General features: G+C 33.7%; 22 protein-coding genes, 13 non-coding genes and 4 pseudogenes across 40 annotated transcripts; 22 read left to right on the top strand and 17 right to left on the bottom strand.

Annotated features, from left to right (window-relative positions):
* Positions 1 to 22,271: 22,271 nt before the first annotated feature.
* LOC145580439 (putative disease resistance protein RGA3) lies at positions 22,272 to 26,269 on the bottom strand. Its single transcript, XM_081637750.1, has one exon. The coding sequence runs from the start codon at positions 26,030 to 26,032 to the stop codon at positions 22,418 to 22,420; it is 3,615 nt and encodes a 1,204-aa protein (XP_081493876.1). The 5' UTR covers positions 26,033 to 26,269; the 3' UTR covers positions 22,272 to 22,417.
* A 1,365-nt stretch (positions 26,270 to 27,634) lies between these two features.
* TRNAC-GCA (transfer RNA cysteine (anticodon GCA)) lies at positions 27,635 to 27,706 on the bottom strand. Its single transcript has one exon. It is a non-coding gene; the product is annotated as a tRNA-Cys (tRNA).
* Positions 27,707 to 28,362: 656 nt separating this feature from the next.
* Positions 28,363 to 33,669, bottom strand: LOC145567129 (glutamate receptor 2.1-like). The gene is made up of 5 exons (XM_081626368.1): positions 33,354 to 33,669; positions 30,144 to 31,480; positions 29,716 to 30,028; positions 29,147 to 29,553; positions 28,363 to 28,833 (listed from the first exon to the last, which is right to left on the bottom strand). Exons 1-5 carry the CDS (start codon positions 33,667 to 33,669, stop codon positions 28,363 to 28,365), a joined length of 2,844 nt encoding a protein of 947 aa, XP_081482494.1.
* Positions 33,670 to 40,335: 6,666 nt separating this feature from the next.
* Positions 40,336 to 48,256, top strand: LOC145593816 (sister chromatid cohesion 1 protein 2-like). 2 transcript variants are annotated; one of them, XM_081650188.1, is made up of 13 exons: positions 40,336 to 40,681; positions 43,523 to 43,784; positions 43,889 to 43,926; positions 44,004 to 44,047; positions 44,940 to 45,100; positions 45,210 to 45,514; positions 45,690 to 45,801; positions 46,044 to 46,180; positions 46,261 to 46,586; positions 47,348 to 47,393; positions 47,564 to 47,588; positions 47,675 to 47,804; positions 47,969 to 48,256. In XM_081650188.1, the coding sequence occupies exons 1-13, from the start codon at positions 40,435 to 40,437 to the stop codon at positions 48,071 to 48,073; spliced, it is 1,938 nt and encodes a 645-aa protein (XP_081506314.1). In that variant the 5' UTR covers positions 40,336 to 40,434; the 3' UTR covers positions 48,074 to 48,256. The 2 variants fall into 2 exon arrangements, 1 of the variants encoding a protein (XP_081506314.1); XR_014102805.1 differs by lacking the exon at positions 47,348 to 47,393.
* A 120-nt stretch (positions 48,257 to 48,376) lies between these two features.
* Positions 48,377 to 49,942, bottom strand: LOC145593830 (glycine cleavage system H protein, mitochondrial-like). Its single transcript, XM_081650203.1, has 4 exons — positions 49,722 to 49,942; positions 49,309 to 49,397; positions 48,967 to 49,137; positions 48,377 to 48,652 (listed from the first exon to the last, which is right to left on the bottom strand). The coding sequence occupies exons 1-4, from the start codon at positions 49,828 to 49,830 to the stop codon at positions 48,527 to 48,529; spliced, it is 495 nt and encodes a 164-aa protein (XP_081506329.1). The 5' UTR covers positions 49,831 to 49,942; the 3' UTR covers positions 48,377 to 48,526.
* Positions 49,943 to 50,895: 953 nt separating this feature from the next.
* On the top strand, positions 50,896 to 56,518 carry LOC145580423 (uncharacterized). Its single transcript, XM_081637749.1, has 7 exons — positions 50,896 to 51,169; positions 51,281 to 51,413; positions 53,168 to 53,256; positions 53,388 to 53,466; positions 53,551 to 53,660; positions 55,693 to 55,757; positions 56,169 to 56,518. The coding sequence occupies exons 1-7, from the start codon at positions 51,056 to 51,058 to the stop codon at positions 56,260 to 56,262; spliced, it is 684 nt and encodes a 227-aa protein (XP_081493875.1). The 5' UTR covers positions 50,896 to 51,055; the 3' UTR covers positions 56,263 to 56,518.
* Positions 56,519 to 74,986: 18,468 nt separating this feature from the next.
* Positions 74,987 to 83,249, top strand: LOC145593807 (protein phosphatase 2C 29-like). Its single transcript, XM_081650177.1, has 4 exons — positions 74,987 to 77,199; positions 80,724 to 80,837; positions 81,771 to 82,035; positions 82,510 to 83,249. Exons 1-4 carry the CDS (start codon positions 75,394 to 75,396, stop codon positions 82,632 to 82,634), a joined length of 2,310 nt encoding a protein of 769 aa, XP_081506303.1. The 5' UTR covers positions 74,987 to 75,393; the 3' UTR covers positions 82,635 to 83,249.
* A 303-nt stretch (positions 83,250 to 83,552) lies between these two features.
* LOC145580407 (FT-interacting protein 3-like) lies at positions 83,553 to 85,826 on the bottom strand. The gene has a single exon (XM_081637748.1). The coding sequence runs from the start codon at positions 85,824 to 85,826 to the stop codon at positions 83,553 to 83,555; it is 2,274 nt and encodes a 757-aa protein (XP_081493874.1).
* A 2,595-nt stretch (positions 85,827 to 88,421) lies between these two features.
* LOC145593797 (uncharacterized) lies at positions 88,422 to 92,193 on the top strand. The gene is made up of 2 exons (XM_081650167.1): positions 88,422 to 88,591; positions 88,807 to 92,193. The coding sequence occupies exon 2, from the start codon at positions 88,864 to 88,866 to the stop codon at positions 92,062 to 92,064; it is 3,201 nt and encodes a 1,066-aa protein (XP_081506293.1). The 5' UTR covers positions 88,422 to 88,591; positions 88,807 to 88,863; the 3' UTR covers positions 92,065 to 92,193.
* Positions 92,194 to 93,156: 963 nt separating this feature from the next.
* On the bottom strand, positions 93,157 to 95,579 carry LOC145593788 (pentatricopeptide repeat-containing protein At5g46580, chloroplastic pseudogene; annotated as a pseudogene).
* Positions 95,580 to 101,140: 5,561 nt separating this feature from the next.
* LOC145608805 (U6atac minor spliceosomal RNA) lies at positions 101,141 to 101,269 on the bottom strand. The gene has a single exon (XR_014105899.1). It is a non-coding gene; the product is annotated as a U6atac minor spliceosomal RNA (small nuclear RNA).
* Positions 101,270 to 101,289: 20 nt separating this feature from the next.
* Positions 101,290 to 104,530, top strand: LOC145580391 (uncharacterized). The gene is made up of 2 exons (XM_081637747.1): positions 101,290 to 101,788; positions 103,719 to 104,530. The coding sequence occupies exons 1-2, from the start codon at positions 101,496 to 101,498 to the stop codon at positions 104,440 to 104,442; spliced, it is 1,017 nt and encodes a 338-aa protein (XP_081493873.1). The 5' UTR covers positions 101,290 to 101,495; the 3' UTR covers positions 104,443 to 104,530.
* A 2,861-nt stretch (positions 104,531 to 107,391) lies between these two features.
* Positions 107,392 to 122,020, bottom strand: LOC145593784 (protein ABCI7, chloroplastic-like). The gene is made up of 3 exons (XM_081650142.1): positions 121,000 to 122,020; positions 109,522 to 109,781; positions 107,392 to 107,927 (listed from the first exon to the last, which is right to left on the bottom strand). Exons 1-3 carry the CDS (start codon positions 121,918 to 121,920, stop codon positions 107,609 to 107,611), a joined length of 1,500 nt encoding a protein of 499 aa, XP_081506268.1. The 5' UTR covers positions 121,921 to 122,020; the 3' UTR covers positions 107,392 to 107,608.
* A 10,248-nt stretch (positions 122,021 to 132,268) lies between these two features.
* LOC145580375 (NAC domain-containing protein 71-like) lies at positions 132,269 to 134,724 on the top strand. Its single transcript, XM_081637746.1, has 4 exons — positions 132,269 to 132,880; positions 133,235 to 133,503; positions 133,607 to 133,891; positions 134,019 to 134,724. The coding sequence occupies exons 1-4, from the start codon at positions 132,724 to 132,726 to the stop codon at positions 134,283 to 134,285; spliced, it is 978 nt and encodes a 325-aa protein (XP_081493872.1). The 5' UTR covers positions 132,269 to 132,723; the 3' UTR covers positions 134,286 to 134,724.
* Positions 134,725 to 137,649: 2,925 nt separating this feature from the next.
* Positions 137,650 to 138,779, bottom strand: LOC145580358 (uncharacterized). Its single transcript, XM_081637745.1, has 2 exons — positions 138,588 to 138,779; positions 137,650 to 138,254 (listed from the first exon to the last, which is right to left on the bottom strand). The coding sequence occupies exons 1-2, from the start codon at positions 138,754 to 138,756 to the stop codon at positions 137,731 to 137,733; spliced, it is 693 nt and encodes a 230-aa protein (XP_081493871.1). The 5' UTR covers positions 138,757 to 138,779; the 3' UTR covers positions 137,650 to 137,730.
* A 758-nt stretch (positions 138,780 to 139,537) lies between these two features.
* On the top strand, positions 139,538 to 139,609 carry TRNAC-GCA (transfer RNA cysteine (anticodon GCA)). Its single transcript has one exon. It is a non-coding gene; the product is annotated as a tRNA-Cys (tRNA).
* A 1,281-nt stretch (positions 139,610 to 140,890) lies between these two features.
* On the top strand, positions 140,891 to 144,582 carry LOC145580342 (putative disease resistance protein RGA3; annotated as a pseudogene).
* A 4,272-nt stretch (positions 144,583 to 148,854) lies between these two features.
* LOC145567118 (uncharacterized) lies at positions 148,855 to 149,905 on the bottom strand (annotated as a pseudogene).
* Positions 149,906 to 153,095: 3,190 nt separating this feature from the next.
* LOC145580326 (disease resistance protein RGA2-like) lies at positions 153,096 to 156,814 on the top strand. Its single transcript, XM_081637744.1, has one exon. The coding sequence runs from the start codon at positions 153,096 to 153,098 to the stop codon at positions 156,702 to 156,704; it is 3,609 nt and encodes a 1,202-aa protein (XP_081493870.1). The 3' UTR covers positions 156,705 to 156,814.
* A 2,969-nt stretch (positions 156,815 to 159,783) lies between these two features.
* Positions 159,784 to 167,436, top strand: LOC145593741 (putative disease resistance protein RGA3). 4 transcript variants are annotated; one of them, XM_081650098.1, is made up of 5 exons: positions 159,784 to 160,155; positions 160,281 to 160,345; positions 162,091 to 162,177; positions 163,573 to 165,336; positions 165,607 to 167,436. In XM_081650098.1, exons 3-5 carry the CDS (start codon positions 162,138 to 162,140, stop codon positions 167,139 to 167,141), a joined length of 3,339 nt encoding a protein of 1,112 aa, XP_081506224.1. In that variant the 5' UTR covers positions 159,784 to 160,155; positions 160,281 to 160,345; positions 162,091 to 162,137; the 3' UTR covers positions 167,142 to 167,436. The 4 variants fall into 4 exon arrangements, with proteins under 4 accessions (XP_081506224.1, XP_081506207.1, XP_081506231.1 ...); XM_081650081.1 differs by having other exon boundaries at positions 163,573 to 167,436; XM_081650105.1 differs by lacking the exon at positions 162,091 to 162,177 and having other exon boundaries at positions 163,573 to 167,436.
* On the bottom strand, positions 160,675 to 161,746 carry LOC145567115 (uncharacterized; annotated as a pseudogene).
* Positions 162,486 to 162,557, top strand: TRNAC-GCA (transfer RNA cysteine (anticodon GCA)). Its single transcript has one exon. It is a non-coding gene; the product is annotated as a tRNA-Cys (tRNA).
* LOC145593773 (aluminum-activated malate transporter 12-like) lies at positions 167,419 to 170,239 on the bottom strand. Its single transcript, XM_081650130.1, has 6 exons — positions 169,830 to 170,239; positions 169,551 to 169,691; positions 169,183 to 169,455; positions 168,574 to 168,686; positions 168,302 to 168,445; positions 167,419 to 168,196 (listed from the first exon to the last, which is right to left on the bottom strand). Exons 1-6 carry the CDS (start codon positions 170,137 to 170,139, stop codon positions 167,510 to 167,512), a joined length of 1,668 nt encoding a protein of 555 aa, XP_081506256.1. The 5' UTR covers positions 170,140 to 170,239; the 3' UTR covers positions 167,419 to 167,509.
* A 1,242-nt stretch (positions 170,240 to 171,481) lies between these two features.
* Positions 171,482 to 177,594, bottom strand: LOC145593763 (MND1-interacting protein 1-like). The gene is made up of 2 exons (XM_081650117.1): positions 175,570 to 177,594; positions 171,482 to 172,376 (listed from the first exon to the last, which is right to left on the bottom strand). The coding sequence occupies exons 1-2, from the start codon at positions 177,262 to 177,264 to the stop codon at positions 171,870 to 171,872; spliced, it is 2,202 nt and encodes a 733-aa protein (XP_081506243.1). The 5' UTR covers positions 177,265 to 177,594; the 3' UTR covers positions 171,482 to 171,869.
* A 1,089-nt stretch (positions 177,595 to 178,683) lies between these two features.
* Positions 178,684 to 181,452, top strand: LOC145580311 (tobamovirus multiplication protein 2B-like). Its single transcript, XM_081637743.1, has 5 exons — positions 178,684 to 178,872; positions 180,274 to 180,339; positions 180,423 to 180,487; positions 180,615 to 180,699; positions 180,971 to 181,452. Exons 1-5 carry the CDS (start codon positions 178,738 to 178,740, stop codon positions 181,010 to 181,012), a joined length of 393 nt encoding a protein of 130 aa, XP_081493869.1. The 5' UTR covers positions 178,684 to 178,737; the 3' UTR covers positions 181,013 to 181,452.
* Positions 181,453 to 185,896: 4,444 nt separating this feature from the next.
* Positions 185,897 to 190,559, top strand: LOC145593732 (ribose-phosphate pyrophosphokinase 2, chloroplastic-like). The gene is made up of 8 exons (XM_081650068.1): positions 185,897 to 186,161; positions 186,909 to 187,082; positions 187,259 to 187,507; positions 187,827 to 187,970; positions 188,071 to 188,238; positions 188,757 to 188,826; positions 189,337 to 189,418; positions 190,086 to 190,559. The coding sequence occupies exons 1-8, from the start codon at positions 186,036 to 186,038 to the stop codon at positions 190,264 to 190,266; spliced, it is 1,194 nt and encodes a 397-aa protein (XP_081506194.1). The 5' UTR covers positions 185,897 to 186,035; the 3' UTR covers positions 190,267 to 190,559.
* Positions 190,560 to 192,754: 2,195 nt separating this feature from the next.
* LOC145608813 (small nucleolar RNA U61) lies at positions 192,755 to 192,846 on the top strand. Its single transcript, XR_014105900.1, has one exon. It is a non-coding gene; the product is annotated as a small nucleolar RNA U61 (small nucleolar RNA).
* A 117-nt stretch (positions 192,847 to 192,963) lies between these two features.
* LOC145608820 (small nucleolar RNA snoR14) lies at positions 192,964 to 193,056 on the top strand. The gene has a single exon (XR_014105903.1). It is a non-coding gene; the product is annotated as a small nucleolar RNA snoR14 (small nucleolar RNA).
* Positions 193,057 to 193,144: 88 nt separating this feature from the next.
* On the top strand, positions 193,145 to 193,235 carry LOC145608750 (small nucleolar RNA Z101). Its single transcript, XR_014105882.1, has one exon. It is a non-coding gene; the product is annotated as a small nucleolar RNA Z101 (small nucleolar RNA).
* A 111-nt stretch (positions 193,236 to 193,346) lies between these two features.
* Positions 193,347 to 193,434, top strand: LOC145608764 (small nucleolar RNA Z101). Its single transcript, XR_014105884.1, has one exon. It is a non-coding gene; the product is annotated as a small nucleolar RNA Z101 (small nucleolar RNA).
* Positions 193,435 to 193,650: 216 nt separating this feature from the next.
* Positions 193,651 to 193,748, top strand: LOC145607116 (small nucleolar RNA R30/Z108). Its single transcript, XR_014105505.1, has one exon. It is a non-coding gene; the product is annotated as a small nucleolar RNA R30/Z108 (small nucleolar RNA).
* A 69-nt stretch (positions 193,749 to 193,817) lies between these two features.
* On the top strand, positions 193,818 to 193,914 carry LOC145608717 (small nucleolar RNA snoR31/Z110/Z27). Its single transcript, XR_014105873.1, has one exon. It is a non-coding gene; the product is annotated as a small nucleolar RNA snoR31/Z110/Z27 (small nucleolar RNA).
* A 206-nt stretch (positions 193,915 to 194,120) lies between these two features.
* On the top strand, positions 194,121 to 194,212 carry LOC145608677 (small nucleolar RNA Z223). The gene has a single exon (XR_014105863.1). It is a non-coding gene; the product is annotated as a small nucleolar RNA Z223 (small nucleolar RNA).
* Positions 194,213 to 194,400: 188 nt separating this feature from the next.
* Positions 194,401 to 194,498, top strand: LOC145607175 (small nucleolar RNA R30/Z108). Its single transcript, XR_014105516.1, has one exon. It is a non-coding gene; the product is annotated as a small nucleolar RNA R30/Z108 (small nucleolar RNA).
* A 62-nt stretch (positions 194,499 to 194,560) lies between these two features.
* On the top strand, positions 194,561 to 194,657 carry LOC145608723 (small nucleolar RNA snoR31/Z110/Z27). Its single transcript, XR_014105874.1, has one exon. It is a non-coding gene; the product is annotated as a small nucleolar RNA snoR31/Z110/Z27 (small nucleolar RNA).
* A 277-nt stretch (positions 194,658 to 194,934) lies between these two features.
* On the bottom strand, positions 194,935 to 196,483 carry LOC145580303 (peroxidase 20-like). The gene is made up of 4 exons (XM_081637735.1): positions 196,260 to 196,483; positions 195,956 to 196,147; positions 195,466 to 195,631; positions 194,935 to 195,373 (listed from the first exon to the last, which is right to left on the bottom strand). The coding sequence occupies exons 1-4, from the start codon at positions 196,464 to 196,466 to the stop codon at positions 194,958 to 194,960; spliced, it is 981 nt and encodes a 326-aa protein (XP_081493861.1). The 5' UTR covers positions 196,467 to 196,483; the 3' UTR covers positions 194,935 to 194,957.
* Positions 196,484 to 197,402: 919 nt separating this feature from the next.
* LOC145593725 (type I inositol polyphosphate 5-phosphatase 2-like) lies at positions 197,403 to 203,432 on the bottom strand. The gene is made up of 12 exons (XM_081650057.1): positions 203,353 to 203,432; positions 203,021 to 203,095; positions 202,787 to 202,898; positions 202,584 to 202,682; positions 202,128 to 202,221; positions 201,774 to 201,878; positions 199,123 to 199,948; positions 198,812 to 198,996; positions 198,611 to 198,719; positions 198,346 to 198,494; positions 197,969 to 198,192; positions 197,403 to 197,849 (listed from the first exon to the last, which is right to left on the bottom strand). Exons 2-11 carry the CDS (start codon positions 203,051 to 203,053, stop codon positions 197,985 to 197,987), a joined length of 1,920 nt encoding a protein of 639 aa, XP_081506183.1. The 5' UTR covers positions 203,054 to 203,095; positions 203,353 to 203,432; the 3' UTR covers positions 197,403 to 197,849; positions 197,969 to 197,984.
* Positions 203,433 to 219,045: 15,613 nt separating this feature from the next.
* LOC145593715 (tobamovirus multiplication protein 2A-like) lies at positions 219,046 to 225,642 on the bottom strand. Its single transcript, XM_081650044.1, has 7 exons — positions 225,488 to 225,642; positions 224,835 to 225,129; positions 222,299 to 222,398; positions 221,711 to 221,791; positions 221,527 to 221,631; positions 219,596 to 219,802; positions 219,046 to 219,485 (listed from the first exon to the last, which is right to left on the bottom strand). Exons 2-7 carry the CDS (start codon positions 225,071 to 225,073, stop codon positions 219,378 to 219,380), a joined length of 840 nt encoding a protein of 279 aa, XP_081506170.1. The 5' UTR covers positions 225,074 to 225,129; positions 225,488 to 225,642; the 3' UTR covers positions 219,046 to 219,377.
* Positions 225,643 to 233,346: 7,704 nt separating this feature from the next.
* On the bottom strand, positions 233,347 to 239,967 carry LOC145593700 (two-component response regulator-like APRR2). Of its 2 annotated transcripts, XM_081650026.1 has the most exons (12): positions 239,672 to 239,967; positions 238,593 to 238,793; positions 237,748 to 237,827; positions 237,439 to 237,505; positions 236,984 to 237,030; positions 236,813 to 236,890; positions 236,191 to 236,736; positions 235,828 to 235,968; positions 235,471 to 235,740; positions 235,289 to 235,357; positions 235,082 to 235,156; positions 233,347 to 233,995 (listed from the first exon to the last, which is right to left on the bottom strand). In XM_081650026.1, the coding sequence occupies exons 2-12, from the start codon at positions 238,720 to 238,722 to the stop codon at positions 233,831 to 233,833; spliced, it is 1,668 nt and encodes a 555-aa protein (XP_081506152.1). In that variant the 5' UTR covers positions 238,723 to 238,793; positions 239,672 to 239,967; the 3' UTR covers positions 233,347 to 233,830. The 2 variants fall into 2 exon arrangements, with proteins under 2 accessions (XP_081506152.1, XP_081506160.1); XM_081650034.1 differs by lacking the exon at positions 239,672 to 239,967 and having other exon boundaries at positions 238,593 to 239,623.
* Positions 239,968 to 241,577: the final 1,610 nt, after the last annotated feature.

The raw sequence follows: 241,577 nt of genomic DNA, 5'->3' as shown, positions 1-241,577 counted from the left end.
GAGTCAAATAATAAGTTATTTAGTTTCGAGTCAAGGGTTAATTGGGTAAATGGTAAAGAAAAACATTTGTAGTTCCAAATAAATCAATCAATTGTCCAATTTTCTTTATTTTGTGTCGTGACAAGTTAGTAAGGACCCTATCTATTTATTATTGACGACATTTGACAAATTATTAAATGAGTGTTGTACGTACTTTTCACATACACATCAAATTATTTTGAATGAAGACGAGATTATTAGGCATGTCTGGATCAGGTGACTAGATTTCACTCTATGTGATCACTATATTGTGGTCTAATTTATTCTTCTCACTATTGCTCTCGTGCATGCACCAAGGCATCCATAAATTCTAATCGATACGTATATACCGACTAAATTTACCGACGGTTATAGCTAGGCATCAACCATATATAATACTCATTACTTAGGGTCTGTTCTCATTGACTGAACTCAGCTGAACTGAACTTATTAGAGCTGAACTGAACTAAAATGAATATTTTATAAAAGAAGGAAATTAGGAGCTAAACTGAACTGAAAATAATCGTATAAGAACAGACCCTTAGAGCCTGTTCACATTTACTTAATTTCAGTTCAGTTCAGCTCCTACCAGTTCAGTTCAGTTCAGCTCCAATCAGTTCAGTTCAGTTCAGCTCTTAATTTTCCTCTCTCATAAAATATTCATTTCAGCTCAGTTCAGTTCAGTTCAGCTCCAATCAGTTCAGTTCAGTTCAGTTCAATTCAGCTCTAATCAGTTCATTTCAGTTCAGCTGAGTTCAGTAAATGTAAACAGGCCCTTAGTATAGTCATTGTATGTCATCTAGTGTTGATTAATTCTTAAAATTTTATATTGATCCAGTTCTCTAAAATTCTCCATATTTTAAACTTACTCTTACATGAAAAGCACGTACAAAGTATTATACTAGTATATATTACCATAGCAGTATAGCACGAGTGCACAACCGTTGTATAAAAAATCTTCTCAACGTCAATTAACAAACCAATAAACCTATAGCCTCTTGCCTTCTTGTTGTCATTATTTATTCTAGCTTGGTCCCTGAGATTATTAGTTATATCAATAAAAATCATAGATAAGTGGATGATAAATACTTTTAATTTGCAAATAGACACTAATAAATCCAAATTAATATCTAGAGGGGAAATATCCATCAGATAATCAGAGTCAATTCTTTCGGCTGAACTCTTATTAATTATTGGTACAATCTTTATTTGTTCACTTCCTTTCCAAAAAAAAAAAAAAGTTCCTGTACTAAAATAGTTGAATTGATAAATTGATAATAATACTCTACCTACATTATGTTATTGTTTATCGTACCATGAGATTTGGAAAATTCACTCAAAATTTATGTTAGGATTGTGACTTGTGATCAAGTGCATAGCAAAGGAAGATATAGAATAGAATTGATGAAATGAAAAAAATAGTGAAATATATAATAAATTAGTACGTAGTACTTTATAATAAAGATAAAGTTGAGTTGGTCCTTTAACATACGTTCAACACCAATATTTAATTTATTTATGAAGTAAGTCGACAAGTGTTGATGGAATTGATAGAGTATATCTTGAAAATGTCATTGATAGAGTATATAAATCAATCTTGAGTTTCATCTATTAGCTTAAATTTTTGGTAAAATTAATCCTTTGAAGTAATATAAAGAGCGATTGTGACAAGGACGCAAATTCAAATCTCTTTGGCCCCTCTATCTACTTGAGTAGAATTTATTTCACACTATAGTCGTATATATAATAATGATCGTTAATTGATAAGCACATCCTACTATATTTATTCTTTGGCTAACAAGCGAAGACCTAAAGCAACTTTGGAAATTAGGTTATCGTGTAAACCAATGTCACCAAATCATAAGGAATCTGACCAAAATATTAATTGTCAATCATGTTGCTGGTTCATCTTTATACGCAAATACCTCGTATAGTAACAAGGATCCTACTAAGGACTTGTTCAGTTTAGTTTAGTTCAACTCCAATCAGTTCAGTTCAGTTTATTTCAGCTCCTAATTTCTTTCGAACATAAAAAATTCATTTCAACTCAGTTCAGTTCAATTTAGTTCAACCCGGTTCAATAAATGTGAACATATCCTAAATTAGAACCTTTACACATATAGATCAACATTTGAGGGTAAAGGAGAAAAATTAAGACAGTGAACCTCGAATTAGTAACTTAAAAATTACAAGGTGACACAAATACTCAATGTATACATAGATATGTATCCACGACAAGCAAAATTATGGATTATAATTAATGAGATCATATCATGATACTATAACAGTTTATATAGAACGTAATTTTTTTCTTTTTTTTTTTGTTTTGAAAGCTTATATAGAACGTAATTGAAGAGCATTAATTCCCTAAAATAATAGCTAATACTTATGTACTTGTATGTACAAGATCATATCCATGATATAAGCAATGACAATCTTTGATTTTTTCTTTTAGTACTTAGGATTTTGTTAGAGTCATCCTAATTAACACTTTAACTTTATATTAATTATTTATTTGCTCAAAAATACCTTTATTTTACCTTTGGATTAGGATTCCACTAACCCACTCCACAAAAATCTAAGTGTTTAACATGATGATTAATTTGCCCCTTTTGAAATAGTAAAGCTGTTTATAGATTTATATTACCCATTCGTTAACATTAAAAACTGTATAAGCCATATAAGTAACAATTTCATCATACATCTTCTAATTAATTCGTATGTTGTTTTGCATTATTATTGTTACTCAGCTTTACTATTATATTTTTATGAAAATATCATATATTTTCTTCAATTTAGAGTAATTAATGAATCAAAAGCTTTTTGATATTATTTTATGAAACGAATAGCCAATAATTTAGTATAGCCAAACTTAGAATTAAATCTTTGAAAAGATTGGATAAGGAGCAACATGATCATATTGATCCATTTGAATTGACAATCCGCTTTTATAAGTATACATGGCATATGCTTTTGTTGGTAATCCTAGCCCCTTAATTTTCATTACCAAATTAGAGGAAGTATTATTGTGTGTGTCGTAATTAATATCTCCAATTAACGACGGCAGCAACTTGAAATGGTAATTATATTGATAAGTATCTACATGTGAATTAAAACATATGTTTAATTTATAGGTAAAAGCTCTATTTACATGATAATGACCATTTGTAGGGTTTTCTTGTAAATTATACAAATTTATTACTAATTCTGCAATTTATGACGGCTTACCAAACATGTGAGTAAGTGGATGCGGGCATATAGCTTGATTATCCAAGCATAATGTGCTTTTAGGCAAATGGTATTATAAACATAATTTTTTTAAAAAATATCCTCAAATTACATACTATAATTAAATTATAAACATATAGTTTTGGACACAAATTATTCTGATCATCTTAATCAAGAAATTAGAATCGAGTACAATATAACATAAAGATCGAATTTCTTGTTACACCATTAGTAAGATATTAATTTTTCCTGTCTAAAAATTAAAATACTTAACACTTTCATAAGGTATATAAAATACAGACTAATTATCTCATAGATACTAATATTAATATTAATATCATCATTAATATGCGGCGGATGTAATATTAAAAGAGGCCAGGTGGTTTAAACAAGTGGTGAAGTGGAGATAAGCCGAAGCTTTCAGAAGATTTTGGCATTTCAAACAATTATTATTATTTTTTTTATTCTTTTGAAAATTAAATTAAAGGTCCTTTAGTACATATCATTGTAAAACACTAACAAATAAATAAAATTCGATCTTCCAATTAAAACACAAATGCATGCCATGCTAGCTTAGCACATTGCTTAAAATTCTTCCCCTCTAACTTTGGACCACAAAAATCTTGGCAACCATATCCATGCTACTTAAAATAACTCATAGGTAATCTTCCCATTACCTGTACATGTATAGTTTCGAGAGTCGTGTATTAGTAGCTAAGATGAAAATTAATCGCGAGTATGCTTTGTACTTCATATAATATATAGTATGATGATAAACTGATAAATAAAGGTACATATATATCTTGTACATCCCACGCAATATCAAGATTTGCTTATTAAGAAATTACTTGGAATAATCGTATGTATATAATAATGACCAATAAGCACATCCTACGTACTATATGTCTATAAATAGTATTATCATGAAAATTAGTTAATAATTAAAGTCGTTTCTTGGTCTTTATTATAAATTATCTGCTAATGAATTATTAAATCAATATGCATTAATGTTTTGGACTCTTGTAGGCTGTATTTCATTTTATACTATAACCCTAAGTTTTAGGACGTACGAAGTATACATTACGTATATATTTAGTGCATTATTTATTTGAATGATATTTTCCGCCTCAAAGTGACACAGGACGACACTTTTAAAGATATCTTCCTTCTAATTAATTTAAAAAAATACACTATCAATTAAAAAAAAAAGTGATAATTTAATTTAGATTGAACATTTATATAAGGAAATATAATTGGGATAATGGAAGGTGATGAATGTTTGTGCAAATAAGTCAAAGAATTGCAAAAAATAATACAAGTCTCCATATAAAGCAGTGTTCAGGTTGTTTGAATGATAAATTGAGATCATCATGTCACTAATAAATGTTTTTTTATTTTTTGAAAAAGTTCTACAGAGTATAATATGAAATTTTACTATACATAATAAAATTAGGGAGTGTACGTTTAGGTAAATAAATTATATCCAACGGTATCATCTTAAGATTACCTTACTATTTAACCTATATTATTATAATAATCTATAAAAATTAAATTAGGCTAATGAGTAGAGGTGTATATATAATAAAGGTTAATCAGATTCAATAAGGAGTAAACAATAATCCAAACATAAAACAAAAATCAGGGCTAATATGTATGTGTATGTATTGATTGTATAACAGAAATGCTTAATAAGTTAAGTTCAGATAAGTTTAGGTAATTAACCTTTAAAAGTGAAACTTCAAAGGATACCACTTAGGGCCAAAGTTATTTGACCCAACCAATAATATTAACCCCCTACTACTAGATGGGGGTATATCTAGCTATCAATTTATCAGTCACATCTTAACCAAATATGGTTTACATTTGTTAGTTATGAATTAAGTGACATAATTAACATATACAACCGTGATGATTATTATAATCTATATTATAAAATATAAAATGACCGATATAATGACAACTTTAAATTTGGTATATAATTTGTGTGCTATCTTACTTGGCCTATGATTTGGAAGGCCGCCTTTAATTAGTTGTTTGTGGAGTTAGGCCTATCGATGAAAACAACGATGAAAATTGGTTACTCCAATTGCCATTTGTTATTCTACCTGAAAAAACATTCCAATTATCCAGTGTTAATCATTCCACATTATCACCAACATTAATTTTGATTGGTAACACATTCTTTTTATATATAAATTAGACCTAATATATGTGTATCAATTTCCAATTTTATTGCTGGAAGCTTGTTCTACTTTTATGGAGCTCGATAAAGTTAATTAACGAATTGAAAAAATTCATTTGGTTTGTGAGACTTTAAAACATTGCAATCGACAAGAAATACTTTTATAACATCAAAATTGCACAAAGGTATTTATTTTTTAGTTTTATTTATAACATCAAAATTGCATATAACACTATCCATTTTCTCATATTTTAATTTCCTTTGATAAATTTTGTGAAAATTTTTCAAACTTCCTCAAAGTGTTTTAAATCTCTATTTTATTTTGGAAATTTTGTGAAAAACTATCTACCTATTATAGTCCAAAATTTGCGGGAAACTACTTATTAAAAAAAAAGTTTGTAATTGACTACCTAGCTTTTGAAAAATGTTGTAATTTACTACCTTACGCCGCATTATGAAGTTTGACCAAAATTTTCCGGCGTTGACTTGGTCACGTGACACATAGTGACCATCACGTGGGAAAATTGTGAGAAAATTTGGGAAACAAAAGGGTCATTAAGTGTCACGTGATGGTCACGTGACCAAGTCAACGCCAGAGAATTTCGGTCAAACTCCTTCATAATCCGGCGTAAGGTAGTAAATTACAATATTTTTCAAAAATTAGGTAGTCAATTACAACATTTTTTTAATAGGTAGTTTCTCGCAAATTCTAGACCATAATAGGTAGTTTTTCACAAAATTTCCTTTTATATTTAACCTTTTTCCTTTTCTTTTTCTTTAATTACAAAGTTTTTGTTTGGTCTGTGTTGTAATTTAGGGCATGCTCTGATTTATTGAAAACAATTGAACTGAACAAATTGGGGTTGAACTGAATTAAAAACTGAACTGAGTAGAAATGAATTGTTTATGAGAGAAAGAAATTAGAAAATGAACAAATTGGGGTTGAACTGAATTAAAAACTGAACTGAGTAGAAATGAATTGTTTATGAGAGAAAGAAATTAGAAAATGAACAAATTGGGGTTGAACTGAATTAAAAACTGAACTGAGTAGAAATGAATTGTTTATGAGAGAAAGAAATTAGAAACTGAACTAAATTGATTAGAGTTGAATTGAACTGGAATGAAATTAAATTGAACATAACATGCCCTTAGTTACTGGTACAAGTAACAATGTAAATTGTGGTAGGGTTTGTTGATTGAAGTTTTTGATATAGAGACGATCAAATCTCATCATTTAATAATTGAACATTGTATGTGGCTAAAAAAAACAAAAAAAAAAAAACTCAAAAAAACTCCGTCTATGTTACTTTTTTTTTATATATAGAGTTACAGGCTTACGAGTAATCAAAATATCTATTAGTTTAATTATAATAATGCTGCAAGTTTTAAATTAGTTGGATCTTGATAGATAAGTTTCGCAAATTACTTGATAAGAGTAGTAGTAGCTTGAAAGAAGAATAGGGTTTTGCTTATGTTAGTATGTACGTTTATTAATATGATTTCTTAATACATTAACTCGTACTCATTTAATATTAATTGCTCTAGCTTAAGATGATATACCGATACATATTTATATCTCCAATTATCTACATTCTTCTGGGATGAGGTATGACTGAGATTGATGTATTGTTTTCACTTTGCATTGTCATTATTTTGTTGTAAAAAAGAATTGATTTTGATGTGTCAAAAAGTTCTAAACAAATAAAAGGAAGCTAGATTCTCACAAATTTTACAACACCAACAAAATTGATGATATGTTAAATTTTCCTGATCACATCATTTTTTTAAAAAATAAATAATAATAAAAAAAAAAATCTACCTATTATTCCAAAATAATGGTATATATATAATTATATTATGTTGCTTTCTCCCTTAGGACCCTTACAAATTAAATGGTCCATTTAGCTTACATTAGCTCATTTTTATCTCAATTCAATTTTCCCTTGCATGATAAACTATTAATGGATCTCTATCAGAAGATTCCGTCATTTAGAAAAAATTGTAATATTGTAGGACCCTTTATTTTAGCTTGAATTTTTATGGCTTAAGCTTAAAAATTAAAAATCATTTAATCTATTGCTAACGTACAATTTTCTTTTAACTTTTACTCAATCATTACATTGTTGTATACGGAATAATACTCCACCAGACAAATTAAATAATATTAAATAATGTTGTGTTGTTTGCATAAAAAAAATAATTAAAGTTGTGTTGACATTAGAAATTAAAGCAACAAAAATAGCTTATCAATTAGGTAAGAAAGAGAGGGTTTAAAGAACTAAATTAAGTGTTAGACATGAATTATAATAATAATTCAAAATTAGTTTAAATATTACTCCGTAGCATGTATTGATTACCATTGAAATTATACGACATTATTATGTACTTTGGTATAATTTAATCATAATGATGACCAAGTTATCAAAGATCCAATCACACGGAAAAGACATGAGGATGTTCATATAATAATAATAAAAATTAAAAAAAAAAAAGGTCGATTATGCTTCCACTAATACAACGAAAGAAGGTTAATTATATCCCTAACAATGAACTTGTCGATTAATGTGGAATTAGAAAGCAAAAGTGAGACAAATTTTACTAATAACCTTTCAAAGTTGCCAAAGGTTTACAACAACATATATGATCATGACAATGAAACGCAATTGTTCTTATCAAGTAAAAGGTGAATTTGAAACCTAATTATTAGGCCAAGTTGTGGTCAAAAGTTAATCATTCTACTATTTTTGTGTTTTTTTTCTGTGTCACACAACTTATCTTATCAATGGAATTTCCAAGACCAGAAATCAGAAAATGTCAAATAATACTTCTTATTTTACATATTTTTACCATACATTATAATTTATTTTTATTTGGTCACATGTCTACATCTCTATACTCAGATTCCACTTATATTATATTCTTCAAAATTAATAATGGTTGGTTTTAACTAGACTATATATCTGGACTATGTAGAAAATGCCAGTTGTCCTAGTTGAATTATTTTGATATAATATTTTGTCAATTTTTACACCTTATTGTGGTCCTTGAATTTATGTTGCACGATTGCTGGAAATGATTGGATCTTTGTATTCATGGTTGTTCAATTAAAGGTGCAACATCCTTTTTTTGGAATAGCCTTTAGGCTTATAACAACATCGACAATAACCTAATGTGAATTTTATTTTGTCCGACGAGGACAATCTCTAGAAAAGTCTATCATTCAATTACACCCGACCTCTTTGCCAATTGAACACCTTATAGTTTTAAACACATAAAATATACTTCTTTTTCTTTTCTTTTCTTTTCTTCTTTTTTTTAAAAAATAATTTATTGTGACTTTTTAAGCTATTCACTCATTTTGACTTTTTATTTTACCTATTTTGACTTTTCACTATTCACATTAAAAATAGCTAGAAACCTCATTATTGATATTTCATATTTTGTTATGGGTAAAATTTGATAAGTCAAAGTCAACGAAAGTCAACTAATGTCAACGACGAAGACCAAGCTTCGGCGAAGAGTAAGTATCGACGAAGAGAAGACAACTTCGACGGATGAAATATATAGGAATTGCTTCCCTATTTTCTAGGAGGTGATAAGCACGGAAGACTTAGTCCTTCCCCAGCTAGATACAACCGTTATTAGTGGGCTGAGTCGAGGGAGTATATTTGAAAAGACAACTCCGAGAATTATGGGAGGCAGCTTATCACTTCATAACGGCTAAGATTTGCCCTAATCATCATCTATATAAGGAGAAGACACCATCATCGATAGACACAGCACCCTAGCTACTTGATTATTCTAGGCGTACATTGTAATCCCTTCGTTCGATATTTTCCATAGTGAAAGTTTGGTAGATCCTCATTCTACCCGCAGTTTTTACTTTCTTTGGGTTTTCCGCGTCACCAATTCCTTGTGTCATTTCTTTATTTTCGCATTTACTTTTATTTAAGGTTTTATTTAATTGATTCGTAACCTAGATTTTGTTATTCAATCCCACTTGACGAAATTTAGGATAAACAATATTAATGTTAATCTCAATTATTATTACATTGTTTTTTCCTCTAGTATATATACTAGTATATTATATATCCAAAGCATAGTTTTTTGAGTTTAATCAAAATAGTAGATTAAAATAGAAATTTACATCAAATTCTAGCTAACTTAATAGGGATACTCTAGCAACTCGATAAAGGAATTAAATAATCAAATTATGTAACAAACTACCAAATGACTATAGTAGTGTATGTACTAATGTTTTAGTTATAAATCATAATTTGTTAGCTAGAATGATTAATAACACCACATGAAAATTAAAGCTCGATCGATTTGGCCGACATAATTTGATTCTACGTACTTAGATTGTTGTTGGTTATAAATTAGAGTTTCTTTTGTAAATCTTGGGCGGCAGTCCATAAATCCACAATCTTAATGCATATAACTAACCCTAATGGGTTTCTTTTGTCTTTTCTCCCATATCTTGTATCACTTTTTATCTTGTTTTGTGGCTGCCTCAGCTCTATAATAAGTATTCTTTAGTGAAACTTTTTTTTATATTAATCTTTTGGCTATACAAGACTACACGTAGCCAAATTGGAAGCCATAATGAATTTGCATTCTCCTCTGTGTTGTTTGTGTATGGTGTGGTATGGAGGATGTTAATTATGGTAAGTTATAAATGGAGTGTATAGCAACCCATAAACAACATATTGGGTTGTATATAGAGGTGACAAGCTGATTGTTCGAATTAATTTTGACTTGGATTATATTGTATAGGGTGATGATCTAAGGTACGGTATTCAAATTAAATTGGGTAAAACTTATTTTATTAACAATTAGATCGATCTAGGTACACATTGCATATTCAAGATATTTAGTCCCTTTAACTTAGGTTCATTATGTGATATATGTAATACTTGTACTTTAAAAAAAAAAAAAAAAAAGGAATGCGGTCGTTTGAAAAATGAATGCCATATTATTTTAATGATATATAATATGATCAATTCATTTTTTCATGTTATAAAATGGCCACAAATATTCTTATAATCTATAGTAATATTTAAAGTGAAAGGGGGTTTCGGGTGATAAATTTCACTTTCCTAAAATACCCCTTTCATCTTTTATAATTTTCAAAAAAAAACTACCATAATTTAAAAAATATAACTACCATTTAAAAAAAAAAAAAAAAAAAACTACCACCCTTTAATTTATTTTTTTTTTAATTTTTTTTTTTTTGAGGGAAATCATATTTTGCATGAAAATTATAATGTACTCATATCTTACCTTTTAACCTCTATGATTTCATCAATTTATAAACCCACTAATATTATTTTTTTATTAGAATAAGGTAGATAATATTTTAGGAAAAAAAAAGAGAATCGAGCCATGCATATTAATTTCTTATGTTGCACACGCAATTAAAGTGTGTCTCATAGCTTGCATCTATAATGTAAATTCAATTTTTGAAAATTTTAATCCAAAATAAATTTTTTTTTTTTTTGAAAAAACTATAAAATAAGAATAAAATTATATAAATGAAACTAAAAATTTGATAAATAAAAAAAATGTTGATAATACTATTTAATACCACTAATAAAGTATATAATTAATTATTTGGAAAAATTATGTCAATTATAAACTAATATAATCATTAAAAATATTATGATAGCCATATTTCAAACGACTACTGTAAAATTTTCATTAAAAAAAACCCAATAAGGTCTTGTTTTATTTAGATAAGCCTTAACATAGTAAGGACTACCTAATAAGTTTAAATTACAACTTAAATAAGTTCTAATAAAGTTTAATAAGTTAAGACAAGTAAAAATCGAGTGATGAATGTAACACACTCTAAGTTAAAAATTGTGGCTTAATTAATTCTTAGTGCCTATTATTATGTATGCGAATCTACTAGTGCAATAAGCTATTGGCTTAAGGACCACACATGTTATAAACATTGAGAATATTGCTATATATCATTATCATATGGGGGTAAGATCAATCTTTTTAATTATTTAGTCATTATAATTAATAATGATAATATAAACTAATTAAGCAAGCTTCATGTAGTCATAGTATAGTGGATTATAAACTTGATACTACCTAAGATCTTTTGCATGCTTATGACGATTGTATATGATGCATGATCATAATTAAATCATCAAATCCAACACAAGATCCTGCTTAAGACTGTTAAGAGGGTAATTAAGTTGGATATGATTAGCAAAAGAGTGTAATGAGAAATAAATGGTGGGCAACACTAGAGTTTGGATTTATTAGCATCATCTATCAACTCGATCATCATATCATATGATATAATATAATAATATTTGAAATATATAATATACGTCATGAAATATGATTATAATTAGGTAAAGTTATAAGATGTTGCTTTTTTGGGTGACAAATGGTGATTTTCTCACTCATCATCTTGCCTTATCTTTTGTCATTGATTCTATTCTCCTCTTCCTACCTTGTTCTTCGGTCTTGTTTGACTTTTCGCCAACATTAGAGGATTGTTGTCAAGTTGCATTTTAACAACCGTTCTTTCATTACCATGATTAGCTTCTCTAATGCACCAATATATTTCGCTAATTTGATCCTCCTAACAATTTTGGTAATGGGTTAAGAGACATTTTTTGGTGAATATTTTTTTTTGGTGTTGGCAAACATGAGAAAATTCAAGACGATGTTCAATACTACTCACATTGTTACATTTTATATATTGTTCCGTTATATTAAGATATTTAAAGATAAGAGGAACTACACTACTAGTAACAATTAGTGAGATAGACAATCTGAAAGTGAGGAGGAACGAATAACAAGGGATATCCACCCTTAAGTGCCCCTAAATTGAACATCTAAGTTAATTTAAGGTTAAATGTGCAATCTTTGCCAGGTCAATAGGTCTTGTATATCGTTTACCTAATATATTGTCAAAACGAAAAATCCACATGCAATAGTACAGGTAATCAATGCACTTACGCACTATTGTGGATTTATTTCGAAAAAAAAAAAATTAATAAAAAAAAAATAAAAAAAAAACTCTTAACTTGAGTTTGATGCATGTGGTCATACAGGGGATTACACCATCATGTAAATATCTCTTTGATGGATGCTTCGTGATGCTGTAAAATTACTCGAGAAGTTAATATATGTTGTCATACATCACCCTATAATTAAATTACCGGCTTACTATATATTATGTCATGATCAATGGCCTAAATTATGTACTTTGTTTGAATAATATAGGAGTATAGTCCTTCCACTTTCAGTGACTATTGCTTACGATGAAATGAACATATGACCACAAGTTTTTCACTAAACGTACTTGTATTGATTGTATATCCAACAATCATTGTGTATTTGTGTATCCAACAATCGACCTTGATCATCGTAATTTAAGAAAATTTTATAGGTGCTCGAGTGGATGTAAAATAAATTAGGAATTTTCAATTTATTTAAATAATCAAAATCTTTTGCCTTTTACATTTGTCAATACACATAAATTTGATCTTATTACTAGATTGATTGATAGCCTCAATATAATTTGTGGTTTACAATTACTCCATTAAATAATGAAAAGCAATTAGAGGTAAATTTTCGATTCAACTACACAATTAATTTCACATTAAATTAGTGCTTGTAACTATTCCGTCCACTGCATCAAACTCTTCATATTCTATACATACAAAGAAGTACAACCTTAAATTTCTAAAATAATTTCACAAATGAGTAAGGAGGGCATTATAATTTACGAGTACAAGTTATAGTGAAGAGGGATCCCAACATGTGATAGCCCTCGGATTTTTCCACTAGGCAAAAACCTCATTACTCGTAGTTTTGATTTTTGATACGAATAGATTTTAACATTTATCAACCCGAAAAAAAAAAAAAAAAAAAAAAGGTAATGGGCAATATAATGACAGATATTAGCCCATGAGGGCATGACGTTTCCATTTAAGCAAAAAAATGCTGCCACAGTGAATAAATAAAGACAGTTCTTGCTATCTATTTTCACTATTTATAGTGTAGTCATTATATAGGACAAAAGACAAGAGAAAGATAAGTTACAAAGAAAACAAAAATACAAAAACTATGCTTATTATTGCACGCTAATTGATATAATTATAATATAAGGACTATGGAAAACTAGCTGTCTCTTATCAAAACCCAATTTTATTTTTTATTTATTTATTTATTTTTTATTGGACAAACATTAGTTGTAGTCCTCATTCAACAATCACATGATTAATATGATATTTGGTCGTACTTATTATCTTTCACAAAATCTAAGAAATTTTCACCTTAGTATGAAAAAAACCTCTTAAACTTATAAAATAATTGATAAATAATCTATCTTTTATCAATTTGGAACTTACATATTTTGTTTGAAAATATCTTTTTGCAAACTTTATTAACTTTTTTTTTTTTTTCTTAATTTGATATAAACCCTTTCTCACAAGAACATCTATTTCCTAAGTTTGGGTGGTTAGAATTTCAATCAGTTTACCCTAGGTATGCACGTACGTATGTTAAATACTTCATATCTGTTACACATTAATTTGATCATCACAAACATTGAAGTACAGGAATCTCTAGCTGTGAATCATGAAGTTATGGAAGTATCGTACTTTCAGTATAATGAGGCATCTTAGTTGGTGTCTGTTTTTGATTCTATTGAGCAGGTCGAGAAGATCCATGCCACCTGTATGAAATAATCATTTTGGTATACATAAAACCTTGCTCGTATTTCATATTTACTCCGTTTTAAATTAGTTAACAGGCTTTAATTTGACTTAACACTATTCGCAAAAACTAGTTTAGCTACCTTTTGTGATTTTATTAATAAGAGGGAAAAAAGAGAGTGATGTAGGGATTTTGTAAGAATTATCTATATTTGTATTTTCAATTTTTTTTTTTTGGTATTTAATATACTTCCTTTATTAATATTAAGTTGAGAATTTATCGACAATTCACGAGTAAATCGGTGTAATAAATGTTTATTTATTGTTCATTCTTTTCATTTTTAACTTCTTATATATATGCAGCCATAAGGGCTACATATATCTTTTTCCATTTTTTTTTATACTCTTAATTTTTATTTATTAATATGGTGATTAGATATATGTAGTATTCATAATTGGATTAATGCATTAACAAACACGATAAAAAGAAACATGTCAAATAAAATCTTGTTTTCTTCACCTAGTTTTTACTGAACTGGATTTATTTTTTATGAACTTAAATCATTTTTATAGAAATAAACTTTTATTACATGCATGTTTGATATGCCATTTTAATTATTTATTCATTAAAGTTATTGATTTTTATTCATGAACACCCTAGCTAATTTGCTGAATTGATATTACATTTGTTGAACTAGACTTATTTTGAACTAAATTTATTTTTACTCATTTTAAACTAGAGTACTTTTTATAAATAATTAATTAAAGAGGGTACATGTATTTGGTCCAAAAGGGAAAGCTACAACTTACAAGTCTACTGCATATGGCATTGTGAACAAGCTTAGCCCAACCTTTAACTTATGAGCCACACAAGCTTAGCCCATGACTTTGGTCTAAAATCCAAAAGAGACTTCAGTTAAAGCCTCTCAAAGAGATGACCCAATTATCATATGGATATTTTAGTGCTTTATTTTTTGTCATTTATGCATGCAATATAATTTTTCACTTTTAAAGCTTTTAATACGAAGTATGAACTTATAAAACAATTTTTATCTTGCTTGCATAAGCTTAAGAAGTACAACAAAATGACTTGTAAACAGTTCGAAATCGAGTCTATCAAAGTTCAATTGAAGCATAGTTTGATGGTTGCTCAAAACTATAGTTTTCCAAAATTATATACTTTCTTTTCAAATTCTGTACAAAACTAAACTCCAAATAAATCTATCAAAAAAAAAAAAAAAAAAAAAAAAATCCACCAATAAAACTTATTGGTGTACGAGTTTGAATATTGATTATGTTAAACAACTACATATATAAAAATTTAAAATTAAAAAAAAATAAAAATTGTGTAGGACACTACTAGCTAGTTAAAAACAATAAGGAGATAAACAAATTTCGCTTCTACATTTTGATTTTTGGCTACTGTTATCTCAAGATGATATTACTGTTCTTTAGATCGATCTTATGTTATTTTGTGTTTAATTTGTGTTATTTTAGTCTTTGAAAGTAGTGGAGGTGAATGTTATTTTGTAATTTAAATGAAATTATTTTACTTACAACCTAATGTTATTTTGCTTCTTAGGCTTCGGTTATTCAATTGCGTTGTTATTTTGTTAAAACCATGTGTTATTTTACAGACACCATATACTACCTCCGGTTCAATTTACTCGCAACGAAGGGGTATTATTTGTGAGACATAAAATATTCCTTTGTTGCGAGTAAATTGAACCAGAGGTAGTATTATTTTGATAACTATAATTATGTAACTAAATTGTGTTATTTATATTGTTATATTGTGTTACTTTGTATATAACCTTATGTTATTCTTTCAATATTTTTATGTTATTCAATACATTTAATTTTATTCTGCCGCTTTTGTTTGATTGTCTTCTTCGCACTTAGTCTCATATAGGACTCAACTGAAACTTCTCAATAAAAATAAAAAATGAACTCATTGAAACTTTAACTCCAAACCACTGAACTGATTCTGTGGCATAATAAGTTTAAGACAATCATGCTCAATTGTGATGGCACATTACACTTCAACTCAAGGATTGATTGGAATCAATCACTCCATTAAGAGCAAGACAATGTACACACAACCCTCTCTTGATCCTGCCTTAGCAGGGGCCTCTTTTGAGCCATTGGGTTATGTTATTTCAAACCGACAGTAAATAGTACAATTACCTTGATGAAAGGGCCATTTTGTAGAGCAGGGATTCGGAGCCAAAGTCATTTTGGCTTTATGGTAAAGAATATGGGTCATGTAGAGCAGGGTTATAATATGGGTTATTAGTCTATTACATTAAAACTAGGGGTCGTGTAATATAGCATTGTACTTTAGGATCACAATAATACTAAAAAGGTCACACAAGTTTTAATAAAAATTCTTATATTAAAATTAAGGTCATTATATTCAATATAACATCAGTGATGTATGAACTATAGGTCCACAACAACATTATGAGGAAAAGTTTTCGTAATCATATCATGACGTCAACTTTTCCTTACTTAAAAAAAGATTACGAAGACGAACAATTCACTTTGTTTAGAATTGAATGAGCACATGCGTTAGTTGTAAACTAGTAACAAGTAAAAGCTATTAATAAAGTAACTGTGTTTTTTGTTAGAGATTAACAAAACCTACGTCCGATCTACACTACTCAATTATAGTTATAGTAGTCTAAAATATTCAATAAAATGAAAAACGGACGAAAAAGACATTATCACAAATTTACAATAGATCAAAATGTTGTACTCGTACTATATACTCCATAATTATATGGAGTACAAACTACTTTAATGGATAATAAACATGTTCAATGGGTCAAAGTTTATTAAAGGGTCAAGGAAATGGCGGGTCACAATTGTGTGGGGTGGGTTAGGTCAATACTCAATACCTATTCTTTTTGCCCTTGACCTGTTAGTTATTTCGATGACTTTATTGTTTTTTTTGGTTGGTAAGGATAATGGTCCTATTGGGCCGAAATCTTTTACGGGTCCTCCCGATCCGGGTTAGTAGGCTAGACACTTTGAAAGTGAGGGGGAAGGATAAGGAAATTCTCAACTCCAAAGTGTCTCTAATTAGATTTGATCGCACAACCTCTTGATTGTGAGATACAAACTTGACCAATAGACCAAACCATGCTTGGTATTTTGATGACTGTACTGATTTAGTGATTTATGCTAATACGAAGTATATACTGGGAATTTAGTTTTTTTAAAAAAGTACTGTATAAACTATAGTGTATATTGTATATACTGGGAATTGCTCTATGAAAAAAAAAAAAAGAAAAACGGCTATGTTAGCCGGATAGCCATGGCTAGTGCCTCATCCTCTCTCTCTCTGAGTTTTCCATTGAAGCGCACTCAACATCGCGCTTGACGTTCTCTATTAGGTAAGTTGTTGTTTCTTCTAGTTTTCATCATATCAATTTCACAATCTAGGGTTATTAATTTAATTGTCAGTGCAGCAATTGTAGGGTTCGAAATTCAGAACTATTGGTTCTAAATTCTAAGGTTATGAAGATCATAACCAGCGATTATGTTGCTAGAAAAGAAAATTATGAGCCTAATTTGATATTTGAATCACATATCCCTAAAATTATGTAATTTGTTTGATAATTTATATCATTATTTTGTTTAATTGCATATTAATTTCAGATTTTTACTACATAGCTTTTTGTTCAATTGTTGTTGATAATTGGATAAAACTGGCTACATAGATAAATGAAAGGTTTTGTTCACTGGATTAAAGTTGGAAATCATAATTTTGGACAGTTATGGAAGATTGAAACAAACCCTTTACAGATGAAGAATTGGTAGCCATTGATGCGGCATTTGAAGCAGCAGCTGCTTCTTCAACCGCTTTGTCTTCTTCATTGCACCTCAAAACCTCCCGTACCGGCCGTCCATTTTCTGGTTCCATTATTTGCAATGAAGGCAAAATGAGTTTTGCTTCGAATCCGTGCTCTACTAAATGGCCTTTTCATCAAGGTAATTGTACCATTTACTGTGTGTTTGATGTATAGAATTACAATTAAGATTATTGTTGAGAATCAGTGCTCACCAATTGGTGATGATCATGAAATGTGATTTGCTTTCCTTCATAATAATGGATTAATGGTGGTAATGAAATTAACTCTTCATGAGATTAAATGGACCATATCAAAGCCTTAGATGATTATGATAGTACCCTCTTTACAGAGAGGATAGTCCATGACCACCATACCATATTTGGTTGTTATAAAGCAAAGTAATGGTGAAATTGGACATGGAGAAAATGGGCTTACGAGGTGATATGGCTTTAGAAAGAAGCAAATGGAGGGAAGGATCTTTCTGGATGATCATGTGATATAGATTCTCGGTTTATATAGCCAACCCCATCTCTTTGGGAATATTAGACTATGGCTTCTTGTTGTATAAAATGGAGTAATGTGCTTCTACGGAGTACTTTTTAAATATACTAGGCCATTTCTCATTGCACCCTTTTCTTCAAAGGATTTTTTTGAAAGTTCTCATCGAAATTAATTTTCTGCAATTTTGAAGGGAATTTTTTATTTTTTTATTTTTTTAACTGTATAAAAACCCCACTTAAAAGGTTGTTTTATGTGCTGTTAACCCTAAATTTTAATCACCTTTCTCATGGAGTAGTATATTTATGATATCTGAATTTCAGGGTATGGCAATTAGCCAAGAAGTACATAATAGAAGAAAGTCATTTAAGCTTTCTAAAAGTTTGTAAAATGACAGTATGGCCGTGTAGAATGGAATGTTAAGTTAATTTTCAAATGTCAACATACTATCTGAAAGATGTATTCTTTATTAGAGAAATTGATGAGTTTCTTTGTGTATGATCGATGTAGATCAAAGTATGGCATTGCATGAGTGATCCAAGAAGCGACCACTAGAGCAACATGTTTGCTCATCTACTAATAGACTTCAAATGAAAAGGCCAAGGATGCCAATGACTGTAGTGGAGTCCCGGATGGTGAGGAAATGGGATGAGATGGACCATACATATTGGTCACCATCATGAAGTACATGGTGCAGGGGTCGTATTTGGTACGGGGGTTCAATCTTTACAAGCCGTTCATAGTGTGTTAGTCATGGAGGTCAGCTGTGTTGGATTCACTCTTCCCGCCTGGAAATGTGCTGGATCTTCGCTTTTTAAAAGGCGCCACAGTGGATGAAAAGCAGTATTATCTATTCTACTTGAAATTTTTGCTCCGCCGCTCTCACCAGGCCAGTACACCAAACTATTTATTCCGCAAATTATTTTTAGGGGTGAAGCAGATATATACATTGCACAAAGGTAACACCCCTTCAACTCTAAAGTATCAAAGTGCTATGTCTCTGATTATTCAATGATTTAACTTTAGGCGAATATATCATTATGACATTCCATTGTGTACCTTCTATGTGTGTATGTGCGCGTGTGTGTAGGGTCATATTGTTTGATGATTACTTATGGAAACCCACTTTTTTTTTTCCAGATATTTGTATTATGATTTATGTGGCCATTCATGACTCATGAGTATGCTATTCTCACCAAGCCCCTCAGGCCCTCAGTATTTACATTGCTGTCCTTTCACATGCTCACGTGAAGTGTTTGCTTGTATATTCATAATACATACTTGAAATGTTTGATAATATTGAATAAATGCTTGCTGTTTACATCGTTTTGTGTTTTCATATAACAATTCTGGAGCATTAGCTGAAGTTATAGTTGTGCTTACTCTTCTGCTTTTTTAATGAACTTGTTTTGGTAACACACAGACATTTTCTGCTGTTTTGGAAGAACTTGTTTTGGTTTGTTTGTGAATTCATTTGCATGTGTAAATCATATGTAGATAGCAGCAAGCATCAAAATCAAGCGACCATTGTGATAATCCTACCCCTATCGGGGACTCTCAGCTAATATACAATAATGTGATCCAATCTCTCAACAGATGCCCCTGCGGCCCTGCTAAGGCAGGATTAAGGGAGGGTTGTGTGCACATTGTCTTGCTCTTATTGGAGTGACTGATTCCAATCAATCCTTGAGTTGAGGTGTGTCAGTCATATGCTAGTGTGCCATCACAGGAAATATAGCTCACAGGGTTATATTGGTCTTTGTGATGTAGGCAGATTGGTTTTCCTATACAAAAAATTATATGTAGTGTCTTTGGAGCTTGCAATACACCCACAAGCTCCACCCTTTTTGGTGTACAGCAGGAGACCAAGGAGGGAACAGGATCAGCAGCAGCAGCAGAGCTCTTCTCCACCACTCACATGAGCAACGGTCTTCTGATATTGGCAGGGAGCATGTTTTGACGTTTTGTTGTATTAGCTCTTTCACTGTGGTAACTCTAGCTCATTGACAAGATGTAGTAAAGTAGTAATTAAGGCTTTTGTCCATTTATGCATCTATTGTAGTAGTATAAGTAGAGGAAGTCTAGAATAGAGATGGTATGCAGAAATTTGTGAACAAACACTTGGAGAGTTATGGCCTAAAGCCATATTATCATTCACAAGCTTTGAGCTTATTAATTAAACTTTCAATCTTTCGACCAATAATTGTGTTGAGCTACGCTAGTCCGTTGCAGAGCTCTAAGCTGTTTAACTTTCCTCATCATGAACAATTGAACATGATTGCATTAAACTAATTATGCCACAGAATCAGCTCAGTGGTTTGGAGTTAAAGTTTCAATGGTTTATTTTATTTATTTATTTATTTTTCCTGAGAAGCTTCAGTTGAGTCCCATATGAGACTAAATGTTGTCTGGTTTGTTCTCCATATATGTTTGTTAGAACCTAATGTCAATTTTTAAAATCATGGTAAATTTCACTCATGATGGTTGTCATATTTTTTTTGATACTCTGAGTTTTTTTTTTTTTTTTTTTTTATTTATTTTTTTTTTTTTTTATGCAATTTGACATGTTCATAGTGTGTTGGGAATGGATATTTTTTTGGCAGCCTCTAGTTATTGTATTGAGTATTTTTCAAAAAGATAAAATCACTAATATTTCAAGTTGAGAAAGAATTCTCGCTCAAGATTTTTAATCAGTGATCGTTGTGACATTTTTAATTTTTTACCACGAGTAGTGTAAAATACTGCAAATGGACGCCTTATGGTCAATTGTGGTAAATCTTATTTGTTTGAGTATTATTTAGAATAATTTTACATCTGACAGTGAATTTTTGGAATTATGAGTACTTCTAATAGGTCTCTCACAATTTGTTCAATACTCCGTATGAAATAGTCATATCATCTTGATTCTTTTTGATGTCATTGTTCCTAAGGACTATTCTCTCCCATATCATAGAACCATTTGCTGCAATACTTTGCTTTGTACAATGTTAGCTAGTTTCATACAAGCACATTTTTATGTTTAAAAAACTTTCCTTTTTTTTTTTTTTTGTATTTGCTTTATACAAGTACTTTATTGGGGGCAATTCAAGGTCTATCTTTGTTACTCTTAACTCGATTTTCCTATGGTATGATTACTCTTGCTGTCATGGTTATAACATATACGGAGTATTTATTTTATTTGGGATGTCCCTAAGTTAACATATATAATAAGCGGATTGATTTTTTTAATTAAAATGCTAGTAGAGTAGTAGGAAACAAAGTTTTGTTTCCTGTATTATTATTACTAATCTGTCATTGACAATTTTATCTACATGTTATTTGGATAAAAATCTACTGAATTGGGCCAAAATGAGTATACAGAACTGTAATGTTTGGAGAAACTTGTTTCATAATTACAACACCTCCTGCAAAGAGGTCTCATCAGATCATGCAACTTTTGGATCTGGTTTCCCTGGATCAATTACTAAACTCAGGGGTAAAAAGGCATTTAATGGCATCACTCGGGAGGAACACAAGCACCTTCAAATGCTGACCATGGCTGCCCACTGGAGGAATGTTCTGGCATGTCGAGACCTATCGAGTTCTTGACTGAGAGAGGAAGATTTTTTTCAAGGTTTTATTCCATCAATATAAGTCGCATTGAAAATACATTACTCCACAATAAACACAATTTTAAAAATAAAAAGAAAGAATCTGTAGGATAAGCATTGCAAAGTTCTCCAGCACGAAACCAAATCCAGTTGTAAATATACATTTGTATCATACATCATTAAAAAGGTCCTTGTTAAACAAAAGAAAATATTGGAGAAAACGGCTTAAGCTTTGTATTGATGATAACTATATATATATATATATATATAATACAATAGGATACCTAACTTGCCTAAAACTCCTAACAAGATAAACTTAACATAAATACAATATTAACAAATATAACCAAACCGACTCTAATAGCCCTTGACAATAACAAGAGGGACATGGTGAAACTTGGGGCAGTCAAGACCATTTGGGCGTCGACACCTCTTTGTCAATCCTGGACAATCATCGATAGTGAGTTTACTTAGGGAGGTGAGCTTGCTAAGGGCTTCCGGTAGATATGTCAATTTCCGACAACAGTGCAATTCCAGATCTTGAAGAGAGGATAAACAACTTATCCATTCTGGTATTTCCCTCAATTCTTCATTTAGTTTTAGTTGCAGGTAACGGAGGTTAGTCAAATGTTGAAGTCCACTCGGAAGACCCACCATTTTAGGAAATAATCCTAATTCCAAAGAGCGAAGATTAGTTTTGAAGGCTTTCCATGGCATCATTTCATCTCCCTTTCCACTTGACGTTGGCTGTTCATTTACTGATAGGTCAAGCACTTGACAATTCCAGAATCTCAACTTCTCCAGTTCAGTCAGATGTTCCAGGCCTTGAGATATGCTTCTCAACTTAGAACATTGAAAGAATTCCAAACTTCGGAGTGAACAAGATAGAGTTGCAAGCGCTTCTCCTAGACTTTTAGTGTTCACTAGTTTGTCATCATCACTGACACATAGCGAAGAAAGCTGGTGCAGACATTGTTTAGGGAGGGACATAAGTTGGTCTTCCACATTATCCATTTTAAGCTCCTTTAACTTCAAAGAAGGCTTTCCTGAACCAGAAGAAGAAGATGTGGTTGTTGTTGATAGAGTTGTTGCCATCTTCAATACTGAGAGCCTCTCATTGGTGCCGATTAGTGTCAAAACTTCCGCTTTTGGACAAAGTGGCAGGAATTTCAACTCCGGACAATTTTGTATAATTAATTTCGAGAGATTACAAAATTGTATGGACAATTGATGATGATCATATTGTTGGCCGGCCCCTACCAATTCAGATAACAATGTACATTCAGAATCATTTGAACTCTCAATTGCTTCTACTCCTTTCCACCATCCTTTTAGTTTTTTCATTCTTGACAACTCAAGTACTTGAAGAGATGGGAAGAATAGAGTTTGTATCCCTTGCGATTTTGATGATGAGGAGGAAGTATCACATACGCCATCCTCCATATATTCCACATTGTCCATAGATTTAATTCTAAGACGCTTCAAGAAATGTAGTTGACTAAAGACAGGGACATCTTGACAACTACAAGTGTAAAGTTGAATCTCAACCAAATATGGAAGAGTAATACACAAATCACCCCTCCTTGCCCAACTTGGGAGCTTCTGACCCTTGTACCCGAAAATATTCAGTTCCCTTAAATTAGAATGCGGTTTGAGGCCCTCCAGCATAGCTTCATCATGGTTATATTCATTATCATATGTATTACCAAATGAGGTGCTAAAATAGCTTATTGCCAATTCGGTCAGCCCCTGTTTATTGGTCAAGTTTGGTTCCATTGCTTCTTCTACCATGTTCTTTTTATCAAAATCTCTAAAGATCTGTATATGCATGTCACCTCTTAAGTTATTGAGTTCCTTTAAATCACTCAATTTAGCACTACTTTTTGGTTTGTTCCTTAACCCCATAATAAAACACCTATTATAATCTACTATAAATGTAGGCAACCTATTTAGCGAAGTCAATCCTGCTAACCCTGATGGCATGCGAGTAAAATATCCAACATTAAGGCTCCTCAAATTAGCAAGTTTTCTAATATTTTCTGGTAGTCTGCGTACCAGACAGTGTTGTATATTTAGTGTTTGCAAATTTTGGAGATCTGTGATTGAATCAGGAAGTTCTTTAATACTTGTGTAAGATAAATCGAGGAATCGCAAGTGAATAAGCTTACCAATTGAACTTGGCAAACTCTTGAGACTGAGATTATGTAGATCCAACACCCGCAAGCAACTAAATCTTCTTATTAATTGTTGGCATATTGATTTGCTGAAAGGAGACCCATCATTTATTTGGACCGGCAAAAGAAACGTACGCAGCAGCTTCAAATTAAGCATGCGATTCGGAATTTCCCATAAGGAGGTCAAACGATAAGCAAAGGACAGGTGGAGGATTTTGTCATCAAATTCGCTTTCAGCAGAACTTGCAAGCTTGCACTTGACTCCAGCCACTTCTTGAGCAAGATCATGCATCAAGTCGTGCATTTTGCAGCCCGTAATATCACCCCATTTATTTTTTGTTATATCCTGGAAAAAGCCCCTTTGCAGCAAAGTTTGAAAATAGTCCTCTGCAGCCTCATCTAGACTTTGGTTTTCATCGATTTCTGGAATAATGAAGCCCTCAGCCATCCAAAGCTCTTTCAACAATTCTTTGTTCAACTCAGTGTCTTTTGGAAACAAAGAGCAATAAGCAAAGCAATTTTTCAATGGCGACCACAAGTGATGGTAGCTGAGCCTGAGAATGCTCATAATATCACTTTGGCTCTCAGGTATTTTTGCAAGACTTGTATCCCTGATTGACAACCACTTTCTCTCCTCCTTACCATAAAGCAGACTGCCTACGGTTCTTATGGCCAAAGGAAGTTTCCCGCACTTCTTAACAATCTCCTTACCCATCTTCACCAATTTTGGATTTTGTAGAGCTTCTTTATTGAATGCCATCTTTTTGAATAATTCCCAGGACCTTTCCTCTGATAAACCTTGTAATACATGAGGAGGAAAAGTGCACATTATTTCGGCCACCTCACTTGATCGAGTAGTAACCACGATTTTACTACCATTTCTACCAACCTTTAACAGAACCTCCAACTCAAGCCATTTCTCACGATTTTCATTCCACACATCATCCAAAACAAGCAAGTATTTTTTATCACCGATTTCCTTCCTCAGCTGACCCTGTAGCTGTTCCATCTCTAACTTGGGTATCTCTGCGTTTGTTGCAGACTTGAGGATCTTCTCAGTGATTTCCTTGATGTCAAAGACATCTGAAACACACACCCACAATTTCATCTCAAAGCATTCCTCAACCCGAGGATCTCTAAAAATGAGTTTTGCTAAAGTGGTCTTCCCCATGCCACCCATTCCCACAATTGTGATGACAGGGAGCATCCTGTCCCTCTGCTCGTGCTCGTCGTCAGTGGAAGAAGAAGCAAGCAGCATGTCCAAGATGACTCTCTTATCATCATCTCTGCCAATAACTTGCTCAGCATCAACAAAAGAATAAGTCTGATCTCTCATAGGCCTCTTCAGTGCTCTCCTTTCCTCATGAGAACAGGATACAAAGTTGAACTGTGTACCATCACTGCCTATGCCATCAAGCTTTTCCCGGATTTTTTTAATCTTTCGGGAAACACGGATGGCAAATGCCATCTGATTGTTCCCGGAGAAGAATGTTTGTATCTCTCTAGTCACTTCATTTCCACCCATGAGCTGTTTTCGTGCAGCAATAGTAGCAAACTCATCGAACAAGTCATCAGCAGCATAGACAACAATGGTAAGCCTGTCAAGCCAACCACGAACGACATCCTCAGATTGCCTCTCTTCAGCATCCAACAGCTTCCCTTTGATAGTGTTGACGGTATCCTTGAGCTTCTCGAGCTGATCCTTGAAGCCCCAAGCCGAGGCAATCTCGGCAAGGGCCTTTGATCCCAGATTCTTCAGGACTTCCTGTGCAATGCCAAACACTATTGCTTCAGCCATTTGCTTCTCTCTCTCTTTCTCTCGCTCTTTCTTTTGGTCTAGTTTATCAGAATTTTTGATAATTCAAGTAAATGGTTGTGAAGAAAGTTAAAGGACTTGAAGATGATAATGTAGGCCATCTGTTAGAACTCAATCAGTGAAGCTTGTCCATGCTAGGACAAGAGGTCCCACCCTCTATTTTAAATGCATTTGGTTTTTTACACGAGTTGAGAAAAGATACTTTGGACTATATAAAATGAGAATATTTACATAATTTGATAAATGAAAACATTTGCTTTGATAGTAGTTACATAATTTCTTTGTTATTAAATAAAAATAATTGCTTTGATGCAAGTATTTTAGTTTTTTTGCTTGCTTGATACATACCTTAGTTATACTTATACTACTCGTGTTAATTTTGAAAACCGGAAACAAATACTAAAACCTCACATAACTCGAAACTCACACAGGTTCAAATGTCAACAATCGTAAATAGGTGCTTAGATGATTTATTTACTTATTTAGTTAGTGAAATGGTTGATGTAGGTGCAAGGATGATGCAACTCTTCTTTTCTCTTCAATTCCTTTCCCTCCATTAATCTCTATTAATTTAGTGAAATGGTTGATGTAACGACAACATTATGCCAGCTAATATTATCAGATTTTATTTTGGTGATTCAATTGAATGGTTGTGAAGAAAGTTTAAGGCCTTGAAGATGATAATGTCGGCCATCTGATCTGTAATAAATCAATAAGTGAAGGTAGTACAGAGTATGCTACTATTGACTAATTAATCAATTCAATGCAAGTTGTAAGTTGGAAGACTAATTTTTACTTGGAATTATGATGAATATTCCAAATTGATAATTATGAGTGCACTACTTTTGACTAATCAACTTAATGCAAGGGCTAGTGCACAACTTTTAATACCAACTTTTACTTGGATTTTTTTTTTTTTATAATTCAATTTGATAATGTGATATGTTGAATGGCAGTTTTTGTTTTATCAATACTGCTAACAATGACTTCAGACTCAATAATTCAATAGCACTGATGGCTTGGTTAGCGTTGGACATGTATGATCAACTTATATTTTGTTCACTCGTCTGTGCTCGCAACATATTTTGCCTGTGTCCACAACTCCACAAGGACCTCACATGACCTCAGACCTTTAGTCCATAGTTCCTTACATTGTATCATAATAATTATTTATGCGGATTTTTGGGCGTTTTATGCAATAAGAAACGATCTATCCTACTCCGAAAGCTTTGCCATAAGGCATATAACATAGCAGTACATATTCAAAATATTGATACAGTCATACAGTAATAAGTGAGTTGCTGGTGTAGAATTCAGAACTCCCAACTCCGAGCCAAAAATGTAGCTTTTCAAAAATAAACGTGAGCCAAAAATGTAGTTTTTTTTACAAAAATAAACGACAGCCAAAAATGTAGTTATAACAGTTATACACAGAAAATGAACAAGGCCTGAATTTCATTTTCAGAAAATATTACTGTATGCAAGTGCTTAGATGAATTCTAGTTATCATAATCATCTAGAGACTTAGAGTTTCAACTGTCAAATTGATAAAATTTCTGCCAAAGAAAAAACAGTTCATCTTTAAGGGCCCAACCGGGTTCGAACCGGTGACCTATTGATCTGCAGTCAATTGCTCTACCACTGAGCTATGGACCCGTTATTGTTAAATTATTGACGTTAAACAATTTATATCTATACGTGGGTATTGCTACAATATATTAATCCTTCTCTTGATTAATAATCTGAATAAGTGTTTTAAACTTTTAATGTGTTAATCTTGAAAAAAATTTCTTGTATATTTGTATCAAAATTAAATTAAAAATAGACTATTCTTATATTGTCTCTCGTTTATGTACGATTAGATTATGATTGTTTTCAATTGCTAACCGCATTCATGTTTGTCAATTGACGCTGAATTTAATTTACTCATCAAATATTCATAGACTCAATAGTTCATCTAATCTGTTATAACAGCATAAAGGCCATAAACCCTAGTCCCAATCAGTATGCATGCTCAATCAAGTTATACTCCATTAATTTAATCTAGAAGCAACACGTTACATATGTTACATAATATCAAATCAGATTCGATCTAGCTGTTTTAAAAATTAAATTACATTACGTTACACACTATTGGATTTTGGTATATGCATTATTTTATCTAACAAGATCTAATATGTAACTGTGCCATATGGCAGACTAGTAGGTATTTCTATATCCTTCAAATGTTCTAGGCTAGTAGTAAGTATATATGTAACCACAGATTAATGTTACAGTGATCATCTTTTGGGCAGATCAAACGAATGGCTTCATTATTCTCTCAATGGACTAGGATGGCAGTTCGTATTAGGCATACTTTCAGCTGCATCATCACCGCGGTGATTCTCACAACTACGACAGCTCTTTTCTAGCTGCTGCTGAGTTTTCTTGATGCTAGGGGATGACCGGTCTATCTCATCAAATGTCTTAAACAGTTCTTTAACTCTAATACAGAATGAACCGTTATTCTGTTTCCATATATGCCAATGTTTGGACATGAACTGCACTAGGAATACTACAAGAGCGACAACTGTAGCTAGTCCTGCTATAAGAAACAGCCCCCAGAAGCTCTCAAGTCCAAGACTAAATTCATAATCATAAGACACTTTGTTGCTGGATGAGCTGTCGCAATTGTCTTGTGTGTTGAACCATTCTTTTTCGATTTCCACCATCTTTTCCCCTTCTGTTACGCTCAATATTGCCCTTGAAACATCAGGCACCAGAGGAGACTCTTTAGGAAAAACCTGTATGATCCATGTATATAGTCATTCCGTCTGATGGCCGGTTTGTTTATATATGACGAAAATCAGAAATGAGAAGAAAGCAGACACATTTACTACACAGCATAGTGTATTGCAATAAGTCAATCACATGAATGATTCATATGAATTTGCACCTTAAGCTAAAGTTAATTATTAAGATTGATAACTATAAAATATAATTGTGGATCAAATGTCATTGAGTATTTACCAATCTTGTTCTGTAGGACAGTCAATTAAGACTGTTATAACAAAATCTGTAGTAGCAAGTATAAATGAGATAAGATGAAGTACTTACAAAGCCAAAACCACCAGTCTTGTAAGAAGGTTGTACCATGGAATACTTTTGACAATGTTGTGCTAAGAAAAGCCTCATATATGGAACCTCGTCGAAAACTGCAGAAACACCCCCACTTTTGCTGCCTTTTGACAGTAACTCATCTAGCTCATCGCACGTTTTGTAGGGTTTTAGTTGCTTTTCTTTGAATCCTAGCTGTTTTAAGAGTCCTTCAACAAAGGAGCCCTGCTGATATGCTACAGAGTCCCTGTTTTTTATCAGCTCATTTATGCTTTTGACTGCAGGCTGCAACTGTTGGACGGTTAACATAGATGTCAAGCTTGCTGTGTAGCTTTGTGTAAGGATGAGCACCACAAATATCCATACCACCATCACAAACCTTGCTGGATTGCTTAAAATATTCTCACCTGTTTGCGATATACAAGAATCAATAAGGTTAGATCCATATTTTCAATGTATAATAGGACTGCAGGAAACAATTTAACCTCAGTTGCACAAATTTTGTACAGTAAATATTTTGTAGCCTGTAAAATTAAGAGCAAAACACAGGTTAAGATGGAGCAACTTACTATGTGCAAAGACCATGGTTGAGAATGAATGGTAAAGAGCAGTGCCTGCTTGATGTAAGGGAGGGCCTCGGAATTCTTCGTTCACACGGTGTTCAAGAACCCAGATTATGAAAGCAATTAACACAAAGAAGCAACAGGTCATAACCCAGAGATCCCAAGTCAGTGGCTTCATAAACAGCCATGCCCTCTTTGTATGGTTCTCTTTCACCGGAACAACCATTGTCACACCAGATTCTGTAAATGGGAGTGTATAATCTATATATAGTGACCTGTTTGCTACTATGGTCACATCTCCAACAACAGCATCATAGTCCTGTCAAATAGAAAAATAGTGAATTATTAGTATATTACTCCCTAAAAACATAAATACATAATCTTAATCATACAGAAACCAAGCTGATAGACTCATAAAGATGTTCTGTACTCACCCCAAGATAAACCTGGTAAGTCAAATCATTATAAGAACTCGAGGCCGTCTCTTTCATTTGCCAAAAAGGAACATATTCATAAGAAACATAGTATGGAAGCTTTGCCATAACTGCATCGAAAACATCGATGCAGTAACCTGTGACTTTGGTAGTGTCAGAATCAGGATCTTTCTGCACTTTCACAAATTCAGTAAAGCCATCCTTAATAGGAACTCCAATTCTCAACTTTCTGTCACTTGCAGGAATGACCCAACCTTTAGGAACAGAAAAACTGTCTCCTGGCCATATGATAGCTCGTAGATTAATCTTCGATGTGGAATATGCAGAACCTGCAGAGAAGTTCCCCTTCAGGTCTTTCATTAGTCCATTTTCTGCAGTCCAAAACCCGACATCTTTCCATCCATTTCCAACCAAATTTATTATTTGGTAGATGGATGGTTTTAGTTCCCCTTCTTTGTTGAGGCTAAAATCTCCTGCAAGACCTCTGAATTCAGTTTTCGATACAGCTTGGACAAGCTTCGGCCCAATATTGGAGACTGCAAGATCATCTAGATCAGTTGAAGTGCTATTACTTTTACTTTTCTTTGATGAACTGAAGTCATTAACACTACTAGTAAATGCTTCCTCTGCTGCTTTAGCAAGAGCAAAAGTAGCATCATAAGCCCATAAACCATACACATTTGGGTGATCATGCTTGAAATTCATTGACCATCTACTAGTAAAATTCTTAAGCTCTTGTGTTCTTGGAATATAAGTCTTGACACCCAACACACCTTGCATTGATTCGAGGGCATTATGATCGAAAGATTCGAGTAAATCAGTCATCCCAGTTGTCAAAATCCAAACATAGTCTTCACTAATCATCCCTGCCTCTTTAGCTTTAAGAAAAAACCTAACTCCTATATTAGGCCACAAATGAACAATGAACACCCTTGTTTGCATTGTTTTCAACTTGTACAATTCTTTTAAAATCTGATCATCGGTTGCTAGTGGATTAATGACACTTTGGTATGGCATACGCGTGTTGATTCCTTGTAACATGTCTACAAGATCAGGCATAATGCCTCGACCATATTCATCATTACCATGTATTGGCACAACTTCTTTCCAACCAAATGCTTGGATAAGCGCCCCGATGGCTCGTACTTGATGTACATCTCTTTGGGTAGCTCGAATGAAGTAAGGACTTCCTAGAGATGAAAGGAAGGAGCTTGTTGCAGAGTATGAGATGATGGGTACTTGAGCCTTAGTGCCAAGATTTATCACAAATTGGGTTTCTGTTGATGTAAGTGGCCCTAATATTGCCTTTACTTCAACGTTATTGATAAGATGAATGGCTGTAACACAAAAGTTTGACATATTAAACGATTAATATTAACATACATGATATCTTTAATTAATCCTTTGGCTTCAAAAATTACTCTTTTTGTAAGAATAGTGCAGGCAGTGCTCATATATAATTGAATGAACAAGTATATTAAACTTTCAAATAAGTACTTATATTTCATTTGTCCACTAATATTTGTCACATGGCATAAATTGTTCGGAAAAAGTTGGCACATCTCTTGAAATTACATTTTGCTATGATATTGTGAAGATAACAAGCATAACATATACGAGTACTAAAATATAAAGAAATATTTTTGTAAAATCATTTATAATTATAATATACTACATACGGAATAGGATACCGTGACATCTAATTTTATTTTCAAATTTATACTAACCACCTATTCTACCATTAGGTGTAATATTACAACTTTCTAACATACGTAACACATAGCCACATATATAGGGAAGAACGTTATAAGATGTAAATTAAAAAAATAATAATAATTACACCACCGTTTCTAGCGTCAACTCCCAAGTCTTATTCTAATACTCGTAGCAATTATAGAGCAGAGAAAGTAATTAGCTATTAAACTTGTCCTAATCAAGACTTTTCACAAGGGTCACTAGATACTAAATACCTAATTCAAAATTTTGCATGCATGTTAGTTTATCCTGTTAGTGTGCTAAGTGAGATGCCACAATGCAATCAATAAATTAATTAAGGACTAATTAAATAGTGGCATCTAAATTATTATTTTCAGCGACATTGATCTTATAACTATGACATAAATTTGGACTCTAATTTGTAATACATCATTATAAAACTGAATAATTTTGTCTAATTGGACAACTAGACCTATGTATGAAGACCATAACTACTAACCAGCTGTATGAATTTTCCTATACTAGTCAATACTCAATAGTCGTGATCCCAAATAATGTATTTTCATGTCATCATTTTGGTAGTTGTTGAAAATAAGCTCTTAATACATACTACTACGTATTATAGAGCGATTATAAAATAAACATAAACTCCCTAGTGTACGTAGGATATTTCTCATTTGTGGTTAGCATTTTTTTTTTTTTTTCAGAGAATAAAACGAAAACATAATTTACTCATGAATTGATCGAATTTATCTCTATGATATAGTGAATTTTGTATTCTCGTTATGTTTTTAGTTTATTGGTATAGTAAATGTTATCAACCTGACCCCTTCACGTGCCGTTCTATATATAAGTCTATATGTAAGAACTCATATTTATATGACAACTGAGTAAACATTTAGAATATATGAGTAAAAATTTAGAACGAACACATGATTTGAAGTTTAGAACATATGAGTAAAAATTCCAGATCATATACGTGTGTAATAATTTGAACATCTGATTTAATATTTAGAACATGTGAGTAAAATTTTTAAAATTTAATTTAAAATTCAAATCATATGAATAAATTTAGAACTATGATTTAAGATTTCATACATACAAGTAAAAATTTAGAACAGCTGATTTAAAATTTATAACAGACGAGTAACTTTAGAATATGTGAATAAAAGTTTGGAACATACGAATAATAATTTAGAACACATGATTTAAAATCCTGAACATATGATTAAAAATCTTAAAACACAATTTAAAATTTAGAACATAATTTGGAACATTTAATTTAACTCATTTAAGATTTAGAACACATAAGTAAAAATTTAGAATATACGAGTAAGAATTTAGAACATAAAAGAGTTCTCTCATATAGAAGCCAAAAATCACATCTAAGCCCTATGCACGGCCCATTTTCAGCCCTCTCTTAGAGAAGTTGATCTTAGTTTCAGGATATCATCCAAAAGGGTGAGGTGGAAAAAAAAAATATGATTTACGTACCAGCAGAAGCAGCACTAACAACATCATAATGCTTGTAATCTTTGGTATGTAAAACAAGCCTGGTGTTGTAATTCTGATGAGTATCGTAGAAGCTCGAAAGCGCCATTTTAATGCATCTGTAACCCATCTGCCCAACCCAGTAATCTTGTTCATCCAAGATCAATCCCACATTAACTGGTATAATCTTAAGCATTGATCTCTTTTGAAACAACTTTGTAGCAGCAGTAATTGCACTTGTTTTGCTATTTCTTGCTAATGATGCTATTGCTGCGTTTATTAGTAAGAGATTTAGGAAGATTAGGCGAAGAAACCTCATCTTTTAAACTACAAGTATTATTGTTTTGCCTTCTAAGGCCTCTTTGTTTGGCTAGAAATAAGATGTGTGTGTACTCTTATATACAAGTCCTAGCTAGCTATGTAATTAATTATTATGTACTCCGTATGTAGTAGGCGGAGTAGTATATGTAAATTCTTTCTTGCCATGTGACGTATGGCAAAATAATTATATGTACTCTTTCTATTTCTAAATAAATAGTCGCTATAGTTTGACTTTATGTACTTGTATTAATTTTTAATAACATTTTTTACTAGTTTTAAATTATTGTGCAATATATAAATATATTGTTGGAATAATAATCAAGAATTAGATGCATACATTAATATTAGTAATACTATTTTTCAAATGTAAATTAGTATAGTACTTCATAAATTACAAATAATTTATGCAAGTATGTAGTAGTACTGTAGTAGTAGTCAAATTATTGTGTATTAATACATGTATAAGACTATTAATCAAACTGTTTAAGCATTTAGCGGGAATAAAAAATGGAGTAATACTTGTAATTATAATGAATTCAGCGGATATTAATTATATACAAATTATTAATAAACAATGATTCATTGATATGATGATAATTGAAATTTAAACCCTATAACAAAATTGAAAGAATGATGGCATTTGACCATCCAGACCACTAGATCAGCCTTGATTCTCTTTTATATATTTTAATATGTGTATATATTAAAATTATCATATACGTCCGTATATATACGTGTCCATAATAGTATATGTAGTAAGCTCCAAGAGGCTGTTTAAATTAACAATTTATAGTTTTGAGTTTTGACAGCTACTAACTACTAAGTAGGTCAATCAAGCCTTTCAAAGAAAACCAAAATATAGCTCGCTCTTACCCATGCAGCAATGCGTGACATGCATGTGGGACTGTGGGTAGTATTATATACGATGCTCATTCAACAACTACAAAGGAATACGGAGTAGTAAATACGGACTATGAAATACAAGTATATTTTCATTACATGGTAGTTGACTCAAAGGTTGAAGGTAGGAAAACAAATTTAAACGGGTGCTATATATTTATTTACTTTTTTTGGGGGGGGGGGGGGGGGGGGGGTAATGAACAGGACATTAGATGAATGATCGATGAAACCTTATTTCAATTCAAATCAACTGGACTGACTGTGCTTAATAACCCAACCAGTCAAGGATGTACCACATATATAAATGATATGGAATATAACTAAGGTAGTTTAGCTCGTTTGCTTGAATAAATAAGTCAAAACATTACTTTAACCGTTCAATATATGTTAGTTGTATTATGAATAATTTGATATATGCATGTCTTTGTGCATGTTAGTTTATCTAAATTGAAGTCAATTAAGTTGTTATAGCCTTAGCACACAATGGCATTAAGCCATCAACATATTAAGTTTAAATCAAGCATCTCGACCTTCCTCGGGTAAAAATGAAGATACACTTAAGAATTGAAAGAGTAAAATAAGATCAGAAGAGTCAAAGAACTAAATATTCTTTAATTAATTAACTTAGTGCATATAATTAATTACAATCAATAAAAAATTCGTTGTACTTTAGTACTGCGGTCTTTGAATTCCAAAATGTGTTCTCACTGATCAACTAACCCTAGCAAGAGGCTAGTATTGTATTATTACACTTAGCCTAATTAAGCTTTCAATTAAAATGTAATATTAAATTGTTATATAACAAAATGAGAGATTAAGACGAAGTAGTTGAGCATTTTATATATATACAATCTTGTTTTTAGAATATAACTTATGATGTCTAATGAAAGAAAGGACAAAGAATAAGTCAATAACACATTTGAATATTCCTTGAAGATAGCCAATAATCTGGGGTTGACCAATTTTCTAATCATTCTGTCAAGTTATATCACTTTTTGTGAATGTATACATTAAGAAGACAAGAAGAGTAATTCTTTAATTTATTGAGTGTTGACTCAACCCCTAACTGTTTCTTAATTACTTGTACATACGTAGTGAAATTACACATAGTTGGACCCTAAGTTCGTTGCATGAAAACGGAAACAACATATGGAAACATTGTAAAAAAAAAAACACTAGGGCAGCTAACGCATGATAGTTTAATTTAGTTAGCTAGCTAGTCTGGGAAGTTCTACTTTAATTTAGTTTGTTGTTAGTAGCTCTAATGAGGCAAAATATGTGAACAAATATGTTAGGGGTATAAATGTCCACAAACACAATTTTTAAAAGTTCCCAAAAAAAAAAAATAGCATTAATGACCAATGAAAGCAATTATGTAAACAAATATGTTAGAAGCATAATCGTCTCAATCTATCGGCATATTTTTAAAAAAGGATAAATACATATATAAATATTTTTAGGGGTATAATAGTCTCAATACTATTTATAAAATTTTAATCCTACTTATTAAAAAGTAGGGATAAAAAATACAAAGAATTTAAAATTAATATAAAATTCACTCTAAGGCCCTGTTCTCTTCACCTTAAAAAAATAAGTTCAGTTCAGTAAAAATAAGTTCGGTTCAGTAAAATTAAATTCAGATCAGTAAAAATAATTTCAGTTCAATAAATTTAAGTTCAATTCAGTAAAATTCAATTTTCTTAAAGAAGAATTATAATAGAAAATCGGTAAAAATAATTTCAGTTCAGCAAAAATAATTTCAGTTCAATAAAATTCATTTAAATTCTGTAAAAATAATTTAAGTTCAGCAAATATAATTTTATTTCGGTAAAACTAATTTCAATTCAGCAAAAATAAGGTGAAGAGAACGGGGCCTAAATAGAATATATTATATATTGATTGTCTTGATTAATAAGAGAGAGAGACGTAGAGTGAGAACAAGGAATAAACATTTGAGCTATATTTACCAAAACCTTTAAATTTTCATGAGTTCATAATTGCACATAGTGATGGATGCACCAATTTTATTTATTTTTTTGGCTCATTTTTAGATATTTAAATGAGCAGTAAATAGCCCTCAGACACCTTAATTGCACCCAAATGTATATAAAAAAAAAAATCGATATTTAAGAGATTGAATATCGCATGTAAAGGATTGAATTTTTTTTTGTGAGCGAACATTATTGCAGCAACAACAACAACAACAAAAACATGTCTTTGATCAGTATGTTTTTGTTGAAGTTTTGGAAACGAAAAATAGTATCAAAAACGAAAATGTTGACCCCAAAGTGGTCCAAACCCAAACAAGTTAATTTACGTAGTGCATACATGTTGGACCCTAAATTTAGATGTCTAAAATTTTGATCATTTGGGTCATCAATTTAAAATGTGTGATGACAAAAATACTATTAGATGAATATACTTATATACCAACCGACACACCATCTACAAGAAATACCACGTATAATGCAAATTGAAAAAATTTGTGTCACACATTTTAAATTGACAATAATTGCTCAATCAAATATATTACTAATGATAATGGTTAGGGTTTTAATTGACTAGGATAAAAGAGAATAAGGGTGTCAGCTTATTACAATTCAAAGTTATAGAATTACATATATACTTAATACTTCCCTAATCCCTACTAGGTTTTTTAAAACTAAATTAAGGGTTGTTATATTTAATCAAAGTGATCTTGTTATCAACCAACTTGAATGATGTCTAATTGTCTAGTATACATATAAAAATATCCGTCAGCAAGCTAGCAAGGAAATCAATAATCTAGTGTAACTGTTGTGTTAATCTTCCATGAAATAACAAGGTATTTGCATTGTTCAGTTTATTATCAAACTTAATACTAATCTTCTTTTGACAAATATATATAATATTCTTCAAAATATGAAAACGATTGAATTGAATGGCTTAATATTTGCTACGTACATAAATTATACTTTTCGTATTTTCCTTTCAGTGTTTTTTCTCTAAAGTCAACTTAATTATCATGATTCTATCATTCATGAGTCATGACAAATTGATTAGCTAATTAAAAAATCAAGAAAAAAAAAAATTAGATTGGATGATGTAATACTTCAAATAATTTTGATACTCCTATTATTGACAGACTTGGTCAATTCATGATGAATTCTTCCCCAAAGTATACGATAACCGGACTAGCTAGCAACTCGATTGACTTCTTTATTTATTTTGACGTACTATTAGGTATACTTGAATAAAATATACTTCATTAAAATCATAATAATGATCAAAGATTAAGCAATGAACACATCACTTAATTAAGGGTTAGTTTGGCATCATTTTTGGTTTTCAGTTTTCTTTTTTTTTTTAAATCAAAAACAGCAAACAAGAAAAAGGTGTTTCCACTTTTCTGTTATCAGTTTTCGAAATTATTATAATTTTAATATGTTTAAATAATTTTCGATTCATTAGGGGACATATATCATATACTTTTAAAAAACAAAAAACCAAAAAACAGAAAACCACAGCAATGCCAAACGAACCCTAAGATAATTGATTTATTTTTAAGAGTAATAAGCTAGCAATGGTTAACCCATGCATGCTCAGCCCCAAATGGAACTAGCTTAGCTTAGTCAAATGATAAGCTACATGATTGTCTTCCTTTCTTACTTCGTATATGTGAGGTAATTTTTTTTGTAATGAAAAGGTAAACAAGAAGTTAGAATAATCTTCTCTCAAAATAATACCCTAACTTATCATAACATAAAAAATAAAAAATTAAAAAAAATACAATCTATAAACCTGTGAGTTAAATTGATTAAACCTTTTGAGAGGTGATTATCTTTTTTTGACAATCCACTCTACTAATTGTGATGTCTTCATATTTGTGCAGTTGTGCTGCTTGCCTTAAGATTTGTATATAAGGAACTAAGTATATATTCAAAAGTAATTCTGTCAAAATAAAAAAATAATTCAAAGGTAATGAGCAAAGTTAGTTTAAGTATATATTCAAAGGTAATGGGTATGTTAGTTTAAGTTCTTAGTCTTCACGAGGAGTGCTACATCTTTCTAGACTCTGTGACTTTGCTATTTGCCTATTTGTATTTTGTATGATTATAGTTGTCATTGGGCTGGGCCAGTTGTCTTTATATAGCATTTAAGCTTTAATGGGATAGGCTTACTTAATACGGAGTATAAATTTCAAAATAGTAACCCATTTTCTTGAGAACCTTTTATACACACCCGAGTGTATATAGATTATAGAGTAATAGAGGTAAGTACACTAAAGGTTTTTTTTTTTTTTTTTTTTTTTTTTTTTTTTTTTGCTCATTTTAGATTTTAAAATGAGTAAAAAAATTATCAAATAAATAAAATATATTTTGGTGTACGGTACACCTGGGTGTATATATATATATATATAAAAAATTAAAAAAAAAACTACATTTTCCTATCCAAACATGTATAATTTCCATTTTATTTTAATATATACTTGTGTGATTTATAGATATGGAGTATGGTATATACTTTGTACGGCCGTACCTATCCAGCAGTAGATTGTAAAGATTTAACTCCGTTCAAGAATTAAAAACATCCATTATTTATATAACAGCAGATTCATTTATAGAACATATTTTCTATCGTAATTTATCATTATGTACAATGATTGATACTTTTAATAACAATAAAAAAAGAACTACGCATTCAATAAAAGATGAAAATATTACTTTAAATAACATAAATGTTATGGAATTTGTACGTACTTTTCATAATCCATTAAATTTGCAAGTTTTGTAAACACGGGTTTACCATTATACAACTCCATGATTTTCAACCTAGATGAACTAGAAACTAATGGGAAAGTGTAAAAATAATTAAATTAAAATAACAAGCAAAATACTCTTCAATTATATTTTTCAAACAATACTAATAGCCTTAACATATATTATCATAATAATAAATAGAATAACGCATTTTCTAAACAAAATAATCAATATTTTTTTAAAAAATAATTAAAAAAGAGCTTAGGAGGGAAATTCCCTAAAAAATAACTCCAATTGTATAGAGTAATTAATAATTTTTTCAAAATATATTTTCATTTTCAGAAACACAATTAAAAAAAAAAAAAGAAAAAAACACAATTGTTATTATAATATACTATTAAATCAATTCAGGATTTAAAATTCAAATTACACATCTGAGTATTAAAATCACGAAGATTTCATATTAAATACCAATTAGTCAAATTATCAAGGGCATGTTCGGCAAAATATAGCTGTGAAGGTAGCTGTAGCTGTGGAGATAGTTGTGAGCTGTGGAGATAGCTGTTAGCTGTCAACAAGCTGTTAGCTGTGAAAAAAGATAATTTAGGTATGATTGTTCGGTAAAGTAGTGGTTGACTAGCTGTTACATTTAAGAATCAATATTTTATTTTTAAAACTATACATTAAATTTTCAAAAGCTACTTCAAAAGCTACCTCTAACTTCAAAAGCTAATAATCCTAGCTTTTAATAAAAGCTACCTCCACCACTAAAAGCTACTAGAACCATTACTTTGCCAAACACTCACATTTTTTGTTGAGTAGTGGTTTGACTTGGTCAAACCACTAAAAGCTACTCAAAAGCTAGCGCCGAACACGCCCGTATATGAAGATATTGGATAGACCATGAATCTTTGTTTTACCATTTTCATCAATATCCAAATTAATAGCATCCTTCGAAATTCAAAAAAGTTACTCTATAAGACCACAGTATAGTAACACGAGTAGGAGTAACACCAATAATTTATTCGTGGCAACATTTTAGAGCAAGACTTCCTTTGTACACCAATCGACCGTTTCTTTCTTCCCTCTTCCAAACTTGAAAAACCTCTTTTTTCTCTTTTCTGATGACTGCTATAAACCCAGTTTTACCATTTTTGGTAAGAAATCAGAACACCATTTTCATAGAAAAAAACCCAGAAGAAGAAGAAGAAGACGAAGAAGAAGGAGGAGGAGAGAGAAAGAGAACAATGTTCTACTCACAGTGTCTTCTATCAAGTAAAGGACCATTGGGTGCTATTTGGGTTGCTGGCTATTTCTTCAAACGCCTCAAAAAACGTCAAGTTACTGACACTGATATTATCTCTTCTGTTGGTTTGTGTTCTCTCTATTTTCATTTGTTATTATGATTTATTGGTTTTGTTTTGTGTTAAGTTTTTGGTTTTGTTGGAAATTGATTTGAAGTTTATGGTGTTTGTTTGATTGTAAAGTGTTCTGCATTTTTGTGATGTTGTTTTAGGGTTTGACTTTGAAAGTTTAGAGATTTAGTGAGCATTTTTTTGCCCAATTTTTTTATTTATTTTTATGTTAAATTGTTGGTCATTTTTTGTCAAATTGTTGAAATGGGGGGGAAAAATGTCATCTGGGTATGTTTAATTTTCTCTCATTGTTGCTCATTTGGGTGTCATTTTCCTGAAAATTGATTCATTGTGGTGATTATATCTGTTTGTGAGATTTTTGTTGGTGGTTCTTGTGAGGATTTTTAATTTGCTAAAATTTCATAATTTTAACAAATAAAGATCCCCTTTTTGTTATTTTTTGAGAAATTAATGCGTAATAGTGTTGAAATGGGAAATAATCTTGCTTTTGCTTCATTTGAGGGTTAAATTGGGCGAAAATTTCATGTGGGTTTTATGTCAGAAATGTTTTTACTCTACCAGTTAATGCTGTTTCAAAAAATGATTAGTGTACGATCCTGTTAAGTAGGTTGAAGTGTCTTTTTTTTTATTTATTATTATTTTTTTATTTTTTAGGTTCTGTGATACAGATTTTGAAACTGAATTTGAGAATGAAGCATTTTCTTCCTGTGGTATCTACCGTTAGCATTGTCTTTACTTCGTTGTGTCAGATCTCTATAATTTAACCTGCCTTCCTTTGAGGATTTCCATTGCTTTGGTGTTTGCTGATTTATGTTTAAGTGTATATGTTTGAATGAAAGACACTGTTGGGATGAAATGAAGAGTGAGGAACATAATCATGTTGGCTGATCTGCTCTCCGTGTTATGAGTTATGAATTCAATTACTTGTATTAGCTTTGCTGAGTTGTATTCGAAGTTGGCTCTAATATCTGCTTGCTACTGAATTTAATTACCTCGCCATTGGCATTAAGCTGTCATTTATTTATTCTTGTTCATCTAGGTTTCCCAGTGATTTGGTGAATGGATGGTTTTCTGGCCAAATTGCCTGTTAAGGTCATGATAGTGCTCCTAGTAGTTTTTAGGTACTACTGTTTTTACACTAAACATCCTTTTGCCACATCTTAAGGGTGAGGCCGATGAAATTGTTGTTATGCTATACCATTTTGATGAAGTGAGAGTCACTTTCTTCATTTTCATTTAAATGGGTGAATAGTTTTGTTGTTTTTGTTGTAACCATACCATGGCGATCATACAGCTATAGTAAAGGTATTCGGGACTAACAGGACAAATTTTTTTCTAGATTTTTATGGTAGATTATCTTGATTGAAGTGGACTTTATAGGCTATCTGCAGTTCAACTGATTTGTTTTTACCTAATCTGATTTGGATTCTTTTTATCTGATACTTCGTATAATTTTCGGATTTGCTTAAACTTTAATACTCACCTGTCCTAAACATTGAAAGGGGCTTACTTGTAATATACTGCGTAAGAAATGTGTTGCATAATTAGTTAATTAGATGAAGTGACTTGTTGAGGTTCAGTGATTGTTAGGCGAAGGTTCAAATTCCATTAACAACATACTTACCTTTTTTTTAATTCAAACGGCAATTAAGGTGCATAAAGGCGCAATACGCGGTTTTTGAAGAGTAATAAAATACTTTTTTTAACGCAATACACACTTTTCAAGGAGTAATAAATACACATTGATAAGATGAATCTAAGGGTTAATTGCACAGGCCTCCGTAATGATTGGGACAACCCTAAGAATCATCAAATGAGATGTCATTAGCTTCATGTTAATGTTAAATTGTAACTTTATATAGTAGTATGAAATTTTCATACTTCTTTCGTTCCAAATTAGATGACATTGTTTGATTTTGTACACTATTCACATAACTTGCTTTGACTTTGTTTTGTGATTTCATGTTGAGAAAAAGTATACTCATGTGGGGTCTTGTTAGATTCGTTTCAACATCTATTTTTTACATATCAAATTTTTATAATTTTTGCTTATAATGTAATCAAGGATATTTGCATTAGAAAGTATGGATTGGTAAACATGTCTAAATGAAATGTGTTATGTAATATGAAATGGAGGAAGTAAGTTTTTATTACATAATTAAAAATATTCAGCGATATGTTTTAAAATAAATAATTAAAAAAAATCTAGCAATAAGTAAATGCAAATGCAAAGATTTACTTGAATTTATTTAAGCTAATCATCTCTGTATTAAGCAAATAAATGCTTAAATTAGCTGAACTGAACATAGCCATATTTGTTGTATATAACACCATTCATTTTCTCAGAGTATATTAAGTGATTGGAACGCAGCACCATCTTGTTCAATTTATGGGCTGTCTGCTTGGTTACTTTTGAAGTTATTTGCATGCATGATGTTTCCTTCAGATTGATTTACAAGCAGCTATGCTTTTGGGTGTTTATTGTGAAATGCTCAGCTTCTATATAGCGTCAAATATATATCCCACATTGAGGTTCATGGAGACTGGAAAGGGGTGAAATTGGATTTTCTTACTAGGCACTTAACCTTTATTGCTTTGACCCAAGCTTAATTTGTGGAGTTTGAGTTGAATTCAATCAATCAATCCATTATAATTTTGGTTGATTTGCATCATTGTCACAAACCTCTTCTGTGTATGGTCGTGGTGATATTTTCTTTAGTCTACTTCAAGAAGTCCTCTCATTTTATTGTATGCACTTCTTGGTATGACACGTAGTGGATAAATTTTTTACCATCTTTGTTTTGCCTTATATTTCTTATTGTCTTATTTATGACAGATAAAATTCTTCGAGAAGGATTGCCATCTGTTACATACAGGATTTTGGCTTATCTTCTCCTTGGCGTCGTGAGAATCTATTCCAAGAAAGTCGAATATTTATTTAATGACTGTCACGAAACTGTTTCCTATATCAATAGATTCTCTGTTGGCAAAAAGGTAGTTTCCTTTAGAGATATTGTGCGATCTTCTCCTTCCATTACCCTGCCGGAGCGGTATGAACTTGATACTTTTCAACTGGAGGTTGCAGATTGTGCAAGCAAGTGAGTATAACATTCAGATTAAGATTTTTCATTTTAAAAAAAAGTTTATGCTCTCTTTTACTCATTCTTTCTACAAATTATGATTTGATTGATTAAATACACAGGTGCAATATTGCACGAAATGAAGATATTAGTATCAAAGGTACCATTGTTCTCCCAAAGATATTTGATTTTTTAGTTTTCCTTGGTATTTTAATTATATATTTTTTTTCTGTAAAGTTGGTGCAGGGAAAGATGTTTTTTCTCAATACTCTTTAGATAAGGTAATCTTTCTTTTTTGTACCTTAAGTAAGTATTCTGAAGTTACTAGATCCATTTACATCTATTTTTAGAGGAATTTTTCTTTTAGTGAAAAATTTTATCAGCTTCCATCAGATTTTCTGAGTATTCAATATGACTGAAGTTGTAGTCATATTAAGAGGCTGGGAATCTTTTGAAGGCTAAACAGCTAAATTATATTTGGATATTTTCAACCCTCCTTAAGTTGATGTATCGGTAACATTTGGATTGTTGAAAGATGAATCACATATAAAGATGTAATCAGCACTCATCTCATGTGTAAAAAGTATTAATTAACCACAAGTAGTCAGTCAAACTAAAATTGTGGTGTTTGCTGTGCTCTTTCTGATATTCGGTATTACTTAATTCATCCTACCTAAATTAGAGATCATCCAAATCATTTATAAATCACCCAATCAAAGTCTTAATCTCATAAGTGGGATCGCCTACATGAACCAAAAGTGAGTATTCCGTATAGTCATGTGCAAAAATCTTCCTCCTCCATCCCCTGCAATCAAATACCTCATCCTCATGCAAATCCATTTGCTTCATATCCTTCCTGACTTCTTCCAACCAAGTCATTTTCGGTCTCCCTCTACCTCGTTGAAGCTATCCATGAACCCACTCTTCGTCCCGGTGTACCCTAGGGTCTCCGTCTTACATGCCCGAACCAACACAGGCAATTTTCCCTGATTTGTCTGTAATGCCTGCAACTCCCACTTTCTTGCGAATAGCTGTCCTTTATTTGCTATGGATGACTGGAGCATCTTGTACTTAAAATTGCTCAATGTGGCTTATAACTTCTTGGTTTTGTAGCATATTTTGCTCTGTAAGGCTTTTTGAGGGTGACAATGTCATTGTTATGCAACTTTGCAGCTACAATTTGAAGAGGGTTCCACTCTCTGGGAAGATCTGAGTGATGCTCAGACATCACAAGGGGTCACTATGCAACAGGAAACTTGGTCGTTCACTCAAACACCTGATAAATTAGCCTTTGCACGAGAAACATCTGGCCATACTCATACTCCTCCTGATAAGTATGAAAACTGAAGTCTAATTTGCGGCATTGATGTTCTAAATTTAGATTTGTTGGGCTTTACTCTGTTAATTCTTGAGTGTAATACACATTCTTTGCTTTTGATTCAGAGTGTTTTCACCTCATCGGATGGAATTTAATGGTACAAGCTCTCCAAACCTCTTAAAGGACTTTAAAACAAGCAAGGAGAAGCTTCGAGAGTTAAGATTTACTGAAGAAGAGGGCATGGACTTTGAATTGGATGTTGAACTTCTCAATATGATAAATGAATATCAAGCACAAACTACTGATAATATGGATGTGGATGCCCTAAAGAAAGATCTAATAGAGAATCAAGATCACGTTATATTAAAAGAGAAGGAAGTGCCGTCTTCCACAGAGAAGACCCGTGATTCAGAAGTTGCATATGCTGGAGGTGCATTTAATATCACAATATCTATTTGATCATTACCTATGAACTGCATTCATTTTCTTATGCTTGAAGCTTCTGTTATCAGTTTTTTTTTTTTTTTTTTTTTTTTTTTTTTGTGGGGGGGTGGGGGTGGGGGGTTTGACTTATTTAAGATCACTAAGGTGTTTGGTTGATGCAGTTACTGCTACTCCTGAGTTTATGGTCGTGCCCACTCCTGCTAAGAAGGAGAAGATTGAACGACCTTGCAAAAGAAAATGCGTGTATGATGAAATTACAATGTTGGATAATGAGTAAGTTAACAGCTTCCACATAATTTTCATGGAAACAATATAAATTTTGGGTATTGCTTGGGATTTGGCTGGGACTTTAACCTGATGTATTAATTCCTGTCTTGATTATTCGATTATGGAACATTGTTCTTTAAAGGCTTATACCGATGATGGGCAACTAAAGATATATGCAAACATTAAGACATCTAGAGTTTGAAATTTTCATGTACTCAGACATTTGGCAATGATCTGATAATTGGCAGGATAATGAAGCGGGTCATTAAGGGCGCAAGTGGCTTGGTATGTAAGAAAAGGAAAGCTCCTCATACAGTCATCGATTTGTGGAGGCTTCATCGTATTTCAGCCCTTCCAAACAGTTTTTTGGAGCCTTTGATACCCTGTAAGTATATTTTAATATGCTCACATTTGTATTATAATTATCATTTGTGTTGTGATAGAGTAGTAATCCATAACTCACAGGCGATGCTTTAGAGCTGGAAGTCATCTGCCGTGAAGTAACAAAAGCAAGAACTGAACCATCTACAAGTCATGCAGTCGAACCCATTGAAATTACCCAACCTCCAGTAAAGCAGCAGGATGCTGCAACTTCAAGTGCCCCCACTGACAGTCGATCAACAATCGCTCCAGGAACTCCAATTCAGTGTCCAAATTCTGCCAGGGTATTTGGAAGCTTCAGGGGTGCAGATTCAGATGGGGAAGGTGCTCATTCGTATGAGAATAGAAGGTTGGAAATGTCTGTGTACGATGCAGCGGAAGACAGTTGTGGTCCTAGTCTGGTGGCTGAGGTAGACCTCTTACCACAAGTTATGTTAATTTTGTTGACTTTATTGGACTAGCAAGATGGTTTATTGATAAACTGAGTGGGGCAGAGTAGTTTACAAATCTAAAAGGCTAATTTATTCATTGGATGTGTCATTTCTTCAAGGAATTGCTAATGAGTAAGATGTCATTGGACGAGTAGTTTTCTAAAAAAAATATATTAATTGAAAACCTGGTATGAAGATTGAGGACTGCAAAGTGTCTTAGTTTGCTCAAAAGGGGTGAATGTTCATGTAAACTTTTTGAAGCTAATTTCTAAGCCTACTCCTTGATGCTAATTACATTGGCCATCTGTGCTGTTCCATAACATCTAATCTTTAACCCTGGGTAACTGAAAGTTGGAAACTTGTTAAACGATTTAGGAGTCAAACTGTCAAATAAACAGGAATAGTGCTAGGAATTGAAGTATGTTGTATAAGACATCTAGGTATGTCTAGAGAAGAGGCAAATGAACCTTAGTTGGCAGAGGAATTTTGATTTCACAAGAAGCTAAGATGACTTCTAGTATATTCATTGTTTCATGTATTTATTTTTTTATCTTGATTCATTCCTGGGCTGCCTCTAAAGGTCGTGGTTTGTCCGTAAGTACATCAATCATGGAACGCGTGAACCTGGCTAATCTCATTATGGCTGTTATTTCTTTGATTTTATATGCTCTCATTATCTCTGCTGCTCTGTACTAATGGCGATTTGCTGCGGACTCTTCTTTTGTGAATTATGTATGTAGATGAATGAAAATGAAGGAGATAGTCAAGAACTCCATAGGAACAAGAGTAAGCTCATTTCCTACTTTACATGCTAGTATTGGTTATATTACGTATAATTTAATTTTCACAGCAACAGCGATAACAATGCTGTAGTCCCAAAAGTTAAATATTTAATCTTCTTTTTCATGTCTTAGTTTCTGTTTACAATAACTAAAGCTTTTGTTTTGTGCTTGCAGATGGAGAATTGTCTGCTAGAACCAGGTAATAACAAATGGAGATTAATATTTGTATCAATTCCTTATTTTTATGAAAATTTCTTAACGTTTTTTGTTTTAAATTTATTTCAGAACTGTGGCGAGATACCTGCGTCGAGTAATCCAAAGAAAGAAGCAGGAAGGTGTACAAGGCATTACACTGCTACCCATTGTTGAACATAAAACCAAGAGGGAAAATGCATTGCTTTTTTTCGAAATACTGGTGAGTACTAAAAGGCAGTAGTTTTGGGGAAAAAATTGATGAGAGCCCATGTAAAATTTGTTACACAATTCAGCTTCTGTGCAATTTTCTTCCTCTGCGTATATATTACTGTGTATTAAGATTGCTAATTTCATGACCTTGTATGGTGATTTTTGATATTTCAGGCGTTGAAAACTGGTGGACTCATAAATGTAGTGCAAGAGAGAGCTTTCGGAGATGTGCTTTTGCAGGAAACTCCTAAACTTGAAGAAGCTCTGAAGAAGTGCTGATGACAATAGTGTGCCTAATAGAACTATAGAAGTGGTAAATATGCCAGTTTTGCAGGAACTATAGTAGATTAGTGAACTAGTTTCTTTGTTGCTGCCTGCAACAAACTCACCCATTTAGAGTATACTTTTCCTTTTTAAAAAAAAAATAAATTAATTATTAGGTTTTATTAGGTTCTGTAAATATTTAGAAATTTAAATTAGCCTTATTTTTATTTACTGATCATGCATATGCAGAATTGATTTATTCTGAAACGAAAAATGTTCTGATCAACTGGTTTTCTACTACCAGTTTGTTCTGGTATATTGCTTTGAAAAGCTTATGTTAAGTAATCTGTGAAATCACGGAGAGCAAAATTAGCACTCTAATTATACATAAAGATTTGCAAACTTAACATCAAACACAGCTCAAACAAACGCAAAACATGATTTTAATTTATTGTTCAGTGTGAAGTGTTAATGAGCGTCTTCTTCCTCGCAGAATTTTGTGTACTCCTTAGAATCCATGAGGCTTTCCAACTCTGCTGGGTTACTTGGCTTCACTTTGATCATCCATCCATCCTCATATGGACTAGAGTTAATCTGCAACATCAAACCATCTTATAAATAACTACACAATGGAGGAACATTCATGATAACTGCATGTGGTAAAAAATAGGTCTGCAGCTGATCTGATAACTCAGAACCAGATTCGAGCTGTACTAAACTTTATAACTGAGTTTTTTTCCTTAATATTGATTGATCTTTACAACATTCTAAACTATTAATGTACCCTAATATGACCATACACGAACTAACATAAAAACAACACAAATCGGAACAAACAACTCCTCTACCATTTCAACTTCAAGTTGAGTAATATAAACATGTTACACAACATGAAGGGAAAGACTTACCAGACCAGGAGTCTCTAAAACCTTGGAGTTAACTTCAACAATTTCACCAGAAATGGGAGAATTAACATCACTGGTTGCTTTCACACTCTCCACCGATGCAAACGCCTTTCCGGCAGTTACATCAGCTCCTCCTTCTGGTAGCTCTGCAAACACCACATCCCCAAGATGGTGCTGACCATATATATAGTATATATGGACACCCCCACCACAAAATTTTTAATTCTTGTATAAACCCAGAGTTGGTAATACTAATCATGCATTACATATATACATGCTAATTAAGCAAATCTATCTTTCCTTTAGCAAAGTAATCTATCTATCTATAAAATTAAAATAATGAACCTGAGCATGATCAGTAACGCCAATGGTGGCCACTGAACCTTCATGTTTCACCCATTCATGTGATGATGCATACTTCAATCCATCCAAAACTGCAAAACCATTTTATAGTACAATAATTACGACTAATATTCCACATTAAACACTTTAGTTGTTGATAGAGTATAAAACATAATCTTGAACCTCAACCATTAGCTTAAGCTTTTAGTTGAGATAGTCCTTTAACATTTCTCTCATGCCGATTATTAGTGGACCAACCCAACCAAAAGCTTAAGATGATAGTTGAGGCCCAGGAATATGTTTTATACTCTATCACCAATGATTTATAATAACAATAACAATAACGACAACCTCGGCGAGTTTGTACAAACATAAATCAAGAGTAAGAAAAGAATGACAACAATAAAATGTAATACCAGTGGAAAAGCATCTAGAAAGAGAAAATGCAGGAAAAGGAAGAGCTTTAGAAGCACAAGAGAGGCCAAGGGTGTTAGCAGTAGAAGAAGCCCACATTCTCAACGCCATTTTTGATTAGAAACAGGGCTAATTCTCTGTTTTTGTTTTGTTGGGTGTTATGTTTTTGAGAAGAAAAAAAGGTGGTGGAAAAGCTAAGGCTCTATTTCACCGTCTTTTATCATTTTTGAATGGTGGATAATGAAAGGAGGAATGCCTCATCCTCACTCACTCGTTCTTTGTCCCTCCTTTTTTTTTTTATATTTTCAAAAATTATAAAAATCTTTTTCAATGTCAGTTTATATTTGTGCTTTTTTTCCCACTATTCAAAAGTCAGAAAGGATATCAAGTACCACATTACCACTGAATATACAACGGCAAAACTTTGTTTTCTTCACCGAAATTTTTTTTTTTTTTTTTTTTTTAACTTATGAAAGAAGAAAGAGTTTGATCATAGCTCTACCCTCACGGTTATTTAGTTCAATATTTACATCTCAGATAATGAGGAGTAGATGGAGGGCTGCTAGTGAACGAAATTTTCATTACTTGGCCGGATATGTTTTTTTAGTGTATTATATAACATGATGACAATCTTATTCTTGTACAATGGTACAACTTTAATACTTTGTTTTTATAAATTGAGATATATGACAAAGATTATTTTCGTATTCATTATTGTTAGTTGAAAATAAATGTGGTAACCCTTAACAACTCGTATGACCTTATTATTAGGTTATATAATGTGCTTTAATTAAAAAAAAATTGTGCTTTGATTTATCAAATATGAATTTATTAGAACTTTTGTAGTCTAATAAATTGAAGTTAGGTGACTGCTATTTTTTTATCAAATTTTATCAGTTTAATTTTTCTTTTATTTTTTTATTAAAAAATATTAGTGAAAATAAAGTGAACATAATATAAACCTGTTGATAAAGTTATACAGAACTACAGACTACAGACTACAGAGTACTGTACTAAATCTTTAGTTGTAGAATAGAAGTTGTAGAATAGATATAAATCAATTAGGACAACCATTAATACCTTTGGACCTAAGGGACTCGAGTCCAATAGGCCCAAACCCAATAGCCCAAAAAGTCAAATACAAGAAGTATAAAAGTCAAATTTATTCTCAAAAAAAAAAAAAAAAGTTTTCCTAAGGTAAATCTTCATCAAATGCAGGCACAATTTTCTTTTTCTGGGTACTTAAGTTTGAGTTTTAATTTGATTGAGTTGAGCAAATAATTTCTTACAAAATTCAATCAATTTAAAACCCTTAAATTAACCAGAAATCAAGAACATGAGTGAAATTAAAATGAATGAAAGTAGCAGTGATCCTACTCTTGTTGAAATCCTTCTCAAAACAATCGGTCCTACTCGCCCTTCTCGCCTTAAACTTCCTCCTCATATTAAGGTAATCTTGATTATTCTTGTAATTTTTCGGTATGATTTTTATTTGCGTGAATTTTGTAGATGATTTGTGCATTTTCTTTTGAATTTTTATGTAATTGATCATAAACCCTAGGTTCGTGATTTGAGGAAACTAGTTGCTGAAAATAAGAATTTGCAAATTGAAAGTTTGAAGCTAATTTTTCGAGGGAATGCATTGCATGATTCCGATGATGGAGATGATGTTTTTATTCGGCTTGCTGATGGTGGTATGATCTTATTCTGCACATTTTAAGTTTTCTTTGAAAACTAGTTGAATTGGCACTGTATCTGTATGTAAAATTAACTGTTATTGTCCTAATTTGATGAAATTTAAGGAAAGAGGCATTAAATCCACTTAAAACTTCTCAACGAGGCCGGTTGTATATACAGTTTTGGTGATAATACATTGGAGTATGGTGAATTAGCATTTGCATATAGAACTGGTTAATTTAAAATCTAATGTGTGTTGCATATGTAATGGAAGTTTATACGGCATTTGTAGTGTTGCCTTAGCTAATTGGGATTTGGGGCTAATGAAGTACATATATGATGAGTAAATTTATATTCCTTAATGAGCCTAGAGCTATATGGGATTGGCCAAGCAGAGCAAGTACACTTTCTCGAGAAAGGAAGAATGATAGAAAGATACTTGATGCCCTGGACTTTAGTTGCCAAAATTAATTGTTTTCATGTCGTGGAGCTGTCACTTTAGGTTATACCTCTTATTGAATCTTAATTTAGAAGCAACTTAGGGGAAAAAAATGTGCTTGTTATGAACACTTAAACTTTCAAAAACCTCAGAAGTCAGAAGGGAAATTGAGGCAATGATTTTCTCACTTACAATTTTTCAGCTTTCTCGTCAAGGAGCTCTAGGAATAGTCATGTTTGACGGCTTAAGGTTTTCAATAAATTGTCTAGATTGGATGTAATGGGAGTTTTGCATAACATGAGTGGTTCTACAGTGAATTTTCTGAATTGTTCTCATAGTGAAGATGAGATTTGCAGCTGTTGTGGGTAATACCGTAATATGTTATGACATAGTAAGATTCATTAGAAAAACTGAAAACTTGGTATTGAGTTTGATATTTTCTTTTGGAAGTACGAGGCTTTCTATGAGATGTGACTCATGTGATTAGTCTTAGTGTGCGTAGTCTTTTTTTCAATTCTTATTCATTGACTTTTTTTCCCTCCTAGTGGATGAATAAAATGAGTAAAACATTTACTTGGAAGATTTATACTTCGTTGATTTTGTTTTTCTTTTACTTGGAAGCTGGCTCTGTGTATTCTTTTTCAGCTCTTTTTCAGATTGCACCAAAGGCAATTGCTTTGGTATACATGTCGCATTACTGCTAAGCTTATGAAGCTCAATTGATTTATATGAGCTTGCTTTCCCTCAAAATCAAGTTGGAGACAGTATATAGACCCAGCTTTTAGCTGAAGCTGTCAGATGATCTGTTTTATATGGGTTGTGGATTATGTACCTTCCATCTTTTATGGTTTTTTTTTTTTTACCCAATGCATATCTCCTAAGTCCATACTGTATGATTTGCAAAAGAGATCCTTATATTTACTCAATTACTCATTTGATTAATGGAAGTTGATCAGTACCAAATTGATTATTGTTATCTAGATTATACACAGTAACCAGATAAAGATGAATATAGTGCCCACGCACCACTGTATACTTTACCACCCTCTAGCCCACACCACTGTATACTTCTCCTGTTCTCCACCCTTTACCCTTCCCACATATACTATTAAATTACCAAGATATCTATCTTATGCTAACAATTGTCAAGATTTGTTACTTTTGACATTCTAGAAGGTGCTGCTTGTGAGTATTGTGACTGTGTGGCTATACAGGATAATGATTCTAGCATTTTAATCTTTAAGGTGTGGGCAAAGACTTTGTTGTCTCCTTGTCTTTTGACTGTTTATGTACTTTAAATATCAATCTTAAGTGTTGTGCATTATGTTTCAGATTGCTTGATTGTAGCAGTCAGACCGAAGGCACCACCAAAGCATATTAGAGCTGGATATGACGATGATGATGAGGATGAAGAAGATCTGGTTGGAATTTTTTTTTTTTTTTTTTTTTTTTTTTTTTAATTTTATTTTTTAACTTTACTCCTTCGGTTTTCGTAAGATGGCTTCTCACTTTCATCCCCTGCCTTCGTTTCTTTTTCCTTAATGGAATGTAGAAGTTCCAGCTCCCAGAGTCAACAAGTCGATGGAAACGGAGGCTCTTTCGTATTTTACATGATAAGTTGAAGCTTCCTGGTGAGTATCTATTATCTAAGTTGTTTCTGTATTATACCTTAAATTTGTGCTAATTCTTACCTCTATTTTTTTTTTTTTCTGTAGATATCATCTTGATTGCAATTTTCTCTCTCAGCATAAAGGCTTGGGCCTTAATCATCCTATGGTTTATCATGGCTCCAGTTGCACACCGATGGGATCTGGGACCTTTATATGTAAGTTAATTATATCACCATTATATGATTGTATATAAACCCCCCTGATGTTTGTGTAATCTTGTATATATTGTCGCATTCCATGGGGTACATGTGCAATGTGACATTGGTCGCAGTTTTCCTGTTGCTTGGTTGCAATCGGTCAGGGGTGCAGTCAGAATGAGTTCAGTTAGTATACTTTTCTTTTAACTGTTTAGTTTCAACAGAATCTGTCCTGTTGTCACTTTCGTTAGGCTTTCACTATCTGCTAGATTGAGATCAAGGAATGTCTTCTGTTGTTTCCAACCTCACTAATGTTTGCTACTATTTAGATTATGGATAATATAAGGACAATATGCCTTGGTTAGCAAAAGGATAAATTCATCTATTGACTCATGGGGTTTCCATTTTCTTAATGTTCACATGTTTGGAGGCATGCAACAGAAGGAATATTTCTTTACCTTTGTAGGAATATTTCTTTACCTTTGTACCTTTTCAGATATTATACAACTGATTTTGGCTCATGCCAGCCATTACTTGGATGCATCTAATTGAGGTTCCAAGGTTTTATTTATTAGTCTATCATGTTTAATGTGAATGATATTTTAGAGCCTGAAGCATATAACACTATTGCAAAGAAAATACATAGATCAATTAGATTCTGATTTAGATGGTGAAAACAGAGTCCCAGATAAGCCGCTTGAATTATGATTGCAAGATCAAAGTAATAGAACTCCTAGGAATTTTACTTTTATTATTATTATTATTATTATTATTATTATTATTATTATTATTATTATTATTATTATTATTATTATTATTATTATTATTATTATTATTATTATTATTATTATTATTATTATTATTATTATTATTATTATTATTATTATTATTATTATTATTATTATTATTATTATTATTATTATTATTATTATTATTATTATTATTATTATTATTATTATTATTATTATTATTATTATTATTATTATTATTATTATTATTATTATTATTATTATTATTATTATTATTATTATTATTATTATTATTATTATTATTATTATTATTATTATTATTATTATTATTATTATTATTATTATTATTATTATTATTATTATTATTATTATTATTATTATTATTATTATTATTATTATTATTATTATTATTATTATTATTATTATTATTATTATTATTATTATTATTATTATTATTATTATTATTATTATTATTATTATTATTATTATTATTATTATTATTATTATTATTATTATTATTATTATTATTATTATTATTATTATTATTATTATTATTATTATTATTATTATTTTATTTTTTTGGGCCGCGGGGAGGGGGGGGGGGGGTGGGGGGTGGGGGATCTTTTATTTCGTGCAGAAATTTAATTTACTTAGTCAGATTGGCCTGATCCTGCAGGTGAATCTGAGACTAACAACAACAAAGCCTTAGTCCCAAAATAATTTAGGGTTGGCTAACATGAATCATCATAAGAAATCGTACGGTATAAAGAAAAGGGCATAACAAATTAATCATTTGAAAATGATGAGTAAAGTGAGCAAACGAAAGCATTCAAGAAAAATTAAGGGAGTTTTAAAGAGAACCAAGAATAAAATGAACAATAATATGACAGTGAACAAGAGTAGTTTAGAATCTTTACATTGAGGGAAGACTTGGGCTATTAAGGTTGGGAAGGTTATTCATATATGAGATTCATGCACAGCTATAAGGTTCAGTTGACGTGTTGGTTTAGAATTTGATTGACCTATTAGCCATCAAGGGAGATAGGAAAAGGGTTCTAAAGTGCTGCTACTATGTGTGGTTATTGTTAGGATGAGATGTAACATTTGTAAATATTGTTGAGAATTGTTGTTGCTACATGTGTTCATTGTTACTTTTTTTTTCTTTCCTTTTTCTTGTTACCTTTTGCTATCTGTGCAAGAAAATCTTGTCTACAGTTGATATTGAACCAATTTGAATCCCTTCTTTATTCATCTCAATGCGTGATACTGACTCTAACAAATAAATTTTTTCATTTGTCCAGATACTCGGAACAGGATTTTTTATAATCTTTTGGAATCTTGGACATCGTCAGTCAGGTGAACTCAGGTAGGAACTGACTGAGGCATTGCTGTCATATATCTTAAGTTGTCTGCCAATATTACTAGTCTTACCAAATTCAAGCCATGCTCTTTTTTTTTTTTTTTTCCATGATACAGTATGCACCTTAATTTAGTTGATTTGTTAAGGATTGGTGTATAAAAGAATGATTTAGATTGTATCCCATACATCATATGTCTGTTTGTGAGTCCGTCATCGGATGTGCCCTTCTATATTTTCGCCGCCTCTGTCCATAAATGAACTTGAACCCTTCGTAGCTCTAATTTGTGGGAATTCATAGGCAGTGGTGTTCTTTCAGGCTTGTAGAATCTCTCCCTCCTTTGGTAGGGCAAATAATTTACTAATTGGTTGTTTTTGTACTTTATTGGCATCCTAATGTCTCTCTATGCTTACATACAGTGCATATTCAATCTTCAACGAGGACTTTAGGGAACTTCCGGGAACTCTTAATGCTGACCGCTTGGACAGAGACCTACGAACAGGTCAGCTATAAAAGTGATGGTACAAATGCGCTCTTGTGTATGATTCTACCAGATACCTTAAGGAACTATGTAAGTACAATTTTTTCATAGAATAGGTTCTTCTCATCTGTAAGCACTAATTTCCCAGAGTCCCCTCCAAAACAAACCGCAGCAGCAACTGAATGCTTGAAGACATTTCATGTAAATGCTGAAACTATGATCCCATGTGTGTTCAATGTTGTTCATACAGTTTTGATGATATAAAAGCTACTGTAAATTTTCTCACTACAGTTGTTCTAGTTTTCCTAATTGTCACTATTACTATTGTTATATGGTTATAATAATAATGCGCCTAGAATTTGCTGAGTATTACATGTGTATTCAAGCTGGCAAATCAGGAATTAGGGGTCACTTGTAAGTTTAAGAAAAAAATACATTTACCCTTGATTATATAATTATCTACTATTTAAGTATTTAACCATACCAACAGTATATTGTGTGAAATTGTTAGCAAAACAATATCATTATCAAATAATACAGGAAAGTGTTAACGTTTGGTTTACTTGATATAGAAATTAGCATGTCATAAATACGGAATATCCCGTATTATTTAGGGACAAAGGGAGTATTTGGTTTTAGGAATTTAAGGAAGTAACTGTAACTTAGAATAGTCAAAGTGCAGTCCTAAATCAATTTAAATAAAGAAAAAAAGGTCATGACTCGTGAGGAAATTTATGTTGGAATATACTGTAAGATAGAGATTTACATTAAAAACACAAACCGTCAGAATTCAGTAGTACTATAGTAGTTGACCCAAAATTGTAAATATAGACATAATAATGAATTTTCTTAAGATAGGATCATTACACCAAAAAAAATTAAGATAGGTCCAAATATAATGATACAAGTCATTCGACACGTGCAGAGAACAGTCAACTATTCCTGTAATGAAAAAACAATTTATATTACTCTGCTGTTCAGATTCGACATTATTACTACATTTTCATTTTTATTTGGAAGGACGTATCAAATTATAGCAGTATAGTGTTGTTAATCAGATTCCTTTTCTTTTCCTACCGCCGCTACATATTATTATCAACGATTAGACATTTTTTCTCTCTATTTTATGTCAAATCGTTGCAAATAATATGTAACAGAGGTAGTAGTTATTTTATAAAGTTAGAAATTTCTTGTACTAAACCTTAAAAGCTACTCGTACCAACGAGGGGTAGAGGCCTTAGAGAGTTAGAGCCTTAGAGGTAAAGAAATCGTTCTAGCTTAATAAGATCAAATAATGTCTTATTAGGTCAAATCATGATCATAGTGGATAAAATTGACATTGATACCTTTTCACATTGATGTTTGATACAGCCTTGCAATAGAGTGTATTTCAATCTATTTTAGTTTTGAAATTAAACAAAATTTGATTCAGTTGTTTGCAAGTATAGAATTGACCTAAGTCGCTATATTGCTCAAATGCTCATCAAAAAATCAATTTCCCCACAAAATTTTTAAAAAGTACCCCTAAACTCTCATAGTGAAATAAATAAAACTCGATATACAAGTGGGTAGGTTGAAATTCTTAAATCCCTAATATGAGATTGAAGGGCCAATTGACCAGATTGGTAAATAAAAAAGACTCTTAGTGACAAATTGGTAAAAAAACTTACTCCGGCGACAATTTGGTAAAAAAAAGCTAACTATATGCGACAATTTGGTAAAAAAAAAAAAAACTCCGGCGACATTTAGCCCAAAAAATCTTATTTTTGTCGACAAACTCTTTAAAAATCTTAATTAATTATTTTTTGTGTTTTTAAATTTATTTTTCCCATTTAAGATTTTGAATTACTATGTCATCCCCTTTTTATTTTGCTAAATTCCAATACCAATTTTTTTTTAACCCCTTTTTAAAAGAATTTCGTTAATAAGGGGTATGAAACTTAAGTGAAATTGATACTTCAACATTTTTTTTTCTTGAAATTGTTATTTCCATTAATAGGGTTGATTAAAAAAAACATGAAAAACGAACTAAATTAAGCATTTGTGAGTACTTTGTCGGAAATTTTTGTATTTTTTGGGTTAATTGTCGCCTGAGATTATTTTATTTACCAAATTGTCGTTTAGGGTTATTTTTTTTACCAAATTGTCCTCAGAATTATTTTTTTTACCAAATTGTCGCTAAGGGTCTTTTTTATTTACCAATCTGGTCAATTGACCGACAATGAAGAATTATTATGAGCATAAAATAAAAAGATTAGTAGAAAAACAAGAAATTAAGGACTTTACCATCAACCAAATGTTGGGGAATAGCCCCTAGAACAATTTTTTTAAAAAAATTTGAGGGTTTTGAAAAAGACACGGAGAAGAGAGAAAAAAGAAGGGAGGTGACACATTTTGATTGTCCAGCATTAAAAACCTCATAATAATATTAAAAATATTTTAGCATGTTGAATTTGAAATATAGCACTATAGAGTTTTCAATTTTATTCATAATTTTGAACAAAAAAATTGGTCTAATTTATTTTATCGGTCTATTTTTTTAGTTTGGGCCAATTTTTGAACACCCCTCCAACAAACACAATTGAATGAGAATTATATACGTAGTAAAATGATTTAAGCCTAATTTTATTCACTTTATTTTCAGAAATTAAGCTTAAAGTGTATAAAAGTTAAGACAAAATTTTATAATTTAGTGTGTTTTTGTCATGATATTCTAAATTTAAACAATTTTAAGAATGTTTTTAATGCTTATATGTAGCATTTTCCTAAATTATAATAGTTCATACGAGTTGACAAACATATAAAGGAGTACGGAGTATTTGAAATTTATCTAATTGTCATATGAATTGCATTTTTACCCACCTAAAATACACGTACTTTAATTTGTTAAAAATAATAAATGTTATATACATCCCTTAATTACATATAAGAAGCTAAAAAAATATTTAAGAATAACCTAGTATTAATTACACATAATATTGCTCGGCTAATGGTTTTTTCAAAAAAAAAAAAAAAAAAAAAAAACATTACTTGACATGGATTTTTGTTATAATTCTCAAATCTATTTTACAGAGTATTTCACAAAATATTTTTAATGTTTGTATTCAGCTGCAAGAGCTTCATTTAGCGTTAGTCTGACTATAGCATAAATTATAAAATACAAGTTCTTACGTTCACCTAGGTGCCTTTTTTATTTTCTTATACCAGTATAGTATATAATTGTATAACTCAATTTTTAGGTGATTTATTAATATTATTATTATTATTATTATCACTAAATGAGTAATAATATTTAAACTTCAAAGAACTCCGTTATTGAGATTGGTAATGGGAGTAGCTTTCTATACTAGATAGAATGATAAAATGAAAATTATTCCTGCGCCAATTTCAACACGAAATTGTCTTGTATATATATATTTAAAATACAAATAATAACATAAAATAATTAAATATTTGAATCAAAAATAATTTTTAAAAAGGCAGGAGAAGAAAATGGAACATGGTGGTTGGACTTAAACAACCCATTCCCTACGGCACGCTGCAATTAGCTTTGGTCAGTCAACTGTCAACCCCCTCTCAACAACAACAACAAATATCCTTAAGCTTTGTTGGTTTTAATTTTTGACATTTAATACTGTATCCTTTTTTAAGAATTATTGATATTTATTAGTACAACAATACTACTAGTACTATTGTTAAAACAACGCTTTTTTTAGAGTGGTCACTCTGGCCAGCCACACCGTGCGACAAGCTAGATATATAAAAGCATTGACCAGATGACTTTTGGCCGATTGAATATGTAATCCCTGGTTGAGTAATTTGTGTCCGATTGAGTAACTCCGACCATACCGTATGGCTAGCTACATATAAAAATTTGTTATGTTAGACGAAGCATCAGGTGTTAGAAAATTTCTCTAGTATATAGTTTATGACATAATTTCCATATCAATATTAGAATTGACTTGGTAAGTAATACTATTAAGATATTTGGTATTATCTTATAGGGTTTATGCTACGATAATAAGTTATTTGGACTAGTAGTGGCAAAGCTTTGTCCTTGATCAGGACTAAATTAAAAGTCATGGGATCAAATACTGTGAATGGTTCGTTTTTTAGGGATTGAGATCGATTTTCTTGTGCTTCCCCTTCACTCCCACAAAAATAGACTTGCAAAAGTAGAGTATATTGACCCGGGAAAGGTTCATAGCTTCATTCCCCTTACTTTAAAGGTTGTGTCTTTTTATTTTGAATCTATTGAAAATTTAAAGTATGTAAAAATGAGATAATATTTAAAATACGGAGGAAGTATTTTATAAGCAATATAAACATAAACTTAAATCAGATGAATCAAGTTCCGCCAAGGACATAAACATAATCATAATGTGGCAATTTCAAAGAATGAGAACTAGCTCACCTACTCAGACACCAAGTGAAGAAAATTTAATGCCCGAGTTTGAAAAAACTATCTTTGGTTTTTCATTCTCTTCAACGGCGTGTCCACTCCCCATTCTCTTTTTATGTCCACATTTTAAAAATCTACCACTTTTAATTAATTTAGGATAGTGATTGCCTAAAGGACTTTGGACCATTCATATAACAAATTATTAAGTGTACTTGTATAATATAATTTATATAATACTCACTACATACTACTAGTATAAGTATGTTTTGAATTTGTAGGCGGGAATTAATGGCATCCAACTCTAAGATAAGACTAAGATTTTGACTTCTATTACTCTTTACTTAGCTTAAATATTTCTTGATATCCAAGTGATTAGGATAATAATGACAATAACGTGTTGAATTTTAAATCTTTTTGTTGGTTTCTTACTTTGGTTTCAGTTTGGGTTGACTAGTTATGTTTTGCTAATTACAATTAATCATGCATACTGTTTTGTGTCTAATCTCAAATTATGATGATAATGACCGATAATGTCGTGTTTTAGTTTCAAGTCTAGTCTCAAGGTGAACTATCATGAAAGAAAGTAAATTTACTCGAGAGGTTAATTGCACTTTGCACCAATATGAGTGGTTGACATTATGACTAGCTCACTAGCTTTATTTTTTTATCATTTTCATATTATATCATCGGCTATGAACTATTGTACATGTAGCCTTAAGGGCTAATTATTAATGTTAATATGCATGAATTCCTATAATATAATGCATGACACTTTTATTAAATTAAAAATTCATGACAAAATCATACAACAAACAATATTATTATATTGAATGCTTGATACCTATGCCTTTCATATTCTACGTAGTATACACAATTGGTAGTAATTATTACATATACTCGTACAACATTCCCTAAATACCATAAACAATTCTATTACTTTGTACTAGTAACAAATTAATGTGGTTTTAACCTAGTGGTTAAGAATGAATGTATGTGTATGATAGGTTACAGGTTCGAATTCTATCTCCACGCTGCCACGCCTATTTAATTTGTAATTTGTATTGCCAAAATTGCTACTCAATAATTATAGTTCATTCAATTTATCAATATTCTATTTTTGAAAAGGAAATACTACAATATTCTAGTTATAATAGTTACTTATTCAAGGGTTACTTAGTCAATCAGGGATTACTTAGGGTCTGTTCTAATAGACTGAAATCAGCTGAATTGAACTCAACTGAGCTGAGCTAAAATGATGAAATGAATATTTTATAAGAAAAGGAAATCAAGAGTTGAGTTGAGTTCAACTGAACTAAACTAAACTGATAAACGTATGAGAACGGGCCCTTAGTCGATAAGAGGTTACTTATGGAGGTTATAAGTAAATTCTGAATAAGTAACCTTGGTCACAACTCACACGGTGTGGTTAGCCACGTATAAAATTTTGTGCTTTTAAAAATGTCTAACACAATCACATGATGATTTTCAATGAGTCTAGCTAATAAGGGTCAAACTATTTTAAAACAATTTTTTTACTATGTATGTGAATAAACAATGTATGCATCCTTAATGTTGCATTTTTAAAAGTTTAAATTAAAATATTAAAATTAAAATCTATCATGTATTACACTAATTTATACATTTTTTTTTAATGTAAGCGATAATGAGGGTGTGGGGGATAGATTATGCAATTATGCTTACGAATGTCACGATATTCCATGCTATTCCCGTTGCATAGTGAAGAAATCAAGTTGTAAATTATTAACATGGAGTTGGTAATGGTATAGCATGGAATATCTTATCTTTAACATACATAATTAACTTGACACTTTTTAAGCTAAGGTGTGTTTTAAAGTCACACACTAGAGTAATAATGTTGGAATATTACAACATTTGCAAGTCAACGGTTGTAGACGTCTAGATTACACGTACTATTTTTCATGATTTATTACTATATCTAGTGGCTTTACTATATCTAAAACATTTCCCTTTTATTTTGGTCCCATGCATACATCATCAATTAATTATACTTATCATTCCTTTCTTGATTTTATTTTATTCAAACATATACTACCCTTTTTTTTTCTTTTTTTTTTTTTTCTTTTTTGTGAGTTTGGTGCAACGAAATATAAAGTGTATTATTTAATTGATAAGTGGAATGGGAGAAACTAAATCAATTTTTATTTTATTTTTTTACTAACCCCACAATCTATGATAATTGTTCTTAAGGGATTTGGATGAATTTGTTGAAATTTATTGGTTGTGGTAAGGTCAATAAAAATGGGACCATATTTGTAGTTTTTATGATGTTTAGTGAAGGGAATACAAGTGTAGTATCCTCGTCCAAGCAATAAAAGCTCCTCCTCTAAGTTGGTCTTCCAATATAACATCATACTTAATCAAGTACAAATCGGATTTACTCATATCCGACATCAAGCTACCAACTACCCACCACCAAGAACATTCTAGGGTATGTCATGTATGTATTTGCATTTATGTATACTACGTACTAGTGTACTACAGAGTACGTATTAACTCTCCATGAATATATTATTGCATTAATTTTTTAGGAGGTGATTTTAACGTGTATTAAATTTTTGGAATTAAAAATTGATTGATAAGTATCTAGCTTGAAGTAGTGTGTTGTTATGTCACTCAAATAATCAATGATATTAAGAGAGTACCTTTTTCTTTTCCTCATGGTATAAGATTTTATACATTGATTTTAATGGTTATGCATCATTGATTTCACCTATAATAACTATAAACTTCTCTACATATACTTGAATGAATAATACAATAAATTTTCCGTAGGAATGCTTATATTACATACACTATCTGTGAGCGGCTCTGTCACTTTATATTCGTATTAAAATTCTAATAAATTTATACTCGTACTTTAAATAACAACGAACAAAAAAATGTGGGAAAATCATATACATGTTTAACGGGGAATATGAAGGTAAAGATTAAGGAAAAACAAAAACTACCCAACACCTAGTTGAGAGTTACATTACGTACATTAGTTTAGTTGAATGTTAAATACTTTAATTTTTTCGGTTCATGGGGTGAAGTGAACTAGAATGACAAATAAGAACTTACTCAAAGAGCTTAACCTATAAAGCTCTCGTTTAATTTGATTGCCTTAAAATTTAGGGAACGTTTGATATGAATATTAAAAATGGAATGTGTAGAAAACAAATAGAGGGGAAATAAATCATTTAACCTTTTCGTTTATTTGGTTTAACTATGGAAAGGTAACTTCCTCTCTATTTGTTTGACAAGGATAATTGGTAATTGTGTATTGTTGGTTTAAAAGAGGTAACCATTAGGTGGAAATCAATACCCCTAGGTAATGGTAATTATTGTTAGTTGTTATCTAAACCTTCTAACCAAACGAACACTAACTCACTAAGTAATGATAAAGGTTTAGTTGAATCCGTTTCCAACCCAATAAATACTCTTACCAAATGTGCTCATCTTAACCTATTACCCTACAAGTGGTTAAGCAAATCTTTTATACAATTAATACCTAAAAGGTACTCTTAGCGAGCATTTTAAGCTGAGGCGCTAAGCTATATATTATATGTATTTACGTTGACTTTGTTGAATGATTAATGACTAAGCATATCTTTACAAAACAATTTAACAATTGTCAGCACTACTAATTACACCGAGTAGTATTATTATTAGACATTGGACCAACAACCGAGATCATAAGAGCTTTGGAACCAAAAAAAATAGTGTACTTAAATTGAAAAAAAAATTATTGGACAATATATTATCGAGATTCTTGGTCCAACAATGATTTACACGAGGATTTTGTTCGTAAAGTCAACCCTTTGATACTCCCTCCATCATACTCCGTAAGTGTTTAACCACCTTTATTAACTCTTTCGTTCACTTTCATTTCATTTGAAAAGTATCAATAGTTCAACTAATAATTTCATAATTTTTGTAAGGCCAAAGCTAACAAACGCTCCTGAGGCATTAGATAAGATAAAAAAAAAATGAAAATATTAAGGTAAAATAAATATTAAGAGTATTCCGATTTCTTGAAATGCACTGAACTAAATTGAAATAATTGGAGTTGAACTGAACTAAACTGAACTGATATTAAGCTGAAGAGAAGATGTCCTAATTATATCGATTGACGCGTAATTTTGACATGCATTCTAAAGTTAATACTCAATCTAAAAATAAGTTCATAATATTATAGACTATATATATATATATACTCATTCTAATAATAAGTTCATAATATATACCAAGTACAACATTACAACCTGTTACCTTTACATCAAAATATCTTACTGAATTTCTTACAATAAAGGTTCAGGGGAATATTAATTAGTGGCTAATTCACTTTCATACCTGTAGTATTTGAATGAAGATTATGGTTTTAAAATTTAGCATCAATCATGAAGAATTCTTGTACATTGTGTACAAGACTTCCAGAAATCATAGCTTAATGACAATTCTGGCAACTTGTTTGTTTCAGTGTTGGTCCATTAGTATTGGAATTAATAACAGATTAAATCACACAAAAAGCTAAATTTAAAAGTTTGTATGAGACAAACAAGGGAAAAGAGTCGATCGACTAAACTGTGATGCCTCCCAAGATTTTTGGATGGATTTTTGTTCGAACTTGTTCAATTACCTATGGGTTTTTATGTACTCGTAGTATTAATAACTAATTTAAATGGATGGCAACTAGTTTGTTAGTTAAAATCTTAGGGTGGTATCTAGAATCTAGGATCAAATCTCGTTTACATCATTGTCCTTTATAACTCTATCTGCATGGGAAAAAAAAGAAATTATAAATCATCAAAGTGTATTGGATCCTAAGAATTATTATCATTAAAAAAAAAAAAAAAAATCATGTTTTATCAATTACTTTGTATGTGCATTTATCTCTTTTATTATCACTCCATTCCTACAAAATCCGAATCCACCTAAGAAAAGCAATCCTGTTACCAATTCAACTATCCTAATTCCTACTCCATATTACCTTGGCGGTTAGGCCCTTGGCGAATAACATCGGAAGACTTTATTGTGAGTCTAGTGACCGACCCATTAAATATAATACAAGCACCATATATAGGTTCACCCGTTTGCATGACATGAGTAACATACATTTGCGCTACGAGTCTGTTCTGATTAATTGAAGTGAACTGATTGGAGCTGGACTGAATTGAACTGAATTGCAGATAATGAAATTAAGAACTGAAATGAATTGAAATGAAATTAAATTAAACCGAAGAGAATAAAGGCAAGCAAAAATTAGCGCAACCAACAAGGCAACAAACATTTTGACTTGGCACTTTGGCTTAGGCAGTGAAGCCTTCAGATTCCTAAATTCTCTTTCAAGTCCATTTTCACTGGGTTAATAATAAAAGGAAAAAGAAAAAAAGATGGTAAAAGAAAATAAAGAAAACACATTCCCAATTCCCAAATTTCCTTAGTTGATAATTAAAGTGGAAATCTTTGACCAGTTGAGAAAAAGGTTCCCTTAAATTAGCTACTTCGACTACCCAACCCAACTTATATAAACCACCCCCACCAAACTATAAAGATAAAGTTTATATGTGCAGTATTTTTTTTTCACATTGTCTTAATTCTACTTGTATACTTCGTGTGTTTTACTGTACTGTAATTATTTGTGAACTACTACTAATTGAAAATCATACCCTACTAGAAATGGTAAATAATCTAAATAAAGTAATTTCAACCATTAGGTTAACCTTGATTCTTACTTTCTCAACCATATATCTTACGGAGTATAATACTCGTATAAGTCAAATTGCACTACACAATTTTTGCTTGTATTTTACCGGTACAAAAAAATTAATAATTAAAAAAAGCAAAAATCCTAAGAATAAAAAAATGACGTAGAATATGGGCAAAGGTTATTAAAATGGATGTGAAAAACAAAGAGATTTTATAATAAATTAGTTGTTTATTAGGAGTATATATACACTTAACAAATACAATAAGGAGTAATATGAATAAGATCAATGAAAAGTTCTAACGTAGTAATTAAGACTCTGTATCAAATTAATATTAAGATTTTATGTACGATAGAATGGATTGAAGGTTCAAATCCCCCACCATTTGTGACTTGAATAATTCTCGTAGCCTCGTGTAACATAAAAAAAAAAATTAAAAAAAAATAAAAAAACCAAAACTTTTGGATTATTTCGTAATAATAGAAGTATATAATCTTTAAGGTGTGTTAATTTTAAACAAAACAAAATCGAATTTTCAATTGATTTAAATGTTGTACGAAGTATTATTTTTGGCAATTTTTTTAAAAAAAAAATATAATTAAAAAATGGAATAATTTTTTTTTTTTTCTTCCAGAAAGATTAAATCAAGGTCATCCATTGGACATGGGCTTGATGGACTTTGATCTTAGGGTTAGTTGTCCTACTGATGAGGGCACATGTATTTTACTACGTAAAAGAAAAAAAAAATTTAAAAAAAAATTTAAAAAGCCCGAAAGATGCCCGACCTGGATCCGTGAAAGTTCTGTGATTTGGATTTTTTTGAAGTTTAAGGGGATGATAATTTCTTTTTTTGGATTTTTCATTCTTTATCTTATTAAGTTATTATTACTATTTATAATACAAGTATAGTGTTATTGTTTTTCATTTCTACTTTTGGGCCCTATTAGGTCAACCATCATGGCCCACTGTTTTTGGCATCAATTGAATATTAGTACTACAAATTCTTCTATCCATCTAAAATAGCTAGACCCCTAATATAACACAAGATAATATAAATGAAATACAATTTCATTCTCTTCTTCTTCTTCCCACCATCTTTACAAATTTTTTTTTTTTTTTTTTTTTTTTTTTTTTTTTACATAAACTCTCTCTCTCTCTCTCTCTCTCTCTTTATCTAATCACTTTTTATTTCTTTATTGAATTTACTTCATTCTTTTTTTTTTCAAATTCTTATTTTCTCTCTCCTCTATTCTTTGATTTTTCTCCATTAAATTTCTGCATTTAACGTGATGGAACAATTTTAAATTCCCAAAGATATCAATCCAGGTTTGTTATTATGAACTCATTGAGATCAATATTAATTTATTTTTTGATTTTGAGATGAATTTGTGGATGAAATAATTGTTTTAATATTAATTGAATTTTGAAAGCTAATTTGATTGATTTCAATTCGTAATCGATTATCTGATTGTTTTTACAGTTCTCATTAATTTGTATGTATTTTTTAGATTTAAGATGAATTTGTAGATGAAATCATTGTTCTAATATCAATTGAATTTGTTGAAGTTAATTCGATCAATCAATTCGTATCTATTATGATCGATTATCTGATACTTTTGAACATTTAGTAAGCAAAATCTGAACAATTGCAAATTTTGAACATTAAAAAAATCTGAACATAAAAAATTTTGAACATTTAGTGAAAATATTTGAACAATCGCAATGTACCACGCCTATACTTTTGAACATTCAGTAAAAGATCTGAATAATTGCAAATTTTGAGCATTTAGTAAAAAAATCTGAACATCGCAAATATTGAACATTTAGTAAAAATATCTGAACAATCGCAATGACCACGCCTATACTTTTGACCACGCCTATACTTTTGAACATTTAGTAAAAAAATCTGGACAATTGCAAAATTTGAACATTAAGTAAAAAAATCTGAACCTCGCAAATTTTGAACATTTAGTAAAAAATATTTGAACAATCTCAATGTATGCCTATACTACTAAACATTTTGTAAAAAAATCTGAACAATTGTAAATTTTGAACATTTTGTACAAAAATCCGAACACTGCACCACGTCCATACTTTTGAACATTTGGTAATAAAATCTGAACAATCGCCTATGGTCCAGCTATCCTAGATGGACCAGGGTGCACAATAGACTTATTGTATTAGTACCCTTCCCATTTACTCTAATGGTTTATTATATTCATTTTTAAATGCAAAACTAGTTTTAGGCCCGGGCGATGTCCCGGTCATTTTTTGTATAAAAAATTATAATAAATTAAAGTAAAATCTATTGGTGGTTTTATAATTAAAAAAAATTAAAATCATTTTTTTAAATATTATAGAACATTATTAAAATTCATTAGCAAATTTGCAATAATCTAAATTTTATAATTCATATTAGTTTGTTTTATTTGTTAAAAGAATTTTTATATACCATTAAAAATTTATTCAAGGTAAACACATGTTGCTATGTATTTTTGTGTTACATATTTTAAATACATATAACCTATATAAATTATGGATGAGTAAACGAAAGAATGAGATTATATTGAAGTGTATATATAAGTTCAATTAAAAATTTAGAATTTATGAATATTAAATTTTTGTGAGGAAACATTGATATCTGTTTTAATATGATATGACTCTACATCATTTATCAAGTCATGAGTCATGACGACACGCGACAAAAATTATGACACGTGGCATGATTACAACTCTTCCCATGACTATTAATATACGACTATTTCACCAAATGCCATTGAGTACTTTAAAAATTCACCAAATGCCATCGGACTTTTCAGAATTCATTAAATGCCACCGAGTTTTTACAAAATTCACCGAGTGCCATTAATGACTAACGACGGCTAACTCCGTTAGTCATTAAGGCTAATTATGCCACGTGGTGGCTTATAATTGGTTCATTTTATTATTATTTTATTTATAAAAAAAATTATAATAAAAAAAGGAACCCTAGCCACTATTTCCACCGCACCACCGCCCCTATGCCAGCCCAACCCCTTGCCTCCACCCCCATTGGCGACCAACATCGTCGACGGCCACCCTTCCCCCTGACCCTATGCCCCTACAACCATCCTCGACACCCTAATAAAACTCCAAAAACGAAATCTCCAAAATCGAAAACCAATATTTGGTTTAGGGGATGGAGATGGGAAGGGAATGGGTGGTTTGGGTTTGTCGGAGCAGGGAGGGATGGAGTGGAGGGGGTTACAAATTTAGGGAAATCGATATTGGGGTTTAAGGTGTCGAAACCCTTGATTTCGATTTTTGGGATTTTAATTTAGGGTTCTGGCGTGGTGGTTGAAAGGGTGAAGCTCGGAGGGGATGAACTTATTTGGGTTCTCCGGCGTGGGGAGGGGGGCTTTGGTCGTCGGCGGTGGTGAGGGGAGGGATTTTCGAGGGAGAATGAGAGTTTGCGAATCGGCTGGGTGCGTTGTCGGCGCGGGCTGGCTACGCTGGGTCGCCGGCGGCGCGGTTGTTCAAGGCTAGGTCGTCGGCTCGGTTGTTCAGGGCTGGGTCGTCGTCGCGGTGGGGACTGGTTGGAGGCAGGGATATGGTGGTGGCAGTGATAGACGGTGGTCGTGCTAGGTCATGGTGGGTGGGTTTTTTTTTTTTTTTTTTTTTAAAAAAGTTTTTTTATTAAGTAATTAATTTACTAATTTAATAAGCAACCAATCATAAGCCACCACGTGGCATAATTAGACTTAATGACTAAAACTTTCGTTAGTCATTAATGGCACTCGGTGAATTTTTTAAAAACTCGATGGCAATTGGTGAATTTTGAAAAGTCCGACGGCATTTGGTGAATTTTTAAAGTGCTCAGTGGCATTTGGTGAAATAGCCGTTTAATATATATATATATATATATTTATATATATATATATATATATATATATATATATATATATATATATATATATATATATATATATATATATATATATATATATATATATATATATATATATTATCGATTTAGGGTATGTTCTAATTTACTAAACTAAACTTAATCAAATTGAATTGTTTATGAAAGAAGGGAATTAGAGATTGAACTGAACATAACTGAAATTAAGTTGAAGAGAACAAATCCTTGATTAGGGGTGCAGACAATTCGAGTCAGCGGGTCAGGGTAGGGTCGAATTTTGGGTTATGCTTAAATGAAAAACTTAATATTTCATTGACAAATGTACTTGTATATGTGAGATATGTTAGATTTGTCTCGATTTATACTTTATTAGTATCAAATTTTTTTTAATAATTTACACACTTGTAATAAAAAAGACATTAATGATTGAAATAACATGTGTGACAAATGTGCAGTGAGAAATGTTGTGTTTATTAAAAATAAAATAAATAAATAAATAAAGGAAGGAAGGAAGAATGGTTTTTCAATAGTAAAAAATGAAGGTGTTGACAATGAACCATGCAATGTAATTACGGATTACAAAAGTGGAAAAAAAAAATACTAACTCCGTTTCACGGTGTTTGCAACAATTTCCCAAAACGGAAGCTACACATTATATTCAAATAAAAAAAAAACTTTCCCAATATAGTAAACATTTTTGTTTGAATTTACATTTATACCCTTACTATATTTTTAATTTATCCATAATTAAAACTCTAACTCACATTTCCTCTCATCCCTCACAACTACATCCACCACCAACCTCACCAATTTTTCTCTCTCCTCCTTCTCAACCACCAACAGCAGCAACACTATTCCCTCATCTCACTATTCTCTCACAACCACGAAACCACCACCACCACTCAAATCAAGTCACTGCCCCTTCCACCTCACCCTTTTCAAAGTCGCTGCCTCACTTTACCATTACCTACCTTTTCCTTTTCAAAGTCGCCGCCTCACTTCTTCGACGCCCACTTAGCCTTTTTCAAAGTCGCCGCCTCCTTGCAATTTTGGTATGGTTCGTTGAACTTATTAACCAATAAGGGGTGAGGTATTGGTGGTGGTGCAATGAGGTTTCAGATCTAAGTGGTGGTGAGGTGGGATTAAATTTAAAAGATTAATATATTATAATTTTCTTCTACACGAAATAATAATGTCATAATTAATCAGACATATGTTATTTAATATTATTGGCTACCAACCCATCAATCAGGGGGGAAACTCTATTTATTATAGGGAAATTTTATTATTGATACACCTTAGGTTTAGATTTTTATCAATGATTTACAAGTGGTGGCGGCGGTGGGTGAGATATCCTACCCCGTAACACTAAATCATTCAACCATGTTGGATCCCTAGTAGTGCCAACCAAAATGCATATCACGTCATCATTAGGGAATGTTCTAAACATCTTTAGCTTATTAAGGGTCTGTTCTCTTACGTTGAAATTCAGTTCAGTTTAGTTCAGCTCCTAATTTCCTTCTCTTATAAAATATTCAGTTCAGTTCAGTTCAGCTCAGTTCAGTTCAGCTCAGCTCAGCTCAGTTCAGTTCATTTCAGCTCAGTTCAGTCCAATTCAGTTCAGCTGAGTTCAATCAATGAGAACAGACCCTAAGTCACCACCATCATCTAATGACCGGTGTTTCCTGTTATAAACATAGTGAAATGTTGGGTTCAAAATATCTACTGGAGGATCCAAACTACGAATACGACCTTCAAATTTAATAGCCAAATCGATCAAGTTGCAAGTATCCGAGTCCACTTCAATATCAACATTGTGCACCAAATATTAAAATCTCAAGACCACATTGTTACTCAGCTCATTCTGCAAATTAAGGTTACATCTCAATTTAATCCCACCAAAATAAATTAAAATCACACAATCAAGAACCACAATTACTTAACAATACATGATTAAACTTAGGTTGAAGTATCACTAACACTTAACCATGTAAACTCAAAACACCCGCATCAAATTATATATGAAAATCAAACAAAGACAACATTAAGCAAGCAATTCAAGCAAACATAATCATACACAAATCGTGCATAATTCATTGGGAAAATCCACCAACAATTGTATCCACTTAAACGAAATTACATCCATTAACAAAAATACTAACAATTTAAAGCGAAAAACACAAAATTCAAAGCACAAGGTAGCACTAACCTTTTACAGTCAATAAGGCAGCGTGGAATTTTAAGGAATGATTACTTAGAGGCATAAGAACTGGTGGAGAGAGTTAGAGGGATGAAGAAGATGGACAATCAAGTTAATCTGTCTTTAATTTTGGCAGTTGGAGCCTTCGAGGGAGAGTTAATGAGGGGGGCAATTTAGTCAATACATATGTAAGTCAAAATTGTTGTCATCAACCTATTATTAACGTTTAATTAACAGAGTGATTACTATAGTTAACTAGTTGAAAGTGCAAGTGTGCCACTAATAATTATAATTAGAGCTGGTGTATCATTTATAAAATTCCAAACCTAGGGTGTAGTACGTGTACCAATGATAGTTTCCCTTTTTATAAATGCATCAAATTGATTGTGTGTGATTATATTGTCCTATTTCATACTAGTTATGGACAATTAGTTCATCACTTAACTTTAATACTTTATATTTTCTTTTAATAAATTAATTTTTTATAGCATAAAATATAAAAATTGTTAATTATCGAACAACATTGAAGTAACATAGAATGTTTGATCAAGATCATATTCTTAAAAAATATTTCACTAAAATTATATCTTCTTGAAAAAGATTATAAATTTCCTAATTATTCCGTAATTAATTATGTATCAACATAAAAATGGTAAGTATTATTGCTCATTTATATAGTTGACAACTACACATTTTTTTTTTAAATAACTTGCTTAAATTAAAAATTAATAATTAATCATTAAAAAAAATATACTAAGGACACACCAGAAATTGACACGTGTCATTGCTGGTGTGTCTTTTAGTATATAGTTAGGGCTTGTTCTCTTCCGTTGAAATTCAGTTCAGTTCAGTTCAGCTCTTAATTTACGTCTAATGATATTGCTAATGATATAAAGCCGAATTTCATTTTTTTAAGCTCTTATTACAACGACAATAATAATAATAATAATAATAATAATAATAATAATAATAATAATAATAATATTAACAACAACAACAATAATAATAATAATAATAATAATAATAATAATCAATAAGTAATAAATAATAATAATAATAATAATCAATAAATAATAATAATAATAAAAAAAAATAATAATTGAAATAATAATACTAATAATAATAATCAATATATAATAATAATAATCATCAATAAATAATAATAATAATAATAATAATAATAATAATAACAATAATAATAATAATAATACTAGTAATAATAATCAATAAATAATAATAATAATCATCAATAATTAATAATAATAATAATAATAATAATAATATTATTATTATTATTATTATTATTAATATGTACATTTGTATATACACATATGTATAGTAATAAATAATCAATAAATAATAAAAGATCACTAATTCGTAGTTAAAAATCACTAATTAATAAGTTCAGTTCAGTTCAGTTCAACTGAGTTCAGTCAATCGGAACATGCCCTTATTGATTGATTGATATGCTTCAAATTAGTTAACACATTATTTTATCACGTTTGTAAATGCATAAATTCAATCGTAAATAAATCTAACTATAAATAAGTAAAAATTATAGAAAAAAATTGGTGTTTTAAAAATACAAATAGAGAGGAATCTAACAAAATACCACACGTCTACAAAGCATGTTTTTTCTAATCCATATATAAATTAAAAAAAATAATAATTAAAGTAAAGTTTTTGAATACAATTCTAGTACTCTTCTATATATCAACAGTTTCAAGATTCTCAACAGTTTCAAGATTTTCAGCAAGCAAATACCAGCATACCCACAGTTTCACATTTTGAGCTATTGTAATTTCACGTTTTGAGTCAATGTTCTGCAACTTCACGTTTTTCAGTCATTGTTTGTTAACTTCACGTTTTGAATCACTGTTTGATAACTTCACGTTTTGAGTCACTGACAACTTCACATTTTAAAACACTGTTCAGCAATTTCATGCTTTGAGTCATCTTTAAAAGAATGTAACCCTTACATTATTATTTAACTTACATACTTGAAAATGTTTTTTGTAATTGAATAGTCATAAGTGGTCATAATATTTCATTGATTTTACCGCATTAGTGAAATTTCTTTAGATGAATTACGATTGAGACACGTATTAAATTTATTAAAAAAAGAAATCTTAAAACATTTAATACCTCAATAATTATATTTACTAAACAAAGATAAATTTAAGACCCTAATAATTCAATTGTAAAATTCATACAATATTGCTACCAAATTGACATAACCGTGTAAATTGCTTATAAGGGTCGATCTTTCAGGGACGGAGAAAATAGTAAATTGAATACTCTCGACTTAAATTTACAATCCAAAATGAAAAAGGTAGGCGAAATAACTATTTGGCAAATATACAAAAATAAAATCCTATTACTTTGAAAATGATTCTCCATAATTTGGAGTAGTAATAATGTAGCACTTTTGGATTGACCTATCAATTTCTTAAAAATTTTCCCCTCCCACCCTCTTTTTCTACCATAAAGTTCCAAATTTCAATTTAACCTCTTCCTCATTTTCAAACCAACATAATCCCAATTGGTAAGAGAGAGAAAAAAATCCAAAAAAAAAACTAACCAAAAAAAAATAAAAGCAAATCTCCCTCCATCTTCCTTCTTTCTCTCTCCTCCTCTTTGCTGGGTGTATGTTTTGTGTGAATTTTGAATCTGTTTGACTAGTTTTCCGCTTACATAAATAAAGCCCATTTTTATTATTTCTTTTTCATTTCTCCTGTAATAGAAGAAAAAAAAAAAGAAAAAAACAGTCAGAAATTTAGACTTCCTTTCTTACTTACAGAAGAGAGAAGAAGAAGAAGACAACCCAGAAGAAAAACTACTACTACTGCTACCGAGGAGAGAGAAAGTCGTCGGAAATTTTGTAGAGAGAGAAAGATTGAGGAGAGAGAGAGATACAGAGAGTCAAATGTGATGGGAAGTGGGTTCTCTCACCTCATCCCATGTCTCAAACCTGAGTACAACCACCATAACAACCACCACCATAACAAGAGCTTCGATTCCAACAACCATAACCACCAAGACCCGGTTGTTTTTGCGGCGGAACAACCTCTTGACGAAACCCTAGGACACTCTTTCTGTTACGTTCGTTCTTCTGCTCGTTTTCTCTCTCCTACTTCTTCCGATCATTTTCTCTCTCCTTCTCATTCTCTTCGTTTCGACGATAGATCCGACCCGACCCGGAAACCGCCCAGAGTTGGTGGGCCGGAAACCGGGTTTCGCACCATTTCCGGAGCTTCGGTTTCTGCGAATACTTCTACTCCGAGGACTGTTGAGGTTGAAACCGCCGCGGTTTACGGGTCCGGTTCGATTGTAAACGGGTTTGATTGTACGTCGTCGTTTTCGGCTTTGCCGTTGCAGCCGGTTCCAAGAGGGGATAGTTCCGGGTTTTTCCTCTCCGGTCCGATCGACCGTGGGGCGTTATCTGGGCCGCTTGATTCCGGGCCGGATACTGGGCGGGTCCCCTTCTCGGCCCCTCTTGGTGGGGCCTACAAGAAGAAGAAGAGGAAGAAGAGTTTGAAGAAGTTGTATAGAAGCTTCTCGGAGAAGAAGCGGCAATGGGTTGTGCCGGTAGTAGGGAGGAAGGAGAGTAGCGAAGAGGAGGTTGGGAGGAGGAGAGAGAAAGAGGTTGAAGATGATGTTGAGGGTAGTAATGTAAATGTACAGTGGGCGTTGGGGAAGGCGGGGGAGGATCGGGTACATGTGGTTGTATCGGAAGAACATGGGTGGTTGTTTGTTGGGATTTATGATGGGTTTAATGGCCCGGATGCTCCGGAGTTTCTAATGGGTCATTTGTATCGGGCCGTGTTTGGTGAGCTTAAAGGCTTGTTTTGGGATAGTGAGGAAGATGATGATGGTGTTGCTTTGGAGCAGAAAGTGGAGAATCATTCCGAAATTGAGGGGGAGATTGTGAATGTGGATAGTGGGGAGGGGGAAAATCGTGCCGGGGAGGAGCGTGGTGGTGGCGGGGTGGTCAAGAGGGTTACATTCGAGGCGGGGTTGGATAAGAAGGAGATAATTAGGAGGAAATTGTGGGAGTTTCTTGCGGAGGATGATGCTGAAGATGGGCTTGATCTTTCGGGGTCTGATAGATTTGCATTTTCGGTTGATGATGCGGTTAGTGTTAGCAATGCAGGGTCTGCCGTGGGGAGGAGATCGTTGCTGTTATCGAAATTGAAGCAAGGGTTAACTAGGAGTAAGGAAGGGCACAGTAGAGGGCTGTTTCAATGGAGGTTTGGGGTAGAAGAGAAGGATAAAGTAGATGATGTTGAGAATAGAGTTGAGGAGAGATCGTGTAGGAGTGGTCGTAGGAGAAAGACGGGTCCTGTGGATCATGACTTGGTTTTGAGGGCATTGTCCCAGGCATTGGAAAAGACGGAGCAAGCTTATTTAGATTTAACAGATAAAGTGCTTGATCGGTATCCAGAGCTTGCGTTAATGGGTTCGTGTTTGTTAGTTGTTTTGATGAGAGATGAGGATGTGTATGTGATGAATTTGGGGGATAGCCGTGCTATTGTTGCACAATTGGAACCTCAAGAGAGTTGTTCTAATGCCAGATTGAAGGAGAAGGCAGAATGTGGGTCTAGTACAGAAGGAATTGTTGAGGAATGCACAGCTAGTGGTGAGAAGTCGAGCAATGTGGATGATGAGTTTCCTTTGGAGGCCATGAAGCTGACTGCTTTGCAGCTTACGATTGACCACAGTACCAGTGTTGAAGAAGTAAGACTCCAATCTTGTTGTTGAGTAGCTAATTGAAATGCCTCTTTGAGATGCTGGTTGTTGATGTTTGATTTCTTTCATGCTTATGCTGTTGTCTTTCATGATCATGTTGCTTATCTCACCCTTTTCCTGCTTCCAGTCTGAATTGCAAGGTAGGGCAATATCGGCGGCGCTTGAGTGTTTGTTAAAATAGCAGTGCATTATTGTGGCTCTACCCAATAGAATTTATAGTCTTTTTGCCTCTTTGGTGCCTTTATCCATACTATTGATTCCACAGCTGCAATTTTCTTGCACATTGTTAAACTATGACTGATTATGTGAACTAAGTCTAACAATTGTCTGGAATTCTCGAGGCAGCTATATAGGACCCAAGTGCCCAATTAGCAAATTAATGTACTAAGCCCAGTTGTTGCTGCTTCACCTTGTTGTAGATTTAGCTCTAGATATGTCCAACCTATGCTTGTGGTAATTTGGGCGTAGTTTTCTGCATGCCTCCCCACCTCAATCCTCCTCTCCTCATAGATTGGTGAATGCATATGCTGGTGCTCTTCGTTCAAGAGCTAAAAATACTATTCCCCAATAGATTGTGGTACTTATTTGTATGGCATTAACTATGGTCCAACTATACTTTCTGTATCTCCACCTCTACTTGCTACTTGCTTGTAATTGTTTTCTAGTGTAACTTAAATCCTTGAAAGCCACATGTATGTACCTGAGTGTGTTTGAGTATATTAAATAGGAATATTTATAAAACAAATTCTTATTTGCCTTGTTTTGGAAGCAGTGTTTGCAAACTAGTGTTTTATCTGTCACCACTCTCATATTTTCCTTAATTTCTCAAGCATGTCTGATTATATATGATTTCTGTGATATATCTCATTTACTTGTACAGCAGTTGCTAGTTCTCTTTGCCCTTGTTTATTTTAGTGGTAGACTATACATAAATGAAGGTAAGTGCATGAAAGTATTATTTAAAGTCTTCTTCTTCTTCTTCTTCTTTTTTTTTCCTACTCTCTTGCCTAAAGGAAAACGGAGATTTCATTTCTACTTATGGCTATATTATTGATATGGGTTCAGTGTCATGTATTCTATCTATGGCACTTAGAATTAGCTTCTCCTTTATTATAAGTTTCTATGTTTTGGTAAAAAAATGAAGTCTTCATTGTCCATGCCCATATTAATTTGTTAAGAATATGTCATAATACTTGTGGTAAAGTGAATAATCTAGGTAACATTACATTGACAAATATTAAGATATTTATACCTTGCACGCCTTCTGGTAACAACCTCTAATAATCTGTAGCAGTGTAGCTATTTAAGGGTGAAGGTACATGCCTATGGACCACCTCAGACTATATTGTAGTGGGATAAGTACTCTGCTGTGCTGTTGTCCATTGAAAATTTAGATAACTAAAGTCTCCTTTGCACTGTGCTTTGACTTCATGTGCTAGTGAACACATAATTGTGATCTTTATAGAAGATATGCTCCTACCAGTTTTCGATATGCTCTATAGTGGTTCACTTGATTTAAGAAGGCTTGTGGTGTCAATCCTTTCTTGTTCCCGGGGGGGGGGGGGGGGGAGATATTATGAGCTTTGTGCTTCTCTAGATGTTCAATGGTCAATGAAATTACTTTCTGTAGAGAAATTGGACCAAAATTAAGAACAGGAGATACAAAGGTGTGGACTTTTCTAGATTTATATTTATCTTTTTCCTGGATAATGCATTGCCAAATGGTGAAGCTATTACTGTTTGTTCCAGGTGAGTTCTTTAGGATCCTAATATATACTTTTCCTGTGTAGAAGTATATTTGCTGGAGTGTTGTTTAAAATTATGAAGAAATTTTAATGCTTTCTGGGAATCAGGTTTTATGGAATGACTTAGTGCTGAGGCTTATTGTGGTCCTGCTTGTAGTATTAAGTACCTATATCAGTAAAAGCCAAGCCTTGGTCCCAGAATTAAAACAAGAGTCTCTAAGTATAGTAAATTTCTTTCTTACTTTAAATCATCCCTTTTGATATGAGATCTTGCCAGCTGCCAAGAATATGTCCATATTTTCTCTCAACCACTATTGTCTTCATTACTTCTTATATTTCCTCCAGTTACAAATGTTCTTGCAAAATTGCGGTTATTGAAGAGGGAAAAAGTAGTTTTGTAGCACGATATCTGTCATCTGCGTTTGCTGCTGTTTTCTGGAGAAGAATTATAAATGTTGAGAAAATTGACTGACTCAAGCTCAGTAAAATCGTTATCTATAGATAGAGGAAGAATTTAAATTGGAGAAAGAGAGATAGATGACTGTGATACCTAATGGCAGTAAGATAGCAATGATGTCATTGATTCATTGAAGTTGAAATTGGAGATTGCTGGTATGTTTAGTGGATTATATAAGCTGCAATTTATATCAAAACATTCCTGTAGTGTATATATCTCTTGTGTCTGAGCATTTTTGAAAGGGCCTTGATTACTGTGGTTATAGAAAGGGGGAGGGGGGGGGTCTCGTGAGCATTTTTGAGAGGGCCTTGATTACTGTGGTTTAAGAGAGAGGAGAGGGGGGAGAACCTAACCCACTTAAGTTGGAAACATTTTTTTAAAAATATTGCTTGGTTTATGGGAGCATAGGCATTCCAATTCACTTCGCTATTTGAGATAGGTTATGGGAAAGGAATTTCCTATCTACTTTTGTATTATTAGCCCAAAAATGTACCTCTAGCACATACCCATTTGATTTTTCCTAGTCACAGGTTGCGGGGGCCCCACAGGGATTAGTGTATAATGCTGCTCCAACAGTATTGAGGCAAAATCAGCTGTCTTCAGTCTATTTTGGAGATCAACATAACTTGATTTACTAGTTGTGAACCTGTCCAAAGGAACATTAGATGGGTATTGGATGGTTTGTTATACAAGTTGTGATTCACTTGATATCTTCTTTCCAGTTTCTGTTTTTGTCAACCATATTCTGAGACAGTCCAGTACTTGAGATTTTTGGAGTTCTAATATGTTAATAATATTTTTGTCTTTGTGGGTTCTCTTGGGGCATGGGTCACTCATTTATCATTACTTATGAACATGCTATTAACTATAGAGTGATAAACATTATTGCTTGATAGTAAAAGTAACTGAAACAACCACACATTTTTGTTTTAGCTGTAGGGATTTATAGTGTTACTATGTTAGTATTGGTGCTATTCCATATAAGTTTTTCAAGGATATTGACCATAGAATGATTGATTGGATATTATGTGTTTTGCTGTAGAGGTGGAGATTATAAATATGTGATGTTATTGCCATAATTTTCTTTCTAAAGTAAGGCTTGGAAGCTCTGATGTTTGACTTAACAGAAATGTGCTGAATAATTTGGTTTTTGTGATAGTCCTAAGAAGTGTAAGAACAAAAATTCTGAAACACTATGTGATGCTGCAAATTAAGATGGATGCAGTCCTCTATTTTCTGTCTGTGAGCTCGATATATCTGCTTCCTTCAGCTTAGTGCTTCTAATTTCTTATGTTTTGTCAATTCTGCAGGAAGTTCTAAGAATTAAGAGGGAACATCCAGATGATAAACACTGCATTGTCAATGATAGAGTAAAAGGCCGTCTCAAGGTTACTCGAGCGTTTGGAGCTGGATTCCTCAAACAGGTTTGTCACTTGAACTATATTACAGTCAACTCTTACCCTTGGAATCTAGATGGAAACAATGTATAAGCTTCATTGCGCAAAATAGGTCTCTTACAATCTTACCTATAAAAAATCTGTTGAGAGTTGGAGGCCTTTATCCTCGCTGACATTTCAGTGGAATGCTACTTCCTTGTATCTGGTATTGCTTTTGTAAAGAAACATGCAATCATTGACTTGCATCTACAAACTGTGTTTTTTAGTAATCAATTTAGGGTCTAGTCACATATGCAGTTCTTTTTGAAAGAATTCTGGTTTACTTGTCAGCCTCTTTGGTTTCTTAATAGATGATGAGCTCAACTGAGCTTTAAATACTTGCACGTTTTTGATAAGCTTTTCATTTGGGCTTGATTCTATATGGTAAAGTACATGTTGCATAGTCTTATGCTATTAGACATTTAGACAATCTTATCATTCTGGTAAGAGTGGTTTTATGTTTTTTTTGCTCTCTTGTTTAGTCTGCTGCAGTAATCGTCTGCAGTGAAGATGCTATAAACAAATGAATTTTATGAAAATTATGATTTCTAGCTATTTGGGGTGGGGTTTGTGGGCTGAGACAGATTACACAGTCTTAAATCCTTAGTTAAGGGGTTGATGGTACAGGAAAAATAATTAGGTGTTCATTTTTCTCTCACTTCCTTCTCACCTTTGTGGCAAGACTTTTGAGCAACTATAGTGTGTCTGTTAGTATATTTCTATGCCTCTGGAAGCGTAATTCCAGGGTATACATGCCTTCCCTAGTTTTACAGAGACAGAAATATATAGAGTATTTTTTAAGCCTTCACATGCCTTCTGGATACCAAACACAGGAGAAATAAAATATATAAATTGAACCATATACAGCAATTCGCAAATAATTGAGGATTTTATTCTGATTGACCTGTGTTTCTGTTGCAGGCCAAGTTTAATGACTCGTTATTGGAGATGTTCAGAAATGAGTTCATTGGTAGTGCCCCTTATGTATCATGTATTCCTTCTCTTCGCCATCACAAACTTGGACGAAGAGACCAGTTTTTGGTGCTCTCATCTGATGGGCTATATCAGTATTTCAGCAATCAGGATGTGGTTTATTTTGTTGAGAATTTCTTGGAGAAATTTCCTGATGGAGATCCAGCACAACATCTAATAGAGGAGCTTCTAAACCGAGCCGCTAAAAAAGCAGGTAATTTCTACCTATCTTTGTCATCATCTAGTTTTTTTCTCTAGGCAAACTTCGTTTACAATAGTCCAGTGCCTTGATTCTGGAGCTTCAAATACGTTATGGAGCACAGACTTAGATTCTTTGGTCACTGCATAAGAACAAGAAAATATAGTTTGTAGGCTAGAGGCGAGCAATTAGCTCTGTTTTGGAACTTTGTCCAAAGCAACATTTCTTTAATCTTGCTGCTATGTTTTGTCTTTGTGCTTGAATATTACCTCCACGATTTTATTTTTCTCTACATAAAGCTCTTGCTTACTCTTTTCTACCGGAGTGGGGATTGTTCTGTTAAATGTCCGAGTGGTGCGTAAATCGTGCAAAGCTAATTTTAAGTCGATGGATCATTTTTGCTTATAAAATGTTGCACCTACTAGTTAGTGGTTACTTTTGCATCTTAATATTCAGAGCTTGATTAATTTGTTTATTTGATGCATACAGGTATGGATTTTCATGACTTGTTGGATATTCCCCAAGGTGATCGCCGAAAGTACCATGATGATGTCACTGTTATGGTGGTATCTCTTGAAGGGAGAATTTGGAAGTCTTCAGGAAAATATCCCTAAAAAACATGTTCATATGAAAACTAAAAAAATTAAGGCTCTATCTGGAATTGCCAAAGCTGACATGGTTTCAATCAGAACCACCGGATAGACATTGATCTTAACAGCTGGGCAGTCGTCTTGATATGGTAACAGACCCAGTTCTCCTGGGTCTCAAAATTAGTCCTAGAGGTTGATAGGCATACTGTCTTAGTTAGGGGAGGAAACAATTGAAGAGACTGTAAGAAAAGTACCCCAGTTAAGAAGGTGCTGCCATAGTCGAGGACGGAGAAAGCTTGGGAACATATGGGTTGGGATTTTTTTAGAGGAAAGGGTGTTTTACTCTTTCTATTCTTCTTTTCTCCATTGGGGATTTTGCGTAGGTAGATTAGGTAGAGGCTCCTCAATTCATTTTTTGTTTGTTTGTTTTTTTTTTCTTTTCTTTTGTTTTGTTTTTTTTTTTTTTTTTTTTTTTCAGAGCCGAAAAAAGGGGGTATAAGGGTTAAAAAAAAAAGAAAAAAGAAAAAAGAGTAGCAAAATTTGGTGGGGGGTAAAAAGGTTACAGAATCTGTAATTTCAGATGGAATTTCCATCAATGCAGTTGACAGCCGAAATTTATACATGGATCTCGGTTTAGGGCGTACTTTTGTTCATGCTTAGTTGCCTAATGCATTTTGACCAGCCATTTTCAGGTTAAAGATGATGCGCTTGAGAATAAATCCTTCCAAATGATGCGACAACAATTTAACAAAAAATATTTGCTCTATTATGATGAGTATAGAGAATACTAAAAAATTTTAACCATGAAAATTGAAAATACTACTTCAAATCTCCTGTACAAAATAATAGTGGCATAGGATACCAATGAAACAAAACACATAATTCTGTTTATACCTCGTCACAATCGTGGACAATTCTCAAGTAACATTGCCTTCAGCTGCATCAAAGTAGCGAATCTGCTTTCGCAGGCAATCTGCGAAAGAAGTTCACAGGCACTGATGGCTGCTTGCTCCTCAATTTCAAAGGCCTCAAAACGTAAACTATAAACAAGATAAATAACAATCGCACTGGAATGAAAATAAGAACAATCCCAGAAATCATACAGAAGCCCACAAACAAGGCAGTAGCTCTAGGATCCCTCCAGCTGAAAAGAGATAGTACTCTCTCTAGTTGAGTTGCTATGTCTCCAAGTAGTACCTGCAACTGCCCTGCAAATATTCTTAGTCTGTTATACCGATACTTTAGTGAATCATTGTTCTTGCAAGTCGTTGGAATTCCATCAAATTCCTCGTCCAAGTCCTCTTTACTAAGTCCGTGAACACTGGACAATTGAGGATCCATGTGTGGAGGGTTTCTAGGACGGGACTGATAATTCATCATCCCAATCACACCAAAGTTGAAGCATATGGCAGGAAATATAAGTTGTGGGTAGAATACCAGGAAGATTAAAAGCAAATGCACCAAGACTGATAGGAAGGGTCTTTTCCAGCTGCTTACACTTTCCACATACTCGAATACATATCCTAGACTAAAAAGTGCAGCTTTAATCCTTTGACAGTTAGCTGCTGTTTTTCGCTGGCTCCAGTTACGTGAATCATAATCAAGCATATCCTCGACGATTTCTTTCCTTAATGGTGGCTCTGAACGGCCCAACCTCAATGAAACCAGCTTAGTAGCTTGGTGTCTCAGACATTCTTGCTGATATAAGGATAAAGGGTGAGTGTAATGCATTTTGGGAAGGAACGGCTGAGCATAACCTTGTAATAAATTTATGTAAGATGTGCAATTAAACCTAATGGCTAACTGAAGCTCCCCCATTTTCTTCAGTCCTTGAGGTTCCAAGACCAAAAGTGGATATGAGTAAGTATAGATCCTATCAACTTCAAGAGTAGATAATCGGATCCTAATCTTACCAATTCTTGAATCCCGAGATCCTTTAGCATTATCAAGACCTTGAAACTGACAGTTATCAAAAACTCCAATTGTGATTACAGTACAAGGATCATAAACCAACCAAGTGTACTGCTCGTTCCACTGAGGCGAAGAGCTATTTATGATTGTCCTTGTCCGAACCCATTTCTGCCCATATTTTGCCACACAATAAGCATCTGTTCTTCCCTGCTGCCCACTTTTCATCTTCATTTGTGGCAAACCAGTTGCATTCAGAATTCCTAATTCCAACACCCCGATTTCCTGTTTCCATAGCTGCCTCACAGTTGGCCTCGTATCACTACTATGGCGAGCAGTCTCATCAAGCACATGATATCCACCATCCAAAGAAGTCCTCAACTGTATCTTGCAGTTTTCGCCTGGTCTATCAAGACTATACCATCTTGCATCAACTGGTTTACTACCTAGCCTCCTCTCCAACTTCCCTAAATGAATCACACACTTCCCAACACCTTCCTCATTATTCCCAACCTTGGTCACCACTGTCAAAACTAGTAGATGCTCAAAAGGTTCAGCAGCAACAAACATCAAATCTTCGTTCCACAATGGATTCAAAACATTCTTGCTGGTAGAAAATTTTGTCCTTGCCATTGCATCCCCAAACACAGCCTTAACAAAAACATCTGCCTTCTTATTTTTATTCGCAATCTCTAAGTTCTGAGCTTGAATTACATTCACCCTAAGATACCAAAGTTTAGGAGACATATACACCTTTGCCTTGGTATTCACAACATCCTCATAACTTACCCCTGCAGCATCCAAATTCCATGCTTCAGTAAATGCCTCATCAGCTTGAGTCCCCATCCAAACCGCGACCATCAACTCTTCCTTCACACACACCCCTCCCAAGTCCTCCAATATAAACCATTGAGGGGCTAAAGGGCTATCTGGTGGCACTCGCTTGGGGGCCTCATTCACATCAAAGATCAATCTACCCTTCACCCCTTCTCCCTCTTTATCTTTCTTCTTCATCAAAATTTCTACGAAAAAGGTATGAATTCGTTCCTTAGAGAATGCAAACACCTGGTTCCACTCAGGGTTAGCAGTCTTCTCCACAGGTTTGGTGATTGCCCTGTAGTTTCCTATTCTCACTTCAACATATGTTTTATAAGTTTCGGTATCATTTTCAAGCTCACAAGGGTCCTTACCTTTCACTATTCTTATGTACAAGAACTCCATTGGCTCGACCAAGCTGAATGCACTTGCCATAGACTTCTTAGTCGACGGTATGTTTGGAGAAGTCTTCTTTGGAGATAACTCCTCCATTGGTGGAGGTGGATTTACTTGCTGATTGTGTTTATTGCTCATTGTTATAAGTTTAACTGCAGGACAATTTCATAAAACTCATTCATTACTAACATATGATCAACTAATTAGCAGCTAGAATTTATTTCATGCATGAAAATTAATCGAAGATCTCATCTAATTTCTCAATTAGTTCATCACTTCATGATTCTAATCAAATCCTAAATTAGTTTAGGCCCTTTTTTATCAACACGCGTACTACAAGTACCTTTTAATGTTTTACCTGTGTAACGAAAACATTAGCTTAGGTCACTACAGTCACGAGGGGAATGCCTAATGCATCGGATTGAATAAGAATGCTCAATTCAACATGGGAAATTCATTGGTGCAGGATAAGTATATAATATTATCAAACAATAAACAGGGGGCTTAATCATGAAATATACCCAGAATTAATCATCGTTAATAGAGGGCTTAATCATTTATTAAGCTTCTAATCATTGAAAAAAAAGCCTGATCAAAATTCAAAAACCCTTTAATAATAATCATGATAAACAAAATCATTGATCATCAATAATCCACTTAACCTGATTAGAAAAAAATGATCGTCAATTTAACTATGTTAATTACAATTAATTTACAAAACACTGCAATATACACAAATGCATGAATTTAAACAGCAACATCTAGAAAATTTGACAATGCAATCAAATAAATTGAACACTAATAATTGAATAAAAAAACCCAGATGAAGAGTTTGAAGGACAAACCTGTTAAATTTTAATGGAAATATGCAAATGTGCTAAGATAGGGCAGTGAAAATAGTTGAGGAAGAAGTAGAAGATGCTTTTTGCAACGGCCAACGATGTTTAAATTAGGAAATATGCATGTAACACTTGCGACATTAAAAACATATTATAATTGGAAATATCAATTCAATGTGAATAGGGTTTATTAGGAAGGTTGTAATATTCAAGTGATTTTCTGAATTAGTCACATATTATTTCCTAATTAACGTTAATAATACGGAGTAGGAAATAGGGACACATATGACATTATGACTATATGAATTCCAAGTATGAAAATGGATGTTGTGATATTATTAGAATTGTATGACTTTTTTTTTTTTTTTTTTGGTGCAACATATGTGAAATGTATATATAAATAAGATGAAATATATACAAAGTATTGTTAGGTTGAATCAAAATTTTAATAAAATCATAAGAGAGTTTTTCTCAATAATTTCACAAACTAAAATACTCCGTAATAAAGGTGATTAATTATAAAAAAAAAAATTGTTAAATGAAAAACATCTATTATGCAAAATGTATTACGAGTATAAAAATAAAGATGTCCCGAAAATGAGTGTCACTAAAGATAATTTGTGCCATGTAAATGAAAATATTTTCCTCTTTAAATAGGTATTACTATAGGTTATAGTTTTATAACTACAATTCTCCAATTCTAAATCATTCATTTATACACAACATTTTTTAAAAAAAATAAAAACATCAATAACGGTTTTTTTTTTTAGGAAATCAATAACTATCTATATAGATAATTTGATGTATCCCACTAATTTTACTTTAAGAGTCACAATGTTTAAGATAGTTTTTGTCTTAAATATATCGCTTACGAATATGTTTTATTCCTACAGTTTTGTAATAGTCGCAACAATTTGACTTTTGCACTTTCATTTTGTCATTTGATTACTTTGACTATAAACTTTCCCAATATATATATTTGTTTTAAAGGCCTGTTCGGATATTCTCTTCATCTTATTTTCAGTTCAGTTCAGCTCAGTAAATGAGAACAATCCCTAAGCTTGTTAATCATCATAAGAATATATCCGCTGCTATATGTTTTAGAGTAAGTTTAGCCCCAAGTCTTAAGACTTGGATGTGACATCATTTTTGGTGGTCCCCATTGAAAATGATATCATCAAATTCTTGTTAAGACTCACTAAGACTTAGTGCCTGTTCTCATTGACTGAACTCAGTTGAACTGAACTGAACTGAACTAAGCTGAACTAAACTGAACTGAAATGAATATTTTATAAGAGAAGGAAATTAGGAACTGAACTGAACTGAACTAAATTTCAACGTAAAAGAACAGACCCTTACACAAATTTATCACTTTAGCCCTACGACTTAAATATTTGACATATTATATGTAAAAAGTGTTAAAAAAAAAAAAAGTATAATAAAAAAAAAAAAAGTGAGGTGGGTGAAGTGAGTCCCAATCTCAAGTCTTAAGTTGAGTCTTAGAATTTCAAGACTCAACTTGAGACTTGCTTGAGATTTTTGAAGAAAAATGGGAAAAGTCTTAAGCACATTTCTTAAGATTCAAATTGATGTCGTCACCCCAAGTTTTAAGATTTGGGACTAAACTTGCTCTTAAGCTCCGTAATTACTCCGTACTATGTATTGAATATGCCAAAATAAAACCCAAAAAACAAATCATACAATTAACTCCCAAGTATATCAAGTACCCCAAAGGATATAATGATAATTCTACAAATACCCCTTGATATCCACCAAGTTTAGCAATTGACAAAACCTAAATTGGTAATTTGAAAATGCGCAAATAAATGCTTGCTTCTTTTGAGGAGGAAAGAAAAAACAAGGGTTTATATTTTACAGTAGACCATTTTTCTGGATGAGCAATTTACCAAAAGACTGAATATTTATCGGGCTTTGTAATAACGCTAAAAAACCATTGTTAGATAGATAGTTTAGAGAGAGAAAAATCCCCCTTTTTTCTGTGTCTTTGCTCTCTTTCAACAGGTACGCCACTCTTCTTCTTAACCCCCCTTTATTTTTGCATATAAAAATCAATCAAGATTATATTTTATTTGTTTGTTGGTCTGTATATTTTAATTTCTTGTTTTTGGGCTTAATTTTATGATTATGGGGTTTTCTTGCTTTTTTAATTTATTGGGTATTTTTGATGATTTTGGGAATTGGTTTTTGTTGTTGTTGTTGTATGATTATTATGGTAGGTTTCTATGCAGCTGTGATTTGTTGAGGGTAACATTTTAGGCTTAAAGTTTCCTAAAATGGAAAGTGATGGAAAGATGGTAAAAACAAGTAAAACCCTAGTTCAGTTTGATCAGTCAACAACAATTATAAGCACTTCCTCAGTTGTTGAAAAGGAATCTTGTGGTTTGGATTTGACTAGTTCTTCTTTAATGGGTGCTCGTGTAACAAAAAGTCAAGCCAATGGTTCTGGGGTTTTTGGGGAAGAAAGTGTCCATGATAATAATTCGATTGATGGAGGTGCCGCTGTTGGCGGTGCCGGTGCCGGTGTTGGGGATGATGTGAGTGTTGCCAATGAATCGTTGACGACGGATGTTTCTAGGGTCGGGATGATTGTGGATGGGGAGAATGGTGCTGATGGCTGTGTGATAGATAAGGGGATTACAGAATGCAAAATTGATGAAAAGGTGGATGGGAGTGTGATAGGGGATGTTGCGTCCGGTGTTTCGAAGGAAGTGTGTGGGAAGGGTTTTGGGGCGAAGTTTCAGTATGGGAGAAGCAGTTCTGAGAGGAAACCTTTAGGTGATGTATCGAGTAGCATTGCGCAGAGGACGAGGAACAGGGCTGTGACTGGTAAAAAGGAGGACATTGGTGTTGTGGATGATGGGCAAAAGGGGAGCGGGGTTGGTGATGAGGATGATGAAGAAAATGTTTTTCGTGTGGGGGATTTTGTTTGGGGAAAGGTTAAGAGTCATCCTTGGTGGCCTGGGAGGATTTATGATCCTTCTAATGCATCTGAGTTTGCGTTGAAATACAAGCACGAGGGGCGGATTCTGGTTGCGTATTTTGGGGATAGGACTTTTGCTTGGTGTGATCCTTCTCAGTTGAAATCGTTTGAGGAGAATTTTGAAGAGATGTCAAAGCAAAGCAGCTTGAAGACCTTTGTTACTGCTGTGGAGGAAGCTCAGAATGAATTTGGTAGACTTGTAAAGCTGCAGATGACTTGTTCCTGTGCAAGAGAAAGCCAAAGTTCTCTGCCGTTTGTAGTGAATGCAGGTGTCAAAGAAGGGGTTCATGTTCCTGAGAACGGAATTGCCAAGTTTTCGGTTGCTCAGCTTGATATGCCAGCAATGCTTGCTGATATCAGACGTATGGCCATATTTGATTTGCTAGAAGCACTTGAGATAACAGTGTTAAAGAGTCGATTATCGGCTTATTATGTTGCTAAGTTCGGCTACTCGCTACCGATATATTGTGATCCCATGGGAATTGAAGACCCTGTGAATGAGCAGGGTGTACCTAGGGAAACTTCATTTCGAGGTCCAGATGATGGGGACTGGTTTATAGGCTCTGAAGATCAGACGCTGGGACAAAATGACGTGCAGACGCCACCACATAGAAGAAGGAAGACGAAGAGCATTGCTGACCTGTTGGGAATGGACACAAAAGATGAGTTGGAGAGTAACATGGATGGAATAGAAGAAAATTCACAGATAGAAAAGTCGGTAGTGAAATCTGGGAAGAGGAAGAGGAAGGTTGCTGGTGAGGATCAGCCATTTATGCCTGTGGCAAATGGAGATGATGGTTTTTCTAAAGATGAGGAGCATTTAGGAAAGCAGGTTTCAATATCTAGTAGGAAAAAAAGGAAGACTGTTGATGAAACCCAAAATCATGTGATAGATGATTCGATGATTACTCGATCAAGCTCAAGGAAAAAGAAAGAGGATTCTGTAAAATCCCGATCAAGCTCAAGGAAAGCGACAGAGGACTCTGTAAAATCCGGATCAAGCTCAAGGAAAACGAAAGAGGACTTTGTAAATGCCCGTTCAAGCTCAAAGAAAACGAAAGAGGATTCTGTAATATCTCAATCAAGCTCAAGGAAAACAAAAGAGGATTCTGTAAAATCCCGATCAAGCTCAAGGAAAACGAAAGAGGACTCTGTAAAATCAACTACCTCTGACAAGAAAGCTTCAGGTGATAGTGGTGGTAAGGTAAAAAACAAGCAGAAAATGAACATTGTGCCTCAGGTGAGCATTAATGGTGGATCTACGGCTGAGGAGGGTTATGAGAGGATCTCTCCAAGAGAAAGGAAATTGAGCAAGTACTTGTCTCCTCCCTACACAAATTTGCTGCAGAGGCAAAGAAGTTCATTATCACAAACAAGTTCAGAAGCAAGAGGTCTTGAGCTCTCTGATGTTGCTAATATGGGCGAAAGGATGGCCAAGACAGCTAGCAAGTTAGTGGGCTCTACTCCGTTAGTGAAATGCAGCGCTGAAACACTTCAGAAGCCTTCTAAGGTATCGGCTTCCAAGCAAGAGAAAATTGATCATCCAGATCAGAACAGAAGCAAGCCAGATCTGAGTTCTGAGGAAAATGGTCCTGAGAAAAGTATTGATTCTTTGGACTGTGTCCTTCGTGAAATTCACTCAGCTGCTCTTGATCCACTATGTACAAGAAGGGACCAAAACTTTGATTCAATCAAGGGATTTGTATCTTCATATAGGAGCTCAAATTACAGAAATGGACCAAATTATAAAATCTATAAGAAAGGATTGGCTGATGATCAACGGAGAAAGAGAAAGAGAAATTCGGCTGGTACCATGCACGGGTCAGACTCAGAGCATAAGGTTCTGAATGATATTGATCAGCAGACCCCCAGGCGGAAACCTTCTAAACGGAGTGCAACAAATAAAGAGCATAACTCGGAGTCAAAGCCTGATCATGAAGTATCGTGTGAGCCTTCTTCATCAGCAGCTACCCTTGTGATTACATTTCCGGCAGATTTCTCCTTGCCAACAAAGGAAGATATCATAGGAATGTGCTGCAAGTTTGGTGACTTGGACGATTCAAAAACTGAGGTGATCTCGGAGTTATCCACAGCTAAGATAGTTTTTGTACAGAGTTCGTATGCTGAAGCTGCTATGGACAGTATGCAGAAGAGTCTTCCTTTTGGAACTGCGGAAGTGGGCTATAAAATTCAATATCTTGCAGCTGTGTCTTCTAAGGATAAGCAAGTGAATGTGCAGATCAAGAAGAAAATGAAATCTACTGAGTCACCAGTAGCCAAATCACCTGACAAACAGCCTTCCGTGTCACCGAACTCACCCACACCGGAAGGTGAACCTTTGGCGGTTATCTTTATAAAGCAGAAGCTCGAGGCAATGACATCAATGTTGGGACAGACTGATGGTAAGATGTCAGATGAGATAAAATCTAATCTGGAAAATGAGGTGAAGGAGCTTTTAAAGAAGGTGAAGAAGATGACTGCTACTTCGTCCTAGTTTAATACAGTACAAGTAATACTTAGTAGTCTTTTATGATATATTTATGATATAGAGAGCTTTTAGACTGTTTGTAAAGATTGCTATCTGTTTACTTTCTTCTCTGCATATAGTAGACCTTTTTCTTCTTTTTTTTTGGAGTAACAAACTCAAATGCTGTGGCTAAATGGGTGTTCTTGTCAATGTTGCGGGACTTGAGATGTGAGAAATTACCTCTATTATCCGGTTATTCATTTTCACATGCTTCGTTTATATGGTTTTCAATTTTCGTGCATTTTTTTTTAAGCAGCTAATTTCATTAGCATGAATATTTCTACTGTGGGATGTATAATTTTAATTCAGTAATAGGTAACTTTCTGACTAGCTCTTGCTCATCAATCTTTGATTTGCAGTAATTATTTGCAGTCAAATGTGTGTGTGTGTGTGTGTGTTTTTTTTTTAGTACACAAAAATAAAATTACTTGACAAAAGGCAATAGTTAGCAGTAGCAAGCTTATAGTACAGACTAACAGTCATGTATCTACAAGCAGAGTAGCAGGTTGAAATTGCAGAACTTTACAAATTACATACTTCCTCCGTCCCTAAATTACATTCCTCTTTCTCTCTATTATGTGAGGAATAAATGCTAGAAAGAGGAATGTAATTTAGGGACGGGGGGAGTAATTTTTTGTTGTATCACAGTTGGATGGTATAATTCCTTGGTTCTAAAACAATAGTATCAGATTTTCATACTAATGAGCTGAGATGAGAGTATGAGACCCACATATTGAAAAATCCAGCAACTAATTGTCAGTTGCTCATACTCTTCCAATTTCAGTTGAACAAAAGAAGTAAGGTTCTTTTTACCCCCCCTCGAATTAATGTCTATCTATGCCAACGTTCATTCACTTGTGGTTTGCTATACTATGCATAATCTGAGATGCATTTATGATGATGGAAGCAATAGAGATAAAGAGTTTTACTAAGACAAAACAGAAGGCGGCCCTTAAAATTGAACTCTTCATGACATTCCTGGCAGAGTGGCAGTCAAAGATCATGAAGTCCATTGTGTGACGTGTGAATTGTATTTTGGAGATTGACAACAATGAAAAGTGAGATACATAATGCTCTTCCTAAGGCTTTAAAAGACAATAAAAATTCTGGCAGCCTACAGAAGGGCCAGTATATTACAAAACGTAAGGTAATATTAACAGCTTCTAGCTCTTAATTTAGGCTGTTAAAGCAGGAGAGGGGACCCTAGATTGTGCCCATGATACTATATCATCTCGAGTTGCAACAAAACAACCCACTCTATCATCACTAAGCCTAAATGGTGCGGCTAATTCTTCTATATGGGAAGCAAATGAGCTGGCTAGACCTTGAGAAAATTTGTGAGTTCCTGCACCAGTATAGGCAGAAAATAACTCTGGCAGTGCCTCTTCACGCTCTACAATATTCGATAAACTTGTCATCCACTCTTCTAGAGCAGTGTGAGCTGCACCTACAGATAGTGACCGCACATTCAAACTCCACTCACCTGCGGTTTTCTTGTGTAAACCTGGGTACAATCCAAAAATAGTTCCTAGATACAAAAGCTCATGAGCTCTCTCTTGCAAATTTCTTTTCCTGCAGATGTCAATCAAGCAATTACAGAAGGGTCTTCTAGATTCAAGTTGTGCATCAGTAAGTATAGCCTTGAACTCTTCCTTCAACGTCTCAAATTTAGTTCCCTCTTCAGTTAGCAAACTGATGAAGGCAACCAATTTCGGGTTAGCTCTTCCCAAACAACCAAGAACCAAGTCAGCATCTTCAGTGTTGTCACAGAATGACATAACGGAAAGTAGGCAACCACAGAGTCTATCATCTGGCCTGATACCTCTCTTAATTGAGACCTCAAACACTCTAACCAAGTCATCAATTCTCTGACTCTTTCCTAAGCACTGAATCAGACAAGTCAATCCCATGACATTAAGATCAACTCCTCTTTTCGACATTTCCTCAAACAACTCCATTGCCCTATCTACCTTCCTACCACTACCATACACATTAAGCATTGCTGTGTAGCTAAAGCTATCCGGTCTACAATGCTGGGACTGTTTCATATCTTCGAAGAGCCTCTCAGCCTCCTCTTCCAATCCAAGGTCTGCACACATACTCAGCAATGTGTTATACAGAATGAAGTCCATAGGCCATCCATTAGACCTCATTCGCTCCCACAACTCCAAAGCATCCTTGCTCCACCTTGCCTTACCATAGACTTTGACAAGTGCTGTTAGGGTTTTTTCATTCGGAGTAACCCCCGATTCAACCATTTCCTCAAATAAACTCCGAGCCAAGCCAGGCTTTCCAGCCTTACCCATTGCCTCTAACAAAGTATTGTAAACTATCAAATTAGGCTGTACCTCAAGAGACTTCATCTCTTGCAATACAAACCTGATACCATCATAGTCCCCTGCCTCACCAAACATCTTACAAAGCACAGAAAAAGCTATATGATCGGGCTTCCACCCGCTCGCCCTCCCTCTTTCATACAAACTCATAACCTCCTCAACCTTCCCTATCTTGGCATACACATCAAGAACAGCTGAATAAGTAACCTCATCAGGCATCACACCAGTTTTATACATCCTCTCAAACCACTCCACAGCTTTATCAAACAGATTACACCTCTTAGCACAGGTAATAATAGTCGAATATGTAATGTTATCGAGCTCGATACCATTATCAATCATCTCATTAGCAAGACCTTCTATAAGCTCAAACTGCCTACCAAACCTCAAAGACTTCATAGTAACATTGTAATAAATAGTTTCCATAGGAAACAAATTCTGGGTTTTCACCCAATTGAAGAAAAGCAAAGCTTTTTCCCATGGTTTCAGAGAATTAAGCATCAAAAGAGCGTTTTCTTTAGTAACTGGATGTGGGATTTCTTCCAGAATTGAAAAGAAAGCTTCATCAGAAGTATAATCAGAATCATTAAGCTTCTTTGCAAAAAGCTTAAGGTCTCTAATTTGGGGATTAAACGAATAAGGAGAGCGTTTTTGGCGTTGCAGAGAAATAACTGAAGGCTTAGGTTTAGTGGGATTGACCCAAGTAGATTTGGGCGGTTTAATGAGAAGTTGAGCTTGTTCTTTAGCGTTTTCTGATAAAATTGTTTTAGAAAGAGGCTTAAGTTGGTCAGAAAGTGAAGAATTTTTCTGGGGTTCTTCCAAATTTGGAGGGGATTTAGAGGAATTGCAGAAAATGGTGGATTTTCTAATTGGGTATCTGGAAATTTTGGGGAAGAAATTGGGGTGTTTGGGTTCAGAAATATTTGAAATGTTCATATTATAATGAAGATCCATAGACATGGTGAGAGGAGCAGCCATTAAAATTAACAAAGAGAAAAAGAGAGAAAAAAGGGTTTATAAATGTAATACCTTATCTATTGAAGGAAGCTTGATAAACCCTTCATTTTTGAGCCTTAAACCTTTGTTCTTTGTATTCCGAGTGCAGATAAGGAGTGAGAATGTAAGAGATAGACAGTAGTATTATCGGCTGTATAACTGTAAAGGGGCTGAATTTTGTAATAAAGCCGAAACGTTCAAAATTTCTCAAAAAACGTGAATATTAGTTTTTAATTTTGGAATATTTTTTACTTTTTTTCACCCGGAATTGAAAATTGCTGAAATATTTACCATGGTCTCTAATACCCTCCGGGAGTGTAATTGGTTGGGTGGAACCATCCAATTTGCTTTAAAACGACCAATTTACCGGTTTACAACTTGCGCCGATTTCATTAACTCAAAGCCTACCACAAACATATATGACAACATATAATGATCATATATGGTTCCAAACAGCATTATATGAACCCGAGATGTATCCCCTAAAATTTAAAGGCTTTTCGACATCGGGCTCCGAAACCTCCGAAATTTCTCAAAAAGCGTGGATATTAGTCTTTAATTTTAGAATTTTTTCAACTTTTTTTCATCTGAAAATAAAAATTGCCGAAATGTTTACCATGGTCCCTAATATCCTCCGGGAGTCCAATTAGGTGGGTGGAATCATCCAATTTGCCTTTAAATGGCGAATTTACCGGTTTAAAACTTGCAACAATTTCATTAACTCAAGCCTACCATGAACATTTATGGCAACATATAATGATCATTTATGGTTTAAAACAGTATTATATTACTTTGAGATGTACCCCGTAAAATCTCAAAGATTTTCGACACCGGACCCCGAAACCTCAAAAATTTCTCAAAAAGCGTGGATATTAGCCTTCAATTTTGGAAATTTTGACTTTTTTTTCGCCCGAAAATAAAAATTGCAGAAATTTTTACCATGGTCCGTAATACCCTCCGGTAGCCTAATTGGGTGGGTGGAACCATCCAATTTGCCTTTAAACAACCAATTTACCGGTTTACAACTTGCACCGATTTTATTAACTCAATCCTACCATGAATATTTATGACAAAAAATAATCATCATATATGGTTCCAAACTACATTATATGACCTCAAGATGTATTCCCTAAAATCTCATGTCTTTTCGACACCGGGTCCCGAAACCTCCAAAATTTCTCAAAAACGTGAATATTAGCCTTCAATTTTGGAATTTTTTGACTTTTTTCGCCCGGAAATAAAAATTGCCGAAATGTTTACCATAGTCATTAATATCCTCTGGGAGTCCAATTGGTTGGGTGGAACCATCCAATTTGCCTTTAAACGACCAATTTATCGGTTTACAACTTGCACTGATTTCATTAACTCAAGCCTACCATGAACATTTATCACAATATATAATGGTCATTTATGGTTTCAAACGACATTATATGACCCCGAGATGTATTCCCTAAAATCTCATTTCTTTTCGTCACCGGGACCCGAAACCTTCGAAATTTCTCAAAAAGCGTGTATGTTAGCCTTCAATTTTGGAATTTTTTGACTTTTTTCGCCCGGAAATAAAAATTGCCGAAATGTTTGCCATGGTCCGTATTTCCCTCCGAGAGTACAATTGAGTGGGTGGAACAATCCAATTTTCCTTTAAACGACCAATACCGGTTTACAACTTGCACCGATTTCATTAACTCATGCCTACCACAATCATTTATGTCAAAAATAATGATCACAAGACTCCAAAATTTCTCAAAAAGGTGGATATTAGTATTCATTTTTTGAATTTTTTGATTTTTTTTCGCCTGGAAGTTAAACTTGCCGAAATGTTTATCATGGTCACTAATACTCTCCGGGAGTCCAATTTGGTGGATTGGAACCATCCAATTTGCCTTTAAATAGTCAATTTACCGGTTTACTACTTGCACCGATTTCATTAACTCAAGCCTACCACGAACATTTATGACAACATATAATGATTATACTACCTCCATTTCTTTTTAATTGACATGTATTCCTTTTTAGAAAGTTTTTTTTAGTTGACACGTTTCCTTTTGGGGTAAATTTTTTATCTTGCATTTACAAGCTATCCCACTTGCTTTTTCATTCTCTCTCACTCTTTCTCCTCTCCTTAATATATGTGCCTAAATCAAACACGTTAACTAAATAGAAACGGAGAAAGTATATGATTCCAAACGGCATTATATGACCCCAAGATGCATCCCTAAATTTTTAAGTCTTTTCGACAACGGGCCTAGAAATCTCCAAAATTTCACAAAAAGCATGGATCTTAGCCTTCAATTTTGGAATTTTTTTAAATTTTTTTCGCCCGTAAATAAAAATTGCCGAAATGTTTACTATGGTCTCTAATACCCTCCGAAGTCCAATTGGGTGGGTGGAACCATCAAATTTGTCTTTAAAAGGCCAATTTACTAGTTTACAACTTGCACTGATTTTATTAATTCAAGCCTACCACGAACATTTATGACAACATATAATGATCATATATGTTTCTAAACGGCATTATATGACCCCGAGATGTATCCCATAAAATCTCATTGCTTTTCGATAGCAGGCCTCGAAACATTCAAAATGTCTAAAAAACGTGGATATTAGCCTTTAGTTTTGGAAATTTTTGACTTTTTTAGCCCGAAAATAAAAATTTCGAAATATTTACCATGGTCCCTTATATCCTCCGGGAGTTCAATTGGGTGGGTGGAACCATCCAATTCGTCTTTAAACGGTTAATTTACCAGTTTACAACTTGCACCGATTTCATTAACTCTAGCCTGCCAGGAACATTTATGACAACATATAATGATCATATATGGTTCCAAACGACATTATATGATCCCGAGATGTGTCTCCTAAAAACTCAAGGCTTTTTGACATTGGGCCCTAAAACCTGCAAAATTTCTCAAAAAACGTGGATATTAACCTTCAATTTTTGAATTTTGTAGACTTATTTTGGCATGGAAATAAAATTGGTGAAATGTTTACCATGGTCCCATATACCTTCTGGTAGTCCAATTGGGTGGATTGAACTATCCAATTTGCCTTTAAACGGCCAATTTACAGGTTTACAACTTGCACTGATTTCATTAACTCAAGTCTACCATGAACATTTATGACAACATATACTGATTATAAATGGTTCCAAAAGGCATTATATGACCGTGAGATGTATCCCCTAGAATTTTAAGACTTTTCGACACAGGGTCCCGAAACCTCCAAAATTTCGCAAAATGCGTGGATATTAGACTTTAATTTTGGAATTTTTTGACATTTTTTCACCCGAAAATTAAAATTTCCGAAATTTTTACCATGGTCCCTAATACTTCCCGGAAATCCAATTAGGTGGGTGGAACCATCCAATTTGCCTTTAAACGGTCAATATACCGATTTACAACTTGCACTAATTTCATTAACTTAAGCCTACCACGAACATTTATGACAACATATAATGATCATATATGGTTCCAAAGGTATTATATGACCCCGAGATTTATCCCCTAGAATTTCAAGACTTTTCGACACCGGGTCTTTAAACCTCCAAAATTTCGTAAAATGCGTGGATATTAGACTTCAATTTTGGAATTTTTTGACTTTTTCCGCCCGATAATAAAAATTGTCGTAATGTTTACAATGGTCCCTAATACTTTCCGGGAGTCCACCTGGCTAAGTGCAACCATCCAATTTGTCATTAAACAGACGAGTTATCGGTTTACAACTTGCACTGATTTTATTAATTCAAGCCTACAATGAACATTTATGACAACAAATAATGATCATTTATGGTTCTAAACAAAATTATATGACCCAAAATATATCCCCTAAAATTTCAAAAGTTTCAGACACCGAGCCCTGAAACCTCCAAAATTTCTTAAAAAACGTGGATATTAGACTTCAATTTTATAATTTTTTTTAACTTTTTTTCGTCCGGAAATAAAACTGCCGAAATTTCTGATAGTTATAATCAATTTATTGATTTATTTGCTGTTTTTTATCCCTAAATATCTTTAATTACGTAATGAAAAAATTATAAAAAATACATAATAATAAAATACACATTATTACGATTGTAACTAGACCTCACTCGACATATTTCTTCTTTATAGAATATTGTACATAAGAGGTCAAAGTTTGTCAAATTAGACAATCAGATCACATCAGATTAATTCATACCATATTAGATCTGATTAGACCATATTAACAAAAACAAGGTGAACTAAACAAGTCTTAATTCACAAATTACATATGAGTGATTATAGCTAAGTCATTAGAGTTGTCTCCATATATAGTTGTGAAATATGAAGAATCAACTTTATAAACTTATACACAAGTAGAGTTTAACAATTTAATTTAATTTTATTTTATTTTATTTTATTTTTATTTTATTTTATTTTTTTTCAACGGGAGAGTTTAATAATTGAAATTTACATAGTACTCGTACGTTGTAAGTGTAAAGGTAAAATATAAAAGATATAAAAGAAAAGGGTTTGAGGTGGTTCCCTAAATGGTTGGAACAATCCATTTTTCCTCTAAACTATCAATTTAACTAATTATGACCATGTCTCCCATCATTAACCCATTGCCACTAAAAACCTTTATGTGTTCAAGTTAGTAGGCGTATATGATTCCAAACAACCTTTTATAACTTTGAGTTGCATTCTTAGCCATCAATTTAGTTTTTAACACTAGGTTCTAAAATATGCAAAAATGATCTAAATCTATAATATTATTAAAACTCATGGGGACAACATGCTAATGACATGTGTCACCCATATGCCACATGTGCACTACATGCCTACATGTTACCCTATGTATCACCCCTCTTCTCTCACCATATTGAATTGTATTGATGTTTAGTTTTTATAACCAAAACTTTTCATTGATCTAACTTTAATGTTATATAATACGGAGTAGTGTTTAATTTTATTGAATTTAAAACTCTTATATGTATAATCTCTTATTATATTTTCATTTAAAAAAAGGTTATTGTTCAACATTAATTCTTCTATATTAATTTGATCAAACCTTTGAATTTATAATGATCCGGGGCATCGCACGGGTCAATAACTAGTTTATGTATAATACCCTTGATTTTTTGAGAATATCTTAATTTTTTTTACCCTAAAATGAAAAAGGTCAAGGTGTTTTCCACAAATCCTGAATAGTTTCCGGGGAGTTGGAAGGTTGAAACCATCCATTCCCCCCTTCCTAATTGTCAATTTAGTCAATTATTGCACACGTCTCGTTGTTGACTTAAGGTCACCACAAACATTTATGTATCTGTTTAATGAACGTATATGGTTGTGAATAATCTATTATAATCCTAGAATTATGCATTCCTCACCATCATTTGAGTTTTCAACACCGCCTTGAAAACTACAAAATTGGTTCATTTTTATGAATTATAGCCTTCAACTTTAGCCTTCGAACAACATTTGTGCTCCAACAAGCTATTGCATTGAGGTACTTCTCATGATTCTCAAAAGTTTCCGGGACGTTATATCTTCGAGCTCATTTCTTGTGTTCGTGCATTTATTAGTTAAAACTGAGTTTCAGTTACCCAATTGTTAATACTATCTCCAATTCTTATTACTAACAAAAATAGAATATGGTTTTGTTTGCGTGATTGTAAAATTGCTTTGCAAGTTGTAGTTTTGGATCAATTTATTTGTGTTATAATTAAGGTCATAGGACTTCAAAAAAGGTCCAAAAAAATTGGGTTATAAGATCCACCGAAGTGGGTAGCCTTAACCGGATGTGTATGTTACAGGAAAGCCCGAAGGCCATTCCCGTCCCTGTCAGGGGAGATGCCAACCATCTCTCCTTTCTACGAACACAATTTAAATTACTCCTATCTCTTCTATATAAACTAATATTCTACCTTCTAATCTTTCGATGTGGTACAAACATTTGTTTTCTTAAAACAAACTTAAAAAACTAACCCACCTCTCTTCTTTCTACGAGATCCATCCTCTTATACTCGCGCACACAATTGGCCCACCAAGTGTTCGACGAAATTCCCCCACCAAAAAAACCAGGGGAAAACCCTTTCAAGAACCAGAGATGGGTAAACGAGGTAAAGGGAGAGAAAATGGCGCTTCTTCTTCATCTGGGTTTCACACATCTCTCACTCTTCGAGAAGAAGCTAGTGGAAAGAAACAATCCCACAATTCTAAAGCAGTTCTTAAACATAAACATTTACAGAGTTTGGCTCAATGGGCCGCTGGGTTAGGGCAAGGGAAAGGTAAAGATGAACCTTCAGTTGGTTATTTGGGTGCCCTTTTTGGTCGTCGTTTTGCTGAGTTTGGGGAGTCCTTAGGAATTGCCCCTGACCCTTCTCTCTTCTCTTGCCAAAGGTGATTTCTTTTTATTTGATTCTGTTTATTTGCTTTGTTAATTTTATGGTTGTTGTGATCTGTGTAGTGTTTTGTATTGCAATTTACAATATCGTTGCGGCTGGTTTGGTAGTCGGTAATTGATGATTGTAATGGTAATTGTATTGGAATTTTTTTGTAGTTTTGCTTGATTTTTTTGCTTCAAGCAATTAATACTGGTTAACATTTTGGGTTACAAGAAGAGTTTAGTGTGTGGGAAGAACAATAAACATGTTTGGAATCCTTAGACTCCCATTAATTTAATTAGGATGTGTTATCTGCTTTGTATTTGTTTTTATTCAGATTGTGTCTACAATTCAAGAACTTTGTAGCTAGGATGTTAAATGCTAGAGTAGGTCATAGAACGCGCGCTTGAAGGTAGTGGCTATCTGTTGGCTAGGGAGCTTCTGTAAGTTATAAAGATTGTGTTTCAGTTGCTATTGTCAAGGAAATAGAAGGTAGGCTTGTTGTAAAGGTGAGGGGAAGGGATAAGTAATTTCCCATTTGGATGCAAAACATGAGGGAAGTAAATGTTTGAAAGGGAAGGGAATGAGTTCCTGATGTGATCGGAAATTCGGAATGGTTAGATTCTCAAAGCACCTATGCTTTTCTGCTGGTGGGGAAACTCAGGTTAAGGAAAGAGTTGTGAAGCCAATGACTGTCGTCTTAAATGCCTGATAGCAATAACTATTTCATTGCCTTGTTCATATACCATATTAATGGAAAAGAAGATGGTGATGGGGCTGTTGTGGTTTATAGCCAATTTTGGAAGGATTCAGTTAGGAGGGAAATTGGGACCTCTAATTCCCTTACTTTCCCAAAGCTAACCTCATAATCATCCAAAGAATGGAATATAAGTACCAAACACCATACTTGTCATTTCTTCTATATACTCTCATATATACATAGTGCATGGTTTGCTCTATTTAATTTTCACCTTGTTAAAGAGTTTGCTCATATTATTTTGAAGCAAAACCAAGTAAAAATGACTAATAGTCTATTCATATATTTTCAAGTGGTTTTGTTCGAAGAGATATGATCAGCAGATGGTGAAGCCGTAGGTTTAGCTGTTTGATTGGCTATCTTGGTTCTTGGAGCATGTTTGATGTATAGGTATTAGAAGCAAGATCTAGAAGACTAGAAGTGTTGCTGTTTTTAGATGGCTCATATAATAGTTGCTTCTATTACCCAATGACCTAAAATGTAATGCATCAGATACAGGGGAAGGGAACTTTAGGTAATGAACTAATGATGAACAAATTAGTTATTATTAGGCTGGGGAGGAAGGCATGTAGGGGGTTATATGTATATAAGATCAGTTTGAGTGAAGACATAAAGAAAAATTGTGATGAAGTGTTGATCACTTTTGTTGCGTTGTTAGTTGAGTGTACATCCACTTCAAAGCCTGGGATTGTTGACTCATAGTATGCTCAATCTGATGATTTGATTGCATCGACAATTTGTCTGGTGGATTACAAACTAAGTCAATCTTCATTTTTGAATCAGTAGCTACAGATCTTCTGGGAAAGCATGGTAGGTAAAAGCTTGAAAATGTTTTAGTTCATGGCTGTTACAATACTTGTAACTATTATAGATACTGTAGGATATTTTGCATCAATCTTCTTGGTAAAAACATTGATCATCTGAGGGGGTCTGTTTCAGCTTCTATCCTAACATGTTAGTTCTAGCAATTGCCTATCCGTTGGGTTTCTTTGCAAAGGAAGTTGACCTAGGGCCTGGAGTTAGTAGTTGGTAGTTTAGTACCATTGCACTGTCCTTTTGTAAGCTTGTGGTGTTTTAGTATAATTCTGTTCACAACTTGGCATTGTTTACTGGTGTAATTGGGTATACTATCCTCTGTTGTGAGGTAGTTTGTTATTTTGTTTAATGAATTCTATTGCTATTTTTGCAGATGTGAGATGATTCTCCAACCTGGCTCCAACTGCACGATTCGAATTGAAAAAAATCGAGCCAAGAGACAGAGGAGAAGCAAAACTAAGACACCCACACAAAATAACGTTGTTTACACATGCCACTTCTGCTTGCACCGGAATCTAAAGCGAGGAACCCCAAAAGGACATATGAAAGATCTAACCCCTTCAAAGCCCATATCTTCAAAGCCTAAATCTGTAATCTCTGCAAAGAAAAGTAAAACTAATATTAGCAATGTCAAAATTGGCAAGGAAGAGATTAGCAAGGTCATAACTGCCAAGGCAAACGAGGAGAATTTAAACAAGGTCATAACTGCCAAGGCAAACGAGGAGAATTTAAACAAGGACATAACTGACAAGGGGGACAAGGAGAATTTTAGCAAGGTCATAACTGACGAAGCAACTGAGGCACCTGCACCAGCAATAAGCAATGTTTGTTCTTCTCTTACAGATGCTCCAACTAGTTCATTGGCCGAGAGTGGTGCAAAATTATTGGATAGTAAGAGGAGGAAAAGGAAAAAACCAGGGCTGAAGAGATCAACAGAGGAGACTATGGTTAGTTCAGCCCCAGCAGAGATAGAAAAAGGTAGCGGCGCTTTGAAGAAAAGGAAGAAGTCCTGGACTACTCTGAAAGATATTGCAGAGAGTGAGAAGCATGACAGAAATCAGAGGTTTACTAATTTTTCAATTCCCTTCAACTTGTAATTGTGATTAAGAATCACTGAAGTAACAATGAGCTCCTATAAGTTTCAAGAGAAAGGATATATAATTTTGATGCTGCTTTGAGCGATTAGATTAGCTGACAAACTCGATTATGAGATCTTCAGCAGAAATTATCTTGTCCGCTTGAATCTCTTAATTATACAGCGTGCCTTATACCAATTAGAAGTAATATTGTTGTAGATTCATCTTGATTTGTAGTTTCAAAACACTCATTAGTTTTCATAGTTTGATTATATGCATTGCAAATTGTTGCTTATAAATGTAAGTAGAAAATCGTAACAAGCCAAATGGGATAAACATTATAAAATGGAAGGACTCAAGGGTAAGTTACGAAATTATTTTAAACAAGATATGTCTTACTTTTCAATTAGCAAATTATTAGACTTACAGAGTATCTATATTATCTTGCATGAAAAGAGAATTGTTGGTACAATGTAAAACTTGTATATGTATCTCTACTATGCACAGGTTATCCAAAAAATTCTTAAAATAATTGTTAAATTGTTTCCATTTTTCGTGAGTGATTTCCCAAAATAATGTAATAATATAAACTAATTCCTTATATACATTCGTTTAAAAACTAATTCCCAAATTTTTTTTTCATTTTTTTTTGGGTGGGGGAGGGTTTGGGGCTTGGGGTTTTAAATGAAGCATTAATGGTTTTAGAAAAGGTAGTCCAAAATTCTTGCACTATTAAGAAAAATTAGGAAAAGTTGGTTTGAATTATCTTAACTTAATTTAGGCCATTTGCTTTTAATATTCGATTTATTTTTTAAACTTCGAGGGATATTCACTTTCTTTGGTCCCAAATAACCAATAACTTGTTTAATGGTTTTTTTTAAAAAAAACTTTTTTTTTTTTTAACTTGTTGACCACAACCACCGACGTCATTAAGAACACCCACTAGGGGGGGGGGGGGGGGAGGAGGGGGTTGTTTTTGATGGTTGGGTCCAATAGTTTTCGAGGGCGATCGCGGTGGAATGAGAGGTGGTCGACTATGAAAGGAGGATGGTCCTCGTGTTTAAGTGGAGGGTAAGGTGTTCAACGATTGGCCGGAGGGGTTGTATTTTTGTTAAAGTTCAGAATATTAAAAATGCAATCTTTTATTGATTACTCATACTAATTATTGTATATGTTAGTTTTCTTATACTTATATATGAATAACAATTACACTTTCAAAAATTCAAATATAATTTGATTAATAATGATTATATGTTAATTATTCACCAAAAAAAAAAAAAAAAAATCCAATACAAACTTTTATTGATTACTGATCAATAGTATACATCTCTAATGCAATCTTGATATGTTTAGGGATATTGCATTAGTGGCTTGTGCTTTAGTATATGTACAACATTTACTTCTTACATGGGCAAGTTTTGTTATAAAAAATTCTAAAAGTCCCCCATCAAAATAATAGAATCCTTCTTTCTTACAACTTCCTATTAATCCACTCTTTTCTTATCAACATTGAATCACAGCAGCAAATTCAAACAGGAAGAGAAGGCATAGTGATGGAACTAAGGGAAGAGATTTCATGGAATTCAAGAAGCTCGCCGAAGAAATCGCAGGGCCAAAAGAGGAAGGAAACACAGAAAGACGTGGTGATTGGCAGTAAGGAGGCAAGGTCCAAGAAAACTCAACACAAAAACAAGGAACACATACCGGTCAGGCCCATTGTGCTGGGACTTGAAGCGAAAAAGGAATAGGAACAACAGCAGGGCCGAAAAGTGAAGGTTAACAAAAGCAATAGCTCCAGAAAAGGCCGGGTTCAAGCTAGTGCAGGAAAAAGCACCAGAAAAGGTCAAGTGCAGGCTAGTGCAGGAAAAATCCCCAGAAAAGGTGAAGAACAAGCTGGTGAAGGCAGAAGCTCTGGAAAAGGTGAGGTTCAAGCTAGTGAAGGCAGAAGCTCCGAAAATGGTCAGAAACAAGCTAGTGAAGGCATTAAGATCTTTGGTGCGCTTGTATTGCCAAAATGGTAAGGGGGCTTCCTTTACAAAGCCCTCCAGTCGGCCAAGCATTAGGATTCATCGTGGAATGGCAGGATCATCGTGGAATGGCAGGAGACTTAGGAACTTTAATTAAGCAGACAATACTATAGTTTCATTTCTAAAATGTTTGTGCGTTTGATCTATTAAGCAGACAATACCATTCAGTCTCTGGAGTACTTAGATTGCCTTCTATACAGTTATGTTTTTTTTTTTTCCTTTTCTTGATGGCACAGATGGGGTGGCTTGGAGTAGGCACCTAGCAATATCGTAAAGTTCTATGTTAGGGATATCTATTATATGTGTTGTCTTTGTTTATGGATCTCAGGACGTTAAGTCCAGAACCCAAGTTTCAAAATGGGTAGACAGGTAATGACAAGCAGGGAGGTTCTACTACTATCCAAGGGTGGGATGGCTGCATATGCCGGAAGATGTCCAATTAGCTTGTTGATGTCCTATAAGGGGGTGTTGATTCACACAGTGGAATGGGAGGGAAGAAGACACCATTCACATTCGAATCCTATTAACTTCCCTACCAAGCTATCTGACCATGCCCCTATTACATTCTGAATTGGTGGATGGACATAATCTATTTAAGGAGATTCTTTCTTAGGTTTGGAATGGGAGGTACGGTGGAACAGTAATGTCTATGCAGATGGATAGGTGAAGCCAAATCAGGAATGTTCATATGGTGCACGGATTTTGCTCTTCACAGGCAGTCTACTGTCATGCCCTCAGTAGAAATTATTGAGCACCTAGGTTACAGGCCGGAAAGTTTCTGGTCTGTGACTCTGTGAGTTACCCAGGTTCATACTCTAGCAATTAATGCTACAGGGTACAGATACCCTTGTTCTGTTTCTCACATCAATTATCAAAATTTTCATCGTTTCTGTGATTGCCAAATTAAATCACATACTTCGTATATTTTTTTAAATAGGCAATATAATACAACAGCACATTTTGCACATATGTGAAACTTACAAAAGTGTACAACATATGGAGAAACTATACTTTCATCACATGAAGCAATTGGTATTTAGTTATTTACCTATCCTTTCAAAAAAAAAAAAAAATAAAGAGGGAACTGAATTCAGGAATACATACACTGTCAAAATTAGAATGACGCAGACAACTTTTTTTTGCATCTGTTTATGGATTCATCAAGCAATAGATTTTACAGTGGGAACAAGTAACTCGGCAATGTGACTCTTCGCCTTTTCCCTCACATAAGCAATAGGAATGCGATCAATTACCTCAGCCCCAAAAGAGTAAATAAGCGCCTTTCTAGCAGTCTCCAAGTCAATGCCCCGAGCCTGGAAATAAAAGAGCTGATCCTCTTCTAGGTCACTTATAGCAGCACCATGAGAGCACTTGACATCATCTGCAATTATCTGGAGATTGGGTTTCACATTTACTGTTGCCTGAGGAACAAGGAGTAAACTCCTTGTCAGCTGGCCAGCATCTGTTTGCTGAGCATATCTGCGGGGAAAAAAAGAGTTGTAAGCAAAAGAAGCAAGTATAAGCTGTACAGACTACTGCTCAGAGATAAACTAAGACACATAACTGCAAGTAATTGATGAAAAGAGTAGCATGACTAGCATCTCAAGGGCTTGAAAGGCAACAAGAGATATTATACATTGAAGCTGTAAGAAATCATCTATAATTTGGGCATTAGTTGGTGGATATATACACTGGTGCATGGAAAGATGATAATAAAGAAAAAGAAGAAAAAAAAAAGAATAGGATAAATGATAGAGCAAGGAAAAACGGGTTGGCTTAGCTCTTCAAAAGTCACTCTTTTTAAAGGATTAAAATCTGACTAAGATTTAATTTCCCTCAGTTTAAATCTGACTAATGCATTAGCTTGTACTCCACAAATTCATCACACAACAATTTAAGCATATACGAAACACTAGAAGTTTGATAAGTTGGACATTATTCATCTACACTCAACACAAGAAATGCAAAGGAAATGCAATACTCAGCAAGAATGGACTATCAAAGTTAATCTCCGAGAATATACATAATTCTACTTGAACAGCCATGGTCAATATTAACTATCTTCATTAGACTCACAAGTCATTCGTTGATGATCTAACATTTGGAGGGCGGGGGGAGGAGGGTACTGTTCCGGCAGTTCCTTTAGACTTTCAGGGCAGAGGGTGGACCGGACCACTGGACCCTCTAAATCCCATGATGGCACATTCCAAGTTTCTAAGGACATGCTTTTCAGAATAAACAGCAATAGAATCAAAGAAGGAATCCAATGACTTAGAACTAATAGAAAGCTCATACTGTCAAGTAGAGACCAATAGCAAAAACAGATTGACAAGACTTCTTCATGGGCGGTTCAAGACACTACAAGCTTCTGTGAAGGTGCAATATACCTCAAAAAAAGAGATTTGACATACAAGTCACATTAAATAAGGAAAAAAAAAAAAAAAAAAAAAAGGAGTTCTTAAATAGCAATTCTTTTAGAGATTTATACAAAGTCTAAGGATATGAAAGTTTTTCTTCTCTTTTGACAGGAGGGATTACAATTAACAATTACAACAGTAAACTTTTTACAGGAATTGTTGCAAAAGGATAAAAGTTGATTATTTATGATCCATGGGAGCTCGACAATTAGCTTAGCTTCACATTTTAATTCAAAATTATCTTACCAATGATAGTACACAACCATTACTATATTTTTGTCGCATCTTGTTTAGTAGCACAGGAACATTATATGAGAGTAGAAATTCTGAAAAAGTGAAGCTAACTCAACGCATTGCTGGCCAATATGTTTGCAATATTTACTTTGCTATTTCTTAAATATAGGAAAAGGTTTTGCATTCAGGTAAAGTATGATATACATGCTATGCATATTAAAGAAGTGTAAATCATGGATGACCAGCATCAAGGATATGAAACTGAGTATGCCAAGAAACATGGACTATATCTAACCCATCATCTGAAAATTGGATTTGGTTTCTATGACAAACATGAAGGTGTGAGAGATTGACAAAAGAAAAAGAAACAAGATATGATGGCTAGAATTCCTACGCATGCCAGAGAAGAATAGCAAACTTACCTATTAACTCTTACATTCCCATCAAATACAGCTTGTCCCCGTGGATGAGCCACGATGCACTTGTGAAGTTGGTTGGTGTAACCGCGTGGATGGTCCAAAATCAGACTGCTGTGCAAATCCTGCGTCTGATCATTGATAGATAGATGCAGTGTTGACAATTCTGTAACTGTATCCGGGCCAACTTGCTGAACATGAAGATTGTGTCGGCTCAGTTTTCCACCAGAGCTGAATTCTACAAGCTTATAGGTGCTAGCTGATTCCTGTAGAGGCAAGTACCAAATTTAACTTAAAGAACCCAACATTCAATCCTTCTTCCAAAACAAATGTTTTTAAAATATAATGCGTAGGAAAAAACTATACTCCATAACAGCTGGTGCAGAGTATTCACACATCTTATTTACCCATTTCTCACCCCCTCTCACCTCAGTTCTCAATTACAACTCACAACCCACTTCTTTCTCCCTCCTCACATTTCACCATGGAAGCCACCATAACCATGACACACCACCATCAAAAACACCTTAATTTCTCCTCATCACCGCCACGGGGCCACTACTCCTCCCTCCTCCCCTCAAGACCAGTCTTACAATCCTCATAAGCAGATTTCAGCCATCTTATGCATTTGACTCTTCTAATCAACATTCAGCCCCTATTTCACAATAAATTTTGTAAGCTTATAGGTGCTATCTAATTCCTGTGGAGGTAGGAATCAAATTCCTCAGAATCAACAGGGTAGCCCCTATAACTACCTGATGCTCATAGGATCTTCCCCAAGAGAGAGACACAGAGGCTTTAGCCAAGGAGAAAAAAGGAAGATAATGAATCCCCGCAAAACACCTCAATCTTCATAGAACAGCCAATGAATCTTTCATTCTTTCTTGCTTTATCACCTTCCAATCCTTATAGGGAGAATTCAGCCATCTTAAGCATACAAATCTCCTTATAAACAGTCTACCCTAAGTATTCAAAACAAAAATTGCTCTTTGGTGAAAAAATTATTCTAATTCCATTACTATTACACCACTATAATGAGAACTATTTACAGCAAAAACTTGTATCCCAGAATGAGGTTATATTATGATTTATTAATCCTACATGTGATGAAGAGATAGCTTGAACCCAGAAATTATAAATGATTCTACGTGACCTGCCAGTGTAAATATCAACTGTCTTTCTTTGACTCACAAGTTTTAATTATAAATGCTCTAAACTCTGAAATAAGTGTGATGGATTATCCTATGACCCGACCCCATACAAGTGTATACCCGGAGATCCAAGGGTAGCAAGACAAGAGTCAATGGTCAAGAGATCAACACCAAGAACAACGGCCAAGAAGTCAGCAGCAACAACAACAACAAAGAACAAGAGGACAAAACCCATTAAGAAGTAACTAAGGAAAACAAGCAACAAAACTTCCACTATGTCTAATACGGTTTTGCCATTTTAGTTAATATTCACATGTATCAACCTAAGACTAATTCTATGAGTATGATAGTAAACTTAATACTACATCCGGTCCAAATTACTCGCAACTTTGGGGTATTATTTGTGAGATATAAAACATTTCAAAATTGCGAGTAATTTGGACCGGAGGTAGTAGTATGTATCCAGAAATTGAGTAATCTCAAGCTGCTTGGTGAGATTAATAGTCTCTAAGCTGCTTGGTAAGATTAATAGCCTCAAGCTATTGTTATCTTAGTTCGTAATCAATTAAACACTCAAGCCTTCCTTCTAGTAATTCGAATTATAACTTGCATAATTAGTAGTAGTCTATAAAAAATTGGTATCAGAGCGGCAGGCAGCCACCGTCCGTACACCATGGATCCTAGTACACCTCGGGAGTCCATTTGGGTGGGTACAACCATCCAATATGCCTTTAAACGGTCAATTTACCCATTCGCAACTTGTACCAATTTTATAAACTCAAGCCCTCCATGGACACTTGTAACAACATATAATGGTCATATATGCTTCTAAATGGCGTTATATGACCTCCAAAATTACTCAAAAAGCGTGAATAATAGCATTCAATTTGGGAATTTTTTGACTTTTTTTGGCTCGGAAATAAAAATTACTAAGATGTTTACCGTGGTCCCTAATATCCTCCGGGAGTCCAATTTAGTGGGTGGAACCATCCAATTTGCCTTTAAGCATCCAATTTACCTGTTTCAACTTCTACCGATTCCATTAACTAAGACTACCACGGATGTTTATAACAACATATAATGATCATATATGGTTCCAAACGACATTAGATGACCCCGAGATGCATTCCATAGCATCTCCAAACTTTTCGTCATCGGCCTCGAAACCTCCCAAATTCTTCAAAAAAACGTGGATTGCCTTTAATTTTGGAAATTTTTTTACTTTTTTTTGCAAGAAAATAAAAATTGACGAGATGTTTTCCATGGATCCAAATACCCTACGGGAGTCCAATTGGGTGAGTGAAACCATCCAATTTGCCTTTAAGCATCCAATTTACTTGTTTACAACTTCTGCCGATTTCATCAACTAAGCCTACCACGGACGTTTATGACAACATATAATGATCATATATGGTTCTAAACGACATTATATGACCCCGAGATGCATGCCCTAGTATTTCAAGACTTTTCGACACCGGCCCTAAATCCTCGAAAATTTCTCAAAAAGTGTGGATAATAACCTTCAATTTTGGAAATTTTTTTACTTTTTTTCGCCCGGAAATAAAAATTACTGAGATGTTTACCATGGTCCCTAATTTCCCCCGGGAGTCTAATTAGGTGGGTGGAACCATCCAATTTGCCTTAAAGTATCCAATCTACTTGTTTACAACTTCTACCAATTTCATTAACTAAGCCTACCACGGACGTTTATGACAACATATAATGATCATATTTTGTACCAAACGGCATTATATGACCCCAAGATGCATCCCCTAGTATCTCAAGACTTTTCGACAACGGCCCGAAACCTCCAAAATTTCTCAAAAAACGTGGATAATAGCCTTCAATTTTGGAAATTTTTTTACTGTTTTTTTCCTGAAAATAAAAATTTTCGAGATGTTTTCAATGGTCCCTAATACCCTACGGGAGTCCAATTGGGTGGGTGAAACCATCCAATTTGTCTTTTAGCATCCATTTACATGTTTACAATTTCTACCAATTTCATTAACTAAGCCTACCACGAACGTTTATGACAACATACAATGATCATATATGGTTCAAAATGACATTATATGACCCCGAGATGCATGCCCTAGTATCTCAAGACTTTTCGACATTGGCCTCGAAACCTCCTAAATTCCTCAAAAAACGTGGATAATAGCCTTCAATTTTTGAAATTTTTTTACTGTTTTTTTCCCGAAAGTAAAAATTGCCGAGATGTTTTCCATGGTCCCTAATACCCTACGGGAGTCCAATTATTGGGTGGAACCATCCAATTTGCCTTTAAAAGCATCCAATTTGCCTATTTACAACTTCAACCAATTTCATTAACTAAGCATACCACGGACGTTTATGACAACATATAATGATCATATATGGTTCCAAACGACATTATATGGCCCCGAGATGCATCCCCTAGTATCTCAAGAGTTTTCGATACCGGCCCAAAAATTCCTCAAAAATTGTGGATAATAGCCTTCAATTTTGGAATTTTTAAACTTTTTTTTGCCTGAAAATAAAAATTGTTGAGATATTTTCCGTGGTCTTTAATAACCTACGGGAGTCTAATTGGGTAGGTGGAACCATCCAATTTACCTGATTACAACTTCTACCGATTTCTTTAACCAAGCCTACGACGGACGTTTATGACAACAGATAATGATCATATATGGTTCCAAACGGCATTATATGAACCCGAGATGCATGCCCTAGTATCTCAAGACTTTTCGACATCGGCCTCGAAACCTCCAAAATTCCTCAAAAAACGTGGACAATAGCTTTCAATTTTGGAAATTTTTTTACTTTTCTTTGCCCGAATATAAAAATTGCCGAGATGTTTTCCATGGTCCCTAGTACCCTACGGGAGTCTAATTGAGTGGGTGGAAGCCGTGGAACCATCCAACTTGCCTTTAAGCATCCAATTTATCTGTTTTCGTACACGTCTCTTATATTGGCTGCTATAAGCTTTCACGGAGCCTTTATGTAGCCCGAACAATGGTCACATATGGGTCGAAACAATATTGTATTACCCGGGATGCATCCCATAGTGTTCCGTGAAATTCCGACATCGGGCCTCGACACCTCCTAAATTGATCTGATTTCGTGTATTTTAGTCTTCATATTTGGCTTCCGTATGTTATTTTTTCACCCGGCGAGATTGTGCATCCAAGTACTTCCATGGGTTCCCAAATGGCCTTGGGAGTCATAAATAGTGTGCGAAACAATCTCATCCATCCTTAATCATCAAGTCTTAAGGGAAAATCGACATACCCTCTTATGACAAAATATCTCCAAGTATGTCTTATCCTTGGGTGCACATGTCTTGTGCACATGCCACACACGCCCTTGCACCATCCAATATCCCAACACTTAGGCATTGTGACTTATCTTTATCTCGTACTTAGCAATTTTTAGCATATAAGATGCAACGCTAACCTCGTTTTCCAAAATATAGGTGTTTGTTTGGGAATAGGGTGTGGGGAGGGATGAATCGAAGTGACATATGGCTGAATCTCAGTGGATCGTGGTAGCAATGCTACTCTGCCACTTACAATACCCCCTTGCATATTTAAGACTCAGTTTATTTATATATATATATGGGCAAATCGAGGCAGGAGACATTGAAGAAATTAATCGAGGAGGCCGTTCAAAAACTTGAAAGGAGGTTAGATCGATTTTGTGCTCAACAAGAAGCCGAAAGAATACTAGAGCAAGCTGAACAATTGCAATTTCAGTAGGAACTTCGAGATTTGATTGCAGGCAACCCAAGTTTCCTAGACCTCCTCCGCTTTTTGAGGAACTTCAAGATTTGATTTCAAGAAACCGTAATGATCGGAGATGGAACCAGGAAGATCAGTGGAACGATGAGAATCGTGAAGATCAAGGCGAAGGTGGGAGGTGGAAGCACTGCAAGCTCGAAATGCCGGCGTTTAAAGGAGCGGACCCCGATAATTGGATTATAAGGACAGAAATGTTCTCTAAATTCTACAAATTATTGGAGAAGGGGAAGCTAGAAGCAGTCGTAGTCGCCATGAACAGCGCGACATTGAAGTGCTACCAATGGGACAACAAGAGGCGACCGTTGCTGGGTTAGCTGGACCTCAGGAGAAAGGTACTTAACGAATTTCGACCAGCTAACGCTAAAACCTTCCACGAACAATGGCCACCGTTCAAACCACCACCGTAGTGGACTATCGCCCCGTTGGAAGATGTCTAACAGAATTTGATGTTAGGTCAAAATATATATGGTTTGAGGGAGGATATTAGGTCAGAGGTCCGATTATTATGCCCGGCTTCACTAGAGCAAGCTATGGATTAGGCCGGGCGGGTTGTCGAGTCAGCCAATTAAGGAAAGTGGGCAGCGGGTTTTGGAGAAGTGGGGTTGGATCCGGTTCTGTAGCAACAAGGGAATAGGTGGTGGGCTGATCCACACTACAGGCCAACTAAAGGTTGGCCAAAGCCCCGGTAATGTGGGCCGACCCACTACTAGTTCCACCAGCTAACCCACCGGAGGAACGAGAAGACTCATTATGTCCGAGTACCAAGATCGACGCGCGAAGGACCTGTTCTTCCAATGCAGCGAGAGGTGGGGTGTCGGCCAATGGTGAAAACGCAAGGAGTTAGGCGAAGGTGGCGAAGGAGAAATCGAGCAAGAACCAAGAAGAGGCTACCATCAAGGTTTCCTTTTGTTCCGTGGTAGGGCTTTCCAACCCAAAAACTATGAAATTAAGGGGACGAGTCAGTGGAAGGAAGATGATGGTAATGGTGGATCCCGACACGACCCACAATTTTATTTCTTCCACGTTAGTTGAGGAGTTAGGGTTAGCGGTGGTCGGAAATGGAGAGTTTAGGGTGGCATTAGGGAACGGTGATACCGTTAAGGGTAGGGGTGTGTGCGATGGTGTGAAAGTGGAGTTAGACGGCGAACTAACGGTGGTGGAGAGTTTTCTTCCATTACATTTAGGGGGGCGTCGATCTGATTTTGGGAGTTTAGTGGCTTGAAAAATTGGGCACCGTGGCCACGAACCGGAAACCTCACGTCATGAAGTTCACACTCGCCGACCTTGGAAAAAACCCAAATATCCTTGAAGGCCATGGTATGTAGCTTGTGGAAGGAGAAGCAAGGGATTTAGGTTGAGATTAATAGGCTGGATAAGAAGAAAGGAAAAGATGGGCCAGAAAATGTGGAGGCCCAAATTCCAACATTTCTAAGTGGGCTGATAGAGCAATATAAAAATAGTGTTCAATATGCCCACTGAATTGCCACCTTGTAGGGGACGAGAACACTCCATAGTACTCAAAGATGGCAGCAACCCCGTGGGTGTCCGACCATACCCCAAATTCAAATAGACGGGAAGATGATCGGAGAAATGTTGGAGGCCGATATCATACAACCCTCTATTAGTCCCTTCTCTAGTCCGGTCCTTTTGGTGAAGAAGGACAGTAGGGGTGAGCACGGATCGGATATCCGATCCGAAAGCAGATTTCGAATCGGATATCCATATCCAAAAATCCAAATATTTGATATCCGATCCGAAAATTTCGAATATTCGATTTTCGGATATCCAAAAATTACCCTTTTTATAATATAGTTAAATTCGTAATTACCAACTATAATTATGCATATTTTTTAATCTATTAATTCCACAAATTACAAAATGTGATAATCCCAAAATTTTAGAATCAAAAATCAAAGTATAACGCATAAAAAAACCCAAATGACAAACCAAATACGAAGTGTTAATTTTGCATAAAGAACCCAAAATAATGTAAGGCTTATATATAGAACAAATAATCATTTAAAACCATTTTCAATTACAAAAAATTAGCAAATAATGTAGATGTGTCCATTATCCATTGATGCGAAGCTTGAGACTTTGAGTGAGAACGGTCGATAAGTTGCTGCTGAGAACGAACGGTGAGGTGTTGGTTGTAAGATGAAGCCGCAGAGGTTGTGAGAACTAATCTGCACATTAATCTCTTTTGATTTGGTATGAACTTATGAAGAGGCTTCTATGAAAACAGGAGAGAGAAAGTAGCGAAGAAGGAAGTTTAAGAATGAGGGAAGAAAAGGGCGGAGGTGCCGAGGTGAAGGAGAGAGAAAGAGGAGAAAGTGAGGCGGGTGGGGGGGTCTGACTGTATGAGGGATTTATATTGGGGTCTCAAATTTTAGGGTTTGATATGTTTTATAACATGTAAAAAAAGATACAGTATAATCTCCAATCCGATATCCGATATCCGACTTTTTCTCGGATATCCGAAATCTGAAATTTGAAAATCCGATATCCGATCCGATACCCGGTTTTTTCGGATCGGATATACATAATTTTTGGATCGGATCAATGGATTTTTGGATTTTCGGATTTTCAGATAATTAAGGACGGTTCTTGGCAATTTTGCATTGACTATTGGGCTTTAAACAAAGAAACTATTCCGGATAAATATCTGATACCGGTTTTCAATGAGCAACTAGACGAGTTGCATGGAGCTCAGGTTTTCTCAAAACTCGACCTCAAGGCCGAATGCAACCAAATCCGGGTCAAGGCTGAAAACACTCACAAACCGCGTTTCGCACCCATGAGGGTCACTACGAGTTTCTAGTGATGCCATTCGGGTTAACAAACGCACTGGCTACATTCCAATCGTTGATGAACGACATATTTAGGCCATTTTTAAGCGGTTTGTGTTGGTTTTCTTTGATGACATCCTTGTTTAACATCCTTGTTTATAGCAAGGATGAACAAGAACACTTGCTACATCTACAACTTGGAGTGCTTACAACTTTATGCCAACATGAAGAAATGTGAGTTTGGCAGTAACGAAATTGCATATTTGGGCCATGTCATCTCCCATCATGGAGTAGCCATGGATCAAGAGAAAGTGAGGGCCATTCTTGAGTTAGCCATCCCACGAAATCTAAGAGAGCTTAGAAGATTTCTTAGGCTCACGGGCTATTACCGAAAATTTGTGTCCAAGTATGCCCATATTGCAGGCCCATTAACGGCCAGTTGAAGAAAGATTGTTTTGGGTGGACCGATGAAACAACGAAGGTCGTTCAAAGGCTCAAGGAGGCTATGACCACCGCCCGGTCTTAGCCATACCGAATTTCCACAAGGAGTTCGTGGTTGAAATCAACGCTTCGGGCTACGGGTTGGGGCCATGTTGATGCAAGAAGGTCGGCCCATAGCTTTTTATAGTAAGCTCTTGGGAGTTAGAGCACGGGAAAAATCAATATACGAGAAAGAGTTAATGGCTATGTACTTAGTCGTAGTTTGATGGAAGCACTAACTTCTCGTACGACACTTCGTGATCGGACCAGCAAAGCCTACGGTACATTACTCGGCAAAATGAAGTGGGTGAAGACTATCAAAAGTGGGTAAGGAAATTAATTGTTGAAGTCCAATACAAGCCTGGCCCATCCAACAAGATGGTTGATGCCTTGTCTAGCAAAATTAGGCCTACAACTCAATGCCTTAATGTGCTTCAGCAAGCAGGTCAGTTGGCAGAAATTAGAAGAAGAGATTAAATTGGACCCTTAGTTGGGCCAAATCAGATTAGGCCTAATTGAGAGGGAAGAATAATTGAAGGGGTTTGCTTTGGAAGGAGAAAGAGTGTTTTACAAGGGTCGAATTGCGATCCCAGGAACTCCCATATCATCCCAACTCTTCTCTTCGAACATCACGACTTCCCCACCGGAGGACACGACGGCGAAGTAAAAACCTATCTCGGATTGGCGGCGGATTGGTTTTGGCCGGGCATGAGAAAATAGATCGGCGAATATGTACGCAAATGCGCGGTGTCCCAGCAAAGTCCGATGGAATTGTTACAACCACTCCCAATTCCGGAAGCGATTTGGAAGGATATTTCGATGGATTTCATCGAAGGATTGCCACTATCGAAAGGTGTAGACTCGGTGTTGGTGGTGATGGACAGATTGTCCAAATAAGCGCATTTCGTGGGGCTTAAACACCATTATAATGCACTTAAGGTGGCAGACTGTTTTGTGCGCGAGGTGGTGAAACTCCACGGATTTTCGGTCAACATAGTATCGCATCGAGATCGAGTTTTTATGAGTCTATTTTGGAAGGAACTATTTCGCCTTCTAAGGTACACGGTTGATGCGAAGTACTTCACATCACCCCCAAACCGACGGTCAAACTGAGATTGTCAACAAAAGCCTCGAGGATTATTTGCGGTGTTTCACATCCATTCAGCCCAAGTGGGCCAAGTGGTTGCCATGGGCCGAATACTCCTACAACATATCTCCTCACACAAGGTGGCTGCAAGAGCGAGATTAGGTTCTGGACGAACTTAGGGCCAACCTCAGCAAGTCATGAAGAAGAATGCAGACCGAAGGCGATGAGACAAACAATTCGAAATTGGGGAAGCGGTTTATTTGAAATTACAACCTTATTGGCAACGCTCCCTAGCCAAGAGGCCTTATGAGAAGCTAGCAGCCAGGTACTATGGCCCTTTCACCATTCTCGAGAAAATTGGGAAGGTTGCATACAAGTTAGAATAGCCTTCATCAAGTAGAATCCATCCGGTGTTCCACATTTCTTAACTAAAAAGGGCACTATGGGAAGTATGGGTCAATCCTTCAATCCCGGAGCAATTAACAGCAGACATGGAATTGGTGGTGGAACCCGTGGAATTATTGGAAGTCCTGTATAGGAAGATTGGGGGAAAGCCACACTTAGAAGTGTTGAGGGTTACCACGATTTGAGGCGACTTGGGAGGAGGGGGCAGCCATTGCAAAGAGATTTCCAGCTTTCCTCCTTGAAGACAAGGTGAATCTCGAGCCGGCGGGTAATGTTATGGATCATCCTATGACCCGACCCCATACAAGTGTATACCCGAAGATCCAAAGGTAGCAAGACAAGAGTCAATGGTCAAGAGGTCAACACCAACAACAAGGGCCAAGAAGTCAGCAGCAACAACAACAAAGAACAAGAGGACAAAACCCATTAAGTAACTAAGGAAAACAAGCAACAAAACTTCCATTATGTCTAATATGGTTTTGCCATTTTAGTTAATATTCACATGTATCAACCTAAGACTAATTCTATAAGTATGATAGTAAACTTAGTAGTATGTATCCAAAGTTTGAGTGACTTTCATGGAGAGTAGTAGCCTCAAGCTACTTGGTGAGATTAATATGATCAAGCTATTGTCATCTTAGTTCGTAATCAATCAAACACTCAAGCCTTCCTTCTAGTAAATCTAAAATTCGTATTATAACTTGCATAATTAGTAGTAGTCCATTACAATAGGCTGGGCACAAAAATTAACGCAGCATCTTTAGACAAGAATACTACCCAACGCTTGCTTCTTTATACAAGAATACTACCAAAGAGGATTCTTTGCTGCAGCACGTTTTATTCTATATTTTATCTTTTACTATCAAAACACTTAGTCATAATCAAAGAAAACAGCCTTTATAAACAAATTCAATCTTTATAGGAGAGCAATTGGATCTTTCTTGCAATCTAACATAATTTTTTCACAAAAAAGTTTCAACTCACCTGGTTCACAATTTCATAGACAAGCAGCCTCCTCCTACATCTCCCTTACAAATGTCCCTATTCATTCGACAACTTCCTTACTATTGCAACATCATACAGAAATAACACAGAAACATTATCAATGACTACTAAGGAATCTTTGCCACAATATTTTCATTCTAGAATGAGACTCTCAACCCTCAGTTCCTCACAATACTTCCAAGTTGAACAATGCAGTATTGTTGTATCTTAGACAGTGCCCAAAAACATGATTCAAAAGAACATACAAATTCATTCCAAAATTCAGTCAAAACTGATGCAACTATTCATGTACTTAATCAGTTCTCAGTCTTCTCACTTCTCAGGAAGTGCTAATCTGTATATCTGTATCCGCCAGTTCATGTAGAGTTTCCTATAACTCCATTATTTCATATATCAGTAGAACCTACATATTCTTCTCAGTATTCAATTGTTAGTTTTGGTTTTACCTAACAGTGACAATAAAGGTGCAATATCTATTTCAGAACCAGTTTAATTAAGGCTATCATACCACCAATACAGTAAACAGTATCACACTGAGTGCACTTTAATTACTAAATGCTAGTGCACTAACAAAAGTAGAAGTAAAGACATTTACAGAATAATGCACTTAATCCAAAATGCTAATGCACTAACAAGAACAGAAGCAAAGGCAATTACATAGCATTATAGCAATGCACTTAATTCCGAAATGGTACTGTTATAAGTAAAGGAAATCACATAATATAACTGTTGCCCATATTAACACTCAAATCAACAACAAAACATAATAAAAGCAGAACCAAATATACCTGCCTAATGGAAGTCCACTTAATATGGGCAGCTCCCAAAGATTGTGTTTGTACATAAGAATGGCTAAATGTTGCTCCTTCACCAATGATCACCTCAAGAACAGAATTAGTCCAATAACACTTATTACCATTTCCACCCACAAACTCCTCAACTATACCCACCTCTCCTCCCTTCTCTACCAACACCAATACCCTCGGGTTCGAAACTGGCAATGTATTCGACCCGACATCACTCCCTTTAACGGAGCAATACCTCAAATTCAAAGGGGCATCAACTCGGCACCCTTCAGGCACATAAACAACAATCAAATCAGGAGCTCCAACCCCATTTAAAGACCAAAACAAATCCCCTTCAACATTTGACACAAATTCAGACACCCTTTTCAGAATTCCTTCAGAAGATAGCTTTGACAAGCTACCCACATACACACCCTCGGGTAAACCCGATAACCCGGAAAGAGTTTCCACTAAATATCCATCAATTATTGTGAGATTGGGCAAATGGGTATCCTCAGAAACACTGGAAATGTCAGAATCTTGAGGTGGGTTAGTAATAGGTTGAATTTCAGAGGATTTAATGAAGGAAGTATCAGTAAATCGATAGGGTTCATCTTTTCGAGTAGGCCATGAGAGAGAAAGAAGGGACTCAGAAGAAGAATCCCTTAGTTTCTGCAATGGTAAAGGTGCTGAAGAAGAAGAGGAGGAGAGAGAATCTTCAAAGGTTTCTGCAATTTGGAGGACAAAAGGGTCAGAAAGAGCTGCAAATGGGGTTAGAATTGAAGGTGATTTTGATGAAATTGGGTGTTTTGATTTGCGATTGAATAGAATTCGAGAAGTTGAGGGGGTTTGATGATGAGAGAGAGAGGGAAACTGAGTGGATATGGTTTGAAGAAGATTGGGAGTCAAGGTAGAAGAAGACATTGGTTATGGTGGTGTAGCTCGTCCAGAAGCCAGCATCAGATTGAGGCCACGCACAGCAGCAAAGAGGGAAAGATTTCTTGTTCTTCTGGCTTCATTGGGAGCCCCAGTTCATCTTTACGATGAACAAAAAAAAACGTTTATCTAGTGGTAATTCCGTAAATAAATTAATATAAAATCTCAGTCATTATGGTGTTTCTGTAAATAAATCAATATTAGTAGGGTCCACATGAAAATGAACTTATATTTTCTCTTGTTTGTGGAGGCAAAGGTTCCGTTCACTTGACTTTACTTTTGATGAAATGAAATTATTTTTGTTGAATTAAAATTTAATTTATTGAATTAAAATTATTTTTATAGTTATTGAATTTTAAGTAAATTAAATTATTTTTACTTAATATTGTTTTTTTAAAGTGAAGTGAATTAAGTCTAACTCAATTCCACATGGAAATTTGTTAAATTCGAATGAAAGTAAATTTTCAAAATATCAAAACTCTTTCATGAAATTTGAAATTAAGTTAATTATCATACAAGTACCTAATTACCCAAAATAATATTTGTGTGTTAGTTTTTTTCTTTTTTTTTTTTTTTTTTTTTGGTGAGAAGTTTGTTAAAGTAGTTAAAAGTAGAGGTAGGTAAACGAGTCGCGTTTGACTACGCCAGAGTGTAGGATGCATTTTAAAGTTGAGTTATGTTAACTTATTCTTATTGTGTAAAACTATCCATCTAAGTTGAAATCTAAATCAGGTTTTTGCGGGTCAGATCAGCTTGGGTTGGTCGGGTTAGTTTTTCTCACTTCGAGTTAAAAGTGTCACATGACACTTTTTATTGCCCCTCATTTGGGCTTATACTTCCTCCGCTTATTTTTTAATTGCATCACTTTTCTAAAACGGAAGTTTCAAATAAGTTGTATCTCTTTCCTTTTTTGTTAAAAAGCAATACAATTAAAAAAATGGAGGAAGTATTACTAAATTTATTTTGGCTTTTTTCAAATAAAAATAGCTAATAAGTTTAAATGAGTTAAGATAAGTAGTATATAAGTCCGAATAAAATAAATTTAAATAAGTTTTAAGAAAAAAAAAAAGGTCCTTTGACAATTAATAGTTATATTGACAAACTAGAAATATGTTTAGATTATCTTTTGCCCCAAATTACATGTCCCATAACGTTTTGCACGAGATTTTAAGCAAGTGAAAAGGCTAAGACAGGGTCGGCTATAAGGGGGAGCAGCTTGAGCGACGGCTCAGCCCCCCCTGATGGCCCCCGCGTTGATAATTTAGGTTGGAGATTAGAACTCCATTGAAGCTATATACACAGATACACCGAGCTTCATCTTAGAAGGAAAGTACTTCGAAAGAGAGAGAGAAAGGAAAAAGAAAAGTATAATAAAAAAAAGGGATGCAGAAATTTAATATTGGGCCCACCATTTCACTAATAAATTACGGAGTACTAATTTATTTAATTTAATGTGGGCCCATAAAAACTGTGAGAAATTTTTACTCTATTATATCAGCATCAGATCATCAATAACTATATAGTGTAAGACACACCAGCAATGATACATGTCATCTCCTAGTGTGTCCTTTTTTTTTTGGTATAAAATTGTATTAAACAAACAAATCTTATACAAAAATAACTCCATAATCTTATACAATATAATTACTTAAAATCAATTTATGTAGTTTACAAAAATATTATTAACATACTTTTGATCATTTTCTACATCATTTTATATCTAACATATCTTTCTTAACCCTTTATTCATAACTATATAAATATATTTTTTTAGTTTTTTTTAACATGCTTTTGATCATTTTCTACGTCATTTTATATCTAACATATCTTTCTTAAAATTTGTTTTAGTTTTTTTTTTCTTTATAAAAAACTAATCATAATAATAGTTAATAATTATTGAAAATTACCGTGCATGTATGGCACGGGAACTAACCTAGTATTCATAACTTGACACTTCTTCAACAATTATATTATTTGTACTGTACTCTGTATTATATATTCGTATTTGTGAGATTTATTTACGGTTTCTCCCATCCTAATTTTTTTTTTTTTTTATTATTATACTCACAACAACGACAATAGGAAAAAAAAAATTTGTTAGCAAATTATGTATCATGTGCATCTTCGTTGTTTAATCGCTCAGGCCCCCCCAAAAAGTCTGAGATGGCACTGGGCTAAGAGAAAAATGAGTGCATCTAGGCGCATAGGACCTATGTATTTGGCATGCACGCAGGAGGACAATCTGGGGTTCGATGGTACATTTTTTTCTCTCTTAATGATATAGTGGTACATTTTTGTGTACTATTATGCATGTATAATGTACCATTAAAGTATAAGTTGTTTGAATAGTACTTTTTATGTACTATTATGCATGTAGTGGTACATTTTACCATCATATTTTCCACTCTCATGTTTTCATTATTTACAAAAACGTCATCCTATGTGCATGCTAAATACATAGGGTCTATGCACCAATATTTTTTCGAGAAAAATTAGATAGTTTGAATATGAAGCTCAATTAAAGAGGATAAAAGTAGAGAATTCTTAAAAGAAAATGATGAAATGAATTGGGACATCCCTTGTAGAAAAATTATACCAGTAAATTAGAACGGATGAGTAACATATTTTTTGGGCAAAGTAACATAATTAGAATAGAATAAATATTATTGCATTATTGACTTATTGTGCAATCTCTATGTCAAAAAGGATATATGTACATCCCTTTGAGGTTTATTAAATTAAACTACACAAATATTTCAAATACTTCGTAATATATATGAGTATTATTTGAAAAAATAAATGGTGACATGTATGTAGTTTTTAATGATTTTAATAAGTATCTCATATTAAAAAATAAGCTAATTAAGAGAGAATCAAACACTTTATAAGGTTAAGGGACTATTCCTTTTATTGCCATATGCATGATTTAAAGATGGTACCTCATTTTAACTTGTAAAGTGAGCTCTTTCTCTCTTGATTGTGATTGTGGCCCAAACTCGTATTTAACTTATAGATATTGTGAAGATGTTTGGATTATATTATAGCCTTATAGGTCTATGGCAAATTATTTTATGCTCCCAACATACCAAGGATGATGCTCCCTGTCGGGCTAGGCTATTCAAATCTTCTATGAGCCTACCTATCGAATTTTGACATTTTTTTTATATATTACTACGTAAATTAAAATCAAGGTACCAAATAGATGACACAATAACTATTATGACAATTCAATTTTAGGGTAATAGTCTAACGATTTCACAACCAAAGAAGAAATAATATTTTCATTTAGTATCGGTATCCATAACTTACATGTTCATGACAAGGATGCAACATAGTGTGATTATTAGTGTCCCAAAAATAAACCTACAATTTATCAAATTACATGAAAATATATTATTATCAACTTATACTACTATACTAGTATACTACTACTACTTCATAAGTTCATATTCATATAATCATATTACTCGTTACTCCCTATATCATATAGCATGTCCTACTTATAAATATGCGGCGAAAGGTAGTTTCACATATAAATATAGTCCAAATACCATGCATGCTAGTTTGATAATGGTTGCCAAAAGTTGTTCAAAAATTATCCATTAACACACAAAATTTGACCGAAATTTTGTGTTTCATGTTTGGATTAATCTATACAGTAGTATATTAATAACATATTAACATACTTCTAAGTTCTAATGATGTACTTCATATGATCAAAAATGGCTTCACATTTTTCATTTGTCCACATGCGACTACAATTTGACACTGTGGAGTGTGGACCTACAGATAAATAAATATGCATGATTTTCATGCACATTAATTAGTTTATTACTCATTAATTAATTATTAATCTGGCTAAATTTTCCATTATAAAGCAAATCCAAATCCAAATAATTCTACGTCAATTCCTTAAGCGCCCCCGGGACGTTAGATAAGAGAATTAAAGTGCAAATATTAGACTAAAATTAACATTAATTACACTGAACGACGCGTGATTTTGTCATGAATTCCTAACTTAATACCATTTCAACCAATATAATTTATCCTTAACTAACGCCCCGGGGCGCTCGTTAGCAAGATCGAATTATTAAATTGGTAGATTAGTGACATGATTCAATAGTCAACATTATTTTTTTGACAAACTAGCAATCATCCTAATTAAGACAATTAAAATTAAGACTGTGTTTTTATTTTGGTTTAACGTGAGAGATTAAATGAACTTGTGATAATACTTAGTAGTACACTAGTACTTGGCAATTCATAAGTTTTCTTTCTGTCTGCTATGATTAATAGGTCAGACTTAGCAAACGTATTTAATTACCTAATTAGAAATTTAAACTCTACTCAAAAATCAAAATCACCCAATTTACCTTTTTTATTTTTAATTTTATTTTTTATCAGTATTGTTAAATTATGAATATTTGAACCTATCCCAATAATCAGATCAACTAGAACAAATCTTACTCAAAGATGACCCAATCCAAAACATGAATATCCTATTACTAATTTACTACCTCTAAATTCATCATTAATAACAAGGTCGGTGTGTCTGATATGATATTACTAAAATTATTAGAAAAATACTCGCATGTATATGAATGAAGCATTGCTTTAATGGAGAATGTCATTTTTTTTAAAGGTAATTTAGAATGTCATCTTAATTACTTGTATTTTGTAAAAAAAACTTAGAAGTGACACTTATATTTATACCATATATTAAAAGGCGTTCTTAACAACATCGATATGCCACGTAATCTTCCCAACATCTCATGATGCCACATCATCACTCAAACAATGCCACATCACCCAAGCAACAACATTACCCCATATAAAAATGTAACGATATGGAAAATTGAACCCTCAACCTTTTATAACAAGAGTAACTATTTCATCATCTGAGCCAATTATCAAGTGTGTTATTAATATGTAAAAAAAAATATATAGGTGCAAACCACAAGGTTCTATTAAAAAAAATAATTAAAAATAAAAAAACTCAATTTTAGTTTGATAGTGATAATTACAATTTTAAAAAGTCATTAAAAACATTTATCGATTGCACGTCTACAACAGTAGCAACCCGGGACAACGCTCGGGCTACTCACTAGTTTGGAATTAAATCTTGTCTAAGCTACCTTGGATTTATCTTGGGGGGGGGGGGGGGGGGAAATAAGCATTGCTTTGTGGTCTTTTAGGGCATCTTTCTCAACAGAAACATTGTGTCTAATTAGATCAGATACTGCCAAAAATAATGGAATCAACATGAAATTAAAGTGGTTTAATCTCTTTCTTTTTGTCTTTCCACATCACGTTAGTAACTATTTAAGAACAGTTTCAGCCATAAAAAATGTTCATGTTCAGTGTAAAGGTTTTACGCTCTTCCAAGATAGTTCCTTAACATGTTTCTTTTTGGACGTTAATGGAGAGCCAAATGATAGCTTCATTCTGTTATGTCTTCTTCATCTCTTAAATAATTGCTAACTTTCAAATCAACATGTGTGAAATTATTAAAGTGGCAAACACAATGACCATAGTTGTTATTTATCTAATTATCTTACTAGTTATAATGCATGCTATCTCCGTCTCATTTTAGTTGATTGTTATTTTGTTACATTTATTATGATTTTTCTATTACGTCCTCAAGATATATCTTTGTTCATTTGATTATTAAATAATTCATTAGATTATATAGTATTCTGTAATGAAATTACTAAAACTTGATAATTATTATGAAATGTACACATCTATATATTATTATTTACTTCACACATTATTTGTTTCTTGAAGTTGATTTTTATAATTTTTTATAATAATATGTTTAATGTTCAAACGTATGTACAATACAAAGGGAATTGAATATTAATTACGACCATAAAAGTTATAAGGTTGTTTGCGAAGTTAGACATATAGATTATTAGATTAAAGTGGGATTGGAGGGAGTATGAAGACGTTTCTGGCATAATAATAATGTTGCTAGCTTAAGCCTACAACATAAAACTTGATACAAGTTTTGAGTATTATATGAAATTCATATTGCAAAATACAAGCATAATCAACTAAGAATCTATTAGATTAATTGATACTTTGTATTATTTTTCAAACTTTACTTCAATTCATTTTTGCTTCAAAGGGTATGTATATACTCATTGTTTTTACTTGTGTTTGTTGTAAATCTAAAATATTTATATAAAAAAGTAATACGGTGAATTATAAAATTAAGTGTTCCAGTTCTATCTTAAAATCATGACAAGTAAACAAGGTTTATTTATTATATATATATATATATATAAAAATATGTATATCATACATTATGAAACCAACTATTGTCTTTTACACAAGTATAAATTTATAAAAAGGAGAAAAAAAAAATGCACTAAACCGCCAAATAATCTTTCATGATCCGTTTAAAGCATCATTAACCCCTTTTGCAAGCACATAAAACTAGAAGTACATTAAAGTCCTTAAAGAGAACAATAACTATCCCCTTCAAACCAAATAAACTACCATCTTCAACAACCAACTTAAGACTAACGAATCAACAAATTAATATTATAATTACACTTTATAAATACACAAAGACAAAGTAGTAACTTATAATTATAACGCATAAAAGTTAATTAATTAAGTTTATGTTTAGCAAAAATAGTGGAAGTAAGAATGTTGATTAATAGGCTAAGTTGAGCTAATTAGACTTCCATGTCATCAAAGGAACAAAAGGGGCCGAAAGCATATTGATGAATAGCGACATGATAAGTATGGTGGTCCTTCAACTTTGTAGTTTTTCACTTATAACTATAAAGCCAACCTTTAATTCTTAATAACTTTTTTATTTAATTTCATTTTTTTTGCATAAATTTCATCATTTTCACACCTTGTCTTTAAAAATATACGTTATACTTAATTTTAGAACGTCCATTATAATTGCTTCCTATAATATACACACAATTTTATCATAGTTGATAAACCCTCTTTTACATTCTTTTCCTCTTTATGTTGTTCATTCTTCAAACACTCTTGGCATATTTGTCCCTCAAACCATGAACCAAGATGGAAAAGAGGAAAAAAAAAAGGAATTTTGAATGCTTTCCTAGTTATACATGTTGATCTATTCTTTGTGTATTTGATGATGATTAAAAAATTAAAATATTTTGTTAAGAAAAAAATAATAATATGGAACACGTTTTGCTGGTAGAGTGCTAAATGTTTAAAGTAAAATGTTAAAGGTTTAAGGTTTAGACGATAAAAAAGTATTTCAATTTACTGATTATGGTATGAGAAATTTTTTGCTTTCTTCCATACTTGTTGATACTGTAATTATATAGCTTCTTTAAAGGGTATCTTATTTTCCACGGATGTATATAAACTAACTGAGGATTCAAAAATGAAAAAAGTTTACACTATATATGGAGTATTAGGGTAAATTGAAATTATGGGAAGTACCTAGCTACCTTCACCTTGGTATTTTCAAAAAGAAAAATTCTCTGACTCCCAAGTACCTTTATTTGCAATATACAGGAGACAAAACCAACACATAACCCACTTTTGCCATGTAACTGGATCATCAGCAAACTTTGTAGTAATGATGATATTGCCTTAAACAGCATTTTAAAGAGATTCAATTCAATCAATTATTCACAAGTTCACATACAAACATGATTATAACAAACCTTACAATTGAAAAGATTATTTCTAGTATCTTCAAATCAGTGCAAATGCATGCAACCTTTCACTTTTGCACATTCTCCAAACCTAAATTACAATTGGCCGCATAACATGTATGGTAAGGTTCTACTGTCATTTTATTTATTTTTTTAGTTAGTTAACTACTCGGTCATCTATACTATATATTAAAGTAATCACCAGAGTTATCCCTTAAGTACACATGTCACATTCACAACAAAAATTTTCCTGCCCAAATATTTTTTAGCTTTTTTTTTTTAAAATTTCTTTTTTTCCCTTAAAAAATAACATGATAAAAAAAATTTAATGAAAAAAAACTTACAATAATTTATAAAATATTTTAAATAATGTATCTAACATGAGAATTTTAAGGATAGACATGATATGAATTCAAATTCAAAAATAAAAAATGTTACATATAAGCCATTTCATTTAAACTAACTCCATTTTAATTGACTTTTATTAATTAATTTATTTATTTTTATTTTCATGTCTTATTATTATAAATCCGTGCATTTGCACGGGGATAAAACTAGTATATATGTTAAAGTAGTAACCTCCAATAATAATAATAACAATAATAATGTAATTTTAGCGAAAATCAATTTTGATAAAAAGTCATATTTAGTTTTATTAGTCGATATATGTAACCGGTAAATTGAATTTCACATTACATAAAATACTACTCCGTAGTAAGCTAGTATAAAACTAGTTTAGATAGCAAAAATAGGTTACGTACGTAGTTTAATTAGTAGCAATAATTTCATTTCACTAAAATTTAGATGAAACGTATAAAGCTTTTGACTCTTTTGTATTCTTTTCTCAACCTCTAACAATTAACTAAATAATGTACTCGTATTTAATACCAAGGATAGTCATTTTTGCAACACGAATGCTATTAAGAATAGACGAGTAGTACTTAATAATTGAGGTAGTAATAGCTTTTTATGAACCCTATACCCAAATTAAAGTAGATAAGTAGATAATGCATTAAGTCACTTGTAAAGTAATGTTATATTAGCAAACTTTTCCTACTTTGTTAATCATAATAGGAAGAAGATATTAATGTGCTTTTTGCTATTATGTTACCCTAACTTTAATCCATGTAATTAGCAGTATTTTTAAGGGAACTTTCTAATTAAACAAGTTTTAATTAGATTAAACGAAAATTAAGAATTAGCAAAAACGAGTAAGAAGCAAATCTTTTTGTGTTTCTCATGTGAACTTAAAAAAAGTGTAGTTATTTGGCGTGCTTTTATAAGTCTTGAAAAGGTAATTTTTAAAAATGGTGTTTACACACTTTGAGTTTTATGGCCATTATTATTTTGGGCCTGGGCCCAATGACGCTAGCACTTTAAAACCAAAGGCAAAGAAAGTGTTTTTGTCCTACTCATGATGATGTGGAAGGTACTTGGACTTCCATGACTTGACCAAGAAAACCACTTATTCCCTCCATTAGTGCATCCAAAGCTTCAAACTTGTATTCTACAAATGAGTTTTACCTTTTTACAACAATTGTACTTCGTAGATGATTAGTTGGTATGTCAATTTGTAGAAAGATTTGAGTTGCCAAAGCTTTAATAGTCCGATATGCTAAAAAGTAATTGGCTTATATCTTTAAACTTACATAAATGGTCTCAATCAACGAAATTACATTGATCAAGTAAAATTCTCTAATCAAAAAAATATATATGTGAAAGACAATGCATAATTCATATTCCGTATTAGTAAAACATGAGATGTCATTTTAAGTCATATATAATACAAACACATGACATATGACAAGTAATAGTTACATACTAAATTCTCATTAAATTTAATAAGATGAAATATACTAACAATTGCAAGATATGCATAATTAATTATGCTTCATGAATCAGTATGGACATGTTTATTGGAGAAATAAGGGGATGAGAAAACAAATTCTTAATATCTCGAATAATGAAACCAATCAAATATTGTAGCATTTGTCCCTTAAGCGGACATGACTTTTGAATTTCCAAATTCAATTTAAGACTCAAGTGAGTCTTTGACTTTACTACAAGAATCTTGAGCAAGACTCATATTGAGACTTTGCTCAAGACTTGTAATAAACTCACCCTAAGGTGATAACCTACCGATTACCACATTCATTCTTAATAGAAACATTTTACCTAAAGAGCTTTTATTGACTATTTGAGCATTCTTTGTCAAAACTGACTCATTTTCTAACAATGACTCACTTCCTAACCTGAATCGAGTTACAATTATGACTTATAAATCGATTGCCTCGTGATCAGCTCTACGACTCTACCACACTTGAACATGTTTAATACTCCATACCTTAAATTATTTTTTTTAAAGGCATTATAAATCTATAATCAATAATGTGAACGGGGTAAGAGATGCTTAAGAGAGCAAAGGGTCCCACAAGCTTGGAATTTTAGAGGAGCACTCCAGACAAGCAAACTCTTCATTCTTTCGGTGTTGCAAAATTGGACTGCCTGTCCCCCTTCTCCATCACCTATATATACCTTCTTCCTCTCTCTCTTTCTTCTCCTCTTACACTCATCTTTTCCCCTCTTCTTTCCCGCCTTTCTTCTTTGTAACCGCAATTCTGCACTTTCAGCCGCCAAATTTAGTCTGAAAACACTAACTTGAAAGTTTTTAGCTTCTGGGTACTTCAAAAGTTTGCAACTTTGGTTAATTTAGCTAATTTTTCATAGTTTATAGCTGAATTAAACTTGTGGGTATTGCATAAAATTTAGAATTTTTTAGTAATTTGAAGAGATTTTTTGTTTTAAGTGGTTATAATTGGTGAATTTAGTGGGGGGATTATTTCTTGACCCACTAAAAAATTGGACTTTGCCAGAAAATGTTATTGTTGTATAAAGGATGCATTTTATGGGAATTATTTACAGTTTTTGAGGCCAAATTCTGTATTGGGAAGAGCTTCTATTTTTGGATTTTTAAGATTGTAAACAGGTGTAACATGGGTACTTAGCTATATATTTAGACACCCACCAACTGTTTGTGGAATTGCTTCTTTGAGTGAGTGTACTGTTGTGTTTTCTTTCCCCATTGATAGAGGTTAACTTGATAATTAGAGCTTTTTTTAGAAAGAGTGACATAATGGAAGGTGCGACATTACCACCCGGTTTTCGGTTTCATCCTACTGACGAGGAGTTGGTTGATTACTACTTGAAAAGGAAGGTTGAAGGGCTAGAAATCGAGCTCGAAGTGATTCCTGTGATCGATTTTTATAAGTTTGATCCTTGGGAATTACCAGGTAATATAGCTCATTACCATTCATTTTTCAAAAAGTTGATGCTTACAGTTGAATGTTTTATGTCATCTTGCCAGAAAGATTTTGTCAATTGCATATCTATTATGTATCAAATTTCAAATGAAGCCTGCTAAAAAGCATGTTTTTAGGCTGAATTTAAATGATAATTTAGATTACTCATTACATACTAGATTATTTTTAGGTGGGGTATCAAACTTTCTACTCCTAAAGCCAATTGAATCGGCTTTGTTTTATTCTTCACTTGCTTTGCATATGATTATGAAATATTTATAATCATAAAAAGAGAAAGTTCTTTGATCCCTTTTCACATTTTGATATGTTTTGCATGATCTGTAGACAAATCATTTCTTCCCAAACGCGATATGGAGTGGTTCTTTTTCTATCCAAGAGATAAGAAGTATCCAAATGGCTCACGTTCGAATAGAGCCACCAGGGCTGGCTACTGGAAAGCCACTGGCAAAGACCGTAAAGTGGTATGTGAATCCTCTGTGACTGGCTACCGGAAGACCCTTGTTTTCTATCAAGGGCGTGCTCCTTTAGGAAGTAGAACTGACTGGGTGATGCATGAGTATCGCCTGTGTGATGAAATGACACCAAATACTAAAGTAAGAAACTCAGAACAGTTGGTATCTCCTAATTCTAACAGAGTTGATCAGCTGATGAACCATGTATTAATATCAATTCTTTGTGTGATATTCCTTCTCCCAGGGAGCTTTTGCCTTGTGTCGTGTGGTTAAAAAGAGCGGTTTCAATGAAGAGGTGAAATCTAAAAGAGCTGGAAGCAGTTCAAGCAATAGAGAGTACATGCCTACTGAAGTTTCAAATGAGCTCTTGAGTGGCTCCAGTGACAATCAGTACAACAGCAGCAACTATTCCACCCCTATTTCTTCTCCTTACATCACACCAAGGGCAGATTTCGAAACAACTGCATCATTGAGCTCGCAGTCTCCAAGCATGTGGGTCTCACCTGATTTGATTCTTGATTCCTCCAAGGTAAAATATTTGGTTTCTTTTGTAAGAGCTATTGGTGGTTTATTTCCCGGCTTCCTGCATGTACTTTTCTTTCTTGGTTGATAGGATTTTGAAACATGTTCCTTTGGTGTTGTATGGCTTAATACAGGAATTCTCTCGAGGACAAAGAATGGCAACTGATTACATCCCACAATGCGACTTTCAGAATCCAATGTCTACATGGCAGCCTCACCAAGGTAATTCTCCAAGTTCATCGTATGCAACTTTCTCCGAGATTGAACATGATCTTAATCAGATTGGCTGCATGTCACCCTACTCTGCTAACATGGATTACATGGGATATGATGGAAATGTGGGTATGCTTTATGATGGATATGACACAATCAATGCCTTAACCTATCAAAATCCCTTCTGAAACCAATAGGAACCATCACAACTTGTGTTTTCTGTACGTCCAAATGATAGAGGTTTGGAATATTGCTGGATCATTACTCGGTCTTTGTGGCTCAAGAGCATGACCTAAACAAGGATGCCTGACTCAGTTTTATCTTTTTCTGCTATGTAATATGAAATCATCCAAGACAACGCCTTTTTTGTGTGTTCTTGGTTTGTCATAATTGGAGCTTGAACCTACAGTATGCATGTAACTATGTAAGGTTACATCAGTTTGAGTACTTTATTATGCGTTCAAATCACTAGGAAATATGTCTTGTGACAATTACTTTTACAAATCACCTTTAGAGATAATTAGTGGTCCTTGTATGTCTTGACTTAACTTTCCTTTGGCTACTATTTATAAGCTTCATTAACAGAAGCAGCTTATGTACATTTTTCAGTTTTCTGAATTATTGTGTATCTGATTTTCTAGTAATTATAAAGTGTTATTGTTACTCATTATTATCTATGGCAACAACCCCGATTTGTCAACAAGCATGTCTGGCTGTCTGCTTTAACTTGACCTTTTGCATTCTAATAAGACAAATTATTTCTTCAGTCAGAAACCTATTTTACGATATTTTCAATTTAGTACAATAAATAGTCAGGCAGTAATATTGCTGATCCTCAAAAGTTATCTTCAGTATTCATACACTAGTACACCACGCAATTCAGGTGTACACCCACAAGCAAGATTTAGATCTTCAGCGGGTGTATGTAAGAAATTGTAATGCCATCATAAGTTGATGGTGTACTAGACTGTGTGGGTGACTTCATCTATTTCAAGGATGACTAACTTTTTAAGGACAACCTTTAGCATCTCACAATAAGTTAGTGTGAATGTGAGACTGTCTCACACTCTCACCCAAGAGTTGCTCGTCTGAGTGAACTAGTTTTCCCTAAAATTTTCTCTTCTGTGGATTTTTGCTGCATTACAGTAGTTGGTTTTAAGCTTTTTACTTTGATTGTTGAAAAAGAACTGACCTTTCTATAGCACTGACATATTTTCCTGCTACTTATAATTTTGGAGAATTCATATAAAAAACAAGACCAATCATCAGCAAGCGAATTGACAAATGTTGTTTCTCATGGGTGGATAGTATCTTGGCTTTAGCCATTCAAAACTTTTCTCTGTAATAATGCCCTCATATCATGGAATATGGAAGCCTAGGCCTATGTTTGCACACCCTATCTCAATCATTGAGTGATAATTATGCAGCACTTTACTCAAAAAAGCAACATTTTGATTGAGGCTGCTACACTTAACTTTTTCTTTGTTACTCGAACTTGAAGTTGAGGTTGGATACTATGTATGAATGCAGCTTGAAAGAAAAGAACTCTGTAAATGAACTGTCCTTCAGCTTTTCATGTTCTTTTAATTTCCTCGCAGTTTTTAACATATTATGACAAGATTTAGCATTAATATGCTTTATCTCTTCCTTTCTTTTTTGTCCCATATCCTTTTACAGTTTAGTTTACATGTTATTCATAGTAAAAATCATACATGTAAGCCCCATATCCCCAATCCCCTTTATTTTTCCCTGGTTTCTTTTCTTCTTTCTTGTCTTGTCTCGATTTATCTTTTCAATGTTGGAGATTTAGCAAGATTACACTTTACACCCTTCATAACGACTATTTTAGTTGTGTTAATAAATTCATTATGGCATGAAATTGAGATGAAGCTTTTTGCAGAACTTTGGTGTGTTACTGTAATACTGTTAGTCTGTTACTGCAGTCTACAGGCATTGTTTCAGTAAGGGCCAGCTGAGAAATCTCTATATATCTTCTGTATAATTAATTACCGTTATATAACATTAACATCTTAGACATAATTCCTACACTTTTCATCTCAAGTATTGATGCTTATTTATCTTTGTGTTAATTGAACTCTGGCACTATTGTCAGGCACATGTATATTTGTCAAGTGCCCATACCATGAACTGAAGTGCTGAGGATCGGACATGAGTGCTTGAGTTGATATGAATAGTCTGAGTAACATAAGAATCAACACCCTAAAACCAGTGGTCCTCTAGTCATAATCAGGCAACATCATCACCATGATGCTGCTTCTATTTGACAAATTAAATTGCATCAACAAACACTGATTTGCTTATGGAAGTACTGATAAAAATGAATAGAAATGAGCCAACGTATGCATGCATAATAGTTTTTGTCCCTGCCTTTTCTAGGTGGTTGCCATCCTCAGAGTCACTGCAGGGGCCAAATAAAATACTGAACCATCAGTCCAGCTGCAGTAGTAGTGCATCAAATTAAAAGGTGACATTTTTGTTAAAGCTACTGCTTTCACCTTTTGCATTGTGACTAAACACTAAGTAGCACCACTTAGTGATTAATGTATGAATGCAGGCTTCAGGAAAGCACCAAGGCTGTCATTTTCAAGTACTCCAGTCCCTTTCTTACTTCTTTCTTTTTTATCTTTATTTTGCCCCACAAAACCTCACAAGGAAAAATTAGTTTTTTTTTAGTAAGATTTATTATTGCTTTATCAATGTTAATATTTGTGCTTAGTTAATGTAAGTAGCCCTGACTTGCTAGTCAGAAAAAAAAAAAAAGGAAATGCAGCATTAACATGATTTTTAAAAATGCTTAAGTTAAACTTGTCTTGCTGTTGAAATATTTTTCAAATTTCTACATATTTTAAGGTGTGAACACAATGTTTTCTATTTAGGATTTCAAACTTAATGTCAAAGACCAATTGTTTAGTGGAAGAGAAAAAGGCGATGCAGCAACTCGTTTGTGTCATGAAAAAGCTCTGCTGGCCCTTGGATCACTCAGGCAAGTTATGTCATATTCTCTATAAGTTGAAGTTTCCTCATTATTCCACTTCCCCCTTCTTTTGAACTCTCCTTTTAGCAAGAATCTGATTAAAGAATTTGCAAGTAATGGACTTTAATTTAAAGCACTGCAAAAGGGCTACATCACTTAGCTCTTTTCTTCTAAACCCTCTTAAGATTCTTAGAAGTTGGATTCGCCGGCCTCTAAGAACTCTTTCCACAGGACCTATTCATCCTACTGCTAAAACTCATGGAATAAGTTTGGAAATCTCTTTTGCCACATCCTTCATAGTTCATACCAATTTTGTTGTTTGAGGGAGGCGGGGTGATGTCCTTTTCGTGGAATTTGTTTAAACTTCTGATATTATAAAAGTGAAATCTGGTATCAGAGTAATGAGAGTGCTATCCTATCTTTTTGGACAATGTTAGAACTCTGAATTAATTTAAGTAATGTTGTACATGCTTCTGCTATTATTAGTTAATCCACGAAAGTAAAGTGAAGTCTAGGAAAGTTGGCCACCCATCTAAAAAGCTATTGAAAACTGTTAGTGCAAAGAAATAAAAAGCTCTAATATGTCTTCATCCATTGATTAATTATCTTGCTGCACAAGGAGGATAATAAACAATACATTAGTATAATCTTGCAATGTCTGGACTGCAGAAGACTTGGACCTCTTCAAGGGTTGCATTGGATTCATCCCCGAAGATAGACTCCTTTCCATCAGGTCTCTTAGCATAGGATAACCCCAGCCTAGACTTTGCTTGCCTGAGATCACCTGCACCTGAACTCGGATCAGGTCCTGTAAACACACCCATGACAGGAGTTAGGGGTGGGCCGATGAGCAGTCCATCGGAGCCAAATTGTGGCCCCCCACGGGCATAATCGAAAAGGGCAGCTCCACTGCCCCCAACTTTGGGTAGTATTATTGGATCAGGTTTCCCATCCTCTTGCCAGTAAAAGAGGAATGCATCAAAGGAGTCATAGTAATCATCTGTGCTTCTATAACCTTCTGGATTGAATGCTCCAAACTTAAAGGTCTTGTTGTTTGTGTAACCTATTATAACACAAGGGCCCTTAAAGTCACAGTATTTGTGGAAGTCAATTGCATTAAATCCATCAATGCTTGCTCTGTAACAGCATTTCAATTCTCTTCCTGCCAGTCAACAAAAGATATTAACAGGAATAAGACCAAATTAAGTATCTGAATTGCTAGTCTAATACTTCCAACAAAACGACACCAAGATTTGACACTAGTGTGACTCCGGATTTACAAAGGTCTAGAATCTAGATGTATGCAATATTATCCTTAATTAGTCTATATATGATGATAGATGATACGAAGTATGTAATACATATGGGTTCAAATTCAATCGTATGAAATAGGACGTTTAAAAGTTTACTTCTTGAAATGTATAATTAAATCGTAGTAAAATAAATATCAAGCATTTTGATGATAAAAAGATAGAGAAAAAAGAGGAAACAGTACCATTTAGAAAGGTTTTGGAGACCAGCGAAGGTGGGAAAGGAAGATCAATGTCATGGTACTTAGGCTGTGGTTTCTCATTAACTTTTGATTTTCCAATGTTCCATCCAAATAAGTTCCTTGGACTTCCTCTACACCTGTAAAATACAGTGTTTGAGACACAACAAGCCATTAATTTTCCAGATAGATAACTGACCACCCATTTTTTATATTAACTTAGATGTATAACAAAAATATCTTATCTTTATGTGTTTGTTGGTTATTTTGTCATTGTTCTCCTCTCTTGTACTCCGTATGATTTTATGTTGTAAATTTGTAACGCAACATTGGTTGCTTGGTCCTTACTATTTCTGAACTTGGCCTCTGGTTAATTGTCCTGTGTTCAAAAAGAGATTGTTGGATAAACTTTTTAAAGTTTTCAAAATGTATATCTTGGTGTTTTTTTTTAGATGTTTATGATTATGATAGATGCATAAAAATGTGAGTTTGAATCTCATATTGCTGATATATGTTGTATCAGGTAGCCAAAAGCCATGTAAGAATAGATTAAGTTGATGTCTACACGAGTACACGACCGTGCCACGACGCCATTAAGTTCAGATCAGACTTGGAGCCTAGGAGGTATATGTGGGAAACTTACTACTCTCCTTTATGCTCTATTATTCCTCTTTTCTCTTAATTTATCACAAGACATGATTGGTTTGATTAGTAAGGAATTCACCACCTAACCTTCTCGTTAAAAAAAAATAAAATTCATACTTCGTGTTAAATTATTTCAATCATTTCATAATAAATACTGTAATATTATTATGAAAGTTTAATGTATTGCCTATTATAAAGTACAATCAAAGTTAATTTACATTTGCAAGATCTTAGTTTGAAAGTTTCTGTTAGTGAAAGGCATATCGCATAATCATATTAAATAAATATTTTTCTATGAATTAAACAATATTGGGTCCATAGCTCAGTGGTAGAGCAATTGACTGCAGATCAATAGGTCACCGGTTCGAACCCGGTTGGGCCCTTAAAGGTGAATTTTTTTTTTGCTACTTAACAACAATGTCATCCCCTGCCTTAAACTGAGCTATCCTACCAAGCTCTTCTACCTCCTCAATGACCCGATCCAATCTAGCAACCGTCTACACTAGCAATGATGCAAAGGCCGCAAATAGTAATGCCTCAGCAAACTCGAGGCGTGTGATGACAATCTTGCTAACATTTTTCTGTCTACTCCACCTTCCTTCTCTTTAGGTGGAAGACCCTCAATCTGTAGCTTTAAAAACTCCCCTACCATAGTCTCAAGACTCTTACTGAGTGGATGAAAAAGCAAGACTAGAAAATAATTTTCGATTCACCAAAATATTTACTTACTATCAAAGCAAATATTTTCATTTACTAATATATTTACCTACTCTCAATATAAATATTCTCATTTTACATGACGTCATAACCCCAAGGCCTTTTTTTAACACCCATGGAAATACGAATTATTGAGCCGTCAACTCTCAAGTCATATTTAGATATCAAGTCTTTCGTACAAAGTTAGTCTTTTCCTAGCATGGAGTTAATTAGTCAACAGTATACTTTTATACAACTCTGTACTTGATTGAGTTATTACAGATGGCCTACATTATCATCTTCAAGTCCTTGAACTTTCTTCACAATCATTCAACTTATATCACCGAAAAAATCTGATAATCTTAGCTTGCATAATGTTGCCCTCTACATCAACCATTTCACCAAGTAGATAAGACAGCTAGAAATCATCTAAGCACTTGCATACACTAATATTTTCTGAAAATGAAATTTAGGCCTTGTTCATTTTCTGTGTGAGTTTTAAAGTCTTGAGGTTTGTGAGTTATTGGTTTTTGTTGTCAGTTTTCAAAACAAACACGAGTAACATTAATATGAATTGCAATTAGTATCATGTTCACCTCAATAGATCACCGGTTTGAACCCAGTTAGGCCCTTAAAAAGGTCATTTTTTAAAAATTACTCACAAATTATATTGAATATTCTTCAAGTCATTGTTAGATATACACAAAAATTGTCTGATTGCCATTCAACATATGACATTATCAATTTGAATTATTCATCAAAATTACTACTCCGTAGAAAAAGTCAGTCTTCAAAGTCGAGGCCGGGGCCACTTGTCCTTGCATGGAGTTGATTAGTCAATATCAATAGTATACTCACTTGTCCATACTAACTTCACTGATTGAATTAACATAGATGGCCTACATTATCATCTTCAAGTCCTTGATCTTTCTTCACAACATTTACTTGAATCATAAAAAATTCTGATAATCTATACCAACAAAAAGAGCGAGAGAGAAAGAAGCAAATGGCTGAAGCAGTAGTGTTTGGCATTGCAGAGGAAGTCTTGAAGAGTCTTGGATCAAAGGCCCTTGCTGAGATTGCCTCAACTTGGGGCTTCAAGGCTCGGCTTGAGAAGCTCAAGGATACCATCAACACTATAAAAGGGAAGCTGTTGGATGCTGAAGGGAGGCAATATGATGATGCTGTTCGTGGTTGGCTTGACAGGCTTACCACTGTTGTCTATTCTGCCGATGACTTGTTTGATGAGTTTGCTACTATTGCTGCACGAAAACAACTCATAGGTGGAAATAAGAAGGTGCAAAGATTCTTCTCTCGCGACAATCAGATAGCATTTGCCTTCAGCGTTTCCCGAAAGATTAAAAAAATTCGGGAAAAGCTTGATGACATAGTCAGTGATGGTACACGGTTCAACTTTGTACCCTGCTCTCATGAGGAAAGGAGAGCAATGAATAGGTCTACGAGAGATCAGACTTACTCTTTTATTGATGCTGAGGAAGTTATTGGTAGAGATGATGATAAGAAAGTCATCTTGGACATGTTGCTTGCTTCTTATTCCACTGACGGCAAGCACAAGCAGAGGGACAAAATGCTCCCTGTCATCACAATTGTGGGAATGGGTGGCTTGGGCAAGACAACTTTAGCTAAATTCATATTTAATGATCTTCAAGTTGAGGAATGCTTTGAAATGAGATTATGGGTGTGTGTTTCAGATGTTTTTGATATCAAGGATATCACTGAGAAGATCCTCAAGTCCGCAACCAACAAAGAGATACCCAAGTTAGAGATGGAACAGCTGCAAGGTCAATTGCGGAAAGAAATTGGTGATAAGAAATACTTGCTTGTTCTAGATGACATGTGGAATGAAAATCGTGAGAAATGGCTTGAGTTGAGGGACCTCTTGAAGATCGGTAGAAAGGGAAGTAAAATCGTGGTAACGGCCCGATCAAGGGATGTGGCCGAAATAATGGGCACTTTTCCTCCTCATGAGTTACAAGGTCTGTCAGAGGAGAAATCCTGGGAATTATTTAAAAAGATGGCATTCAATGAAGAAGCTCAACAAAATCCACAACTAGTGGAGGTAGGCAAGGAGATTGTTAAGAAGTGTGGGAAACTTCCTTTGGCCATAAGAACCGTAGGCAGTCTGCTTTATGGCAAGGAGGAGAGAAAGTGGTTGTTAATCAAGGATACGAGTCTTGCAAAAATACCTGAGAGCCAAAGTGATATTATGAGCATTCTTAGGCTCAGCTATCATCACCTGTGGTCGCCATTGAAAAATTGTTTTGCATATTGCTCTTTATTTCCGAAAGACACTGAATTGGACAAAGAAATGTTGAAAGAGCTTTGGATGGCAGAGGGTTTCATTATTCCAGAAATCAATGAAAACCAAAGCCTAGATGAGGCTGCAGAGGACTACTTTCAAACTTTGCTGCAAAGGGGCTTTTTCCAGGATATAATAATAAATGGGTGGGGTGCTATTACGGGGTGTAAGATGCACGACTTGATGCATGATCTTGCTCAAGAAGTGGCGGGAGTCAAGTGCAAGCTTGCAAAGTTGGGAGAAAGAAACTTTGATGATCGAATCCTCCACTTGTCCTTTTCTTATCGTTTGACTTCGTTGTGGAAAATCCCAAATGGCATGTTTAATCTGAAGCTGATGCGTACGTTTCTTGTGCCGGAGCAAATATATGATGGGTCTACCTTTAGTGAATCAGTTTGCCAACAGTTAATAAGAAGATTTAGCTGCTTGCGGGTGTTGGATCTACATCACCTTAGCCTCAAGAGTTTGCCCACTTCAATAGGTAAGCTGATTCACCTGAGATTCCTCAATTTATCTAGAACAGATATTGAAGAACTCCCTGATTCAATCACAGATCTTCAGATGCAAACACTAAATCTAAGTTGGTGTTCACACCTTAGAACTCTACCAGAAGATATTAGAAAACTTGCTAGTTTGAGGAGCCTTGATGTTAGAAATTGTGCTTTGACTCACATGCCATCGGGGTTAGCAGGATTGATTTCACTGAATAGGCTGCCTAATTTTAAAGTAATTTATGAGCATTCTGCAGGGTTAACGAACAAGCCCAACAGTAGTGCTAAATTGAGTGATCTAAAGGAACTCAATCACTTGAGAGGTGACCTGCATATAATGATCTACGGAGATCTTGAAAAGAACATGCTAGAAGAAGCAGTAGAAGCAAACTTGGCCAAGAAACAGGGGCTGACCGAATTGAAAATAGACTTTGATCGATATACTGATGTTAATGACTGTAGCCATTATGAAGCTGTGCTAGAGGGCCTCAAACCGCATTCTAATTTAAGGAAACTGGAGATTCAATGGTATAAGGGTCAGAAGCTCCCAAGTTGGGCAAAGAGGGGTGATTTGTGTTTTACTCTCCCATATTTGGTTAAAATTCACCTTTACAAATGTAGTTGTCAACAAGTCCCTGTCTTTAGTCAACTACGTTTCTTGAAGCATCTTTCGATTTGGTATATGGATAGTGTGGAATATATGGAGAATGGTGTATGTGAAACTTCCTCGTCATCATCAAAATCGCAAGGGATGCAAACTCTATTCTTCCCATCTCTTCAAGTACTTATGTTGTGGGGAATGAAAAAACTAGAAGGATGGTGGAAAAGAGCTAGAGTAGATGCAATTAAGAATACAAATGATTCAGAAAGTACATCGTCATCTGAATTAGTTGAGGCGGGCCAACAACATGATCAACAGCAAGGTCAGCAACTGTCCTTGCAATTTTGTAATCTCTTGGAATTAATTATATCCCAATGCCCAGAGTTGAAATTCCTGCCACTTTGTCCAAAAGTGGAGGTTTTGAGACTAATTAAGACCAATGAGAGGCTTTCAGTATTGGAGATCGCATCAACAACCACATCTTGTTCTGGTTCGGGAAGGACGGATTTGAAGTTGAAGGAGCTGACAATGGATAATGTGGAAGATCAACTTATGTCCCTCCCTAAACAATGTCTGCACCAGCTTTCTTCGCTCACTGTCGAATTAGATGATAAGCTGGTGAGCACTAAAAGTCTAGGAGAAGCATTTGCAACTCTATCTTATTCTCTCCGACGTTTGGTATTCAATAGCTGTCGTAAATTGAGAAGCATATCTCAAGGCCTGGAACATCTGACTGCATAGGAGATTTTGATCTTTTGGAATTGTAAAGAGTTTGATGTATCAAAAAATGAACAACCAACAACAAGTGGAGAGGGAGATGAAATGATGCCATGGAAAGCCTTTAAAACTAATCTTCGCTCTTTGGCACTTGGGGAACTTCCTAAAATGGTGACTCTTCCGAGTGGTCTTCAACATTTGACGAACCTCCGTTATCTGCAACTAAAACAAAATGAAGAATTGAGGGAAATACCAGAATGGATAAGTTGTTTGTCCTCTCTTCAAGATCTGGCATTGAGTTATTGTCCCAAATTGACATATCTACCAGAAGGCCTTAGCAAGCTCACCTCTTTAAATAAACTGACTATCATAGAATGTCAAGAATTGACAGAAAGATGTCGACGCCCAAATGGTCTCGACTGCCCCAAGTTTCACCATGTCCCTCTTGCTATTGTTAAAGACAAATTGGATTTTTTTTAATTTTTTCAATTTCACTATTCAAATGTATTTTCTTTTTAATTTGATTTTGTGCCAGAGAACTTTGTAATGCGTTTAAAGGAAATTAAATTCAATTGTCTGTCAACCAGATTTATACTTAACCCGCTTTCGATGAGCTGCATCAGCCACAACTCGTCCAGAACACTACTCCCCTCCACTTCTAAATTATTTTCTAACTAGTTTTGTACCCGTGCGATGCCCGGGTTGTTTATTGAATTTTAAGATAAATTTTTAATGTATATGTCAAATTTTAAAACATATCAGATACAAAATTACTTAGGAATTGATGTGTTTTTGTGGTGATTTAAACTATATAGTAGGCATGTAATGACTAATAATAACATTGGTGAAAAACATTTCTTGACCCGTAACCTAAAATATTGACCCTGTCCGAAATGAATCTAGATTGTAAAGTATATTGTTTTAATTGATTAGAATACATTATAAATAATGGATGTGGTGCATTTTGAGCTAATTCCTTCGCTCCAAAAAAATACTATGATGCAAAAAATAAATTTATATGATAATTTATGATTGTAATAATTTTTTTTTAATAAAATTATAATCTAAATTAACAATTTTATCCTAAAATTCTATCCAAATTTGATTGAAAATAGAATTTTAAATTAATTTTTTTTTATCATACAAATTGAATTCTATATAACTCAATCATACGTGGCGCGACATTTGGCGAAAAGTTGGAGCGCCAAGTGTCGCTATCTCGTCGTCTGACTAAAAGTTTAGCTTTATATATTAGTTATATGATTAGATTATTTAAATTTTGAATATGAGCATTACAAGAGTAAGAAAATAAGAAAATTTAATTGTTATAGAATGAGAAAAATTTTTCATACAAATTTCATTAGATATTATTTATGTTAAAACCAGAAACTATTTTATGTATGCATCATTTTTTGTATTTAATTAATTTAAACGTTAAAATCTCATTCGCTAATTTTGCTTACGCGGCATTTGAATTATTTAATTGTAAAAGAAATTAATAATTTCTTATTTAATTGGCTACCACTTAAATTTATAATCCTTCATGGCGCGCTAAGAAAATAAAATCCTACGCGACTCTCTAAAACTCGGGAAAAAACTTCCCTTTAAATATATATATTAGATTTTAATTTTAATGAACCTAATCAAAATAAATAAATAAATAAATAAATAAATAAATAAATAAATAAAGGTCCCAATGTACTTATTTCCAAAAAAATGTTTCATTGTATTTTAAAAGTCCAAATTTCAAATTATTCCCTTACCTTAATTTATGTACATAAAATATTCTAAAAGAATATCATTTTGAAACGGATGGAATATTATAAAATACAATAATTCCTAATTAAAAACAAAAATAAATTCCCATTATACATCAATTTAAAAATGAATTCCAAAAGAACTGTCCATGTAGGATTTTATTTGGTTTGGCTCAAAATTGTTAATGTCGTCAATAGTTTTATGTTAAAATTGCTAACAAGTAGAGTTGTCAATTTGGGTGTTCAAGTCGGGTTCGGGTCGGGTCAGGTCAGGTCAAATCAGGTTTCGGGTAGAATTAGGATCAGGTTATGTCGGGTCAATCTAGCCTGAGATCAGGTTCAGGTTCAGGTCGGGTCAATTTCGGTTTAGATTATTCCGAATTGTTTACCTTTTCGGGTATAGGTCAGTTTGATTCAAGTCAAATTCAGATTGGGTTCATTTTCAGGTTCCGGTTGTGTTGAGTCGGGTTTGGGCGGGTTAATAGATGGTACATTCGGGTTCGGGGGTTAGGGTTGGGTTTGTTAGATAATTATTTGGCCGGATAATCTTAAAGTTAGATCATTCTTGGTTTTGGTTCAAATTCAATTCGAATAAATATCGATGGAGTGAAGCTGAACCTATATAATTATGCCTTTTATAATTTGATCAAACATTATCAAGATTTAATTAAGCTTATATGCGAAGTAATAGAGAACAAAAGGTATAACTAAACAATTTGTACCAATATTTTGTTAAGGATTGAGGGTTTACAGAACAGTACGTACCAGCTGAACGAAAGGTGTGTAAAATTTTATTAAGCCTTTCATGACTCGGGTCAATAACAAGTTGTGTTGGGTTATAATTGCTTTCAGGTTCTAATTAGGTCGGGTACTAATCCGGGTTTGGATTGTTGTCGGGTCGCATTAAATCAGTTGACGGTTACTATCATATCGGTTGCAGGTTCAGGTTTAGGTAATAAAGTATTGAATCAAATCGGTTGTCGGTTAACATCAGGTCAATTCGAGTCGGGTTACAGGTCACTAATTTCACCCAATTGTTCGGGTACAAATTAGGTTCAGATCATTGCCGTTTCAGGTCGGGTTTTCGGGTCGAGTCAGTTTTTGACAGCTCTACTAACAAGGCTTGTTTGGTATTGTTTTTTGTTTTTAGTTTATTGTTTTTTTAAAAAGAAAAACAAAAAACCCAAAAACAGGAAACAAGAAAAAGGTGTTTTCACTTTTCTGTTGTCAGTTTTTCAAATTATCATGATTTTAATAAGTTTGACTAGTTTTTGATTCATTATATGATATATATTATATGATTTAAAAAAAAAACAAAAAACAGAAAACCACAATGATGCCAAACGAAGCCATATGAAATATGGTTTTTTGAACTTAGCAATATTAATGTGGGCAGCCTAGGTTCTTTAAGTTGTTGTTGGAAAGGAAGCTGTGAATCAAATAAGGAAAATTTTGTTCAAAAAAGAAAAAAAATGAGAAAAAGAGAGATGTTAATAAAAGACAGTCTATTTCTTGAAAGTTGAAACTGCTAAATGTATTAGCGGTTTTAAAGCTACAACCACCATTGCCATTAGCGGTTTAAGCTGAATCAAAGAAGAAAAAAAAAAACTGACACCCAACATTGATCCTAAATGGATGTTATTAGGGGAATTTAATGATTTTTAAACCGACACATAAAGGGAATTTTTAAACCACTATTGACACGAACATTGATTTTTTATGGCTTTAATTTGTATCTAGTGTCCGCCACATTAAGATTTCGTGTTATAATTGAAAAAATTGATGAAAAATAATAAACCCTTTTGAAATCAGATCATCTTCCCATGAATAACAACGAACCTAATAATGATCTGATAGCAAAAACAAAATAATGGGTTTTTCTACATATTAGTGATATTACCCCCAAGGTATTCAATTTTCTAAGCTGTTCATACCCATTTTTAAATTACACATTGTAACTCCAAAGTATCTTTAGTGTCTACGTAATAAATATCCACGTAAGTTGCATTAAAATAAAAAAATAAATAAAATAAAAAATCCATGTAATAAAAAACGTCTAGCCTAAAGAGTCAAGAGGAGATTGTTACATGACCCGGTCCAACTACCTCTAGGCTCTAGGCTGTAGCTTGTCCCGGTCCGAACTCTTCCTCCTCCTTTCTATTCTCGCTGTTCACTTTTTTTCTCAACTCCATCAATCGCTTCTCGACCTCCAAGCCTTCTTCAAATAACTCAACTAACTGTTTTCAGAATCTCACTCTTTTATTATCTCTTATCAAAATTAATTTGAAAACCTATATGAATCTCAACACCTACATGCAAATTAAATCAAAACTCAGTATTTTTTTTAGCATAAAAAAGGAAAAAGAAATTCAACCCGAAAGCCTCTTTCAAATTCGATTGAATTAGGCAATATGTTTATTGATTAAGGTTGATTGGATGCTCTTCATCCAATTTGGGGCTGCTTGTTTGCAATTAAATTATAAGGTTTTTCCCCAATCTTCCTTGTATCATTAGTAATTTTTCTCTAATTTTTATATTTGAACATTTCTGCAAATTTTATTTTATTTGGTAGTAATTTGATTCCTAATCAATGTTGTTATAGATAAATAATCATGGAGGTGGTCTGAGAGGATTGATGGAGGGCAATTACGCGTGTTTTTTTATGCTGCCAATACCAAATCAATAAGGTAAACTATCAATCATCTTGATATTAAAAATTGGTTAAGTTAAATCTGTTTTGTTGTTGAAATTTTGTGATTTGTTTAATCTTCTGATATTATACAAAGTGAAATCTGGTATCAGACTAATATGAGTGATATCCTTTCTTTTTGGACAATGTTAGAACTCTGAATTAGTTTTAGTAATGCTGTACATGCTTCTGCCATTATTAGTTAATCCGCGAAAGTAGAGTGAAGTCTAGGGGAGTTGGCCACCCATCTAGAAAGCTATCGGAAATTGTTAGTATAAAGACATAAAAAGCTCTGAAAATGTCATCATCCCATTATATAATTATGTTGCTGTAACAAGGAAGATAATAAACAATAAATTAGTGTAATCTTGTAATGTCTGGACTGCAGAAGACTTGGACCTTCTCAAGGGTTGGGTTGGGTTCATCCCTGAAGATAGACTCCTTTCCATCAGGTCTCTTAGCATAGGATAACCCCAGCCTAGACTTTGCTTGCCTGAGATCACCTGCACCTCAACTCTGATCAGGTCCTGTAAACACATCCATGACTGGCGTTAGAGGTGGGCCGATGAGCAGTCCATCGGAGCCAAATTGTGGCCCCCCACGGGCATAATCGAAAAGGGCAGCTCCACTGCCCCCAACTTTAGGTAGTATTATTGGATCAAGATTCCCATCCTCTTGCCAGTAAAAGAGGAATGCATCAAATGTGTCATAGTAATCATCTGTGTTTCTGTAACCTTCTGGATTGCATGCTCCAAATTTAAAGGGCTTGTTGTTTGTGTAACCTATTATAACACAAGGGCCCTTAAAGTCACAGAATTTGTAGAAGTCTATTGCATTAAATTTATCAACGCTTGCTCTGTAACAGCATTTCAGTTCTCTTCCTGTCAGTTAATATTCCCAACAAAAATATATTATTAACAGGAATAAGATCAAATTAAGTATCTGAATTTCTTTTTTAATACTTCCAAAAAAAAAAAAACACACCAAGATATAACACTAGTGTGAGTGTGTGACTTCAGATTTACAAAGGTCTAGATGTATGCAACATTATCCCTAATCAGTCTATCCAGATGATAGATAATACGAAGTATGTAATACATATGGGTTCAAATTTAATCATATGAAATGGGAAATTTAAAGGTTTACTTCTTAAAATATAATACTTGTATTAAATTATGGTAAAAATTTTGAAGTAAATATCATGATGATAAAAAGATAGAGAAAAAAGAGGATACATACCATTTAGAAATGTTTTGGAGACCAGAGAGGGTGGGAAAGGAAGATCAATGTCATGGTACTTAGGCTGTGATTTCTCATCAATTTTTAATTTTCCAATGTTCCATCCAAATAAGCCCCTTGGACTTCCTCTCCACCTGTAAAATACAGTGTTTGAGACACTACACGCCATTAATTTTTCCAGATAGACAAGTGACCACCCATTTTTTTATACGAAGTACTTAGATGTATAACAAAAATATCTTATCTTAATGTTTTTGTTGGTTATTTTGTTATTGTTCTCCTCTCTTGTATGATTTGATGTTGTAAATTTGTAACAAACCTTGGTCACTTGGTCCTTACTATTTCTGAACTTGGACTCTTGGTTGATTGTCCTGTACTCCCGTGTTCAAAAAGTGATTGTTGGATTGATATTATTTTACAGTTTTTAATTTATATTTTGTGGTAATAATATACTAATACGGAGTATTTTTTTCTTGATGTTTATGATTTAAACAAATATGTGAAAATGTGAGTTTAAACCTCTTATCGTTGTTATATGTTGAAATAGGTAGCCAAAAGCCATGTAGGAAAAGATTATGTTGATGTCCACAGGATCGTGTCACGACGCTAATAAGTTTAGAATTTAGATCAAACTTGAAGCCTAGGACTCTAGGAGGTATTAAGTATATGTGGAAAACCTATTACTCTCCTTTATGCTTTATTATTCCTCTCTTTTCTTATATATATGCCTATACTTAATTTACCATAAGACATGATAGGTTTGATTAGTAAGGACTAAGGAGTCTACCACCTTACCTTCTTAAAATAAAATTTAAAAGTTCATACTTTGTGTTATTTCATTTAGTAATTAATTATTTAATTACTACTTTGTATAATATTATTATTAAAGTTTAATGCATTGCCTATGATAAAGTAAAATTGAAGTATATTTACATTTGCAAGATGTTACTTTGGAAGTTTTAATTAATAAATGGGTAATCACAATCACATTATTAGTTCAAATAAATATTATTCAGTAAACTATACAATGATGGGTTCATAGCTCAGTGGTAGAGCAATTGACTGCAGATCAATAGGTCACCGGTTGGGCCCTTATAGTATACTTTTTGATATTTTTTGTTTAATTAAACTGTAACTCTAACTCTCTAAGGACATTTAAGTACTTCATTTACAGTAATCAATATCTTAATAACAGACACAACTTCAATGAATTCCGTACTAATTTTGTACACATTGAAGTACATATTAAGTACAATCAATTAGAGATACCATTCTTAAATCCATCAACCAAAGCAAAGGTACGGTCGTACGGCAGATGATAACCATTACTAATTGGCTTATCGTCACACACTCACACTTCACAACGTCATCCCCTGCCTTAAACTCCTTAAAATAAGCTATGCTCCCAAGCTCTTCTACCTCCTCAATGACACAATCCAACCTAGCAACCGTCTCCACTATCAATGATGCAACAATTGGTCTTGTATGGACCCGGTCTACAATAAATTATTGTAGACCCAAAATTTGACACTTTCAAATAATATAATCACATTCTGGATGATATAATCACTTTTTTAGATGATATAATTATCTTTTTGTGAGTCATATTTTGAATTATATAATCTCATATTAAACCCATTTAATGAGATTATATAGTTATCTTTAGGATGATAAAATTTAAAAATCATGTTTTGAAATGATGTAATTTACTATTTGATACTTTTTATAATGATAAATTCACTTTTTGAGTTATATATTTATATAACAGTTTCAAAATAATATAATCACTTTTGTAGTAATATAATCACATTTCGTATGATATAATCACATTCGTATGGTATACAAGAAGGTTGGGTCTACAATAAGTTATTGTAGACCGGGTCCATTCTAGTCTTTGTAATGATGCAAAGGCCGGCGAATGGTAAAGCCTCAGCAAACTCTAGGCTTGTGATGGCTGGTTTTGCTCAACGTTGGCCTCAACATTTTACTGTCTCCTCCACCTTCCTTCTGTTTAGGTGTTAGAGCCTTAGTAGGCGTAGCAGTCTTCTGATCTCGCTGATTCTTCCACTCAAGTAGGGCAGAAGAGTCGGTCTTCTACCTTAACCTACTGCTTCCATGGAAATAGGAAACAGTACCTTGATGCCCGAGGCTCCGGTATTTGGCAATTTGCGCATCTTAAAAATAATAAAATGTACAGAGAACAGTAAGCTGTTGTTCTATATACTAACTACTGTCCTAGATAAGTTGAAGCATAATATGCACCATTACAAAGCCTCGTCTACAGATTTTGAATCTAAAATTTCCTAATATATCATCAAACAAATTATTTTCTTCTTCAGCTTTTGATTTTGAGTCACTGAAGTATTGTTGGACACACGCTGCATCATAAACAATAACAAGGTACTTAATGTAACAACTGATTAAGCTGATTAACAGAGCACCTCAAAACTCGACTTTCATTCACATATCATGTGAGCATATACTATTTCCCTAAGTAAGACCATGTTATCTTCAATAGAAGACAATAGTATACAATAGAAGTTATTTTTCATTACTATGATTTTGAGTACAAAGGGAGTAAGACCATGTTATCTTCTACCTCATAATCATAACTCTTCTTTATATACGGGAAGAATCTAATGTATGTAGCTGACGTTCCTGCCAATTCAAAGAGTTAAAATGAACTTTCAGTCGATAATAAAAAAACTGCAAATGCAATGAAGATTAATTATTGGCAACAAACTCAAGGAAAAACGCCAATGATCCAGCCATAATTGTCCCAAGTCCTCTGTTCAGTACCTTGCATAATGTTGCCCTTACATACAAAAAAGCTAGAAATCATCTAAACACTTGCATACAATTTTGTTTTCTGAAAATGAAAATCAGGCCTTGTTCATGTTCTCTGTGAGATTTATAGTATTGAGGTTTGTGAGTTATTAGTTTTGTTGTCAGTTTTCAGAATAAATACGACTATACGAGTAGCATAAATACGACTTCTGACTAGTATCAAGTTCACTGCTTTGAACCTGGTTAGGCCCTTAAAAATTCATTTTATTAAATCTCAAGTCAACTGTAGGCATACACAAAAATTTCCATTCAACATCAAACGTCATCAATTTGAATTATTCATCAAAATTCTAAGAAAATTTACACACTTACACCGTAGTCTACACACTCTCAAGACCCGGACCGCTTGACCATGCATAAAATTGATTAGTCAACTCCTTACAATTTTACTAATACAGAAGGCCTACATTATCATCTTCAAGTCCTCAATCTTTCTTCACAACAATTTACTTGACTCACCAAAAATTCTGATTTCTAGAGAGAGAGAGAGAGAGAGAGAGAGAGAGAGGCAAATGGCTGAAGCAGTACTATTTGGCATTGCAGAGGAAGTCCTGAAGAATCTGGGATCAACTGCGGTTAATGAGATTGCCTCGGCATGGGGCTTCAAGGCTCGGCTCGAGAAGCTCAAGGACACCATCAACACTATCAAAGGGAAGCTGTTGGACGCTGAAGAGAGGCACGCTGATAATCACCCTGAAAGCCATGCTGTTCGTGGTTGGCTACAGAGGCTTACCACTGTTGTCTACGATGCAGATGACTTGTTTGATGAGTTCGTTACCATTGCCTCACGAAAACGGCTCATTGATGGAAACACAATGTGTAAGAAGGTACAAACATTCTTCTCCCGCAACAATCAGATAGCCTTTGCCTTCCGTGTTTCCCGAAGGATTAAAAAAATTCGGAAAAAGGTTGCTGACATTGTCAGTGATGGTACACAATTTAACTTTGTACCCTGCTCTAACAAGGTAATGGGTAGGCCGATGAGAGATCAGACTGATTCTTTTGTTCATGTTGAGGAAGTTATTGGTAGAGAAGATGATAAGAAAGTTATCATAGGCATGCTGCTTGCTTCTTCAACTGACGACGAGCACGAGCAGAGAGACAAGATGCCCTCTGTCATCACAATTGTGGGAATGGGGGGTATGGGAAAGACCACTTTAGCTCAACTCATATATAACGATCATCAAGTTAAGGAGTGCTTTGAGATGAGATTATGGGTCTGTGTTTCAGAGAACTTTAATATTGAGGACATCACTAAAAAGATCCTCAGGGCTACAACCAACACAGAGATTCCAGAGTTAGATATGGAACAGCTACAAGGTCGATTGCAGGAAGAGTTGGGTGATAAAAAGTACTTTCTTATCCTAGATGATGTTTGGAATAATAATTGTGAGAAATGGTTCAAGTTAAGAGCTTATTTAAAGGTTGGTAGAAAAGGAAGTAAAATCGTGGTAACTACTCGATCAAGGGAGGTGGCCGAAATAATGGGAACTTTTCCTCCTCATGAGTTACACGGTCTATCTGAGGAGAAGTCTTGGGAATTATTTAAAAAGATGGCATTCAATGAAGAAGCTCAACAAAATCCACAACTAGTGGAGGTAGGCAAGGAGATTGTTAAGAAGTGTGGGAAACTTCCTTTGGCCATAAGAACCGTAGGCAGTCTGCTTTATGGTAAGGAGGAGAGAAAGTGGTCGTCAATCAAGGAAACAAGTCTAGCAAAAATACCCGAGAGCCAAAGTGATATTATGAGCATTCTTAGGCTTAGCTACCATCACCTATGGTCACCAATGAAAAATTGTTTTGCATATTGCTCTTTGTTTCCAAAAGACACTAAATTGGACAAAGAAATGTTGAAAGAGCTCTGGATGGCAGAGGGTTTCATTACTCCAGAATTCAATGAAAACCAAAGTCTAGATGAAGCTGCAGAGGACTATTTTCAAACTTTGTTGCAAAGGGGCTTTTTCCAGGACATAATAAAAAACGAATGGGGTGCTATTACGGGTTGCAAAATGCACGACTTGATGCATGATCTTGCTCAAGAAGTGGCTGGAGTCAAGTGCAAGGTTGCAAAGTCTGCAGAAACTGATTTTGATGACAAAATCCTCCACTTGTCTTTTGCTTATCATTTGACCTCCTTGCGGGAAATCCCAAATGACATGCTTAATTTGAAGCTACTGCGTACGTTTATTTTGCCGGAGCAAATAAATGATGGGTCTACCTTCAGCAAATTCATATGCCAACAGTTAACAACGAGGTTTAGCTGCTTGCGGGTGTTGGATCTACATAATCTGAGCCTCAAGAGTTTGCCCAATTCAGTTGGTAAGCTTATTCACTTGAGATTCCTTGATTTATCAAATACACATATTGAAGAACTCCCTGATTCAATCACAGATCTTCAGAATTTGCAAACACTTAATCTATATGGGTGTTTACAGCTTAGAACACTAACAGAAAATATTAGAAAACTTGTAAATTTGAAGAGGCTTGATGTTATTGATTGTTTTAAATTAACTCACATGCCATCAGGGTTAGCAGAATTGACTTCGCTGAATAAGTTGCCTAGATTTATAGTAAATTATAAGCATTCTGCAGAATTAAGGTACAATCCCAACAGTACTGCTAAATTGAGTGATTTAAAGGAACTCGATAACTTGAGAGGTTACCTGCGTATAGAGATCTACAGAGATTTTGAAAAGGATATGGTAGGAGAAGCAATGGAAGCAAAGTTGACCAAGAAACAGGGGCTGACTAAACTGATAATAGCCTTTTTCTTAGCTGATAATGACTGTAACCATGATGAAGCTGTGCTGGAGGGCCTCGAACCGCATTCTAATTTAAAGAAACTTTGGATTCAAGGGTACAAGGGTCAGAAGCTTCCAAGTTGGGCAAGGAGGGGTGATTTGTGTATTACTCTTCCAAATTTGGTTGTGATTAGACTTAACAACTGCAGTTGTCAACAAGTCCCTATGTTTAGTCAACTACGTTTCTTGAAGCGTCTTGAGATTATGTCTATGGAAAGTGTGGAATATATGGAGAATGGTGTATGTGGCACTTCCTTGCCATCATCAAAATTGCAAGGGATGCAAACTATATTCTTCCCATCTCTTGAAGTACTTGAGTTGAGGTGTATGAAAATCCTAAAAGGATGGTGGAAAGAAGTAGAAGCAATTGAAAGTATAGATGATTCAAAAAGTACATTGTCACCGGAATTAGTTGGGACAGGCCAAGAGTATGATCATAATCAATTATCCATGCAATTTTGTAATCTCTCAGAATTGGTAATACAATATTGTCCGCAGTTGAAATTCCTGCCACATTGTCCAAAAGTGGAGGTTTTGACACTAACAGGCACCAATGAGAGGCTCTCAGTATTGAAGAAGGCAACAACTCTATCAACAACAACCACATCTTGTTCTGGTTCAGGAAAGGTTGATTTGAAGTTGAAGGAGCTGACAGTGGATAATGTGGAAGATCAACTTATGTCCCTCCCTAAACAATGTCTACACCAGCTTTCTTCATTAACTGTTCACTGGGATCACAAGCTGGTGAACACTAAAAGTCTAAGAGAAGCGTTTGCAACTCTATCTAATTCTCTCCGACAATTGGAATTCTTTAGCTGCAATAGCTTGAGAAGCATATCTCAAGGCCTAGAACATTTGACTGGACTGGAGAAATTGACCTTTTGGAACTGTCCAGAGCTTGATGTATTGATAAATGAACAACCAACGCCAAGCAGAGAGGGAGATGAAGATGGCAGAAATATGATGCTATGGAAAGCCTTCAAAACTAATCTTCGCTCTTTGGTTTTTGAAGGACTTAATAAAATGGTTGGTCTTCCAAGTAAGCTTCAACATTTGACAAACCTCCGTTATCTGAATCTCTCAAGAAATAAAGAATTGAGGGAAATTCCAGGATGGATAAGTTGTTTGTCCTCTCTTGAAGATCTGTATTTGCGGGGTTGTCCCAAATTGACATATCTACCAGAAGCCCTTAGCAAGCTCACCTCCCTAAATAAACTCAGTATCATTGAATGTCGAGGATTGACAGAAAGATGTCAATGCCCAAATGGTCTAGACTGCCCCAAGTTTCAGCATGTCCCTCTTGTTACTGTAATAGATTAGATTATTTTAGTACTGTTGTCTGTTGGTACTTGGTACTTGATACTCTCCTGCTCTGTATGGTATACTGTAGGAGTGTAGGCTAATAAATGTATATTTCCTTGGATTTGATTTCATGCCGGAGAACTTTGTAATGCATGTATACCTTTGCCCTTAACTAATTAAGGTCACCTTTGTATTTAGCTAGGGTCACTTTTTCTCTCGAGTTAGATCACTTTTGTCTTTGGTTAGGGTTACTTTTGCCTTTGAGTAGGTTACACTTTTTTTTAATAAGTCAAGGTCACCTAGCTTTATCCTTAGTTATCCACTTCAGTGCTTTTGGTATGGGTCAATATTGTCTTGGATTGGGGTCACTTTTATTCAAGGTTAAGATCACTTTTACTACTCTGGTTGCTAACAATTGTTTTTAACAACACAAGAGCACTTACACATCTTCCAAGCTACAACCTTAACCAAAATACATCATACCATCAGCAATAAGCAAGCACTACTTATAGTCTGCATAAGCTATGTAGGACTTGAACCCACACCATGTACAACTATTGCACATTGCTCTATCATTTGAGCTAATAGCCTTGAAATCAAACAATTGTACAAGCATTCAAAGACCAACAACATGCAACCAAACAACCACATACAACCATTTTTATTCAAGGTAGCTCATGAAAGTATTTCTGACAACCAAGTAAAAAAAATTAGCTAGAGGGAGGGGGATATTGAGTAATAAGAGTATGTTTTAGTCTTTTAGAAGTATGTCGGGGATAATTTTCTTGTAGTATCAAGTATTACTAGCAATACTAGGCAGCTTAAGGTGAGGGATGTGCGATTTGGAGCTGCTATATGATATACATAATGTCTAAATCAAGCAAATAATAGCTTGTCCACCTCTTGTACTCATATTCTTATGACTTGAACCTTGTTGGATAAATATATGAAATTTGAATAGACACTAGCAATTTATTTATGATCATATAAATACAACTCATGTCGAATAGTTTTTAATTAATAATCTCCCTAATTTTTAGTGACATATAACTATATAAGTTTATCTCCCATATTACATATATATATGATTGAAAACCCAAATACAAAAATTTAGAAAATGGAACACTTACAGAAGTTCATAAAACAATTTTCTTCTGCTCGTCTGCAGATCCCAAAACATTTGCCCCTTCTACTCCAACTGGCAATGAAAAATTGAAAATCACCAAGTCTGCGGCACAAATTGACAATAAATTATAATCACCAATAATAACAAGAATGCATCACAAAGATGAAACAAAATAATAATGATCACATTCATATGAAGCAATGAATATTTTATAGCAAGACATCTTCTGAATCCCTGAACTTGCAATTTTTTGAGTAATTTAAGTGAAAGCCAAATTCTCAATATAAAGAGCAACTCTAACACTATAATTAAATAATAAAATCGAAAGCCAAATTCTCAATATAAAGGGCAACTCTAACACTATAATTAAATAATAAAATCGAAAGCCAAATTCTCAATATAAAGGGCAACTCTAACACTATAATTAAATAATAAAATCGATAATTTACGCAAATTAGACTTTGTATCTGTAATTTTGTTATTGAATCAATATAGCTGGAAACATACCTTTCAATATTTTAAGTAATTGAGGGTAAGTTTAACAAACACAAAGCATTCACAACTTTATCATGGGAAGATTTAGTTGAAATTGCAACTTGTGAGAAATTCAATCAAAATAAAATCAACCAAATACAGAATTTTGAGTCTCATAATATTCAATTATAAATTTGTTTTATGAGAGAAAAAACCTGAGACTAATGACAGGTAACTTCATATAATATACAATTCAAAAGTCCAATAACAATCAAATCATAAATATGGAGACACAAATTCTGAAACTGAAAAATCAATTTATAGATAGATTACCTCAATTTTAATCGAAATTTGAGTAATCAATTAGAAAGAAAATCTTCATAACTTCCAGATCTTTTGAATTTCTTTCAGCCTTTGAAAAATTGAATAAAGGTTTGATATTTGGAGAAATTGCATTTAATGCAATTGTTGATTTATGTAGAGACGTTGTATCGATTGTTGGTTGAAAATTGCAGATTCGAGCGCAAAAATCTGTCGCCGCAAATTCTCTCTTCACGCTGGGTTTGCAACTTTGCAATGCATTGTAATTGCTTACGGTTTTTTTTCACTTTAATTTTAAATGAGACTTAATAGAAAGAAGATGGAGGGACTAAAATCAAAGAGTGAAAATAAAAAGGTTGAATTAAAGAGGGGAAATGAAGATAAAATGTTTAATAAAAGAGTTAAGATGATAGGGAAGTGTAATAGAATGATGACATATGTCTTTTTTGGTTTGATTTTTTAAATATCACAAGTATAGATAAAACGACATGTGGCACATTGAGTTGAAAAAGATGATAGGGAAGTGTAATAGAATGATGACATATGTCTTTTTTGGTTTGATTTTTTAAATATCAAGTATAGATATATTCATCAAAATGTTCAAATTCACCGTTTGCTATTAATACCGTGTTCTATTTGCCCGATACTTATTTGATCTAATCTAAACTTATTTAAACTCATTATTCCTTATTAGAACTTATTTTATTTATAAATTAAATTGGGTAGCTCAGACTAACCATTTATCGCAACTTATTAACCCTGATATAAGTGAAAATAAGGTGAACAAAATAGGGTCGATTTAACAAAAAAATGTATCGCTACATGTTCCAAAGTTTTAACTTTCTCTCTTTATATCCCTAAAAATTTTCTCAAAAATTCCTTCGTGTTAACATAGAAAAAGTGAAGTTAGTGGTCATTTTCTAATGTTAAGGTCCATCACAACCAAAGTGACTTATAAAGACCTTTATCACCCCTACAAACATATAAACAATTCAGTTTTGTTTAACTTCAATCAATTTAGTTCAAATTTAGCTCTATTCAGTAAATCAGAACAAACTCTAAATATATCGAGTACTCGAAAAAGGCGGAGAGTAAGGGATTGCTACGGGGGCAAATTCTTACATTGACCATTTGACCCTATCCGGCTACCTAGCTAGCTTGTCCTAGTCCAAATTGTTAGGCTTTTGTTGGCTTTTCTTTCTTCTTCTTCCTATTCTCAGTTCTCATTGTTTATTTTTCATCTCAACTCCAACTCTCGCTTCTCGAACTCCATGCCTCCTTCAAAATATCTCAAGTACTATTTTCCTGCAATATTATCTCTCACCAAATTAATTTGAAAACCTAGATGAATTTCAATACCTACATTCAAATTAAATCAAAACTCAGGTTTTTTTTTAGCAAAATCTCCACCATAAAAGAGAAAAAAAAGAAATTCAATGCGAAAACCTTTTTCATATTCTATTAAATTAGGCAATATGTTTATTGATTATGGTTAATTGGATGTTCTTCATCCAATTTGGGGCTGCTTGTTTGCAATTAAGCTATAAGGTTTTTCCCCAATCTTCCTTGTATTATTAGTAATTTTTCTGCAATTTTTATATTTTAAGTTTTCTGCCATTTTTTAAATTTTGGTAGTAATTTGATTCCTAATCAATGTTGATACAGATGGATAGATGATGGAGAGCAAATGAGCAATGACGCCTGATATTTTTTATGCTGCCAACACCCAATCAATAAGGTAAACCTAATCAACCATCTTGATTTTAAAATGTGATTAAGTTAAACCTGTTTTGTTGTTAAAATATTTTAATTTGTTTAATCTTCTGATATTATACAAAGTGAAATCTGGTATCAGACTACTATGGGTGCTATCCTATCTTTTTGGACAATTTATAACTCTGAATTAGTTTTAGTAATGCTGTACATGCTTCTGCTGTTATTAGTTAATCCGCGAAAGTAGAGTGAAGTCTATAGAACTTGGCCATCCAAAGACATAAAAAGCTCTAAAAATGTCATCATCTCATTATATAATTAGGTTGCTGTACAAGGAAGAAAATAAAAAATAAATTAGTGTAATTTTGTAATGTCTGGACTGCAGAAGACTTGGACCTTCTCAAGGGTTGCATTGGATTCATCATTCATCCCTGAAGATAGACTCCTTTCCATCAGGTCTCTTAGCATAGGATAACCCCAGCCTAGACTTTGCTTGCCTGAGATCACCTGCACCTGAACTCGGATCAGGTCCTGTAAACACACCCATGACAGGAGTTAGGGGTGGGCCGATGAGCAGTCCATCGGAGCCAAATTGTGGCCCCCCATGGGCATAATCGAAAAGTGAAGCTTTACTGCCCCCAACTTTAGGTAGTATTATTGGATCAAGATTCACATCCTCTTGCCAGTAAAAGAGGAATGCACCAAATGTGTCATAGTTATTATCTGTGCTTCTGTAACCTTCTGGATTGAATGCTCCAAATTTAAAGGGCTTGTTGTTTGTGTAACCTATTATAACACAAGGGCCCTTAAAGTCACAGAATATGTGGAAGTCTATAAAATTTAATCCATTAATGCTTGCTCTGTAACAGCATTTCAGTTCTCTTCCTGCCAGTCAATATTCCCAACAAAATATATTGTCAACAGGAATAAGATCAAATTAAGTATCTGAATTGCTAGGTTGATACTTCCAACAAACCAATACCGAGATATAACACTAGTGTGACTCCATATTTACAGATGTCTAGATGCATGCAATGTTATCCTTAGTCAGTCTATACAGATGATAGATAATACGAAGTATGTAATACATATGGGTTCAAATTCCATCACATGAAATGGGAAACTTAAAAGTTTACTTCTTGAAATATGTTATTAAATTATAGTAAATTATTTGAAATAAATATCTTGCATTTTTTTTGAATTAGAAAATCATGCATTTTGATGATAAAAAGATGGAGAAAAAAAAGAATACGGTACCATTTAGAAAAGTTTTGGAGACCAAAGAAGGTGGGAAAGGAAAATCAATGTCATGGTACTTAGGCTGTGATTTCTCATCAACTTTAGATTTTCCTATGTTCCATCCAAATAAGTTTCTTGGACTTCCTCTCCACCTGTAAAATACCGTGTCTAAGACACAAAAAGCCATTAGTTTTTACAAGATAGATAACTGACCACACATTTTTATAGTAATAATTTAGATTTATTACAAAAATATCTTATCTTCAAGTGTTTGTTGTTTATTTTGTTATTGTTCTCCTCTTTTGTGTGTTTTGATGTTGTAAATTTGTAACAAAACCTTGTTCGCTTGGTCCTTACTATTTCTGAACTTGGGCTCTTGGTTGATTGTCCAGTGTTTGGATTGACTTTTTACAGTTTTCAATATATATTTTGGTAATATATTTTGATGTTTATGATTAAAATAAATACATAAATATGTTGTTTTATGCTGTTTATGCTTATACATCTTATTGCTGTTCTATGTTGGAATAGGAAGCCAAAAGCCATGTAGATTGATTTAATGTCCACACAACCGTGACATGACGCCATTAAGTTCAAATCAGACTTGGAGCCTAGGAGGTATATGTGGAAAACTTACTACTCTCCTTTTTGTATAAAGCCCTACACATAATTTATCATAAGACATGATAGGTTTGTTAGTAAGGAGTCCACCACCTTACCTTCTTGGAAAAAAAAAAAAAAAAAAAAAAAAAAAAAACTCCGTATTGTCGGTATAATATTAATATGAAATTTTGATATACGGTTTATTGTAAAGTAAATTAAAGTTAAATTACATTGGCCAGATGTTAGTTTGAAAGTTTCTACTAATGTATGGTAAATCGAATAGTCATGTTAAATAAATATTTTTCTTTGAACTATACAAGAGTGGGTCCATAGCTCAGTGGTAGAGCAATTGACTGCAGATCAATAGGTCACCGGTTCGAACCCGGTTGGGCCCTCATGGTAGAAACATTTTTTTTACTTATTTAGTAACCATTACTAATTGGTTTATCATCAAACTTAACGATAATGTCATCCCCTGCCTTTAACTCCTTAAACTGAGCTATCTTAACAAGCTCTTCTACCTCCTCAATGATCCAATCCAGCCTAGTAACCATCTCCATTGTTGGCAGAATTGAAGAAAGAGATGAGACCGGGATTTTAAGGCAGTACCAAGGTCTAAACAAGAGTTAAATGTCAGCAAAAACTTCACCAACCCATAATCATAATTTTAGCTGATGTTCCTGCCATGGAAAAACTAAACTATTAGTCAGCTTATAACGTAGAACTAAATCACCAAAAAAAAAAAAAAAAAAAAATCTGATAATCTTGCATAATGTTTCCCCTACATTACTATTTCACTAAGTAAATAATACAGCCAGAAATCGTCTAAGCACTTGCATACAATTTTGTTTTCAGAAAATGAAAATCAGGCCTTGTTCATTTTTTCTGTCAGTTTTAAAGTCTTGAGGTTTGTTAGTTATTAGCTTTTTTTGTCAGTTTTCAAAAGGAACACGAGTAGCATAAATATGACTTCTGACTAGTATTCAAGTTCACCTCAATACGTCACACTGGTTTGAAAGTTTGAAACCTATTGGGCCCTTGAGACAAGTTCATTTTTTAAAAATTACTCGTACTCACTAATTATGTTGAATTTTATTGAATCTCAAGTCATTGCGTTAGGTATTCACAAAAACTTCCATTCAACATATCACCTGATCAATTTGGATCATGCATCAAAATTCCAAGAAAAAGTCAGTCTTCAAATCAAGGCCGGGACCACTTGTCCTTGCATGGAGTTGATTAGTCTAGTACACTCAAATAGACTTTACTCTGTCAACTCCTTAGAGTCCTTACTAACTTCACTGATTGAATTAATTATCATCTTCTAATCCTTGATCTTTCTTCACACCCATTCACTTGAATCACCAAAAACTCTGATAATGGCTGAAGCAATAGTGTTTGGCATTGCAGAGGAAGTCCTGAAGAGTCTGGGATCAAAGGCCCTTGCTGAGATTGCCTCAGCTTGGGGCTTCAAGGCTCGGCTCGAGAAGCTCAAGGATACCATCAACACTATTAAAGGGAAGCTGTTGGATGCTGAAGAGAGGCAATCTGATGATGCTGTTCGTGGTTGGCTTGAGAGGCTTACCACTGTTGTCTATGCTGCTGATGACTTGTTCGATGAGTTTGCTACTATTGCTGCACGAAAACAACTCATGGGTGGAAATAAGAAGGTGCAAACATTCTTCTCCCGCGACAATCAGATAGCCTTTGCTTTCCGTGTTTCCCGAAAGATTAAAAAAATTCGGGAAAAGCTTGCTGACATTGTCAGTGATGGTACACGGTTCAACTTTGTACCCTGCTCTCATGAGGAAAGGAGAGTAATGAATAGGTCTACGAGAGATCAGACTTACTCTTTTATTGATGCTGAGGAAGTTATTGGTAGAGATGATGATAAGAAAGTCATCTTGGACATGTTGCTTGCTTCTTATTCCACTGACGGCAAGCACAAGCAGAGGGACAAGATGCTCCCTGTCATCACAATTGTGGGAATGGGTGGCATGGGCAAGACAACTTTAGCTAAATTCATATTTAATGATCTTCAAGTTGAGGAATGCTTTGAAATGAGATTATGGGTGTGTGTTTCAGATGTTTTTGATATCAAGGATATCACTGAGAAGATCCTCAAGTCTGCAACCAACAAAGAGATACCCAAGTTAGAGATGGAACAGCTGCAAGGTCAATTGCGGAAAGAAATTGGTGATAAGAAATACTTGCTTGTTCTAGATGACATGTGGAATGAAAATCGTGAGAAATGGCTTGAGTTGAGGGACCTCTTGAAGATCGGTAGAAAGGGAAGTAAAATCGTGGTAACGGCCCGATCAAGGGATGTGGCCGAAATAATGGGCACTTTTCCTCCTCATGAGTTACAAGGTCTGTCAGAGGAGAAGTCCTGGGAATTATTTAAAAAGATGGCATTCAATGAAGAAGCTCAACATAATCCACAACTAGTGGAGGTAGGCAAGGAGATTGTTAAGAAGTGTGGGAAACTTCCTTTGGCCATAAGAACCGTAGGCAGTCTGCTTTATGGCAAGGAGGAGAGAAAGTGGTTGTTAATCAAGGATACGAGTCTTGCAAAAATACCTGAGAGCCAAAGTGATATTATGAGCATTCTTAGGCTCAGCTATCATCACCTGTGGTCGCCATTGAAAAATTGTTTTGCATATTGCTCTTTGTTTCCGAAAGACACTGAATTGGACAAAGAAATGTTGAAAGAGCTTTGGATGGCAGAGGGTTTCATTATTCCAGAAATCAATGAAAACCAAAGCCTAGATGAGGCTGCAGAGGACTACTTTCAAACTTTGCTGCAAAGGGGCTTTTTCCAGGATATAATAAAAAATGGGTGGGGTGCTATTACGGGGTGTAAGATGCACGACTTGATGCATGATCTTGCTCAAGAAGTGGCGGGAGTCAAGTGCAAGCTTGCAAAGTTCGGAGAGATAAACTTTGATGATCGAATCCTCCACTTGTCCTTTTCTTATCGTTTGACTTCGTTGTGGAAAATCCCAAATGGCATGTTTAATTTGAAGCTGATGCGTACGTTTCTTGTGCCGGAGCAAATATATGATGGGTCTACCTTTAGTGAATCAGTTTGCCAACAGTTAATAAGAAGATTTAGCTGCTTGCGGGTGTTGGATCTACATCATCTCAGCCTCAAGAGTTTACCCACTTCAATAGGTAAGCTGATTCACCTGAGATTCCTTAATTTATCTAGAACACATATTGAAGAACTCCCTGATTCAATCACAGATCTTCAGAATTTGCAAACACTAAATCTAAGTTGGTGTTCTCACCTTAGAACTCTACCAAAAAATATTAGAAAACTTGCTAGTTTGAGGAGCCTTGATGTTAGAAATTGTGCTTTGACTCACATGCCATCGGGGTTAGCAGGATTGATTTCGCTGAATAGGCTGCCTAAATTTAAAGTAATTTATGAGCATTCTGCAGGGTTCACAAACAAGCCCAACAGTAGTGCTAAATTGAGTGATCTAAAGGAACTCAATAACTTGAGAGGTGACATGCACATAATGATCCTCGGAGATTTTGAAAAGAACATGCTAGAAGAAGCAGTAGAAGCAAACCTGACCATGAAACAGGGGCTGACCGAATTGAAAATAGACTTTCAATGTACAGATGTTAATGACTGTAGCCATTATGAAGCTGTGCTGGAGGGCCTCAAACCTCATTCTAATTTACGAAAACTTAAGATCAAATGGTATAAGGGTCAGAAGCTCCCAAGTTGGGCAAGAAGGGGTGATTTGTGTATTACTCTCCCATATTTGGTTAAAATTCACCTCTACGGTTGCAGCTGTCAACAAGTCCCTGTCTTTAGTCAACTACGCTTCTTGAAGAATCTTTCGATTATGTATATGGATAGTGTGGAATATATGGAGAATGGTGTTTGTGACACTTCCTCATCATCATTAAAATCGCAAGGGATGCAAACTCTATTCTTCCCATCTCTTGAAAAACTTTTGTTGTTTGGAATGAAAAATCTAAAAGGATGGTGGAAAAGAGAAGAAGCAATTAAGAGTACAAATGATTCAGAAAGTACATCCTCATCTGAATTAGTTGAGGCCAGCCAACACTATGATCAGCATAAACTATCCATGCAGTTTTGTAATCTCTCAAAATTAGTTATATGCAAATGTCCAAAGTTAAAATTCCTGCCCTTTTGTCCAAAAGTGGAGGTTTTGAGACTAACTGAGACCAATGAGAGGCTTTCGGCATTGAAGATTGTTACAACTCTATCAACAACCACCACATCTTGTTCTGGTTCGACAAGGGGTGATTTGAAGTTGAAGGAGCTGGCAATGGATAATGTAGAAGACCAACTTATGTCCCTTCCTAAACAATATCTGCACCAGCTTTCTACGCTTACTGTTGAATTAGATAATGAGCTAGTGAACACTAAAAGTCTAGGAGAAGCGTTTGCAACTCTATCTTATTCTCTCCGACGTTTGAAATTTTTTAGTTGTCATAAGTTGAGAAGCATATCTCAAGGCCTGGAACATCTGACTGCATTGGAGAAGTTGACCATTTGGTCTTGTAAAGAGTTTGATGCATCAGAAAATGAACAACCAGCAACAAGTGGAGAGGGGGATGAAATGATGCCATGGAAAGCCTTCAAAACTAATCTTCGCTCTTTGGTATTTACAGAACTTCCTAAAATGGTGAGTCTTCCGAGTGGTCTTCAACATTTGACGAACCTCCGTTATCTGCAACTAAAACAAAATGAAGAATTGAGGGAAATACCAGAATGGATAAGTTGTTTGTCCTCTCTTGAAGATCTGGAATTGATTGATTGTCCGAAATTGACATATCTACCAGAAGGCCTTAGCAAGCTCATCTCTCTAAATAAACTGACTATCATAGAATGTCCAGAATTGACAGAAAGATGCCGACGTCCAAATGGTCTCGACTGCCCCAAGTTTCACCATGTCCCTCTTGCTATTGTTAAAGACAAACTGGAATTTTTTTAATTTTACCATGTTCCTCTTGTTGTATTAATATTTGATACTTTCCTACTATATAAGTGATATTGTATGTCATAAAAGTTTTTTCACATGGATTTGGTTTCATTCTGGAGAACTTCGCAATGCATCTGAGGCTTTTTCCTTTTTTTTTTTTTCCTGTATTATTTTATTTATGTATGTTAGGATATTATAATTTATTTATTTTTAATACAAAGTAGTCTCTTAAAGAAATACTCGTACTCCATCCTACATTTATTTTTACGAGATTAAAATATCATTTAATAATAACTCAAACGTTATGTTGCATAGTCAAGTTTTCAAATTGATACATACTAAGTGTACAATCAGTTAGAATTTATTGTTTAATCAATTAATTAATCAAAACCATGGGAAGGCAGATGGTTATTATGATAACCATTACTAATTGGCTTATCATCACACTTAACAACAATGTCATCCCCTGCCTTAAACTCCTTAAACTGAGCTATCCTACCAAGCTCTTCAACCTCCTCAATGACGCGATCCAACCTAGCAACCGTCTCCACTAGCAATGATGCAAAGGCCGCGAATGGTAATGCTTCAGCAAACTCTAGGCTTGTGATGGCAATCTTGCTCAAAGTTGGCCTTAACATTTTTCTGTCTCCTCCACCTTCCTTGTCTTTAGGTGTTAGAGCCTCAGAAGCCACAGCAGTCTTCTGATCTCGCTTATTCTTCCACTCGAGTAGGGCAGAAGAGTCAGTCTTAAAACTTGGTATGGCAAAATTTCTTGAGGCTATGGTAGAGGAGTTTTTAAAGTCATTGTTGGCAGAAGTTGCCAAGGTAAGAAAGTTGGGTGGAGCAGGGTGGTGGTTATCAAGGGTGGGATTAAGAAAGAGCCGAGGTTGAGACTTTAAGGCAGTATCAAGGTCTTGCAACGCTTCATGGAGGTTGTCTGAGAGGATTGATGGAGAGCAATGACGCCGGTTTTTTATGCTGCTTGCTAGTTCTCTTAGAACTTTTGAGACTTCTGCTGCAAGCCGGAAGCAGGGGTCCTTGAACAATGCGCGAACTGCTTTTGGAGTCTACAAATTAAAGGTAACAAATCATTGAGGCTACATTGAAAAACATCACACATGTTAGCATAAAAAGGTTACTCTAGGGATCATTCAGAAATTTAACTGCAGTACCTGAATTTCGGTCTGCAAACATCCGTGTAAGGCAACAACAGTATAGCCAAAATGTCGAAGAACTGCTCCTACCTTAACATACTGCTTCCACGGGAACTGGTAGCAGTACCTTGATGCCCGAGGCTCCCAGCTTGCATATAATGCCTTAAATAACCAGAATTCGGCAAATAGCTCAGCTTAAAAGTAAAATATATGTACAGAGAACTGTAAACTGTTGTTCAATAAACTACTGTCCTATGTAAGTTTAAGCATAATACAGTATGCATCCTTACCAGGGCCTCATCTTCAGATTTTGAATCTAAAATTTCTTTATAGATTGGGTCGTCAGACAAATTATCTTCTTCAGATTCCGATTTTGGGTCACTGAAGTATTGTTGGACACATGCTGCCATCAAAAACAACAGGAAGGCACTTAACCACTGATCATGCTGATCGAAACAGCACCTCAAAACTTGACTTTCATTCACATATATCATGTGAGCATACACCATTTCCCTAACTAAGACCATGTTCTCTACTACTTTTACGAAACAGGTATACAATAGAAGTTAGTCTTAATCAGTATACTAGTACTTACTACAGTTTAATGAACATCAACTGAAGAGTATAGGAGCCAAGTCATATTATGTCACTTTTGTAAGTCTGTAAAGTGACTTGAAATCTTGGGTCGCTTTTACAAGCCCTGAAGTTATCAAAGGGAGAAAGACTTGGCTCGGATACTACCTCAAGTGATCCCGTTTATGTTACACCACAGAAGTTGTGATCTGTTATCAAGCTGCTGTTCTAATCATCATTAATAGCTCACATGAAAGGATGAACACAGATTTTGACATGATTCAGTTATTTATATCATCAGATTCAAGTCTATGTTTACTCTTTACCTTCAATAGAGTTAGCAAGGCCCTCAAGTTTGGAGACAGTAGAATTGTGTAGATCTTCCCCTGACCAATGTGGAAAAACCAAGAGACTCATTAAGAGGCAGATCCCACAGCCGATGGCAATGGTATAAAGGCGCTGTTGTGCTATGTGCAGAACATCATTGACACGATAGCTAGACACCGTGATCAAGTTAAATGTCAACAAAAATATCACCACACCATAGTCATAATTCTTCTTTATATATGGAAAGAATCTTATATATGTAGCTGATGTTCCTGCCAAGTCCAAACCATTAAGGTAAATCATCAACCCAACCACTTTTAAAAAACAAGAAAGTTTTCACAGGATTGGATAGATGATCATAACCTACCAATTAAAAAAACTGCAAATGCAATGAAGATAGCGCGAAAGAGATGGTCAGATTTATTGGCAACAAACTCAATGAAAAACGCCAATGATCCAGCCATAATTGTCCCAAGTCCTCTGTTTAATCCCTTGCATAATGTTGCCCCTACGTCAAACAATTTGTTGTCAGTTTTCAAAATAAACACGAGTAACATTAATATGACCTCCAACCAGTATCAAGTACATTATAAACAAACAGACCCTATAATGATGCTATCAAGTATCAAACAAGCAAAAAACTAACCTGCAGTGAACTCGAGAACAACAACAACAGTCATAACAGCCCAGATAGCATTTTGTCCAACATTGTTGAACAAAGGCTCCAAGAGATACAACATTGACACCAATGTCAATGACAACCCAACTTTGAAAGCATGGATCACGCGTCTAGGGTCCTCTCTACCAACATCCCGGAATGTTCTGTATACCAAACCTGCAAACCTTTTTAACCTCTCTTCATAAAATCCCATCTTATTACCCTTCCCATCATTCCATTCTTTCAATGAACTCGAAACCGGTCCTCCTGCTTTAGCATCCATGCTATCAATCCCCATACTCAAGTTCACAAAGGAGCATACTTTGCTCCTTAAAGGCTAAGATACAAACAAGAATATAATCAAAGTGACTAATAATGCTCAACTTTGATCACAAGTATTTGTATTTATAAAATAAATATTGTAAAATATAATATAAGGTATAATTATATAGGTTTTTGGTGGCAGATTATAGTAGTTTGGAGAGTTTATGGAAGTTCTAGAGTTTTGATGAGTGTCACAAAATATAGCTAGATACAAAAGAAGGGGTGGTGTAACTTTATGTGAACAATTGAGGGTGATATTAATAATAATGCTTCTTTTATTATAAATTCACATGCATTCTATTAAAAGTATGGTTTGATATGAAAGGATGCTTTCATGCTTAAGGTACGGTGGTTGTTTTCATTAGATAGTTACTTATAGGAAAGTCAAAGGGCATGAGAAAGCAATATTTACCACAATTGCTAAAAGGATACTGCTTCATTCAATTCGTGTTTGGTTCGAGTCAAGTCTAGTTATCTTCATTTATATTGGGTACATAATTGTTAAATATACAATTAGTTTTAATCATTTTAATCTGTGAGTCGGATTGGGTTAACTAATTTATGGGACGGAAGAAGTAGTTAACAAAATTTGGAAGTCAAGATGTAGACCGTACGTGATGATAAGGAAATGATTATATGGATGTTAGACCGTACGTGATGACAAGGAAAATGATTATCATAGTAAGTGATAGAGGTCAGCTGGTTATGAAAATTGTACACAGATCTCATTTGAATTATTTGTCTTTTATAGCTCTCTCTACATTAACCAAGCAAGCCTAATCATTCCTTTATGGCCATATGCATTAATGTTGCAGCTATCTATAGTGGTAAAAGATTCACGAGTAACAGATATTGAACTCACCTAACACTGCTCAAAGTTCAAATTTACTATGAAACAAAGATGTGAAACAAATGTACAACATGGAGTAGCAAATATCATCTAGCATGACCGATGAAATCAAATAAACTCATCATGATATTGAATTTCGTTTACATCATTATCCTTCAGGACTCCTTCCGAACATCAAGTAACTATAACACGTTGCTCCTGAAAATTTGGACCCAGCAATACATCAAATTGACCTAGCCTAACAAAATTCACCGAAATCTAGGTGTCCTAATTCCTATAAGACTGAGGCTGAATGGCTAACATTTAGCAGCCAACTAATACCCAATAATAGTTTAGCGAACTCTTTCTCAAATCTAAGCAACCTCCAACATCTGTTTCTGGGTTATACTTCCTGCTAATATTACTTGCAGAGTTACAGCAATTATCATCACAAACAGTACTCCATAATAAAGAACATCAACAAAGATCACTGCAAATATATCGGAAAATTTTCAAGGCCGAAGAATAATAGCAATCACAAGCATGCAAAAGAACAGTAAAGTTTACCACAATTTATTCCATCAGAGGCTACAACAATTTACCATCAAAGTATTAGCTTTCCCTTCTGAACAGGGTTATGTAATATATACCATCTGTGAAGTTCTGAGTATAGTCAAACATCTGGTAGCCATGTCGAATCACCTTCCTGGTGACTTATTTTATAGCATATCATGCTTCGATAGTTTGAAAACAGAAGCACATAACACGATTTTTCTTCTCCCCAACCCCTCTTATTTACATACATTGTTTCCTGCAGAGTGTACTCACCTGTAGAAGTCCGTGCAGGAAAAATATTTCAGCCACAAACTGAGTGTCTATGAGCTAGCACCAAAAACGCGAATCTTCTGTTCAATGGGACATCGGCAACAGGGACAAATCGCTTTACCCTTCTTCCCATAATCCTCGCCACAGTTAGCACACATTACTTGATGTGCACAAGGGAGGAACACAACGGAAACTTCCTCTTTCATACAAATCAAGCATTCTCTCTCTGACCCTTCCTTTTCAGGTTCATCCAATTCCCGGAGAAGCCTTGCAATAGTCCCCCCTTGATTTTTTGCAGCTTCGGGGCGTCCTGTAGCAAAAGCATCAGAAGAATCACGATGTGGCTCAATGAGATGTGCACTTGCTTTCAGGCGGGACAGTTCCTGCTCAAGTCTTTGGAGATCATCCTTGTGACGCTGGAAGTCTATATCTATCCTCATGCGCAAGGCTTCAAGCTTTCTCTTGTTGTTTCCCTCTGTTGCTTCCTTGGAACGTCTTTCTTCCTCCACCTGAGTCATCGCATGCTCCTTTTTCTTCACTTCCTTCTTCCACTTCGCCTGTCATAATATACTTGACTTAGTAAATAGATAATTTGAGCTAACTTCAGCTGGAATTATAAGCAGCCAACCAGAGGAAAATGGCACCACCCTTTAAAATATTGTGAGCAACAAACAGCTCAGACACCAGAATAAGATTTTAAATTAAGCTACTAATTTGCCACATTTTCTTCCCCTTCGTTTCAAGATCTCTTTCTTCTTTCTTTTTGGGGCTATGGGGAAGATAATGGACAGAAAATACCAAAAATATCAAACAAATTAACCAAAACAAGGACAAACAGGTACAGAAAAACAGAAAATAAAGCACAGCTACACATAGGCCCTGTTTGGTAGTAAGCTTATTGGGGGTATATTAGCTTATTTGACTAACTTTAGCTGATTGACTAGTCAAACAAGCTAACACAAGTGTTTGGTAGTAAGCTTATTGAAAGAGCTTATTCCACTAAATAAGCTCTTTTTGAAAAAGCTCACTTTAGGAGCTTTTTCAATTAGCTTATTCATTAATTATTGTGAAATGACATTTATAACCTCATTTCATTTAAAATCCTATCTAAACTACCTACCCCACAATTAGCTTATTGGTCATTTCACATACTCAATCACCTTTAAGCTATCAGCTATTTACCAAACACTTTTATATAATCAGTTAATACAATAAATTAGTCAAATCAGTTAATAAAATCAGCTAGTCAAAATCAGCTAACTCAATCAGCTTTCAGCTTTCAGCTTTCTCCCAAACGGGGCCATAGTAATATACCTGCAAGTGCATTACAGCTGTTGACTAGAAGCCACCTTCAAACAAATGCTTGGTTCAGAATTGAATCCAATGAAAAACATATCACTTAAAACTTGATAAACAAGCAAATTTACATATAATCACAAGACCGAGTATAGAATACAAGGCATTAACCTCAATGGAATCATATATTAATGATATAGCAAGGAAGCGTGTATTTGCTTTATTGATTCATCTATAAAGATGACAATGCATTCTATGGGAGAAATTACCTCAGAAATACAGTCCTTATGCTGTCCAACTATTCTATTCAGTATTCAGTTAGTAAATGGCAATTTTTTAAAATAGCTAATGTCAACATTCATCTAACAACAATGCATGTAGATCTTTATCAACTGTATAATGTGAAGCAAAGCTCAGAAAATTGCAGAACCACATTAAATGAATAATCACAAAAATATACAGAACAAGATAAAAAATACTTAAGTGGGAATAAAGGCAGATAACTGATAAAGTAGAGTACTTAATAAAATGGGCTACTTTTTGTCAAAAAAGAGAGTGAGATTTTTGCAGAAAAATCAGCCATCTTCCCTCTATTAAGAGTAAATCAGGAACCCTTGCTTCATAAAGTACAATTCAAGTCTTAGTACACAACATGAAAAATAAATTAGATTCTTAGAAGCATACACATAACATACACAAACCCTTCCTCTCATTTCTGAAGCATGCAGGATTATTTTTTCCCACAAAAATCAACCAATACTCAACACCATAAGCAGCAAAGGTTATTGCATAAGTTATTCAAGGCTATAATATATACTTCGTCACATGAAGTATATTTGACCTACTTTACATGTAGATTAAGCAGCTGATACTTCAGCATCAGGTCAATTAATGGAATCTAAGTAACACTAACAATACAATTTCTCCGTTCTTTTTTATTACAGTGTTTAGACTTTAGCACTATTCATATACTAAGTTTGACCATATTATTTACAAACATAATAATGTAACTATGTTACTTTTTTATAATTTTTTTGATGAAAGGTATTTTTTAAGTGAATTTTAACTAATGCAAAGTACATAATTAAACATATAAATTAACGGTCAAAATTTTGCGTTAACAAGCACGATAGATAAAGTGTTGTGATTAAACAGAGGAAGTACATGACAATTGAATATCCTATATTACAGAATTTATTTATTTTTATCCCTTTTCTGTTATTAGAAAAGATGGATACACATAATGTGATATGCACTAAAGAGAAGATAAGACACCATCTTGGCAAGTACAATCTCCATTTGTTTGGTCAGTACCCTAAAATGCAATGGAAATCAGTGTCAACCGAGTAATTGATATAAAAAGCTATTTCATGAAAAGATTCCCTGAATGATAGTATGAAATCTCACGTGACATAAAATAACCTTTAGTATTCCATATCCAAAATTCAGCTAAGCATTTCACATCAGCAAAATTCATCCTCCCACAAAATGAAATGCCGGATTATAAACTCCAGATTTATTCAATGGTAAGTCAACAAAAGCAAAATCAGCAAAGATGATGGTAAAGAAGAGCTTCACCCTTGCTCAGTTCCAACTTCTAGCAGAACTCTGGAGGGTGCCACCCATTAAAAATGGCACTGAAATCCTTTCTTACTCGTGTGCATTTCAAACTAATCCTTAGATCTGAATAAATTTTCAATTTTTTCATGATTTCATGAACAAACAAAGAAATCTGAGGGGAATCGAGCCAACGATAAAGGAAGAATTCTGATCTGAGAGACAGATCACCCTCCCCATTAAACCCACATTCCAAAATCATACCCTGTACTAGATTGAGGCAACGCACACAACAAAATATCATAGCTCGAAAAAAAAAAAACAACAACAACAACAACAGAATACTAAGAACATTTATGAAATTTCCATGTGTAGGATGACCTCCAAATATTATACAGGCCATGATGTAGGGCAAAAGGGTTATGAATTTGGCTTCATAAAGCTAAACAGTTACAAAAAGAGTACTCCTTCCTAAGAGACATATATCTTCAACCATGACAATCATATATAGACTGGCAAAGAAGGATATATTGTATCAAGTTAGCTCAATTGTTCAGTAGAATGGAGAGAAAAAGGTGTAAAAAGAACTACATCTAAGCAAATTAGGTCATCAACTTACTGATAGTTTCCTACTCTTACACCGAGCAGTGACGTAGGATGAGACAATTAATCGCATGAAAAAGCGCCATTATGAGACCCATGTCAAACAGATAAAGTCCTAGACTCCTAGTTACCTTAAGAAGATCGCAAAGTGAGTCGAAATAGAAAAAAAAATACATCACAGCAGCAGCATTTCACTGGTAGAGAGTAATTGCAGCAAAAGTTGACAGGGAAATAAATGTGCACGTAAAAACAGCACATAACAAAAATATAAGCAATTATTACACATTTACACACCTCAGCTTCCTTCTGATCTGCAAGAATCTGCAGAAATTGCTGTTGCAAGTCAGCAATCTTCTGTTTTTCAGCAGCAATTTCCTCTTGCATCTTCATTTTCTGTTTCTCCCATGCCAAAAGTCTCTTCAAACACTTCTTCTCTCTCTTTGCAACCTCCAAACAGGTTGTGACTGACTCTGATGCACTCAGCTTAGAAGCCTCCATCTCTGCTCGAATTTCAGCATTCTCAACCTCAAGCTGTCTAACAGCTGCATTGGCACGATCAACCTCACTGCTAGCCTTCCTTAGAGAATTCTCCATATCAGATAACCTCTTCATGGTTGAATCTTCCAGGGTCTGCTTACCCTTTTTTAACCTCTGAGTCTCCTCCCTCTCAGTTCTCAATATCTTAAGTTCTGTCAAATCACTGCTAAGTTTTCTAGCAGCTTGCATTGCCTTCTGATGAGCCCATTCCTTACGGTCATTTACCTGCTTCTCTAAATCCTTTACTTGATGCAATAAAGTCAAGATTATCTCATCCTTCTGATCCTCCGTAACACACTCTAAATTCTCATCAAGATTCAAATCTTGAAATTTACTCAACAAAGAGTTCACAATGTCTTGGTTATTATCATTAGACTCCACACCAGGCTCACTTGGCACATCAACAGTGGCGGATGCAGTTTCTTTTGTTGAATCACCACTAACCACAGAGCTGGCGCAAGGTTGAGACTGCATTTGTAGCTTCTGTTTGGAGCGGAACCCAGCAGCAAAGGCTGCAACATTCCGCTTCAACAGGGACTTCATAGAAGGACTGAGATTAAACCTCTTAGCACAATCGATTTCTCTCTGAATGCTAGCTTCTGAATACGGGAAAAAGCCACCAAAATCATTACTAGGAAGCTCTGAATTGGGCCCATTTCCAAAACCCCAACCCCCATGAAACTTACACAACCCAGGGGGGACACTAACTCCAGAACCAGAGGAGTTGGTACTAACACTTTCCACATTGCTCACTGCATTACTAGGTGAGGAAAGCATAGGAATGTCAATAGTACTCGCCCGACCCACATGAAGATCACTCATAAGGAGGCACCACATTGCATCCCCTCGACTCAAATTGGGACGAACTTGCTGCAACAGACAAACCATACCCGCAAGAGAATACTCTTCCAAATGCTTCAAATCCGTAAAAATAAGCTCGGACTCCCCATGGCCCCCATCATTTCCACAACACCCACTATTCAAAAAAGCCAATGAATTATGCAAGATATTAGTCAACACATCCATACCCCCATAGCAATGTCCATTCTTCAACACTGCTTTCAATGCAAGCTCCTCATCATACCCTAAAGAAACAAGCTTCGACAGCGCCTCATTATACAAAAATTCCAATTGCTTCAACAAAATCTCCTCTAATTGTTCCTCAGTACAATACCCCCAACCACAATCATCAAAACTAGGGTTCTGGGCATTACTAGAATTTGGGTTATTATTAGGGTTTGAAACACCATTTTGCATAGAATCACTAAAACCCATGTTATACGCCCATGGTTTAAACCCAGATTCAAGCATAAACTTAGCCAGTGCAGAAGTTCTATCATTAAATAGAGTTTGATGATGATGATGAAGATTATCAACATCTGTGTTTGTGGGTTTCATTGATCTTGATCTTCTACTTGTTCTAATGTGCTTTTCCCTCACAGTACAACCCATTTTCAACAACAAATTTTATGTTTCAAAACCCAATAAATTAACTGCGCTTACAAAGATTCAATCGGAAAAAAATAAGAAAGATACAATCTTTTTTGTAATCTGCTCTAATTTGATGCAAAATTGAATAAAATTAAAGGGAAATATTCAATTTAAAAAGGGGGAAATTGAGAAATTAAGTTAAGGGGACATTCAATCGAAAGGGGAATGAATGAATGAACGAACTCACAGATGAGAGGATTGAAGATCGTAACGTCAATTAAATTTGTGTGGTCCGATGTTGTATGCCGTAGCTGCGCATGTACAGAACCCGCAGTAGTGTGTCTGTGTATGTGAGGGTAACAATGAGAGGAGATGTTTATAATTGTGTATTACTCCTTCCGTCCTTATTTATTGGTCAAATTTGTCTTATGGTATACGGAATATTTTATTAATGTTAATTGTTAATAATTTTTACGCATACATAAATGAAAATATAACATTTTAACAAGAATCTAAACTTACCGTAAAAAGTCAAATGGGATAAAAATTTAGGGACAGAGGGAGTATGGGTTCACAACAAGTTCTAGTAAGGGATGCATTTCCAACTAGACAACCATGCTTGGCGGAGATAGCGAGGAATTCACCTTCTTATTCTAAGGCTACTGACAAACGTTGATCAATTAAATTGAGAGGCAATGTTCAATAAGGTAATTCTCCAATGGTCAACTCATAGTTATTTAAGTCTAAATCGAGAAATAAACTGCAACCTTGGGAGACAATTGATGAGAACTTAACAATCTAACTAGAACAACATCTTCATATATGTAGCTTTTCACAAGCTTCGGCGTCAATAGGAGCTCCCTTTTTTCTACAATTTTTGTGTCAACCAGCTCTAATCCTTGAAGTAGCAACAAACAAGACTTCACCATTATAATTTTGAGCCACAACATGTCAGACATTGTGCCACTCCTATCTACTAGCAACCTCCCGCACCCTCCCTCTCCCCACAGCTACTGCACATACATGCGGTCAAAGATAGCATGATTACACAAATTGTTGGCCAAATCACACCAAGGGCAACTTGCATTTTCTACCAAGGGAGTTGAGTTTCCAGAAGCGTTTTAGTGGGCATTATGTCAGTACACAATCTCCAAAAAAAAAGTCTTGCACCTTTGTAGAAGCTTCAATGTTCCATATATCAATCGCTTGGAAAGTGAGGGATATTCAGGTGATTAAAACTTTTCTCCCGATTTCAGAAGATCTTGTTATTGATTTTAATAACTCACTCTTATGTCTTTCTAAGCGCAAAAAAAAAATACTATATATTAAATGGATCAAATTGGGTTAATTTCGAGTCGAATTTTCTCTCAATAACTCGGGTTTGGATTCGGGTTGACATGTGAGAGAAAAAATAGTAGATACAATACAATAACAAAAAGTGAAAATTACTGTTGTGAGCTTCCATACTTTTTTTTTTTTTTGTTTGGAGTGAAAATGGCGACGACGGGAGGAAGGGGACGAACCAGTAGAGAAGGGACGGCGAAAGCAACAGTGGCTGATCAGATTTCACAGTCAATCCAATCCACCTCCAATCTTCTCCAACTTATGCAGAATTCTTCTCCTTCTCAGGCATTTCTCTCTCCTCGTTTCCACTTATCTTCTATCTTATATACTTCCTTTTTATTTTATTTTTCTGGAAATTCCAGTTAATTACATGAATCTGACAAATTCATGCTATCATTTATTGTTAGGAGGGTAATTTATCATGTATCATTTTTCCCCAAATTTGATTTTCTAGGGTTTCGGAGCTGGATTTTTTAATCTTTATTTTGACTGTTTTTAGGATTGATCATGTTATGTACATTGCTCTTGATTTTAGTTAAGTCTGTGGATTTGTTTCTAATAATTTGGAAGGCTGAGACCCAGGTGATCAAAATGATATTTTTTGCTCTTTGCTCTAATCCTAAGCAAAGTTATCAAAGTGATTATAATTTTTGAGTGTTAGGTGATATATAATGGTGCTTTAGTCTTGCTATTCTTCATGTATCAATTGATTATATGGATGAACCGATGAATGCACAGTGGTGATCGGGCATAAATCGGAATTAGATTATTGGGTCGAGAAATGTTACATAAGGATCCAATTTAGGCCAAGAAATTGATCACATGAGTAGGGTATTAATGAATTATGGAGTAAAATGAAACCTACTTTATTGCTCGGGAAAGTTGGTTTTGCAGTTTTGCTTGCTAGAAGCCTAAAGCCTAATTGGTATGTTCGTTCGTTTGTTTGTTATGCATACTGTATTGTGCATAGCTAATACCCTGACTGAATGTGTTATTCGTTTTGGTGATTGAACCTATTAGTTTAGCCTTTAGGGCACCAACAGACTTAACCATCACTGTATATAGGAGCACTTGCTGAATCGTGAGACAATGAAGAATAATACTGTAGTTCAATTACATTGATTCATTGGATTGTAGCACTTTGTGACCTTTGAATGGACGCAATGTGGAAGGATGATGTGGGATAGTATTTATGATTAAACGAGTAAGTTGAAGTAAGGATATAAGAAATCGAGTTGAATTAGTTTTTGGAGAAAGTATAGCTAGCCTGAAAATAGCATTAAAACATTTCAAAACCTAGGTAGAGAAAGGAAAAGAATGTTCTCCTAGTTTCTCAGGCAAAGGAAGCATTTACATACATTTTTTTGGGGTTTTATACTGGAAAAGTACCAAAGGTGGTGCACCTAGTTAAGTCATGTGGCATTTAATCATACTAGTGGAATTATGATAGAGAAAACCTTTACGTAATTTTTGTTTGGGTTCTATGCTTGGGAATAAATACTGAAGTTTGTACCTAGTTAAGTTTGACAGTTGATCATACCAATGGCAACTGATTCTGCGATGCACGACAGACAAGATAAGCTTACATTTGGGTTGTTTCTGAATGGGAGTTGAGAATTGTTTTTTCTGAAATGAACAATTCTAGCGTATAAGTTGGTTAATTGTGTTGATTTTGTTCATGTGTAGGCTCACCTGGCAAAGCTTCCCAAGAACCTTTTGGCAAAGACTGATACCATAAAAAATACAGGACAAGTATGTTGATTCATTTATAAGACTCATGTAAGCAGAAGTGCCTAGCTCAAATTTGATTCTTAGTCGCTTAAGAAATGGTGCAGGTGTTGCAGCAGCTTCCACTAGTGATTTCCTCACTTGATGCATATATGGAAAATGGTTTGCAGAGGTTTTGTATCTTATAATTTTGCCTCTTTTTTTTTTTTAATCAAGAATTGGACCATTTGTATCTATCAATTGATCATTGGGCATCCTTTCTTTGTGTTTCCCCATCTTGTTGGTTTACATGTGTGCAGCATTCCTCATTTAAATACTGTAACTCAGCTGCTCACAAATATGGAAAGCTCCCAACTCATGTCTTCCTCTCAACCCTCTGAACAGGTAAATCAAATCTTACCTCCATTCCCCCCTGCTACACACTTAAAATTGGTTTCTTAAGTTAATTATGCTTTTGTGATGAAGTTCACGGGGTCATTCTTTAGAATTTAATTGTATTATCTGGATGTTTGAACTTTGCTACTGGGTTCGGCTCAGATTTCCATACATGCCTGGATGTCCCTTTTCCAATGAGTTGGATTTGGCTTCTTACAGATTATTTATCACTTTATCAGCCTGTAAACTTCTGGAGTATTGATGGCTTTTCTCATTGCAGTCTCAAGAGGGGGCATCAAACCAATCGTCAGGGGAGCCTTAAACTGCCTGGCTAGAGTGGTAAGAGGAGTTAATCAGTGGAGGGGTATTCTGCAGAGACGAAAAAACCTCTTCAGCAAGGTTTTCCAGCCACTCCGAAGTGTCCTTTTAACATTGAAGTGGTACATGGTTCTAATTTTTCTATAGAGGTAGGGTGGTGTGAGAGTGAAGGGTAAAGATGAAGAAAATGAGAATTGGAGCCGTACATGTAGCCTGCATTTGTATACTGTAGAAAGGCATAGCATTTGTGTTAATCCAGCTTACTATTCAAAATTGTGTTGCATTTTACTGACTGGCAATCAATTTTGATCATCTCTAAAATGAATTAGAATTTTCTATATTCAAGAGGCTTAGTTTTTGTCCTGAAACAAGAGAGTTCTGGACAATATTATATTTGATTGGACTGCTAAATTTCCAAACCAAAGCTCAACGCGTTTCTTGTGATATCATATGTAGCTAATAAGCAGTCAATCAAGTAGGAGATTGTGTGAATGAAATGATCATTCTCTGTAGTAAGCAGCTCATTGTACTACATAGCCTATTGTGACACATCGAAGGGGCTAAAGCTCAATATAGAGGCCTAAACGGCTAAACTTATATTAAATCGCCAAGATGCAAAATAGGCGACAGTAATATGGAGTGCAACCAATACAAGGGTGGGAAACATTGTCCTTGAATCATGATAGTGCATTTTTCATTTTTCTTTGTTTGGTTTGTAAGACCACAGTTTTTATTTGGAATAATCGTTGGAAATCTTCGTATAGAAGGCCTCACAAATATGACTGTGTCAAAACCAGTCTACAAAACTCAAAGTGGCTAGCAATAATTGTCAATGTACGAGTTTGCAGTTCAACTGTTGACGAACTTAACAACGAAATAAACACAGCAAATGTCAAATGACAATTTGACATTCATGAGTCACGACACACAAAATCATTTCTTATGGTATGTTTCTTCCAAAACCTGTTTTAAACGGTTTTAGACTTTACTTAGTCTTTTGAGTAGCTTTCAAAATTCAATTTAGCTTAATGTTGATGTAAACTGTTCTATTTTTTATTTTATTTTTTATTTTTATTATTATTATTATTATTTTTATTATTTTTTGGGTTGATAAGTACTTGACCTTTTGTGCAACAATACTTAATCCTATCAAGAGAAATACTTACTTAAATTGAACAGTCGTAGCATTAAAATTGGATGGATGTAAGACCACTCTCATTCATGGGCAAATAAAAAAAATGACATTATCTCTCTACCCACTTTCTCACTCCTCTTTTTCACTTTTTTTCATGGGCATTTTTTTTCTAAAACTTCTCACACATTCATGGGCTAATAAAAAAACCCACACTACTCTATCTCCTATTTTTTCTCTCTCCTAAAATATTACTATCATTACATTATTTTTAATATGTGTAGCTTTTTTTTTTTTTTTTTTTTGCTGATTTGGTACCATGGCCCACACTACTGTAGCAATGAATTTTTGCCATTGCTATGGGCATTTGAGGATTTCCTCATGGGCATTTTTTCTAATGCTCATGAGTGGGAAGCCAAAATTTCATTTTTTTTCATTAAATTCTCCTATGGGCAAAAAAATGCCCATGAGTGAGAGTGCTCTAACTTTTAGTTTGCAATTTTGCATTCATAAAAAAGAACATTTTTTTTTGAAACTGATGGGCTTTGAGATGACTAGGTGCATTGTCATCAATTGCACAAAATTTCATGGTTTGGGGTAAGAATATACTGTATGATACGTGACAAATAAATTAACAAATTTAGCATTTTGGCTGATTAGGTCTTTAATCTTATCTTAAGTGGATAATGTTATAAACTCATAATGATCATGTTGGATCAAGATGAGCAAACAAAGATCAAGTACAATGAAGATATATGTACAATGCATCCATCAACGTTTAAGGTTGGAACAAGTTCAATCGAAGTTGTGTTATGACATACATATTTGATTAAACAATAACAATACTTAAAAAAAAAAGTAGAGAATGATCTATTAAATTGATCTGACAAATATATAAACCCGATTCGAATCGTTACATCATACGATCAAGCGTGATCAGCGGAGATTTACACATGTCAAATGATTTCATACCATTCCATTCAAGACCAAAATCCAATCATGGAATAAAAACCCATGAAGCTAAGAACTGTAGAAAGAAGTAATTTCATTTTATTAAGGGTTTGTTCTCTTTAGCTTAATTTCTGTTCAGATTATTTTAGTTCGGCTCCAATCAGTTCAGTTTAATTCAATTTAGTTCAGTTCCTAATTTGTTTCTCTCTCTAATCAGTTCATTTCGATAAATCACAAGAGATTTTAAAGAAGGATAGATTTGTTAAGAGAATATCACGAAGAAGATGACAATGCTTTCTCATTTCCATGTAATTGATGTAATCTTAAAGCACTTGGCAAACTACCAAGAAAATAGAAAAAAGAGTAGGATGACCCCACCTCACCACCGAATGATATTCGGGTTGCCACTAACAAGTCCAAGTCCAAGTCCAAGTGGGGAATTCATGGTTGGTCTACGTGTGTGTTTTGTGTTTTAGCTTAGAAATTCTCGTGTCTCTTTGAAAAGTGTACTTTCATGGTTTAAAACACACCTCTGTCGATCCAAAGATGTAGCACGAGTTATAGGCTTACACGAGTTAAAGACTAGGAATGCGTTTTCTTTTTTTAACAACGAAAAAGATGGATGCTTACGTTTTCATCTCATCTTCTAGATTGATGTTATGGTATGTTCATAATCAACAATGTATCTACTCCGTAGTACTTCAATTATTTGTTTTTTTGTAGCTAGAGAAAGGGATAACTATCCTAGTATCATCTAATTCATTAAAAGGTGTACGAGTTCATGATGTTTACTATTTTGTATGGAATAACGATGTTGAATTGTTGATGTCAATAACTTTAGTTGGAATTTGAATGTAACATGATGCTCAATCGCTTAATGCTAAATTTATAATTTGAAAAGTGAAGGGTGGATCTGATGTGAATCTATTACTATTTTATCGTGATAGCTTTTGGCCTTTTGATACAATATATTGAAAACTTGACATCTTGTTACAATGAGTTTTGATTCATTGCTAGCAAATATCATCTCAACTAAAAATTTAAGTTGATGCGTTAGTTTTACACTCTAAGCAGAATAAATTATAAAACTCTATCAATAATACATAGTAAATACCAATTGGTTGTTGGTGTAGTAATGAATGAGACTGTACTTGATACGGAAGATCGCATGTTTGATGTCCAACAATAATAATTGGGAGGGGACTGAAACCTAACCATCCAAAACTGTTTTCCAAATTCAAATTAGCCAAAGAGAGAACAGGGTGAAATCTAAAAAACATACAAATTAAAAGTACATGGTAGTAATTTTTGTAAAGAAATAAGAAACTTACATTTATATCACAACCATTAAAATAAAAGTATATATTTGATAATGATAGTAACAAGTCTTTGTTTATAAATTGCATGCATCATGCATTACAGACTTTACAGTAAGGTGTGCATCTTTTATGAATTAGATGATTCCTTTATTAATCGTAGTTGGACTTTTCATTCCTTACTATTACTATTACTATTCCATTTCCACGACCAATGTTTGAGAATATGTAAAAGTATTTTCAAGGTTTAAGTACTTTATTAAAGCCCTGTTCTCTTCACCTTAAAAAAATAATATTAAGTAAAAATAATTCAGTTCAGTTAAAATAAGTTAAGTTCAGTAAAAATAATTTAAGTTCAGTAAAAATAATTTAAGTTCAGTAAAAATTAAGTTCAGTTCAGTAAAAATAAGTTCAGTTCAGTAAAAATAATTTCAGTTCAGCAAAATTAAGGTGAATCAAACAAGGCCTAAGTCTATAAGCATTACCAAATTGTTTTATTTATTTATTTATTTTTGGGTGTAAATATCTAAATAAAGTCTTTTTTTGTGTGTAATGGATAGAAAATGTGGCTTAACTATATAGAGTTTTAAAGGGTAACTTAAGATTCCATAACCAAAAGATAATGTTGATATCTTTCCTTTTGTAATAAATTTCTATTACATCAAACCTCTAAAGTCTAAATTACTACTCGTAATAATAAAAATATTAATAGAATGGAGTATATTAAGAAGCACTGTTATTAGTGTTTATATTTTGATGATTTCTTAACTTTTTACGATTTTCAAGTGTAAATTTAATGCTTATATGTAGTCCTAAGGGGTATGTATAACATTTTCCTATTAAGAAATACATGAAAAACTTTTTTTTTTTTTTTTTTGAAACAAGCAGTAGATTTCATTAATTCAACTCAAACTCCGCCAAGGTTAAGACTCCTTGGGGGAACACGTCCATACAATGATACAAACATCAAAAAAATGATTTTTAGTTCCTTTTGCAAAAAAAAAAAAAAAAAAAAAAAAATAGTATTGGACCCTTTTTCTAAAAAATGATCTTTAACATCGGATGAGATAAAATATTCATAAATATTATCGTAAATTTTAGTAATGTTATTGCCTTGTCTAGATAGAAGTAACTCCATGAACAAATAATTTTTTTTCAAGATCTAAACCATACCTTACTCATATTAATTCCGTAGTATACCAGCCACCCCAACCTCATATGGCTTAGATCGTTTCAATAGATGAGTTACGACAATACAACTAAAACCGAAAAAAGTAAATCCGTAGTTAAGTGGTCAAATAAAATGTACGCCGTAGCGCAGTGCCCTGCTCACCCTTCCCCTGTCCACATACACAATAGTAGTAGTTGTCTCTCTCCTCTCCTACTAGGCAGGCAAAGAGGGGCCAAGTCCCAAAAAAGCAAGTTGCGCAAAGTTACGACATCACAAGAAATATATACACCCCGACTCTCCGCAGTAAGCCAAAGCTCAGCAATTGTAATTTGTAAGAGAGAGAGAGACTGCTACCGCCATTCAAATTCCTCTTCTTTCTCTCTCCTCTTTTTTTAATTTTCCCTCCGTGAATGTCAAAGGTCGCTTCACTCTAACCCTAATTCTTCGATTTTCATCAATGGCGTCAATGGCTCTTCGCTGTCTGTCATCTTCTTCTTCTTCGTCTTCTTCTACTTCCTTTTGCCCTACTTTTGCCCCTCCTCCTCGCTCGCCGCCTTGCCGCATCTCTCTTCCTTTTTCCGTTGTAAGTCTTTTTTTTATTATTATTTTTTTTTATTTAATTGTATTTTAATGTTTTTTTTTTTAATTTTATTTTATATTTTTAATTTTTTTTGGTTGCGATTTATTTGAATGTACTCCGTAACAATTATGAAATCCAGAACTGAACTGTGGTGGTGTTTCTGATTTATGATGATTTTTTCTTTGTTTTTAGGTGTCAGTTTGGTATAATGCATGGTTTTATTAATTATTTATTTTTTTTAATTTTAAGAATGTTATAATTCAACTTTATAATTTTCATGAAGTTTGTGCGACTAAATTGATGATTAATTTCATCACTTATAGAATGTGCAGTTATGGAAGTTGATTGGATTATGTTTTTGTAATATCCTTTAAAAAAAAAATTATCTGTCTTCAATTAATTCAACACCTGCTCTTGAATTTTAATTTTTACTGTTCTTATTTATTTCGGAGTTAATAGTGACAGATATACTGTAGTATTTTTAACTATTAGGAAAAAAAAAAATAAAAAAAATCACTTTTCATAATTTGTTATCTTTTTGAAACTAGATTTAATTTCTAAATATCGGTTATTTGAGATTGAATGGTGTGTAGTTTAGGCTCGAATCGAGTTTCTTAAAATTGTGTTCTAAGCTTAGTTATGAGGAAGCAGGACAGGCTGAATCAGTTAATTGAGTTTGAATTCATGATTTGCTTTTGTTGCTTTTGTAATATGTTGTAAATTTGTAACACTGCCTTGCATCTCTTGTAGAAATGTAATGGTTCAGAGCCGTTGGAGACGGTTAATGGACGACCATCTGTCCCAATTCTCGACGAGCAATCACTGCCAAAGTTCCTGCACTCGAGACGTTTAGAGAATTCTGTAAATAGGAGTAATACAAGGCTGAAACTGTTTTCAGGGTTGGCAAATCCTGCTCTGGCTAAGGTCGGTTCGTAGTTTATATCATTGTCCTTTTAATTTTCATGTGTTCAGCTGAAACAATGTTAGTTATGCTTATGGAGTTATGGTTGGTGTCTATAATCCCAATATTTGATTTGTCTTTTTTTTTTGTAATCAGTGTTTGTTGTCGGTTATTTCATTTTGATGCTTCTTGTGTTTAGGAAGTTGCTTGGTACATGGGTCTGGAGCTGGGAAAAGTGAAGATAAAACGCTTTGCAGATGGTGAGATTTATGTGCAGCTGGAAGAGAGTGTCAGAGGGTGTGATGTATTTATCATTCAACCCACAAGCCCTCCGGCAAATGAAAATCTAATGGAGCTTTTAGTTATGATAGATGCTTGTCGTAGAGCATCAGCTAAAAATATTACTGCAGTGATTCCATATTTTGGATATGCTAGAGCAGATAGGAAGGCAAGTAATTCTTGATATTCCCTTGGTTATTTCGTCTTTTGGTATTCGTGGTACTTTTATTGAAATTCAAAACCAAATTGAAGAGATCTTTGTGATTTGAGTTGATTATTGATGTGATTATGGTTCAATTGATTGGCTTTGCAGGTTGAAATTACCAGTGTCAAGTTTTTTTTTTTATCTACTTGACTTACTATGTGTCATTATGTCTATATCACATCTTTTGAGGTTCTTACCTCATAGTTTATGATGTCTCCAGTTGGGTACTTCATATGATTGAAGTGTAGAAACCATATTGTCTGAATCTACCTGTTTATTTCAGACTCAGGGCCGTGAATCCATTGCTGCCAAACTAGTTGCAAATCTCATTACAAAGGCAGGTGCTGACAGGGTGCTGGCATGTGATCTCCATTCTGGGCAATCAATGGGATACTTTGATATTCCTGTAGATCATGTATACTGTCAGGTAACAATTTGATGGTGTTGAATACATGCACTGATGAATGTTGTTGACATCTAGAGATGATCATTTGCAACTTCTAATGCTTTCATTAATATGCATGCAGCCCGTGATACTTGATTATCTAGCAAGCAAGGGTATAGCTTCAAGTGACTTGGTTGTAGTTTCCCCTGATGTTGGAGGAGTTGCAAGGGCCCGTGCTTTTGCCAAAAAGCTGTCTGATGCACCTTTAGCCATTGTGGATAAAAGACGGCATGCTCACAATGTAGCTGAGGTGATTTTCCTTAAAATAGTTTTGTTAGGAATTTGCATAATCCAGCATATCAGTTAAGTATTTTATTTTTTAAAAAAAAAACTTATATCTTTGTCTTTGTATTACTAGTATTGTTTTTTGGAAGTTGGAGGTCCTTTGGCTGAAAGTCATAGAGTAGTGAGTTATCCTTTTGTTATTGTCAAGTGCTTAATATTCTTGCTGTTAAGGGCAAACACTGTTATTCCAAGGCTTTAGATGATTGAATCATCTTCAATATAAGAATATGTGCCTCCTTCATGGACTTAATTCCAATACATGTATTAAAAAATGAAGTCATACTTGGTTCATCCTTACGCATATCACAATCTGCATATATGTTGACTGCTTGTTGTTATAATTTTTTTTGTGTCTTTTCATAATATTTATCTTGTCCCCTGCTCTTGTGGCTCTCTAAACACCAAAAAATAACATTTATCTTGTTTGGTATTCATTAAGGTAAAGTAACTTACGGCGCTTTAACCTGAATTTTTGTGGCGCAGGTGATGAATCTTATTGGTGATGTGAAAGGAAAAGTCGCTGTTATGTTGGATGACATGATAGACACTGCTGGTAAGTTGTTCTGTAAAAGGATATATTTAGCTATCTACATGGTTTTATTCGTGGCTGGAAGTAGTATACATGATAACTTTCAGCTTTTACCGTTGTGACAAGTTTTCTTTTGCTGAGTAATAAGTTAAAGTCTTGCAAATCTCGACTTATTTTTTCTTGGAGCTCAAAAGAGCGCTTAAAGGAATTCAATGCTCATTTATTGCTTAGATGTTTTTATCTGGAGGGCTTTATTTCCATGTCCGTTTATCATATTATCCACCTAATGTAATACGGATTAGTAATCTATGTCTATACTAGCCTGTTTCATTAGTAAATGTCTGCACCATTTGCCCTGCCCATGCCATGGGGTCAGGGGATCTGTATGAGCAATTGAACAATGCTATACAGCGGGTTAGTCTTTTGATTTTGGGTGTTTTAGTGTGCTAAATAATTTTGGCATTTCTTAACATTTGGTTGTGAAAGTATTGTGTATGTAAATAATATGAGAACTAATGAAAAATTTGACTGTAGGTACTATTACAAAAGGTGCAGAATTGCTGCATGAAGAGGGGGCTAGAGAAGTCTATGCATGTTGCACTCATGCTGTTTTTAGGTAAGATTTTTTTTTTATTTTCAATTTAAGTTTCTGTTTTGTGAAGAGGTTTTAAAGTGTGAGTTGTAAAACATCCTCACCACTATTGGCTAGTCTCCGAAAAGGCCTGTTACATTAAGAAAGTTGGCTGCATACGATAACTCCTTTACCTTGCCCAAAGTTGTAGCCTTTTTGGGGATGCAAGTTTTAACATTGATGTGTTGTTATTCTGTGAAGAGGTTCACTGAATTGCCTTTTCTCTTATGAGCTTGTTCTTTAATTCTGTGACTGTTGGTTAGTAATTATACTATGACTTATAATCAAGTACTAGATGACGTATGCAAACTCTGTAAATTAGCACCTTTTATTACTCATGACTCGCTAGAGTTGTTTGGCTCCTCCATGGTTATTTTCCATTGCATCTCCTTCGTTGTTCTCTTGACAGGACTATTAGATCTTTTGGCTCCTCCATTTTCAAGGCTTTATATTCATCAGAAAACTTGTGCCAAGAGCACTTCTAAATGTGTTTGTTCCGGTACTTGGCATTTGAGTTGAAAAATGATTACGTTCAATGCTTTGAGAAATACTCGTGGTCTTACAAGTTTGGCCTATCATATAGTAAATTACACGATATATGAATCGCCACTTAACCAGTTGCTAATCTTATTTATTGATGTTTGTTTTGCAGTCCACCAGCAATTGAGAGATTGTCCAGTGGTTGTTTCCAGGAAGTGATCATTACAAACACAGTTCCAGTGGCAGAACATAACTTCTTCCAACAGCTGACTGTTCTTTCGACAGCAAACCTTTTGGGGGAAACAATTTGGAGGGTTCATGACGACTGCTCCGTTAGTAGTATATTTCAGTGAAATTAGTCAGTCCACCAACATAGTAGCGTATCCTATAGAGCCAAATCTTTTGCAGGTGCCTTCTGTTTCTTTGGTGTCCTCGTTAGTTTCTTGCCTTCATAAACATACAGGGTTAATGTAAGCTAGTTATTATCCGATGTAGTACAAAGAGTAGCATAAATATTGTCGGATCAAGTTCCCCTTGGGTGGTAACAGGCATTCCTAATTATTTAGGATTGCATTTGTATATTTTAGTGTCGCTTACAGTTAAATTCTAGATTTGAGTTCAAGCCGAAGGTTTATTTTTGGTTGCATTTTGAATAATTTGTGACGCTGAAATCAATTTTATCTATTTTCGAAAATAGAGCTAAATAAAACTTGCTTGATAATTACTCGGCAGCAAAAGATTTCTAATGTGTGTCTACAATATTCAATGTTGATTACGTATGGCCTATATTTGGCCCAATGACAAGCTAAGGGCCTGTTCTCTTCAGCTTAATTTCAGTTCAGTTTCTAATTTTCTTCTCTTATAAAATCTTCATTTTGGGGTTTTTTTTTTTTTTTTTTTTTTTTTTTCTTCAGTTCAGCTCCAATTAGATCTGTTACATTCAGAACAAGCCCTAACTAAGCTGAAATTAATCAAGCTATCCATCAGCCCAAAAATATGACCTGATATAAATGATTCAGTTGCTACAAATGTTTTTACTTTGAAGTTGAATGTGGATATCAATTACCTTTTGTTTGGAAACTTTTGACACCAATGCACCATTGTAAATTTGTAAGTTAGATACTGCTGAATGCTGATATACCATTGCCTTACAGTTCATATTACGGAGTCTTAGGATTTTTCCTAGATATTGTTAAGTGGTCACAATTAACAAAATCACAACTTACAAGAAGAGCAAGAACATATTTTCTAAACCTGACATAAAGTGTTCTTATATGAATAGTACAAGTTATAATATGGTGTGAAGTGCTATATAATTTTATAGTCTTATTTGATCAAAAAATTGATATCCTAACTTGACTGAACTTTGATCGTAGATGGAGTACTAAGGGCATGTTCTCATTGACTGAGCTGAGTTGAACTGAACTGAAATGAAATGAATATTTTATAAGAGAAGGAAATTAGGAGCGGAACTGAGCTGAGCTGAACTGAACTGAACTGAATATTTTATAAGAGAAGGAAATTAGGAGCTGAACTGAACTGAGCTGAACTGAACTGAATATTTTATAAGAGAAGGAAATTAGGAGCTGAACTGAACTGAGTTGAACTGAACTGAATATTTTATAAGAGAAGGAAATTAGGAGCTGAGCTGAGCTGAACTGAACTGAACTGAAATGAATATTTTATAAGAGAAGAAAATTAGGAGCTGAACTAAACTGAAATGAAATGAATATTTTATAAGAGAAGGAAATTAGGAGCTGAACTGAACTGAACTAAACTGAATTTCAACGTAAGAGAACAGGCCCTAAAAAAAAAATTAATAACAACTTAACAAGTGATAGCTTGTTAGAACTGTACAAGTATATACATTAAAATATCAAATATTCATATAGTTTTTTTTTACGAAATGTAAGTACTAAGGGCGTGTTCTATTTAGCTTATTTTCAGTTCCTAATTTCCTTCTCTAATAAACCGTTCATTTCAGCTCTATTTAGTTCAGCCCTAATCAATTCAGTTAAGTTGTTTTCAGTAAATCGAAACAGTATCTAAGTGAATTAATTAAAATTTTGGTAATTCAATGTAGCCCTAATGACCAATTTTCAAAACAACTACCATTATTTATTTATTTGAAAAAACTATCACAAAAACTTTGAGTAGCAATATCACATTTTATTTTTTCGGTGGTCTACATCAATTACCCCAAATTTTCCAATTTTGCAAAACCCTAAATTCAATTTTTTTGCTTATGAACCCTAATTTTAATATTCAATTGAGAAATTAAAACAACTACAATGTGAAATTAAAGATAATTTGCATAAAACTATGTTCGGCTACCGACTTCCCTTAGTGTTTGTACCGGAGTTGATTGAAATCTTATAATTAAGCCCACCAAACCAGATATTCTTGCCAGAAAAATTAAATGTAGTAGTACTACTCAAAGTTTTTGTGTTTTTGCGGTAATTTTTTCAAAAAAAATAAATTAATTAAATAGTAGCTATACTTTAAAGTGAACATTTAAATAGTAATTGTTGACAAAATAGCTTAAATTGTTATAAGTGTAAGGTGGTACCAAAGATTGAAATCTAATCTCTGGGCCAACATTCAAGGGTCAACAATACAGGCCGGACCCAAAACCCAACTTAAACCTCAAATTAGGGTTTCTGCTTCACTAGTTCACTCTATTTAGGGTTTATAAATAAATCGTCTTCCTCAATTACAATCAATCAATCAGCTGAATCTCCACTTCTGAAACTCAAATTTCTCTCTTTAACAACATGGTTTGTATCTTTAATTTTCTGAATCTTTTATCTCTTTAATTTCTGTTTATTGTTTAAAATATCGCAGCAATGAGGAAAAAACTTCGTGTCCAGAGTTGGTCTTCTACTGAATTCCTTCTATGACGGTAAACACAACCTCTAAGAAGTTCTGAGCTCAATTTCATCGATTTAACTTCCTGTTTTTCCTTCCAATTTCATTTTAAATCTTTTACTCGTAATTTATTTGTCAAAATCTAGGGTTTCGTATTTCCCAATTTAATTGGGGAAAAATAGACGAGATGAAGAATTATATTCATAGTCTGTCAATCCCCTGATCCCAGTTTTCTGGGTTTGATGACACAATGAATCCCGACAGGTTCTGATCGTCTTTCAATTTCTTTAAATTTCAATTTTTTCTTTTCTCTTCAATTTAATCGTCGCTTTTAAAATGTCGTAAGTTTAAGTATTGAATTTTTGGGGGTATATGATGAATCCCATTTATCAAATGGGTATTTTGCGTCTGATTTTCTGTGATGCTTTTTCACCTTGGAGAACTGATCCCCTTTTCTTAAATTATCTTTTCATTTTTAAGTAAAAATCTTATCTTTTTGATATATAAAAAGTAAATTTTTATTTTTTGATGGGTGAATGAATTTGATTGATGTTTAATTGAGTAAACTGGGCAATTGATGAATCTATATCGTTCAAATGGGTAATTTGCGTCTGAATTTTATTGATGCTAACCTTGAAATACTGATGCCTATAAATTTTAATTTGATAAAAAAAATTCATTTTTTTTACCTAGGAATCGAGATGTATCTTTATGGGTCAATGATGTCTTTTTAGTACTGAAAATCCTGAAATTTTTTAATGTTGATAAATTTCAAAATGCTGAGATCCCATCAAATTATCTCATTTTTTTTTTGTATTTTTTGAAGTAATGTTTTTGAAAAATAATTTTAGGGTTGATTAAATTTAATGAAAGATTGCAATGAGGATACCAAGCTCCCTCTTCTGAGTTAAAGCTGAGGACAATTGCTGGCAGAATCGAACCAATAATATCAGCCACTACTGAGCAATCTAAACATACTATTGAAATCTTGATTTTTTTAAAAAAAAAGTTTTTATCTTATAATGTTGGTAAGTGAAGCATCATGTGATGAGATTGGAAAATTATCTTAGGACACCTTCCAACACAGCCTAAATTGGCTGTGAATGAGAAAGAAAATCCTTTCTGATGATGTTCTTCACGTTTTAGTTTTTTCATTCACAATGTGAGTAGTTGTAGTTGTTTATTGTATCTGGATAGTGTTTGTAAGTAGATGTTGGTATGGTTACTTGGCATTTTGTTGCATTTTGTTATCATGTTTGAAACCCGGGTGATAAAATGGAAACGAGGACATTGCTATTGAGGCAATTTCAAATGCATTTAAAACTTTAAATTCAAATGAATTTGGCAATGAGGATGAATTAGCACAGCTTAATGCCAGTTCTGCTTCAGATAATTCTTGATTGAAAAGCTGTTTCATTTCCTGAGCCAACTTTAAATTCAAATATGGGATTTTGATTTCTTGTAGCCTTTGTGTATTTGTGTTGTTCTTTGATCATATTTACAGAATAACAGAGATTACAAGTTGTGTATTTGTGTTGTTCTTTGATCATATTTTACAGAATAACAGAGATTACAAGTTGTGTATTTGTGTTGTTCTTTGATCATATTTACAGAATAATAGAGATTACAATGAGGATAACAAGCTCCCTCTTCTGAGTTAAAGTTGAGGACAATTGCTGGCAGAATCGAACCAATAATACTAGCCACTACTGAGCAATCTCTTGTTGCATCTAAACTCCTTGGAATATCTTTTAAACTTGTTTTGCAAACATGTAGTTGAGCTTCATGTGAAGAGATTGGAAATTTATCTTAGGACACCTTCCAACACAGACCTATTAGGCTGTGGATGAGAAAGAAAATCCGTTCTGATGAAGCTCTTTACCAGTAATGCTGCGTGGATAATTTGTATAACAAGATTGTTAAGGTGATAATGTTAAATAATAATAGTATAGCAGTTGATTGTGCTAGTTCATTGTCTTCTTTACAATTATAAGCTTTAATTCCCCGTTTAAATTCAACTATTTCCCGATGAAGATTTATTTGGCAGCTTTGAAAGGCAGTTCTGCACTTTCTGCTTCAGAAGATAGAAAATCTGTTTCAATGTGAATTTCTTAAATGCTTTGAATATGTTGGTAATCATCTATTGATGGACTTTTAAGTATTGAGTATATTGTATTCAAGCGTTCACAAATCTACAATTCTTCCTAATTTCACCCTTTTCCCCTGTTAATACATTAATATTGCCCATTTTAATCATTGAACTAGCAAAAGAATCAAAGAAAAACTCTCTGTTTGAAGCGTATGCCCAAACTCTCTGCTGTATTTCTCCACCTTCGTCTTCAAGGACTAGCACATTATCTGAGTGTAACAGTCCTTTGGATTCTGCCAAGTTTTCGTAGTAATGGTTGTCGAAAAATGTTGGTGTACTATAATCAAGTGGTGTTAGCACGTTATCATTCCCTGATCTTGGGCATATTGAACTCAGGGTTTCCTGGAAGGTTGAAAACCTTTCGTAGATGTTTTCTTGAAAACCAGCGTTGTAGATCCTTTGCCTGAAGCTTACACATCTTGCCACCCCCATAGTATGGCTTCCTGTCGCGAAAAGTTGCTTGCTTGTTATTAAATTGACATACAGTATCATTGAATTATACTAAATTCTCAAATAGCTTAAGCAAATGGATTACCTGATAGCGCGACCAAGTCTTTGGTGTCCAAACCTTGTTGCTTAAAATTGGCAATGAGAGCGTCTAGTGATAAGTTTGGAGTTGGGATGAAGTTGTTTGCACCGTCAAAGCTGGCTGTTAAGGAGTCTCTTCGTCCAAGCCAAACTTCCCACGATGGCCCTCCTCTCTTCAAAGAACCAAAACATAATGAATTCAAATACTTGTTCTTATGGAGCTCCTAGTGCAGTAGGGATATTGTTCTATTGTGTTGAATTTGGAGGCGGCTAACGGGTCATTTAGGTTGAGTCCAGTTTATAATGAGCTTGTCTTAGCTTGTAAGTTTGGATCTTTTGATTCTATATTATCAGTGTAGCTTAATGTGATATTGTATAATTTAACCACTTAATTCTTTGCTATTATTGTAGGTCAGATAATTTATAGTAAGCTTAGAACCGGATGATCATGTGTGTGCTGAAAATATTAAGAGGGGTTTGAGCCTAAGAGGATATACCAGAACAACAGAATCACGAGCTGCAATAGCAACAATATCAGCACAAGAGACTGTCCATGGACATGCTTTTTCTACTGCAGCCTTAATATCATCAATGTCTTCAAAACCTCTGAGTGAATTTTTGTTTGGTTTTGCTCCCTTTTCGCTAACAATCCCACCATTGCTGTCCAACAATACCGATCCATCACATCCCTTCAACAAATTAACAAGGTGCAACAGAAAGACACCCAAAATGATTAGTAATAACTCGATCTTCAATTATAATACTAGAAGTTATTAGGTGGAGTTTATCACCTGAAGTTACCTGCACAAAACAATCATGGAAATGCAGCCTCAGTAATTGAGCCGCTACTCGAGGCTCCCTTAGCACTTTCGTCTTCACAACGTACCTCACAATTTCTTCCAATAAAGGGCAGGATTCCTTGTAATAGTCAAGCACAAGATTTTGGCTCGAGATTTCGATGCAATTCATTACAATCAAAATTACCAAAAGTAGTCTCATGAAGGCCATTACAGTTCAAAAAATAGTAAGAAGTTAATTGGAATTTCAATGTTAATATCTTTATGCTATGTATATAACTAATATAAGTAATTACCAATTGACATATTTTAGAAGAAAGTAATTATGTTTTGTAATGTTTTACATGTCTTATATGTATGAATTCAAACCAAACTCCATTGTTGATGGGATTTGCTTTGGTTCTTGTCCTTGAGATTGAGTATAGTTTAATGTTTCTGTGCTGTATTTTTTGTCTGCATTTTGCTACTCTGACCTGCATATCATATACTAATATTTCTGTAATCAAAGTTTGATGTAGCTAACTTTACCAAACGTTTGAGTCAAAGCAATAAAATTTGCTCAAGTTGCTCTTAACGTCTTTTTGTAACCAATCTTTGCTTAAACAATCTCTCTAACATAGCTTTACACGCATTTATATCACTCTAGTTTTAGTCACTAAAATATTATGAGTGCGTTCAATTGATGTTACATTTTGATTTTTACAATAGTACTATTGTCATGTTCGGCCATTATTTTTTGAATGGAAAAATTCACAAACTCATAATTTACCAAGTATAATAAAAGATTTACGGAAAACAATAATGGGTACTCAAAATATAATTCGTATCATCATTAGTTCGAGTATGATGTACTAATTAAAATGCAAACCAACATTATAGACTTAGTTGTTGTGAAGTTGTTGATCTTCAAACACAAACTACTTGAGTTAATGAACTTAACAACTTCCACTTGCATAGTTGTATGTAATCACAATAGTAAGGTGACCACATCTAACCACCCAAGCATTTTCTAGTGGGAGCTTCATTGAAAGCCACACAGTAAGTAATCAAATAATAACCAACTGATATGTATGCCACAGTGCTAAAATGCTCACTTTCTTTATCCGCCTCTCCAAGAATTGAAGAGCTAAGTTATAAACGAAAGCGATTGAAATCAAACTCGAACCAAGAACGAACAAACGATATATATATAATACAAGCTCACAAGTAGTACAGATTTTACAAAACTGGTGCACTTGCATACTACTCAAGTACATTATTTATGTTACTTTCTAAAACAAAAGAATTTCTATAACTTTTTGCTGTACAATTTTTGATTGCTTTAAACGAAACTGCTAATTATGTGAGAACTGTGCGCTATATAAGTATGTATAATCAAACATTACACAACATACCTCACAATTCACACCTTTGTTTATATGTTTTTTTTTTCTTTTATGTCCTTAACAACGATCACACACCCAACGCAACAGATTTCAACTATAAGTCCAGGAGAATGTCGAAAATCTCTAGTCAGATGACTGATCACTGATCCGAACTCTCCCATTTACAGTATATCATTACATAATTAGTCTTCTAAACAATGTTCATCACCCTGCAAGCACATAGGAACTTCATTGTCAGAATTTTCTTTATTATCTCTTAAGCACAGAAAAACAGTTAGAAATGGACTAGAATTTTCGTGTATTCAGTTAAACAAGCTGATGCATTTACCTGTTATTTCCGAACACTAAAAGATCTCGTCTTCATCAGGAAAGACCTCTGGATGTATTGCTGCAGTGTTGTAATGCAGAGTTCTTTGTAGTTTTCTTGGGTCTAAAACTTCAACTTCGATTGAGAACGAGGAACTAACAGGACGGTGATCTGATATCTTTATTTCTGCTCTTCTGTAGAAATGCTGTTTTATGCCCTTTCCTGACCACAGTATCCTGTCACACCTGCACAACAGCAAAGAACATCTGTTATTATCAAGCTCCTTTCGATCTTTAAAAATGTACTAATAGAATCAATCTGATCTAATCTAATCTGATGTTATCTAATACAAATATTATCTGACAGCTTTTTATCAATCTGATAGCAGGTTTACTTACCATGCTGGTGATCTCCTCTTCTCCCCTTCTTTTGGGTTTTCGCCAACATATCTATCCGAGTTGATGCCATATTTGTATGTAGGCGGGAAATTTATTGGACCCTCTTTCCATCCATCAAAAACATGCCCACTGCGAAGCTCTGTGCTTAGCTGTTAAAAAATTTAGTAACTGTCAATTTATACTCAGAGTATATTACAGTGCAGTTATATTAGATGGTGTATTATGTTTTGCTAATCACGGTGTAAATTTCAGTCAGAAACCTCACCTGATCACTATTGATGAGCTCATTCCACTCTTTCTTAGCAACACGCTTTCTTATCTCATGGTCTGACATATTGAGACGGTAATTCAAATCGCCGAACCAGAATATTTGGCTGTTAACAGTAAAAACCATATTAGAAATCTCATAAAACATACAGTAGCCTTCAGACTTTCAGACTAATGAAGCTTGATAAAAAATGCTTACTCATGAGATGGAATGTTATGTGGCTGATTATCTTCAACGATTGATGTGAATCGCGTACGTTTAATGATCTCATATACATTATCATTGCGTCTATTTTGATCTCCATCCTTGTGACCAGATGTTAGATGAGAGCAAACAAAGCACATACGCGACTGGTACAGAGACATGCTAACAGATATTGAGCCCTGCACACATAAAATTAAATCACTTTATTATTCGTCCACTTTAACAGACTAATTTATCAATGTATTATTACTTGTCAGTTAAAAACGCGAATGTCTAGTAGCCTTAAAAGTCACAAGTTATATTACCTTGTTTCCCATGTAACCCATAAAACCAACACCAACAGGAAAGACCTTCAAGTTGCTAATGTGTCTTCTCAACTTCTTCCGAACCCAAACAGAAACATATATACCAACCATCTGCTTGCTGACAATTCGAACATACTTACGACGAGTATTACCATTTGTGAAACTAGGTGGACTGTCCTCTGGTAACCCATATAAAGAATCATCTTCTTCTGCAGAAAATTCACCAGAAGCATCTGATGCAGAATCATGAGAGTCTTCAGACCTCTCAGGCTGTTCCTCAATCAGCAAATTCGCGAGGCTAGGATGAATCCTTTTTAACCCTCCATTATTCGGTATCAAGTTAGGATCAAAACTTAAAGGATTTCCCATCCACGAAACTCCCGACATTCCTGAACTGCTCAAAACTCGGCGTAACTTCAGAGTTGAAGTAGAAACATTTGAAGGCACTGTGACTAAAGAGTGTCCAGGCCAATCTATCCTTCTATCACTGTCAATTCCATAAATCCTTTTAATTAAGGCCTTTGTTTCTTCACTGTATTTTCCTGTAAGTTCATGTCTTCCCAAGTCAAGATCATGGTTCGGTTTCTTTAAGGATTCCTCGTTAGCTAGACCGAGTGAAGGGACATCAACCTCGATTGCTAGACCGTCTAGTGTAGAGGATGCCCTTAAGATTGGAGAAGGGGGTGCACTGTAACTTTTGTAGTCTATTTCAGGTTCAGAAGTTTTGTTCAGGGTTTTTCTGATGAATGACTCCCATTTTAAAATTGGCCTGTTATCCTCTGCTCCTAGAACATTTCCTGGATTCAGGGGGATTACCTCTTGAAAACTGACATACAAAAAATGTATCCAAATTAGTTCTTTGTCCCTTTGAGATTTAAGGCTCGTTATAGAAAAACATACACGGATTTTGTTATGTTACCACAAAGTAGTAATTTCGGAAAAAGCTACACATACAACGTGTATGTGGCATGGCAGCATTTGATTGGTTTGTATTTTGGGGCCTACCTTCCCCATCTTGCTTTGTCATTTATTACAACGTACCAAAAAGTTAATCTCCACTAAAATAAGTATTGTAACACGTATGTATATGATAAACATTACAGGAAAAAATCCTAGTCTATATGAATTGCATACCACTACTTGTTGAATTGATGAGTTGTTGATTAACATTGATAAAATCATGAGTTGTCATACCCAAAGAACTAGAAGAGATTAAAGTATAGCATGCCATTAATTAATATATTGTATTGAATTAGTGGGACAAACAAGTTTTTGTCAATAATAATACGTGTTTGATTACAATTAAGGAGTAACTACCAATTCAAGTGCTTGCCAACAACAAGGGAGGGAAAGTGGCATCCCTACACTTGTAACACTAACATTGAGAGAAGGTAAAAAGATATGAATGTCATGAATTTATTCACACAAATCTACTTTTGAGCGGCAAAAAGTTGATGATACATAAAAATAAAATGGTCAAAACACGGTGAAACACCTAACATAACTACACAACAAAGCTTCTTACAAATGGATAATTATGGATAGCTTTTAACCTTTTTTATGTTATCTCCCAATCGTGGCTTACCTAGTCTCTCTAAGGTCAATATTACTTCTACGAAAGTAGATATTTTGATTTCCAACCAAAAGAAGATGCTATGAAGTTCAACGTTTACGGATGTTGAAACTTTCTATTTTATACGCTAATCAAATGACCACTAACTATTAGTTTATTCTATACTTGTATATTGCTACTTTTACTAGAGTAAATGTTTTCTATTAGTATAAAAGAATGGCCGAAAAATGATATGCAAAAGTTAATATAGTGAAAAACTTTCATGTGATTTGAAGTGACTTAACTCTATATTCATTATTTAATACATCCGTTGTATTTAAAAATAGTGATTTATTTTATCTAGTCTCAGCAAGACAAATGGGTATTTTTAATCTCTTTGTTCACCGCCAAATACATGCTTTATTCTCAAAGCTAGCTAAATGCTTTGACACAATTAATTATAAAAATAAAGCCAAATTGACATTAGGCATCAATTTGATTCTTCCAAATTCAACGCGGAACTTGGTAATATTATAGTAAATGGAGGTATCAATTTTAAAACAGCTTGATGCTATAGTACACATGCACAATTAATTATTTTTTTTTTTTTAAAATAAATAAGATGAATAGACGAATCAACTACTAAATGAACCGCCCATTGTCAATATAGATACGTATAATCCTAAGTAGTGTTTGTTTAGTATACATATACTATATATACGGTCGGTTACCTATTATTGAATCGGGTTAAGATCTTTAACTAGCTTATCCTGTTACACGAGTCTAAATCTTCCTAGAATAGGGTACCTCCGATAACAGAAATAAAAATATCTGCTATGTCCTACCAAACAACCACTAAACTTGAAGCACCAAACATACAAGATGAAGACACAACATTAAGTCCCCTTTGTTCTCAACAAGAGATGTGAACAGTTATAATTCAAGATATGGTTGCAGATATAAGGATTATAATTTTTAGATTACTGGGACCACATGTATAACCGGACCACTATTTCAGTATCTCATACGGAGTACAAAGTAAATAATTAAAAAAAAAAAAAAAACAGACTAAATAGTAGTATAATTAAAAATTAATTACCCAATAATATAGATATCTGCTGGTTCTTCCATGCAAAGCCAGTCATCTATGTCAAGACCATCAGATGGAGATCTACCCGCAACATTCCATGTCCCAATTGTCACTCTGCATCACATAACATATCAATTGGTTAGGGAGCGACGCGTAAGAATATATATATAATAACTCCTCTAACTTATGAGGTGAATATTATAGTATCGTTTTTTTTTTTCTAATACAAGACAACATATGTTTGCAGAATGCTTAAATGAGACTCGACGATGTTAGGAAAAAAAAAATTAAAATGATAGTATAATGTGTAGCTATGTTTTATACATGAATTTAACATGAGCAAACTTACGACGATGATCTAACCTCACATCTTTAGTTTTCATGTATTCAACTCGAAGCGTTTCGGAAATTCCTCTTCTGTGTCTTAATTGAGAAGCACGTTCAGTAGGTAATTTGTCTGAACAGAGATGGAAACAAACAAATGATTAGAGCATGTACAATTTCACATTTTTGGCGAAACTTCCTTTTTTTTTTTTTTACGATATATACGCATCATATACCACATAATATATGCTGCAAAATTACAAAGATTATCTTTTTTTTTTTTTTCTATCTCTTATAAATAATCCTAGCTTAATTTGGCTCATAAACTTACACTGCACCAAGACTAATTGAATCAACAGCCGTTATATTCAACTTAGCTTGAATGACCGGGTTCGGGTATGAACACAGACGCGTTGTTCATACCCGAAACATTGTCAAAACTTCAATTTATAATTAAATTGGACAAAATTAAAAATAAAATCCAATTATTATTACCTGAAATTTGATCTGTACTCATGGATTGTGATGGAATTCTTTCAGGTCCATGAAAAAGGTCTTTAGCATCCTTGAGATTGGATTCCTTGTAAGTAAATGCTGAAAATTTCTCAAAACAATAAAATAAAAAACACCAAGTTAGAAGAGAGAGACACCGCGAAAATAACTAGTAACTCGTAAAATTGAATAGACATGAAACACACCATCACGATCATCTTCGCTTTCAGTCTCAGTATCGAAATCATCCTCGCTAAATTCATACTCCTTCGGCTTAATATTAAGCCATTTCTTCATAACCAGGGAAGGCCAAAATGCCTAAAAAACACCAAAAAAAAAAAAAAAAATCGTCGATATGTTATGTTGTAATATCGACTGAATGAAACAAATTACATTAAAATCATTTATCGACACTGAAACAAGTAACAGGTCGGACATACCTGATCTGACCGCCTTCCCCGTCGAGTCCTCATATTATTTCTCGACCACACGAATGTGTGAGCTCTCAATAGCCACTAATAAAAAGGAAGCAAATAAGGAGAAGGAAATTAAAGCAACTCGATCGATCGATTTAACACGACGACGTAGTGAACAGAAAAAAAATTATGGGACGATAATATATATATCACCCGTATATATGTAACACCAACCAGCAAACGTACTGTTTTGGGTCGTTTCGTGTCGAATTAAATTTAATACTATATATAAACGAAAAGTAGGAAGATGAATAATAAAAAGGTTAAAACCGTTAACATAATAACAAGTGATTTACATGCAATAACTTCGAGGAAGATACTCGCAAAATAACAAGTATGAAACGACGACATTGTTTAAAGCCATTATAACAAGCTAAATGGTGCGGGACAGATAGTACACTTCATGCTTTCAACTTGCACCTTATTATTAGTATTTATATTATAACCCTAAGTTTTTATAAATTAAATTTATGGTCCTTATATTACCTTTCTTCTACGTTTGAATAATGACTAGAAAAACCCAATCAAATTATTTGTCACATATAATACATATATAATTATTTGTATAACAAATTTGTTATGTCGTTTTCAATGAACTAAGACTTCAACAGTCCTAGATCAGTAGGCACACATATTTTGCAACCATTGCTTTCGATGAATTGGTGGGTTTATTGGTTGGACACTACCCTTTGTCACACATATACACAATATCACATAATTTTAAGTCTTTTTATATTCGGGATTATATATACATGTCTCGTATATTGCTGATTCACAATGACGCGTAAATTTGTGGTTTTTAAGGGAACCAGCTCATTAGCTGAGGAAATCTCAGATAGATCTAATGGCTATAATATTTGGAAAAAAAAAAAATTAGGATCGGACTTAAATTAGGAGGATTAAGTTCGTCCATTGGGATCCCACATGATAATCGAGAATACACTAAAATACAAAGAAAATTAATCATCCATACTAGTTGGAAATAAACTTGAAGATAAATAATGTCCACCATATATTAAATATCTATTGAAAGGGATCTATAAGCACTGTTAAACCTCTAACTCATACGACAATTAAGATTTGCCAATTGCATAACCATGGTGCAATACATGTATTAATAATTGGAATTATTTTTAAAAGTACAAAATAATAATTTTATACCCATGCTTAATTAAAGTAATGAAATAATTACAGATGGATTATTGATAAACGACAATAACACCATTACGTCCAACCCTCACAATGACCCACTCGTGTAATTGAAAATTTCATAATAACCGTATTTTAACAAACCTAACCATAGGTCAAAAAAACTATAATATATAGGATTTATTAATATAATCCAAGGTCAATATGTCATGAAAAAGAAAATTATTAAATTAAAAATTATAAAGTTAATTAAAAGAGGAAACTAATTAGCTACCAACTCCAAGTAAAAGCATAGAATAAAAAGGCGGTATAAGATTAATTAGGGTAAAAAGAATAATAATAATGATTATTGTAATTATAAATGGAATGGTTTAATTTCTTTTTTGGTGAGGAAAATAATTAAATAAGAAAAGAAAAAGTAGAGTAAACCATAAGAGGTTAGAAAAAAGGACCCGTGAAGGTGAGAGAAGTGGGGCTAACAAGCGCACCATAAGTGGAGGTGGAGAATGATGGAGGTACTAGCCGACTCATTTTTCAATTGAGGTCAGCCATGCAATTAAAGTAATTATACTTAAAAGGTCACTATTTTTATTTGGTAATTTGAGATGAAATTTTACTAAAATTGTTTTAGAGAATGTTTAGTTTGTTTAAACAATTTAGTAAGTCTTGTATCGTCATACATGACGCTGTAACGGGCGAAAATATATAAAATATTACGTATTTTTTTATCTGTTCAAAATAAATATTCATTTTAGCTGGATATGTATATTAATGCAAAATTTGACCAATAAAATCTTTATTTATTAAAAAGTTTATATCCAAAAACTCTATAAATTTGTTGATTAGATGAACAGTGTAACAGTTCAAACATGGAGCATTTATTTATTTTAAAATGGAGAGAGTACGCAGTGACTAGTGAGTTTATGTTATGTTGTTTTCACTTATTTCAACTGTTCCAAGGTCTAATCTAATCTAATTAATAATATTTGTGTTCTTTGGTTTATTAAGATTAGATTTTAGTAATTTGTTTGATGTTTATAAGAATAAGAAATTAGAACAAATAAAGCTTATTCATGAATTAAAATGTTGAATCCTTCTGGTTAAAAAGAGTGTCAAATTAAAATGAGTTTTCTCCGATTAAAAAGAAGTTTTAATAAGTAAAAATTGAGGATAATAACTAGGAAGTTAATTTTTACGTGGTTTGACTCGGAACCAACTTTAAATTGTTAAATTCTCCGTACAACGGAGCTGTTGTCTACATGAAGTTGCAATAATTCTATAAAACTTTATGCAGGTGAGCATCTGGTTGATAATGTGCAGCGTATAGTAGCGTGTATGATTTGTGAAAAAGAAAGGGAAAAAGTTAATGGGATTTATTTAAAGAAGAAGCAAAGCAAAGAAAGAGATGAGTTGTAATAGAGTGGGGTTTGGGTACAAGTAGCTGGAGAATCAACTAACTAGAGTTGTATGTTAGTTGTTGCACTATTGCACGGGCACTTCATGTACCTTTGTACGTGTGTTGGTAACTTTTTAACTAAGGTTGGTAAAATTGACCTCTAACTAATTTAGCTTACTCATTAATTGATGTTATAAATAGATGCCGGACATGTTTACGCGGTTTTGAGATAATTAATTAGCTGAATAGAGATAGATATTGATTTTACTTCGTGCTAAAATGGGATGTACTTAAATCTATCTATACTTAGTATTTAAAAACTATAACCAAGGAAAACACATGTCTCTATCCTATTACACTTCAATATCTTTTTCTCTAACCTAAATGCCACATGTCTTCTTACACTATTAATTAATTTTTTATTACACTATATTTCTTTAATTCTATCATTAAAATTATATGCTTCATCTTCTATATACACTTCATCTTCATCTTCATCTCCCCTCTTCAAATCAACCTTTTGCTTTTCTCTCTTTAATTAACCCCTCCACCTTTATTTAATCCCCATTTTCAATTACAATTCCAAAAATTAAATTTCTTAATCATATTTTTGATCACACATTATAAGCATAATGGCTTATTGATATATCCTAATTTATCTTTCAATGCAATTTTTTATGAATAACCCGTGCATTCAGAAGGCTAGTTTAAATTAATTACTACCTCCGTTTTATATTAGTTGTAACTTTGGGATATTATTATTTGTTGAAATAGAGCTAATAGAAAAGTTGCAAATTTGATGTTAGAATTTCTTCTGACTTTCTACACTTATATACGCACACATGCATTTAATGTGAACTCAGTTTCTTTGATCATTGATCCTGTAGATGTTATAGGATCAACTCAAACAATTAGTGTTTACTGGCAGGTGGTTGTGGCCCATCTAGGATTCATCTATATATTATATCATGTCCCTTAGCTTCACATGAGAGCTCGTTAATCTTGAATAATGTGGATGCAACATAGGTTTAGGTCCTTATTATAATAAGTGCGAAATATATATATTCAATATATATATATATATATATATTCGATCTACTTGAAAGGATGGATGAATACAATAATAAGATTTAAACCTGTGACTATTGTGTCACACTGACTCTAGTTTGGTACATGTTACAAGACTAAGTCAATAAAAATTTTAAACTGATGGTTGAGATTCAAAAAGCTTACAAAATCACATAATGTCATATATTATACATTTATACCAAAAATGTATTGTAGAGAGTGTATCGTTATTACATATATATAAAGGACTAGATCGAGTAAATAGAATGTACCTACTTATCACGACCTAAATCTCTATACATGAAAAAAAGAGAGCGCAAGAGAGTGATTGAGAGAGCCAATGAGACAAGATATATTACTTCAATTCCAACTACAGTTTAAAGTCAAATAATAATTGTTGGTACAAAGTTATAAAAGTCAAATATTAAGATGAGATTGGTTATATACTTATATGTGGTTGATAATTATAGTGTGTGTTCATGTATCCAACCATCCAAGTCAATATTTGCTTCTTAATTAATTGGTGATTGTACATTGTATAGTAGTGGCGTGGTACCATGCCTCGTTAATCCGACTCACCTGCCATTTCAACATTTCTACCAACGAGCTTAGACTAAAGGATAGCTATGTCGTACCTAGGAACTTTTGTAATACTACATACCAAATTAAATGTTACATGACGACAAATTTGGCCTATGTTTTTTTTAAAGACAAACAAGCCTCAATTTTATTACTAGTGTATGTGTTTGATCAAAAGAAGAAAAGTCATGCATATTTATATGACTTGGAAAAAATTCAGGATTATTAAATAGACAGCGGCGTGTGTAACATAATATCAGCTGTATATCAACATGTAAGATGAGATTACTTGTTAGTATTGTTAGTCACTTGTTCGAGAGAAACCTTTCCTTTATCATTGGCTTGTGATTGGCTTAATAATGATGTAAGAATTACGTAACCGAAGAACAGGTATGAAACTTAATCAACCGGCCATGTTTTCGAAGATAGAATTTACTAAAAATTGGACGAACCATAAATGCAACAAAAAGTACGTTGTCAAATCAAAACCTTCTCCGCCCACCCCCCTGAAACTGAAAGAAAAACAAGTCCAACATCGCAACTTCAATGTACAACAACAACAAACGTAACTTCATGAAAACGAGCCATCAAAATTCAAATACAAATATGTTAAATTTCCATTTAAACATATTGTTAAAAAGACCAAAAATAAATGTGTGCTAACTGCTAAGCTGTCTTTCATAATTATAAAATAATATAATATAAAACGGCTATTAATTAGATGTGGTAGTCCTTGTTGAAAATGATTCACAATTATTAATATTGACACTTCAACTTGTACTCGTGTGAAGGGTTATTGCTTGAATAGTACGTGCGAAATGCATGAGCTTATTACACGGAAGTATGTAATTGAAAATTTGAAAGAGAGAGATGTAAGTGGGAATATTATATAAAATTGATGACAATTATATCCCACTTTTTTGGAGTTATTAATTAACTATGACAAATGTACTAAGCAGCAAACCGTATTATAATGCTTCTCTTGGTTGGATTTGATTGTTCCATTTTGTTGGATAAGAGTCATAAGACAAATATAGTGGTTAAGTTTTTCACCACCCGTATACTAATTAAATTTATTACGTACAATATTCGAAAATATTATTTTACTGGCATCAGTAGCTACTAACATGACATTATTATGTTATTTTCTTTGTCTCTATAGAGAAAATACTTGTTTTTAAAAGTAGGAGTAATAATATATTACTCCGTAGTATATGTAACAGATTAACAGGTAGGCAAAGTTAAAAGTCATCTTGAAGTCAAATGTGATGAACATTACTTAGTAATTTGAGTATAATTTTTCATTATTAATACGTTGTAATTTCAAAAGATAAATGCATATTTTTCATTTATTATAAAAATATAAATAGATACTTAGTCCCTAACCAATTATTTAGCAAAATATAAACGATATGAAGCACTCCGTGGTAATTAAAAAGATGGGATTAAAAAATATATACTACATCAAGTGGTACTAAATGTTGAATACTAGTCATGACACACAAGTCCTTTTCATGTACCATTTAATTTTGTCAACTCCCTCCTTTATAGAGCCCAATAATAATAAGAATAATAATCACAAAATTAATAGATAAGAATATTATTGAAAAAAATTAAATCATACATAAAATGATAATAATAGGGTAACTTGAGTTAAAAGATACAAAATAATTAGAAAAGTTGTACAGCATTAGCAATAAATAAATGTCATATCATTTAGCGGGGCAGCTCAGCTAAGGAAGGGCTGCTCAAAATCCAACAAAACTTCTTTAAAATATGATTGGCCCAAATTGTGTGGTCGGTTTCAACTTGGATTAGGGTTGTACTTTATTTCTCCTAATTACACTATTAAGGTTTAGGTACACAATATTTATAATATTATTATGGCTTATATATTTAAATAAAGGTAGTTAAACCCCCTTCTTTTGAGGGTCAAACTTTAATGTACCAATTAGTCTAATTACATACAGTTATAGATGTTGTAACAAAATGGTTAGATCATCACTATAGTCTACACATACATGTTTAAGAACATACAATTCAAAATATGGTTAAGAGCTAGGTTACCATGTAAGTTAAGAATTTCAACAAAACTAACATCACTCAGATGATTAGAGGCCCTTCTTGTGAATAATACTATATCTATGTCAAAATCAAATATGCTTTATATTCGAGACTAATATTGAAACAAGAATATTTTCCTCATAGAATTAGGCGATTTTTATTGATGAAATTGGCCAACACATACATTTTTGTCAATCCGACATAAATTCTTACATTTTTTAATAATAAAAGAAACAAATTAAACTCACTACTTCACTCATAAAATGTAGATTTATTGACATTAAGGACAAAATGCATACTTACGTACATATGGAGCACAGTTATTTAATTATAAAAAGAAGGGATGGTAATTGTCAAATGTTGTACTGTAGGTTAGGAGGAAAAAGGGAGAACATAAAACCAGTTCAATTAATTGACAGTGCCATTTGAATATTTGATGGAGTATTTTAGTCTTACAAGTCATTTAAGAATATTTTGTGGAGTGGATTTCCAAGCCAGATTTCTCAATATTATATTATTATACAGTGTTAAACTGATAATTAGAACAAGAAAAATGTGGTCTAATTTGGAATTATTTTCTAATTATCATGTTGTTCTGGCTCTAGATCCTTCCCTATATCCCTAACAAGTAACAAATATTAGCTTTGTACGTAACTTTAATTTTGGAGGACAGTAATAATTAATCCTTAGATGTGATGCATAGTAGCCTTGGTTTGAACACAAAATTTAATCCACATTATTAAGGTTAATATAATGATTCATTACCTTAAATAACTTTTTCAAGTGATGCATGAAATATGAAATAAATATAAGCTTTAGAAGGTCTGTAAAAATTTTATATCATACTCCATTAAAGGTTAACATACATGTTGTGAACCAAACAACCTGCTTACATCACAAGTTGATCGATCTATTATTTGAAACAATCGTTAGAAACAAACCATCTATAGTAACGTAATATAACAATTGTCTTTGATACATATACAAATTTGGGTTCAAATCATTTTTTCATGTTCAACTTTTGGGTTAAAGAAAACAATAATGGCAGGCCCCACAAATTAGTCCATGTAAAATTGCGACCATGGCAAATACAAGATCATGGTGAAAACTAAGACATGTCATATTCTTAGCTGGATAGCAATTTCATATACTCCATATCTTGTACGGAAGAGGATAAAATACAGCAACAAATTCTCATATTATTAAAACTTGTACTTTTGTGCATAAATGTATTTTTGTGCATGAAATTATTAAGATTGTGTCAATATTATAGAAAATCATGTGGAAATACATATGAAAAGTCTATAATCACCAAATATTTAGGCCAAGTCTAATCAAACTAGAAAGTTCTTGGTGTCAAGTAGATAGATAAGATTATAAGAAAATCTAGTTGCTCCAACTTTATGGTCACACTTGTATATTGTAATTTCAATTGGGACTTAATTTAATAGAACAACAAAAGCAAGATTTTATGGCTCAACTTTTCTTTGAGATCAAAAGCCAAATAAACTTTAAATATGTATTATTAATATGTGATGATTTGTAAAAGATGGAATTGAATTCTAAATGCACACATTTTCCTTATAAGTTTATGAGTTCTTTGGTTTTATCATTTTATAAATTGACCTTGTTGATTAAGAGGACCCACCATGCATGCATGTATGGAGATCAATGCCTTAATTTGATGAGAAAATAAATCATGAGATAAAAAATGTTACTTTAGCTTGTTTTTTAATCTTTGGGCCACAAAACATTCATTTAACTTTTTTTTTTTTTTTTTTTTTTTTAACACAACATTCATCTAACTTTAATTTGGAACATGTATATTATGGATCTATAACACAAATTTGGTTGTGGTATTTACTAGTTAGAGACCTCTAGAAACTTGCATTTATTTGAAAGTGTTTTAATGTGTGCCACTCACCAGCAATGGTTGCAAAACATGCATCGTCCTAATGAGTTTTATTTACACCCACTTAATATAACATAGACACGCAAATAACGATGCTGACAACACCAAAAATAAGTTTAAGGGTAATGTTGAGTAAAGAGGGACCTATATAATTTGAAAAGCATAAGGAATGTCCTCCATGAAACGTGTATACAAACAAACCCCCACACTAGGGCTCGCCATACCACAAGCAACAACTAATAAGATCTTATGGCTCACCCATTCCCCGTTACTTCATTCTTTGAATGCTTTACCATCTCTTAACTCTTATCAATTCTTAAATTTTCATCATTTTCCTTGCGTGAAATTGGTATTTACTCGTACTCATTTTCGGAAATTTATAATAACAAATTATTGAAATGGCAATTACTCATTAGTTTATATTTATTTGCTACGTATTATGTAAGATTGCAAGGAAAAACTTGGGATAATGACATAATGTATGTCCATGCTAATTAGATAACGTTTATATTTTGCAAGAACAATCTTGTAATTGGCAAGTGATTTTAATAATGATATGGGATTTTATTTATTTATTTATTTTATTTTAAACGTAAATGAGTATGTATATGTATAATAAATTCAAGTCCAATTTTGCCAAAGTTAAATTAAATTAGTACAAATATATTTAGAACGATCATGTCCATCCCATCTAGCTTAGCAGCTACTAGAGTACTAGTAGTTGGTTATCGACTTATCGTATTACCCGTCCTTTTATTCTTTCATGAGAATAATAATAGAAATCATATAGGTTCAAATACATATAAGTTTAACAATGGGAATAAAAGAATTGAATAATAAGCCATTATGGTATATATATATAGAAAAAGATGAGAGTTAGGCTAGCCCAGGGTTCTATGATTTTCTTTTATAGGTAACTACATTATATTTTTTTTTTTTAGGAAATAGGTAACTACATTATTAATTATAGTACTATATCTCTGTCCAAAAAAAAAAAAAAAAAAAAAAAAAAAAAGTAATACTATATCTCCTAAAAAGTGTTAAAAACAATGCAAAAGGGTAACTACTAACTATAATACCAATTCATAACTTTTATAATATCGTTAGTCTTTCCACATTTTTAAATTTATATGTTTGTGAACCAATTCAATAATAATATAATCTTTTGAAGAGTAATGCCACAGCCAAAGAAATTTTTACTACATACATTTCACATGTCTGACTGACTGATTGTTCAAATTGAAACATAAAGCCTTACTTCCAAGAAAAAAAAAAAAAAAAAAAAAAAAGAGGGAAAAAAAATTAATTGATGCATACATATTTAGAAATAATAGCGTTTCATCTATATAGCTTTTCTTATAAGTAATTAACAATAACAAAGTTAGTATGTAATTAATAATGTTGAGTCTATGGTTCTTCTATATAGTATTCTTTACTCAGTTCTCGAACATACTCTTTGTATTACATCAGGTGTTATTATCTGTATCAGATTCCACCAGCTTGTCTATAATTTTAATTATAATGATAATTAATGTGCAATTGGGAAACCGAAAGAGATAACATTATCCTCACCTTTAAAATTGCAGTACAAACTAATTCATATTTTAGTTCTAACATTAAATAACATCTCAAAATGATAATTTTGTTTATATATGATGTCAAAACTTTGACCTAGATATCCAATGATAATAGGTGCTTCAATTACTATTCCTATATTAAAATCTATTTAAGGAAAATATTGTAATGATCCACATTATAGATTAATTATAAGAAATTAAGTCTCTAATCAAAAGTATACACATGTACTTAAAGTTAAATTAAAATTAATTAGTCTCATCCACAATTATAATTAATTGTATGATTCCTTTGGGAAGAAGAAGTAAGCAAAAATAATTAGATTATGGCAAAAGTCGAGGAGAAAAGCTCATCACCAATATTATAAAAATGGTCCCTTTTCTTGTTAGTATTCTGATGTCAAATATACGAGTATAACTATATATTAAATGCATATAGTATGGTCCCAAAAGCCTATTTCCTCAATGCATGCGACCCACTTATTGTTAAATGTATATTATGTTAATTTTACCTTAATGTATGATATTAGGAAACAAACATTATTTGATAAAATGAATATAAAAATAATTAAGTACTCTTTATCTTTTGCTACTTGTTCCTCGAGTTAGATGCAATAATAAGGCCAAAACAAGAGAAGTTCCTTGTTTTTGTAGGTTATTATATACTTGTCGACACTTTACTGTACGGGAGTTTTAGTGTTTATGTGAAGAATACAGTGTACCTTTAATTTATTTGGTACGTATTATTCCCTCCATATCCAATTACTCCCGGTATTTAATTTGACTTTTTACAATGCTTATTTAGTTTGATTAATCAAAATAGAGTTTTTAAAAATAAATGTTAATGTATGTCATTCCTAGATTTATCATAGTGAATATTTCAAATTATCGGAGTACATTTTTACTATATATAAATTATCGGATTTATCATTCTTGGATTCATCATATTGAATATTATATAATCGATGGTCAAAATAATGCACATCTGCATATTTGTTCAATTCTCACTATTATCCTCTCTTGCAAGTTGATGAGAATCAATGGATATTTGAAGAATGAGAGCTTTTGTAACGAGTTCTCCTACTTGTTGTTACTTAGTATTTTTAAATTGATGTTTTACCTTTTTCGATATGTTGCTGTTATAGTATTGGACTCAAATTGTGATTTACTATTTTACTCTTAATAAAGTACAGGGTAACAAAATTTATAAATTGTAAGCATATAATAATACGAAGCACTAATTTTATTATATATACTACGTAATTTTTACATTTTATTTCAAAAATAAATATTTTTTTTTCCTATTTGGGAAATTTTGGCAAGTTAATTAGTGAATTTTCAAGAAACACGTTTTCATTGAATTGGATTAATTACATTGTCCTCCCTGCGTACGTCTATGGAGTCCATGGATTTAATTGCCACTTATAATGGAAGAAGCTCACCTATTTGTACAAAATGAAACAAGACATTAACAACAGAATATTCTTGGAATATCCATTTTTCAACCTTAATTATGTTATCTTCAAATACATTAATTTTACTACTAAATATAATATAATCTTGTACTATACAATGTGACAAAACGATTTATTTTCACGCTCAATTTATAAGCACTACAAGAATTATTAATATGGCTGCGATTTGATGTATGTATATGGATTGACATAAAAAAAAAAAAAAATAAATAAATAAATAAATAAATAAAAATTATAGCATGATTATTATAATAAAGAAGATTTGTTGGATGTAAAAGTATAAATTAAATACGAAAGTTGCGTGACATGGAACGTTGTTATAAAAGTAATATTTCTTTTTGCCACCCTAGTTTTTATAGGAGGTAAAGCTTCATTATCATTGGTTGATTAAATTATAAAATAAGATGAAAGAAGTAAGACTCTATATTATAATTAAGATAATTTAAATAAAAGGAAGTTGTTTTTAGATGTTTCTAGATTGCCATTGCTTATTTCCTGGCTCCTTAATTAAGTTCTTACCAAACCCTTAAATTACTACTACGTACGTTGTTGCTATTATATTAACTACAACCTAGTACAGTCTATAATAACGTTTGTGTTTGATAATTTGAGTGCATGCACATCGTACTACATACCTTTATCATATCCAACGATAAAAATAAAAAGTATAAACACGTACTATAAACATATAATATCCTACGATAGAGCAATGATGTTTCGAACATATACGTGACTTTGAGTATACGTATGAAGTGAATCTTAATGGTATCAAGAGATTTGGATCCTTTTATTATTTCATATAAATATCTAACGGAACAAAATTAAAGTTTACTAGCTAGCCAGAGTATATAACTTAATACGTACACGTCCTAATAAGCAATAATCAACAAAGACATCGATCCAAGATGTGATTGTTTAGGGATTATACTCTCGATACAAAGGACATATTGAAAAAGAGAATTAGGGGTAAAAAAAAAAAAAAAAAAAAAAAAAAAAAGGAGCATTTGTAGAACAAAACAAGTCATAATCAATGGTTATTCATGAAAGCACTATATATTCCAATGATATTGTAGTTGATGATAATTCCAAGTTTTCAACCCTAGAAGAAATAGTCAAATATTCTCAATAATAATGAATGATCGATGATATTTGAATCGATTGTGCTGTTACTGATGTAGAAGGTGAGAAATATCTACCTTAACAATGATTTTGCTTTCGTCAATTGTGGAATAAAGTTGATTGGACCCTAAATTCAGGTTAAATTATAAAACAAAATGTCTGTTAGTTGTTCTTTTCTTTCTTTAACTTTTTTTATTTACTACGGAGTACTATTTATCTTATACCATCTCTCTCTTTCTACCACTATCTCACTCTTCCACATCATTTATACCACAATACAATATACGACTCTTTAAAAATCACCCCATCCATGGTAATTTTTTCATAATTATTTACTTTATATTTTTTTCTTAAAATGCAATTGAAAAAAATATATAAAAAATACATGATAACCAGGCCACATGGCATGACCTGGTTGATTCATGTTATACGGGGACCAAAGCAAAAGTATATATCATTCCATGGAATACTTTTACACCACCATTGTAGTAAAAAATTATCATGTTTTGGATGAATATTTACACCGTGGTATAAAATTATACCACGAGTGTTGATGCTCTTAGCTACATAAAACCAGCATAAGTATAGAGAGCATAACGCATAAACAACATGCGTACAATATTACGTATTAGCATAAGTATAGATAAGGTGATAAAAAAATAGGATAACAACAATTAATATACAAAACACAAGGGACATATACATACGAGTGTACGACTAGTTCATATACGTACATTATACTACGTATTGTATAATGTTTATAAGTATAAATATTAGATTTTATGTATTTTTCATTGCTGCTTACGAAGTATAATTTAATAATTTACTTTAAGCATAGGGTAATTTAAAAAACATATTCTTAATTATCAAAAAAAAAAAAAAAAAAAAAAAAAAAAAAAAAAAAACTTATGATGATTAAGTAAAATAACAATTGAATAGGCTTTATTTTACAAGTATTAACATTGATATGCAACATAGGGCCTTGAGGTTATTAGTGAAAAGACTGAAAACTCAACTTCCTTTTTATTAAAAATAATTAGCAAATAAGCTTATTCAAATGGCTTTTTAAAGTTTAGGGCTTGTTCTTTTAAACTTATTTTAAATTTTCATTAGTTCAACTTCGATAAGTTTATTACTACTTCTTCCGTCTTAATTGCACCATTGGAGATATTACACTATTCACACAACCTCCTTTGACAATCTTCTTGTTCTCATTGACTGAACTCAGCTGAACTGAACTGAACTGAAATGAATATTTTATAAGAGAAGGAAATTAAGAGCTGAACTGAACTGAACTGAAATGAATATTTTATAAGAGAAGGAAATTAGGAGCTGAACTGAACTGAACTGAAATGAATATTTTATAAGAAAAGGAAATTAGGAGCTGAACTGAACTGAATTTCAACGTATGAGAACATGCCCTTAATTTGTATTTGATGGAGTACTACTGAAAATTTCACATTCAGCGGGTGTATAATAGTGTTAGTGTTTCAAGTAGAAGACCATTATATTAGTGAAGCATACACTAGGAATATCTCCACCCAACAAACCTTTGACACGTCTCTAATCCTCAACAAAACAAAATCAAATTAAACTAATAAACCACCTAATATATATGTGAACGATAAATTTATTACTATAATTAAGTTTTTAATGTTGATGTTTAATCATTTAATGGTAATGGAGCGTGTATTATTTGGTAACATTCCAAATTAAAGTAGGTGTCTTCAAACCATTTATAAAGATCTTACATTATAATCCTTATTAAACCGACCATAATTCTAGGATATTTAGTTGATAATCAAATAATTATACTACAACTTGCCTTGTTTAATGGTTAGATACTTCTCTACTTCTCCTAATTGACTTGAAATTTTGGATTTCTACGTTTCTTTTTGTTAAAAAACTAAATTTATGGGAAGATTTTTATGAATGGTTTTGTCACCTTTATCAAAGATTCTTCGGTGTTTATATTTGAATGTGTACTTTAATTTGTCACAAATATCTAATCAACCTCTTTTTTCTCCAACTGATGGTAGATTCAAAAACGTTAATATAGATATAACTACATAAAAAAAAATATATATATATTATGTTTGGATAATAACAATGTAGTTTTTAAAGGAGCACCTAGTCAAACAAAATATCTCTATAGTTTTCAACTTTCATTTCATAGAACTTTTTGGTTTTTTTTATGCAAGTATTTATCAAACACTAAGATGGATGTCTATTGTGCATGATTTTATTAATGAGTATCAATACTACTTTTATATAAGATGGACCAAAAAATAATTGACGCATTCCAAAGTGAGGTCAATTTTTTTTTTTTTTTTTTCAACGGTTAGGAAAAAGACCTTGATCAAATCTCAACCTTCATGATTTGTTTGTTCCAATATTTGTGGGTCAAATAATTAGCTGTAGAGGCGGACAAATGATTGCTAATAATGTTAATGAGTTGTGGTATTATCTATGCCAGTAATTGTTTCTCTGGCTAGTTGTGAAAATAGATAATTTAGTATGAGTGTTTGGTAAAATAGTTGTTGACTATCTTATTACCTAGAAATTCCAACAACTACTTTCAATCTTCAAAAGGTACTAATATAAACTTTTCAAAAAAAAAAAAAACTAGTTCAATCACTAAACTCTACTCCCACCATTGTATTGCCAAACATTCATATTGTTTTTAAGTACTCAATGATTTAAACAAGTTAAACTATTAAAAGCTATTGTCAAACACGTCCTTAAAATTAAATAAGAGGATAGGACAAGAGATCCTCAACCCCATATACTGCAAACCCGCAACTAAGAGAATTCGACCATGAGACCTCAAGCATTGCTTGGTCCAAACTGAGGTTATATTGTACATGAAAAATCCAAATGCATCTCTAATGATGTAAATTCATGCACTTAAACAGTTAAACTCATAAGCCATGATATAAGATTTTGTGTTGTAAACGCCTTCAAGACAATATTGTTATAATTTAAAGAAGAAAAAAAAAAAAGGAGTGAATTTGTGTATTCAAAACTTGTAAACAATACAATATGGGATCCAAAATTAACAACATGAGCCATGAGGTATCTATTGGCCCACCTTCCAGAGGTTTTTTTTTTTTTTTTTTTTTTGAAAGAACAAAATTTTAATTAAATAACTTCCAGATTTGCTGGATTTTTGGGTTTGGTATGGGTTTGATGTGCAACTTATGGAGTGTGCATTATCAACTTCGCATTTATATTGGAAAATTTCGGCCCAATTGATAACACACCGTCTAAAAATTCGTAATTGTATAGTCTTCCCATTGAAATTAAAAGTCCCTTTCTAATACTTTTTTTTTTTTTTTTGAAGCATCCCTTTCTAATACTTTATGGAGCAAATAATTTTCTTATGACCTTTTATTTATTTTTTTTTTGGGTTTTTTTTTTGGGTTTTTTCTCCCTTTATTGTGTGGGGGAAGGCATATCTAATTATCTATTAAGGATTCCCGATAATAACATCCCATTCAAGTGCTGTGGTGCGGCAATCCATCAATCCATCATCGAGGTGGGGATTCTACTTATCATCAAATATTCGAAAACTAGTTCAACCGACCATGATCGAGGAAGAATAAGAAGCCGGTAGATAAGCCTCTGCAGGCCATCAAAACCAACAGAATTGCAAAAATTTACTCGTAAAAAAACAAAAAAAAGAACTTTCACGTTTAGTTAAGGATCAGAAGTCTTAGAAGTGAGTAATGACTCAAACACGGGACCATAACACAACTATGTGCACATTTTACACCAAATGAACTGTACTGAAAGGAAGATTTTCTCGGTCTAGGTAAAATCAGATGAGGAAAAAAACACCTGAAAAATGTGAATTTTACACACCAAACTTGTCAAGTTGATTTTGCCCTGATACAAATGGGAGCTTTTCACACCATTCTTGAAGGATCTCAATTTTGGTAATATGCCAGACTTGCTCAGCAACAAAGAACAATGCTTCACTTTTTTACATGATGGAGCAGCGGCCTCCTTCTGATGGTGCCTGGCCAGCCGGCTGCTGGTACCGGCCTGACTCTGATGGGTTGTAAGTGAATTCCGAAGTGTCAAGCCCATACTGGATTACAATCATTCCAGATAGAAAAATGAGGAAAAAGGAACAAAAGATATAAAGAATACATCTAAAAGGAAAATCTCTGCATGCAAAAGGCATATTTTTAGTCACACCTTTTCCCTCATACGTGCACTCCAAGCATCATTCCTGCCGGGCCTCTGGTCAGCAGAGCCAGTAACAGGTACACCAGTTGCAGGAGGTGGCCTGTTAATAAGAGGCTGCTTAACAGTCTGCCTTGGGTTGATGAACTCCTCATCACTGTCATAATCAGCAGGCCTGTTCATTGATCTAACAATGACAGTTAACAAGAACAATGCTGCCTGGAAAATTAGAAAAATTCAAAACATCAATGCATGGAATAGAAAAGGTTATACTATATAAAATAATAATAACAGTAATTCGTAATATTTTCAACACTTGGAGCACCCAAGGGTGCTTGAACATAAAGCCTATGGCCCTCGTTGATCTGAGCTTTTTAAACAAACAAACTAGTTTTCGAATTCTATTCAGTCAATTACTAGCTCAAATTAATGATCACTGATTCCTACCCCTAAATCCCTAATACATAGATGAATTAAATGATTAACAGTCCTCATTCAGCTTCAGCCACCTACATGTGGGTGTCAAGGTCGTAGTAGTAGACAAGGCAAAAAAATTTAACAAGTGTAACATTAGCAACATTACTAACACCATTAGGCAGCCGTTTGTACTTTCTAGTCAGAATACATCAGCAGGGATGTCCAAGTCTATACCAAAACTTGAAATTCTGATCAGAAATTAAGGTACCAAATCATTAACTTCTTTCAGAATAAATACCCAATCGACCTTTCAAATCATCCCAAGTTCGATTCAGTTAACATGTTTGAAATTATGTCAGGCATCCGATCCCAAAATGATGTAGCATGACTGAATCAAGGAGTTTAAGTGTTACCAAGACTCTTTGTTCATCTGTTGTTATGCTCGAAAGAGTTGGTAATTCATATTATAGTACAATTATAACAACGAAGATACCAGAGTATACCCTCCTAGTATGTACTAGGCATATCTCAATTTTTTCCTCTGACAGCCTTGTGTGCCCCTCCTGTTCAAATCTCTTCTCTTGTCCTTTTTCTTTAGTGCAAAATCCAATCTCACAAGCAATTTCAGGAGTGTAGCATTGTAGTTCTAGAAGATTCAATCCACTACATGATACTCTCCATCTCTTCTTATTGATAGGCCATAGCGTTTTTTAAGCCCAAAAGAGTTTGAAACTTGTGAGATGGTACAAAACAATGAAAGCTACCTGGCATGTATAAATAGTACTTCTCACATCTCAGACTCTCAGTATTACTTAGTTATCTTATGACTCCTCTCATTTTATTCACTTCTCTCGGCTGTACCACTTGCAAAACCAAAATCTCACAAGCAACAGAGAATTTCAGCACTGTGACTGAAGAACAATTCATATTCAACTAGTCATCTCAATTTCTCTCCACTAGAGGCACATTCTTGCTAACCACTTATCCAGAAAATTATGCTTACCTTTTTCTTTTCCTTTTCTTTATCTCCTCCATTTTGTTTTAGAGTTGTGCAGTCTTTGAAAAGGCATATGCCTAGGCGCAGAGGAGCAAGGCGTTAGGGGTCCTGCGCCTTTAGTGGTCGAGGTGAGGCGATTTTGATAAGGCGCATTCATAATTTTTTTTTTATATTGTCTATTATATGCGCCTCACTTCAATGAGGCACGCCTTAGGTGCAGGAAAGTCTGAAACGCCTTGATACTCCTTGAGCCTTTTATACAATGGAGATGTGTACACAGAGGTTATCACTTTCGAAAGACAAATAAGTATAAGCAAAATAGCATATCTGCATTGACTGCATACAAAATTTGGGCTCATAGGAAATTGGACTAATAAACATTCCATGTCACAAAATACCCTCAATAATTTATAGGTTTAGTTCCTGTATTCCTATGTACCCCACCACACACCATTGCTATTTTGAGATAAAGTTTAAGCTGTAAGAGTTCCATTTGAAAGAAAAGTTTTTGATATATTGAAGCACTTACCTCAAAAACAACAACCCCAAGAATAACCCACTTGGCAATAGACCAATGATCGTCCAGGAAGTCATTAATCATATCAAAGGTTCCAGTTTTGTCAGTGGGGATTTTCTGAAAAGCAAGACACGGGTTAGTTCAGACAATAAACAACAGTATTCATTACCATGAAATCAATATAAAGAGCACTTACATGATCCCAATCTTTGTCGAAGAATATGAAGGCTGCACATCCAAGCTCCAACAAAATCAACAAAATTATGAACACAGCATACTATGTATGGTTAAGGAATACGACATTTGTCATCCAAATCAGATTAGAGGACTATATACTTAAAATAATGAGAGGGACTTTCATCTTTCATACTAATATTACTAGTTACATTTTTTAAACTAATTAAATTGAGTTGATTGTTATTGTAACTTAGCATAGGTTATGCATAGAACACATACAATAGGGTACCAGGATGAATACACAGAAAATGTGAAGGTGCCAGGATGATATTGACTCAAGTAATGAGAGAGAAATTGAGAGATACACCCAATAGACAATAGTGAGGTAATAAGATATACAGAACCGGAATTAAAAAGAAATTAAATCAACCCAGTCCTGGCAAATAAGCCCTTGGTGCCAAACAAGAAGTCCAAGCAGCATAAAACCAGCTAGATGATAACAGGTAGCTCGCCAATGAAATCAACACAAATAGGATCAAAGAATGTTAATCAGTTAGATAATAGAGTCCTAAAAATTTAAATATTAAAAATTAATTTACAAGGATACAGTAGAGAGACAGCACCCATTCTTCGTCGAAGCTCCTATGCAGCCAAAACATGATATAATAAAAAGAACAGCTCCGACACCAATAAATAAGTATATGAACCTGCAAGATAATAGATAACATTCAAAGAACATGAGCAACAAACAGGATAAAGGAGGAAAGCAATGCACATCAATGCTTGCAATGATGATTCCAGATTATTAATTGGACTAAATATAAATAATGAATGCTCCACAGCCCCAGAAGTGATGGCACAGTACTTCGGAGCTTGGGCTATCATGCAGACATAATCATCATAAATAAATAATGGCATCATTTTTAAGCTTAAAATCTGCAATAAACAAAGGCATAGGTTTGGGTTTCCTAGCACTAATCATTAGCGTATCACCTAGTGGGACTAAGTGACTAACCCACATGAGTGATCCCCCTCTTAAGATTTTGTTGCTATAATACAATGGAAAACAGATCTTATCAGCTCATACTTGAGCATTGGCAACTAATTTGCCCCATTCACACTATATTCATAATATACTTTAGCTGTTTTGATAAGTAACAGAATTCCCAAAACTGAAAGCAGCATTGAGGTACAATCATGAATATAGGAAGAAGCACAAAGAAACCCTAACTCTAGTCTCATTGTGGAAACTATCATCAAAACTCAAGCCACCCCTTCATACTCCCTCCGTTTCCAATTGATCTTCCATTCTTCATATTTAGTGTAGAAACAGATTTCAAGTAAAGGAGAAAATTTATGGAAAGTGAGTCCATTTTTTATTTTTTGGGTAGCAATGAGAATTTTTTAGACATAACTACAATTATATATATATAAAGTAGTATAAGTGGGTGGATCCATGTAGTGAGACAAGAGGAGTGAAAGAACTTTCTTTACCATGGAAGGAATAAGGAAAGAATATGATGATCACCATAGTCAAAATGTATGAACGCCAATGAAAAATGAAGTAATTATTATCATGGGGCAGGAGAGTAACAAGAAATATCTATGCTACAATCTACAATTGCATCTAAAGCTAGATGAACCCCAAGACCTCCAGCAAAGGGGAAACCACACCCACCTTAGAATCCTAAGACAGTTATAGCAGTCTATTACTCTTATAAGGAACTGGGAAACGAAGTAACTGACAACATATAGGAATAGATGCATAAAAGTAGACAATTAAAATGCAAAAGCCAAAACAACTTTGAACCAGGATAGGCCCACAACTTCAGCACCAACAAAAGTAGCCTTGCTGATATTAAAGTACCACATATGACAGTAAAATTGAGGCAGATCATGCCACCAGAAGACAGCAACGGAAAAATGCAAACAACTGATAGGATAAAGGACTACAGGCAGCAGGAACAACACCAATGCCACCGGGCACAATAACATTACCGACTAACTAGTGGGCAAGAGGCATCTAAATTCATAATATCATGTTATGTAAACTAAATCTTCTATAGGTCTCAGATAGACAATAAAGACAGATCAAACCAACAATGGCTGAAGGAGAACTAAAAATTGTAAGCAAAAGTCTCCTGGAGGGCAGTGCTTGACTGGTTTCCAGCAAAGAGGGCAAGAAGAAAATAAAGTTCTAATAAAATAAAGCTACAACTTGCAATGAAATTAGCCTTGAACCAGACAAAGGAGAGAGGAATGAACAAAACTTTGTGCAAACCCAATTTACAAAATTCTTTGGGAGGTAAATTCTAGGAAGATATCCAGTTGATTTGACCTTGAGATTTGTAACATGTGTCTTCATCAATGTTGTGAGGTAAAATTGTTAATATATGTACGATTTTCTAGTTTAGATGATGTATCTGCAAAATGTTGATAAATTTTCTACTAGCAAACTAATCTAACAATCTACCATCAATCATATATACACAGTCTAAGAAATAAAAAGAAATCAACATACAGGGACTCAGGGAGGACACTAGACAACAAAGCTTTCTATTTATACACTTCTCTTTCCTTTTCTCTTCCTCCGGGGGGTAGTGGTGTGCATTGAAATTAATGAAACATCTAAAGGGAGCAAGAATCAGAATGTTTGCCTCATGAATTTATCATTTATCAACCTTAAAAACTTTGGCCAAAGACATATCTAATATCTAGTGATCACGTCTTTACCCAAGAAAATTGCTTTTTGCCTTCTGCGATGAAGAGAGAAATAATACAAAATTCAGTGACCCTCACCAGAAAAGCCTTAATAAATTCCTCCACAATTCACAACTACTCTAGTTCAAACAACGACATTCTTCTAGTCCTCTTAAAACTAACCAAATACCCTCTCATGAAATAAGGTCATATCAGCTGAACACCGATTATTTAGTCTGAATATCTCTTTTCTGTGATTAAAATTTTAAAACTTCATCACAAATTCACAACCACAGCCAAATAATAGGTAGACATTTGCATTAGCATTAAGCAAGAACAAACAAACCTGCAAGAACTAAAGCACACCAATGTAGGAACTAGAAAGTTATGAACATAACAACCACAAACATGATTTAGCAAAGCAGTGATACTAACATACATACCAAGCTTTAGGAAGATTATCGAAAACGTTATTCGACAACAACGATACAGACATGATCAAAGGGCGACCGAACTGAATCAGTGGCTCATCAGGACTAACTGGTGGAGGACCGGAATCCGGTGACGCTTGCTTGTACATTACAAACAAGTAAATCCCATATCCCACCATTGCCAACCCCACAAGGGTCATCAAAAAATTCAATAATTTCAACAAACACCCCCAAAACCCTTGACACCCCATTTCTTATAATTTACAATAAACCTTCTTTCTAATCACCAATCCAACAAAATCGCCTCCTGCAATCAACATTATTATTGTAGAATTAATCCAGAGCTCAAACAACAATAGATAACACAAATTAATCTAAACTACAGAAAAATTGCCAAATAAATCAGCATAAATAGCAAATAATAGCAAGAAAAATGGGAAATTTAATCAGAAATCAACATTATCAAATTTGAAAAAATAAAGTGAATTGAAGGGGTTTTTTTTTTTATTTTTTGTAAGGTAATTATGTGAAACAATTAAGAAAACTAAATCAAAATTAGATCAAACTAATCAGAATTAATAATAAAATCAAATAAATTCAGGATAATTAAAATTTAAAAAAGCGGAAAAAAAACTAGTTGAAGAATCTAAGAGTATTATACTTACAGGTTGAAGAAATCGGGATGATACAAGAAAATAAAAAAGCTTGATAATTTGAGTTCTTCGATGAGAGAGAAAGTAAAGAATTTTTGAGGAGAGAGAAAAAAGTGGAAATAGTTTTTAACTTTTTTGCTATATCTAGCTGGTGATAATCCTCGATGATAGAGAAAACTAAATTAATATGGAATGACATTTTTGCCCCTATAAAGATGAAGTGATGAGGATGGGGATGAAGGATATAGTGGGAAATTTAAGTGAGGTGTGTGTTTAAACGACGTGTTTTGGTGTTAGGTGCTCGAGTTTTGTAGCTTTATGGATGGAAGATGACATGATGGACGGCGTCGTTTGGGCGCATTATGGCTTTTTTTATATGGTTTTTATTTATTTATTTATATAAGTCAACAAAATTTTGGTTTTTAGCTTTTGGTTTGTAATTTTTTTTTTTTTTTTTTTAAAGGATTTTATATTGTAAGTTTCACAAAATTAACATAATTCGACATGAATATATTATTGTGTTAACGATCATCAAAGTTAATTATATAAGTAATATTAAAAGTCTAAAATGTGTAAATTTTTGGAATGGTTCCCCATATATTGTGAGTAGAACACATTGAACTTAATAGGTTTTCCTTAGTTTTTTCTAATTATTAAATTTATACGAGTAGATGTCAATACAACTTTATACTTTCTACTTTCTAGCCTCTCTGTTTGAAACAATAAAAGTACACTTTGATATCAATACATCATATTACCAACCTAAGCTTAGTCTAGTATTGTTGTAAAATAATAATAAAATAAAACTTGGTCTAATGGAAAAAAAATATATACACATTTCAACGCAGGGCCGTTTCTGAGATTTTGAAGGCTCAGGGCAAATTAATAGATTGGGGCCCCATTTTAATTATATGTATCTAATTCTCAAATTTTATTACTATGAAGTACTCCGTATTATTTTTTAAAAAGTAAGTTGAGTAACCACTCTAATAACTATCTTTCCCACTAACTTTCTCTACAATATGTAGGGAACGATTAGAATTAGAACTGAGAAAACCACTTATAAGTTGTCACTAGGAAATCCTACTTTTTTGGGGGGTTGTAAACAATGATCATCTTTTCGGGGTTGTAAACAATAAGCCGTTGTATGGTCGAAAAAATATAGTCGGCTTTTGAATTGGGAACAATTGACGTGGTAGCTTTTTTTTCCTCTCATTTCTCGATCTAGTTTTTTTACTTTGATATTGTAGGATTATTACTTTGAATAAATAATTTACTTTTAGCTAGCTCGCTATTTTAGAAAGAAAAAAAAATCATATAGTCCAACTATATATTAATATATACTGTATTAAGTATAAATAATATTTTGTACTAAGTAAATATAATGCACAATTGCATATATGATATATCATAACTAATTGAAAACAATAAATACATAAAATACCTAAATTAACGGCAAATTTGTGCGGATACAACTTAGTCAAAACAACACTATGATATAGTGAGCATTTCAAAACTAAATTGATTATTACTAACATTAAGCATGGGTCTTTTAGAAAAATATGTTTTTTTCTCATAAGATAATGTAGAGATAAAATTATATTTTTGATTGATAATGAAGAAAGTGAAAAAGGAATAAAGAAAACGTTTTATTCAGCTCCTCAAAAAAAAAAAAAAAAAAAAATGTTTTATTCAGTGTATTTGACAAAAAGAAAGACTGCACAAAAAGCCTGCTCTATTTGTTAATGCTGACCAGCAAGACAAATGTAAACAACTTGATTCTAATTGCATTTAATTACATAATAACAACATTTTGGGCTACTTTTTGGGGCCCTGGGCAGTCGCCCCGGCTGCCCCGGCTCAAATACGGGCCTGTTTCAACGTCAACCTTGTGTCAATTTCCATTAAATATATTTCTTTTAAGGTGGGAATCCCTTTACCATTATCCGGTTATCCCCCTTCACTATCAAGTTCCACCATGTCCTACAATGCTGCAAATACCACTAGACTAAACAAAAATCGTCAGGGTTGAAGTCTAATCAACATTTTTCTACTTACTCCGTCTCTGAAAAAAAAAAAAAAAAATAGCACATCGTATTGACAAAAGTACTTAAATTAGTTTTTTTCTTTTTAATTGGGCCATGGTGACAAGAAAAAAGAAAAAAAGCTAATTTCAGTACCTACATTTGGGTACTTAGAGCAACTCCAATGGTTGCTTTTAGGAACTAGCTTGCAATTTTAATAATTTTCAAGCTAATAGCCAAACCATTGGAGGATACTTTGATAATTAGCTTGGCCAAGCTAATGCCAAGCAAATTAGCTTAACTAAGCTAATTAGCTTAGAATTAATTGTCTCTAATAAAATACTAATTATTTAAAAAATAAAGCTGAAAAATCTAAATGCTAATTAGCCTAACCATTGTGGTATGAATTAGCTAGAAGAAAGAATAGCTTTGCAATCCTAAGTGGCATGGCAAGCTAATTTGGCAATTAGCTTGCCCTTGGAGCTGCTCGCAAGTTCAAACTGGAATCCAACTTCAATGAGGACATGTAAGTAACATGCTGAGATACTGCTAAGTGCTAACTAATAGGAACAGGATAAGGTTACACACTTACACGTACACCATTACAACTACTTAGGGCATGTTCTCTTACGTTGAAATTCAGCTCAGTTCAGTTCAGTTCAGTTCAGATCAGCTCGGTTTAGTTCAGTTTAGTTCAGTTCAGTTCAGTTCAGTTCAGCTCAGTTCAGTTCAGTTCAGCTCAGTTCAGTTCAGTTCAGATCAGCTCGGTTCAGTTCAGTTCAGTTCAGTTCAGTTTAGCTCAGTTCAGTTCAGTTCAGATCAGCTCGGTTCAGTTCAGTTCAGTTCAGCTCCTAATTTCCTTCTCTTATAAAATATTCATTTCAGTTCAGTTCAGCTCAGTTCAGTTCAGTTCAGCTCAGCTCAGCTCCTAATTTCCTTCTCTTATAAAATATTCAGTTCAGTTCAGTTCAGTTCGGTTCAGTTAATGAGAACAGGCCCTTAAATTATCAATTCATTACTTGTATTTATAGTATACATCTAGCGGTGTCGTCACAATAGTTGCTTCTAGTAATTCTTCGTATTGATTTCCACTTGTGAGGAGGGCACTTAATGTAAAAATCGAATTATTTATATTTACCTTTATCATAATTCTCATATTTTGTTACGTTATTTGATTTGGTTTATTATGGACACTTAATCAGTATACTTTTATAGTTTGATAATAATATGGCATATTCTACACTACAACCTTAAACATTGAATTGATCAAGCTTCAACATCCTTACTCATTTTGTATGCAATGTTTTTGAATTATCTAGAATTGAAGGTACAACTTAGGTGGATTTAGGTGAATCTAATATGATCTCGTCCCTACAATATTATTGTAAAAATTAAAATACAACTTAAATTTGGTTACATTGACTCGTTAGATTATCATAAACACCTTATTTTAGACGAGAAGAATAAACTCTTATCTAATTAAGGATAGGGGCATAGCTGCATAGCCTTAGCCCATGTGAGAATATAATTATATGGGCCTCACATTAAGAATTAAGAGTTTTTTTTTTTTTTGGATAAAGTTAGTAAACCCATCCCTCACTGAAATGGGCTGATGGGTGGAAACTACTAAATAGCAAGTAACAATTAAAGGACCATTCTGAGTTGGGCTTAGCCCAATAAAGAAAGTGAACCAAAAGTCCAAAAGTTCATGGGTTGCAGAATGACATGAAAAATCTAAACTTAGCCATGTTCACTTCACCTTATTTTAGCTAAATCAAAATTATTTTTAGTGAACTGAAACTTTTTTAATTAAACTTAAATTATGTTTACTGATTCTTTGTCACATTTCTTCTTTTAAGTTGTCGATTTTGATTGAATTAAAATTATTTTTTCTGAACTAAACTTAATTTTACTGATATGAAATTATATTTACTTAATAATTTTTTAAGGTAAAGCAAACAAGGCCTTATTATCTTTACCACATAAAAAGCTTTGCAAACCTTTATTTTATTTTATTTTCCTTTTGTTTGAGAGATTAGAGAAGGAAAAAAAAAAAGTATGCAACTTGTCTGTTATAAAAGAATTAAATTTTTTGTTCATGGTAAACAATAGATCCCCTTCATCCTAAGCACTCTCATTTTTATAAAATAGAGAATTAGAGATTATACTTTCTTTGTTTCTGTTAAATATAGGATATATATGGAATATATAAAGGAGTTTACTTCCGATAATTCTGTGTCAGTTGAGTTTGATCCTTTTGGGTTTTCTGTGAAGGATTTTCGGACGGGGAAGCCAATCATGAGATGTGAGAGTCGGGGCGATCTTTATCCTTTTACCTCTTCCTACAACAATCAAGCATATCCCTCTACCTTTGCCGCTATTTCTCCTAAACTATGGCATGATCGATTGGGTCATCCGGGAACTCTTGTTTTAGATGTGCTTAGGCAAAATAAATGCATTGATTGTAATAGACTTTCTAGTTCTACTCTTTGTGGCTCCTGTGTACTCGGAAAACATATTAAGTTGCCTTTTGTTCCTTCTTCTAATAATACTTTGATGCCATTTGATATTTTGCATAGTGATCTTTGGACGTCTCCTATTTTGAGTTCTAATGGACATAAATATTATATGGTAATTTTGGATGATTTTTCTAATTATCTATGGACTTTTCCATTAGCCCGAAAATCAGAAGTATATGCCACATTCTTGACGTTTAAAGCTCATATTCTAACCCAATTCGAGCGACAAATAAAAACCGTCCAATGTGACAATGGGAGGGAATTTGATAATGGTCCGTTTTGGGATTTTTGTAAGACTAATGGCATGTCTTTCCGTCTTTCTTGTCCTCATACTTCTTCTCAAAATGGGAAGGCCGAAAGGAAAATTCGGTCTATTAATAACATGTCTAGGACTCTTCTTGCACATGCTTCTCTCCCTCCTTCCTTTTGGCATCATGCTCTTCAAATGGCAACCTATTTCCTTAATATTCTTCCGAGTAAGTTATTGGGTAAAAAGTCTCCTCTTGAAGTCTTATATCAAAGGACTCCTTCCTATTCTCATCTTAGGGTGTTTGGGTGTTTGTGTTATCCTTTATTTCCGTCCACTACCATTCATAAATTGGAACCAAGGTCTACCCCTTGTGTGTTTTTAGGATATCCAACCAATCATCGTGGCTATAAATGTTTTGACTTATCTTCACGTAAAATCATCATTTGTCGTCATGTGTTATTTGATGAGACAGTGTTTCCTTTTGCAAAGCTTCATACTCCGCAGACACATACCTATGATTTTCTAGATGATGGGTTATCTCCATATTTAATCCATCAATTACACCAAACTGCTCCACCTCTCCAGCCACACCCACATGTTGAGCAGCCCACACACGAGCCTAATTCCCCAAGGCCCAATCTTCAACCTGAGCCCACCTCCGCTGACTCTCTTTCTCCAGGCCACATTGAGCCCACTTTTACGCCTCCTCTTTCTCCAGCCCAGACCGAGTCCAGCTCCACGGCTCCACATTCCCCAGGCCCAACACGGTCTGCTTCCCCTATAGCTGACCCGTGTTTGTCACCTGGCCCACACCTTTCTACTCCTCTGTCCACCCACTCTCAGCCCGCCACACCTACACCTGCTCCAGCTCCACCCACGGCCCAAACACATCCACAGCAGCCCACTACGGTGACCCGTAGTCAGCATGGCATATTTAAACCCAACAAGAAATATTCCATGCACACCGAGGTTAGCAGATCTCCTCTTCCTCGTAGTCCAATTGCCGCCTTGCGTGACCCTAATTGGAAAATGGCCATGGATGATGAATATAGTGCTCTTATTAAAAATAAGGCGTGGGAGTTGGTGCCCCGTCCACATAATGTGAATGTGATACGGTCTATGTGGATTTTTACTCACAAAGTCAAATCTAATGGTGATTTTGAGAGGCATAAAGCCCGTCTTGTAGGTGATGGCAAAACTCAACAGGTTGGCATTGATTGTGGTGAGACATTTAGCCCGGTTGTCAAGCCGGCTACTATCCGCACTGTTCTTAGCCTATCTTTATTAAAGGCATGGCCAATACATCAATTGGACGTCAAAAATGCCTTTCTTCATGGTGAGCTGCAGGAAACTGTTTATATGCATCAACACTTGGGTTACAGGGATCGTGACCGCCCGGATTATGTTTGTCTCTTGCGTAAGTCATTGTATGGACTTAAGCAAGCCCCTAGAGCTTGGTATAAGCGTTTTGCGGATTATGTTTTATCTATTGGGTTTACTAACAGCACAATGGATAATTCATTATTTATTTATCGTAAAGGGTCTGATATGGCATACATTTTACTTTATGTTGATGATATAATTCTCACTGCCTCGTCTGATACTCTCCGTTGTTCTATCATGGATCTTCTTAGCTCTGAGTTTGCCATGAAGGATCTCGGTCCTTTGAATTATTTTCTGGGTATTGCTGTGACTCGATCTAAGGGAGGTATGTTTCTTTCCCAACGGAAGTATGTCGAGGAGATAATTGAACGAGCAGGGATGTCTTCTTGTAAGCCTTCATCTACTCCGGTGGATACTAAGTAAAAGGTTAGTGCTACATCTGGTACTAAATTTGATAATCCTACTCTCTATAGGAGTCTTGCAGGGGCTCTACAATATCTCACCTTTACTAGGCCCGATATCTCTTATGCCGTTCAACAGGTGTGCTTACATATGCACGATCCCAAAGTACATCATATGTCTTCTCTGAAGAGGGTCATTCAGTATGTTCAGGGTACTTTAGAGTACGGCCTTCATTTATATCCATCATCCTTTTCTACTATGGTCTCATTTATAGATGCATATTGGGGTGGGTGCCCCGACACACGGCGTTCTACTTCTGGTTATTGTGTATTTTTGGGTGACAATTTGGTGTCTTGGTCTTCTAAACGCCAACCCACATTGTCTAAATCTAGTGCAGAGGCGGAGTACCGCGGGGTGGCAAATGTTGTTTCCGAGTCGTGTTGGCTTCGGAACCTTCTTTTAGAGTTACATTGTCCGATTAGAAAGGCTACTTTAGTTTATTGTGACAATGTGAGTGCTATTTATTTGTCCGGTAATCCAGTTCAACACCAGCGTACAAAACATATAGAGATGGATATTCATTTTGTCAGAGAAAAAGTTGCTCGGGGTCAGGTTCGGGTGCTTCATGTGCCTTCACGCCATCAAATTGCTGACATTTTTACTAAGGGTCTTCCCCGAGTATTATTTGAGGATTTTAGGGACAGTCTCATTGTCCATGGCCCTACCGCTTCGACTGCGGGGGTGTGTTAAATATAGGATATATATGGAATATACTGTATAGTCAAAGTTGTTATATTGTTACCTTGTAAGTAGCTTAATTAACGCCTAATAATAGGCTAGCTGTTTTGTATATATTCGGACTTCCTCAATGAAGATAATCAAGGAAAATATTCCACATATTCTTTCAGTTTCATTTTAATTAGCTCGTTTCTTCACACATTTGTCAAGGCATGATTTCAAATTATAATATCTTTGATTTTCCATAAGAAAAAAAAAAAATGGAAAAAGCTTATGTTTGGAAAATTCACATAAGACGAATCTAACAAGACCCTGCCTATATTTTTCTCAAGTATATACTCCGTATATCACATAAGAAACCCAAAGTCACTTATGTGAATACTACTAAAGTCAAAACTTCTTACTAAAAACAGAAGACGTAAATTTTTTTCACGGTTTTTTCACAACATGATACACTGGATGTATAATAGACAAGAACCACAATCACAAATTTCACAACATGGTGTAAGAAAGAATAAAGCACATGGAAAAACATATCTAAGAAGACATGAGCAATCTTCAAAAGCTATCTACCTTTTATTATTACTGTGATAAAAAGTTTTTATAATGGGAAAATTTTTTATCACTAGTCCTACAAATTAAGGGACAATTCCTTCAGAAAATAGTACTCTCCATCAGATCTGTAGGACCCTTTTTCATCCCACCAACAAGAAACAACAAACATTGAAACAATGATGCACCCATCACATTCACACTCACCACCCCTTTAATTTCTTTTTCCATTATGATCAATCTGATCATATAATTTTTTTTCCATGACCTACCCACCACCCCAATATCATCAACTCAAATTCATGTCAGCTCTATTTACAGCCATTAATATCTCTGTGGTTCTAAGGTTGCATACGTGGGCGAACCTGGATCGCCCGATTAGGAAAAATCGGCGACTAAGGGGACCATGACACTTGTCAACTGTGCTATTCTGTTTGACAGCATCAGATCCTCCTTACATGGGCCCTTCTTGCATTAATGTGCCAAGTCAGCATGGATGGTGCCCGTTGATGTGGGGAGGTATGATTGAAATTCCTTGCCTAGAGAGTTCAGCTAGTACACTATCAGTTGATGGTGGCTTTAGCCCTATTGGTAGTGGCAACCACGGCTTGCTTATCGCCTCCTTCACCACCTTGTCGATTACCTCGTCTTTCTGCATACAACACTATTATCATTAGATTCATCCAGGGGAATTATATCATTTAAGTAATCATACACGAAGTAGTAAATTAGAATTCTTAAGTAAAATGATCATGGGCCACCCACCATCTTAGATACTGTTATGAGTTATAATACTTGGATTGTCACATCAGTTTATATACCCTAATCCAAGTCAATTTTAGCCAGCTACCAATTTTTCTACAATCGACATCAGTATTATGAAGAAAGTCCGCGCTCCAGTAAGCTACGCATACAATTAACCCTCTTGAGAATGGAGTAAAACGACAGACATATAGTTAACTTTGTAAGATAAAGTCATATACTACGTACAAATATACATAGTACATGATTATGAGGTTCGGACATGGAGTATTACATAATGATTTTCATTTTATATAGGAAAGCTTGAATAATAATGGTTTTAAAGGACCACATTACCAAGATAGTGTTGAAGGGACCATTAATGAATGATAATCAGTTTTCAAGGTTGTATAAAATTTACACATTAATATACGTACGAGTAGCATTTTTTTGGGGTTGCAATAGATGATCCGTGTATTATATGAAGGACCAATTTTATTGTCCTAGTATAAATTCAGCATGTGCTGTTGCTGATCTACAATACATCAAGTCTTAAATTATACCCACTTGCTAGTTCAAAGGGTACAATGATGGGTATTGGTTGTTGGACTTCAAGTACAGGAATTATACCTTCCAAAACTACTACAAACAATCGAAAAAAAGCTTAGAAAAATATCCAAAAACAGGATGACAATTTGTGGTTTAGATCAAAAGGCAACACTCAGACAGATGATGTCTATTCTACACATTTTCTAACAGGACAAGACATGAAAAACAATCACGGTTTTGGAGGTCAAATATTGGGGTAGGATTAAGTTCGGAAAATATATAAATCATGACTCGATAATGAAGAAAATGACAACTTTGCCCGGGAAGGCCTCGAAAGTTGAATAATGGACAAGAGTGTCATTTTCTTGTAGACAGATTCAAGGCAGAAATGTCAATTAGAGATTAGATTAGTAAGAAAGTTGCATAATAGAGGGAAAGGTTGAATTACCGGATTTATATCAGAAGAATTCTTCCCATAGCTTTCATGAGGACTACTGTGAAATCCATATGCCCCTTGAGCTTGCTGTCAAATGAACCTTATAATTAGATAACTCTGGTCTAATGTTTGGATACGTGAATGAATTTATGATATGATATTGAATTTATAGGGAACCTTTATAACATGATAAAATTGAAACACACAAATGGAACTCACTTGAGGGAAGGCCGAGGGTGGGCACTGAGGTGTTTGGTACACAGGGCAACCCCATGCATCAGCATGCATCTTAATCAAAATAAGTCAAAAAAGAAAGATAAGTTAGCAATGTGTCATAATCTAAGTATGAGTTATGTTAGAAGCAATTGGTGCTCCAAGAAAATATGCAAGGTATGTCTTACCGCAGGGTAAGGCTTCCAAGGCCAGTTTTGATCAGCAGGCTGCCAAGGATAACTTGGGGGCCCCCACATTGGAAAGCCGGGAGGCTGACAACCCTGTTGTCCCCAAATGGGGTAGACTTGCCCGGATGCAAAGTTGTGATTGGTGTGATAGGGAGGGTACGCCATCACTGGTCTGTGGGCGTAGTAATTCCTTTGTATTGAATCTCTAGGGTGTGGCCACCTGCGTTCTTCTTGCTTTGGCAATATGTGTCTTCTATGCATTCGATATTTCTGCAAAATAACATTAATAAGTTTAGCCACCAAACCATAACTCTAAGAATACATCACTCTTGAATAGAAAGGTAGAGAGCATCTTACCTGGAGATGACTAGCTATATTATGTCTAGTCAGTCCGTCCACTTTCATCAACTCTAGAATTCGAGAAGGGATGGCTTGATCAACACCAAGTTGCTCCACTGCTTGCACAAATTTTTTATGCAGATCAGGTGTCCAATCTACCTGAAATGAATAGACCTTATGAATGATTAAGTACATAAATCCACCCTATCCAACCAATGATTCGAGTACATAGATGACATACAATTCTGAATAACATATATCATCATGCTAAAAATGGAACTACTAATTCCCTACAAATTGCACATGATCATAGAAAAACTCGTTATATAGATATAAGTCATATAACCTTTTAAAAAAGCCATTGCATTATATCAGTATTACCTTAATCTTTTTCCGGCTACCCTTTGTTCCACGTGTATTCTTAGAATCCTTATTCAAGCTTCCACTATCGGGACCAACATAAGTAGTATCCTCATTTCCATGGCTCTTAGGTATGGGATTATCCGACTCCCTAGAACCATCACTACGATCTTCCTCTTTGATAGATACCACAGATGTTGGCTGAAGTGGATCCACCTCCATTGTGGCAAATGAGTTGCCATTATTAGTATTATCGACAGATTTGTTTTCCCCATCAAATTCCGCACCCTCTTTGACAGGGGAGTTGTTGGCCATATGATCTTGAGAGTCTCCATCATCCACAGATCTTCCTCCTTGTTTTATTTGGGGAGTTGAAGGAGCAGGAAATTTATCACCAGCAGCTGATTGACCGTGATCATTTTGGTCCATTTCTGTATCTATTATCAGTTCCTCAGAGACCTGAGTTTGTGTAGCTATACTTTGTTGCTGGATTTCCAAAACTGAACCTACAAATTCCTTAACAGACTTGAGTGATTCCGACTTTGTGCTTTCACTAGTATTAAAAGCCTGCCAATATGCAAAAACTTCAGTAATACTTCTTCACATTGATAATGTTTGTCACTAAAGGGAACAGTTGATAGACCTTATGAACTACATGCTGCCATATATTTCGGAGTTTCTCTTCCGATAGTGGCTTTATTAAGAATTCAACTGCACCAAGCTGCCATGAACACAGAAGGATAAATATAATTGAGACAAGCAAACATCAGGCAGCCACCATGATAATATAATAACGTTTGATAAGAAAAATTACCGCTATACACTTCATCATGGTATTTAAGCATTGCTCATTTGATATCACTGTAACCAGGAAAAAATGAACACTTCACATTAAGAATTGAATTTTGTATTCCTAGCCAAATAGAAAACATTTTCTGTTCACCAAAATACTTCATAGACCAACGGTGATGAATTTATAAGAGGATGAAGGTTTCGTTCTACTCACCCAGAAAAACGAGTTTTTTAGATTATCTATACTCAATTGAACTTATTTTAGTTGTGAATTGAACTCGGGTTGCTCTTATGAGTTTTATCTGATCTTTTGATTCCTGACTTATTTTTTAAGTGAAAGTAATAAAGCCAAAGTTGGAACCAGAAAGATCACTTATACAATTAATTAATTAGTTTAATGAATACACGCACGTGTTCAAGTCCGTGATAGGCAAACAAAAGATTTAACAAATGATTAACAACATAAAGTATGCTTACTAATTGTAGGAAGATCTTTTGCAGCTTCTAAAAAGTTGCATCTCCCATCGCGATTGTGTATACTCACCTGTTAATAAGATAAAAAAATATTTAAAAAACATATCACTTACAAATCATTTGCAACAAGACAACAAACGTAGAATTTGTTTAATTATAGAATAATGGGGCAGTTGTTTAACGAAATGACAGCCAAAATGCTCTTTTCAAGATCACATACATACAATTCTAAAAAGAATAATTTCGTAATTTAAATAATCAGAAATTAAATATGCAAGTCCGCTATCTATATCATCATTTATAATATATTACCTCTACAATGGCGACATGGAAGCTCTCGGTTTTGCCTGAGATAGCAGCTAAAGCTTCATGCTCACTAGAAAATGCAATAACTAGACAGAAACAAGTGCACTTTGTCAATAGTTTTGAAGAAAAACTCAAAAAGAAAAGGGGAAAAAAATTAAATTATTTCACATAAAAGTTAACCGATTTGACAAAAAAGAATCTTGCACAAGTGTACCAAAATATTTCACACAATATAATATGTTTCTAATCAAAGAAAAAAAAAAATTGGACTTTGCAGTTTATACAGTTCATTTATTGATAGCAGAAAGGTGTGCATTTGTGCAATGTATTGATAGCTTTACTTCATCATTCACTTCAAAAGTTTCGAAGTTTGAACAAATAATTGTTCACCAAAGACAAATAAAATAATTACTCATTATAGCATTCATGAGTATTGATGTAGCAAACTCTAAATATGAAGAAAAATTCAAAACAAACTAACCCAAAGTTTTAAAAAAGAAATTTAATACTAAATCAAGGTAATTAAGTTGGTTGTTACAACTAATACCTAAAGAAAAATTCAAGGACTGACCCATTTAAGGGTACGATCATATAAGATAGAACTAACTCATTAATGAACTCGATAAGTTTGTTATGCAATTTCCCTTTTAAGCCATAGTAGCACAAATATTTGCAAAAAAACAAGATGGGAAAATTAAAATAATCAAGATAACTCTTATCAGTATTTACACCCTCCGTCTGAAATTAGTTGTCGTGTTTATTGATGGTGTGATCCGAACTGGTAATGTGACAACTAAATCGGGAGAGAGTAAGTAGCACATAGTATAATGATAATGGATTTTATATCTAACCTATAAACTCCATTTCCTCAAGCTTGGATTTTATCTCAGCAGCAGAATTTGTGTCCTCATCAAGGAGAAGGATCCTAAGGCCTTTAGGGAAATCCTTCCACTCCAGTAAATCATTGGCAGTGCAAACCATAGCTCGTTTCGCATCGTTTAGCTATGTGGCGAATCGATAATTAACCACATATATATATATATATATCAAATCTGCAACATTTATGCAAATCACATGAATCTTCATCATTTTTTTGCTACTCTTTTTAAGGACGGAATTAAAAAGTACATATGATAAACATTAAGACCTCATAGAAGAACACGAAAACGGATGAAAAAGGAAAGTGAATAGAACTAATATTGATAACAAAAAGGATTACAGCAAACTACTAACCCTTGGAAAAGCGATCAAAGTACAAAGTTAAGAAAGATAAACAATTTAAACACTACTACTATTTAAAAATAAACCCTTTTTTTGAATTTTGAAAAATAAATTAAATCTGAGAGTAGCTTATACTAATTGACCTGACACATACAGATGAAACAGTCCATTGAAAAAGCTTCACAGGATTCACGAGAAAATACAAATATGATAAATATTAAAAGGAAAGCAAGAAATAAAATTAAATAAAGTTTTAAAAAAAAGAAAAAAGGCAAATTGTACCATGCAAAAGACAAATTATAATTGAGACAGATCATGTGCCCAATGCTCTTAGATCACAGTAATCTACCCAGAAAAATAAGATCTTTCAGACAATTTCCAAATTTCCCACTAAAAAAATTCAACATTTTTATAATTTGGGGCAAAAGAAATTCAAGAATACAATAAACCCATGTAAGATCTTATAGAAAGAAAACAACAGAAATCAAGATGAACAGTATAAAATATTGCAGAAATCAGAGAAATATAAAAAGAAAGATCACATTAGAATATAAAAATGCATGTAAAAATGTTGAAAAATAAAGAATAGAATGTTGAAATTATACCAAGCTGAAAATACATAACAATAATAATGCTGCTAAGAACATTCACAACCAAAGTTATTCTTGAGAAAATTATTTAAAAGAAAAAAAAAAGTGCAGAACTTTACCAGAAGTGTAAATGGGAAAAAGGAGGTTTCTTTAGAGGAGTTTACTTTATATCTTTATAGAGTGCAGATAAGAGAGAATTTAAAGAAACAAAGGTAAGTAAGTTGTTGGGTGTGTTCTTGAATTCCCTTCTCTTAATATACTTTGATGCTTGACTATTTCTGTATTAAGAGTTAGACCATAGTATAGATATTAGAGAGAGAAAAACTGGGGTTTTAGACTTTTTTGGACACACTCAAAAGACTTAAAAGTAGGGGAGAGGGGCAGATGAAATTAGTGAGACTTGAGAAGGTTTATGTTGGAGCCTTGGAGGCTAAATTAAATGGGCATTGGTGACTTGGTGAGGGTTAAAATATCGATTTCGGGGATCAATAAAATAGTTTTGTTTTGTTATTTTGTTTAAGTTGAATTGATTTTGTAACAATTTTAAAAACTATTAAGGTTATCGATTATGGTCTATATTAAACTATTGAGCGGGTTGAATTGGTGGAGTATATATATTCAGTTCAGTTCAGTAAGGGTATGTTCTTTTACGTTGAAATTCAGTTTAGTTCATTTCAGTTTAGCTCAGTTCAGTTCAATTCAGTTCAGCTCCTAATTTCCTTCTCTTATAAAATATTTATTTCAGTTGAGTTCAGTTCAGCTCAGTTCAGTTCAATTCAGTTCAGTTGAGTTCAGTCAATGAGAACAGGCCCTAAATCAGAACAGATCCTTAAGCTATTCATAGAAGAAGAAATTGGTTTGAATGGTAAACCATTAAAACAATACGAATCATGTCTATGGTGATCATCTCCACTTTCAAAGGGTTTGTGGCAATACTTAGTATTTAGAATGATTATGATAGTATTCAAGTTACGAACCTAGAATCTTATCAAAAATCATGAAAAAATTTCAGAGGCTCGTAAAATTTGAAATCCAAGCAAAATTGTTGTATCCGAGATTAGCTTATCTATGACCAACAATGCTACGAAATTTTCTTTATGTATGTTATATAGATATAGTTATCTATCATTATTGTGAGGTGAGATTAAGAAAATTCAAAATATTGTACTAAAATGAAATATAACTTCTCTCATTCAAAGTATTGAAAAATGAAAAGTGAATAAGACTTTAAATCTCAAAGTTGTAGAGTGTGAATACAAGCACATGATTCTTATCTTATTATTTAAGGGAGTACACACAAAGATAATTATTTTTTAGGTTTTGTAAGAAGCATAATTCATTGATGATAATTAATCTTACTAATCTACCGATCATGTATTCATGTAATACGCGTATTAATTGTGTAAGACTACATCAAAGTACATTTACCCAACATAAAAGTAGCATATAAAAGTGAAAGTTTAGGTTTAACATGTTTTTTTTTTTTTTTTTTTTTCTTTGAAGACAAGAGTCTTACTACAAGGTTTTTTTTTTTTTTTTTTTTTTTTTTTTTTTTTTTTCTTTTTCTATTTCATTTTTTATTAAAGGGGGATATTGCTCGAGATAAATATTTTATTTTAAAAATTTTGATAATATTGTCTTTATTGCAATAAAGCAATTCGTTATCCTTTTCCTCACAAGATCGATTTTGAAAAAATGATGTTATTGAGATTAGTCGATATAATAATTGTCTAAAAGAAAGATACGAGTAGTAGAATAGAGCTTTTGGGCAGGCATTATGATTAAATGCATACAACTATATACAATCAAGTGTATGTATGACTAATTGACTAGTCTATCTATGCTACATTGATACTCTTGAAGTGTTGCTATCACTATTGTAAAAAGGACCACGGCATATATCTTACACCACTATTCCTTCTTTATACATCTATTTTTTTTCATCTTGAATAATTACTATCTTTTTACCATATAGATTCTCGTTGTTACTAGTCTTCCTACTACATAATTGTACAGAGTATTACT

Source organism: Chenopodium album, chromosome 2 (assembly GCF_948465745.1).
Source record: "Chenopodium album chromosome 2, dcCheAlbu1.1, whole genome shotgun sequence".
Lineage (NCBI taxonomy): Eukaryota > Viridiplantae > Streptophyta > Magnoliopsida > Caryophyllales > Amaranthaceae > Chenopodium > Chenopodium album.
Note: the sequence above shows the minus strand (reverse complement) of the source record. Positions and strands in the feature narration are given on the sequence as shown.

Bases quoted from the DNA above. Each gene is read 5' to 3' on its own strand.
- LOC145593784 (XM_081650142.1), bottom strand. From the start codon at position 121,920: ATGTCTTCTTCTACCTTGACTCCCAATCTTCTTCAAACCATATCCACT. The intron at 109,782-120,999 runs GTATATTTGGTT...TTGCCTCTACAG, and splicing joins AGTGGACTTCCATTAGGCAG to GAATCAGCTAGCACCTATAA. The intron at 107,928-109,521 runs GTAAGTTTGCTA...TTTTCCCCGCAG, and splicing joins GGGAATGTAAGAGTTAATAG to ATATGCTCAGCAAACAGATG.
- LOC145580391 (XM_081637747.1), top strand. From the start codon at position 101,496: ATGGGTAAACGAGGTAAAGGGAGAGAAAATGGCGCTTCTTCTTCATCT. The intron at 101,789-103,718 runs GTGATTTCTTTT...CTATTTTTGCAG, and splicing joins TCTCTCTTCTCTTGCCAAAG to ATGTGAGATGATTCTCCAAC.
- LOC145593741 (XM_081650081.1), top strand. From the start codon at position 162,138: ATGACGCCATTAAGTTCAAATCAGACTTGGAGCCTAGGAG. The intron at 162,178-163,572 runs GTATATGTGGAA...TTGGCATTGCAG, and splicing joins TCAGACTTGGAGCCTAGGAG to AGGAAGTCCTGAAGAGTCTG.
- LOC145580407 (XM_081637748.1), bottom strand. From the start codon at position 85,826: ATGGAGGAGTTATCTCCAAAGAAGACTTCTCCAAACATACCGTCGACT.
- LOC145593725 (XM_081650057.1), bottom strand. From the start codon at position 203,053: ATGAGGACTCGACGGGGAAGGCGGTCAGATCAG. The intron at 202,222-202,583 runs GTAATAATAATT...ATCTCTGTTCAG, and splicing joins GAGTACAGATCAAATTTCAG to ACAAATTACCTACTGAACGT. The intron at 199,949-201,773 runs GTAATTAATTTT...TTTGTATGTCAG, and splicing joins GCAGATATCTATATTATTGG to TTTTCAAGAGGTAATCCCCC.
- LOC145580423 (XM_081637749.1), top strand. From the start codon at position 51,056: ATGAGTGAAATTAAAATGAATGAAAGTAGCAGTGATCCTACTCTTGTT. The intron at 53,257-53,387 runs GTTGGAATTTTT...AATGGAATGTAG, and splicing joins ATGAGGATGAAGAAGATCTG to AAGTTCCAGCTCCCAGAGTC. The intron at 55,758-56,168 runs GTAGGAACTGAC...GCTTACATACAG, and splicing joins CGTCAGTCAGGTGAACTCAG to TGCATATTCAATCTTCAACG.
- LOC145593816 (XM_081650188.1), top strand. From the start codon at position 40,435: ATGACTGCTATAAACCCAGTTTTACCATTTTTGGTAAGAAATCAGAAC. The intron at 40,682-43,522 runs GTTTGTGTTCTC...TATTTATGACAG, and splicing joins TGATATTATCTCTTCTGTTG to ATAAAATTCTTCGAGAAGGA. The intron at 46,587-47,347 runs GTAGACCTCTTA...TTATGTATGTAG, and splicing joins GTCCTAGTCTGGTGGCTGAG to ATGAATGAAAATGAAGGAGA.
- LOC145593715 (XM_081650044.1), bottom strand. From the start codon at position 225,073: ATGGGGTGTCAAGGGTTTTGGGGGTGTTTGTTGAAATTATTGAATTTT. The intron at 221,632-221,710 runs GTAAGTGCTCTT...CTTGCTTTTCAG, and splicing joins TCGACAAAGATTGGGATCAT to AAAATCCCCACTGACAAAAC. The intron at 219,803-221,526 runs GTAAGTGCTTCA...CTAATTTTCCAG, and splicing joins TTGGGGTTGTTGTTTTTGAG to GCAGCATTGTTCTTGTTAAC.
- LOC145580303 (XM_081637735.1), bottom strand. From the start codon at position 196,466: ATGGCCTTCATGAGACTACTTTTGGTAATTTTGATTGTAATGAATTGC. The intron at 196,148-196,259 runs GTAACTTCAGGT...AATTTGTTGAAG, and splicing joins TCCATGATTGTTTTGTGCAG to GGATGTGATGGATCGGTATT. The intron at 195,632-195,955 runs GTATATCCTCTT...GGTTCTTTGAAG, and splicing joins CTCGTGATTCTGTTGTTCTG to AGAGGAGGGCCATCGTGGGA.
- LOC145593773 (XM_081650130.1), bottom strand. From the start codon at position 170,139: ATGGGGATTGATAGCATGGATGCTAAAGCAGGAGGACCGGTTTCGAGT. The intron at 169,692-169,829 runs GTTAGTTTTTTG...TGTTTGACGTAG, and splicing joins TGTTCTCGAGTTCACTGCAG to GGGCAACATTATGCAAGGGA. The intron at 168,197-168,301 runs GTACTGCAGTTA...TTTAATTTGTAG, and splicing joins GTTTGCAGACCGAAATTCAG to ACTCCAAAAGCAGTTCGCGC.
- LOC145580326 (XM_081637744.1), top strand. From the start codon at position 153,096: ATGGCTGAAGCAGTACTATTTGGCATTGCAGAGGAAGTCCTGAAGAAT.
- LOC145593732 (XM_081650068.1), top strand. From the start codon at position 186,036: ATGGCGTCAATGGCTCTTCGCTGTCTGTCATCTTCTTCTTCTTCGTCT. The intron at 186,162-186,908 runs GTAAGTCTTTTT...CATCTCTTGTAG, and splicing joins TCTCTCTTCCTTTTTCCGTT to AAATGTAATGGTTCAGAGCC. The intron at 188,239-188,756 runs GTGATTTTCCTT...TTTGTGGCGCAG, and splicing joins ATGCTCACAATGTAGCTGAG to GTGATGAATCTTATTGGTGA.
- LOC145593830 (XM_081650203.1), bottom strand. From the start codon at position 49,830: ATGGCGTTGAGAATGTGGGCTTCTTCTACTGCTAACACCCTTGGCCTC. The intron at 49,398-49,721 runs GTATTACATTTT...ATGGTTTTGCAG, and splicing joins TTCTAGATGCTTTTCCACTG to TTTTGGATGGATTGAAGTAT. The intron at 48,653-48,966 runs GTAAGTCTTTCC...TTGATGTTGCAG, and splicing joins TTTTAGAGACTCCTGGTCTG to ATTAACTCTAGTCCATATGA.
- LOC145593807 (XM_081650177.1), top strand. From the start codon at position 75,394: ATGGGAAGTGGGTTCTCTCACCTCATCCCATGTCTCAAACCTGAGTAC. The intron at 77,200-80,723 runs GTAAGACTCCAA...TCAATTCTGCAG, and splicing joins ACAGTACCAGTGTTGAAGAA to GAAGTTCTAAGAATTAAGAG. The intron at 82,036-82,509 runs GTAATTTCTACC...TGATGCATACAG, and splicing joins CCGAGCCGCTAAAAAAGCAG to GTATGGATTTTCATGACTTG.
- LOC145593700 (XM_081650026.1), bottom strand. From the start codon at position 238,722: ATGGTTTGCACTGCCAATGATTTACTGGAGTGGAAGGATTTCCCTAAA. The intron at 237,828-238,592 runs GTTAGATATAAA...GTTTCTGTCTAG, and splicing joins TGAGGAAATGGAGTTTATAG to TTATTGCATTTTCTAGTGAG. The intron at 236,737-236,812 runs GTCTATCAACTG...GCATATTGGCAG, and splicing joins GGCAGCATGTAGTTCATAAG to GCTTTTAATACTAGTGAAAG.
- LOC145580358 (XM_081637745.1), bottom strand. From the start codon at position 138,756: ATGGCTTGTTGTGTCTCAAACACTGTATTTTACAGGTGTAGAGGAAGT. The intron at 138,255-138,587 runs GTACTGTTTCCT...GTTGACTGGCAG, and splicing joins CTCCAAAACCTTTCTAAATG to GAAGAGAATTGAAATGCTGT.
- LOC145580439 (XM_081637750.1), bottom strand. From the start codon at position 26,032: ATGGCTGAAGCAATAGTGTTTGGCATTGCACAGGAAGTCCTGAAGAAT.
- LOC145580375 (XM_081637746.1), top strand. From the start codon at position 132,724: ATGGAAGGTGCGACATTACCACCCGGTTTTCGGTTTCATCCTACTGAC. The intron at 132,881-133,234 runs GTAATATAGCTC...CATGATCTGTAG, and splicing joins TGATCCTTGGGAATTACCAG to ACAAATCATTTCTTCCCAAA. The intron at 133,892-134,018 runs GTAAAATATTTG...GGCTTAATACAG, and splicing joins TGATTCTTGATTCCTCCAAG to GAATTCTCTCGAGGACAAAG.
- LOC145593763 (XM_081650117.1), bottom strand. From the start codon at position 177,264: ATGGGTTGTACTGTGAGGGAAAAGCACATTAGAACAAGTAGAAGATCA. The intron at 172,377-175,569 runs GTGTGTAAATGT...ATATTATGACAG, and splicing joins CAGATCAGAAGGAAGCTGAG to GCGAAGTGGAAGAAGGAAGT.
- LOC145567129 (XM_081626368.1), bottom strand. From the start codon at position 33,669: ATGAGGTTTCTTCGCCTAATCTTCCTAAATCTCTTACTAATAAACGCA. The intron at 30,029-30,143 runs GTGAGTACAGAA...TCTATTTGACAG, and splicing joins CTTACCAGGTTTATCTTGGG to GACTATGATGCTGTTGTTGG. The intron at 28,834-29,146 runs GTAAGTACTTCA...TGGATCATACAG, and splicing joins AGACTGGTGGTTTTGGCTTT to GTTTTTCCTAAAGAGTCTCC.
- LOC145593797 (XM_081650167.1), top strand. From the start codon at position 88,864: ATGGAAAGTGATGGAAAGATGGTAAAAACAAGTAAAACCCTAGTTCAG.
- LOC145580311 (XM_081637743.1), top strand. From the start codon at position 178,738: ATGGCGACGACGGGAGGAAGGGGACGAACCAGTAGAGAAGGGACGGCG. The intron at 178,873-180,273 runs GCATTTCTCTCT...GTTCATGTGTAG, and splicing joins AGAATTCTTCTCCTTCTCAG to GCTCACCTGGCAAAGCTTCC. The intron at 180,700-180,970 runs GTAAATCAAATC...TTCTCATTGCAG, and splicing joins CCTCTCAACCCTCTGAACAG to TCTCAAGAGGGGGCATCAAA.